Source organism: Amyelois transitella, chromosome 13 (assembly GCF_032362555.1).
Source record: "Amyelois transitella isolate CPQ chromosome 13, ilAmyTran1.1, whole genome shotgun sequence".
NCBI lineage: Eukaryota > Metazoa > Arthropoda > Insecta > Lepidoptera > Pyralidae > Amyelois > Amyelois transitella.
In genome coordinates, this window is record NC_083516.1 from 6,445,428 (window position 1) to 6,689,220 (window position 243,793).

General features: G+C 34.9%; 16 protein-coding genes across 24 annotated transcripts; 10 read left to right on the forward strand and 6 right to left on the reverse strand.

Moving 5' to 3' along the window:
* Positions 1–73,723: 73,723 nt before the first annotated feature.
* Positions 73,724–103,185, reverse strand: LOC106132126 (protein singed wings 2). Of its 2 annotated transcripts, none has more exons than XM_060947205.1 (9): positions 102,994–103,185; positions 98,007–98,208; positions 94,251–94,410; positions 91,678–91,840; positions 85,203–85,360; positions 82,379–82,552; positions 80,487–80,645; positions 75,647–75,841; positions 73,724–73,916 (listed from the first exon to the last, which is right to left on the reverse strand). In XM_060947205.1, exons 1-9 carry the CDS (start codon positions 102,998–103,000, stop codon positions 73,734–73,736), a joined length of 1,401 nt encoding a protein of 466 aa, XP_060803188.1. In that variant the 5' UTR covers positions 103,001–103,185; the 3' UTR covers positions 73,724–73,733. The 2 variants fall into 2 exon arrangements, with proteins under 2 accessions (XP_060803188.1, XP_013186910.1); XM_013331456.2 differs by having other exon boundaries at positions 75,641–75,841.
* Positions 103,186–107,027: 3,842 nt separating this feature from the next.
* On the forward strand, positions 107,028–108,835 carry LOC132902427 (uncharacterized). The gene is made up of 4 exons (XM_060947406.1): positions 107,028–107,119; positions 107,878–108,346; positions 108,578–108,747; positions 108,783–108,835. The coding sequence occupies exons 1-4, from the start codon at positions 107,110–107,112 to the stop codon at positions 108,833–108,835; spliced, it is 702 nt and encodes a 233-aa protein (XP_060803389.1). The 5' UTR covers positions 107,028–107,109.
* An 80-nt stretch (positions 108,836–108,915) lies between these two features.
* LOC132902460 (tudor domain-containing protein 1-like) lies at positions 108,916–111,823 on the forward strand. The gene is made up of 3 exons (XM_060947560.1): positions 108,916–109,343; positions 110,777–110,914; positions 111,660–111,823. The coding sequence occupies exons 1-3, from the start codon at positions 108,942–108,944 to the stop codon at positions 111,699–111,701; spliced, it is 582 nt and encodes a 193-aa protein (XP_060803543.1). The 5' UTR covers positions 108,916–108,941; the 3' UTR covers positions 111,702–111,823.
* Positions 111,824–112,887: 1,064 nt separating this feature from the next.
* LOC106132141 (SREBP regulating gene protein) lies at positions 112,888–118,022 on the forward strand. The gene is made up of 4 exons (XM_013331479.2): positions 112,888–113,330; positions 114,036–114,183; positions 115,172–115,323; positions 115,685–118,022. The coding sequence occupies exons 1-4, from the start codon at positions 113,145–113,147 to the stop codon at positions 115,883–115,885; spliced, it is 687 nt and encodes a 228-aa protein (XP_013186933.1). The 5' UTR covers positions 112,888–113,144; the 3' UTR covers positions 115,886–118,022.
* A 1,943-nt stretch (positions 118,023–119,965) lies between these two features.
* Positions 119,966–136,895, forward strand: LOC106132103 (glutathione hydrolase 1 proenzyme). The gene is made up of 9 exons (XM_013331423.2): positions 119,966–120,103; positions 129,571–129,738; positions 130,974–131,381; positions 132,219–132,419; positions 132,950–133,217; positions 133,543–133,733; positions 133,951–134,188; positions 134,540–134,653; positions 135,892–136,895. Exons 1-9 carry the CDS (start codon positions 120,096–120,098, stop codon positions 136,045–136,047), a joined length of 1,752 nt encoding a protein of 583 aa, XP_013186877.1. The 5' UTR covers positions 119,966–120,095; the 3' UTR covers positions 136,048–136,895.
* A 1,002-nt stretch (positions 136,896–137,897) lies between these two features.
* LOC106132064 (replication protein A 70 kDa DNA-binding subunit) lies at positions 137,898–143,813 on the forward strand. Its single transcript, XM_013331377.2, has 11 exons — positions 137,898–138,120; positions 138,217–138,464; positions 138,647–138,901; positions 139,076–139,238; positions 139,493–139,697; positions 140,531–140,643; positions 141,104–141,175; positions 141,692–141,846; positions 142,347–142,605; positions 142,989–143,183; positions 143,418–143,813. The coding sequence occupies exons 1-11, from the start codon at positions 138,088–138,090 to the stop codon at positions 143,526–143,528; spliced, it is 1,809 nt and encodes a 602-aa protein (XP_013186831.1). The 5' UTR covers positions 137,898–138,087; the 3' UTR covers positions 143,529–143,813.
* Positions 143,814–144,613: 800 nt separating this feature from the next.
* LOC106132123 (transmembrane protein 47) lies at positions 144,614–160,552 on the reverse strand. The gene is made up of 7 exons (XM_013331452.2): positions 160,383–160,552; positions 158,809–158,880; positions 150,268–150,464; positions 149,753–149,892; positions 148,954–149,016; positions 148,382–148,512; positions 144,614–147,456 (listed from the first exon to the last, which is right to left on the reverse strand). Exons 2-7 carry the CDS (start codon positions 158,857–158,859, stop codon positions 147,427–147,429), a joined length of 612 nt encoding a protein of 203 aa, XP_013186906.1. The 5' UTR covers positions 158,860–158,880; positions 160,383–160,552; the 3' UTR covers positions 144,614–147,426.
* Positions 156,552–157,967, reverse strand: LOC106132122 (uncharacterized). The gene has a single exon (XM_013331451.2). It carries the CDS (start codon positions 157,917–157,919, stop codon positions 157,209–157,211), a length of 711 nt encoding a protein of 236 aa, XP_013186905.1. The 5' UTR covers positions 157,920–157,967; the 3' UTR covers positions 156,552–157,208.
* An 848-nt stretch (positions 160,553–161,400) lies between the features above and the next one.
* LOC106132117 (DNA repair protein RAD50) lies at positions 161,401–172,120 on the forward strand. The gene is made up of 19 exons (XM_013331446.2): positions 161,401–161,764; positions 162,338–162,521; positions 162,691–162,876; positions 163,399–163,612; positions 163,963–164,054; positions 164,215–164,858; positions 164,932–165,168; positions 166,100–166,258; positions 166,517–166,630; positions 166,985–167,182; positions 167,467–167,613; positions 168,079–168,294; positions 168,494–168,654; positions 169,244–169,478; positions 169,770–169,976; positions 170,365–170,561; positions 170,838–170,942; positions 171,129–171,245; positions 171,695–172,120. Exons 1-19 carry the CDS (start codon positions 161,507–161,509, stop codon positions 171,939–171,941), a joined length of 3,918 nt encoding a protein of 1,305 aa, XP_013186900.1. The 5' UTR covers positions 161,401–161,506; the 3' UTR covers positions 171,942–172,120.
* Positions 172,121–172,400: 280 nt separating this feature from the next.
* Positions 172,401–179,764, reverse strand: LOC106132119 (conserved oligomeric Golgi complex subunit 8). The gene is made up of 7 exons (XM_013331447.2): positions 179,558–179,764; positions 178,486–178,792; positions 175,534–175,699; positions 174,580–174,675; positions 173,730–173,901; positions 173,292–173,455; positions 172,401–173,159 (listed from the first exon to the last, which is right to left on the reverse strand). The coding sequence occupies exons 1-7, from the start codon at positions 179,610–179,612 to the stop codon at positions 172,467–172,469; spliced, it is 1,653 nt and encodes a 550-aa protein (XP_013186901.1). The 5' UTR covers positions 179,613–179,764; the 3' UTR covers positions 172,401–172,466.
* A 1,087-nt stretch (positions 179,765–180,851) lies between these two features.
* On the forward strand, positions 180,852–192,413 carry LOC106132133 (zinc finger protein 497). 2 transcript variants are annotated; one of them, XM_060947202.1, is made up of 17 exons: positions 180,852–181,012; positions 182,286–182,359; positions 182,703–182,771; positions 183,035–183,204; positions 183,439–183,529; positions 184,183–184,396; positions 184,544–184,623; positions 184,771–184,992; positions 185,250–185,397; positions 185,772–185,931; positions 186,072–186,212; positions 186,727–186,803; positions 186,908–187,045; positions 187,437–187,541; positions 188,153–188,268; positions 188,562–188,828; positions 189,288–192,413. In XM_060947202.1, the coding sequence occupies exons 2-17, from the start codon at positions 182,315–182,317 to the stop codon at positions 189,585–189,587; spliced, it is 2,343 nt and encodes a 780-aa protein (XP_060803185.1). In that variant the 5' UTR covers positions 180,852–181,012; positions 182,286–182,314; the 3' UTR covers positions 189,588–192,413. The 2 variants fall into 2 exon arrangements, with proteins under 2 accessions (XP_060803185.1, XP_060803186.1); XM_060947203.1 differs by having other exon boundaries at positions 189,291–192,413.
* An 805-nt stretch (positions 192,414–193,218) lies between these two features.
* Positions 193,219–193,945, forward strand: LOC106132077 (BET1 homolog). Its single transcript, XM_013331393.2, has one exon. The coding sequence runs from the start codon at positions 193,497–193,499 to the stop codon at positions 193,833–193,835; it is 339 nt and encodes a 112-aa protein (XP_013186847.1). The 5' UTR covers positions 193,219–193,496; the 3' UTR covers positions 193,836–193,945.
* Positions 193,946–195,996: 2,051 nt separating this feature from the next.
* LOC106132127 (uncharacterized) lies at positions 195,997–208,603 on the reverse strand. Of its 7 annotated transcripts, none has more exons than XM_060947150.1 (21): positions 208,480–208,603; positions 207,825–207,924; positions 207,322–207,455; positions 206,989–207,183; positions 206,698–206,790; positions 206,176–206,286; positions 205,432–205,634; positions 204,912–205,053; positions 204,413–204,495; positions 203,759–203,901; positions 203,204–203,356; positions 202,591–202,709; positions 202,438–202,494; positions 202,024–202,179; positions 200,879–201,019; positions 200,244–200,474; positions 199,540–199,629; positions 199,047–199,175; positions 198,705–198,836; positions 198,247–198,400; positions 195,997–197,853 (listed from the first exon to the last, which is right to left on the reverse strand). In XM_060947150.1, exons 2-21 carry the CDS (start codon positions 207,922–207,924, stop codon positions 197,744–197,746), a joined length of 2,676 nt encoding a protein of 891 aa, XP_060803133.1. In that variant the 5' UTR covers positions 208,480–208,603; the 3' UTR covers positions 195,997–197,743. The 7 variants fall into 7 exon arrangements, with proteins under 7 accessions (XP_060803133.1, XP_060803134.1, XP_060803132.1 ...); XM_060947151.1 differs by having other exon boundaries at positions 204,413–204,465; positions 205,432–205,637; XM_060947149.1 differs by having other exon boundaries at positions 200,879–201,016; positions 205,432–205,637.
* A 1,911-nt stretch (positions 208,604–210,514) lies between these two features.
* LOC106132069 (SUMO-conjugating enzyme UBC9-A) lies at positions 210,515–212,524 on the forward strand. Its single transcript, XM_013331383.2, has 4 exons — positions 210,515–210,768; positions 210,856–210,939; positions 211,220–211,482; positions 211,730–212,524. The coding sequence occupies exons 1-4, from the start codon at positions 210,703–210,705 to the stop codon at positions 211,794–211,796; spliced, it is 480 nt and encodes a 159-aa protein (XP_013186837.1). The 5' UTR covers positions 210,515–210,702; the 3' UTR covers positions 211,797–212,524.
* A 1,220-nt stretch (positions 212,525–213,744) lies between these two features.
* Positions 213,745–218,936, forward strand: LOC106132071 (general transcription factor IIH subunit 2). Its single transcript, XM_013331386.2, has 9 exons — positions 213,745–213,983; positions 214,265–214,466; positions 214,559–214,698; positions 214,819–214,981; positions 215,340–215,438; positions 215,903–216,078; positions 216,842–216,973; positions 217,798–217,906; positions 218,512–218,936. Exons 1-9 carry the CDS (start codon positions 213,922–213,924, stop codon positions 218,644–218,646), a joined length of 1,218 nt encoding a protein of 405 aa, XP_013186840.1. The 5' UTR covers positions 213,745–213,921; the 3' UTR covers positions 218,647–218,936.
* A 116-nt stretch (positions 218,937–219,052) lies between these two features.
* LOC106132132 (facilitated trehalose transporter Tret1) lies at positions 219,053–243,022 on the reverse strand. Its single transcript, XM_013331467.2, has 7 exons — positions 242,720–243,022; positions 235,196–235,382; positions 229,766–229,901; positions 226,871–227,079; positions 222,844–223,110; positions 220,807–221,028; positions 219,053–220,658 (listed from the first exon to the last, which is right to left on the reverse strand). The coding sequence occupies exons 1-7, from the start codon at positions 242,737–242,739 to the stop codon at positions 220,125–220,127; spliced, it is 1,575 nt and encodes a 524-aa protein (XP_013186921.1). The 5' UTR covers positions 242,740–243,022; the 3' UTR covers positions 219,053–220,124.
* Positions 243,023–243,793: the final 771 nt, after the last annotated feature.

Below are 243,793 nucleotides of genomic sequence, written 5' to 3' on the forward strand. Positions count from 1 at the left end.
GCACAAGAGGATTACATGGACTAAAATATCTATAGCGCTCTTGCTAACGTTCTAATTCCAAAGATATTAAACGTCTTCGGAGAAAATGGAAACAAGATTTAATAAAGTAAAATATAAAACACAGTATCCTTATTATACCTCTAGAGATTATTTTTTAAATCTGATTATGAACCTTAATATACATTTAAAAATATGTTCTAATTGAGAACCTCCTCCTTTTTTTTTTCAAATTCAAGTTCAATATCTTTATTGCAAATCGTAAAGTACATCAGTTGAATTACAGTCTGCTTATAAAAAGATACAATATGAAGAATAGTGAGGAATAAATAGAGCATTGGTTAAATAAGATATTAACATAAGTTTGATTGCAAACCGATGCTTTGACAGTAAGAAAAACGATCACGATGAAACCATGATCCATTATGGGTAAGATCTCTATAAGGTTTAGGAAGTCATGGAGTCGCTTCGTGTAAAAACCTGACTTAACCACCCTACGACCTACCTGGAGTCATTGGCAGCAATATGCTTAAATGATCTTAAATATATTCGTGTACAAATAGATCGTTTTCAATCAAATCATGCAACTGTTTACTGTTCATTGCATCGTCATCCGATCCTACAATAGTAAGAAGTCTGGAACGTGCATGGCCAGAATAGGCATTAATATGTATGAAGCAAGATTATCAGAACCGAGACAAATACATTTACATCGCATCAGTGCAAACACCAACTGTATTCAAATATGAGTTACCTATATGCGAATATGTATGAGAGAAGACAAATATTAATAAAAGTTGGTTATATATACGTTTTTATTTTGTAACTAGGTTTGCAACTAAATAATATATGAAGAAGTGTCTTGTGCGTTCCCCTGAATTCAAAATATAAAAGAACTAGCTTTTGCCCGTATAGAAGAATACATCTTTTCCGAAAATTCCACGGGAACTATAGTTTTTGCGGGGATGATGAAAAGTACCTTTTGTGCTTCTCCAGACTATCAAATGAAATATACGTAAATTTTTAAGAAGATTGGTTTCGAAGATAACGCGTGAACAGACAACAACCAAATAAATAAATTACTTTCGCATTCGAAGGCAGAGTACTGAAAATAAATAAAGTAAATTTTAAAAATACGTCTTACATAAGGCCAAAAACACTACAGGTAAATAAAGAAAACGTTTGAATTAAATTTTAAAAACAGTTTGTCCATAAATTGCTCAGTTCACTTGAATTTCAGGTGTTTGTTGGATTACAAATAAAGGAAATCATTCTAAATAGAAACGCACAACGGGCAAAGTGACAGGTTGCTAGCTCATATCCTATTAAAACTACCAACTTTAACCCACAAAGAAAACTTACATACGTACTAGAAATACTATAATACAAAGACTTAAATTTTCAATTCGTAACTTTGGGTGCTCATAACATACTTTGAAGAGCGACACGTTACTATGTTGCTTCAACTTCTAAACTGTCTCATTTGTCCGCCTGTGGTTTTACTACGTGTAGTTTCCCTTACTCGCTATTTTCATTAGCTAAGTAAGTGCCAACTCCAACATTATGTAAAAGCTTGACAGTAGAATTTTGCTTTAGTTATTCACCGCTATATGATACAATTTAGATTTCTCATCTTTTATAAACAATATTTTGTTCTTGTTCTGTTACCTATTAATATAAAGCTTTATACTTACAATACTTCTCTTTTTTTCTGCTTAACTATTACACGTAACGCGGTTTTGCTCGTAAGAAAAGGAAAATTAAGTACCTATAAATACTGATCGGAACTAATTTTGAACTTGGATATGAGACTATTGTCCGCCATCAATAAAAGGCTGTGTGCCGAAGCTTATTCTTATGGCCTTCTTGAATTTCTACGTAATAATACTCGTTCCAATATTTATATATTTTTCAAGGCGAAGAAAAGACAACACTTTAGGAATAATTTATGGTATGGTGGATAGTTGGTATACGAATTGATTTAGCATAGTTAATAAAATACTGAAAGCAGTTAATTAAAAAAATCTGCAGATGCCTTATGATACTTAAATTCAATAAGACTTCAATAAGTTACAACTTTAAAGAAAATAAGAATACAAAAGAGCTTTTCTCTGCTTCGAATCAAATTATTCATATTTCATTTATCCGATTGAAACGATGACGTTCCTCTTGAAATGCAAAGAACATTTCAATTTCCTTCGCGATCAGTAACTACGTCGGTTACACCACGCTGTTATTGGCTGGATATTTTATATGGTATCCAGCATTCATTTTTAGTGACTTGTTTCTACTGCAAATGTGAATAAATTAATGAAATAGGTATTATATAATGCTTGCGTGGACTGTTTAAAGATCTGGTCGCAGCATCTCCATATGAAAGAGTATTTCAGAAATAATACCATAATTTCTAAACACAGAGCTACAAAGAGATATGGGAGACAAAGGTACAGATGAGAACGCAAGGATATGAGAGACAAAACGACTTACGGATTCATTCATCGTCGGTGATGTTCGGTCTGTTTCGGCTTCATAGTGCGGTGGTGGGGCTCGCCAGCAGCCAGGAACGGGTTAACATGTTCGAGACATAAACATATAGACAAACTGTATCTCAGTTCAGAAAGACTGCATTTCAAAATTTAACATAAATAGTGATGTGAAAAAAAATTTATTTAAACGCGTCTTTCAAAATAAATTATTTTGTTCTTGTACCTTTTTAATCAAAATTAATTTAATATTTTAAAACCAAAAACAATATTATCTGTCTATTTAATCACTCAAACAGTTTCCACTAAAATAGCTCAGTAAGTGCTTTCCCGACACATGCAGTGCCAATAAACTAAGTAAATCATTAAATGCCAGCAGTATGGATTGTAAAACAAACGACAAAACTATTACAACTTGAGCAGTTTACTTAATTTTCGTCTATTACCTGTTCAAACATAAATCTTACTGCATGCAAGTTTGTAGCAATGAGATAAAATTTTCCTACACATCACTGTATGAAAATTATTTCTGTAACTATTTATTATTTCTAAGAGTGTAGTTTATTTCCTATATTAATAGTGTTCAAAAAATATATTTTAAAGATGCATTTGAATTAGGTATAAAAATCGAAAAATAATGTCTTGCTTTTTCGATACCTCAGAAGAGCGGAGTGGATCATGGAGGTACCTACTCATAAAGGCGCTTATTTATCTGTCTTATTAGCTATTTCGTGATGAGCCATATTCTCTTTATTTGTAAGAATTTAACAATGTAGCTAATGTTTGACATCAGATAATCTTCTTTCGCATTTATAGGTAGGGCTTCGCTAGGGTAGCATTTATACATAAAGGTAAACTTTCCTCTAAAATCGCACTTTCTATTAGAAAGAAACCTGCATTTAAATCCGCTATGTACTTATGAAGATCTAAGCATGCATACATATGTACATACGCAAATACATAGGACAGACGCGGAAAGCTACTTTGCTTTTTACGAGTATATATGAAGTATGCATTTTCAATTCCCCAGGTCAACTTGGAATCAGTATCACTTAGTCAAACAAAGCGGGAGCATATATCACAGCCGTCGCCTCCAAATCTCCTAATCAAGTGCATCACTCACCAGTCATGTGATCCTCCTTAAATCGGCACTAATCTGGTTTCAATCAGCTTGTATAGCAATAGCACTGTTACCTTTTCCCTTGATGCACTATTAGCCTATTTCTTTATCCTGTGGTTCAGCGTGATACCTGACTTATGTTTTTGTGCAGAGATTTAAGTATAATTGATGAACTATTATTATTGATGTAACTATAACGACATTTTCTTACTTAAATAAATGAATAATCTTATATTTATTTTTTTGTATTGATTTTGTAACTTCTAAAATAATTATTATATTAAACGGCCACTTAAATACATTGTTATATAGGCTAACAATCATGATAAATACATCATTTTGTTGAAAAATACAGGTTAAAATTAATTTTAAGTCATAAGAAAAATAAAATAACATAAATTATATACATATATGACATACTCAATTAAATTTGCTTATAAATAATCAATAATTTATTTTATTTATAACTTTTAACTTACATTATCTTCTTTGGTTTTCTTTATCACAAAATTGAGTAGAGTACATACATACTATACAAATATCCAGCTAATTTAACTTCCGCCCAGATATTGTATTTACTGAATCTGTCTACCCCGTAAGGGATAAAGCCATGATTTGTTTGTGTGTATACCATATAACAAAATATTACGTACATGTATTTTCTTCTAAAAGCATATCGGCTTTTCCGCGGTATCAATCAAGTATATCCCTAATCAGGTGTATCGCTCGCTAATTAATGATCCAATATCAACGCTAATCTAGTTTTAGCCAGTTCGCACCACTTTTTCTTTGTAATCCCTTCATTAGTGCCAGTCTGGAAGCTTCGAGAACAAAACGGTGTAATCCGGCTCGATTCATGGAGAATTGAAAATTTTAGTTGTTGAAAAATATTTTTTGATTTGAAAAATATTAAGTAAAACAAAGCCGTATCCTTGAACTTTTATATAGGACCACTGAGTATCTATCCATGGATTGTAAAAGACGACTAAGAGACTGGTTAATAAATCTTGGGATTCTTCTTGTAAGGCGATGGGCTAGCAACCTGTCACTATTTGTTTAAATTTCAATTCCGGTATTAAGCCATAACAAGCTCAACGTTTTAGTATTTACAAGACTGTTGCCTCTGTCTACTCCGCAAGAGATATAAACGGGATAAAAAGTAAGTATTTAAAAGGAAACTGTGGCTACCAAATAATAAAAAAAATTAAACCCTGAAATATTAATAAGACTTAGGAGATGACTGCAACAAAGATTAGAAACAGACGCTACCTTCTTTTGCTTACGTTCTCATTCCAAATACCTCACAGAATCATGTAATATTAAAGCCAAAATAACGAATACTCGAAAATGTTTGTTTCCTTAGCGCATCTAAGGTAATATAATAGGAAAACAGTATCCCATCGAATCCAAATTGGAGCTGATCATGCTTTATCATTTTCGGTGATGTCATTTATTTGGCTCATCAATAAACCATCTATTACGGAAACCGCACCGCCGTACGGTAAAGTTAATTCCAACAATCAAATCTAGGAACGATCGCCCAATTCCAGTCTCTCGCTTGCTGTCATTGCAAAATATCTAAAGAAGAGAAATCTGCTTCTTCAAATAACATTATATAGGCATAACACAAGATGGACGCGCAAGCCGCTTTCTTTTGTCAACTTTTTGAACACCACCAAATAAGTATTTAATAACTATTCATAAGGATGTCTATTTTATAAGGATGAAATAGATTAAAGTTTTAATGATAAATTAAATTATCGTAATTTTAGTAGGTATTTTTTAAGATGAAGAAGTTTTGGTAAGAAATCGAAAAAAGGAGTATACATGGATACTCAAATCTACTATATTAAACGCTCAGTCATTATCTCTACAAGAACATAGTAAAAAAAAAATTTTTTTAAGGTATAGTCATAATAATATAAATATATTTTTTAATTCGGAAAAAATTACAAAGTGGATTCAGGTAAGGCAAGATGTGAATGAATTTCTGCACCCTCACTATTTTCCCCTTTCGTAACGTACAGTATTGTCCGGTCCAGCATTCGGACGAGTAGGTTGTAATATTTTATAGATATTGGACCGCGTTTTCTGTCATTATCGTAAAAGGAACGTCAGCAAGAAAACTATTCCCTCTTCCCTATTACTTTCATAATACTTAAGTGGATCCGATTCTTGCGTAAAGGAAATTGAATCATTTATTGTAACGACATAATACTGCTTTATCAGATAGGTTTTAGATAGACATATACAGTTGCTTACACAAAGGATTTTAGTTAACCCTTTCCGTATGTGTACGATAGTGAGGCCCGTCTCAGAATGTGTGAATGTGAAGGCATGTTTCTATTGAAATTCAGTGGGTGGAAATATGCTGATTGTACCGTGAACAGGAACACCTGACGAAACATTAGTTAGAATTATAGGTATTATTAAAGGGACGCGCGGATCTAAAAATATTTATTAAGCTCTTTTCTTGTTTATAGGTACAAGTCCACTTTTCTTTGTAAAATATTGTGATATAGCGGCAAAAGCAAAGAGATTGTTAACCTGCACGATAGTTTGGTCATGTTGAGAGAACAAATGACAGCAGGTATTTAACTAAGCAGATACAAGACAAGTGTATATGTAGAATAGTTGGTTGTGAAAATCACGATATAACTTAAATTGATGAAATCTGTTTGTAGATAAAGAACAGGTCAAAACTGACGAACTTAAGATATAAAGCTGATGATTGTGGATGAAGGAAAAGTATCACCATCGGCGATGCTTCTTTTCTTGAGGGAACATGGTTCGACTGAAGACGAAAACGAAAACTAGCACCGAGAGTGTGAACCAATTACGGTAACGATCTTGGGAAGAAGAAGTAAAAAAGGCACGAATGGAAAGATATGATTCTCTGAGATTTGAGAAAGAGACGTGATAGAATGTTATTTCTCGAAAACATTAAAATTGGTTCAAAAACATACACGCAACGTGGGGATTTTGCACAAATAGGTATGTTTACATGTTAGGTACTTCTTTCAATAATGTAGGTGATTTTTCGTTGTTTTCACTGTTCACTATCATATCCATGTTTAAGATGGCATGCCTGAGACAGGTTGACTTGGCCGAGCGTTGTAAATATTTTCGTCCTACCTGCCTTATTATTGAATTGAAAAACTGTACATGTACATGGGAACAGTAATTATTATTTCTGCTGAGTACTTCGTAAACATTTTTACTTATTAATGTCAATCATACTACTAATTAAATTAGATCAGTTCATAGTTCTTTCTCTCGGAAGGGTAAGCAGAGCCTTTATCTTTCTACTCGTTCTAGTTCCCGTTGGAAGTTTAAAAAAATTAACAAGACAATTTTGAAACATTTTTTTTTTTTAATGTTAAGATTTGTCTGTGAGGCAATATTTTCATACGATCTAGTTACACTTTCATTTGAAGTGAATTATCTACATTAGTACGATGTCATCGACAAATCCAATGTTTCATTTGAAAAAGAAACAACGTTGTATGCAAAATACTAACGTCTAAACAGACCAGTCTTACCACGCATTCAAATGTTTCCATTATTCCAGTTCTAACCTGATTTTACTAGTTGAAATTCATAGGTTCAAATAGCGGTTGAAATTCACACTAACTGGAGTGTAAAATCATAAAATCAGAAGTACACAGCGACAAACGGCAGGCGTCATGCGGTGTGCGTCACACATTAATCTATGTACAGTATAATAGTGGCCGAGTCGCAGATTGCGGAAACGTGGAGACTATTTTACTATCAAAATTTATTATCTACGGATTTAAAATTACGGACAATCCCAACTGAATTTTTAGATTTTTATCCAGCAACTAATTATAAGACAAGATACAAATAACACAATACAATAAAACCGAACGTATCTTGATCAAATTAAAGACGTCCTGGTAAAGGGTCAGGTCAAGAGTACCCGAAACCGCCGAGCTTGCATGAAGAGCGTTATGAAGTAAGTATGCAGAAATCGTAGCAAGTAGAAAGAGGTAGTCTCTGCCTACCCCTCAGGGAAAAAGGCGTGATTTTATGTATATATGTATACAAATAACGTGTTCTTTCCACATTGTCTGAATTCTTCTTAAGAACCCTTATTAACGGTAATTTAACCTATAAATTAATATCAGGTAAACTAGCTTACCTTTATTATCTAATTAGTTTTGGATACGAAGTATCCGTATACTCATGCCGACATTATATACACTAAACACATTTATATGTATCTCTTTTTTTCTATCATCAAAACCAGCAGCAGTCCAAAATCCGCATGCAGAGGCCGACAGTGTAAGCCCAGCAAAAGCTGCTTTGAGTTTGTCCCTGAAAGGATTAAGGCGCAAAGTTTGTTTCGCTTTTTGAATATTTAAGTCTTACTGAGCATTTAATTAAAACTAGGTGATGGCCAATAAAATTTAAATGAGGTGTTATGAAAATTGGTTTCAATGATATAAATTTTTGGGATTTTTGTTTTACATTCCTGAATTCTGAATTTAGAATTAAAATTTGTACAAATTTTTCATCAGAATCTATTTCATCAGAATCTATATAGCAATAGTTTAACATATAGTGCGCGTAAAAATCTTGCATAACATTTAAAACATCTCACCTTCGAAACCTTACAGCGGACCTTACTGGTATTGGGCCTAACCGTCATTTAGTTGCTTCATTCATAAACAAAAAAATTTTTACAAATTATATTTTATTTATTAATTAAATGTATTTTGACTATATAGGCGCCTTCTGATCGCGACACCTGATAGTATCGGTTTTTACAGACGCGTCGAATTAATTGACAACCGAAACAAAGTGAAAATTAAATTCAAACAATTTTTTATTAAACTTTGTATCGCAACGTTGATTATATATGTATGTGTAAATAAAAAAATTGGTTGTTGTTTTACTGTGGATACGCTTTATTTCAAATGTTGTTAAAAACTGACTTAATAAAATCTATTTCAACAAGCTTTTCTAATTCCAAAATTGTATTGTATCCTCCTAAATCGAACAAATATTAAACTAGCAAACTTTTTGACGCCTACATTTTTTTGATCCAACATTAGCTTCCAAAGCAAACGACAGCAACATATAAAGGAATTCTGCAGTACTCACAAGTAGGAAGCTCTCAGGAGAACGGTAAAAGTTCGCAACTGTGACCGCAGTCGCCGTTTTATCATAATATTATTGCTGTACATAGCATTTTTGTTAAATTTTGTTGTTCAGAGTGCAGGGTGAGCATGCATTTCGAAATATCGAAGTCTTTAAGTGGATTGTGATTTTGGTTTTCTTTATGGTAGAAATTTCATTTATTTGCGTAGTTACGTACTTTAGTGTATTGTTGAATTCATTTAGACAATGAACAAATGTTTTAAAAGCAAAACAGGTAAATTTTTTGATTTTGCGAGCTGAACAAAATCTTATTCTCAAGTTCTAGCAGTGTGGACTTAGCATGTAGTCAATAAATAAATAAATAATAAATAAACAAATATATACGGAACATATTACACTGATTGAGTTAGCCTCGAAGTAAGTTCGAGACTTTTGTAACGAGACACTAACTCAACGATACTATATTTTATAATAAATACTTATATAGATAAACATTCAAGACCCAGGCCAATCAGTAAAAGTTCTTTTCTCATCATGAACTGGCCGGGATTCGAACCCGGGACCTCCGATGTCACAGACAAGCGTACTACCGCTGCGCCACAGAGGCCGTAAAATAGTTACGTAAACAAGCTCTCATAGTGATCAGCGCCTAAGTGCACGGTGTATTTACCGTGAAAATTTAGATATTTCAAGTGGAAAAATACGAGTGAAAATAATGAAACATTATGAATGAAATAGCCGCATACGGTCCTCGGGCTTCTTCCAACTGATCTAAATACATTTATTAGATACTTGACTAAAAATTTATCTTCTTAATTTAAAAATAAATTAATATTCCGAACCAGCACGAATTCCTTCGGAAACGAAGTGAGTTGTAATTTACGGGTGATGCAGCAGGCGGCGCGGCGGTAGATGCGCACTTTATGATTCCAACTAGAATAGTTCAATATTTGAAGTTTGCGACCTGAATGCAGTAAAATTCCCGGGTGTTAAATTATCGGGTGTAAAATATACGGGTAAGTTCACTATTTTTATTGCATACCTAATGAATTTAGAACAAAACTGACCTGACCGGTATGTTTTCATACAAAGCTGTGTTGCAATGTTGCAATCATATTTCTTAATCCAGCATCACGTAAATAAATTCTGATATAAAAGTTCATAGACGTCGTTTCATCAACTTTTAGTGCACAGAATTCCCTATTCCACTTTGAAAACTTATCATTCAAGCTCACTCGAAGTTCGTTTATTCTCGTAGGTATCTCTTCAAAGTTAGCACGTACCGTTTTACACAAATGTGTACCTTAATAACAACGACATGGTGTGATCTAGAAGAGCCAGACATCGTTAAACTCAGTTGTTAATACTTTCAAGTATTATTAGAGGTCAATATCGCTTTTATCATCATAGCACCAGCCGTATCTGGAAAAACTAATTATGACGTATTTGTGGGATGACTTGAAATTTATACAAATGATTTAAATATAAATTAAAACGTGCGATTATTGGTTGCCAATAGAAAATCATACGACAAACAAGGACGAGGAAAGTACCAACTACTTAAACATTTCGAAATCTTTTTTCAAAAAAAGGGTAAACGTATACACCCATTGACGTTCCGCTTACGACAGCATAGTAATATTATAAATGCACGAAAACTAAAGCAATTTCCAAACTGCAACTTCTTGCAGCAAAGAGAAAATATTTCAGCATTATTAACGAGTCAATTCTAGTAAATTTCTCTCAACACCTCATATCCCCGATCCGAATCGCAAAGTTGGAAGCACGTTGTAATTCCGATGCACTCCAAGATAACTTTCTGAATCGTGCGAGAGCCAAACGACCTGACAAAGTTGGTGTGCCTCATCCCACGATTGTTACATTGTATATAAACGCTGAAATATCCCGGCCATCTTCAAAATGAAAGGTATTTGGGACCGTCGTTTACGGCATTTCGGAAACGAACTGTCGCATGCCGCAGATGTTTATGCCAAAGCACTTTTGCTAAAATTAAGTTCTTAGTGATGTTGAAATTACGATCTTTTGTACGTCATGTGGCAAGTATGTTACAGTCATTGTGCTGTACTGGTCATCGCGAATATGATTTCCTAGATATAACAAGAAAAAATAAAAACATCGCTTAGACCTCTAGGAAATGCAATGACCTAAATGACATACAATTTCCAGTTCATCGACATTTAATATAGGTATTCATACTGGTACCTACAGAAAATTTCAGCTTAGGCAAATTTATTTGTTAAATTGCCAAATTATTTCTTACTTATTTATTATTTGTAGGCAGGGACTACATCTTTCCACTTGTCTAAACATTGTATTTAAATCTCTAATATTTGCAAAAATTTTAATATCTTCTGTCAAAACAGCCCTATTATTTATTAATAATATTTTGCCTCGTATCACTTCATTCAAAGTACTGTTCCGATACCACCCTACCGTGACTTACACAATCCCAGATTGAGATAAACGACTTCTACGGCCAGGAGCATACGCCTGTTTCCGATGCGTAATCGATTACACTCCATCTGAATTCATTCAATTAATTTATATTTCATTCAAAATGTTGATCTTAGTATTGAATAATAGCCCGTAAACCGTTTTGTTTTTATTTATATGCAACAACACAAAAAAGGAACTTAGCCACCTTAAAAAGCCAAAGAAATACTTATTTTCTTTACTGTCAGACCAGAAAGATTATATCCTTGTCATCATGTCATTCTTGTAACACAACATTTAACTAGTATACGTAAGAAATTCCCACAAGCCTCTAAAGTCAAGACCGAAATAGAAGGAACGAGCTTGAGCGTACTTGTGAAACCTCATTATTCCGAAGCACGAACCCTTTCTACCACAAAATAAGGTTCTTTAACAAAACCTCACATACACACGTAGGCCGCAGATAAGAATAAAGTGATTTTTTTCTCATCCTCATAAGAAATTCTTGTCAAATCTCGAGACACGGCCGTGTTGTAAAATTAATACAATTTTTACGTAGAAAATGAAATGACTCATACTTGCAGCTATAATATAAAAACAATTTGTCGTGATTCTTTCTGGTGATGTTTATCTTTATCTTATTTTAAATCATGCGTTTCGTTACGATATGTATATTTTACCAAACATCACTGATCTTCAGCATTATTTAAAGTTTGGATCTTATTAAGACATCTGCTTAGCACAACATACACGTGAAACCTTAAATAAATGTGAAAATATTCGGCCAAGATTTCCTTGAAAACTTTCTTTTTATCAACTTTATTCTAGTGGCAAATGTAGAAAATTATATGCTTTTCATCTGCTTTAATTGTAAAGAAAAATTTAATCATTCAATTCTGCTCCTTGAATTTGAAATTAAAAATACAGGAAATGTTGATTCGATTAGAAAAGCAATAGGTACAATAATATTGGATTCAAAAAACGTAGACAGAGCAAACCCCAGTGGCGCGCTCGAAGAATTGAGATGAGGCGAACCAACGCACGCCATTACAAGTCCTTCTTACAAGAGGGGTAATAATTTACGAGAATTTCCAGATTATTAAAAACTTTTCTTGCTACTTGGTCACATAAGTTATATCCAATCTGCTTTAAAGATGAGATTTAATATACATATATACGTCGTGTTTTTTACTGGTTAATGACATAAAGTCGCAGTTCAACAGTATACAATATGATCATATTTCATACTTTCTAACTTCAAACCAATATTGTAAATGTAAAAGTTTGACACATATTACGTTTGCTACTCTTACATGCAATATCTACGGACTGGATTGAATGAAATTTTGACTTACAGTTATTATAGTTTATGTATCAGAATAACACATACCTACATATATTGCAATTCACCTTTAAGCCTCGGTTATGTGAAATTACAGCAAACGAATTTTAATAAAAATTCAAATAGACCCAGTTATCGTTGTAAAACATCTTCGACGCAAGTTAGTAAATCATTTCAGGGAAGGAAATCACTATGCTGTCTGTCTGAAAGCTTTAAGCGGGAAGCATTCCTTTCGCATTCACGTTTGCGAGCACTTTTAAACCGGTCCGTTACTGGAAAATGAGAAATAAAGCACAAAAAAATGTTTTTACTGTGGTTCAATATAAATACCTACATTTCTGAGTTATTTCGATTGGATAAAGATTTATAAAGAAAGGACTTGTGGTTGAGTGGTTAAGGATAGGCAGTATACTGGTCAACGTCGTGTCATGACGGCCTCTGTGGCGCAGCGGTAATACGCTTGTCTGTGACACCGGAGGTCCCGGGTTCGAATCCCGGTCAGGGTATGAAGGGAAACGAACTTTCTCTGGTTGGTCTGGGTCTTGGATGTTTATGTATCTAAGTAAGTATTTATTATAAAAATATAGTATCGTTGAGTTAGTATCTCGTAACACAAGTTTCGAACTTGCTTCGAGGCTAACTCAATCTGTGTAATTTGACTACAGTCATTGCTACCTAACGACTAACGAATAAATGTCAACAATAGATATCAAATAGCAGCAAATAGTCTATCACGCTATTTTTGTATCTTTTAATTCTGTATATTTTGTAGGGGGCTTTTTTTTTCAGCGCCATTGCATCACTGCATTATACATATATGTAATCAGCTGAGCATGATCGTAAATTTTTAACGTAGGGCAGCGTCGTAAAAAGAACGATGGGTAGAAACCCTTATCCACCGCAACGCAAGCTGAATTTTTTATTTAATTGAGAAAAAAATAACGGAATGGAATATACCCCTAACATATGCTTAATAATATCTACCTTTTATGAAAAAAAGTCATTTGTTAATTGCTACTTATGCCATTAAAACGTTCTGCTTAACCATGATCAAAGAATTTAATAAATTGAAAAAGAAGTAGTTGTTGTTATTCCAGACATTATATCTTCTACCTGCACCTTTTCTAAAGAGGACCCGAGTCAAACATAGGATTTAGATTCTAGACTTCACTAGATCATACAAAAGGAGGAGGTTTTGGAGAAAAATACCCCTTCTGAAAAGAAGCGTGATCACAGAATACTCGTATTATAATAGTACTAAAAGTGCTTAAAAGGAGGTCTTGGGATTAGGGTATACTCTTTATACATATGTCACCTCTTAATCCCTTACAAAGTTTCAAAAAGACTAATTCTAAAGCCCACGTTTAGTTTTATGGCTAAATGCTGAAGTGATGAGATTTTGACAGTGACAGGTGGCTATTCCATCGCCTAAAAGAAGAATCCCAAGTTTGTTAGCTTGTTAGTTATAATTTCAGAAAACAGCAGGTCTACAGAATCAATTGGGGGATTCAGTAAATCCTGATTTGAAAAGTTTGCCCGTTCTGTAGCAACTTTAGATAACACGGAGATAGCAGTGAAAAGAATGAAGCTGATTAAACTCCAGCGCCGGACGAGATGGGATTTTCAGGGATTTGTGTCGTACAGCCAACACTGGTGGATATGGCAATGTTGATAGATGATCGGTTATCTTAAAAGTATAGTTACGTATTATTCGAAAAGGACATAGTTAGCATGAAGAAATCTCTCCTCTCGGATCTGCTTGTGATTTGTGTACATACAAATTTTTTAGTGTTACTAAATAATTAAAAAAACATCCATTTCATAAAAAAGAGACAGACCCTATTCTTAATTATTACTGTCTGTATGTTTTTTCTTATCATTGTATACCTAACTTTATTATGTATCAACACCAAATTTCAGGTTTTAATCATTTATATTTTCATATATATAAATATATATATGCACTTTGCACCAAGTCGACCTTTAGTAAAATCCTGTAAGTTACGTGAGCAGCGGGCTATTGTATATCGCATTGTTTAACGTGAACATATTACTTTTCCTGGAAAACGTATCAAATATTTAATTTTCTCTGAATACGCCAGGTATTAAAACACCAGACACAATATTCAGAAAGCATTCATACGTGATGACTGCATGTTTAAATAATATTTGGCAATTTTTTTTACTTGGCTGCTTGTCTTGGTGTTAACCAATCTTTCTCATAAATTTATTGTAATATTATATTAGTTGTAATAACACCTTCTCCTTCCTAAAGTATTTAAATTTTATGTACGGGAAGAGATCGGACTGGTCCTAATCTACTCTCTCTCTCTCCGGGAATTTTGCGGTTCAACATCATATTTTGTCAAGCAATTAGTTACTGAATATTTTAAATACCGGTACCTACCTAATTATTGCAAAAAAAAAAAAACAGTTGCGACCAATAAAATTTTACTACTGCGAATATAAATTATACGTTTAAGGACATATTTCACAGGCAGCATACATTTCTAATTTTAACGCGCAGGACCAAATTTATAACGCGGGCATATGTTGCCACCATAGAAATCTGAATAATCTACGACAGTAGAAATGCCATTTTATATTTGTAACTATAGTAAATATTTATCGTCGCATTAAAACACACTCCGTTTACTGCCCAGTTTAAAGCTGTTAAATCAAATTAAAAATTGAAACTCAATATCAAAACGTTTTAACGCTTTATAATTGCGTAGGTAGTATATATCATCAGTTACCAAAATATATTTTTCAATTCTCACCACTTCGATGGTCTTAAAATATTCCAAAGTCTATGTTTTCCATATAGAGAAACGTCGTAATAACGTTCGGCGTTCGAAAACGTACACAAATATTTGTTTATCCAATTAAGTATACACAGTGTGGAAACAGATGCACCATTCTGACCGTAACAACTGCGGATTTACGGCATTGAGCTGGGTGTCGTGCGAATTAAATTCATTAGCGAAAAAATCGGGCATAGAAGTTCCATCTGTACAAATTTTTCGATGACTTTATGAAAACAGTCCCTGTGTTTATTTTGATATGTTTAAATGTATATTTTGGTTTGTATGTAATGAAATATTAGTTCTTTTTTCATAAAAATAACAAAGTGAGTCTTGTCACGCAGTAAATCTGATATTTCACGATTCCTAGTTACCTACGACTTAGGGATTTTCATAGGCATTTTTGAGCTTGGCTGCACCACCTTATAAGGTATAACTTACCATAAGGCAGATTGAACTTACTCAAATTCTCAATTAAAAGAAAAATTTACACAAATTTATTTAATTTTTTAAATATTCAGTAACTTTATAGAGTGCAGGCGAGCAACAGATACTTTTTTCCAGTAAAATGTATTCAAAAATTCTGTAATGAGTTCTCCGAATGCAGAATGAGTGTCGTAAAGTTGAGCCGTTATCATTATATTTCAGTAAAATTTAACAACGACGTGAATATATATATTATGTTCATTCATACGAGTAGTTTTCGCCAACCAACAAAACACTGCAATAGTAATCTGATTGGTCAATATATCTGCCAATTCTGATCACTTCGTTGCTGCTAAGCAAAATTAAGTATTAAACACATACATATAATCACGTCTGTATCCCTTGCGGGGTTTACAGACCCGTCAGTCTTAAACAGACTGATAGGCCACGAATAGCTGCTTGGCTTAATGATAGAATTGAGATTCAAATAGTGATAGATTGCTTGTCCATCGCCTAGAAGAGAAAAGAGTTTAAAAGCCTATACTTAAGTCGCCTAAGTATTAAAACTTTAGTAAATATCGATTAAGATAGTCCGATAAACTATAATAACTATGTAAAGCACAGGTACCTTACCGGTCTTTGTGCTCTAACAGAACAATGCATTCCATCAAGTAAGATGAGACTCATTTGCATATATTCCTACTCTCACGACGGGCTCTTAGTCTTTCGCATTAAAGGGACAGTTTCTTTGATGCGATTTGTTGTATGCGCAATAAAATTAACATTTTGCTCCATATAATTAATATTTTTATCTACTTCATCTTAAGCTTTTCATTTCTGTCTCTTATCTCTTTACTAAATAATAAGATAATAAGTTGTGATAATAATAATGATAATTCTATTTTTAGATACTTACTTTTCTTTTTTTTAAGCAGAGAACCCAAATGTATCAAGAGAGACGAAAAACATTTATTTATTTTATTTATTTATTTATTTATTTATCTGGAAGATTATCGACTAAATTTACAACACAAACCAAAAAATAGCAATATGAAGCCATTTACAAATCTTCACTTATAGAAGTAAAATAAGCAATGTAAAAACCGACTTAATAGAAAAATATTAAAAGCTAACTTATGAGTAAATTAACGTATGTATCTACAATACATGCTAATTGAAAAAGTAAAACTCAAGAAACAGAGAAAAAAGAAATAATAAGTGAGAGAAGGTTGCGCTAAACTAAATCAGAAAAAAACTTATTACTAATTGATGTCCTAAAAGATGTCAGTTTTTGTCCTAGAATATCCATGCCTAGCTCATGAGAAAGCTCATTGTACGCACGACATGCCCTATAAATAAAAGAATTTTGTCTGTAGTTAGTAGCTGCCACAGGCACCGAAAACGTGGGGATGCTCCTGAACCTCCTTTGCGGAGCATATATTCCTACAGATTGAAGCAGTTCCGGACAGTCGACATGAGAACTCATGATACGATGCAAAAGCACGAGATCCGATAGCTCACGACGATTTACCAGAGGCAATATGTGATGTTTTTTGCAAGATAAAATGTAGTCGGATATACTTGATTTGGAACGATAATTAATATGCTTTAAAAACCTTTTTTGTATATTCTCCAAACGATCAATATAGTCACCGTACATTGGGTTCCATACCTGGGACGCGTATTCCAAGTGGGTCCTTACATAAGTGCAGTAGAGTACTTTAAGCGACTTTATTTGTTTAAAATCCCTAGTATTTCTAAGAACAAATCCAAGACCTTTATAAGCTTTTTTAATAATGGAATCTATATGGTCTCTAAAAATTAATTTACTATCAAGTATAACTCCTAGATCTCGTAAGCTGTTACACTTTTTAAGTACTTGATTATTAAGAGTATAATTGAAGTCAACAGGAAAAAATTTCCTTGTAAAAGTAATACTAGAACATTTAGAAGTATTCAGGTCTAGTCTATTAGTCCTGCAATACGCTTCGAGGCGATACAAATCTTCCTGCAATTTTTTGGAATCATCTACCGAAGATACAGCTTTAAGAATTTTCATATCATCAGCGAAGCAAAGTACTGAAGAATGGTGAAAACATGAATCGATATCAGATACAAAGATTGTAAATAATAAAGGACCAAGCAACGAACCCTGTGGTACACCACTTGGAATACACGACCACGAAGAACTATAATTACCCAGAACTACAACCTGCGACCTGTTTTGCAAGTAGGAAGTAAACCACCTGAATAAATCACCTCTAATGCCCGACGCGAGAAGCTTTTTAAGAAGAATGTTGTGATCTATACGATCAAAAGCTTTGCTATAATCTGTATATATAACGTCTGTCTGCACACCATTCTCCATATTAGAAGTCAGATTTTCTTGTAATAAAACTAAATTAGAAACAGTTGACCGACCAGCGAGGAAACCATGTTGATTAGGTGAAAAAGAGTTTTTAAGGGACAAGTAAACTTGATCATAGACCAGTCTTTCCAGAATTTTCACAATAATACATAATTTTGAGATTTGTCGATAATTCTCAATATTGTTCTTTGCGCCTTTTTTATGCACAGGAGTGATAAAAGCACTTTTCCAGACTTCCGGTACTAGGCCCTCGCTAATTGATCTCTGAAAAATGATTGCTAAGGGAGTAGAGAGTTCCCGCGCACACCTAGAAAGAAAAATGGCTGGTATATGGTCTGGTCCAGCAGACTTCATAAGGTCTAATTTACGTAATTTATCGTAGACTAAGTCTTCCGTAATTTAATAAATAATTTATACTTTTACTATCGATAAGAAAATCGTACCTTAACTTTCTACTTCCAAAGTTTGTTTCCCTTTGCAGGTAGAAATTAATGTCGTTCTTGTGTTTAGTTTTCTAAAGGTTTCTATTAATGTCTTAAGCGGAATTTTTTAGCTTACGGTTTTGGTACTTCAAAAAAAATACTTTAAATTGATTTTATCGGCCGCCATACGTACGTACTTATCTAAGTTTATGTATACTTTCTAAGTTAACTTACGTACTTTTTAGTTTACTTAACATTTTATCAACCTCATGGCATTATCCTCAATACTTTTTCTAAATCAGCGAACAATATCTTCTACGCCCATTATAGCTTAACGAATAAAGAAAAATGCGAAATTATATCTTAAGCCGGGCTTCATTCCGGATTCAATTTATTATTTTATATCTGGACTTAGGAAGGGCGGCCATCAAATTTCGTAAGCAACTGATGCCTTCAGGAAACAAATTTGTCATCCGCTGGCCTCTTTTGTTTTGTTAAGGCTGCGTTCAGACGATTGATACATCAACATTTTACTTTTAAGATTGAGATCTGTAATACACCAAATGAATCTAATTTGACCTAATAGACTTAAGGAAAGAAGTCGTTAATATTATAAGCTCTGTTTCATCATCTTCATATTACATACACGTAATGTACTTCAATATTCACGTTAATGAAAACCGTTCCATGATTTAAATTTAATTCCGCGCAGTCCGGAAACTGAAACGTGTGCATGTAGCCTTAGCAATATTGCGATTCAATTAATGATGCCGATATTTTACTGTCATTGTATATTTCTCTGATAAATTCTGGGTAGGTACTAACATTTGACTCTTGCTCATTGAATTAAAAAGCGCTTCCATGTCGATGGTTCTAGATGTTTATCCTAAAATTTGTTTATACACCCTCGCAACGAATATCAGATTGAAAGTTTTTTTGGGGTTCCGTACCCAAAGTAACAACGGGATACTGTCATTGAGACTTCGCTGTTCGGCTGTCATCACCAGGCTATATTATCTCATGAGCCGTTATTAATAGTATGAGTAGGGATATAACAAACAAAACAAAAAACTATTGAATTAGTTACAAACAGTCAGATTCTAAAGACTAGAATGAATAAAACAATATCTTTTTATGAGTATACTAGGAACTGTCTCCTATAATCCAAGTAACAAATTTAAAATTACAATTTTTTAAATTAACTTTTGAAGTAGTTAGGTATAAGCTTAAGCCTTAAATATGCGAAAATTATTTTATAAATATATGTCAAAATACATTGCGTCCGCCTTCCGTTAAACGAACAATAACTTTGACTAATAAAGTACTACTTACGCGAAAAAACCTCGAATTCCAAAGTTTCCAAGTCATGACATCAACACACCTACTTAATTTGACTTTTTCCTAACTTACACAATAAACTGAGAGGCAACACTCACATTTTTATACTTTACGTTTCTTCTTTAGAACTCTAATGTACTCCAAAACCGGATGTTTTTCTTTGCTGCTTATTGTTGTTATACTTTATCGTTAGAATCACAAAAGTTACAAGCTGAATTGCTTACAAAATATGTTTATGACGATAAATTTAATTTATTTGCCTGTTATTTGCTTTACAAATCACATAATGTAAAAGTAGCATAAGCAATTCAGGGAGCATGTGAAAAAAGAAAAATGTGGGATATTACTGTCCATTAATAGTCCTCAAGTAAAATGAGGCGTTATTTTTGTGTGTTATAGTTAGCAGCTAATTAAATATACACTTGTTTTCTTAAAAAAAACGAAACTGTAAAACATTGCAACTTCCAAATCGATGGCCGAATTGGCGTGAGTCCAGACCTCGCTTACCAATACAGAACATTACAAAAATCTGTTGTACCGTCATTTGGCAGTCCCCCGACTCTCAGGGAATCACGTACTAACTTAAAAGATTTTGTATAAACGCCCGCCGAGTGATGTGACTTTTAATTTAACGGCGAAACGTTTAGAATATTCAGACGTGAAAGAATGGAAAAAGATTAAAAGGCAACTGTGTTACTTGTCGGGCTTCGGTTAAGGCATACAAGGGGGATTTTTAATACGCCATTTCGCAAGTAATTTACACATTCTCGACTGAAATTCGTTGTTCTAAGTTAACTTAAGAAAAACCCTCAGTGTATCTATGAAATTATGAGGTAGGTATTTTATTAAATGATATAATGTTAAATATAATGCGCATTAATTATTTATTCGGGTTTCCATGGCGCATTCTAATATCGCAATCCAAGGCTAATTTAATACTCAATATTTCGTAAAAGCCTTATCAATATTCCAAGTAGAATAGTAATATTGCATGCATGTAAACACATTATTCGAGTAATGCATTTGGTTAATCGAAAACGCCAAATGATCAAATAACACAATTATACAAGCTTTAGTTACTAAATAATCGATTAGGAGCTTTGTTTGTACCAGTTGATTGAGTTCTGTCAAATAAATGACTATCGATAGAAATTTGTTATCATTTCTGAAAATTGCGCTAATACTATAACAGCTGAACGTGGCCAATCAGTCTTTTCAAGACTGTTGGCTCTGCCTACCCCGCTAGGGATATAGACGTGATTATATTTATGTTTATATGTACTACTCGTCTACATACAAAAAGATTTTATGTACAGACGATTATCATCGGTTTATAAGGAACAAAATAAAAGGACTGTGGTGGTTGTACTTCAGAGAGAGGATGAAAAAGATATCAATGAATATGTTTTATGTTCAATCCATAAACGCATGTGATCCTGAATAGAATCGTAAACTATAAAATATATTGATATTTCTCTCACCACGTACGAAATGTCAAATCTTTCCAACTATGCAGGTGCCGAGTAGAGGAGCATGCAAAAGCTACAGACGATTTTCTAGACTCGTGACGCGCATTATAAAGTTGTATCGTGTAGTCTCTCCACATCAAGTGAAGAAAAATGAATATATTCGTAGATTTGTTATTCAAGAAACATAAAATCAATTTGAAATAAATTACTTTAGTCACTGATAAGATATTATTCAACTAGATTTATGATCGATGCTGTGGGGGAATACATCGTGAGAAAACTTGCATATTCAAGCAAAACAATTGAGGAGAATCCTTTTCAGAGTGGTTAGGACGTAACCGTGGCTAACAGTAGGAGGAAGAAAACGCAGAAATTTGTTTATGAAAAATATTGAAAAATCATCAATAATGATTACAGTCGAACCAGTATCTACTAGAATTTGAAATGCAGAGTCGCGTCTGTTCAAAATTAGCGCGAGGGAGCGAACAGAGCTACGTGACAAATAACTGGTACGCATTTAGATTTAAAGATGATTCGCTTGTACTTGATCAGAACAGGACAAGATGAAATATAAAATTTGTTATAAATTATCCGATAGAAACTGATATCCAGCTGAAAGCAACCAATAGCAGAATAGATGGAGTTCCTTGCCCAATAGTAGGACAAACTAGACTAATCAAATATTATTTGAGCCATTAAAGTTTTTTTATGTGATTTTTTAACAATAGATTAAAGATTTTAACTGATATTTATCTACAACAGACATCGTCATTTATAAACAGATACACAAACTAGATAAACAAAAGTAAATATTACATCGGCTAGAATAGCTACGAACTACGATCATCCCTTACATTTAATGATATATCCCACTCTTAAATTTATACTAGTGTAAAATACAAGACACAATACTACCGTGTAAGTTGCGAGTTAAAGTCAGTACACAGGCACTTGTCTATCATTTACAGCTTTTTACGACGTCGCACTTTATTTGCTGTTCCATTCTGTTTGCACTATACTTTAACATGTTTTGTAATACATTACTATGTAATTAAAGTCTGACTTAGAAATGAACAGTTACCCTTTTTTTCTAATAGTAAGAAAATTATATTTGTTTAAGTTAATTGGAATTTTGTAGAACGTAAAAAATAATAACTATCATATGTTGCCCCTAATTTGGGAAAGAAGCATGATTTTTTGTATGTATACTCGTAAGTAATACTAGATGAAATTGAAGTTAATATAAGAATATGAAACGAAACGAATAACATAATGGTCTTCAAGACAATGTAGATAATAGTGTAAATGGGAGACTCTTATATAATATGAAAACTAAAATTACTTTTCCAGTACCTACAGCACAATTGAATAACTTATTCTGTTCTAAAGAAAACATCAATAAACAAATAGCTCAGTCATTATCCGTAACTGCGTTCAGTATTTTTGAAGACTCGATGGAAAGTAGGGCAGTTAAATCTCAATTATTTCCTATGAAATGAATTTCAATACCTCCGCTGTCATATTTTATAACCGGTCGTGAACATTTTATTACTGTACTAACTTGTCACCCCGGAGATATTATATTTTACATAACTTTTTTATACTTCACTTCCTAAATCTGAATCACCATTTAAGAATACACGAACCACTTATTATTCATAAAAATGGCTGCTTTATTTGCTCTTAAATATAAAGAGTGTTACTTTATGACCAAGTGATATTTGTACAAAATTGTGTAAATTTCGCGTAAACAGGGTTCTTCTCTCTGGCCACTTTCATTAACATGATATGACCACTATCCTACAATCCAGGGTTCTGCTTACATTCCAGTTATTTAAGCTTAATCAAGGAAGTGACATCTTGCTCTGCTTTTATGACTTCAACAAGACATCCTTTCCTTACTTCCTGCAAGTTCAGTTTAGTGTCATTTCCATTCGGTATCATTTTTTTTCTCGCGTTAACCATTGCTCACGCCTATCTTCATCTTCCAATCATGAATGAATGATTGTGTCATAAATCGAAGCATAGACACGCCACCGAAACTGTTGCGCTCTTAATTCGCTAGAGGGTTGTTCCGAATAAATTCCATATCCGTACTAATGACTGATTCTAACAAATATACATAAAAGTACTTATATAATATATGGCAAAACTTGAAGACTAGATAACAAAGCCCTCCTTTATTTCTGAAAACTCCCAGAAGAAGTAGAGGCTCAGGTATCGATTACAATATGTATAACCTATTATAAATCTTTTACTGAGATATAATTATCAATTACTGAGTAAGCCATTGCTGGATCAGATAGTCTTTAAAAATTATATAAAATGAACGCAACATTTCATAAATGTATAAAAAACATTTTAAGTTGTTTTCATGTAAACGTCAATGACTACGCAGTATTAGTAAAATTGCGATACCAATTAGCAATCGATCATGTTCCGAGTATTTCTCAAATAAATCGTATCGGAGATTCGTTGAATATTTAAATCGCAATAAAAGTTTTTTGGGACTTAATGTATATACATAATAGAAAAATTACAGTAAGTATTCATTTTCGATCGAGCGAGTGGAACGAGGTCTATTCACATTTCAAAAATATTTTTTTTTGTTATTTGTAACGCGAAAACTTTCGAATTCGTAGTGCAACAAAATAGGTTCAATGGTATTTGAAACATTCAATTTAGGAAAAAATAAAATAATTGGCGAGTTTAAACGCTGGCTAGTATATTTTAAATCCACGAGAAATCAAAATATGCCATAAAATTTCTGTAGATATTTACATTTTTACGAGTATGATGTCAAATTCAAATCGATATTATGAATTGCGTGCGTAGATATTTATACCACGGGTGAAAGATATACCTAACGACCTACGTCATTAGCCCTGTCAAAATTCTAAAAAAACATAACTGACAGGCTAACTGACCATCCGTAATTGGCCGGTTGTAACGAGTGTACCAAATGACGCGGCACTACAGCTGAAGTAGAGGAAAATTGCTATAAGTTATGCAATTTCCATACGCACCATTAGGTAGCCTCGAGACAGAGGATTTAGTACTCAGCGCTATTGCATCGTCTGCAACAGATTTATTTTAAATGGCTACAGCTTTGCTTATCTGTGGATTTATTCGCTATTTTCAGTCATTTTCTTAGCTATTTTACTAGTATGATGTAGTAGCAGTAATGACTTAGGTAATTACTTGTGATGTAACGGAAAAATAAAAGCGAACATGAATAAATGCATATTTATTGCTTATTGCTAATACGATATAATATAAAACATATATTCTAACACCTAACTAAGAGATAAAGTTTTTAACTTGATTTGTTTGTTTGTAAGAGCTTCGAGAATATTGAACCGATCATAAAAAATCCTTCCCTGTTAAAAGGTACATTATCTGCAGATGTGACCATTACGTACCACGGGCCGAAGCCGTGGCGGGCCGCTAGTTAATCACAAAAGGCGTTAACATACTATCTTTTCCAACTTTAAGAACATGAAGTGAAAAAATATTAACTATACATTGGTAAATAAGAAACTTATTATCTTAGTATTATGAGCACCGTTATTTAGATTTTTGCTGTCAACTAAATATAATGCATACTGTTCTTTTAGATTCATCTTGCAGGCGATGGGCGGACAACCTGTCACTATTTGAATCATAAAGCGAAATGTGGCCTTTCAGTATTTTCAAGACTGTTTTGCTCTGTCTATCTTTTAAGAGAAAAGACGTAATTATATGTAGGTATGTATGTTCTTTTAGGTGACGTAAAAATCTGATGGTCAGATTTAAAGCCATGTTAGAAAACAGAAAAGCACCGTTTGTCGCGCCGGTTCACGTCAATCAAAATGGCTAACATAGGTCGGCGGCGTTCCTGTTACTGACGTTTCGTGAAATCTGGGTCATGCAGGTTCGAAACCTTATGTTGTTAAAGAAATCTCTTTCAAACATCAGAGTTATTGCATTTATAATGATTTGATGAGATGTAGCACCCTTGTACTAAAAAAATATTAGTTCTTAAGACTCCTTAATAAAGAATATATTAATAATTATAAATTTTGCGAAATAATTAATCGTTTGAGATAAAAATCATCTGTAAAGACTTTAGTTATATATTAATAAATTCAAAGACTTTCTAAAATACATTATAACTAGCGTCTTTATACAATTCCTTCTGCAAAACACATTCTCCGCAATATTATACGAAGTGAGACAAAATATAATTTGTTATGTCTCAACTGAAACATAAGATCTCATCTGTTTGAAATGACAAAACGTTGATATGACTTTAATATAAAGATGCAATTGTGCGTAAGTTGTATCTAAATATTATTTATGTTTATTTTAAGACTGTATTTTCAATTTTATTATTGCATTTTTTATTACACAGATTGGATATTTGTATGAGATTTTAGTTTCTTCTTCCTTCTAGCGTTCCTCCTTCCTTCTCCTTAATCCGGTTACATTCTCAGCTCTCTGGAGAGGAACTGGTGAGCCGGGATTGGGTAAATCAAGTTATTACTGTTATTAGGACTCCCGTCTGACCTATACCTTTGCTCGACACTTGATCAGTAATAGATCATGGTAATAGCTGCATCAGGTGAATGTGCCTATTGCCTTAGTCGCCCTTAACATCCATAGATGCTGAGTTGGAAGAGATAGAGTGTATATATCTATCCTAAAGTGCCGGAAACCACATGGTATCAGTACCACGGCACGTCTTGGTTTCTAAAAGAGTTTCAAGTAAGTGATTTATGCATTATACTATCTTTGGTCAAAGTTCTTAAAACATTTTTTATCAGTAAGAGTTTTTGTATTCTACTTCATTTTATCAAAACGCCTGATTTTTTGTATTTTTTCTCTATGGTTTATACATACATTATATTCCTTTGACAGATGTGACATATGATTTTATAACAAAAAATATTCGTCAAAAATCCCTATATATTTGTTACGAGCCGTCAACAATAAAAGTGATTAATGAATTTTAGCCTTTACAAACAACGCAACATATGATATTTTATGAAGATTTATCACCAAAGTACACAGAAGAACACTCAAAAAGTAATTAGGTTTTTTTATAAATGGGAAGTATAAATGAACGATGGTATACAACTAACCTAACATGCACATGAAAAGCTTTTTCCTATTATTAACCAGAACACTTGAAAAGAATTGTTTTGTAAAAGTTTGTGTATTTAATGACAAATATATTGTCAATAAATTTAAAGAGACTTTAATTTTTATCTAATACATAAGACAGGTCATTATTCCTTACGGGTAGGACAGCAGTCTCGAAGCTGGACGGCTTAATGATGGAATGTAAATTAAGTTATTTGAATTTCTAAAAAAACTACTTCTTAAGTTGCTAAGCTTTTTCCTAAATACATACATGGCAAAATTCATTACGAAAAACTACTAGCAAATAGTAACAAAGTGAAGGCACTATATAACATGCCTAACATGCTCGGTAAAACACAGATCAAGTCAGTAAAATGTCTTATTGATGTGGGATAGGGTTCTTTTTCGAATTAAAATTTAACTTTTGAGATACACTGTATACAGAACCCTTGTCCCTTGTTCAATAAAGAGCATCTCGGTGCCCTCAACAGCAATTTAATCAGCTTTGTTCCTTATAAATAAGCCGCGGTGTTCCATCCCAAGCATGCTATTAAGCTTTTAGATTTATTTTCTACGGCGAACCGTAGTTTCGTTGAAGATTTTACTCCACGTAGGTATTTGTCTTTCATAGCGTATTCTGATTGTATTCTCATATACATATAATCACGTCTATATCCCTTGCGGGGTAGACAGAGCCAACAGTCTTGCAAAGACTGATAGGCCACGTTCAGCTATTTGGCTTTAAGATAAAATTGAGATTTAAATAGTGACAGGTTGCTAGCCCATCGCCTAAAAAAGAATCCCAAGTTTGTAAGCCATGGGAAAGAGATGGAGTGGTCCTATTCTTTTTGTATTGGTGCCGGGAACCACACGGCACTGTATTCTCATGTTGGCTAAGTTTTTCTTAAGACCTCGTTTATGTGTGAACATGTAAGAACTAACATGGAAAAGATTTAGCATATCTTTGCGGTCAGCTACCTATGTGAGGAATTCGTACTTTCATATTTATGTCATAAAAGCAATGGATGGCCTTTCTTTTCGTGACTGTTGGCTCTGACTACCCCGCAAGAGATAAAGACGTGACTATATGTAGATTATACATAAGACATAACTCAAAAATATAAAACCCTAAATTTTATTCCTATTTCCTCACGTTGCAATACGTTAACTCAAAAATATGCTCTTATCTTAAGCATACCCAAAAATAACAAATTTTTGCCAAGTAAACACAGTGTAGAGCTGAACAGAGACTGAACAAAATTCAACGAAATAATCAATCGAAAGTTTGGAGACTTCGGAAAAGCACGTCTCTCCGAAAGGATTCGTTATCTTGTCTGAGTTCCGTACCGACGCCTGACTCAGTTATAAATTGTGACTGGTGGGACATTCCAAAGATTTCTCAAAACTTTTTGAGAAAATAATAAGTGAAATGTTTGGAACATTTTTGAATTTTCCTTCGTCATATTCTTGATTCATTTGTTTTTTTTTTTATTATTATTATAATGGTAATAACTGACCAATACAAATTAATTATCATATTATATTTCAATAACAAGTTGAGTTATTATTACTATATATAATATCTAACATAAAAAAATTGCAACATTACCTACATAACATTCAGAGAATCTCACTTGTAATACCAGTCTGAATAAACAGCTAAAACCTTATCAGAAATGAGAAGCAAACAAGGATAGCCTTTAACCCAACTAACATAGCTTGGGGCACTGCACCGTACAGTGACGCATAAAACAAATGCAACAGTTATGACTTTGTATAAGCCATACTGCAAAAGAATACAGACATTTTGCAAGTTGTCGTATTAGACGTTGTGTCGTCTCCAGTACAATCGTGACTGTGGTGACAATGCAATAAGGAAAATTGCATGATATTTTCGTACACGTATTTTTAAATTTCATTGCAGATGTTGTAGCGACCCGTCGGGGTTTTTAAAAGTTTTGTTTGCGTTCTGAAACAAATGTAAAACCTATTTTTTATGTCCGTTTATGCTGGTGTGTTTCCCGTTTTTATATCATGAGAAAAAACCTTAAATATTTTTTTGAATTTATGTTTCAATTCTTTTTTTTTATTGTTCTGCTCTTAGCAAAGCGGTGGTATTCACAATTCACAGCTTAACTCACGATCTTCCGCCATCTCACCACAGGCATATGTCGAAGTGTAATATGCGTGTTCTCACTTTGATACTAAACATACTGAAAAGGATTGCCTTCATAGAGGAAAATTATATAAACTTACCAATCACTCCTGTGAAGTGATACTACCCGACAGTTTGCTAATGAATATACCTACGTGTTTGTCGCGCGTCGATTTTCAAAGCAATATCTGCTAATTTCTGTGTGCACTCGTGAATATCAAGACTATTCGAAGCAGCACCTGTTCTATAAACTTTGTACCGCAAATTTGTTCAAAGCATTACGAACTTGAGACATCTGCAGACAGCTTGAACTAGAAATGTTTGATTTGGTAATAACATTGTAAACGAATAATAATAATATGACACTATTCGGATAGGACCATCTCTTTCTCATAGATTATCCATACTTATAACCCAACTTTCCCCATAAACATGGTCACAAAAGTCAGAAAACCTGACTTACCCAATTCAGGACCCATGGTCAAAGGCACACCTCGGGTTCGTTTCCAGAGTGGTGAGGATGCAACCGGGATTTAAGCCAGGAGAAAGAAGGATCACAGAAGTCAGACAGGAATCGTTTACCCAGGAAAAGCTAAACGAGCTGAACTAAACTGCCTAGGTTGTATTGGGGATGTTGGTTGGGTGACTATAAAAGATGATATATTTCGTCTTGTCTGTGTATCTGATTTAAAGGGTCCATCAGTAGGTACTCTGTAATACTACACGTTTCAGAAGACCATCTTGGTAATAACAGATTAACAGAAACAGAGAACATTGTTTGTACGCAACTGAGTAAGAAGTAGTAAACTTATGCATTGCGCGTAAAAAAGACAACAGAACTATGCATTATTTTGGTATGAAGACCACCGCCGTCTCACCTCGTCATCATTACAAAAAATGATTTTCTCATATTTGGGCGTACAAAAGAAATTGTGAGTAAAACTTCTAGTAAGAGTTAACTTGGTCGGGATCCCCGCTCAAAGTTGCTGAGCAGTTACTTTGGAAAATATCGGATAGTATTTCACAAAGAGGCTTCCGATAACTTGCCCAAGCTCAGAAGTTGTTTTAGAATTTTTCCTGTCTCGAGTTGAGTTACTGTAGATTATCACTCACTCGATCCTCAATATTGTAGTTTACACGAGTTGAAATTTTGGAACGTAAATCAAAAATTTTCTCGCATTTCCTGCTATGTGAAGTTGAACATATGAGTAGATGTCCCACAATTTCTCTCTAAATTTAAGTTAATTCAAAATGACTTTTCCTTAGATCTTCCGATTCCAATTTTAAAATTAAGAATTAAAGTTAATTTTTGTTCCTTTTCATTTGGTATTCAAATAACGGTCACATCTTCGAGTAACGAGACTTAATATCCCGCTGCGCTAAAATGGAGTCATCCTTCATTAGCAACATCAAAAGGCTTAATCTGCTGAAATTTAATTGGCTCAATAATCTCTATGATAGTTACTTGGTCCGCCTCGAGTTAGCGTCTCGAAAAAACGAGAATGTGCATGCAATCAACTGAACCGGCTGTGATTAGCTCGGCGGGGCCGCTAGCACGTACTTTGTGCATTAAGGCACCAATCCATTAATCCAGACATACATGTAGGTGGTCAGTATGCATAAAATGTATATATATATATATACTTCGACAATTTTAATTATTTATTCACGCGTTTGTCAAGTTATATAGATACTGATCAGACAACCAATGGTAAAATTAAAATTTTCCAAATCTTTGTGAAGTACTTACTCATTTTGAGTCTTGAAAACAAATTGCCGAAAATGTAAGCGAAATTTTAAAATTTATAAACTTTAAAATGTGCCTTGTTTGATATTTTGAAAACACAAATACCAAATCAAGGCATAAAGGCAAAAGTGTAACATCATAATTATATGAACATAAAATCAAATGCATTCACAGTTTCACTTCAAAGCGCCCCGACAGTTACATGTCATAGCTTACGCAGCAACATGCAATATATTCGCAGCAATGGAATCGCGGTTTTATTATGCCTATATGCATTCGGTATGCGCCTTGTTATTTTAAATTGGACGTTGCGATATGAGAATCATCGAATTCTGCTCTCGTTTCCGCTGACAGACAAACGATTATAATTTGATTTGGGGTTTGATAACTATTTCAACCATCTGGAATACATTTACTGCAAATAAAATATATTAATTAACTTCGTTATGAATGCAAAATACTTAATGAACATATCAGATGTATAACGCTCAAAAATTCATTCATATTTTATTGAAACACATTTTGCAATTTTTATTATATACAAAATATATCGCACAATTATGAAGCAGGATTGATCTACATATAAACGTAGATATTTTAGTACGTAGTTTATTTTAATTATAAAAAAAGTAAATTTGTATTTCTTTAAACACACAGGTACTCATTAAATTTACAAAATATATAATAACAGATAAAGTCTAGAATTAAATAATCTACCGCGTCATTTTCTCTTGTATGTAAATTAAGAAGGAGAGCCCTCGAATCAAAATTCCTCACCAAATAAATGGACGAATAATGCGAGAGATGTATAATTCATTATTTTGACCGAGATAACGAACGCTTATATTTGGCGAATAGAACGTTATCTGCGTTAATGGGCACGTCATTATTTCGGGATATTTTGAATATTTGTGCGACTGAACAAAATGTGGAATGTTGTTGCCTTATCAAATATTATTCACTGTGTGTGGTAACACACTAGAAGAACAGAATTAAGATTCAAATACTAATAGAATCATTATATTAACTCCAATTGGTTTAATGAGCACATTTTTGTCTGGCCTATGAACGATTCATCGTCATATGTAGAACAGGAGAGTATGTGTGTGATTTGCCACGTTTATAGCTATTTATATGCCATGTGGTGTCCAACACTTTAAAATAGGACCATTCCCTTCCTTCCCACAGATGTGCAAAAGGCGACTAAAAGATAGCAAGGCAATAAACCTGGGATTCATTTTTAGGCGATGGGGCTTTAATCAACCTTTCATTTCATCAAAAGCTTTAATTTGTGAGACTGATGGCTCTCTCTACCCTGTAAAGGATAGTGCCATTGCTATATATATCTTTATGTATGTTAAACTATTTATTCCGCTGAAAAATCGTTCGTTAATGAAAATTCTTTTCAGACGATTTCCGATACATATTACCGTCCAATAGTGCAGTCAACAACGTCTATAAGTCCCTGTTAAAAGACCTTACTTCATCTGAAAATGTCCTCAACAATAACTGAAAGGGCATTTCCGAAAATTTATAACTGCGATAAAGATTAGAACCGAACACTATACTTAATCACGAGAGCCGATGATCGAAAAACGGGTAGATAACGGTGGTTTAAAAAATAACCGTTCGCCGCCGTTAACGTCAGCGTCGGCGATAAATCATGGAGGGGGTCGTTAGGGCCCTCCCTGGGACCCTCCGCGAGCCACGCAAAAACATCCCGAATCTGTGTGGACGCACCCTTGTAATCGTTAGATAATGGGAGTGGATTGAAAAATCATCTGTCGGTGTATGTAAAGGGTATGCGTGACACCTCGCCGCCGGCACAATTTGTCAACGCAGTGGTGGTGGCCGTGTTATTAATAACGGTACAACTTAATATGAGCTGGTGCGAATTTTCCCGCAATATCTCATACATTACGGTTATTTGTTCGGGCAAACCAACGTGTGTTTGAGCGGTATAATTAGCAAAGCTGCTGTGTAAATAGGTACTTTAAAGTCTAATACCATAAATCCCAATAATATTTATCATCAATCAATTTATTATATCATTAAGCCACAGTCCAAAGTACTCGTTCATCATGGCCATGTGTGCTTTGAAAGTTTAAATTTTACATCAATGTGGTACGTGCGAATGCGTCCAGTTCGCTTAGCACACACTATTTCAAAGCCGTTTCTAAGGCAATTTGCTACTTTTACAACTTCCAAGTTACGGTTAGAGTAAGGCCTTTGTAACAAAATTTTGTTTGATATACACAAAATTTTTGTTATGTCTATCGCAATAGTCGGTAACTACGCACCACGTTTAAGTACGTCAAGTTAAAGTCAAGTTTACGTACGCCAGTAAGCGATGCATTTATGTCATAGTAAAAAAAAAGATTTACCTATTAAACTGAAAATTTGCGCGGCACACTTTTTTCGAGCACATTAACTGTTATCCCTAACTGTCCTTTGTGTCTTTATATTGGACCTAAGCTCCAATAAAAGATACAAAACATACATCGATATTGAAAGTACTCTATACAAATATATTCAGCTAAAGAACCTTAAAAGATTTTCTTGGTTATTAATTATCACGTCATAACTACATATTATTAAGTTTTTCTTCTCTGAGTGCCGCTCCTATCGGAGGTTAGACAGCATCATGGCGATTTAAATTTTGACGCCACTACTCGAGACAGCGAGGTGGTAGTCAGGCCGTACCAGTTGCGAAGATCTCTAAACCATGTGTTACGTTTTTCCCAAGTTTTATTTTCCAAAGATTTTTGACTGAAACAGAGAAAATATTTTTTACCTCTTTTCTCTGTCTTTAAGCATGCCCTAATCTAGGAAAGTGCTGGACGGATTTTGTTCCTGTTTGAAATGTTGGAAAGAGGGTTTTCTGATGTTGTCTATAACACTACCTGTGCAAAGCCGGGCCGGATGGTATGTTAAAATTATAAAATCAAACACGTTCTTATTTTTCTTTCAAGACAAGAGTCTAAGTCTCTTAATCTTAGTGTGCGTTGGACTCGTGCATGAATATTTTTTTTCCATTTTCGTGTTTTTTGCGGTAAAATTTGATATTAACCATTTTTCACCAGCAGTATACTTGAACTGTAAGTGAGCGGTTGCTGCCCGCTGTCATCTGTCAAGCTTCGCCTAGACTGCAATCAAATAGAGGATCGTCCGAGGATCATCTTATTGACGTTTCATATCGCCGCTCCCCACACCAGGTATACCAGCTATTCTCTAGTAATTCTGACATATAACATAATATCATACGCAATATATAGGCAGTTGTGATATATATGTGTCAATTCAGATCACAGTAAAGTCTAGGCAAATTTTACACATATCAAAACAGCAAAATTATTTACTTTTTCACTATTATAGTGTGGAGTGTTTGGTTAAAATACAGCTTGAAGAGCTGTAGATTTCTAGCCATGTGAAAATTATGTCCGCAAATAACTCCATGTTTTGTTCATTACTACGACATAGGAACGATTAATAATTGTGACAGTTGTTTTGTTACATCAGCTTAATTTGAACTCGTGCGTGATACATCGGATTACGAGCCGGCTGTCGGTTACACGTCTAGTACAGTAGCGACTCGGATTCAATTTACATAAATAGTCAAACACACAAGGCCCAAAGTAAACCATTCTAAATTCGATGGTCCGAAAGTTGTATCTCTCGACAAACACGGACATTTTCTGGCAAATGTGACCTGAATTAATATTTGACCGGGATGTTTGTCCAGTACAAGTTGTGCCTTCATTTGGCTTCTGTGGGGACTTTATAGACGGTAATTTTCTATGAACTCTAATTTTGTAAATTAGTAGTCTGACCCGGCTGGGAAATTTAATGTAAATTCGTGTGAATGATAAATTTCTAAATAGTCGTATTTAAATGTGGTATTTGTTTGTTGGTTCAGAAGTCGTGATATATTTGTGTCAGAGCTAAAACTGTGGATTTAGTGTGGCGGGTATAGTAATAGGGTAATAGCTTTGCACGTCATTTTGATGCTAAAAGTAAAGATTATTCAATATAACAGTTTAAACGTTGTAGCTCGTAATATGATAGTGCAAACTTTAACTCATGCTAATCCGAAATAAGTCAAACTTCAGAAACTTTAAATAAGCAACTTTTAATTTTTTCTTAATCATATCAGTAGATAACATCTGATTTCATACATTTCACCTACAAACCTATCTCTCGAATATATATTTACAGCCGTGAAGGGTCCAGAATAATGTTCAAGCCTAAACTTCAATACACTCATCTCAATGCCTGTCCAAGTTGAATATCTAAAATATCAGCACTTACCGCGCTTAACTAAGTGGCAAGTTTAAATCAAGGGTAGTATTTACTTGAAACATTCGCATTTTTACCGAATGTTACTAAGCTTGTAAATGGTTGATGAAAGCTGGCAGCCCACTTGAAAAACTTTGCTTAGACTATCCACGAAATAAAATATAAACCTACTATATTTTACCCACCTAGAAGACAATTTTTTGCAAATCTCATTGGTATTATAATTTTGCCTGGATGAAATTAACCTATGTATATCTTTCCCCAGACTCTTATACCAACGGTAAATTTCAAGAAGATTGGTTCAGTAGATAACGCGTGAAGAGGCAACAAACAATCAGACAAACTTACATTCGCATTTATAATATTAGTTAGAATATCCTTTATTTATTGTGGTTCAACGTAATGAAGATGATATGTGTACAATCGGACAAATAAACTGAAAAATGAAGCTGGAAAAAAGGAATAGAGCAAGAGAGCATTATTCCCTCTGTTATATATAACAGATAATATGGTCTTCTTAGTGAGTACTAGCCTTTTGTTTATAATGGATGTTTGTGGTTATTATAGAGGCCGCTTGACGTGGGGTACGTTCGGATGATAATAATTCCGCAGTCGCAGAGGGATTGTAGACTTAATCACCTCCAAGATAACTTTGAGATGGATCTCAATATATAGTTATAGCAATCAAAGGTTGTTATACGGTCAGACTGTTCCCCCAGCTTCGCTCGTGTATCGTGATGAAAAGTTATGTCCTATAGACCTATATCAAGAAGACAAATTTGAGAGATAAAACGTGTAGTAGTAAAAAATTAAATGCAAACTTTAGCAGTACATGATAGGTACATTTTGGAATATACAAGAGAGAAAAAGAATTTGATGAAATAAAGGATGACCAGGCAAAAAGTCAGGTCAATTTTAAATTGTTAATGTACCCTGAACCGACAAGCTTACATGAAGAGATGGAACATATGATTTTTTGAACATTTGATGGTGGATGTGATTTTGTCTACCCCTTTCGTAAAAGCCTATTTACATAAGAACGTTGAAAAAGCGTTATGTCTATAATAAATAAATTCCTTCCTATTATTGGTCAAAATAAGAACATAAGCCAGTATAATATCGTCGAAATTAAATTGATTTCGGCGAACGAGAAGCTTTTTAAAAAAAAATTAAACGTAAACAGGGTTGTTTATTGGAACGAGTAAAGCACTCAGGCGGGGTGGCATTAAATATTTCATTTTAGAGAAGTTTTTATTACAGAGCCGAACGTGTTCGCGATAAACGTGGCAAACGTGACTAGAGAACCTTGCTTAGATCGCCGTACACCTATAACGCAGACACAGTACCACTGGAATGGGACATACAGACACATATCGCATATGTCGTGTGGTTCCCGGCGCTTTGAAATAGGACCACTTCATCTCTTTTCTATGGATATAGTTAAAGGCGACTACAAAAATAGACATAGATGAAGGTTTTTCTATCATTACAATATGGGATTGGTTCCCCCTGAAAAGGTTGCGGAAGTGAGTCAAAACTCGCTTGTTCAAATGGCAATAAGGCTTATTAAACATAACATAAGCAAAAGTCTTCAAAAGAATTGAGATTTAAATAGTGACAGGTTGCTAGCCCATCGCCCAAAAGATGAATGCCAAGTAGGTATATAAGCATCTCCCTAAGTCACTTTTCACGACATCCATGGGTAAAACATGGAGTGGTCCTATTCTTTTTAATATTGGTGCCGGGAAAACAAGGCTAATTAGTGATTCTACAAGAAGTTACCTACATACCTGTTTTACACTATCTTTGGCACTCGGGTACCTTTTCTTAAATCTACCTCACCACTAAAAAGAAGCATAGCAGTATTAGATTACTTTGCCGACTAGATAGTAGTTATTTTATTGATTATTTTAAAAATCACCAACTAAATAGTGTTATAATCAATTCCAGACGGTTTAGCTCTAAGCCATCGATCGTCTGAGCTCGCCTCGACCAAACTTTGTGTAATACACTTTGAAACATATAATCCTATGTACACTTCACTAACTGCTGTACCTAACTGTAATTCATTTTCTCAAACTATTAATCTGTACCAAGTTGATCGAAGTATTGGTTAATTTCTCTTGACGCCGGTGATCTTATTCCTAAGATGAAACGGCGATAATTTTGTAAAGTCAAAATATCAATACTACGTTAATGAGATTAAACCATCCATCTATCCATATCATCACGTCTATATCCCTTATGAAGAAAACAGAGCCAGCAGTCTTGAAAGACTGATAGGCCACGTTCATCTATAAGATGACGTCACGTCTATATCCCTTGCGGGGTAGACAAGCCAACAGTCTTGAAAAGACTGAATGGCCACGTTCAGCTAGTTGGCTTAATGATATAATTGAGATTCGAATAGTGATAGGTTACTAGCCTATCGCCTAAAAGAAGAATCTCAAGTTTAAGCCTGGCCCATAGCCTTTTACGACATCCATGAAAAAGAGATGCAGTGGTCCTATTCTTTTAATAATGGTGCCAGGAACCACATGTCACCTTAAACCTAAACCTTAAATCTTAAACCTTTTCGGAATATCGATATGAATACAATAATCAGCATATATTAAAATTTCAATTCTTATTTTCCAATAACACCCAGTGAAGCTGTTTCTAACAATACCTATAAAGTTTTCAACAATCTTTTTTATTATTAAGAGGTTCCAACTATCCAAAAGTCTGATATAGTTATAAATCTGAGAAACAAAATGGCCACTCCGATTTCCTTGAACCTTATTGAATAGCCGGTTGGCAGAACCAGGGCCGCATTTTTAATATCAAGCCGACTTATGGGCCTGGTAGTTTAGGTCCCTGAGGCGAGAATAGGAAGAAGAATTTTCAAGGCTAGGCTAAATATTGATTTTGCGTGTATTTTTTATCCTCTTTGTCTCTCTGTTTAAAGTCTTAAAGTACAGGAAAGACAATGTGTATACAAATACCAAGGATGTTAAGGCTGGATAGCTTAATGAAGTCATTGAAAATTCTTAGATAGTGACAGATTGCTAGCCCATCAAATAAAAGGAAAGCGAAGCCTAGCCTTTGAATCAATTTAATTAGTCTTTCCCTTCATTACGGAATTTTAATTGTAGTATATTTGAATATACTTAAATTAAAATATATATGTAAAAAAGACAACATTATTATTCAACGGAAGTAACCTTTGTCCACGGACATGTGGACAAAACTAATAAAAAAAGCCTTTCATCGTTCTCTCATTTTCCTGAAATAATTTCACGGTTAATATGCGAGTAAACACCCCGCAAGAATAATCTGTTGTGTGTTAGATACAAGTAAATGAAATCTGATACATTATTATGTATCACATTTACTATCCCTTACAAGGTATTACTGCTTTGCATAATTTATCCATCTTTTCCTTTATATTCGGTCTCCGTATGTATTCGCATTTTATTCATAGAACACATCTCTGGAATATGACTTTCATTACGAGTATTTGTATCATATACTTTTACATTATACACTTACATAAAATCACGCCTTTCTCAAATTCCTGCATACTCCTTACGCTTCACACACATTAATCACTATTACCATTAAATTATTTGTTAAATGTATTTTTTAATTCAATCGCTATTAAACTGGACTATTTTAAAGGGCCCTGGTAACTCAGTACTCACAGCTGCCTTTATATATTTTAATCCAGTCGTGAACGAGCTCAGCAATATTAAACTGTTTATTAAAATTTCAATTTCCTTGATTGTAGGCCATGTTTAATCGAATTATAGCGAATCTTGTATAATCCAGTCAGATTACATTGAGTCACAATACACAGAGATGTTCATTTTTTTATTACATAGCCATGTACGAGTATGTATATACATATATTAAAATAAACTTTTGTGTTTTTTTGTATTCGTTTTCAAATTAACACCTAATTTCTTATCTATTTTCCATATTCTAAACGTTGATCCTTATATACTTTATCCGCATAGGTACATTACTTACTACACTCTATGCAAGCTCATTTTAATCTCACTTTTCGCCAGGACATTCCCGATTTGATATGGGTTTAACGTTAACGTTATAAAATAATTAACCAACTATTATAATATATGTATACTACCCACAGCATTGTATCTAAAGATAAATATGCTGGATTACTCTCAATTATGATGATTCGATAAAATAAATTCAAGATATTGAAGACATCTTCTTCGAATGCCATAAGTAAAAACACGAATATAGATATATCAGTCATGACAAAGAACACTAATGACCAGGCCCATATTGCTTTAATTCCATTATTTAAAAACTGTCAAAGAAAATGTCAATCTGTTAACAACGGTATAATAATTTCTGTTCCGGAAAACGTTATATTTTTTTATGTTTATTAGTTAACTTTTGCAGCTTCATTCACTCGGCAAATTTAATTAATAAGCATGACTGAACAATCGAGGCGACAGCTTCGTCTTTTTGTTACGGGTTACGACCTCCGATACAAAGTTCCCGTGAGAAGACCTGAAGCACACATACATAACACATCTTGATGTCCCCGTACGGGTAAGATAGAGCCAATTGTCGAAAGACTTTAAAAAACCACGTTTAGCTTAATTGCAAAATTATGAAATTTATACTAGCGTTTATATATAGGTAAGGAATCTCTAAGTTGCTATCCCATTACGTAAAAGAAACATCCCAAGCATATTATAGTCTTTTTCATTGGCGTTTGCAGAGCTGATTTTCTACCTAAATTTGCCACCAGACCAGCATACAAGCGACACCTGAGGCACGTTGAGGTGAAAATGGTATTTAAACCTGATCTTAACTTCTATTCTCTATGGACTGAAACTATGGACTGAAGTTGTGAACTGTACACATTTTACTGAAGATAAAGTTTTTCATATTGTTGTCTAGAGTATTGTCTAGACTTCCAAGTTTTTTAAGACTTAAGCCAATGAGATCATTCAATTTCAGTCTCTAATAACCTATCCTACTAATTAACCTTCCTTGCATATAGCGTGATAGATGAATCCCACATTAATAACCTTTTCCCTTCATTGCGAGAGAAGAGAAACTATTGGCATATAATATTTTTTTGCTTCCAAATGTCGCCTTTACTGAAGTACGCATACATTTATTTACACGTGGCTCCAAATGAGTACAGGATTTAAAGCCGGCACTACAACCAACCAGATTTACAATTTGTTCATAATTAAAAGGGTTTATTTACGTTATTTGTACGACTGCCCATTTAATTAAATATTCATACGACATTTAAATATGGAGGATAGTTTACGAAATAAAGCGACCGTAGTCAGGACGGAGATTAGAGAATAATAGGAGGACTAGCCCTATATGACTACGTAATTTTCCAACAAAATTAATGACACATTAGGATTATTTTATGGCTTCTACCAACGTAGTCTTCAGAATATATCCTGAGGTGAACATAATCAGGATTTTAAAATAATAACTACGTTTATATAAGCCAACAGATTATGACTCTAACTAGACCTTAGCGTGGAACTGAGTTTAGTGTAGTGGAAAGTAAGGCAGCCCATTGCCGTTAAAAGGTTTTAAGATTTTACCTTGATTATTTATAGCACAACTAACAAATGTTGGTGTATATAGTAGCCGCCGAAAATTTCTAGCACATTGTCTGAAAGAAGATCCCCAGCTTTATATTCGGTTCAACTAAAATTTACCTTCTGTACCCTAAATATTACACTTAAAAGAGATCAACGAAATGGATCCGCGTAATCCAACGCAAAAGCACTAACCTAGCGCACGATATAAAGCCGAATTACCGATTAATCTAGTTGAAACACAATATCCGCTGGCAGTGTTGCCGACACCAGTGTAGAGTATAACTATACGAGGAGTTTGCAAATAAAAGCCTGTTTAAAATTTTATGACCTCAACGTTTTTTGAGACAGTCCAATTAAATGACTTACTCGAAGGCATTGGTCACCCAAAAAAGATAATAAATCCTCCTAGCCGTCCTATGAAGAATTTCATTAAAATTCTTCATTATGAAATAAAGAAATAACTAAGACTCTGGAAAGTAAATGGAGAACTGAGAAGATGTCAAAAAACTGTAGATTTAACTAAAATTGAGGGGTTGGCTACACTATCCGCTAGTCCCAATTTACATTTTGTATTTTGTTCGGATACACGTTACACATTCGCATTCCACAGTCGGGGAATTTTCGATAACCGCTCGGCCACTTATTTGAGGTGAATTCGTAGTGATGTGGACAAAATTGGTCTGTAGTTTTTATATTTATTTCGTTCTAACTTTGGCCCGCACTTTCGTACTCATTTAACTTAAATTCCTATGTTTTCTATAAAAATTTGTGCCGTGTGGTTCCTGGCACCAATACAAAAAAGAATAGGACCACTCCATCTCTTTCCCATGGATGTCGTAAAAGGCGACTAAGGGATAGGTTTATAAAATTGCGAACCTTCGGGACTATTGGCTCTGTCTACTCAGTAAGGGATATAGACTATATGTATGTATGTATTTGTAGAATAAAGTAGTATATTTAAACGGTTTTATTTAGCTCACCCCGTTTGTTTTATTCTTGGGTCAAATTTAGTAATTCAAATTTCACCCTCTTCCTGTCAACCGATTAATCTGAAATTTTGTATACACTTTGGATTTTGGTGACAATATAATTATGTTTATTCATTATCATTATAAATTCAAGATGGCCGCCGTTACAAAATGGCGGATAATTTAGGTTTCATTAATCCCATCAATATGGGTATCAAATGAAAGGGCTCAACAAGCAGAATACAATATACTATAAAAAATTGAAATCCAAGATGGCGGCCTGTACAAAATGGCGGATAACTTAGGTTTTATCAATCCCATCAACATGGGTATCAAATGAAAGGGCTCAACAAGCAGAATACAATATACTATAAAAAATTGAAATCCAAGATGGCGGCCTCTACAAAATGGCGGATAACTTAGGTTTTATCAATCCCATCAATATGGGTATCAAATGAAAGGGCTCAACAAGCAGAATACAATATACTATAAAAAATTGAAATCCAAGATGGCGGCCTCTACAAAATGGCGGATAACTTAGGTTTTATCAATCCCATCAACATGGGTATCAAATGAAAGGTCACTATCATGGGCTTCTACAATACATGAAATGCAGGGCAGCACTGTGGATCACGCAGTCGTATACTTAGGTGCGAAACTGTTTGAAGAAGGTCAAGCCTACGTGGCTCTTAGTAGAGTAAGATCTTTGCAGGGACTACGTATAGAGGAGTTGGACTGCAATAAACTAACGGGCAAGAAACCTTGCAATAATGAAGCACTAAATGAATTAAACAGAATGCGAAATAAAAACTAAAAACTAGAAAATAAAAATAGGTAAAAAAACTTTTTAATTTAAACGGTTTTATGTTAAACATACATTGCAATGTTTAATATAAATGTACTAAAAACCAAAAAATAATAAAATAGATACAGTCATGGGAATTATAAACATATGCATAGAGTAGACTAAAATAAAACCGTGGGGCACGTCAATTGTCTACAAATTATAGACTTAATGTGCGATAGAAGAATCGTTTAATTCGTCGTTAGGCAGTTGGCCCGCAGACGGTGCGCAAATTACTTACTATTTTGCTGGCTAGCGAGGAATCGTTTCACTGCTCGTAGTTTGTCTTTAATCGACAAAACTTATGATAAAAGTACTACTCGCTCAACATTATGAAACCCTAAAACTCGCTTAATCGAGCTTGCTAACTTGTTTCCACATTCTAGCCCTACTTATCACACGTCCATCGTTGTCGGTTGAACAACTGCCTAATTATAGTGTAACATTACAAAACAAACATTTTAATCAACGATTGTAGACAATTGACGTGCCCCACGGTTTTATTTTAGTCTACTCTATGCATATGTTTATAATTCCCATGACTGTATCTATTTTATGTTCTATGTTATCCTTAAATGTATATTGTACATCTTAAATTAAGTTACATGTCAAATTTTATTCTCTACAATTAATCTAAAATAGTTATTCAATCTAAATGTAATATATATAATTGTCAATCAAAAATTCCACCCCGAATCGTACCCGGCTCAAAGGTACCCATCACACTAGCTGCGTTTCCTCTTTGGATGGCTAAGGATATCCTTTGAACCATGTACCATCCGGAGCGGTGGTCATACCCTCTGTCACGTAAACGGCGTCCTATTTCTTTAACAAAGCTTTTCGCTTCTGGGCACCACGGGCCAGCTGTCTCGACGGCGATTGGTATAAACTCATATTGATTTAATAAAACCGAGTATTTATTTAACTTTTGAGCAGCCGCCGCTCGTGCAGCCGATCCAGCCGACCGCGTGCTACTGTTCAAGTAGGACGCCGCATACGTGCTCACACAGGTTGCATCCCACAACAAACTACGTCCTCTCCGCCAGGGCACCAGAGTAAGCCCATCCGGCCGCTTCCCGTCCGACCTAGACAAACCAGGTGGTTCCAATTGACAGGGAATGTTTGCCGACACCAATGCACTGCGTATTATATGATTAATGGTATTATGCCGTGATAAACGGCCGGCACACCTTAAACAACTGAGGGCATGATGCGCACTGGAATTTACCATCTTTCCGCAAATACATTGGTGTGGCTCACATACTGGACAGCCCAACCTCAAAGCCACAGCTATTCTAAGTGAGTCATTGTCCAGTAAAGTTCCCATCTGAGGCGACGGAACAGCGTGCAGCCATGCACCCGATTCCGGCTCAGCAGAAGCCTTCAAACGTGCCAAATCCGAATCATTCGCTAAGCTTTCTAGGTCCTTCATCAGAATCTGAATTCTTTTCTCATCCCAAAGCTTTTGTACGTGGGGCTGACATGGAATATCTGTATCCGGACACCTGCTGGACCATAATGTCATGGCTTCATTCACATGAGGCAAAATTAATCCATCACCATCAATAGAGAGTATTTTAGCTACTAGATTAACTGCCCCATGCGAGGACGCCAAGAAAGCCGGAAGGGCAACCTCCGAAAAACAACGAACTCCAAGTCCGCCATTACGTACAGGCAACGAAGCCTGGACCCACTGAATGTCATCAAGACTTACATTCAAAATATTTTCTAACGTTGAACGCACCGCATCATCAATCTGCTGAACAAAATGTGGAAACAACCATGCTGGGCTCGTCCTTGCTATGTATGTTAACCGCGGCATTGCAAAACAATTGCGGAGTAGGACCAAGGCAACATGAGAGGATAGAATGTTTAGTCTGTCCCGGACAGTCATCAATAATGAGAGTTTATTCTGAAGTGAAGCAGGCACCGCTTCCTTTAACAAAGGAGCACCCAAAATAATCTATTTTATTATTTTTTGGTTTTTAGTACATTTATATTAAACATTGCAATGTATGTTTAACATAAAACCGTTTAAATTAAAAAGTTTTTTTACCTATTTTTATTATTACCTCGGACAATTTAATGAATTCATACACAATTTCATTAATAGTGCTCCATCAGCTTCACCGTGAAAGCTTTTAATCTGTCTAATATATAAACAGATAATCTTGAGCATTATAACATTAGTATGAGAGTAATTGGATTTGTTTTAAATAGTGGCAACTTACCTGAAGTATATCATCAAATTTTGTTTATACATTACTAAATCATAAACACCAAGTTAATTCCGCCCTACTTTGTCTTGCCTTTATAATAACTAAATAAACTGTCCTAAACTCCTGTCCTTTCCCCGATGAAAACTACATCTAAACATCTCAGACTATTTGCTACAGACGATAAATCATCGTGACATTTCAGCTAGTGACAGCGACAACGGTCGTTAGACGCGCCTCCGTCGATAACACGCAAAAACAGGAAAACCCGTAAAATAGCCCTAGTATATCGGATGTGTTGACAATTTTGCACGGTCCATGAGCTTCTTATAGTTACGAATGTTGTAAATTTTGAAAGGGAGGCGAAAGTCGCTGAATTTTGAGTTAAGATTAAAAACAATGTTTGATCATCCTTACTCGTATTGAATCGATCATGGTTTCACACTCAGCTGTCTGAATGTACAGGTAAAATAAATTTTTCACCTCTCAAGTGGAAAAAAATTAAAATTTGAAATTTCAACTCAAGCCTCAACACCTGCAGGCCTGTCAAACAAAATGATAAATGATACGCAAAACAATAACGGATCGACCTACGAAGACGCACAAGGGGACTTAGGGCAATGACACATCGGAGTAGCCATCAACTGAAAGCTAAATTTGCTACTAACATTTAAAAAGTTACTTTTCTACACACATCGGTAAGAAGCATCCTTAGGTCTTTTAATTAAGATTATTATTTTAAACGAAGGCTACTTGTTACTGAGACTCTATTTCTAAAGGTAACCTTTCAATCTTGTAACTGTTGACTCTTTTTACTGGCATAAAATCTGTACAACATACATGCATAAAATCACGCCTTTTTTCCTGGAGGGGTAGGCAGAGATTACATCTTTCTACTTGCCACGATGTCTGCAAACTTCCTTCGCTTCACCCACACTCATAACTCTCTCCACACAAGCTCGGCGGTTTCGAGTAGTCTTGACCTGACCCTTTGCCTGGACGTCCGTAATTTGATCAAGATACGTTCGACAAAGAAACAAAATTCATTTTCTCGGTAGAATACTAATATATTATATTATATATACTTTACCTAATAAATTTAAAGAAAAATATGCAAAAACCCAGTTATATATTTTGTGATTGAATGGAAATATCTTAAAAATCTTTTTTTGTATTTCGTCGGAAAAGTAATGGTTTTGTGAATCTACATTTTATTTTGTACTTAATTTGTACCAAAGTCGTGACTATACATATAGTACATACTACATATAGGACTATACGTACATACGTATATATATATATATATATATGTTTACATATATATATATATATATATAATACATATATATACATATGTTGTACCTAACGTCATTATTATAAGACAGCATTTATTCTAAATACTAATATAATTCCGTGTAAATTGGCCCTTAGAGCGTCAAACCAAACAAATACATTAAAATGATAATTTTGCTGTCATACAAATTTTCTTGAATACTTCATAGTCCCTGGTCCCCATGGACATAATAATTATTGTTGATTGATCACCTGTCATTTCTCTGCATGGAAAGATCAATTATGTGGAAATTACTGATGTATAACATAGATTTGAGCAGCACAACAACCGATAAAGGTTACACAATATGTCACTAAATAGCTTATAGCAAACTAGTGACCCGAAACACTGATAAATTAGGGAGTAATGAATCATGTGCTGAAAGAAAAGAAAAATGTATAGTTGGTAGAAATATGACAATATTTCGGAGACGAAACCTAAATTGTTCCTCTGTTTATTGAAACTATAAATTGTTATATGTATAGTACGGATACCGGCAATACGAGTAAGAATATTGAATCATATTTAAGCAGAAGGCAATGCTATTTTTTTTTCGTTTCGGCCTCTTGGTGCAGTGATAAGATTTCTTGCTTACAAATTTAACATCCGAGTTCGAACTGGTAGAATACCAGATGATCACATGATCGTTGAATAAACAGACAAATAGATAAAAAAACTTTTTTTTTATTTTGGTTTAATAAATAAATATAAATAAATATATACGGGACAAATTACACATATTGAGTTAGCCTCGAAGTAAGTTCGAAACATGTGTTACGAGATACTAACTCAACGATTCTATATTTTATAATAAATACTTATATAGATAAACATCCAAGACCCAGGCCAATCTGAAAAAGTTCTTTTCTCATCATGCCCTGGCCGGGATTCGAACCCGGGACCTCCGGTGTCACAGACAAGCGTACTACCGCTGCCCCGTGCTATTTATTTTTAAATGTACAGAATTCTCACTTTAATTGTTTCATTGCATCAAATAAGATAGTATACCTAATATAAATGCAAAGATAAAATAATGATATTGTGTTGTCAACTGTAAAACAGATGACGTTACCTAACTGCTAGAGTTAAAACCACTAAAACCTTATTAAATATTCCAACAGCTCTCCACCACGATGCAACTTTACAAGCAATAGCATCTAATAACTTTCTCCTGGAGGTAATAACTAGGTATCTTAATAATAAATTCTTAGTGCGAAGCTTCAAACTTAAGTACGTAAACTCAGATCGATATTTCAAAAATTCACCAAAGTTCCATCATAAAGAAACACTTGAATGCTCTCCCACCACTTGGCGGCCAGGGTTCTCAGAACTTGGCAAAACTCTCAAGTTTGCCCCGATTCATCATCACTTATACAGAGGTACCTGGCTTATAATATCTTCTACACCATTAAATATAAATTATTCGCTTTCCCTTGTTCAGTAATAAGCTACCACATTTTCTTTATAATCACCCGAAACGGCCGTTCTGAAATATTACGGTGCAAAATATAATTCAGACAGTCCGTTACAATCGTTACGTTAATGTGCTTGCTTCTAATGATAAAAAATTTAAATTATATTATATGATTATAATAAAATCAATGATATGTTATAGAGTAGATTACATTGGATATCTTTATACACATATTTTATAAACTTTTTTGTTATGATACTAACGCTAATACAAACGCAGAACTTTAATTAATTTATCGTTATGTGATTATATTCTTATAATAAAATAAAACCCGAACGATAATGAATAAAACGTTCTTACGTAAATATGAAATTTAATTGAGTCAAAAATTAACAGTTTCGTCTTCCTCTAAAACTTAGAAACAATCCCGCCACAGGCGGCGTTGTTCAGCCAAGTTTGAAATCTGTTTATATTAGGCTTTCATTACCGCTGTTTTCCTGGTTTATTCTTGAAGCGAAAATCTCATTCAAACTTGAACAATAACCATACATAGTGTGGAAACTTTGCCTATTTAGTCTACTGACTCACCAAAATCTGTTTATGAAGATCCGTCCTCATACGTCGCCCGTGTCATGTATATTAATAATCTCATATTCACTGCAATGAGCGTAGAATATAGACGAAATTTTGTGATATTGCAAAAACTGCACTAAGTTTTCGTAAGAAGAATCAAATAACAGAGCACTAGATGTAAGTAATAATACAAGTTTTCGAAAAAAGCCCGTAACTAGTTCTTGTTTTTGTTTCAAAAATCCTTCCATTAACGAAGGAAATGAAACTGTATGCCAAATTTAAAAGAAAACCTTTCAGTAGAAATTTTGATTGAAAAATGCAGTGATATTTTCCATTTGTATATTTCACAGGCTTTTAAAAAAATATCAATTGTTACTTTTTAAATATTCAATTATCTCAACAAAACAGATTGACATAGTATACTGTGATCGTTAGATATATATCTAATCTTTTCTTAGACAACAGAATAGAATCAGCGAAGCCTCATTTAGCGGGGCCTTTTGTTCTGCGCGGAAAATCAAGAGGTAGGGGGTATAAAGGGAGGGACCTTTACAAATCCAACGAATCTACCTGACCTTCTGGCGCAGGCAATTACTGATACTTTCTTTGTAAAGATTGTCATTCACAGCGATTGTTTGGGCTTGTACTAATTTGGCACGTGATTGGCGATAAACTTTTATGATTTTTATTTTTATTCATTAAAGTTGGGTCTGTGGAATTGACATATTGATTTAATTACCAATAATATTAGAATGAATAAGCTTTTTCTTGTGTGGTTTAAGATTAGAAGAGGAAAAAAGTAAGCGTCACAGAACTATACTACCATTTCTGTTTATCGAATCAGGAAATCGATTGATTGACTGACTGACTTATCAACGCAACCGCTGGATAGAGAAATTTGGAATTTGTCAGAATCCCTTAAATATAGAGGTGCGCTTAGAGTAGTTTACGTAACTGCTAAACTATATTGAGAAGCTTGTAGAGGTAGTTCAAGTTCTATTTATCGGTAACTCACCAGCAAATAAGTGTAATAGAAAAACTGGAAAAGTATATGTATGTAAAATATACATACATCACGTTTATCCCGTGCCGTGTGGTTCCCGGCTCTTTAGAATAGGACCACTCCATCTCTTTCAAATGGACGTGAAGGTGACAAAGGGAAAGGCTTAATAACTTAGATTCTACTGTTATGTTATGAACTAACAACCTGTTACTATTTGAATCACAATACAATCATACAGCTGAACGTAGCCTTTTAGTTTTTTCGAGACTTTTGGTTGGTCCTTTCTACTCTGTAAGAAATGAAGCCGTAATTTTATGTGCCGTATGTACTATGTATTTATGTACGTAAACTAACGGGATGTTTCGTTTCATGTGGGCGAAGCCGCGGGCATACTCTAGTAGTCTTTTATTATTTATGAACGAAACCCACTTGTTTTACGGTCGCTATTACCGTGTCTCATACGTACATGCCATGTAATCGGTGTGCTCAACGAAAATATCCGAAACGGCCAAATTGCGAGGAGACGCTTCCGTCATTTCGGCATGTCATTTCCTTGTCGAGCAGCCTCTCAGAGCATCCCGTATTTGGGAGACTCAAAGCGCACAGATTTATTATACGTGTTGTATATTGTGACCCTAATTCTGGTGTAGTGTAATATGACTCCTTCTTCTTCTTCTTCAGTCCGTTTTTATACAATGCTGAATGCAATCTTCTAACATGTCACGACATACCTTTAGATCCGTTAAGAAAAAGAACATACCAATGTAAAAAGCTATTTTCTAGAAAAAGCATACTATTTTCAACAAAGGAAAACGTTTCTTCATAGCTGTAATGTCTTGTGTCCATTCTTGCGTCTGAAAACGTTGTTTACACAGAAAACAAAATGGCCAACTCGCCTGAGGTAAACATTGGCTCTTCAAATATTTATATGTATGAAATTTCAGGTATTTTTGGTCCGATGCCGTGATTTTCCCAACAATAGCAAAATTTTCTCAATTATGATAAGAAATTATTTCTACTGAACAAATCATTACATAACTGTTTATTAACGTGTTGAAATTATTGGGTATGAACTCAAGCAGACACATTGAATAGAACAGTATACCTAGTATGGTATACAGAGAAGTAATTTACAGTCGAGTGTTAGGTACTTGGAGGTATTCATATATTATATAGTGCCATGTCAAATTTCCAGGTCACAGTAAGCAGAAAACTAACCACGCTACTTTTACAGATCAAAGTAGATTGTAGATAGTAGGTTTAAGTTGCGTTATATAGATTATTATCCTTCCGGCTTTAGTCTGACTTGCGTCCTCACAGCTGTGGAATACTCCTGTCAAAAAAAAGAATCAAAAGTTGTCAGAAATAATGCGTATCTTTCGGCCGTACGTACATATGAGGGTATGAAAGGGGTGCGAAGGGAGAGGGGGTCCGTCAGTTGATCCGATCGGCCAGCGGCGCTAGCTGATTGATGACGCCGATTAGTGATGCCTAGCCTTGGCTGGAATAAATTATCGAGCGTTTTTTGCACGGAAAACTCGACAGCCTTTTTGGAAAGGATTTTAATGAGTGTGTGGTGTGAAAGGTTAAAATTATTATAGCCGTCCCTTTCTTTCTCTCCTCATAGCGTACCAAAGTTTTCCTCCATTGCATTCAAACCCGAAAATGTACATAATGTTTAGAAAGATTGTATAATTAAAAAAAAGATTGTTAATTAAAAATTATGCATTGAATAATTTTATTAGCTTTTTTTAGTTTGAGTTTCTAGAGATACAAACCTTTTTTACAGTTAAACTCAAGTCTATGTCACTATAAAAAATGTTGACAGATTGTTCATTATAAACAAAAATACTGCTTTTCCTTAAAATATTGAGTAATGATCATGAATAACCTGACCCTTCATAGCAATATTTCTTCAGGGCCCGGGGACCGCCTACCGGCTTTAGTCATTTAGCATTGATCTTTCTCCAAACTTTACTTTCAACTAACTACCAAAAATTCGCTTTGCAGTATAAGCGCTTACATAATTATAACACTTAGATATTAACCATACAACCATAAACCATACAACGAAGTCCGTTATAAGGTTTCGGAATTACATTGATAGATATGCCAATATGATTTTCCTTTTATATAAACACACAGATTAATTGGAATCGCAATGAAGTACATAAAGCTTATTGATTTTCACTTTGATTGTCAAGTTCAAATGAACAGGAAAATGAAATGAACGCCAAACTCTCACAAAAATTTCAAAGTGGTAAATTTAAATCTCATTTAATAAATTTCTCGACTTATTTTTCTTTGTTTAGTTAGAATATTTATAATTTTTCGTTTCTCAAACAGGAGAGCCTCCATTTCTTTCGTTTGAAAAACATAAACAAGTACCTATAATAAATGACACGCCCAAGAACTGCCAACTCATGTAAACTATAGAATTCCAGTTATCTCTCCGACCATACTGCCTTTGAAGCATGAATGCACATTGTCATCAATCAAGAAGCTTAATAAATTTACAAAAAAAAAAAAAAATAACAAGGAAGGGGAAGGGAAAACAACAATACATCTTACCATATCTAATAATACCTTTTCATATATGTAACTGAAAGCTGAAATATTATCATTTTGATGTGCTACTAAGAACATTACCTATATACAATTATATTTGATAACAGATGTTTTTTAAGCGCCAAAAGGTAATTGAACTGTGAGTTTTCTGAAGCGTTATGTTATTTTCATAAACTTAATTACCGACCTGTGAAATCAAAAGGTCGTCAAAAAATCATTATCGATATAAAAAACAATTTTCCTCCAACTATTGTCCAAGCACTCCCCGGAGTTGCCAGTCACGGGCACCTCCGTTCCGTTTAAGAGTTGAAATAATTTCAGGTTTACGCTTTATTTATTTTCCATAATGGAACGTGAGACGGCGTTTTGTTGCGAGCACACAACGGTTACTATTTACAAAGGATATTGTTGAAAAAACGTTTATTGCTCTCTTGTAAATACGTATCGTGACGGTAATATTGAAGGCTATATTAATATTTGTTTGTGTACAACACGAGCGATCATAATATTGAGCGTAACAATTTATTTTCAAAGATTTTAACGATCATCAGGAAATATCTTTATTCATTCCTAGTTTAATTGTAAGTGGTATCGCTTTATCTTTAATATTTAAATAGTAGTGGACTACGGTATCATGTTATTACAGAATAATAAAAGCATTTTTATTCGTGCCTTACTAAATGTCTAACAGCGTATTTCCGAAACTATTGGGAGTAGGAAGGTAAACTACCAGGAAGAGCAGGGGGATAGGATTTCCCTAAATTACAATTCATAACATAATAACAATTCATACTATAACGGAAAACGAATTATCAGTATAATCACAACTCACAAACTAATTGAGTTTTTGGGGAATCGAACCCGTGTGGTACTAACAGACTACCACGGTATCCACTAAACCACGGAGATTATCATACAAGGCACCAAAAACTTGGTACAAACTATCATCACATTTACCGGAACAGAGTTCAAACAAGGCGGTAATAAATCTAACTTCTGGCAAAATTAGGTTGACCGAACTTAATAGATCAAGTAACGTAGAGTCGTCAGTAAGTATTCAGAAATCCATATATATTTGCAATCTTATGCAACTATTACAAGAATAGATTTACACTGTTGTTTATTAATATACAATGTATTTTTATGAACAGTAACTAATTCATTCTTTTTTTTTAATATATTTGTGGCTGTAAAGGATTCTTGAATGGCAATCACGTACTGGCAAGCAAGTACTGCCTGGAAAAACAGCCACTGGGTAGTCCAGCTGCTATTTACGATTAGCCGCTTCCAACCAATCAAGACATGACCTCCCGGGTATGCCTATGGCCAGCAATGAATTTATTGTGACTAAGATTTCGTTACACTTAAATCTACATACATTTTTGTAAGCAGTTAGTAACAATTTTAAACAAAACTACATATTAACTGAGAAGGGAGAATCAATCAATTTCTAATTATAATCATATATCCACTGAAGCTGCATTTCTGATACTAATCTCTTCGTAGGATGGTTTCAACGTGTGGGCAGTCTCTAATTATTTACTGCCAAATTCACTGAAATTAATCAAAATGTATTTATAGACATAGAAGTTGATCCTTAGAAGTCATAATTTAAGTTATATAATTGAATTTATATAGTAGGATAGTGTTTTCGTGTAATCGGTACTAATATAAATGTCAACGTGTGTTTGTTTTTTCCGTCTTTCACGTCACAACCACTGAACTTATCTCCATGAAATTTTGCATTCATATAGTGTGGAGTACTGAGAAGAACATATGGTACTTTTCACGGCGTAGGGCATAGGGCAAGTTATTGTGAAATATGTGCAGGAATCAAGTGTTTTATTAAGCAAGCTATTAGACTATTAAATTGGTATTTAATAAAAATGTTTTAAAGTCCTAATAACATGCTCTCTTTATTCGAGAGCTATGAAGTAAAAGGCTTAGAATATCTCCAGAACAATGCTAATATAAAAAGATTCTTAAAAACTCGATTACGCTATCTACCTGTCAAGATTAGTACAGTTTAGTTTCAAAAAATTAAAAATTTTGGTAACATTTCTTATCTTTAAAATATGTAAGTATGTTAGTATCTCTTACATTTATTTATGTAATAAAAGTTCGCGCATACCGCCATCGTGAACAAACTCGCTCACTGACTTTTTTTTTATTTCATACGATGTGTCTCTACTGTACAGTACGTACCTTTATCAGTGCAATGTAAAGGCTCGCGCACACCGCCGGCGTCCGGCGAACTCGGTCCCGGAAGCGCCCCGTCTCGCCCCGTGCCGGCGGTGCCTTCCGCTAAATTGCATCGGGACTATATCAATGTTTTTCAGGTTCTAAATCAAGCTAGAATTTATGTTTTTAATCCACTTTCTTTCTTCTATAGTTTTGCTACCGTAAGATTTCAGAAATAAGTTATAATTATGTATTCCTCAACGAAACCCATACAGTGGTTTCTTCTGGCGGAGGGAGGTGTTAATTCATCATCTTCTTGATATAAAAGGCTTTTAACTTATTATTTATAAAAATAAAGGGCAAGTGGAAAGAGGTAGTCTCTGCCTACCCCTCCGGGAAAGAGGCGTGTGATTTTATGTATGTATGTATGTATAAAGGGCAAGGACAAGTCACTTTCTTCTTTATAATAAGAGTATCGAAATATCTCAACTAATATTATAAATGCAAAAGTAAGTTAATTGTTTGTTTGTTAACTCTTGTCGTATCACGCATTAAATCTACTTAACCAATCTTCTTCAAAATTTACATAGATACATATCGTTACGTCTATATTTCTTGCGGGGTAGACAGAGCGAAGAGTCTCAAAAAGACCAATAGGCCACGTTCAGCTGTTTGGCTTAATGATCGAATTGAGAATCAAGAGAGACAGGTTGCTAGCCCATCGCCTTAACGTAGACTCCCAAGTTTGTAATGGAGTGGTCCTATCCTTTTTTCTATTGATGCCGAGAACTATGCGGCACAAAAAAAAATTACGTAGGTATATATTTTTAAGCGTCTCGAGAAGGTCATAGGGTACCTTTAGGGTAATAGCTTGTATTATATATTTACTAAAATTCAATATATTGTTAGTCAACCTACCTCGCCTCCTCTCTGTGAAGAAATCGTAATCAACTAAATCAAACGCGAGGATCAAAGAAAACAATCATCTCTTTGTTATCTGAATTCTAGCGTAGTGCCATGTTAGAAATTAATGAAACACCAAAACAGTCGCGACGCTTTCTTTTGTTATATTTCTTAATCTCATTATTATTTATCATACATACATATAATCACGTCTATATTCCTTGCGGGGTAGACAGAGCCAACAGTCTCGAAAAGACTGATAGGCTACGTTCAGCTATTTGGCTTTAAGATAGAATTGAGATTCGAATAGTGACAGATTGCTAGCCCATCGCCTAAAAGAAGAATCCCAAGTTTATAAGCCTACCCTTCAGTCGCCTTTTACGACATCCATGGGAGCGAAATGGAGTGGTCCTATTCTTTTTCTATTGGTGCCGAGAACCACACGGCACTTATCACATTTCTTAATACCTTTTATGAGGTATTTTTTATAATCTGCACGTAATGAGCTCTGTCAGTTTGATTGCTTGTACATAGACTAATTATTTGAAAAGATCTTTCGAAGGCTAAGGAGAATAATCCTCCATTACAGGTTAGATACCACCAGAGCTCGAAGCAAACTTCCTGACTTTCTTATAATTCCCAACGACTTCGCAAGTCAAACGAAGGATACGCCCTTTGATGTTAAATATTAATTGATTTTAAAATAAATCACGAACTGTGTATTGCCCCAGGCGCGGGCCCTTCTAGTTATTCCGAGATTGAAATTAATTAAAGCGAATTAATTTACATACCTGAAAAGAAAAGTTGGGAATGCAAATGAATACATGTGCCTTTAATAGGGAAGTATTTAGTAAAGATTACGTTTAATCAATCTAAGCGAACATAAAGTACACGATGGAATATTAAATAACATACATACATATAGTTACGTCTATATCTTTTACGGGGCAGACAGAGCCAACAGTCTGATAGGCCACGTTCAGCTGTATGGCTTATTGATGGCATCGAGATTGAAAAAATGCTAGCAGCTAAAGTAATCTCCTATTAGAAGAATTGCAGGATAATTAGTCCTTCCCTTAGTCGCCTTCTACGCTATCCATAAGAAAGATATGAAGTGGTCCTATTCAAAAATGCAGGGAAACACACGGCACGGCTAGTTCAAAATTGTCGTACTATTATATTTTTAGAACCAGAATTTTATTTATATTTTTACAAAAGATGATTTTTTTTCTGAATAACAATTTAATCATCAAGCTGAATGTGACATTCGAGTCTATTGGAGGCTATTGGCTCTATCTACCCCGTAAAAGTAAATAATAAATGTTTGCATGTATATAATCATAAAACTTCATTTCAACGCAGCTTACAAGATCTTATATGTAACTTAGGAACCCCTCGTTAATTGCTACAAAAAATGTTAAATATTGCAATACAAATTTGTATCCTGAAAGAAAAGAATAGTCGCGGTGTAAATGATAAGACTTTCGAGAATATCGAATTATAAATTTTTTTCGTTGAAAATATCATCAGATTCACTTCAAATGTAGCCGTGAAAGCAACACAAAGAAGATACAATTCTGTATTTATATAATTGGTTCGGCACGGATGTTTAAAAATAGTATAAACCACTTAATATTTTGTAAACGATTGTATTGACATTAACCACATTACAGAAATATTATAATAAATTGTTAGTTACCTTCATTCATTATGCCTACAAATGAAAATTGAAAAACATAACGAATATTTATCGCATTCTTCATTCTCATTTTGGACTGTAATGACATTTTTTACATACACAATAAGAGGTAAAATGCGCGTTATTTACGCTGAAATATTGCTCAACGTATGTTTCCCCAGACTATAATCGACTTGACTATAATAATGTATCATGATTCTACGCAGAGTAGCTTACTAAACAAGAATCAAGTTTTATTGTATTTTATTTTTTCATTTCAACGAAGTTAGGACAACTTTTGTGATTGCGTGATTGCTCAGCCAATTGAAACAAATTGGGTGGTATTTTTTGTTTGAAAGGATTATACTCCCGATGTGGTCCGACTTAAAGAAATCATGGGAATTCTTAATTTTTAGACTCTTTTGATATAATTTCCAGAGCTATTCAAACAAATTGCCTATTCTAGATATTGCCGAAACCCCAGATATAAACAATAAATTACTTAACAAGACAAAAATGTTTAACAACTTCAAAAGTAGATAAGAAATATATATTCATACTTAATGTTATGAAGATCAATACATACTTATTTAGAAAGTGTGTGTTTGTCCGTCTTTCAACTTAAGCTGCCCCGATTTCCATGAATTTTTAATTTGCATACGTACATACTTAGTGTCAAGAACGTAAAAGAACATAGGGCAATTTTACAATGGCGCCTTTAAATATCCAAATATTCTAAAACGAGAATTAAAAATCTTAGTTAAAGTTATAATAATAAATGCAGGTGAGAGGGTTATAAAGGGGATGGCTTTGCCTTTTTACCGAGCTGCCTCGGAAGGACGATGCGCTAATACAAACAAACTGCTATTGTTTTGGTAACTGTAACGTACTGATGAACCTTCACTTATTTTGTTGACTGTGAACAAATAAATATCTGTATAGAGATTAAGGACAAATTACAATCTGCACCCGTATCATTCCCAGCACTTTAGACCACTCCATCTCTTTCCCTTAGGTGTCGTAAAAGGCGTCTACAGAAACTACTTGAATCTTAATCCTATTATTAAAAATAACCTTAAACACAGGGAACCATAAAATATTGACCATCTTGACTCAAGTTCGAATTGGGGTTCGAACCTGTCCCCTTGTGACATGCATGCAGGTTGTTAAATATCCCAAAAAAATGTTTGATTTGGTTGGAAAAAATATATTTTCTTCAACCAAAAAGACTTTATTTATCTTTTCGTCTCACCCATGCTTCTATGTACTCATCGTAGGCCCGTTTCAACGGGTCGACATCATACTTAAGAATTATCGGCAGTTGTCCATACGATTCCCTGTTAGTACAATCAGCAACAAAAGTTGTCTATTTATTAAATTTTATCATAGTTTAAGCAAAAAAGTAAGAAGTCCATTACAATACAAAATAATCTTTTTCCTCCTGGCGTGAGTCCCGTTACTTTATCACCTCTCTGAAGAACCCGCGTGCGCTGTTTTGAACATTATCCTGAGTTGAGTTTGTCAAGTATACATGAAGCGTCTCTGATCTGATCTTTGAAACCTTTGCAGGGAAACCCAACCCATTATTGGACCACGATTACTTCCACATTCAGTTTCCTGAATGTGCAGGTTTCCTCACGATGTCTCTTCCCTTAAGACAAAAATAATAATTTAGGAAAACTATATTTCAGTTGCCGTGAAGTAGACAGCATAAATTATTTTGAAGGATAAGTTCTACAGATTAAGCGTTGCCGTCATCGCATGCTAGGTAAAAGGAGTTTTATCAATAAAGACATATGGCCTGGCCCAGTGCCCACCCGATAATACCGACTCCAGATCTTTCAGAGAGGCTAAGCGTATTTGATGGAAACCTGTAGGTAAACACATACATGGCTTATTTTTGAAAAAGAATTTCCCATTTATTATTCTTCAGAAATAATATACCGAGGTTAATATGCTAACGGTACGTCAGTTAATAGACATATAGAATATCTATTACACTGGATGTAAGCTCGCCTCGTGGGCAGCTGATAGGCGCCTGCCGGTGGTTTAGCTTTAAGTACTTCTTACTGACGCTTTTAGGCGCTGATAACTAGACGCCAGTATGTGGTTTGGGAATTCGCTTGACCAAAAGCTTAGTGTTAGCGTATAATTGCTTTATTTTGCAGTAACATTTTTTGTTGATATTAGAGTAATAATTTAATGTAGGTCTTAAAATAACAGTATGAAAACGGACATGGTTTAACTACATGCAAGAAATGTCTTACAAACAAAAAAAATATATTGTTGGAATAATTGAAAGATACAAAAAACGCTATGACTTAATCCGTGTTCAAATCGAACCTGAAAATTTAACTGAAAGACTTCTTAAAATAGGAATCAGTGACGGCGAATTTATAGGAAACCGCGACACAATGTAGACATAACAAAGTATCTAACTTCAACCAAATAGTTATTATGTCTCTTAATCTTCAGCGGATTAATATAAAATAACTACAAGACTTTTATATAGATTTTTATTCATATATTTCTAACAAAGCTATAGATTGATTGATATAGGTAATATTTGTATATAATCATTAACAGCTTGTATATTTACACTTAGGGTTAGTTATACATAAGACAGCATTCCCTTAACATTTACAAGTACTTAACACAAGTAGATACACACAGCTAATGCTATGTAATCTAATACAGGATTAATGCATTCAATGGACAACCCATCGTTTAGAGAAATCGGATACATCATTAAGTTAGTATAATTTAATATAGCTGCAATGTACTGTATCATGTTAATTGACTTTGTTCTAATAGATACCAGTTATTAAGGGTTGGTAATGTACACCCCATTAATGTTAGGAACAGTACCTACATGTGATGTATTAGCGATGTCATGTTATGCCATAAAATCACTTAAATTAACTAACATATAAAAACCACTAAGAAAAACAAAATCGGACATATGTTTAGTTTTATTAAAACTACGACTACATTTTCTGGCCTGTACTAAATTCATAAAATTTAATATACAAATATGTTTTGTTATCCACTCAATTTGATAAATAAATAATCTTTTGATTCTGCGAAAAACAATCAACTTTATAGATTATGCTCTACCTTTTAAACTGTTTGATCAAATGAAAAAAGCAATCATCGGATAACCAATTTCCATTAGAAAGGAAAAATAATATTATCTGACCTAGTCTAACACAAAGCGACGGTTCTAAAAATAAAAAGTTAATCGTATACGGGTTGGGTCGGAGTAACGACATGGATCAAGCTAGACTCTGTAACTTACTCGTACGTCAAAGAGTTTTTTAAGTATATACACAATGCGTAGAACAAATGTCCATTTCTTAATGTCTTTTTGTTGAAAAATACATACAAATTATTTTTTATAGCAAAAGTAATTTGTTACGACGTCTGTTATATCATTACACTTTTTTCTTCTCAGGCCTATAAATTATTTAAATGTGTATTTTTAACAAAAATACATTATAATTGTTTTTTTATCTTTATTTAATTTGGACTGAAAAAAATGGACTGGTTTTATTTCATTCATATGTATTTATAAATTTTTTATGCAAACTAGTCGGTTTAGCTTACTTTTGACCTCATTTCCTTTACAACCCAGCAGACGTTGGTATACATATTAGATCATAGTTACAAATACGGAGCCTGAATGTGTAGATTTCCACACGACTAAGTATCTCACCGTAATAATGTATTATCGCCAAATTGGAAGAGTATTACACCCTTTCTCTTGGATGTCATAAAAGTGATAAAGATATTAAACACATTTTTCTAGTACAAACTTCTGGTAGCGAAGAAAAAATGTGTGTCAGTTCCATATATCGTTCAACCATTAACTCCAGCTGAAAATGGCCTTTTAGTCTTATGATTTTAGCGCTGGTTACTCAGTAAGATAAAATGGTAAAAAACTTTCCCGCAGATAGAACTTGCGTTCTCTCTCTCTCTCGTCTCATCTTTGCGTATTCCCGGTTGCACCCTCCACAGAAGTGTTGTGGGGCCCGTGATCCGCCTTCCGACTTTTCTCTCTTCACTTGTTCGGTTTTCGGCGTCCTCGGGTTTCAGTCCAGTGGCTCGCATATCATCTTTTGCGACGTCCAGCGATGATCTTTTTGGCATGTCACTTCTACCTGGGCCCTAAGTAGTCTGTCGTTTTCCGTTTACTTGCGTTATCTATATCTTACTATACCTATGTCTAAAGCCGGAGTGTGGATATCGGCTCGTGAATGTTCGTAACAAGCGTATTTTACGTGTCGTGCCGTTGACAAATATCAGGCCGCGTGTCATCGATCAGGCCCGCTGAGCTGGAACGCGCCTGATGAAGCATTTTTTTGCCATCGACACGTTGAATATATGTATAGTATTAGTGTAAATTTATAACTTTGAGCTAGTGAAAGGTCATAAATAAAATATAAGCAAATATTTAGGCGATGTGCTCACAACCTATAACTATCTAAATCTTAATTGTATTACTAAGCTGTCCAACTAAATGTAACCTTTTAGTATTTTTGTAACTGTTGGCTCTGCCTGATTGAGTTGTTCATTACCAAGTCGTTAATACTAAATACTGTTATTAACAACCACAACCACTGATTAACAAGCTTAGAAGTCCTGAAGCAGAATATCTATGTTACTTTGCTCGGTTGCATCCTTAATGATACCGCTTCAAAGTTAGGCCTTATATCGTATGTTTTATTCATCTGACTTCAAATATATTAGAGTTATCTCAGTGGCTCTTGAATCCACTACCAACACAAATTCCTTGACCACTACACTACGGCGACAGCAAACACACACGATAACATAATTAAATTATAACTTACGTACGCTATTCTATAAGTTATACATTATTAAGAACGTGTTATAATTAAACTAATCTATTGAACTCGTGTGTATCAAGATTTTCCAATCTAGTCTGAACCCTCACTATACTCTGTTTTAGAGATAAAACGGCGGGTTCCATAGAAATTCGGTGGAGATTGCGAGCTCTGCTTACATTGGATATGTGTAGCTTGCCTGATATCGTACAGACGCCTTCTTGCGCTGGCAGCCTCCTTTAATTAATGTCTCTGGAACTACACGATCCACGTATCTAATATTTCGTATAAACATGACGGAAATTCTAAGATAGTTTGTTTACTTTCGTTCCCTTTTGATAACAATGCGGCAGAGACTCGTCGCACCACTACGATAACTGCTATTTTAATGGATGTACGAATACGTAGCAGAATTACGTACGTAAGTAGTTTTAAACCAGTATTTTTTTATTTTATTTTACTTGTTATCAAAATTATAAAAATACACGTTACAAGGCAAATAATGATAAAAATCGTTAAAGAAAATAGGTTAAGTAATTCATTTTACAAAAAATTAAGTCACTTAATTTTTCCATCACATTTTGGCCAGAACATTTTCAGATAACAAAATTACTAAAATGTCCATTGATCCCTCACAAACCATTAGTCTGCCATTGCCAAGGACGACCTGATTGATGACTGATACGACACTACCGACACGTCTAAAAATTTTATACAACTTGAACCTAATGCTTGTAGATTTTAGGGCTACCATTTATCAAAGCTGTATACATTTTTTGGTCGTACCTATTCCCCACAATATCAATCAAACACACTCGCTGACTCGAGATATAATATTGACCGTGTATGAGCCGTTATGGCAGTCAATATTATGGAAAAATACTTTCGCTTTATCATTATTTTCGTAGGAATGCTGCGTCGTATGTTCAATGAAATATTGTCTAGCCTGAATTACGTATATGCAAGCTAACAAATCACAGCCAAGACATATTGATATATCGTTTTGTCTAGTCTACGCACCGAGAATTACTATTCGTATAATTAATTACTAACGGCCCACCCCAGCTTTGCTTTTTTGGATTTGATTCCTTTTGAATTCTTAGATCTGTTTTATTTTATAGAAACTATAAAAGAATATATTTATGTGTTTCTTCTCCCGTAGATTACAAAATTCAATAAACGCTTATGAGCTATTTGTCTTTTTAGCAATCTGTTACTTTTTATAAATTTTAATTCGACCAAACGCCATCCATATACATATTGCCTTAGTCTTGTGTTTATTTTTTTGGCTTTCTAATAAGAGATGACATGACATTAGAGTTTGTGTAAATTACAGGGTTATATATAAAGCTTTAAAAATTCATTACAGAAACAACGACGATTCTAGCAATTGACAGAAAAAGATCAATTACTTAAGGCAACTAAACATTATCAAATACACAAACTAAAACCATATTCCCCATTTATTCATTAAGGAAAAACAGAGCTAATAATCACAAGACTTAAAGTTAAGTGCTATTTTTAAGCAATCTTTATTTTATTTATTTAAAAAAAATTAGGCAGTAATGTAAATTAATCAGAATATTTTATAAGAGATAAATGATCTAAAACACATTTTTTCCGAGCGGATGAAAGCGGTTTTTGGGATGCGGAAAAAATGTGTTTTAGATCATTAACTAACAACTACTAACCTAAGAACTGGTGCAAGTTTTAATGAATTAGAGACGCTATGTTCATCAAACTATAAGTATTTAGTTTGTACTTAAGTTCGACTTGAAACTCATTCAGTAATTATGGTATAATAGCTTTTATAAATTATGTGTTGCGGAAACTTCGCTTTTCATTATAGAAATAATATGCTAAAATACGTACCTACCTGTTTAGTTCATTTATGTTACTTTAATGTACTTTCATATTGTGTGAATGAAAGAACATTAAAGTAACATATGTTATCCAACAAGGCTAAACAGCTGAACTGAATTGGATTGTTTGCAATTTCAATACCAAAATTATTTCTAACCTTTCGTTCGGTCGGCAGGTCGGTAGGTCGGAAATTTTTTTTTTGTCCTATTCTATCCTATGACAGTGAATGTCACAACGCATGTAATAATATTATTTGGTGCAAAACGTCAAAAACTTATGTGAAGTGTACAGAATTGTGTACATAATTATTTATTAACCAAGCCGGAAAGCTGTAATTCTAAATCCCAATACTCAAATTTTCATTATGATAACGTAATTAATAACGTATCGTAGGTAATAGGTTTTTGAATTACATTTTGTTAATTTTTTGGCTCTGAATACTTAATTAAGATTTCGACAGTGCAAATGTTTAAGAAAACCAAAAAAAATCTTTACTACTTTAAATAAAGGCAATTCAAGAAGAAGACCACAATTGACTTTGAAAGACCCCGAAGCCTCGAAGCGTAACTGTAGAGAGTGCAACTAGACAACTCTAGAATCTTACTCAAAAATGCACTACAAAAGACACACCTGTCTTGAAGTTATCGCTCAAACATTACTTCAACAACTTCATATAGAGAAAAACTAGAAACCTCTCAAGGCAATTGTGATCTCTACGAGTTTATATCAACGAAGTCGGGTGCTAAAACAACTGGGAATGAAGCAAGGCTGAAACTTTATAATATTCCTAAAGTTAACAAAAGTGCATTATAACTTGTACCTGAAGTGAAGCTTAAACAAGGACACGTCTGAGAGCTTTCAAACCTTTCCTGAATAAACATTATGTGAGAAATGGATTTAAATTAAAGGAAATAAAAAGTTCATCAGCGAGCTTGCTGTGAAGCTTGCTGGCTTGAGAAAGGAGAAGAAATGTTTCTCAAGAAATGAGTGCGAAGGTAATGTGAATTAGCACTTGGCTGAAAGAAATAAAAGTCTTATGTTCTTTTTAAAAAACATTGCATTGCATTTACCCTCTTTATGCCTAAATATTATTGTAATGTATTTTTCTATAATTACGCAGCTCTGATTATGTTCCCCTGGAAACTTCGGGAAATCCTGAAGGCTACTCTATATTTTGTATGGACCACAAGGCATTTTTACGCCCAGTATTTTCCGCTGTATGTCATTCAGTTAGTCAAGATCGTAAGATGTTTTTAAAAATAAAACAACCTTCAAAGGACTTGAACCAAAACTTATCAAATAACCTTTTAAGTTTATTTTTTATACATATTATAATCAAAATAATGGCCTCCATAAATTTCTCTAAATGTAATTATTATAATAGACTTACTGCGTATTCAATAAAAGAGCAAATCAATTCAAATATTATGTATGAGATTCCATGAAAAATACATCAGTTGGATTGGATAAGGCTATCGTCTTAACTGATTGCACGGGTGAAATGGTGCCAAAATTTTATGTGGGGTGTATTTGAATAATAAATCTGGAGTAACTATATATAATTACATATAATATAAACATATTATGAGCTGTTTTATTAAATCTCCATCCCGTCTTATCTCAGCTTCCTCTCCGAGAGAGGTGTGATTTACATGTATCTAAGAAAATTTTATAATATACGATTAGGAGTAGTCCTTCCTGTTCTACAAAGGTCAGTAATTCACTCCCAATAATTTAGCTGCGACCTGCCTGTAATCGGGTCATCTCATTGTTCAGGTACCAAACAAAGGGCGAGGTCTTAAAAGCCATTTCATGAGCACATCGTATCTCTTACCAGATCAACTTGTAAAGAATAAATTAGCTATAATCTTACTGTACTATTTTTGTATAAATATCAGTTACGTTAATTATTGATGTACATTTAATGAGATAAGTAGACTAACTTTGAAAATCGTTTAGAGAAGAAGACTTAAATGTTTTAGAGAAAGACTCGCTTAATTAGAAATATTTAATAGTTTTGGTTTTACTAAATCTATCCATATTACTACCTAGATTCCTATATATTAGAACCTATTTTTACTATATTAATTAAAATAGATATATAGATAATATATATAATAGATAATAGATATAATATAAAATATTCCTAAAACATTTATCCAGAAACTCTCTTGGCTGATATAAACTTGGAAAAAAGAGTTACACCTTCTTTGGATACAAAAATACGAAAACAAATCTAACAACACCTCATAATTTTAAACATCTATCCAAAACGCAACTCCTTCTTTTGTGATCGGGCAAAAATAGCTCACTCGGTACAAGAGCTTTATTTCCATTAGGCGGCAGACAGTCAGCACAATGGTAAGCAAGCTGTTAGCGCATAATGAAGGCATTGTAGTAGACGCCAGTCGCGGCCGTCATTATGTGCCGACTCAGCCGCCATGTGATGTATGGCGACTCAGACTAAAGACTATAATTATAATGTATATCAAATGGATGTTTTTAAAATGTTAAGTGGTTTCATTGGTCTCTTTTTTTACGACTTAATCGAAAGGATGCCCGATGATATATTATGGCAAAGACCAGTGCATTTTTTATTTAGTCGTGGTGTATGTAAGCAAGCTGTTAGCGCATAATAGTGTCGCAAGTCACGGTCGTCATTAAATATGTACCGACTCCGCAATTGCGACGACTCAGACTAAAGACTAAAAACATAGACAGCATAATTATTTTTGCAATTTTACACTCGTCATTCTGGGTGAGATAATATAAATATACTCTATATCAGATCGACATTTTTGCAAATTGTCAGGTGGTTTCATTGTGGTGGTGGACCAAATTCCTGCCGACATCAAGCTAAAAGGCGGCTCAGTTTTAGGAACCTTATATGGGAAGTCAGCCGCCTTATAGCTTGAGAACGGCAGATTCGAAATGTGTGTACTATGTGTCCGATGGTACATTGTAAAATTGTCAAGCGCATACATATATTCATGCAGCCTTATCACATAATCAGAATGATAAGCAAGCTGTTAGTGCATAATCAAGGCATTATAGTATAGTAGACGCCAGTCGCGACCGTCTTTATGTGCCGACTCGGCCGCGATGTGATGTATGGCGGGGACGGCATAGGCCGAATTTATACTAGGACCGTGACAAATAAGGGTGTTTGTCTATGATAGACATATATCTTCAAGCTTGAGGGTCAAAGAACGAAACGGGAGAATAAAATTGTGCGTAACTAATAGTAAATCTGTAAGAACTTTATGGAAACTATACCATAATAGACGCAAATATTATAGTTGTAAGTATGGCTTACATGCTGTAGATTATCATAACCGACTTTTGCAACTAACAGCTAATATTTAATCGAGAATAAATAAAGAGAGATTTTCTCTATATTAAAATACCTTTGTTCACTTACATAAATCTATTAACATTCTGATTTGTGTGCGCTTGTTGTTCACCACGAACATTGACGAATACTTTAACTTTTTACGAAATGGTGAATATGTCAAAAACTTCTAGACCTAGCTGAATGCGTTAAAAATTTTAAAAAAATATATTGACAGAACCTACATACATTATAAATATAATCAAAATTACATTAATTTGGAACAACTGTTCGTAAGAAATCACGTAACAAACATGCAAAGAAATATTTTCCCCCAAATTGGTAGGTAGGTAAAACTCGCTCGCAACGCTGGCTCTGACAATTTAAGTTGATTGCACCTATGAAATACATTCAATAATATGTAAGTGTACGCTGTGTAAGTACTCATAGTAGTCTAAACTCGTAACGCGGGTCTCGCCGTCGAAAGGTTGTCAGAGCAAGATAAATCACCGACTGAATTTATTGGCACATGGGAGATTCAATTACCCCATCGAATTTAATAGGCGGTGACATTTCAGGGATATTAACTTAAACTGCTGGATGTTACAATTTATAGCATTCGTTTCACTTGTAGGCATTGTTTATATATACTCAAATGCCTACTTCAGAATCACGTATTTTGAAGAATGTACCTACATTTTGTCCTATTTTACGACATCCATAGAAAAGATAAATCACACAGATATATATGAGCGCCACTTATTTGAAGAATCACTTTCTAGTAGAATAAAATATAAGCGAGCATAATCATAAATCCATCTACAAACCACTTGCAAAGATTAAAATTGTTCAAAAATTGAAAGATATTCTCGCCAAAGTCCAGCAACCAATCTTGTTATATAAAAATTGGAATCTGAACTTCTAACCCAAGCGGGGGCAGCAAAAACATATATTTTGAACGTGGAAAGGTTACACAGCAAACCCATCCGCTATCTGTTACGCTTTCGCAATAAATCTCCAACGGTATTGCCCGCTCGGAACTCGGAAATGACTCGACCAAATGACGGAAACAAGTTCAGCTTATTTGCCGATCCGGATGCATACTCAATAAGTATTTCCTCAATGAACATACGAAAATTTTGCAATATTTTATTCTTTATTATGTATTCGTCTATTAACATGTAAGTTATTGACACGATATAAATAGTAAGGATGTGGTAACTGCACATATTATCCGAAAGTTGAAACTTGCATGCGATTATATCAAAGATCAAAGAAGTTCCTTAACACTGGGTACCTTATTTTGAAAACAAATGATCATGAATACAATTATATTATAGGAGGTTGCATTATAACTTGAGTAGATCATTGGTTAATATCATCTAACTAAATTATAATTTTGTAGGACTTATCGTCAAGCGATCTTCTCTAATACACAAAATTATTTGACGGGTTCTGATGATTTTTCCAGTGATTTCATTACTTTGTCATAAGTAGTTTTGATATCTTGAACCTTACTCAAGACATCATTGTACTGATTCATAATAGTCGATATGCCATTAACAAATTTTTCAGTCATTTTCCGTCGATCTATTTCATTTTTTTCGATCGCTTCTATGAGGCTATGAAATTCTAGTTTTTTCTTAGCCTTACCTCTTAAAATGTCCCTACATTTATATCTTTCTATTGATTTCCTCGGTATTATGCACAGACCACTGAGGACAGCCCCGCTCGTAGGGCTCGTGGGGCAATTTTCCTTGCTGTCTTGTATTATGTCTGATAAATTCTTCAAAATTTCTCTAGATATAGGATCTAATTTATCTTTGTTTTCGTGCATCATTATAACAACATCATTATCAACATCCTGTTCAATTTCTTTACCTTTAAAGATAATTTCAAGAGGCTTGTCAATTTTGTTATTTTCTTGAAGCATGTTTAATTATTTTGATGAATTATACTGATAGCAACCCTGAAATATTTTAAAATTAATATTTTTAACAATGATGAAGCCGAAATGATTTTTTCATGGTTCTATTATTTTATCTTTCGCAATCCAGATATTTGTAACTTTAATCACGGCTTACAATTTTTTAACCAAAGTTTAATTACTATCTCTGTCACATTTTAACTAAGCCAAAACAAATCATCTAAATACAAATACAGAGAAATCCTGGGAAAATACCTCAGAAATTCACTGACGGCTCTCGGCTCCTTAACGGCGTTGACGGCTATTTTTTTTTTTTTTGCAGCTTTAAATGAGTCTAGATACTCACTGCACCTTAACAGTCCAGACTACAGAATGTTTCAAATCTGTGGTCCAGACACCCACTGGAGATTTTATAACTTTACAAACCCCATAAGTAAATTCCTAAATACATTATAATAATAAAGTCGATGACTAGTTACCATCAATTTCAAAGAAGCTCTGAACTTTTCAAAGGAACCTCCTGAATATTTTGCAGCGATATTCTTTGTCCAACCCACAACAACGGCATAACGCAGAAGAATACTGGAAGTGTGATGAGATATACAAGTATACTCACTCGCACTGCACAACAAAATTTTCTCCTGTAAGGAATCGTTTCAGCGCCATATGTGTAATTATTGATACACTTTTTAGTTAGTTACCAGCTTCCAAGTATAGGCAAATTTTTAGTTTGTTGTTCTACGCAGTATTAATGAGTTTCAGCAAAACTGAACAGATGGCGTTGAAAATTGTTCCCTACGACATGTAGGGATAAGGTTTTCACAAGTTAAAAAGTAAGCGCGAGATGGCGTTGAAAAATAAACTTTGAATATAATATTTTTTGCTGAGATACAGACGAGTACAAGCTTGTCAGTTCAGTCATCTCTTACAATTTTATGCTTCATAAATGTATCTAAGTTTGATAATAAAGATTTCACAGAAAAATAAAAATTTGATTTGAATATCAACAAAGTGTTGTCGTCACCAGACAAGCATTAATATTACATGAATCCACTCTTGTATTAAAAAAAAAACTATTCATCGACTAGACAATATCTACATCTTTTTACTCGCTGAGTTCTTTGCAAATACAAATGGTCCAGTAGTTTTTGAATTTATTAGTAAGATACAAAAAAACTAGTATGATATGAGGTATCTATCTATCTATATTTGTTTCCGAAAAATATCATTCCGCGACTGCTCTACACTTGAAGCGTTACTAGATTTAATTATACTTGTGTTGACGTCCATATAAGTGGTTCTCGTAGTAGTAGATAGTATCATATTTTGAAAATAAATCTTTTTCTATTAGTTCTAAAAATTAACTTATTTATGGATTCTGCAGTAGATAAAGCAAAACATCTGAAACAAACTTGAAGATTTCATTTACTTTTATGAAAACACTACGTCATACTTGTATTACATATTAATAACTATATTAATTAATGCACAAAAATCCATCCTACACTGTCTGAGCAGCAGTCACGTGCCGAACTCACATGGACGAATAAGTAATATATTGTTTTTACATACTTATATATCCAAAGATTCAACTGAAGCAAGGTGGATAGTAGTTTTGTCAGCAATTAATTTAAATAAACCATAATAAAGGCATGGATTTGGCTAGATACTTGAACTTCACCCATCTTTATGAAAACCAAACGTTTCATTTTTCTTACGTAAGAAATTTCATCACTAACACTTCCAGTTGAACTTGGCCTTTAAGTCTCTTCGAGATTTTGGTTACGTCCCGTATATATATTTTTCGTGATATATATATATCACGTTCACGTATCATATATATATCACGAAAAATATATATACGGGACGTAACCAAAAATCTCGAAGAGACTTAAAGGCCAAGTTCAACTGGATGTGTTAGTGATGAAATTTATTTTCAGATAGTGGTTCAAATCACGATTAATCTTCCTTTAATAATAACAAGAAGAATAAGGAAATTTCTAATAATAAGATATTACAAAGCTTTGAGAACAACAGACAAGGTTCAATAAAACTCAAGTTCGGTTCTAAGATGCAAGGCCTTTTCATTAGTCTAAGTTTATCGATTTGTATCGTTGCTATGACGACGAAGATTTTCTTTAATTATTTTTTATTACTAGACTAAATGTAGTTTGCCCTGTGGTTCCTGGCACTAATACAAAAAGAATAGGACCACCCCATCTCTTTCCCATGGATGTCGTAAAAGGCGACTAAGGGATAGGCTTACGAACTTGGGATTCTTTTTAAGGCGATGGGCTAGCAACCTGTCACTATATGAATCTCAATTCTATCATTAGGCCAAATAGCTGAACGTGGCCATTCAGTCTTTTCGAGACTGTTGGTTCTGTCTACCCAGCAAGGGATATAGACGTGACCATATATATGTATGTATGTACTAAATGTAGTCTAGTAATAAAAATGATCGGTATTCTCTATAATGATAGAGAAGTGGGAATTTTCAAAAAATGCTGTGCTCCTCTGCGCTTTTATGCTGATGATACATGCCAAATTCAGTGTATTTTTCTTTTTATACAAGATCCTACTAATTCTGCCTACTATACTATGACATACGAAAGTTTGTAAAGATATGTAAATGTGTATTTGTTAAGCACAGCTTTAAAACTACTGAAAAATTAATCTATCATTCAATCTTTCATTCACACTCTTAGCTCTCTTCATATAAGCTAGTCGATTTAAAGTACTCTTTACCTAATTTTTTGTGTAAATTAATTGAGATAATTTAGACTTGGGCGTAAATATAGAAGAAAGATACCTGAACCTTATTCTAACCACATTACCGCAGAAAGACGTTGTAGGTGTTACTTTGTCAGTCTCGTTTGATATTTCAAGTACTTGTAACTATATTGGTAAGTGATTGATAAGGGTAAGAGTGAGGTAATTCATCTGTAGCTGAAGAGGGGTTTTACATTCAAATTTCTAAAACTTACTCAAATTGCTGAATGGTATAAAATTTAATAAAAATTATGAAATTATTCTTTAAATAATACAAGGTATGTAATCTCCGCCTAATCCGCCGTAAGGGTGTAGTCTCCGCCTACCACTCCAAGGAAGAAGCGTTGAACATAAAAAATATATTTGTAAATAAAATGTACGTTTCCTACTTTAATAAAGCGTTTGTTTATATAATATATATCAACTGAAATTTTAGAGCCCAGTCCGCTTATCAAATTAATGTATTGGACGAAGTTTGATGAAATTTTGTTTATTCACAGTTAGATCTGGAATAACCCATAGTGTACCTTTTCTCCCAAAATTTCTACGGGAGCAAAGCCCAAGTTTTTTGGTCAAATAAAAATTCGTACACATACTTTTACTACATATATTTTCTGGATATCCCTTGTATAAAAAATACAACCATACCATGAACTACGTGAGACGCACAACGCCCACGCGAAACAAGCAGAGCCGAAAATAAGACTCGTGAAATGGGATCTCTTGTTTTGTTTGGGAAAATGTTTTATCTCAAACTTTATTACGATTCTATACTATCTAAAGATTCTAAGTATCAAATCGAAATCGAATTGTTACTAAACAAAAAGTCCATTCACAAATTGTCTCCATTTTCTTTTTATATATTTTTTTATAGGTAATATATGACGCCCCAGTTTCTTTAGCCTACATTTTAAAAAGTGCTTTCTTCATTCCATAAACTCGCCAAATGTTAGTTTGCTCACCGTAGTAGTTTTATCCTGACAATGTTTGGCAACCACGCAGTACGCAATATTTAAAATATTATGACGACGGATGAAGGAACTTTCCATTTTAAAAAAATATGACAATCCCTACAAGAGTAAAGCCCATTTCAAAAGCTTGACATATATAACACAAGCATACCTAATGACATACAGACCAAAATGTACAACAAAAATTATTTCTTTATTCGGACAGTGCAGGCGAATAATATTTCCATTAGTCGATGAAAATTGAACTGAGGGCTTATAGTAAGTAAAATCAGTGCATTAGTAAAACTATATTTTATATTTAATACCTACTCTTGTGTGATGCGTCAATTCAATTTATTTCTTTACCAATTCTAAAAAAAAGTAGTCGATAGTTTAGCATCGTAATATCGCCGCTCTGATATGAACTCTCTCACTCTTTGTATATTAGTATGTATTTATATGTATATTATAAAAAACTAGCGATCCGCCCCGGCTTCGCACGGGTGCAAAATTTTGTTATTATACATAAAAACCTTCCTCTTGAATCACTCTACCTGTTACAAAAAACCGCATCAAAATCCGTTGCGTAAATTTAAAGATTTAAGCATACAGACAAACAGACTAAAATAGCGACTTTTTTTTTATACTTTGTAGCGAAGACAATAAAAATTGTATACTTACTTAATACAATTTAATGCCGTAGATTTTTGGAAACGGATAGTTACCGTACTTACATAGGTCCGTAGCGTCGTAGGCGTCACTAAACATCGTAAATCTCTCGTAGCCACAAATGTTTCGTAGACGTTTTGACTTGATATTTGTAGCCATCAAAATGAATAAATACAATACTCAGTATTTTTATTAAATAAAAATTGTTATCTTCAATAAAAGTTATAATTTGAACAGGTACTCACTTGTGTTTGCTGAGAAAACCAATTCCCAAAAGCGATAAAGTTATTTTAAAATTATCAATGAAAGGGCAACTCATCAGTCTTGTTAAAGCAATAACCATTAACAAATGCAAAATAATAACAGGTAAATTTTTCTTGAAATTGTAATTCCAATAATTATATTCGCAATACTTTAAAAAAAACAGAAAAACTGGGATTCTTACAACAGTTAATATTATTAATTATTGTAAGAATCCCAATTTATACATATTTTAAATTTATTTTTTTACCTCTTTACAGTGAAACCACTGAAACGATACGGGGACGGGATAGACAGGGTATTTAGTTAAACGCTGACCGAGCTGGGGGCGAATGTTAGATGTTAAATAAAACTAATGTGTGACTTGAACGACAAAGTTTCCAGGAATTTTAAACTAAAATCACCATAACTTAGTTGAAAAGTTTCAGGAGTAGAATGCATTCTAAGTCGCAGCTTCCATCTTATGTATCAAAATCAAGTATGTTATGTACTTACTTATGTACCCGTCACCCGAGTACGCTAAACTTGTTAACGAACAGTGCCGTGCAGTTCCCGGCCACACTATATATTGGCCAGGGATGGAAGGCGACTAAGTGAAGCAAATAAACTTAGGATTCTTCTTGTAGACTATAGGCTAGCAACCTGTCACTATTTGTATTTCAATCCTATCATTAAGCCATATAGCTGAACGTGGTTTTTCAGTCTTTTCAAGGCTGCTGGCTCTATCTACCCCACAAGGGATATATACGTGATTATATGTATGTATGTGAATGGGCTCACAGTAACATGAAAGTTGAGAGAAAACTGACCATTTTTGCTAAAAAAAATGCATTGGCAAATTAATCTCTAAAATATGATTGAATGATTGAATGCTCAAATTTTGTTTCGTTGTGCCACAAACGCATATTTAATTATGGATTATATTAATCACTATAACGATAACCAAGCATACCAGGCTTTCAAATCTTTAAGCAAAATTTTTGTTGTTGTGTGTCTTTGATATTGCACTACTTATATTTTTATACGTATAGATGGCAAAAAATTACCATACTTTTTTTGTTATAGACTATAAATATAGACCTAAATGGTTTTGACAAACTCATCAGTTGGGAAATAAACAGAAGAGCTTAATAAAACAAATATTTTTTTCAAAAAATTATTTATTAACACTAAGGCAATATAGACGAAAGCCATGGCAGTTTCCCAGTGGCTTTAAAACTACGCCAATCATACAGAAACCTGCCTACAACCAGCACTATAAGAAGAAGTAGTGTTAAATTGACTATATTTATTGGACTGATCGGCATCTCTACATCGTCGCTACATACGTTTCCGAGGGGCATTGTACTTATCTGGAACAAAATTTGCGTTTTAGTATTTATAATACGATAATAACAAAGAACTAAGGAATACCAAATACGAAGGGAGTGAAGAAAAGGTGCGGTGTTAGAATTAGAACAAAAAGAGGGAGAAGCACACCGCCCGTGATTAAAGCTCGTATAAAGATGCGTACACACTGCTCCAACGAATGGATTTTGCTAGCCTTAGTTAAAACATCGACGATTATATTCGAAAACTAAGTACCCGTGTGTCAACCTGTGTTGTAAGTTTGACGATTCTGACTGTTTACTCGTAGGTATATTTGTAGTGGTCTATATCATTCGCAGAAGTTCACATTGAAGAGGTTTGATTTTAATCGATTGAATTAGTTGGGTTCATTCCCCGGGTTCATACTGAGCTACTCGTATGTTCAATATAAATATGTCAGCATATATTTTGCAAATTAACTTATCCCTGTATGCAGCATGTCTAAAAGGCAAAATTTAGAGAGGATTCCTAAAACTACCTTGGGAATGGTTTCTGGAAAAGTTTTATCTTCCTCGCTTTAATTTTCTCCCTTATTAAATAATTTCCTCTCGCAGTAGGAAATTCTCTCTAAGCACATTTCATACTTACATGCAAATAACATATGTACATGTAACATTTTAGATAGGTTTCCTCGGGCAAACGCTAGTAAAAAATCTAGTGCATGGGTGCATCATGTCTGAGAGGAATAAATGCTTATTCACGAAACTTTAAAATTTGTAAGTAATAGTTTTAAGAGATGATAATCCCTTATGGGCCAAGGTATTTCAACGTCTTCACTAGTAAGTGTTAAGTTAGTGATTTACTTTAAACTTTAAATTATTCATAGTTATCCTAAACCAACATTAAGGTTAGAGGATACCTATTAAATTTGATCCTTGATTTGTATTCTTGGTACGCTATGATATAATTATACTTAGATATATCGTAAGTATAGTATAATTTTTACATAAAACGAAAGGTAGTATATTTATGTTATTATATTTTCTCCTAATTAATAAATAAACATTCATTAAGTATATTCTTAAGTTGAAAATAACGAGCTTAAGAACCTGGTTCGTTTGATGTAAGTTAAAATTAATCTACTTAATTATTTCCTTTACAGCATATGACTATCTTTGTGGTGGGGTTACATAAATATTCACATGCTTAGGTACATATATTTCAGCTAAGGGCAGACTATGTTCTATAATTATATCTTTTACATAATCAAAGCGTTATACAAGTTCGTAGATGTGCTGTGTTTTCTACGAAATTCCTTTCATTGAAAAAACGTGAAGGTAAATGTTTCAATAAGGTTTGAAAGATGTGTTTGAAGTCAAAGAAATGTATGAGTAAATATAGCCTTTCATAATAATTCTGAACAGATATTTAATCGTTGGAAATTTCAATGACGATAAATTTGATTTGAATACAAAGTCCGTTCTTAAACTCCGTCTAAATAAAGCTTACCTATCTACGAAAATTAGTGTCCTGGCACGATTTTACTTTATATTAAGTGCCGTACAAATCTACTTCATATTATTAACTTTGTTTTGACAAAGCAAGATTAAAAAGTTTTGTCATCATAATTTAGATATATAACCGAAAATCAGTATAAAATGACGAATTACATAAATAATTGTATTTTTGTTAATACCTAAAGAATAACCTGAAGCAAGTGGACGCTAATGATAGTAAGATGTACTTAGTTGTTATAGTAGGTAAGTACCTGTACCAAAGATGTTGACTTATCGCTGGATTTCGAGCATCTGATGTCAGTCAGATCACGTATCACCCTCTTGTATTTTCTTAGCAAAGACTGGAATCTCGGGATAAAATGACAGTCACATCTCCAAGGATTGTGCCCAAGGTATACTTCCATAATATTATTGTTTACTTGGAATGCCTGGTCGAATGCGTACAATGGAATCTGTAACAAAACAAACACACAAACATTTACTTACTTTATTTTATGAATATGTAAGTTAGGTACCCAATCCAATTGGTATACCAAAAATTTAGATTTTTTTTATTATATACCTACATAACATTCTTTGCTAACCGATTCTTTTACAGTGAGGAAAAACAACGTTAGGAAACTTTAACATTTAGACATCTAGAAGTGTCCAACCCAATAAAGATTATTTTCCCCTGGTTTCCAAATGTTGCGGAGGACTGGCGGGAGTGGCTTCGTGTGCCTGACTTATCCGGCCAATTGAATTACAATTCAGAATCATTGTGATAAGCGGACCCCGCGAATTTCTCTACTGACAGGTGAAGATGCAACCGTGTAACCAGGTAGATGATGAAAATAGTTTGACTTATAGAAAGGATTTTTATAAATCCCATATTTTAATAATACTAGAACGGGCCATAAAAAGTACAAATTACTTTTAATTATAAGATGTTTGATATTTGTTGTATAAAGTCCTTGTTGTGTAATAAAAGTTTCCCGTCTGCAAACTAATTTCATTTGAAACTATAGCGTCAGGTGAAAGCACAGTAAAAGATATTGAAAAACATACAGAAATAATAATCCCGTTAGTCGATATGCGTATTTGGTTGGGTTCAACATTCTTTCAAATTAATTTTACTAATTTATGGTAACATTTATAATATAACTAGCTTTTGCCCGCAGCTTTACCCGCGTGAATTTTACTCCATCTACGAAAAGCGAAAAAATTTAGCGCTAGCTAGAAAATAATACAGGTTTTTCGCGAAATCCCACGAGAACTATGGTTTTTACTGGGTTAATTATATTCAGTAGATAACGAACAAACAAACGAAAAGAGATAACAAACGAATAAACTTACTTTGGCATTTATAATATTGGGATGTAATCTCAATAAGGAAAAATATGGGTAACCAGTTTTATAAAAGCCTTCACAAATAACATTTACTCTTATTGAAGTCAATCTTAGTTTTGACATGATAAAGGAATGTTAATTCTATTTGGGCAGACTTAAATTATAAATATTAATTTTAAAAAAATTAAGCATCTTTTGAATTCATCTAGGACTGTAGTTACCTAATAACTAAAGTCCAACCGTAACTTGTGTAACATAAACCTACCTATAGTGCATATTTTCGGACTCAAATTTCATCTCTGCTTCAATAGCTACATAAACCCTATTTCAGCAAAATGTCAAATGCTAGACCAGCACAAAGCAGTGCACACAAAGGTATGCAACACGAACTCTCTGTAGCCATGTTAACCGATGCAAACACGACACTAGAATGACTATTCGAAATTTTCTGCAAATTTTGCCTTTTCTATATCAACATACATACATTTTATCACGTCTTTATCCCTTGTGGAGTAGATAGAGCCGACAGTCTTGAAAAGATTAAAAGACGACATTCAGTGACAGGTTGCTAGCCCGCATCGCCTATAAGAAAAATCCAAGTTATAAACTTGGCCTTTCTCTTAGTCAACTTATTCGATATCCGTGAGAAACATATAAAGTGGTCCTATTTTAAAGTGCTGGGAACCACACGGCACCTATTCCGACTGTTGGAGAGAATTTATATCACCTGATATAAATGGTAATCGGTAATCGAGAAAAAGGTTAAAGGTATACTCAGCGTTCCACGAATAAAAGGAAAAAAGGATTGGTCCCGTAAATAATTCGACGCATTTTAAGCGACTGCCCACTAAAGGAATTTATCGTATTTGCTTACATATTCCTTTCGCAATTCCAGAAACAGATGAAAATATTTCGCTTTAATAGTACCAAATTAAAAAGAACTTATTAACAGAAGCACTGTTAATAAGTTATTTTTGGTCTATTCACTGTAAGGTGCTATCACTTCGGTTGATCTGGGAACTATTTTATCATACTTATTTTCCATTTTGTTAGCGCGTGTTGTGTCGTAGTGTTCTTCAAAAAACTATAGAAAACAAATAGCGGTATGTTTTTATACTGTATCCATTATTGGTGAACGTAATTAACGTTATGTATCAAAACAAATAGACGAATAGAATACTCTTATGGACCATAAATCAAATTTCCAATGCGCCCTCATAACCTGCAGGTTTTGATTCGTTTTTAATTAATAAAACAAAAATTTCTCCCGCCAATGGCTGCTTTAGTACACGTTGGCTCTAACCGTGCAGCTAATGTACTTGTACTATGATTCTATTATTGAGAAATAAAGGAATCACTTTGGTGTTATAAAGTCCTATGTAAGAATTTTCATGGTTTTACGGAACTAGTTCGATAACCATGTTTCGGAAGCTTTTAAAAAGTTAAAACCTTACGTAATAGCTATATATGGGACTTCTGTAGTGCAAATTTGTCTCATATTAGAGTTTTTGATACTGCTATAGTACTAGTGCTAATAGATAAATAAAAGGGTTAATAAGATTGACTATAGTATTTATTAATAGGTACTTCTTCAAAGGGCAATACCTACATAAAATTTTCTTAAGTGTATTTTTTTACATTTATAGGACTTAAATGCTCTTTTACATTAAAGAACCAAACTGCTCTGTTTAAAGCGTTTATAGTACAAGCACTCCCAATAGTAACCATTATAACCCTACTATAACATTGTTTGGTACGATACCTTAGGCATCGAGGTAATCTATGACCAAAGTGTTAAACCTGTCTAGGACCTATTAGGTTTAGGTTTAAGATCTTTATTCTCATTAAGAATTACAAAATTCACTTCACATGAGAATAGCACTAAATTATATCTAATTAACATCAATCGAAATGTATGCGCGTACAGATTTACGTATTATATTCGGTGCGGTTACCCTCACTTAAAAATATAATTTTTTGTCGAGCGGTCACTACTTCGAGCGTCGAGTGGTATAATACATTGATGTAAAGTCCAACGCAACTGGAAGGGACTTCGATTCTCAGTATAATTAAATTTTCAGAGTGAACATTCTTAAATCCAATTATCTATGCATAAATCTAGTTATATTTCTGGGAGATATTTTAAAGAGTAAAAATTATTGTTATTTTTAATATTTATTTATTTATATATATGTATATAGTTTTGTTCACGACAAACGTTCCCAATATTCTAATAATTTATGTTAAGGTAGTGTTCTGCAGTTTTTACTCACAAAATGTTTTAGTAATTTTTTAAAGGAAAACATTGACTGCACTTCTTTAATATTTTTGGGGAGATTATTATATAGCTTACAACCTTCAAATAAAATGCTCTTTTTGCCATAATTTGTTCTTGGTGCTCTTAGTACACAATTGTTAGCGCTTCTTAGTTGCATTTTCTGTATTTGTTTCTTTTTGGTAAAACTTATTTGGGTGTGTATGGAGTTTGTCAAAATCTTTTTTACTAATAAGCATGTATGAAATATATAACTTTGATGGATAGTCATAAGCATAGTCTCTTTGTAAACATTTGCAGTAGGTGTTAAGAGATTGAAGTTAAATAATACTTTTAGAAGTTTATTTTGTGCTCTTTGTATTTTATTTAAATTGGTTTTGGCAGCTGTACCCCAGATTTGAATGAGGTAATCTATATGTGGTTTAATGAGAGAGTTGTAGATACAGTAGCGAGTCTTCTTAGGAAGGAATCGGACAATACATCTTAAGGCACCAGTAAGCGATGACAATTTAGATCTTATTTTTGCAATATGTGGACCCATGTGAGATGACTGTCAAGAATAAGACCAAGGTACGTTTGTTTTTCAGTTCTATCGATTTTGTGTCCATTTATGTTAAGTGGTTTAAAAACTTCTATTTTCTTATTTTTTGCTCTGAATATTATATAATTAGTTTTCGATACATTAATAGTTAGAAGGTTATACTGAAACCACCGATGCAGTATATCAAGATCTTTTTGAGCGTTACCAATTACAGTTTCTATTGAGTTTCCAAAGTAGAAAAGACTTGTGTCATCAGCATAAAGTGTGATATCACCCTGTAAACCTATATCATTAATATTATTTATATATATAAGGAAAAGTAAGGGACCTAAGATGGAACCCTGTGGGACCCCGTAAGAGATAGGATTAGGTTTGCTTTGATAGTTTTCTATTTTTACTATTTGTTGGCGGTTTGACAGGTAGGACCTCATCATCTTGCCAGCAGTCCCAATAATACCTATGTTTTCCAGTTTCTTTAATAATACCCTATGGCACACCGTATCGAAAGCCTTTTTTAGGTCTATGAATACTCCCAACGCTATTTGTTTTTGATCTATATTAGTTTTAATTTTAGTTATAATATCTATTGTTGCTGAAAGTGTGTTGGATTTTGGTCTAAAACCATATTGTTTGTTCGAAATAATATTTTTGGATTTTAGATAAATATCAAGTCGGTTGTACAAAATTCTTTCGAAAATTTTTGATATTATTGGCAAAACAGATATGGGCCGGTAGTTACTTGGGTTGGATTTGTTTTCCAACTTAAAAATTGGAGTGACCTTTGCAATTTTTAGATTATCAGGAAAGATACCACTTTTTAAACAATTATTTATACAATTTGTTAAGTATTTAACTATTAATTTTTTAACACATTTGATCATTTTTGTAGTTATACCATCGACGCCAGAAGCAATTAGTAATAATTAATTTTCGTATGTGTAAAATAACTTACCTGTTTCAACTTGTTGCCTCGAAGACTTAATACTCTGAATGTGTTGAACCATTCCGATCCCTCCAACTCCTTGACCGCCGATATGCTATTGTTATCCAGAATTAAGTCGACCAGTTTCTGGTACTTAGGATTGTGTATAATGTTCCTTATCGAATTCAACTGCCAAAGAGAAAATATTACTTCATATTTCGATGCATGCCTTTACGGTGTGGGAAAACATCTTGGATGTGAAACCATGAAACAATATGAGTTCGTTCCCCCTGTAAAATTGCGAAGGTCAAACAGAAATTGCTTTGTCCAAAAACGTGACTTACTGACTCTATATACTACATTTTCCTTTAAATGATCAGTGAATTCGATTCCCTTTAATTTAAAAATTGATAGAATTAAAAAATAATAATTTTAAAAATTGGGTCAAAATGTTACAGCTTCCTCTCGTTACTCATAAGGGGCAGATTCAAACTATATTATTATGTAGTAAGCGGTAACAAGCTTAGAAGGTTGAAGATGGCCCTTATCCAAAGGAGCCACTTCACACATGTGTATGTATATGCCATAAGTGTATCCGTGATTACACACTCAACGCCTACCTAACATTAAATTAATACTGCATGACTGCATCGCCACATTGTTAACTTGTTACTCCAATATGTAATAAATATTATAATTTATATTTAATAAATACAGACATTTGCTAATGGTCGAAAAAATTGACGATGAATTCTCGGTATTTTAAAAGGGATTGCTTATTTTATTATTCTATATTAAACTTTCAACTTTTGGATGATAAGAGCAGAGTGTCTGTTTAACTAACGAGCAGCTACGATCTTAAGATCATTCTACCCTTTGCATTCTAAAAAGTCACTCTGTGGATTTCTTTCAATATTTGTGCCTCTAAGAGTTTTTATATTATAGAGCTTTTATATTAATCCTGAGCTAAGAGTGGCATAGTTTTATTGACGGTTATTTCTAGCGTGTAATTCTAATTGTAAATAATAATACACAAAACAAAGATTTAGATATCTTAATATAAAGTTCTTGGAACTGTTAAATAGACTTGCCGATGAGCGGTGTTTCGACCGACAAAAAGTAGGTGTCTATATATATTTCACTACTTTCTCATTGATAAATCCTTGTGTGAAACTATTTAAAAAAAGAGTCTAATTATATTATTGTTTCTTTTTGATCTTAATGTCTTAGTTAAAAGTATAAGCTTGTTATAATACAGAAAACAATGTGATCAAGATACAAAATGTTCTACTACGATAAGTCGAACAAGGCAGTCATTAATTTGCACTGAAGATCCTTGTTATACAAGATTCTCAACTTCACAGCGCCTGATGTTTGAGCCTTGTTTGATGAGATAAGGTTTTCGGGTTCGTATCTATTTCTACAATAAATGACATTGTATGTACTTAGCTTTTATCTGCGAATCCACCCACTTAGGTAAATCATTATACTCCTAACAGGATATAATTTCAACGACTGATTACTCTGATTTACTTTGATTTAATATATGTACACTCGATGCAAATAGCATTGAATTGAGAAAAAGCGTCTATCTGTGACACAGGTCTGTGACTACAATTTATTACACTCAGAATAAACCATTAGTTACCTGTCTTGATTTCATTCACTTGAGTAGACAACGGGCACCAATTATTGCGTTTGAGCCACCCAAAAACATCTACCTGATTGTCATCCTTAATAGGTATATCAATATCAATACCGATTCTGATAATCTTATTTGATTTAAAATGGACACAGTGCAATCATGATCACGTCCCACTTTTTCCATAAGTGGTACCTACGTGATCATAGTATAAGACTGCTTGGTATAGGCTTACATGCGATATTAGACATTTAACATCAAAATGGTCGTACCATGTTACCTTGTTGCCTTCCAGTCGTAGTACAGTGGTGCTCGGCGGTAGGCTTCCCGGTGGCTCCCTCAATCCCCTGTTCGCACAGTCCACCGTGATGAGCGGTATGACATTCCCAGCCGCATCTGACACCACGTGAGTCATCTTACACATGCAAGGATCAGGACAAGTCCGCTTCATGGTCTGCGATGGAAAACATTAATGTATATAAGGAAGATTTAGATAAAATATAGATAAAATTATCTTCGATTTTTATACTCTAAATACCCTTTACGAGTAATGTTGACGCGTTTGTATATGGACATCATAATTAAGTGGATCTATCCATCTCTGAAAAGGCAATTCGCTACTAATGTAAACAGAATTACTGGAGTGTTAACATCGATACTGATTCGAGCTTTCATTCGGACACCGCTCATCCAAACTGATTGAGTTCAAACCGAAAGAAGTTCTACAATCACTAGTGACTTTTATACAAACGATTGTATCTACAGTTACAATTATAATTTTTATTTGTATTTTTGGTACAAAAGTCTATATTATTAATTCACTATTGATTTTATTAGACAATTCTGTCGATACTTCCGATACTATTGCTTCTGACTATTGCTATAACTATCGATAGTATTGATATTATCGTTTATTGTTTTTGGTTATTGATTTTGAATCTAGACATTTGCATTGCAAGTGTACAAAGTACCATAAAAATAGAGTTAAAAATGTCTTGAAATTAGGTTTAAATATATTTTCTTAATTGATATACATATACATATGGTCAATATGGTATATCCCTTGCGGGGTAGACAGAGCCAACAGTCTTGAAAAGACTGAATGGCCACGTTCAGCTATTTGGTTTAATAATAGAAACGAGATTCAAATAGTGACAGGTTGATAGCCCATCACCTAAAAAAGAATCCCAAGTTTGTAAGCCTATCCCTTAGTCGCCATTTACGAAATCCATGGGAAAGAGATGGAGTGGTCCTATTCTTTTTTGTATTGGTGCCGGGAACCACACTAAAAAGATGTATAAAAAAATCTTTTATTCATTTATGTTAATTATTTTTCGAAATTAAATAACTACAGTTGCGTCAACTTCAAAGTACACATGTTCTTAAATGAGTGTGTCTTTGTAATCGCTTACAATATTACTTTGTTCTTTGTGATATTTTTAATTAGTGGTAAGTACATACATTGTTTCACTATCATGTATTTCGTCATAACGATTTCGTTTACTTCCTACGTAAACAAAGAGTTTCTTTCACATGTCGAATGCGGGACTTATTCCTCTTATCGTACAGAGGTTATGACCCTTACGTCGCTAGCATAAAAATTCAAATAAATCTTTATTCTTATTATCTACATATATGTAAGTACCTCACATCTCATATCCCTTTACCGTTAGACTTTTTGTTCTATAAACACGTATCACGTATTGACGTTTTAATAAAAATATTGAAATGAAAACGTATCATGAATCTGCCCTTTCTAACAGTTTCAGAAGACCTTTTCATAAATCATGCGTAAAGGAAATAAAAGCATTTCATCTTTTTATTTATTAAACTACCTATTCTTATAAGAAATTTAATAAATTTGTGTAAATACGTGTTGTGCAAGTGATTACTTTATCCCATTATGATGGAATTGAGATTCAAATAGTTACAGTTTACTAGCCCATCGCCTACAAGAGGAATCGCAAGTTTATTAGCCTATTCCTCAGTCGTCTGTTATGAGATCTTGTCAGAAATTAAATTAGGTAAAGAAAATAAAATAAATTATCTTTTAATTTTTTGAACTCCTCATCATATAAGAAATTTAACCCGAAAAAAAAAACAAAATTAATTATTAAAAGCATTTTAAAGATGTGGTCTCTGCCTACCCCTCCGGGAAAGAGGCGTGATTTATACATATATGTATGTATGTAAAAGCACTTTAAACAAAATAAGCTTGTACCACAGTGTATGTTCTACATAGTGACGTGAAGGTCTACTCGTTTGTGTCTATATCCTAATCCCGCCAATAACGTTGCATTATATGTATTACCTTTAATTCATTAAGTTTTTGATTACAAACATGACTATTTATTTATATAATTGTATATTTCTTTAGTAATTAGTAACTTTACAAATTTTTCCATCAATTTCTACTTTACATACATGTTCGTTTCCTAATAACACTACTAAGTACTAAGATCTAGAATGGCATTTATCTCTCTGCGATTCAATAAAATTGTCGATGGCTTTTAATAAACGATCTTTATTATGTAGCAATATGGACGAAGTTATTTCGAATTTCGTAGTTGTCCTATCTTAAACCTAAAAATAGACGTTAATGTACTACAAATACAGTAATGTAAAGATAACTTTCCCAAAGATAAGGATTACGATATTTGCTTCTCATAAGATGATTAAGAGTCGGGTCTGTAAAATGACAATTATTAGCCGGCTATACTGATAAATTGTCATGTAAAATTTCCAACTTTAGAACTTTACGCTACCACTATATTTAAGTTTCTTATGTTATACTGGTTTTTGCGATAATGCGTATAGTGTATCGTATAACCATAATAACTATAAAAAAAATAGTGACAAAAAATAGAATGTATTCCTGGGACCTAAATTTTCGAAACAGCTCTGCTCCTATACAGTTTTAGTTTCTACAGAAATACAATAGAAATGGCGTTGTTAAAAAAATAAAAAAATATACCTATAAATTCCCTTCGATATAAACAGATTAATAAAAGTGAACTGAATCAGGCGTATAAGATATATAAAGAGGTAACACTTAAATTAGAGGAGGTATAAGTTAAGTGTTTATATTGTAACATTTTTCTTACCCAAATAATGTCCATAACTTTATGCAAGGGTTTTCCTCTGTAAAGTTGCTGGTGACAAACCAAATCATAATAGTCGATGATTTTCTGTCTAAATGTCCCATTTTCTCGTTCCATTGCTAGCCAATCCAAGCCACCGTCACTGCAATCCCACTGGTTCCCTTAAAATTAAACAAAATTTTAAAGTCAACGATAAATAGAATGGCAACTCCTCAAATTAGTTCGCCTTTAACGACTCATAGGAAATAGATGGAGATCCTATTTTTAAGTGACAAGGTCACATGGCAAATTCTTATAAGAAAATTAATTAGGATTTAATTAGACCAAACCAACTAGAAACACTTCTCAATGCATTGTGTTCGCCATAACAGTTTCCGAATAAACGGATTGCTCAGCGTTGGCGCTAATTTCAGAGAATTCCGTGTTTGATGCGCAATGCGGCTGACAGTGACAAACAGTCTACAGGTCACCGATGCATAATCAGTTGGTCGAATAATCACTTGCTTGCTAAAGTTAGGTCGACGTAATTTAACTTGTCATTAAATTGTTTGCTCATTAATTAATGTTATCTGAACCTCGTGATAATCATGCTTAACTGTCTAAATAATTTTGCATTTGCGCCCGGACTATTGCAGCCGCTGATATAAAATGCAATGAATCTTTGAAATGGGTCCAAATTCTAAATAAGACAATTTCAATAATTTTGCAGTCTTTGATTGAACGATGTAAAAGTCGCAGTTGTGGAATGTTTATAGACACTGAAAACTGTACAAAGCAACACTGGGTTTATAAAAAGTCAAAATTTTGACATAAGAATGATCATAAAATCGCTCTAGTAACAAACAACACATGTCACATACAGACACTCAAAGCAGTCACTTTTTGGAAATGTCAACATTAATTAAAAATTTTATTTCGTTTTTTCAACCTTTAAACCAATTGAAGGGCTACCTAAGTGTGGAATGTTGAACCACTCAAAAAAACTATAAGGGCAGCTAAGTTTTTTATCGTCGAACGTAAATCTTAAACACGATAACAAATTTAAATTATTTTAACATCTTAGTCAATAAGACTGCCTTGATTGTGATGCAAAGTACAATAATTAATTTTGAATTACTACATTTTAATGCTCTACAACATTACCCATCAATCAATTTTTTTTAAAATCTTAAATACATTGCATCTCCCTCGTTGTTGAAAATTAAACTAGTTACAAGAAAACAATATAATGATATGAGAAAGCCAGGCCACAAAAAGATCCTGGCTTGCCGATCTCTGTAAATGGTCACATCATTAATCACATCTCTGTTCCGAGCAGCAATCTCAAGAGTGCAGGAAGCTAACCTTCACAAAGAGACAGCATCCTTAAGAAGAAGGAAAACTACAAACTAAATGGTCCAAGTAGGTACGAATAATTTCAATATCAAAAAAAAACTTATCATTATGTTCAAAACTTCCTTCCGTCCAAAATATGAATAATCATATAGTAAAATAAAATATGATTAAAATATATAATAAATATAAAATCAAAAAAAAACATTCACTAGGAATATTTCGAATCTCAAAATCATTCTCAGCTTTGACATATCGCTTGTGTGAAATGTCAAAATTGACAAGGGTCCTCCAGTAAAAAGGGAATAACCACATTCTTACCTCAAGCGACCATTTTACACATGAATTTTAAGTAAGTATACACAAATAAAATCAAGTGTCGCCTCCATTGTTGTAAATATTTTTGAAGATACTTAAAGATGAGATTGAGGTTATGCTGCCTAAACTGCCAGGTCTAGTGATTTGAAATTTGATATGTATATTACTAGACCTGGAAGTTTGGGCTGTGTATCGATATGTCAGTCAATCTGTCAGTCAGCAGTTGCCTCTTGGGGCCATATCACTTATAAATAGGTGGATAAGTACTTCAATTTCTCCTAACTGTTAAACAGTCTAAACAAAAGCCACCAATACTTTTGAGCCTGTATGCAGTTTCAATCAACGCCTACACAAATATCCTATTCATAGAAATATCGTACGGTACGATTGCAAATAAAATTATTATTACTAGCACAAAATATCTATAAAAGTGTATCTTGCCTACACAAACAATACAAACGAATAAATATTATTGAATATTTTTTATTGAAAAGAACAATTACTCTAAATATTGTTAAAGTAAAAAAAATATATGTTTAGTTGTTAAAGTGAAATTTTGAGAACACTTATACCCTCTTTTTGCACGCCGTCCAAAAAATAAAACTATATTTTTTTTGCCAAAAATGAATACCTAAGCGTTGTTTATAGTACGTCAATGACCTAAGCCACAGAATTTGAAATAATATAGAATGGCATTTGACACATAAACCCCCCGTTCACGAAAATACTCGCTTGTAGCGTCTTGCAAAACAAAAAAATCATTTATTTATCTATCACTTGTTTATACTGGCATCATATGATACGAGCAGACAAACAGAGCCACACCTAAACTGTTACATTATTCGCGCTATGTTATTAATTAGGAAAGAACAAAGTGGTTTAGCAAATTATAATCGATAGAAGTATTTTTTTACGAGTAGTTTGTAGTATAGGAATTTTATTCTTTAAAAAAAATTAGTTTTATTATAAGTCAAGTTTAACGTTGGGGGACGATGTTTCTCGCGTCCGTAGGCACTTTCCCTGAGAAACCCTATACGTGTTTCCCGGGCGGTGCTAAACGAAAGATCAACGTCAAGCATGAGCGGCAGCAAATAATCTAACTGGACCTCCACAGGCCCGCCAATTTAAATAATTCTCAAAAGAATGGATCTTGCGACAAGTTCGTCATCAAATCGTTGGATAGTGAGAAACAGGTTATAAACCTCCAATACAATGGATCGTTTCGCAGACAAACGGCCCCTAGTTCCCAGCGGTCCTGCTAGTCCTGGCTACGACAGCGGCCTGAGAAACGATAGGATAGGGGGTGCGAAGAATCCCTGGGTTGAACTCGGCTGTCAAACAAAACTCATCAAGCTATACTGGAGGAATTGCAGTAAGAACTAAAGCATTGAAATTATGACATAATCGGGCTTTGTGAGGTTGAGAAGAAGTCAAAGCACCATGACACTAAGCTCTGGTGACCTATTTTATTACATAGGCAAAGAAAACAGGACTTATGGCGAAGTAGGATTCATAATCAAAAACCGTTTCAAAAGGTATAATGTCCTATGAAATACGAATTATCTCAACGACAACATCATCCTGTAACTAAAAAATACTCCATCAAAGTTATCTAAGTCTATGCACCAACTAGCGATCCTAAATACGACGAAAATATGGAATCGTTCTATAAAGGTATCTCAAAAGTCATATCAATAAGGATGAAAACTGCATTTGTCGTGGTAATGGGCCACTTTAATGCCAGGATAGGCGCTGTTCAAGAAAATGAACAATATGTGGGATCTTACGGGCTAGGAGAGAGGAAGCAATAATGGACTACCAGGAAGCAAACCAGTTGTATGTCTAAGAGGAAATGAAGCGGGTCAAACCAGACAAAACCTTTAGGTCCTTTATTCTGATAATTTCCACAGACAAAACACCGCGCAAACTCTAGAGTTAAGTCTCTAGTTAACTCTCTAGTTCTCCTTTTTAAAAAGGACTGACTGATTGACTTTAGTTTCATTTTATATCCTATATAATATATACATAGTGGCTTGGATCGCAGGCGAGATCCCGGATACCCAGAAGAGGTGCACAGAACGCCTAGACTTCTCCATTTAAATAAACTTTAAAGTAAAGCATTTACGCATTAAGAAGTAGGCAGGGATCGTGGCAAGTGGAAATATGAGGTATCTGGCTACCACTCTGTAAAAGCGACATTATTCTATATAAGTATGTAATATGGGACAAACATGATTTAGATAAGTACTTCATCTCGATGAAAAACCACGTAAGCAAATAGTACATATAAGTAAGTAATATTTCTTAAAACGAATTTTTAAGCTGCAGTCATTATGTTCTGTTAACTTCCTAAGAAAAACAATGAAGCGTTTATAGAATTCGACACCTTGCAACACAACACTTAATATAATGAGTACAAAATGCCCGCGCTAGTTCAAATTACATTTTCATGGAACAGTTTTAGCTGAGCTTTATTGTTTTGTAATCTGACTGGATTGGTTTGGTATCGTGTGACTTTTAACATAACTTTATACCTACATAAATTCATAAACCATTTGCGTTTCACAAATTTTATTTGATATCATTGTACCACACGAGTAATAGAAAAAAGAATGCTTACATCGTGTAGTCATGTTTGTGTGTCCGGCTTGATTGTGGGTTTAAGTACTTTGTTTCATTGTTTAAGAATTTGAGTTAAACTGCAACCTCTTTCATGCAATCTTTACATAAATTCCGACTATTCTGGCACACGCTTCTCTATTCATAGCCGAAGATATTCACAAAGCTTTACGCCAGATACCATGGAATTTAATCTCGCGGATAATGGATAAACATTGTTATGCTATCATTCTCATGGGTCCACCCAATTTTATCTCAAACCAAATAAAGCAATTACGAATGTAATGAACATTCATTCGGAATCTTGTTTACTGGTAAGTTATCTTGGTCGATTAATTATCACATGTTCACACTTTTGGGTTGTATGAAGACTATTTAACGCAAAAGTAGAAAAATTTTTTTTCGTCAGCTTGATAGTGTAACAAAAGGCAGTAAATAAAAAAATAAATAAACGTAATACATAAGTTTTGAGTTACCTCCAAAGTTCAAGAGCTGTGTTATGTTTTGCTAACTCACAATACTTTTAAATTTTTCCTTAGTAAAAGTTATTCAATTCAATTTCAATTTATGTTTATTTCGTAGGTATTTCAAAGTTACATAGTACAGCCAACAACCCATCAACCTTCCTAAATTCTCTGCGAATTCCTCTTTATCACCATGCCATAGAGTTGCTCTATTTTTGTTTTTGATGCTTTTTAGTGTGAATACATTTACGTGGTTAATGCTTAACATGTGCTTTCTTTCTCGCTCCCTTCTCTTTGTAAAAAGAAGGCTTTCCATATACTCCATTATTTCCATATTAAATTAACTGTTGAATTATGAGGTGTTGAAAGTCTTCCATAATTATGACCAGACTTTATCCAAATTTCTATGTAACTACACGGAAACCTTATTTTATTGAATGCAGAAAATAATATTTAAATCTGATTACATTTAAATATAAATACCGAAGATATGCCGTAACCTACGTAAAAAAGTCGGTTAAAAATAAACATTATATTAATACGAATACATTTTGAAATTAATGATCTCTCGCCGGCTAAGCTTCTAAAAACCGACAGTGTATTTTAATATTATATCATACTTATTTCAACGAATATTTGTAAAACTTGTTGATCGGTGTAATACTTGATACGATCCCTTATCCTTATTTTAAAAAGCAGGCCTTTTGGCTAAACACTTTATAAATAGGTACTTCTGTCTATATGCCTTATTTACGAGTACTAACAGGCTGTGAATAATTATTAAGGAAATATCAATATTACCTATATATAGACAAAGTTATCGGATTCGTGGAAATCAAATTAACAGGCCGAACTAGGCTGTGGTGGCGGCGTATGTGCCAAGTTCCTGTTTATACTAATTACTTCGACGTATCCCAGAACACCCTCTTTATTTTAACCGTATTCTTCTAGGTTTCCTTGTTACGTAGGATGATTTGTGGTAGAATATGGTCTGCCCTAAATAGGTTAATTCTCTAAACCAATGAATCAAAAAAATTTTGTTGAGGAATAATACACACAGAAATCGGAATAATTAAATTTCTTCGTATAGTACCAACATGCCTTAAAAGGAACAAGAATACACCTATATCCGCCCATCGTTATTTCAGATTGGAAATTATAGGTACCAATAGACTATCCTGCATTAGGAAATATGATTTAGCACAACGCACTTCCATGCACTTAGGGCAATTTGCTATCAGACGAGCGCGCATGTGTAAGGTTAAGATATTGTTTTTGTTACTTCTTCTACATTGCATTAACTCTAGTCAAACAACGGCATTTTTACCATGTATCCAATATAGTTTATTTATTAGCAAATTATTTCAATAATTTTTTTAACAATATTACCTATAAGCATTTTGCACATTAAGTAGCGACTCGATTTTCTATATTTTTTCTAGTCTACATCAAAAGTTCAGAGCAAACAGCGAAACTTCGAAATATGCAATGACTCAATACTTTTGTAAGTGAGAATATTCTGAACTTATATTAGTTATGAAATTGAATTCATTGTGTATTTTATAGGATTTGTTGAAATTAAAAGTTTGTGTTTGTTGTAAACCGGATCCCCGACGGGTCGTAAGGGTAATATAATTTAAAACTAATCAAAACTTTCCAAAATTGCACATGACATAAAATCTACTTTAATGAAACTATTGGAATTTCCTGCTTTTTACTGCAATAAAGTAGTTAGTAATACTCACGACTTAAATAAATTTGCTCCAAACGTAGTGGACCCCTCAAAAGTTTAGATTTAATGTGCCGCAGCCCGTTACCTCGCAGGTCCAGAATTCTTAGTTCCGCCATATTTTCCACCACTTTCGGTGCTATCTCCATCAGCGATTCCAACCCGTGCATCGTCATATTCTAAAACAATATTATTATCTTTTAAAACTTTCTTGTGCCTGTTTTGATAGTTATATGCCTAAGACTCTTTTTTTATATAAAGTTTTGTGTAAGTTAGTAGAAAAATGCATAGAAAGATCCCATAGCATAAAACAAAATTTAAGACAATCACGTTATATTCCTACAAAATCGAGACTTATGATGAGTTGAGTATCTGTTAGAATTTCTAGGACCTAGCTGGAGTATTTTCGCTCGATATTCAATTATCTACAGTTTGAGGAACTGCCGTGTCCCAGGACTTTAGAATAGGACCACTCCATCCTCTTACTACGGATGCACAATAAAGGGCGATGGAGTTGTAACATCCCAACGCCTTTGATAAATGTTTCTCATTAATTAAAAGTAATCCCAAATGATAGAAAAAACCATTCATAGAAAATCTTAACAAAAATAAGTATCAGACATCTTGCTTTATGGCACCAATAAAATAAATTACAGCGAAAGAAGAAGCGCAAAGTACAAAAAAAACAATGCAATAAAAACGTAACTTTTTTAAATAGTACAACATCTGCTAGCAGAATGTTAAACCATATTATTATTATCAATTGTTATCGTGGGTATTCGTATAGACTATAATTATGGTTCTAAAAAACGTTTCTTTTGTTAAACAAAAAAGTTATATTAAACAAACATACTTACATATGGTCACGTCTTTATTCCTTGCGGGGTAGACAGAGCCAACATTCTTGAAAAGACTAAATGGCCACGTCCAGCTATTTGACTTAATGATAGAATTGAGATTCAAATAGTGAGAGGTTGCTAGCCCATCGCCTAAAAAAGAATCCCAAGTTTGTAAGCCTATCCCTTAGTCGCCTTTAACGACATCCATGGGAAATAGAGTGGTACTATTCTTTGTTGTATTGGTGCCGGGAACTACACGGCATTATATTAAAAACAATACTTACTAAGTAAAAGGTCATGTGATTTCTGACAGGGAAAGTTTCTAACAGGAATGCTCTTAATTCTTTAATTAAAATTGTATTGGTCCCGAAAACGGATCTCTCTGATAAAAGATAGAGGGTAAAAAATCGATCTTTTTATACTTAGTTAAAACATACTTAACACATTCCATCAGCTTACAAGTGGTGGGACAGACTCTGAGATACAGGCTTACGTCGAGTTCGGAGATGTCCTCTCAGGTGGTCTTGAATCGCATATGCTCTCAGACCTTATTAAACGCCATTAATGTTTGTCACTTTTATTGTAAACTGTGTTCTATTGGCAAATAAAGATTTTATTATCTAATATATTTAATATTTCTTGTATATATATAATCAGGATCTCGGAAACGGCTCCAACGATTTTCATGAAAGTTACAGATTAGGGGCTTTTCGGCTCAAGGAATCGATTTATCAAGGTCCTAGGTTCGAGAAAAGCTCGGTTCCCAAGATATATAAACTTTTTAAAAACCGCGTTTTAAGAAACTTTATCAGCGCCATCTATAACGCCATTGCAAAACTTGACTAATATTAAAACTCGTTCTACTAAAAACAAAAAACCGAGCAAAGCTCGGTCAACCAGGTACTTCTTATTAAGTGCCTATATTGTACATAGAATTTCTAAATACCAAATAACTGCGTAGAAGAAAAAGCGTTTATTCGCTCATTATTAATTTAAAAAATTTACTACAGAAATACATTCCAGCTAATTGAAAAATAGTCGAACTATTACTATTTCAGTTTAAACTGTTGCAAGCTACGATTCTCTTGATGCAGTCAATGGTGTCTCTTTGTAATTATAAATTCTTCTCTCTTCGGTTACCAGTCCTTTGTGTCGTAGAAATCGCTAGAATCTACAAATTGCTTCCTTTGTAAAATAACTCCATTATTTGGTTGAGAGATATAAGGTTTTAAATATATGTAGGTACTAGGGTGTACAAAAGGCTATTGCAGAGAATAATTTAGCCCCTTACCTTGGATCTTACTCGCGTATAAATTTGTGTATACATATGTGTAACTAGCTTTTACCCACAGCTTCGCCCGCGCATTTAGTGCCACCTACAAAAGATTTTAGTTTTTTTCAAATTCGACGGAAACTATAGTTTGTACCTCGATGAAAAGTGCCATATCTCATTCTCCAGACTCTTAATTATATACGCAAAATTTCAAGAAGATTGATTTGGTACAAATTGCGTGAAGAGCAAACTAACAAACTTGATTTCGCATTTATAAAATTTGTTGGGATGGAACCTATAATAATAGAAAAGAGTCATTAAAATCTTTTCAGTAGACTCATGAGATCATCAAATAAATAAGAAATATAATGATGTAGATAGGAACAATAACAAAGTGTTTTTAAAAGTTAACAATGTAAAAGTAAGAAAAATGCAAGCAGTTCAAAAACAATTATATGTTATTCTACATTCATATACCTCTATCTTGCTCTCCGAACTGAAATGACCTTTGAATTTGTGGAGATTGGTACAGTTGATGATCTCCAAAGTCTTCAGCACTGGGAAGCGAGACTCGATGTCACCCACGTTGAAACACTCTCCCGGCCAACCGACTAGTTGCAAGTCTGATATTTCATATCTATATAAAAAAAAAAAACAAAAAAAATTATACAAAAGGAAACAGTTTCATCGACATATCAACGCACAGATGTTGGGACTAGATATTTAAATTTTTTTAGTGCTCTAGTGTTCACTCGGAAAGGATTTGATTGAGGAGAATAAGGAGTACTGGAAATTCATGGTTGCAGAACTGTGGGCATAATTAAGTATCAAATAAATCTTAAACACGACACATATTTTTGTCGGTGGTAAAGTTTAAAACTAGGTACTTATTGAGTTATGCCGATATGAACTTTGAATCTTTAAAATATTATTCACTTCGTAATGATTCCATTGATCTTGAGTGTCCTGAAAAATTTTTGACTAAAAATGCTCACTTCACAGGAACTGTTACTTACTCTATAGTCATTGCGACATACTTTACATTTGCATACACAAGTTAAATTTAATAACGCGTTTCAAATGCAGTAATGAGTATGTGCTTAACATGCAGTTTGGTGTTGGTTTACGCACGTCATTATTGCGAAATTATATCGAAGCTCGAAGGAGTCAGCATTTTTATTCTAGGTCAATTCTTGCGGTAACTTGTTTCAACATAAAACTTGAAATAAGAATACTTATATCTATATCAAGTAACAGAAACCATACTTTTTTTAAAGTCAACGGTATGTAAGTAGCTACCATAATAAAATCAGTCATCGCCGCACCGTGTAAAATGTATGTTTTATCTATAAACTAACTGTTGCCCGCGTGTACTCATATGTCACTTTTCGCGTTATAATTAAAATTCATTAGTAAAGGTTTGGATACAATAATTGTAGTTTCCACAATTTACACGAAATTACAATAAGCCTATACTTATAACTACCGATTTTATGTAGCCATTACATTGCTACATTAAAATGCATAGGGACTGCAGTGTTTATGTCTTTATTAATATCAATAAAACAAACGCATTTAACTGTTATTAAATTTTGAACTTCAAAATTTGTTATATTGTGCTTGAAGTATGTTTTCAATTGACCATAACTTCTTTTTTCCTTAACCGCTGTTGATGAAGTTTGGACAGTGCTCCTAATTATATATAATCCATCTGTGGAAACTGCATTCAAATCCGTTGAGTAGTTTCGAAGTTATATCTAGGTCAGTCGGACTTTAAAAGATATTTTTGTTTCTGTTACTTTTAATTTAATGTACAGACACTCTATTTTTACTGTCCTATTGTAGGTATTAATGTTTCGTTTCCGCTCTTATTAAGGATTTTTCAAATAATGCCTTTCATTGAAATATTACATGCATAAATAAAATCACATCTTTCCCGGGAGGGTAGATAGATAGACACTAGTCAGAAACTACATCTTTTCTTTTGACACGATCCCTGAATACTTTGTTCGCTTCATCCACATTTATAACTCTCTTCATGCAAACTAGTTGGTTTCCGGTACCCGTGATCTGATCTTTTGCCTGGACGTCCTCGATTTGATCAAGGTACTTTATTCGAATAGGCCCTACACCCTTGTATTACTACTAGACAGAAAACCGTATTCCATACGTACTTAAATTGCAAGAAAGTCACGTTTGCGAACATTATATTAATATTATTATATAATAGTTTCACATTCGAGCGAAATGGGCGAAGTGGGCTACGACTGTAGCCGGAGCTGAGTGTTCTCGTAGCGCGTCGCGTAGAAACTTCTACGATGCACACTCAGGCACAAGTACACACACTAATACCATGCTTGCTAACATTCTCTACGAGATTTATTTATTTATTAGCTGTTGCCCCCGACTCTATCCACCTTAAATCTCTATATGTACATTAAAACTTTTCTAAGAAATATATTATTTCAATACCTAAGCTACATTACTGCAAAGTTTCATAGATATCAATTCAGAAGTTTTTGCGTGAAAGAGTAACAAACGCACATACATAACATATCCTTACAAATAGTATAGTAAACGTTTTGTACGTAAGATGTACAACAAAAAATGTGCAGGTTTCCTCGTGTTTTTCACACATGAATGTAACAGCCATATGTTTTATACTAAAAGTACGTAAGTTCTGGGAACTTCGAAATAGGGCCATATCCATAGAAAACAACTCTCTTGAATATTTTCAGCTTTTGACAAAAAAATACCGATTTTTTAGACATTAAGTATTTTATTTCTCAATCAAATATTTACCTATCAAACCTTGTTTTACATATAATTTATCCTTTAATTATTTACACACAATTAATTTATTATTAATAAATTTCATCATGTAGTCATACAGCTGAATGTTGCCTTACATTATTTTCAAGTAAGAGATAAAAGCGCGATTGTATATACGACATTTCATGAGACTGAGACGATAGAGGTAGGGCGATTTTACAAGTGACACTAACGCGTTCTCAGTTGTAACTAAGGCATCCAACGTGGCTTTATAATCTTTTCAAGAAAATTAGCTATGTTTACACCGTAAGGGATCAATACCGTAAAGTATAATAAATATATATGTAGGTACGTAATAATAGAGCAGTTAATTTCTATTAACCTACAGTTTAAAAAAATGTTTTTTTGTCCTTTAATGTTTTTTTTTACCACCAAAACTGGAAACGCGACCGTCGTTCAATCTTTTGTCACAAACTCGAACAATACTAACCTCCATTATAAGTATTTTTTATGTGAACAGTGTGCGTTGCACATGCCATGGCATTCCATTATAGTGTTCTCTCAAATACAAATACAAACACAAATACAAATAAAAATTCTTCGCATCTTTTTATATGCGTGCTCAAAGTTAGCCTACAAGTCTTAACAGTATTTTCAAGACTGTCCGCTCAAAGTGATATTTTATAAAAACACAAAAAGAGACTAGAGTACCCCACGGCTTGGTCCCTGTAAAAGAATATTCCTGTTAATATCCGTACCCACTATATGTTCAGAAAATCCTTTCCAGTGCACCCAGAGATTTCAAAAAATATCAAGCAAATTTCAAATATCCTGCTTTCATCCAGGACAAGACATAATAAAATAACTAAAGATATTTATACTCCTGATAGACAAAGCATACGAAGATGAAGAAGAAATTGTTATCCCACACTCAAGTATTGACTGTGATAATTATATCTACACAAATATGTTTAGATAGTAAACAATTAATTACTATATTATCTTGAAAGTCACATCTGCCCCCAGATTGCGTGTAAGGTAAACAAGGAAGCAAGGCGGGAAAGGTATCCCTTAAGGCCGACCCAATTATGGGTCGCTGGAATATGTTTATTATTAATACTTAAGGTTAAAATCTTTAAAATTATTATTATTCTTTATAAGCTAAATATATTAAAAAGGTATACAGGACAAATTATACAGATAAAGCAAGCCCTAAAGAAATTTCGAAACTTGAGATATGGGTTAGTAATATTTTAAATTTATCAAGCAGAAGGACACATCTTGATTAAATCGAAAGTATCCTAAACCGCCGAATTGTCAATGTGGATGAACCGAAATAAGTATGCAGGCATCATAGTAAGTGGAAAGACCTCTCCGGGAAAGAATCATAACTATAGATTTATGTAGAATGGAAGCCAGCCAACATAATAACTGACAAAAAAAACATGTAAAAATTAATACCTGGGTCCTGTTGTCCATTCACTCGTAAACCCCCCCTTGCAGATCAGTCGATGGTGTATTCTTTGACACTGAGACCTAGTGATACGTTCCATGACCGGGCAGTCCCGTCTCGCAAGATACTCCACTTGGGTCGACTGCCGGAGCCGAAAACCAGGAGCCACATTAGTGATAAGACTGAGCAGCATTAGGGACTGTTCAATAACTGCGGACAAGTAAAACATAGATATGTCATAACAAATAGTAGGTTTAATAAAATATTAACTGACCAAAAACTGTATTTGGAAAATATTTCCAATATATGAATATTGGAGATCTACTTATTTATCTATGATCCATCTCCCATCTCGTGAAAACTATTGACAGATTTAAAAGTGGTTCGTTTTCTGATAAGTATTCGGCTTGGTCCAAAAAAACATTTCTCCCACCCCACTAAGAGGGCAAAATTTCGTCTTATGGCGAGCGTTACGTTAAAGTTAAGCTCTACAGCTAGTAAGAAATAAATGGGCTAAAGGGAAGGTTTCTTTTGTTGCCAAAATAAATTATTCATCTTATCCTAGCATATACCAGTTGTATTCACAACTTAGCTTTTAACCCGCTATATAACGCTTTAGATATTATAAAATATTTTGGAAAAATAATCAAAGCTTCATGGGAATAAACTTTTCTTCAAAACTTAAAATCAGGAAGAGTTCATTCTTTCACATTTTAAAATATGAAAGAAGAATATGAAATTAAGTCTACAAGACTATGGGCACAAGACCAAGACGATGGGCACAAGCCCAACTTTGTTTGGGTAACAGTGAGCACTAACAAATGTAACCCAATGTTCTACCTTTAATCTATAAATATCAATAACGTATTCAAATCTTACATAGAAATACATACTACGTATTTATCTCAAGCATGGGGAACCAAGCCAATACGCACAAAACTTAAAGGCCACGTTAAGTGGCTTAATCGCCAAAACATCCCAGGGTTTTCCATATTGATTGCATTAACTCTGCTCGAGACGAGAAATATGTAGACATCAGGCACGCACAGTTGCATTTTTTCTTGACTAGAATTTTTTATAGGCTTTTCTAATAGACCTGAATGAAAGACACACTTTTATAATAAATACCAAACTGCATTTGTTATTTTTCTCTTTCTTAACGGAATGACGAAATTACCTTTGGTTTGGAGGTGGAGATGATGATGATGAGAGATGGAGGGTTGGAAAGCATAGCCTAGACAAATCTCTTCTTATCCATGAACAAAAAAGTCAGTCATTTAGAGAATTTCTTAATATCCATGATTTAAATCTACGAAAGTACAATCTACTCTACAGTCTCTTTCGCAAATAGAGGACGCCATTTAAACTTCGATGTCTGAATTGTTAGTATTCTGTATCCTGTGAATCAAGCTACGGGTAACAGCTACGTGATAAGGCTGAGCAGCATCAGAGACTGTTAAATAACTGCAGCCAGTACTTCCATAAGCCAAATATTAGATTCGACATGACAATATAAATGTTTGTAGTTTTACAATAACGTTTCATATACCTCTAATTACCAGTCTTTATTTAGAACAATGAAAAAAACATCGTTTGAAATAGCCCCGGCATCTTCAATTCTTACAACTGAGCTTAATTTGCATAATGATATAAGTTATTAACACTAACAAGTAACTATAACTGACCAAAGAAATAATGTTTCTCTAAGACCTTTGGTAATAGACTGTGTTCGTGACAGCTCACTTTACATGAAATCATCTCAAACGACCTTGGGTTAGCCACATAACTATGTCTATATTAGTATATAAATCGATTTAGCACTACTACAAATATTATATTATACGGCTTATATACATACATATATTTGACGGCTACTTGAAATAGTGAGTATATGATATAGTGGCTCGCTCACTCACTTTTACTATGGTCACATGTGAATCTGAGGATCCAGTTGCTTTTGAAAATATTTCTTATTGCTATGTAGGAACATAAAGATTTCTTAGGAAATCCCAATGTATATTAAAAAAGTAAATTTATTCGTTTGTTGGTACCTCTTCATGGGGTATCTACGGAATTATTCTTCTTGAAATATCACGTAATATATAATTAATAATCTGGAGAAGGACATACGTTCCCGTGGGATTTGCGGAAAACCTGTATTGATTTGTAGGTGGCGCTAAATTCGTCGAATTTTGCAGGTGGCATTTAATTCGTTGCTTTTGTAGGTGGTGCTTATTTCATCCCTTTTTTTAGATGGCGTTGAATTCATCGCTTTTTGAAGATGGCGCTTAACTCACGCGGGCGAAGCATCGGGTAAAGGCTATTTTGACTTATAATGATAATATATTTCGCACAAAGAATGATAAGTACAAGTCATAGCTAATCCTGCTTTTGTCTCAGTTGAGTAAAATTAAGGATAATTTGTTTTCTTATTGCTGAGGTTATTACATTAAATTCTTGATAATCAACGAAAGCTTAAGCATTTTTTCTGTAATTAAAAGCGTTTGTTTTGAAACCGAATTTCATTATTCGCAGAAATTATACCAATTTTGAATAACGAACGTCTTTTCCTGGAATCGTTTTTAAGAATAAAAATTTATTTTATTAATTAACCGGTCAGAATTCCAAGTAAAAATGTAAATGAGTCAAGTGATAAGTATTTTTGACATAATCAGCGTTATCAGTCGTCATATTATTCTTTTTTTGTTTTTTCAAAGAAGATATTTGTAGCCGCGCTTATGGTTCTTATTTCTTTGCTAGCTGTTGCCCGCAACTCCGTTTGCGTGCTATTGGAAATACGAAGGTTAAGGTCATTAAATTTACTCTAATATCCGTACATATCCAGTAGTTCCGAAGATGTGCGTGTACAAGCAAACATACAAACAGACAGAATTTTTTTAAATTCATGTTCGGTTACTATTATCTATTCATCGAAATATTTTTTTTTAATTGATTACGCACGCACAACAGGTGAACTTATGCTTCAAGGCATTCTCTATCAGTCAAACCTTTGGACCAAACTGAGATGGGTGTACGAGTAGTGATAACTGGTAAAAAAAAATATTAATATGATGAATAAGTTCGACATGAATCCAAGGCGGTGGGCACGAGTGGCAAGAAGAAGGTTATCAAAAAGCGAAGAAATTGAGCGTGTTTTTTTGTTTGTAAATTTATACTTATTTTATTATATTTTGTGTATTATGAAAAGTGATCATAAGAATAAAGTTTTTGACGACAGTGTACTCGTATGTGCCATCAATCAAACTACTTATAATACTTTCTTCCTAATACCTGGTATTTGGATGGTTTTATGATTTATTCTTAAAAAAAACATTAAAACTGAAATTTGATTTAAATTGTTTATCAATTTTGCCTCACGAACATATTTTGGATATTTCAATAGCCAATATAGGGAAAGGTAATAACTTAAATAATTAAACATGAAACCAAAAATAACGACAACAACGAAATATATTTACGAAATTCATGTAACATTCATCGTTTTATCCCAAAATTGTCTTTCCCAACATTTATTTTTCTACTTCATTATTACGTCCCTTCGCGTGGGCGTGAAATGTCAATACCTGCCTATAACTGTAATTCTGTCTGTCTGTCTGATGTATGAGTGGTTCCTGAACCTGACGCCCATACATTTTAACGAATCCATCATCTATTTCGATATTTAGAAAACATGTACTTCACTTGGGAATTTTACGGGTTTGTAACTATTTATTGAGAATAAGGAAAATACAAGAAAATTTTATTACCTGTTTCGTTGAAACAACTTAACCCACGTCGGATTTCTTAAAGTCAAAGGTATTTAGTAGGCTTCTATTTATTTTAATTAAAAACCATTGTCGTTTATAATCTGAAGTAGTGTTGCCGATCGATAGTTGAGTAAAAGCAGAAGTATCGACAGGAATATCGATAGTATAGATAGGGGCGATTCTATCGATAGGATCGACACTGTTTCTGCTATTGCAAGGAACAACTGTTCTAGTTTTGACCTATCGATAGTATGGGAATCATCGATACTATAGATGGTTTATTGGTAACACACAGACATAATTAAATATCAGGCCAACATAAAACATCGACGTTTCGAATGATTTCTAAAGTCAGTACGAAAACTGCCTGCGACTTAACTACCCTTACAATAAACACAATGTTTACTATTAAAATTAAAGAGACACAGATGTTAGGACTGTTAAAAAACCTATCGAAGAAAATATCAGCTGAACTTACAAACAAATGTGCGTTAAATGACGAGATAAAGACATTATAATAATTTTCGAATACGAATGTACATATATAAATAACCTCTTTAACACTAACAGAGCCAAGTCTGAAAAGAGCCAAAGACAACGTCGAGCTGGATGGTTTATATTAATATTTTAACCATGAAATTAAAGGGTTATCTTTTTATTTTATGATTTTTACATAAATACTGATTATTTTTTATTTCGTTTCATCCAATAAGCAATATAAAATTAAGCCGGACTTATTTAGTCTAATTGTATTTATACGACTATCCGGCACAAAGGACCAAAACGCGATGTGATGTAGGAATCGCTCAACTACGCTAGTATATTTTATTATACTGTGGTTGAACCAAGGGTGCAATTCTCAGCAGATTATAGACTGCCTACATTTGTTAGTTCATTACGCATTTTGTCTAAAGTCCTCGTTTATTAACTTCTAAAACTAAAGGAAGTTTGGGAATGTAGGTTGGTGCAATTTTTTTTAAAGTTTAGGTTCATTCTGTAAGCTAACATTACACCTCTAGCACTGCACTGATTTAAATACAGCATTATTTGATATTATTACATCTTTAGGATGCAAGTAGGGTCTAAACTGTGCCCATCATATAGATATCTAGACTACAGTAGTCGCTAGAGAATTGGATAATGCTGACAAATTGGCAGGTATACATACTCTTAGATCGTGTATGTAGACGAAAAATAAAAATTGTAATTTAAGATTTCGTTAACTCACCTTTCATTTTAATTTTAAGTGTTCAAGTATCAGAAAATTTAAAAAGTTTTTCCTACTTTCGCATAATTAATTCTTTTCACAATATTTATTTAGGTTTGTGAAGTTACAGAACTTATTTTTTCGGAGAAAAGCTCGCGGAAAACTCGACCGCTTTTCGGGATGCGGGAAAAACGTGGAGCTCACACGACGACCGTTCCAAGACTAAAAGCCTCCTCTGAAACTGAAATTCACGAACGCAACCTACTATTTTATTGGAAAAGTCAACACAACTCTATTACATGTTTACATTAAGATTACTCTTCCTAATACGTCTAATTGTTTTGTAAACTAAACTATAGTCCTGTCCTATATGGTCAACGAGGAAAATTCACACTTTTGAGACAGCTATTTTTGCGATTTGCTGGACGTAATAATTATTGTGATAACTTTGGTGAATGACATGATCGTCCAGAGAGAGAATAGAAATACTTTATTTACGTTAAACTTCTTTATTGACGAGTTGCAAGAGCTGTTAGGGATTCAGTGATCACGGCTAAAAGTTTGTCAGAAAATATCGATTTTATTTAAAATATTGATACTTAAACAACTGCAAACATGGACTAAAAACTATAAACAGCAACATGTCATCAGTACGATAAGTGTTTATAACCTCTTCTTATATTTACTAGCGCACTGTTAACTTAATGCTAGATATGAAAACCATCTTTCGAATATTTCAAACAGAAATAAAATCCGTCCACAACTGAGATTGGCACATACCAAGATATAGGGGCAGACGTGGGAAGCTACTTTTCTTCATACTATGTAGTGATTGGTGGAAGTGAGAAGCTAACTCTTGCCATTCTTTTGTTTTTTATTTGCTAAAAGTCTCAACGTCAAATTTATATTCATCTGCTCTTAGTTTTCATGATCCTCTCTATTCTTCCATTATTATTTAGGAAAAGTTTTCTTTTATTCTGGTTTTGCCGCACATAACATGCGTAATTCTCACGTAAAAAGATTTTTGGTTTGTTAGTCTACTTTAGTACCGTGTAGTTCCCGGCACCAATACAAAAAAGAATGGGACCACTCCATCTCTTTCCCATGGATGTCGTTAAAGGCGACTAAAGGATAGGCTTACAAACTTGGGATTCTTTTTTAGGCGATGAGTGAGTAACCTATCACTATTTGAATCTCAATCCAACATTAAGCCAAATATCTGAACGTGGCCATTCAGTCTTTTCAAGCCTGTTGGCTCTGTCTAACCCGCATGGGATATAGATGTGACCATATATATGTATGTAGTCTACTTTAATTTCGGCACCACCGCAAAGGCCTCGATGATCCAGTGGCTGGCGCGTGAGACTGTGAAGTTGGCGGTCTAAGTTCGAGCCCCAACAGAAACAAGATAAATTTTTTTATTAAAAATATTTTTTTGGTGTTGTTTGAGTATTTTATTTAAAAAAACTGAATATCAAAATACTACTACTACTACATTTAATATTTTGACTGAAACGGATAGATAATTTTTTTTACATTTTTTGTTTGCATGTCTGTATCTGACTGTATGATCAAGATTCAGCTCGAAATTTACGCGGACGAAGTCGCGGGCAACAGCTAGTTGATATATAATTATTCGAAATGTACCTATTAATTGTAAATTGTCGATCACCGCGCTGAGTCGTACCTACTTACCTGATGCAACGCATCTCCCTCGCGATACAGGCGGGAATGCTGCCAGAATGATGGGCACCTTTACTATTCGGGGCCGACATTTTGTGTAATATATTAATTTGACATTGTTGTTAGTTATGAATTTTTAATAGAATATATATGTAAATTGTAATGATAAATAATAAATCACGTTATATCTACAAAAACGCCGTTTACTTTAACAAACTAATCCCAATCCCAACTACCCCCATTACAATTAATAACTTTCGACAAGAATATGTAGATATGTTCTCATAAAAAGTATGAACAAATTAAAGGTTTAAATATATAAATAATAAAAGAAACTAAAATCTAAAGGTACCTTAGCATGTATTAAGTAATAACTTGTTTATAAGAAATACCTACGTTGCGTTGGGGGACCGCTCTAAACCTAAAAAATACAAATAACCCTTAAGTCTAACCCAACTAAGTATTTTACAATAACACAAAAAATATTAATAAGGCTTAGGTCGTATTCCGGGACGTAGGTATTTCTTATAAATTATTACATAATGTATTTCTTTTATTATTTCTTACTTTATAAAGAGAACTTAATTGGTGTCGGTGGATTACGTTATTTAAATCATTACGGTCGTTTACTTTTCGATGAGGAAATAATGTTCTTTTTTTCTATGTCTTGTTGAAAGTCCGTCTGAAGTCTCCGGGCAAGGTGTTCCAGACACTGATAGTTATTTGAGAGTTCAACAAACCATGCGAAGAGAGCTTGAATTTTTGGTTATGCCTAGACAGCATTTTGTTTGTGTGTGCGTCTAATGTCCGTGCGAACGTGATGCGAACAGTGCGATGGTAGTGGTGGCAACCTGATGTTGTCTCACCCTCACCGCCTTCGACTCCGTTCAACTCGTTCTCTGTTTACTATGTATTGGTGCCCTTGGCATGCACACGCGTCGCCGGAATCAAACAAATTGTTGTGATAAACATCAGTGCATAACGCAGAGATACATTAGTGAAGTTCCAAGTGTTTAACTGTACAAACAAAAGTCTTCATTAAGTTCAAAGTTCACTCAGGATAAAAAATAATATTGAGTATAATTTGCTTACAAACTATTTCGTCCATTTGCTAACTACAACAGGTAGGTTTTTACTGTGCTAACACGATGTATCTAATTGTGATTTTTTTGTGATGAGAGATGTGCTTTGTATTTTTGGAATCGGATAAGTGCAGAAGACATAAAAAGTAATGAAGTTTCACAGATTTTTACAGTTTTGGAGCTAGTGTTACATTACCCACGGATTTGAAAAAAAAATTGTTATTTATTTTCGTTAGTTTTCGTCTCGTATCTAAAAATTTATTTATAAATGCATTTTTCAAAATTGTTTACACACATAAATCACGCATCTTTCCCGGAGGAGTAGGCAGAGACTACAGCTTTCCACTAGCCACGATCCCCGCATAGTTCTTTCAAAATTGTTTAATACCTACCAAAAAAAAATTAGTATATACATTTTCTCGTTTCAGCCTTAAAAAATCTTGTCTTTTTAGATTTGAAAGAGCAGATTGGATAGCTACAAATCAAACTATAATTACCTACTACCTAGAATTACTAGCTTGTACAAATGTAACCTATTTATACTGAGGTTATAGTAAATTTAAGTGATTTATTTTTGTACACAATTTTTGTAAAACATCGAAACCCACCAAAATAGTAAAAGAAAAAAATTAAACTATCCGTTTCAGGGATCGCACCCACGCGGTTCCACTTAAAAACTAGGGTTGTTGAGGAAGAGATTATGAGGTAGAGGAGGAAGAAAAGGAATTGTGATGCGCAAATTTAGAGGGTGTAGATGAGTATATTTTTTAGGAAGAGTATGCGAATGAGAAACAGGATGATAGGAAATTATATACTAGTAAACCCAACACAAAAGCTGCAGTCCTAGGTTCGCAAAAATTATATATAAAAGGGAATTTTCCAGTGGACCGAACTATTAATCTAAACTGTTCTCAAAACACACACAATAAAGAATCGGTCCAGCAGTTAAAGGGGAGTTCACAACACATACAAAAAAATGTTAAGAAAAGATACATAAATAACTATAGAAGGGGCAAATTACGCAGATTGAGTTAGCCGTAATGCAACGATATTTTATATTAAATACTTATATGGATAAACCAGTCAGATTCAGGCCAATCAGGAAAGTTATTTTCTCATCATGCCCTAGCCGGGACGAACCCGGGACCTCCGGTGACACATATAAGCGTACTACCGCTGCGTCACAGAGGCCGAATGCATTAAAAGATTTTTTTATTTTTGTTTATGAGGATGAGGTGACTCGCCATCTGAGCCATCACGTACAGTGTTCAAGGCGTTGAAACTGTACGTGATTAATGTTCTCCTAGGTACTAAAATTCTGATTTGATTTTTCCAGATTCCAGTAAGAAGAATTACATTTTCATATAACAAGATGGAATCAAGTGAGTTTATTTTATTTGGACTACTAGAATATGTATGCCTAAAGTTGACATTTCGCCCGAAATCCAGATTTTTTGTGGGCGAAATGTCCATCAAATCGCTCGCAGTAATTATACATAACATTAAATTCTTAGACGAAAAGTACAAGTACATATATACCCTTCTCAGTACTCCTAAAGGCTTTAGGCGTGCTTTGGGTATTTATTTTGGATATTTTATTTGGATATTTATAAGTAATTAAATAGCTTTTCCCGCGGATTTGCGCGGTACATTCATAAAAACCCATAAAATTCTTCATCAAATTCATAAAATCCCGTGGAAACATTTCTTTTTTCCGGGATGAAAAATCACTACATAGTATAAAACAAAGTCGCTATTTTAGTCTGTTTGTCTGTATGCTTAAATCTTTAAAATTACGCAACGGATTTTGATGCGGTTTTTTGTAACAGGTATAGTGATTCAAGAGGAAGGTTTTTATGTATAATTTATTCCTAATTTTGCACACGTGCGAAGCCGGGGCGGGTCGCTAGTACCCTTATAATGCCCATGTCTCAGTTCCTTTGTTTGTTTGTCACCTCTTGATACTTTATACATACATACATATAATCACGCCTCTTTCCCGGGAGGTAGGCAGAGACTACCGGCTATAAATGATGGAATAGGTAAAAGGCCTAACCTAACATACCCACGCAGAATATTATTTTTTGTAAACTATGGTCTATGGTATGAATTATTTAGTTCATAACTTATTTTGTTCCAGGTAATACAATCCATCGTATGGAATCATATGACTTCAAGTCACCTATCGACGTTGTATGGTTCGAAGAAGAAAATTCTCGTGGCGAGATTGACTTAACTTCATCGCCTGATTTGGTGGCAGAATCCGTAGAATCCGTGCCAAATAAACTTATTGTAAAAGACATTACAAATAATGATAAACAAGTGAATCAAGAATCCGATCATACAAGTAATAATATTCAAGTTAATTCTATTACTACAAATAAAAGAAAGTTAAAACCTAGTCAAACTTCTGCGAAACGCAAGAAAAATTGTAAATCAAACGATCCCAGTATTTCTAAAACTGATATACAAAATATAAACCAGAACAATGATAATCTGAAAACATTATCAAAATATCTAACACTGATAGTCGAATCTTATAACCAATATTTGTGTGTTTTGAACAACACCAAGTGTACATATAATGATGTGTCTATATCTAAAAAAAGGTACTTGACCATCAAATTTCATTTTTTTCAAACTGCCTGCAAATATGTCAAGCAGTATATTATTCCGAACGAAAATAACCAGGCATTTATTAAAAAATTTTTAAATTATACTTCCAATATGGCAAATAATAGAATAAAAATTAATTGTAATAATGACATAACAGAAATATATTTTGAAATGATTAAATGGGTAAAACAAAAACTTGCTGAGTGTGATACGTCAATTTTAAGGCAACAATTGGGTGACCCATCAATTACTCGTATAACCAGTGCTACAAATAAAGACAGTGGAATGGATGTACAACAATATTCAACCAATCCTAATCAAGACCAATATAACATATTCTCTTCGGGCCCTCAAGGAAGGCAAATAAGTATCAGTGTGAATAAATCTTTAATATGTAATAATAATCAAGTTTTAAATAATGTTATCCAGTCACCTTATACATCTACAGTTTTAGAACAAAATCAAATCACTCAACAAAATAATACGTTGCCCACAATAGGTAACTTTTCGTTTAGACAAACAGATGTTACGCAAAATGCTTACGGAAACCACAATCATGATATGTTATTGGGGCTATCTGAAATCAGAATGCCTCAACATTGTCAGTCAACCCCAAACGACCTAAGAAATGTTGTAAATGAAAATAACCACTTTAGTCATAATATATATAACAATTATTACCACACTACAAACAATTATCAAAATAGGGTGATGCATCAAAACATGCTAAGATATGAAGATTCATCTTTGCGAACATTTATAAGGGAACAATATAATACAACTAGAGAAGACATTCTTCGACAGCCACCCCCATATCATGCACAACAATACATAAGAGAACACCCTAATCATATTGTAACAGCAAATCCCGTTGAACAACCTTATTTCTCAAGCGGACCTGACCTAACAAGATCTTCTGTATCTACCGATAGTGGCTTCATTAGTCCGGGAAGATCGAAAAGTGACAATAACTCTGTAGAAGATATTATGGTGAGTAATATTTTTTTAATCGCTTTTACCAAGTTCAGTGAATCTATCTTCGCCATACAAAGATATCTATGGAAGGATCGTTATAGATAACGGAGGCGGAATTTGGAAATTAATTCCAGACAAAAGCGGAGGAAAATTTATTTAATTATTCCCCAAAGAACTTCGGGACTAAGTAGCAGCAGTTCAGGCAGTTCTGTTGAACACTATCTGGGGGCACGGCAGCGCACTGTAGAATATGATAGAACAAACGCATATCAAAAATAACTTTTACCACTGACAAATATAAAGATACTCATGTACATAATTTAATAGTTCAAATGTTAAACTTCATTATTATGTACCTTTTTTTTATTGCATACATTATAAGTAAATGTTTTTTTGTACCAAAGTTCAACTTTTATGCAGCTAAATATTTTACGTTCTTGATCTACCATTTTCAAATCCAAATAGCATTAAAATTTAAAATGAAAGGTACAAAGTATTGTATATTTTTGGAAAGCTTGTCTATCGAAGATTTGAAAAAAATATATAACATTTATATGTTATTCAAACATAGAATATGAAAGTGTTAATCGTACCGTAGTAGAAAAAAAGGTATCTTCGAATTTCCCACGCTTGCCCACGCTTTAAAAATGTTATTAAATTAAAGTACTAATATGTACTTGTTTAAAACTGCTACTTACGAAGAAAATTAAAAATATCTACAAAGTACTCTTCGTGGGAACAAAATCAACAGTTGCGGTTAAATAGGTTGACGAGTCTTATCAATGCTTTGTATGTATATAGGTATACTTATCAATTGAATTTATTAAATTTGATAATTTTTGGTTTCATTTCCTTTGAGAAAATAGATATTTGAAATAATTCACACGGTACTAAATAGTATAAAAATAAAAGTAAAAAACATATGTCTTCATAACAAATTCAGTTTACGTTTCGCAAAGTCCGGCAATATTTTTATTATAAAATGTCTACTTTTAAATGTTCTAGACGAGAGCTAATTATAACTTACATAGAAGGCGGAAAACCAATTGCGGCACTATCAACATATTTAAAAGAAAAACAAGTTTCTGAAGACAACATATGCTTTATTATTGGAGATTTTCAAAAGCATATTATCCCTTCGTTCAACAAGCGTTGGCAAGAAGCAAAACGAATTAAGGATAAGTTTTTAAAGAATAACATCAAATGGTTGGATTCCGAATATTCCGTGATGATACCGGATTCAAAAAATATGACCGACTCTACACCGTATAGCTGCACATTTACGTTAATTTATTTTTCTGTTTGTCAAAGACTGTCTACGCCGCACGGGATATACACGTCATTGACTATAATGAATAAATTTTTTGTGAACTAAATTTATTGTACCTCATCGAATATAAAAAAATAATAAGTACTAATGTTATTATTGTTTTTTCTTTTTGTTACAGAATGATTTATTTGAACTGGAAAATATGGTTCAATCACGAAAATCGTCTCACTCTGTAATTTGCCATGTTTGTCAAAAAAACTCTAAGTTATTGTGTTCTGCATGTTACAAAACGAATTATTGTAGCGTAAAATGCCAGGTAGGTTTATCTGTACATAAACTATTAGAGTAATATTATAAATAAATTATTCTTCTAAATCCACTAACTGTTATATAATTTGTTATATAAATTTTTATGTGCAATAAAGAGTTAACAAACAAACAAACAATAAATATAACGGGACTGATTACACAGATTGAGTTAGTCTCGAAGTAAGTTCGAGCCTTGTTTTACGAGATACTAACCCAACGATACTATGTTTTATAATAATTGCTTATAATATAACCATCCAACAAGGCCAATCAGAGAAAGTTCGTTTTCATAATGCCCTGGCAGGGATTCAAACCCAACTCTAGTGTCAAAGACAAGCGCACTACTGCTGCGCCAAAGACACTCGAAATATTAGAAGCACAGAGTTGACTTGGCAATAGATTTTTTTTTATTCTACTAACATGCTGAAATGTTCAAACATATTCATTACACTTAAAATATTGATAATTCAATATTTTTAATCGACTTTATTATTCTTAATTTAGGCGACGAGCTTGCAACCTTTCACTGTTTTTAAAATCTGAACGTGGTTTTCAAGACTGTTGTTTCTGTCTAGTGCGTAAGGGATAAAGACGTGATTACGTATATGTATGACTATGTTGTATGTATGAAAAATTGTAAAGACCGTGACAAGATGAAAGTCCGCAGTCTCATTAGGTATAGTGGTCTCCTGCTACTGCCTTAGGAAACTAGCGAAATGAAAAGTATGTACATTACTCATTTTTTGTTCCAGAGAACTGACTGGGACGTTCACAAAGTTCTATGTCGACCATGAAACAATAATGACGATGGTGAAGAAATGTTAATAAGATTTTATATACATGACTAAATTAATGTTTTTGTTTCTAATTTAAGTTGGGATGAAAAACGTTATTTTTTAATGTAGATATGTTTCTTTGTGACCTGATAATCTCGCGCAGATTATTTGAACTTGATAAAATTATATTAGTTTGATACTTTAAACATCCAACTTTATTAGAAATCAAAATAGTAGTTTTCTATAAATTAATTATAATGTTTAAAATTTCCTAAGCGTGTAGTAAACAATATATTTACAAAAATAAAATACGGATGCCACTCCCTCATGCTCAAATTATTTTATTGGACATCATATTGGATCATAAAATTTTTGTTGATATTCATAGCAGCTTTTTAGCCGCTATAAATTATCACATGTTCCATGTATTTAGTTTGTAATTGTTACTACAAAGTGTGAAATTACTACCAAACATTTATTATACCTATAAATAACCACTAAAGTTGTAATAATTTCCAACTATAATTCTCCAATGTAAAAGAAATTAATAAAAGAAAAAAGTAAAAGAATAAAGTCCAAATTTATGTTGAACTCTGTGGTTAAACTTTTATTTAATGAATTAATTTCGCACACAATTGTGAACGTTGGCAGCATACCTTAAAAATCCCGACTACTGCGGCTATAGCAATATGGCAATAATAAACCGATTAAATGCCGAGATTCAATGCAAATTCTGATGATCCCGTTCCGATAGTCGCTCATTTCAAATATTTATTATTATTCCTACCTTTCCATGGTCGGAGAACAATCCAACTCGTCGAATCGAGATACCTACTCCAACAAACATTAAGTAGACAATATCATCAACAGGTATCTGGAAACCACAGATTTAAAAATATTACTGTGCAAGAAATCTGTTTGTTGGTATGGTGAAACTGCAAATAAAATTATAAATTTGAAAATTTTGCATGATTGATAGATGTTGATCGCAAAGCTTGCAGTATTGGAGCGCAGATTATGCACATGTACACACAGAAAAGAAACGACTTGTGAGTCTTAATCTTGGCACGCTGGCCATATACAAAATTTCTACCTTATATTTTTTATGATGATAGCAATGATGTCTGCCATTTTTTTTTTTAAATAAACCCAATATGTCAATGTCTAGCTCTGAATGTCAAAATCAAAAATAGATGCTTAAGACTTCATCAACGGTAAATTAAAATAATCAACCAAACAAGAGGTTCAAAATAATTTGTTTTTTTTTTTTCTAATTTTAATTGAATATACTTTAAATATTTTCAAAGACGGTGTTGTGTAAAAACCTGATTATCAACTAAAGAGATTTAGACTTTGCAACCAACAGTTTTCTCTTAGTTTCCATTATCAACACGAGTTATCAAAATGTTCGAAGAGAAAGTGCCAGGAATGCTGGAAGGCACGCATCTCTAAACTCGAAAAATGTTGATATGTTTGTATTACTATTCTATATATGTGTACAGTACCACTAATTGTTTTAAAATATCCAAAAATACTGTATACACAATGTGGTATGCTGCTCTAATACGGTTTATCAGAAGACGATTAGTGTTGGGTATTATTTTTGCGTCTTCATTGACTTACTGCATTGTCAGTTTCATAAGAGAGGTTAGCAATTTCAATACATATTTAACTACAAAGTATTTCTTTAATTTCCATGTTGTCCCAATGATGCATGCACCACTTATTAACTTTATACATGATATTTGTCCGCAACTAGTTTCGTGTAGAGGATCACATGAAACTACATTATATATTCTTGTTTCCAAAATGATCTTGTACCTAAATCAAAATTTGTTTGTCAGAAATCTTCTTCTACTATTCCTTTAACACATACATACATAAAATCACGCTTTTTTTCCAGAGGGGTAGGCAGAGACTACATCTTTCCACTTGCCAAGATCTGTGCATATTTCCTTCGCTTCATCCACATTCATAACTCTCTCCATGCAAGCTCAGCGGTTTTGGGTACTCTTGATACCCTTTGCCAGGACATCCTTTATTTTATTCCTTTAATCAACCCCAATATTTATTTTTAAAACAAATCAATGCACTAAAACCCTTTGGGCTACTATTTTTATATTGATATCTTCTGCCACCAGGAGTTAGTCTCTATCTCATCCTGACCTCTCTTCAGGTTAGCTAGTTAGCCTGAGGTGTGCCTTTTTGACCATAATCCGGTAATAAGTAAAACAAAAAGCTAATTCCATCTGATCTCTACAATACCAACTAAACAGATTTTAAATCACACATATTTAAGTAGCTTTTTTATATTATGCAATAATTGTATTTTTTCGTAAATTTTAATTTCAGGGTAATAGTCGCAACATTATGTTCCAAGACATATCAATTGAAAGAAAGCCATTTGTTTGGAGAACACTCCAGGAACACAATGAAACTAATGATGGCAACATGTGTAGAAATTCAGTGCAAGGAAAAATGCTTCTAGTTGATGATAGAGGTAAGATTATTGTAAAGTAGTTGTTGTCCACAGCTCCACTTGCACATTCACAAATCCCATGGAAAAATAATGTTTTACTGTGATGTAAGATAAGGTATGCCCTCTTATCTATGCACAAAATTGTATTAAGATTAGTCAAGAAGATAAAGTGTGTAAAGGAAACAAAGAAACAAACTTCATATTTTGAATTAAGTATGATTGAACTGTTACTCTCTAAACTCTATAGTGAACTCTAAAGGACAGTGCATATACATTATGTGTACATAATGCACATGCATACCTAAGTAAGGAAGGTAAGGAGAAATAAATATATACCAACTAGCTTTTACCTGCAGCTTTGCCCATGTAAGTTTAGCATCTACAATTGTTTGTAGATGCTAAACAACATACATTGACGAAATTACCACCACCTATAAGAAGCAACAAATTAAAGCCACTCACAAAAAGAAACTAAGTTAGAGCCACCTCAAGAGAATAATCACAAATCCCAAGAGAACAATAGTTTTTACTGGAATGAAAGGTACCCTATGTGCTGGAGAAGGCTCCAGACTCTTTAATAATTAGGTATACATATGCAAAATTTCAAAAAGATTAATTCAGTAGATAACTCCTGAAGAGGTAACAAACAAATGAACTTACTTTCGCATTTGTAATATCAGTTGGGACATCACTTATTCAGCAGATCCCAAAAAAAAACCAAACTTGTGCTATATAAATGCAACAATACTATATCTTTATAACAAAACAAACATTCAGTATACTCAAGACCTGGATAAATTCCCGAATCAATTTCCAACTTGAATGTTCCTATTCACATTCTCCTCGAATATATTTACTTAGTCAACTTGCTCTCATTTATTCTCTCTGCGTAACCAAAATTCCCTATTCCTACCATTACATCTTCTTTCACATCACAACATTACCTTATCATCACGCTGCTTACAATTTTATTTTTAACTTTGCATTATAATTTTTTTTTTGTTACCAGGCTACGTTTGCCACAGGACTGACGTTTTGAAGAATGGTTGCTGTGACCCTGAATCGGAGCACACCACTAGATACAGTTGTCAATCGTGCAAGAAAAACAACTGCTGTGTGATTTATGAAAATTGTGTAGCATGTTGTTTAGATCCCAGTAAAGTGAGTTTCCTTCACTAAATAATTTTTAACCACCTTCAAAAAAAGGTGGTTCTCAGTGTGACCTGTATGTATGAACGCTTGTATATATTTATGTATGTTTGTCCAAGATTATCTCATGTTTCGTTGAACCGATTTTGATGCGGTTTTCAGAAAAGATTTGTAACACTTAGGAGAGGTTTTAAATTTTTTACTAACTTCAACCAAGGAGGATATCTATCGGAGACGGTTCTCTTTTTGTAGTATTTTAAAAAATGTTAACATATTAGATTTATTAGAATAAAAATAACATTATCTTATTTGTGCCCTTGTAGCAAATAATTTATGTAAATAAATAATTTATTTATCTATCTTAATTTTACAGAGGGACATGCTGGAAGTGGTGCTATCGAAGCTGTCCGCAGAAGAAAATGTCCTATTTCGTTCCCTTACAGATGACTACGAGTTGTGTCTAACAAAATGCCGGACGAGTTCCCACAGCGTTCTTCACGAGAACTCCTATAAAGACCCCGCGAACAAACACTGCTTTGGGGATGAACGACCCAAGTCGAGAACGCCTGATTAATATACTGCTATGTAGGTAATATAAGAACGTTTTAAAATTATGATACGATCACTATGCGTGTCGTATTTAATTACTATGAAGACTTAAAAACAAATTTACACTAATATTTTAAAGAGAAGGTTTATAGTTTGTATGTAGGAATTAATTTTCGAAATTTCAGTTTCTAAAATTCTTTCACAAATATGTACAATGCCTGATGTAAGCAAAAACTTCGTACTTGCGATTTTTTTCTTGTGTTTCTTTTCTAATCTCTCACTCGCACTCTAGGGCCAATGAAGAAAACTTACATAAACAATTCTTTATTGGCCCAGCTGTTAGTTACACATAATGGACGATCAAATATTTTGCATATGCAAGATCGATACCAGTGAAAGACTAGATAGAATTATTTTATAGTAAAATATTTTTACCTTGTAATCCTAGTAAAATAAATTTAGTGACATGTGTATATAAAAGTTGATATTGTTGTAAATATTTTAAAAAATAAGGGCCGTGCCAAGCACTAGTTCGCAACATATTTGTTGACTGTTTGACGACCATTACAAGTCACAAATTTAAAGGGGCTCATTGCGTATGTATATTGAAGTCGCGATGTGCCTACTACGTTTTGTAAGTACATGTACTACGAATTCAGACTACGAAGCTAAAAAGACGGTAAGACTTATGATTCGCCAACAACATCAACTTTTTTTTCCATAAGTGAAACCATGATGCTAACAGTTGCAGCAGATGGCGAATACCGAGCTCTGTGGTCTGAAGGCAAAATAATACTAATTATAGATCACTCAAGTCCACTGCGAAGACGTCGGGTCCGGTTTTATTATGTAATATGTGAATTATTTTCCAATCGTCTCAAGCCGGATACCACTCGGTGACACATGTGCCTTAAATGAGTTAAGATTGCAACCTCAAAACCTAAAGAATAATGATACCTATTGTTTAAGGAGTAATAATGTAATATCGGTTCATGTTCAAATCATGGCTGTAAGATGGGGCGAAGGCGGACTCCAAAATTAGTAATTTTAACCACAAAAATATTGACTCAAATATTTATTACTTAATTTCTAAGCTGAAAACTATCTGTAAAATATATTTTTAGTTATATAATAATGCTAAATAGCGTCATAATATTAAAACCGTAAAAATAAGTCAAATGAATTCTTTAGTAAACAAACTCAAGACCAAAGAAATAAGTGTCTTAACACCCCATATAAAATAATTACTACTCTGAAATAAAGATAACGATACTTATATAGTTTGTAGATATCGTACTGAGTTGAATCGATGAATGATAATTATTCGTTACAGCAACGCGGTCTCTGCACTAATTTTATAGAGCGCGTATCGAAATCTTGTTTTGTATTTTTGTCAAAAATTCTTACCTACCCGCATTTAATCTGCTAGTTAACCGATTTCCTGTTCATAAAATAAAACAATAGTTTGGAAAAAGTAACAATGGATTTGTTCATATGTGACAAGGCCCTAATAAGAAAAGATAATAAGTAGGGACATGAACCAGCGCCCCACCCCGGCTTTAACATATACAAACCTTCCGCAGAAAACTCTTTCCAACATTTCAAACAATAACAATATCCGTTCACAGCTTTCCGAGATTATCTTATAATATATACATAGTTATTAAGTATAAAATAATTCGTTTATATCATACAGCCAAATTGTAAAGTTGCAAGGAAGTAAACATGAGACCAAAACATTTTTTTACATTTTGATACGCACTCAATCATAATGATTCATCAAAATAATTCTTACTTATGTTTTTAAACGTCTGTTAAACTCGATAAGTAATTTCAGAAATTGTATTTTACGTAAGTAAATAGGTAGGTACTCTCTTCATCTGTAAAACTCTCCAAACTATAAAAAAATCACTTTCCTAGGTATTTATCGTACTCTATATCCAGCTTTTGCTCGTTTATGACTTTATTCCATAAAGTGTTAATGTTGCACGAAATGTGTATGTGAAATTAAACATAATAATAATTACTAGTTACAATATATTAAAAATGTTATTAATTACGAAATTAGAGAACTTGCCAGTGACATTATGATTTCAGTGTCGGTGATGATATTCCCTGATAGAAAGTAAAAGGACACCGAAATAATTTTTCTTATAAATGTACATAATATAAAATTGTTATTAATAAATATTTTTTTACAATGAAATATATTTTGATTTTTTTCAACTTCTTCCTTCTGACTATATGTTCCGGTTGCATCCTCACCAATCTGAAGAGGAGCCTGGGGTTAGCCCTTCATCATGGATTCTGGATTGGGTGAGTCAGGTTTTACGCGAAGCGACTCCCATCTAACCTCCGCAACCATTGCAGATAAACCTAACCCGTATGGATCGATCATCCAGTTGCCTGAATGTGCAGGTTTCCTCACGATGTTTTTACCTTACCGTAAGAGCATCGGATACTTATCAAACTAATGTGCATAACTTCGCTTGATAAAATAATCATGGTACAAGACCGGGTACGTTTTTGCGTCACGCGCATTTTAACAAGGCTCCTTACTGATTCGACCATCGACGCTCTTTTTAATGTTTTACAACTATTATGAAGCTTAGATATTCTTTTTAACCTTTATGTAACTATAAATTATACCTACCTACGACTCGAGGTCAAACAATATTCTACGTGCAGAATATTATGTTCCAGCGGTTTACCCGTGATAGCCTAGCAGACAGACTTTCGCATTTAAAATAATTCTAGGTGGGAAGTACGAATTCTGTTAGTCAATTTTGAAAAGCTTGCTTACCTATACCGTCTATCTCAAAAAGTTTGCAGTGAAAATTTATATTTCAAGAATTTTAACGATAACTTCACACAAAAAAACTTATCTATCGATTAAGTTTAATAGGTATAAGATGATTTGTAATTAAAATATGATAAGAGCGCTTGTAGACGTCCGTTTTTTTCACCGGATAACGGACCGTGTTTTTTGCCGGATTCGCGGTGGTGTATGAATTATAATGAATGTGTGTACATGCACCGGACATCGGTCCGGCGAACAATTTACGCCGGATGCACCACCCCTTCCCCTCGGCGCGACGGACACTGGTCCGGTGTAAGAAATGGCGGTCATCCACGCCAGTGTATTGGTGCGTGTTGACGCTGCCGGACGTATTGCCTGTTTTCTTTTAATTGAGTGCCGTCTACCTGCGTTCTTTTAAAAATGGGTAATATTGACATGGAATATCCTCTAATATAATATTGACAGTATCCTCGTGTCTTATTTTATCATATATGGCTGTTAATAATAGTTGAAAGGTTTCTTTCTTCATCCGAAAATAATTGTAAAATTTAGTTTCATCTTCTTCCAACTGCGTAAAAAGAGTTTGAAATCCACCATATTTTTCCCTTTCCAATAATATAGGATGCACCCACGATGACCTTTTACGTTTTTCTGTTTCTTTTTGTTTCTTCTTGTACAAATAGTAGGCCAATACGAGTTTTTTTTTCTTATTATTCGACATTTCACACGTGTGTAATCTCTGACTACCAGTTCAAAACTAACGCATATAGACGGCAGTCCATCCATCCGGTAAAAAAAATATGTATACAAGGATAGCCGTTTATTCACGGTCCGTTATCCGGTGAAAAAACGGACGTCTACAAGCGCTCTAAGGGAACCTTACACGATTTGGACTCGCCCTTGCATTTTTTAAATATTGATAATTTTACATTGTTTATTGGGTGTATTAGCTGGACGTCGATTTCGCACGACGTCGATTTTATCGAGACCTACGCTTTTATTCGCATAAAATCGATCCAACAGTTATAACCTGGCTTTTCTTCGCATTACATCGATTCATCCAATAAAATTTTATAATTAATTTTATTTGTTGCATATCGGTATTGACTCGTTAGGTGGCAAACGTAGGAAAACCATGTAGGTAGGTAGGTACCTAAGCAATTTTCTTCGAAAGCTTTAGACGTATAAATAAGCAATTTCGTTAGAAGTACCTTATATTTAAACGTACTAGATGATTACACAATAGTTTTAGATAAATTATTGTGTAATCATCGCATTTACACTAAGCACATAAATCTTTGTCGTCACTGTTAACTTTAATTAGCCGCGAAGAGAGATAGACGTAATCGACAAATGCTGCGACTGCGACCTCAGAAATCTGCTTGCAATCAGTCTGTGCTACAGTGCGCGCGAGTCGACTCGCGTCCCCAACACGATGCTGAGGTGAGGAAAACGTGACTGTTACCAAACACCAATTTTATGTATACAATGCGAAGTAAGTCACAGTTGGACTAGGTAATCTAGTTGCTTAACTTGCAACTTAGAAGTGAAAATTGTGTTCCTTGCTTTTTGGTGTTTTATTTGTAGACAATTTCGGTAAATGAATTAGATAGGTACTCCGTAAAAAAAATAAACTATCTATGAATAGATTAAGTACCTACTTAGGTACATATATTAAGTTTTTTAGAAAGTTACACTGCACGCAGTTCTAATACATTTGTTTGTCTATTATATATTTTTATAGGTAGATACTTTTTTCTTTTGGCTTTTTTTATACTTAATCTCATTCATATGTCGGTATTTCACAATCTTGTAATACTTATTTTTCTATAACATTTCACGAAACTTCGTATGTACATTCAAATTCAAAACAATAGCGAGAAGCTGTAAAACATTAATGTTTAAGCGTAATTTCTTTAATTAATTACTAATAAACTGCTGGATATTATTGTAAGTACTTACAATTTATGAGATTCTAAAAAAATAACATTAACGCCTGTAGGCATAGGTACGAAATTTAAGGCATAGGCGCTTGTTCTTCTTGATTTGGTTTTCAAGATTTAATCATAAAAAATAATACCTACTTACTTGCATTTTTAAATAAAATCACTATTTATAAGTGTTAGACATAGAGAGAGATATTGAACACAACCCTTAAGGTTTTATGTTGTGCTTTATAAACTAAAAAGTTCCTATTGCTATTACAAAATAGTTTTTCCTTTCTTCCAAATAATTTTGATAAATACGTTTCGTATAGTAATAACTTAAAAATATTGCACGCCTGAAGGGCTAAACGGTTATTACTATCTATATAACCTATATATTTCCATCCACATATAAGCAATAAGTATTTTTGAGTTTGTGATGAAAAATACATAAGCCTACCTTTCTACTCATCAAAAAAAGCAAGTCGGTATCGACAATATGGATCATTCTACTATACATAATTATATTTTAACAAAAATCTTTGTATTTTTGTTTTTTTTTTGTTTGTGACTCTAAATAGTGTCTGCGATCGTACTCTTAGGTAATCCAAGTAGTTACCTACCTAAATAATATTACCTATTTAAATAAATAAGTCAATACAAAAGGGACTCGAGCTGAGCTCGCTTTCTAAGATATCAATATAAAGAGATGGTGCAGCAATCGGCCGGAAAAACCGCTCATTCAAGGATCAGAATTACCATCATCATGCAAGTGAATTAAAAGGTATTAACTTATGTAAATATTTATATGAAAATGAACGTTTCACTCGTATCTATTTCGATAAACCGACAGCGAAATTGATATCTATGTAATTCAGGTATTAATGTACGAACTGCCTATGTAATCACAAGTTTACAACACGCTATCATTTGTGAATACTTACACCGTGACGTTGCTATATCTTAGATAACTACATTCAATCAAATAAATATCTACATGCATAACTTATTTTACTTGGCATTTTGCCTTTCATTTTGCACAGTCCGGATTTTCAAGTTACCTTTAGCAACATAATTGAGTCTGACTGAGACATTCATGCAGTCAGTGATACCTTATTAAGTTTAATTTGAAAAATTGATAGTACTTTTACAAACTCTGCCCCGGAATCGAAGGAAATAATTTTTAGCGTAATGTTATACTTCAGCCACATAGCACACCGAAGCATTGAGAATAGTAAGTAACTGGGAATATGTAAAGACTACGGGGAAAGCATACGGCCGGTCATAAAACTGAAAAAAAAACTTTCCAGTATGATTAGTGATAACATGGTCATTTTACTAAAAGAGCCTTACCTAAATATAGAAGTGAAAGGTTTAAGAAATAGGGGAAGACCGAAAAAGAGATGGATGGACGGAGTAAAGGATAGTATGAGTAGAAAGGGAGTAATCAGTGAGATGGCAGTTGACAAAAGTAATTTGAAAAAACTTACATACTGTGACGACCCCACGTAGAAAGTGGGAAAAGGTAACGATAAAGAAGGTAACGAGAAAGACTACGGGGAAGGAGATCCGGAACGGTGTTCCGCCGAGGTCACCAAAAATGTCATGTCCAGACGGAATAATAGAAAGTTTGACCAGATTTACATCATGCAATAGATGAAGAAGCTTCGTAAAAGTCACGATTCCAACTAGTGAGCGATTTACCGCGAATGACTTCAGAAATAATATAACACATATAATCGTTTCATCAACACATATACCAAGTTGTTATTCAATTGGCTAATATTGGCCTACGAAATCAGTGTAGACTTACTATGTGAAATTTCATAAAAGCCCTACCTCTATATGATGTTTCTGTGTATAAGTACTCTTAAACTGAAAACAGAGTCATGACACATGCGTGTATATCCTGTCTGAAAATTATAATAAATATTTTTTTTTATATTTTCTCTTTTATCTTTCATTATACCACTTATACAAAAATGAACTGGTCTATGTGGTCTATCCCATAACACAGGGTAACTTATCGTGGGTGACAGCGTACCAAAATGTTATGCGACAATATTTATTAGTGAATTAATTTTATTTCAATACTCGAGGGAAAAAAATAATTTCTCGCCCTTGTACATTACATATCTTTATTTGGCGCAAAAAGTAACATTACATTGTTCATAATCATAAAAATAAAAAAGTTACATGATGCGACCAAAAGAGTTTCCACTTAACATTGCATGTGTATGATGAGGTTAAACAATGCGCTGAATTTCATTGAAACATAGTACGGAGGAGGCTTTTCCATTCAATATAAAGGATACATATTAAAAATATCAATACAAAATAACAAGTAGACAGCGGTGCTAGGGAGTTTATATATGTTGAGTATGAGAACCTAGGTGATTTTTCAGTTTATCTTTGGAAGGAAGGAAGGAAGATACAGTAGTGCAGTCACGCTCAGGTGGCGGAAGATTGTTCCAATACTTCGTAGCAAGAGTAGATAGAAAGATAGATAAAACTCTTTATTGCACCATAAGAGTAAAACATACGAAACAACATTAAACAGATAGAGATGGTACAAAGGCGGACTAATCGCTAATACAATCTCTCAATGAAGGAAACCAAACAGCGTATCGGAAGCTGCCACGAAAAGCAGCTGTATTGTGTTGTGGAAATATTAACCGAGTTGCAGTCCCCATTAGGCATTGTGAGAACTGTAATTTTTGATAGAGATCGGTAGGTTTCTTTTTGCGCATAAGTCCAAACAGAAGTGATGCAAGGTGGAGTGTTCGGCGATTTGACATCTTCGCAGAATTTTAAAACAAAAGCGAGTAAGTACATGCGTTCTGAATGCGAAATTTTCTTCGTACGCACTTAGACATCACATTAATTTTCTCAAATGTTTAAATCTACTAATACTTTTTAAATTACATAATTGATTAATATTTTAGATTAAATAGTCTAGGGTGAAATATGAACGGAACTGTGACGTCAAACTACCTACTTAAGATAAGCTACATCACAAATCACATAATTATTTTTATATTATTCGGCCTATAGATTAGGAGTGAAACCTAAAACATTCAATGGTTTATTAAGTCGAGCAGTTTTGCGTTAAGAATTATCACACATACCAAGCGAAGAGAAAGTTTCGCTGGACGGCAAAGGGATGGAATAATTCAAATAGTGGCAGGTTGCTAACCCTCCTAAGAGAAACAGCGGGCACCACAGATAACAAATAGTTTGAGTATCTCTCAATACTGGTGTTAATGTGAGGGTAATCTGTGGCTGGCACACAATATGTTTTTCTTCGCTACTAGACCAGCATGGAAGCATGGTCAAGATGAATGTGTTTATTCCTTGGTCGACTTTTTTCCTTGGGAAAGAGAAAGAGTGGAAACGGCATGGCACTGGATAATTATTGTTTTCTTAAATTTTGCTTCATTTCCTATACAGAAGGATATAAGAGCTAAATAATAGCTTCGGTATAGGAAATGACATGCTCTTAGTATTCTATCATAAAAAAGGCCCAGTTCAGTATGGCTCGTAAATTTTATCTTCGAGGCGACCATGGCGCGCCCAGTGGAGCGCAAGTGCAATAAACCTACCTTTTCTCGCATAACTTTAGTTAAATAGGTACTTACTAAACTTATTTCATCGAAAATTTTGTAGCGATCATGAAAACTGTCAAAATGTATCTACCTATTCCAATTTCCATTGAAAATACAAACATATATCATACATAATATCTACTTAGGTACTAGGCACCCTATCTGTAACAAATTGTATGTTATCTAAATCATATGTATTGTATTTACCCATTTCAATTAGATACGATAATCGCAATGAAATAAAGTACTATCAGATGAATTCGTCCGGGTACCACATTAATTACCAATTTGCTAGATTTTATAATATAATCTAACAAAAAATGATTAATGCTGAAACTCCTCGTAATAATGTTAAAGTCAACTTTAAAATTGTGACTTTGTTTGTTTGTAACACTAATTTTCGGAAATACTTAATCGATCATATGTCTTTCATCGTTAAAAAGGTACCTACATTATTTACGGGTCCTATAACGCTATGTAGGCAGTGTATGTGTTAGGTACGCTTGTAATAAAATAAATGTGCAAGTAATTAATACATTACGAGCTCGCTAAATATAAATATAAACTTATGGTTTTTGAAATTTCACGGTGATATAATATTCAAAAGGAAACAATAATGTGTAGTGAAATAACTCACACTCATGTAGAGTTGCAAGTAGTAACTATTTTACCGTAAAACAGCTCATAGCTATTGCAGGCCATGATAATAAGCGTTGCAACATTATGATCACATAAACAAAGTACCAAAGTATCGGTAAATTTAAATATACCATTGAAATGCTTGTAAAACATTGCTTGTTAAATATAAATTGATTTGTATGGTATGAAACTAAGGACAAAATATTATAATTCTCGATGGTATGCAGACGCATATGCAGTCCATTTGAAAATACTAATACTTAATTGTATCTACCAAAACTATGGCAAGTGTCATCAATCTATTCGATACCTACCTATTTCGCATGAATCGACATATTTAAACATTTACATTTTATGAAATTATGAAAACATTTACTTGATGAATTGTTTTATATGACTTTTTGTCCACAATTAAGTAATATAAGTTTTATCAATACATTCTACAGGTTTTGATTTAAACATTTCATTTGTTTGTAAACTTGCACATAAAAAGAAACTTATAACAAATTATAAAACAGCCATTGGTTTAAGAATAATATTTTTGTAATTAAAGGCAAATAATCTTTTTTTATTATATTTCTCTTTGTTTCTTTGGATTTAATTTCAAGACTTTCACACCGGCCTTATAGAATGTTTTTACTGTTCATTGCTCGTGTATTCATTGTCACGAAGGTAGAAGTTATTATATGTAAATACGTCACCTATAGATAAGTCTTCCATGAATATCTTTACAAAATAAAAAATGTATCGTCATGATGAAATTGATAAACTGATAATGTTTTGTACTTGGATTATAAAAACACAGGATGCTTCAAGAATACCTATTCTAAATACATTATTTTGCTGAAGTTTGTACGTTTGTGTATTAATATTTATTTATTTAAAACCTTATTGCACACACAAAAATGTACAAAGGGCGGACATAATGCCGTTTGGCATTCTCTACCAGTCTACCAGCTGACCAAACAGAGAAACTTTAAGTTGGTGGTACGATTCTGCAAAATGTACATATGTGCATAAATATATAGGTACATTACAAACAAAAAATGTATCCTATATATAAATCTCCTTTGCGTAAAGGAGGAGCGTAAGGAGTACCTAAACATAAAAAGCTAAATAAGAGCTCCAGAGATTTATATACACTAAAAATTAGTCACATCAAATTAGGATGATCTATTATTAATTTACCGATAGACCCATTCACAGCATGTTTGAACACCGAGCGACTAGAAGTTCTCCTATTCGTTTCAGGAAGAGCATTCCAGAGGCTTGCAGCCTGAACCTGGAAAAAATTGTCCAAGAAAGAAAATATGTTATTGATTGAAGCAAAAACTACTGAACGGATCTGATTGAACTAAAAAAAGCCAGCGAAGCCCCGACCTACTATTCACACCAATACAAATTGTAACAGCGTTAGACTGTTGAGAGAGACAGTTTCAAAGACGTTGGAACGTTTTAGACTGTATCCCACAAAATTATAACGTTAATTATTTTAATGTTAATATATTGATTATTATAAACTTTATCTATACTGGATGTCTGTAGGTATGCCAAACTAAAAAAATATCATCACAACTTTTTGTGTAAAGTTCAGCAGTTTTATATACCTCTGCTATTATTTTATTATTACGGCAGCATTTACTCATTTGTACCTAAATACATTTGCCCAAGCGATTTCTTCCATTATGATTATCAGAAAGATAATAATGATGTGTGATCTAAACATCCTTATCATCAAGATTATCACAAATCCGGTAAACAAACCCTTGTTGTAAATGTTTGTACACATCCTGTATGTAAATGAAGTAGCATTTTCGTTGATTAGTTAAAACTGGTTGGAGTAATTCAAACGATCATAATACCATTATCATCGAAGTAGATAATAGATGTTTAGATGTATTCTCACGTATTTTCCTTAATGGGCTAGACGCAGCCTAAGGATGCAATGAACAGGTTTTTTTTTAATTTTTTACCTTCATAGAAAAATTAATTGCCGTGTGGTTCCCGGCACCAATACAAAAAACCAATAGGACCACCCCATCTCATTCCCATGGATGTCGCAAAAGGCGACTAAGGGATAGGCTTATAAACTTGGGATTTTTTTTAGACGATGGGCTAGAAACCAGCCAGTATTTGAATCTCAATTCTATCATTACAGCAAATAGCTGAACGTGGCCATTCAGTCTTTTCAAGACATAGATATATAGATATAGACGTGATCATATATATGTATGGAAAAAAGAATTCTAAATAATTGAGCAAAACAATCGATTTTTCTGAAGATAATAATTAAAGTCTCTTTCTGCATTAATTTGAATTAAAAAATGAATTATTTGAATTACCTCTCCCAGATTTACTTTTTTGTAGCACGTTCGCAGCAGTTCCTACGAACTTGCTTCATACTCGTACTTCTACGCACCTTACACAATCGGTCGTTTGGTAAACGCTGAAAGTTTAGTTTGGGAAGATAATAAGTAATTTTCCGGGATTTCATTCCCAAGGGAATTCCCGAAAATTCTAAGTTCTAAGCGCATGCCCATATAAGTCAGTGTTTCTTTTTACCACATTGTCTACCTATATGCGTAGTATAAGTAAGATCTTTCTAAATAGTAAGGCATGTCACTAAAGGTACTTATCAAATCATCAAGCAATCCAGTTGAATCCTTTCATTTTTTTCGGCACAATTGTCTACCCCACAAGGAATACTGACAAGGTATATGAATGTTTCTATGTCTAGATAAAATAGACTTTTATCCGGGATGCTACAGGATTTTCTTATTGCTTGCATATTTTAAATTACTTAATGTATTTGAATTCTATATAAATCGATATAACTAGGTATTGTTTGACAACATTAGGACGTTATCTTCTAAAAATATTTTACGTCGCAAATTCATGGGTCACAGTATCAATGTCAATTTTTTCATAATTTATTTCTCTTATCTGCAATCTATTAGCATTGGCTTACGAACGATTGTGTTATCAAATTCTATACAATATGCTACAAAATCGCAGTCTGGTCTAGTAACTTTGTCGAGAAGCTTGTAGAGGAAGTTCAAGTTCTATTTACCTATCGGTTTCTCGCCAGCGAATAAGTATAAGTAATAGAAAAACTACAAAAGTATACCTTTGCATGGATATTATATCACGATTATCCCGTGCCCTGTAGTTCCCGACACTTTAGATTAAGACCACTCCATCTTTTAAAAGATAAACTTGAGATTCTTTTTGTAGGCGGTGAGTTAGCAACCTGTCCCTATTTAAGTTTCAATAGCTGAACGTGGCATTTCAAACTATTAATTTTGTTTTGTTAAACTAATACATAAACGTGTATTAGCTTTGTTTAACAATACAAAACTTTGTCTATAGGTACATTAAATATTTTGCTTTTAAAAAAAAATTTTCACCGCAGTAGGTATCGAAAAATTAAAACGCTGAGCAAACTCCCAGCATTTACGTTAAATATATTATCGTCAATGAAACAGGATAAATACACGTGAATTTTAACGCCTTCAACCAAAGTAAGATAGTGGAGAGTTCACGACTGCCAGACCGGCTGGAACCAGCAGCGGTGCGGCCTTGCGCTTAATGTAACCTCGCTGTCACGTTCTACTGATGACCTCTGTACTAATGTAATAGCGGCGGAACAAATATACACCGCCGAAATCAGTTAACTTAATTAATTAACTGGCATTTAGTTAACCCGCAGCTTCGAGTTAACAGGCAGAAATACTTTCGAATTACAATATAAGAATGGATTAAAATAAATTATTGGTAGCACATTTTTTCGCGCTTAACAAAAACGTGTCGTGAAACCTAACGCGGAACCTTTATTATTTGTCAATCCATATTTATAAATATCCTTTTAAAAGTATATTTTCCAGTTTCTACCTGTCATACTCTACATAACTATTGAAACGATTTTCAAAAATCTGCTGTGTGATATAGGTATAGTAGAGTTCACCCAACATACTCATAATACTCGTACCTACATAAATAATCTAAGCAATCCGTCTTATGCGGTAATTTGAATCAGGATCAGGCCACTCGCCCCTGCATCGTTTAGTTTCGAACAACTGATACTACCTCTTATCAATGATGTCTGAGAATAGAAACAGGAATGAAGTTCGTTTTTTATTTCCATTTTACACAAATAAAAGAAGAATGCATTAGCCCTTTGTCTTATAAGTCCCAGACTCTAATTATTTCAGTTTTCCAAGTCCACTATTGGAAACTGCCCACGGTTTGAATTGATCGATATTTTTAATAGAATAGGTTTTTAATCGAAATTTTAATTTTTTTACTTATATTTCTTCTAAAAATTGTTAAGATTATTAGATTTACATTATTCTGCAATACCCATAGCCGATCCATAAAACGTTACATGTTGGGGCACGCGGGGAATCACCATTTATATACCTATAAGATGCTGCCATCCATTTGTAACTTCATTAGTCCTTTATTCTTTTGCCTACACTATAGGTAGTTTATAACTTTATACTTTATCTACATATAAAGAATTAAAGTTAAACAGAGGTTGATACTTACCTACGTCAGATACGCACCTCCATGCACCCATTTTACCGACTACATGCACTGTTTTACTTTTTAATCACCTAGACAGCGTCGTTGTCAACCGCTCTAGACAACCGTCAGTTTCAATTTCGATATTAAATTCCACGGAAAATTGTATGAATGAAATTAGCATGTGTTAGTTTTTCTTAGGGTGGTTGTTTTTCAGTTGTGTGCGGTCAAGGCGTTGTTGTGTGGTCGGCAGCGTGCTAGCGGCTCTCGTGGTGGGCGCGCTGGTAGCTATCCTGGTGCTGCAGCCGTGGGCTGGCGTGGGCCACCCGCGCTACCAGCGCGCCACGGTCGCGGCTAATGGCTACGAGTGTGCTGGTATCGGCAGGTATGTCTGGAAATTGATGTTATTAGGTAATGATGGTATGTGACTTAAAAATGAATCCATTCTAAAGTGCACAGATGAGATTCTAATCAATGACTCTTCTCAGATTCGAGTTATATGTTAATTTGATTTCAAAACGATACACTTATGATTAAAGAAACCTTGTACATCCAGGTTATTGGCTGTATAACCATGATCCAAGCTGGGTTGGGCTTCTCTGCAAGGTTGCGGAGGTCAGACGGGATGCACTTCGTAAAAAAGTGAAAAACTTTACTTAACACTCCAGGATTATGGTCATAGGCTCACCCCGTACTCTCCAGGAAGAAGGATGCAACAAAGATCTTCGACAAGAGACTCTTACACTCTTCAAGGAACATAATATGCTTACTATGCAGATGTAAATGACTAATAATTTTCCACTAACATTTATGAGTACCTATAGATGTTTTATGGTTTATATTGTTTATTTTTAATCTTCTGAAAAACCGTAACTGTAGAAAATCTACCGTAACTTATTCTGCCAATGTTTTGTCTTTTAATTTTGTGTTGAATGAAATTAATTTTATACGCATAGTTTTCTTTGATTACATATTACAAATACATTGCGGCATTTACCACACAGTTATAAAGAGTTATAGTGTCTCTTTTTTAATAAATTTTTTAATAAATGCAGTGGAAATGAGACCGTTAAGGAGTATGATGGGTGTGAAATTGAGTGACCGGATAAGGAACAGCGTGATAAGGTAATGTTGTGATGTGAAAGAAGATGTAGTTATAGGAATAGAAAAGGGTATGCTAAGATGGTTTGGTCATGTGGAGAGGATGAGTGAGAGCAGGTTGACTAAGCAGATATACAAGGAGAGTGTGAGGGAAAGGTCGGAGTGGGAAGACCTTGACGAACGTATCTTGATCAAATTAAGGACGTCCTGGCAAAGGGTCATGTCAAGAGTACCCGAAACCGCCGAGCTTGCATGAAGAGAGTTATGAATGTGGATGAAGCGAAGGAAGTATGCAGAGAACGTGGCAAGTGGACAGATGTAGTCTCTGCCTACCCCTCCGGGAAAGAGGTATGATTTTATGTTATGATATGTTTGTTTTTTTATTAGATACTGATGTTAATATTTTCCCGGTCCAAATCATGGCATAGAGAAGGAGGCGACAATGCCGAAATGGAGTGTAATCCGTCCGCACATAGCAATCTACAAAATAAATAATTAAGAAGAAAACATCTGTTACAGGAAAATCCTAGAAATAAACGGATCAGCCGTCGACGCTGCCATCGCAACTTTATTCTGCGAGGGGGTAGCGTGCGCACAATGTATGGGGCTCGGCGGCGGGTTCCTTGCGACGGTATACGACGCGGCGTCAGGTCGAGTGGCCGTGCTCAACGCCCGAGAGAGAGCGCCAATGGCCACGACTCAAGACATGTTCGCGAACGCGTCGTCCACCGTCGGGGGGCTAGCCGTCGCCGTGCCAGGCGAGTTGAGAGGCTACGGCGAGCTGTATCGCCGTTACGGGAATCTGCCCTGGGCCCAACTGGTGCAGCCAACGATAGACCTGTGCAAGAACGGGCAGCGCGTCAACGAGTACATGGCGCGGGTACTCTTGAGCTACAGCGACAGGATCAAGGCGGAGCCGTCAATGAGGTAAGTTGGGGGTGTTACAAATTAAACTCATTCGTCGTATGGTTTTATAGTCAATCAAAAACTTCACATGAGCTTTTAACCTTCCTTATTACCTCTACAATATATAGCTTGTACGTCTAATTGAAATACATTTAACCTAACGGTACCTAATCATAAAATAACAGCGTTGCAACTTATCAATTGATTATGGTGCGAATCCTAAAATATCAGTAGTAATGAAAACAAAACCTCAGGTTTCAGGTAGATACCGCTATCATACATTGCATCTCTTTATGCTAGCCTTGTTTACGTTACATATTATCTTACATTTGTACAATTTTACGACCTCAGCATGTATATCTGATATGAAATAAAACAATATAAAATAAAGATCAACTAAGTAAGTACTTTTATTATTATGGAAATTTTTACAAACTTTAAATCCCATCAAGGCCAGAGGACATTGTCATACACCTAGACAATTTCCTCTAGTCTTGACATCGATAGAACACACACACCATAAATTATCACAACTCTTCTCCTGGTACGTAATGTGCCAGCCTTCCCACTAATACCCCTTTGTGGGTATTTCTTGCCATTATGCGGGCCACAAGGGATCGCAAGGCATTCGACCACCATTCGACCCTCTGGCGGCCCGGGGCGTCTGTGCCGTGAATATAGCTGATAAGCGCTTGATCGTAAAAAACAACCCAGTTAAAAAGTAAAAAATTGTGTTTTTGTTTTTGAAATCACCCCGAAACCGAGTTGCATATTTTTGCATGCGTGAAACCGACAATATCAGGTTAGTATCTGTCTAATTCAGCACTGCATTTTTTATAAAATTCTTCTTCATTTTAGAGAGGCTTACGTGAACCCGGCGACAGGCGAGGTCTGGCAGCTAGGCGACCTGATCCGACACCCAACACTAGCCGCTACATTGGAGGTGATCGCCCGGGAGGGCCCGCAGGCGATTCACAACGGGTCCCTTACCACGCCACTCGTCAAAGACATTCGCCAGCACGGTGGCATCATTACGGAAGAAGACCTCAGGAATTACAAGTTTGTATCTTCATTAGTATCGTCTTAGAATATAAGCCACACTGGTTCTTTTTCCACAACTAAATCTGTGGTGCTGTACAAACGTCTTACCTCTCCTAAATGTCTTACCTCATGCTTACAAAATGACTTCTTTTGCAGTATCTTCATTTTGCATTCATTTTATATCGTCGAGTTAAAATAATAGTTTAAGGCACCGTAACTGGCTATCACTTGAACATACGCGGTAATTTCCATTATAATATTGTTTTGATTATCAACGAGATTGACATCCATCCTTTACGTCATATCACCAAAGGTCAAGTTCTAATTCTTCAATGCGACAGTCGAGTGTTTTGCGTAGAAAAAAACCTTGCAGCAATGTACAAACATGATAAAACCCAGCAACATCATGACACATCACAATAATTCTAAAACTGTCAGTAAAGAAGCTAGTTTATTTTCACGCCAACTTCCGACTCCATCTAGAACTTTGGAAGAAGTATTATGACACTATTCCGGTTCTTTTTTAACATATAACGAAAAATTTTTAGAACAGAATGGCAAGAGCCGGTGGCGGTGCCGTTGACAGAGGAGCATACCCTATACACGTCGCCACTCCCCGGCTCAGGGGGCGTGTTGGCGTTCATCCTGAACATGCTGCGCGGCTGGGTGGAGTCCGGCTCGGAGGCGCCGCCAGGGTCCAACCTGTACTGGCATCGCGTCGTCGAGACGTTCAAGTTCGCGTACGGCCTTCGAACGCACCTCGGCGACCCTTCACGATCACCAGAACTATACAACCTGACTTTCAGCATCAGTGAGGTGAACCCTACTTAGCTCTATAATCATTTAACCCAAATTTAACCAAAATCTATTAATTCTTTGCTGTGTGAAAGTCTCCTAAAAGTCCTAAAACGCACAATCTGTATAAAAGATGTTATGCCATGTAGATTAATTAATAGAAACTCCTGCAATCTTTGAAAGACTCCTTAGAAAAAAATTCATTGGCTTGCTTGCATTATTTTTAAAAGATAAGAGAAGTAACCGATATCAACCATTAAAAAAGTTTTGGTAGGAAGAATTTAAAGTTATATAACGAGTATATCACGACCTCTTAATAAAACTACCATTCTTTTGCATATTACAGCTGGAAAGAAACATGAGCGACCCGACTTGGGCAGAAGCCTACAGGAGCCAAGTGGACGACACGCGTACGTTTGAAGACTGGAAACACTATGGTGCAGACTTCGAAGGGATAAATGACCACGGAACGGCCCAGATCGTGGTGATTGGCCCTGACGGCAGTGCTGTATCAGTAACAAGCACTGTGAACTATATGTAAGCTAAGCTTGTTTTTCCTGTCTTGATTTTAAATGTTTAAGTTCTTAACCTTATTGGTTCAGTTTTTCCAAATTGTAGGTATTTGTTCTGTATGCCTCATTGATCTGTGTACTGAGTTAGTTTAGCTTTAATCATGAGAATTGATTTTTAAAGGATTTAAAAAATTCATCCTATCGTATGTAGGTATATGAGCTTAATGTGAACCTTTTTTCAGATGGGGATCTTTGAGACGATCACAGAGTCTTGGATTTATTCTAAACAACGAAATGGATGACTTCGCAATTCCAAACCGAGAGTCTGCCTATGGTCTACCTCCATCGCCATCAAATTTACTAGGACCTGGCCTTCAACCTTTAAGCTCCATGGTCCCAACCATCACTCTACGCAATGGAAAAGTGTCGATGGTAGCTGGAGCAGCTGGAGGCACGAAAATTACCACTCAAGTAGCAATGGTTAGTATATTGGTTATATTGAACTCGGAAGAGAAAATCCGGTCAAGTGCGTGTTGGTTACCCTCGCATGCATACAGTTCCGTGTTTTTGCCTATATTAAAAATGCACCTGCCACTTCGGCAAGACGCGTGCTTACGGAAAAGCTCAAGAGCGAGAGAGATAATCAAAGTTGTGGGTTTAAAAATAATTGTAAATGCTGATTTAGCATTCTGTGTGGAGAGCTCTTTAAAAATTTTGTTCTGAATTACTCAGAGGGAAAAGCCAAAAATATTGTCAACTCTTTGCATGGTAGACAGACAATAAAGTACAACACGCTATTGTTGTATTACATAATTAAATGTATTCTTTCAGGCTACAAGGCATATCTTCCTAGAAGGTGGAAATTTAGTAGACACGATTCAGCGACGTCGGCTTCATCACCAACTCATACCCATGGAGGTGGAATATGAACACGATTTCGATCAGGTAACAGTTTATTATATGCTATCACACATGATAAACAGTCGTCATATTTTTTGTTCCTTCAAATCTAAACAAAAAACTTACGGATGCACTTATACCTACTTACTTAGAAAAAAAACCCTACTGTAATGTTAATTATGAAATTCGTGTTCAGTCAGACTTCATAATTTTTTCTAAAACTGTGAAATCAATTCAATATCTTATATACCTAATCATTCATTTTTATTAAGTTTAAAAAATATTTGATTGAGTTGCCTCAAGGATCAGATCTAACCCAACACTATTTGTTACACATATTTTTTACTTCATATTAATCTCATTTTCATATATTGAAATATAATTTTTAACGTCATAAATGTTTTGAAGGTGTTTTATATCTCAACATAAAAATTAAGAATTGTATCGTTTATTGCAGAAGTAATACAATAGAAATTTTAGTAAGTATCTATTAGTAGATAGATACATATTTAGCATTGAAAAATTGTTTTCGCAATGATGTGCATAATTTCCTATAATGAGTTATTCTCTGACATTACCTATATTGATATGAAATCGTCGTTCACAATACACAAGGACGGATGTAGCTCCAACCTTGTGCTCTTATGTAACGATCACAATGGCTATTTGTGACACAAAGTATCGGACAATAGGCTAGGCTTATTTCAATGCATGTGTATTTTTTTTTGTCTCACATCCAGGTCCGTAACAACTTTCTAATGTAGTGATTTGAATGACAATGACATCATCGTCATACACCTAATAAATTATTCCAAATGTTGAATACACCTAGCTCAGTGCTATATTTTTCGAATTTATTAAATCAGAAAAATAAATTCATCTTTTTCTGAACAGATCTGATCAGTCTTATTGATGAAGATTTAGGTACCTCATTATAATTATAATACTTACCGTTATACGTTTTTGTACAAATATGGAACATTTGTACAATTAACTGTAGAAATTACTGCAGGTACCTACATTATTGTCACAACATTAGGCTGAATATCCTAAGGTCTATGCCAAAAATAACGTTTAAATTTTTGTGGGCGTTGTAGATACTTAGATGGCAGTAGCCAGCCCATTTGTTCTTGACCTATTTGTACGATCTGATTAGGATGGCAGTTCTCAGCCCATTTGTACTAGACCTATTTGTATGATCGGATTAGGAAGAAAATCTAGTTTTCTTTGTTTTTTCGCTACTCCCAGACCAGGATATAACAGAAAAACATTTTCTTTTGCAGTCCATCATTCAATCTCTCCAAGCACGGGGCCACGCTACCACTGAACTGAGCCGTACCGCAGGCTTCGCAGCCATGATAGCAGCAGTAAGAGAAGCCGATGGCATGATCGTGGCGGCCACAGACCCAAGACGCATTGGAAGCCAAGACGGATTCTAGTTGCCACACTTCGTAGTATTAAAATTAATAAGATCTCAATATTGAGGTCGCGTTTTGTGATATTATGTAAGGTCTAAAACGCGTTCAAGGATAGCCGCGCAGTCAGACTGCTTATTGCCAGCACATCAATAAACCAATACCTACAACTATTGAAGAGCCAACGGCTTAGTCGCTTTCTATTTGTGAAGGTCCCTTAGAGACGAGTAGTTAGTACAGAAAAAAAGAGAGAGTAGCCTTACTTTTTTTGTTTATTGGAATAGTAAATCTGGGAGCATTGTACCTAAGTTGTTATTCTAAGTACCTACATGTATTTTATGTGGTCATTATTTATTGAATAATTAGGATGAATCCTATTAAAGGTAGGTACCTAGACCAAGGTACTGACTGATTCCGAGGGAATTACTTGTAAAATACCTACATTAATGACTGTATACCTAAATATTGGCTATTTATATCTATTGGAATTGGATATTTGTTGAAACAAGTTATCGCCAGATATGGTATATTTTATTACGTAAAAATTATTTGTGATCCACGTAGACTGTCTAGTCACGCCAATCTTCATTCAAATAATTATTGAACTGAGTAAAAGATCAACGTATGACTTAATGTGTAGCCGACGTAATGTGCAGTATCCTTTTATAAATAAAATTACAGTCTTTGAAGAAATGTACCTAACTTCGATCTGTGATTATTTTATAGGCTGGCAATGCCACATGGGTAAACTATTGTTGTGAAGTTGACTTTATTTTTAACATGTTTGTAAATATTAAAATGTTATGAAACTATTTAAGGTGCTGTTATTTTTAACGATTGTAATTTCAATAAAATTATGATATTATGTTTCATTTTATTTTTTGTTTCAACATACAAACATACATTTAGTCAGTTCTACTATATCCCTTGCGGGGTAGCCCGGGCCAACAGACTTGAATAGAATGATAGAGCACGTTCAGCTTAAAGGGTCAGGCCGCGGAGTCGCATCGAAATAAGTATGTGTTTCTCTGGTTGGATAAGATAAATGATACTGCAAAGTTTTATCCAATACAGTTCAGGTTCAAAACTAAGGCCGCGGGATGATCTGATGACAATCACCGATAAAGCTGTTAAAATTGAAGAATTTGGGCAGAATATTATAGTGGGATCAAATTTGACTATCGTTAGATATTAGGGATTATCGACACTCCAGAAGAATAATATGGCGTAAGAGTCTAACATCAAAAATACTTACATACATACATAAAATCACGCCTTTTTCCCGGAGGGTAGGCAGAGACTACATCCTAAGTGGAGAATTACCACGATCCCTGCATACTTCCTTCGCTTCATCCACATTCATAACTCTCTTCACCCTTTGCCAAGACGTCCTTAATTTGATCAAGATACGTTAGGCCTTCCCACTCCGACCTTTCCCTCCATACTCTCCTTATATATTTGCTTAGTCAACATTCCCTTATCACGCTGTTCTTTATCTGATCACTCAATTTTACACCGATCATACTCCTTAACACTCTCATTTCACGCCAAACTATTTAAAGAAATAAAATGATCTGTGGTTTTTTATTCTAAAATTGGTATCGATATCATACTTTAATGCATGCCTCCTAAAAACTGGTAACGTCCACTTCATCGAGGACCCCACAGCCCTCGTTGAAGATTTATAAAGTGTAAATGGGTTTGTGCAAAACAAACAATAAAATCACTTCACTTTTTATTATTAAGGCTCCATCGTTCAACAAAACGATGATTTTGCCAATGTCAAGGTTGAAAACAATATAATCATAGTCAGTGCCAAAGGTTTTATTTTATTCAAAGTCAAAGTTGTCAAATGTCATTGCCGGCATTTTATCTTTCATTGTTTGAAAGACGCAATTCGCGGTAAAAACTGCTTAAAAATTTTATCAATAACAAAATAAAACAATAATAGTTTCAATACGGAACGGAGAGAAACCGTCAACACATTAAAACATTGGTTTTGTAATTTTGGTTACTCTTGGAATAATCAGATTTGAATACTTACAATACTTGTTTATTTTCAAGATGGATTACAAACTATCAGGAGGTTCTCTTGAGGTAAAATACAATTCCTAAATAATGAACTACATTAAATCTATTATTTTAACGTTCAAGTCAGATAAAATGTTTTAATTTTGTAATATTTTGCCATAGGTTATAATGACTGGCGGCCATTATGATAAACCTGTAATGCAAGTGTTGGGTAGCAAGAAAATACAAGGAAGCGGTGCCAACGAGAGGTTCAGATTGCTGGTATCTGATGGGAAGCACTCGCACAGTTTCGCCATGCTAGCGACACAACTCAATGACAAACTGATAACTGGAGAACTGTGTGACTACTCTGTTGTTCAAATTGACCGCTTTGTCACATCTCTGTTGAAAAACACTGGTAAAGGGGAAAAGTAAGTATTTAGTTAGGTATAAACTTGAAGAATATAATCAGCTGTTACCTTTTAGAAGCATATATATGTATTTAAGATTTTAATAAAATTTGTTGCATATTTTGTTTTGAATGATTTCTTTGTTAAAATTATACTGACAGGTCAAATAAATATCATAAACTAATTAAATTTAAATTTTACAGGCGAGTTATGATAATATTAGATGTAACTGTCCTTGCTCCTGGAACTCAAGTAGGAAAAAAATTGGGGAACCCACAAACCTGGTCTGAGGAGACAGCATCTGCCCCGGCCCAGCCTGCAATGAAACATGCGCCAACTCCAAGTCCTGCTAAACCTGTACAGATGCCGCGGCCAACTCCCACTGCAGGACTTGATAACAGCATTATATCTTCTCAAATGACACATCCTATTGCTAGTTTAAGTCCATATCAAAATAAGTGAGTAATACTGTTATCTTTAAATTAATCTTTAAGCTTGATGAACACAAAATAAGTCTCATCTTAATATTTTTTTTTACTATGTTTATTCTTCTTTCTACTTTTACTTTTGTGTATGTAAAAGATTAAAATAAAATTATATAATATAAATAATTTTAATATAAAATTTTCAAGATGGGTGATCAAAGCACGAGTGATTAACAAGTCTGGTATCAGAACATGGAGCAATGCGAAAGGTGAAGGCAAGTTATTTAGCATGGATCTCTGTGATGAGAGCGGCGAGATCAGAGCTACAGCTTTCAAGAATGAATGTGACAAGTTCTATGATATGATACAGGTAAAGGCTCTATTTACTTGTCTAGTTCTATAGGTTCCTAGGTATATTCAACATACCACACAACACAATATTGTGTAGTAACCAATGCTTTTACAGTCAAGGAAAACTTGCACTGTTAGATGGGGATAATCATGAATCAAATTCTTGTTGCCTTCAAGGTTGTCAAAATGAAACTGTACCCAATGCCAAGAGATTGATAATTAATGCAATGATGACATTTGAGCAAATGAATTATCAAAAAATTTCCTATTCAGGTGGACAAAGTATACTACATCAGCCGTTGCACATTGAAGACGGCCAACAAACAGTTTTCAAGCCTGAAGAACGACTATGAGATGACATTCAACAGCGACACAGTAGTAGTTGAGTGCCAAGAGGACGCTGGCGCCGTGCCGTGCGTCAAGTACGATTTTATGCCCATCAATGAAATTGCTAACAAGAATCCCGACACTTTACTAGGTAAGTCCAATAAACATATTCATGGATTATATAAAAGAAATCATCAACTAGTAAAATTGCAAGTGGTAGAACAAATTGGAAAAAAAAATGAACTCTGGTGGTCCCACATAAGAAACCTTTTTCTGGTAAGTAAGGATGAGGATTGCCAAAAAAATCCCCACACATACTAAGTTCACCTGTATGAATTACTAGCTTTCATCCGCAGCCCGCGCGAATTTATCGCCGCCGACAAAACAATACAGGTTTTTCGTAAATCCTGTGGGAACTATAGTTTTTACGGGAATATAATTATCATATTGTCCTTCTTGGATCGTTCTCCGGATCGGTTAAGTGGTTTACCTGTGTAGAGGTAACAAACAAACAAACTCACTTTTCACAATTATAATATTAGTATGGATTTTCTCTCTAATCTTCACATATTCCCAGTTACACACTTCGCTGCTATGTATCAGAGGCTATGGCCTGCTTGTACTTGTAGATATTTCTTGCTTCCACTACACTGATAGAAATCTCATGGCTATGGTTAAATATGTAAGGTGCAAAAGTATATTGTTTATTTTTATATAAGACTAGAGGCCGCCCGCGACTTCGTCCGCATGGAAACCCTATCAATCCCGCGGGAACTCTGGGATAAAAAGTAGCCTATGTGTTATTCTGGGTCTTCAGCTCCTACATACCAAATTTCATGGTAATCGGTTCAGTAGTTTTTGCGTGAAAGAGTAACAAACATCCATACATCCATACAAACTTTCGCCTTTATAATAGTAGTAGGATAATTCAATTGATATTAGCAGGGTGCTACCAAGTTAGTTAACCTAGTATGCTTTTTCTAGATGTGATTGGCGTTTGTAAATTTGCTGCCGACGTTCAAGAGTTGACGGCGAAGAGCACGGGGAAGTTGCTCAAAAAGAGGGAGGTTACACTTGTTGATTCTTCAGGCGGCGCGGTAAGTAAAAAATATTTATAAATGTAAACCTGACTAGAGAACAAAACCACTATCTCAATATTTTAAGTACTCTATTTCTAGAAGAGTACTTCACGTACAGGATGTATGTAATCACATAGCATTTAATGTGGAATAAACCATTGCAGCAGAAAAGAGACTTGGTTTTTTATGCTCTCTAGACAAATTCATTCATAGTCTGATTTAGTCTTAATGATCCAGAAATATTTATTTATTTCTTTATTGAGGCGACAAACGTTTGAATAAAAATTAATAAAACTCAAATCAAATTTTATTGACTAACAATGCCATAAATATAACGCATGACTAATAATATTAAGTGAAAAGGTATTTGAAATATTTTTATTGGAATAAATAATAACTAATTACTATCTTGAGTTTTTTAAATATACTAATAGGACTATGGATTCTATTTCCTATTTATGAAAACAACTTTTTTTAGATTGCCTTAACACTTTGGGGAAATGAAGCAGAGAAATTCGACGGCAGTACAAATCCCGTTGTCGCAGCAAAGGTGAGTTTGGTGACTGATCATAATACCACAGGTAGAAAGTTCTCAAACACTTTAAAATCGATTAAATGCTGTAAAGATTTATTGAACATAACATTACCTGGCATTACATATTCAGATTAGATTTTAGATATATGTATGTAATAAAGGAAACATAAGAAAAATCAGTAATTGAATAAAACAAGAATAAACTACTTCCAAAAGCCTTAATTTATTATGTTATCAGAGTGCCTTTTGAACCTGCCCTTTTTAACCACCTTCAAAAAAAGGGGGTTCACAGTTTGACCGTTATGTTTGTTCGTGATTATCACGCGTTTCGCTGAACCGATTTGAATGCGGTTTTTAAGAACGTGTTTGTTACACTAAGGAGAAGGTTTTAGAATTTTAATCGATTAACAAAAGGAGGTATGTAATCGTTTTCTGGCAGTTCTCTTTTTACAAAAGTTATTGTTCATATTAGAATCAGATCAATACCTACATCTTCCACATATCTAACGTGTGAAATGTCTTTGTTCATAGGGTGCTCGGCTAACCGAGTTTAATGGCAGTAAAAGCCTGTCTTGCCTGGCGAGCACGATGCTGCGCTACAGCCCGGACCTGCCCGAGGCGCACCGGCTGCGCGGCTGGTACGACAACGGCGGCGCCGACATGGAAGTTGTCAATATTTCTGCCAAGTATGTTTACAATGTTTAAGTTTGTTCCCATTTTTATAGGTAAAAATTTAAAATTAACCCTTCTAATTTTATGCTTTTTCTTACACGCCGTTTTGGTTAGGTTCTATGGATGCTGGGAAGATGAATTTTTTATATGAATTGTCAAAAATCTACAGTCTACTTAAATGCCGGTTGCTATAAAAGCTATCAAGGTATGTGTCACGCAAAGAATCTAACACTTTGTTGTGTTTTTAGAAAGAAATCAGTTGGTCTATTTCTATATTTCATTATTAAAGCAATTTGGTAAGACAATCTTAAAAACGTTGTAAAAAACTTGGGATTCTTCTTTTAAGCAATGGACTAGCAACCTGTCACTATTGGAATCTCAATTCTATCATTAAACCAAAAAAGCTGAACGTGACCCATCAGTCTCTTCAAGACTGTTGGCTCTGTCTACCCCGTAAGGGATATAGACGTAACTATATGTATGTATTAAAAATGTATAACTGTTTCATTATCAGGTCCGGCGTGTACGGCGGTGGGAGCAACGAATGGCTGACATTCGCCGACGCCGAGGCCCGTCAACTAGGTTCAGGAGACAAGGGCGATTATTTCAACCTGCTCGGAGTGCTAACGTTCACTTTCTCCGACAACGCCGTGTACAAGGCGTGCCCGCAGGAACAGTGCAACAAGAAAGTCATAGACCAAGATAACGGCTCGTTCAGATGCGAGAAATGCAATCGCGAGTACCCCAACTATAAACATAGGATGCTGCTGGCGGTGAGTTGATTAATGTAATGAAATACGTACATTGTATGCATCCTAATGATCGTACGTATTTGAACAAGAATGGCAGCTTTCTGCGCGGTTTCTATTGTCAGCACATACATATATCCAAAACCTCCATTGACAAATGCCAAGGTTCTTTCCTTTCCATATTTTGAGGCAATTTATTTATGTAAAAAAAAGGAAAGATTTCCTCTTTCTTGTGTCAATTTGAAATTTTACCTAAAGTTAACTCTCGTGATACAGCTAAGAAACGCTACCAGTAGGTATCCTGGGCATGTTGGTTGTATATAGACCTAATAGTGCAAGGGATATAGACGTGACTATAAAATGTGATAAAGTGAAGATATTTTTTTCCAAATAGACATTTCTTTTAGGCTAACGTATCGGACCCAACTGGCGACCAGCGCGTTACCGCGTTCAACGAGACAGCAGAAGCGATGCTTGGCAAAACTTCGGCTGAAATCGGGCAACTGTTCGACTACGACAAGAACGCGTACGCACAGCTTTTCGAAGAGGTCAAGTTCAAATCATTCGTGTTCAAGTTCCGTACGAAAATGGAAACTTATAATGTGAGTACATTTTAGATTTACACAGTAATGATAAAGACATTTGCATATTTGTAATGAATAAACTCAAAAATTACTTAACCTATTTTGATGAAATTTGGTACACAGATAGATAATTCGGAGCTTCGGGAGCTCGACACGGGAGCGACTAATATAATGTCCTTTACTTATACCAATTTTGTATTAGAATTTTGTAAAATTAGATTCTTATTCATATTTTTTTCCATATATTTCCAGGATGAAACCCGCCTAAAGACAATAGTAATGAATGCTCTGCCAGTCGATTACAAAGATGCCAACGCAAGACTGATTAAAAGCATCAAAACTCTAACGGGAGTAGAAGTCTAATTTTTTCTCGAAAATCACTTCTATTTGCAAGATTGTGAAACTACCAGCCAAGTACATAATGGTGTTAAATCCGAAGTAATTTCAATTATGGCGTTTAATACATAGTATTTTTAATAATGTGTTGAAACTGTATTAATAATTATCTGCCTTTTACAAGTCGCTGGACGAAATTGTTGTAGTTTTTTAAATGAGAAACAATCTAGATATATGTGTATGTACCTAATACAATTAAGTTAAAGGAATGATTCCTATTGCAAATATTTTCAACGAAGGTTATTTAATAAAGATTCGATTTTTTTAATTTTTATTTCTTTTGTTAATTACCCAATTTTTCTACGACAGCAACCCATTTATACTTTCCTGATACATCTTTAGTTCCGCCTCATACCATCACAACATACACTTTGGGGTTTCCGTAGCCATATGGCAAAAACATAGCCTTGTGTGTATCATTGGAAATAAAGATGCCACATGTGCGAAAGGTGCGAGTCCGACTCACACTTGACCCGTTTTAGTTCGAGGTGCGATAACCACGGTTCATCATCAAGAAGTAAGAAGGATCGAGACAAGCGAGCTGTGTCCATCACAGAATTTGAATTTGACAATAATTAACGGCCTCAGCGGCGCTGCGATAGTACGCTTGCCTATGACACCGGCACCTCCGTTTGAATCTCAATCAAACGAATTGTTTCTTATTGGCCTGGGTCTTGGATGTTCATCTATATAAGTACTAGAGGCCGCCCGCGACTTCGTCCGCATGGAAACCCTATCAATCCCGCGGGAACTCTGGGATAAAAAGTAGCCTATGTGTTATTCTGGGTCTTCAGCTACCTACATACCAAATTTCATGGTAATCGGTTCAGTAGTTTTTGCGTGAAAGAGTAACAAACATCCATACAAACTTTCGCCTTTATAATAGTAGTAGGATATAGTTTCGATGAGTTCGTATCTCGTAACACAAGTTACACAAGTACTTACTTCGAAGCTTATCGAATCTGTATAATTTATCCCATATATATTTATGATATTGATATAATTAGTATTTTTAATAGGTATTTTCAATCGGAAAGATCAATAAAAAACTATTATTATTCACTATGTACTTTATTAAATCTCATTGATATGACTCATAATTTGGCTATAAATGGACAATTTTATCGACGTATTCGAGCAACTGCAACGCGTATAATATAAAATATAAACATTTGTAAAAAAAATAACCCTGCGTATAAAAAGAAAAATATTTACAATAAATAAATAGCTGTCGTAACACTGAGATTCAAGACGAGATTTACAAGAAAAAACTGTAAGTCGATCATACCTATAACGTAGCATATTTATAAAAACTGGATATAAATAATAAAAATCACTAACCTCACTTAGAAGACATCAAATTATTCGACCTTGTTAATGGCAAAAGATCTTCCGTTTGCGATAAATAACCATGCCATAGAGTTGGCCTAAACTAAAATGACACGCCCACTATTATAAATAAGATATTTAGATACTAGTACACTTACAACTTGTTCACTTATGCTATTAAATATTTGAATTTTTAAGTAAGTAATTAGGTATTTAATTTGTCTCATCTACCTATTTACTATTTTCAAAAGGTTGCCTGACAAACAATGCGTCGTAATTAAATAGCGCGCCATTTCAGCTTAAAAAAACTCTTACAACAAATTGATAAATTACCTAATCGATCAGTAAAGAAAGGTCATTCGTTATTATAATTAAAACCTCGCCAATTGACTAGCACGCATCGCCAATTGCCCGAACACGTATAAAGAGGTGCATAAAAATAAGTAGCTAATGTCACTCATTAATTATGAGGGGTTATCATTTCTATTAGAATGTACACTTACAGTTAATACAATAATTTAACATTATTACAATTAGGATGACTATACAACAAAAGTAACTGGTTAGTTACATGGCAGTGTAATTAAAAACATGCGTGTTATAGACGCGTATTCGAAGATAAATATAGCAACTTGAGTTTTAAAAGAAATGACTATGTTGAAAATAAAATTCACATGTCATAATATATTCGAGCAAAAAATCCTCCATGGAAATTTACTTATTATTTAAGACGCAGCTGATATTTATCTTCAAATACCAAAGGGGTGTATGTCCAAATATTGGATGCAGTGTGAAATGAGCAATCTTTATGTGACAAACTGTAGTCTTGGTCATACTGCGTCCGATATGTGGATAGCCTTACATATATAGCTGTCTTAGTAAAATTATTCACGTGGAATAAATTAATTTCCGCTAGTTCATGCACTTAATACAATAAATAAAGTTACACGAAGTAGCCCTAATGACTAATACAAAACGCTCAATTGACAAATTCCAACAGGCGTGTCTTGTGGCTGTAAGCTCAAAATGTTGTTTTCTTTTTATATATTTATAAATATATATATAAATAAAAGAGTACAAAATCGTACGAATCGAGTCAAAGTTTATCACAATGAGACGCCGTTATTTGAAAATTAAAGCCATAACCAACACATACGATACAGTAATTTATTTGATGTTAACTGTTTCTACATGGTGGTATTTTAACTGAAAATATTAAATAATATCCTAACAATGACCTTAAACAATTAATTTTGTAATTTGTAACTTTAAGATTACATTTACTAGAATAAACATTACTGTTGATCAACACTTTTTATATCGACAATAATAAATTGTTTCGCTTTAAAGATACGTAAATATTACGAAAATATAAAGTTTATTTTTAAATAATTTTCAATTCCAAAAAAGTTACAATCATATTACAGTCGTTTTTGTAAATCAATAAATGGAATGAGATTCATAAATATCACTGAAAAAGTCAAAAATAAATCTCATATTCACGCACGGTATATGAAGATGAATATAATGTATAAATATTAATAAAATAGATTTTACACAATAGCGAGTATACCGCACTAAAAGGTAACTTTTAAAACATACATTTAATTCCTTTAAATATCTCAGTATTCATAGCCCGATGCGTCGCATCAGCTCGGCGAGCTAGTCCTGCGTCCGGTGCGGCACCGCACTCACTCACTCACTGTCACTCGGCGTCCGCCCGCCTGCCCGGCCCACACGCCACACTCCACACGCCACACGCTGCACATGCTCCGGCGACTCTAACAGCGATAATAATTAACGTAAAGCGAATAAATTAAAACGACGCTCTTTGGAACGGATTACATTCGAGGTACGATAACCTACCCGGTTTCAAATAAAGACTGAAAATCACTAGAAATACATTCGGGGACCTTCCATTCTTTATTTCGATCGGCAATACAGATTAAAATCTGAATGTGTTCCGCCCGTCACGAAAGCGACTCGCGCCTACAGGATCGGTGCTTAAATTATAAGGTACGCGCTAAATTAAATATCCTAAATTAACTTAAAAACTAATTTAAATCATTTAAATATGGCTCCGACAAAGACGTTGCTTCTCCATAAACATTCATGAAGCATCACTAATCTTATCGATAGGTCAATTTTATTTTTGCGCCCAATACCAACGTCTCGTCGCGAACACGGGAGATCAGTCATGTTACGAAAACTTTGTGCCGAGAATAACTTTACATAAAGTCGAAATATTTATACATTTAAAACAAAGTACTCAAGTAGGTATATAGAAAAATCGAGACGCCTCCTATTCTACGCGTTCGCGTCTAAAATCTATATTCAAATTAGAATTTTCGGAAAGAAACGCATCATATTAATATAAAAAATAAAGACTGGCTGGAAAGGAACAAATTGAAAAATAGAACGTAAGAGTTTGAGTTTCCGGCGAGCGTGCGTTCAGACGTAGAAGAGGCGGGCGTGTGTGTGCGGCGTGCGCTCAGCGCGCGCCTCACGGCACGAGGTCGGGCAGGCGCCCGCGACCCTAGGGGCGCGGCCCGCCGCCGGACACCACCTGCCACCACAACATACAACATTAGGTTCGCAACTTAAATACATATGAATATTAAGGATATCCTGGAGGTGCGTATATTACCACGATCCTGGATTGAGTAAGTCAAGTTTTTATGCGAAGCGACACCCATCTGATCTCCGCAACCTTTGTAGGACACTTATGGATTATGGTCACACATCCACTTGCCTGGATATGCAGGTTCCCTAACCGTAAAAGCATCAGTAGACAATCAAACTAAAAACTCTGAAAATAGTAGTTGGTGCGTCTTGGCTATGGTTGGGCGATATCTTGCATCATATTATAGACCGTGTGGTTCCCGGCACTATTACAAAAAAGAATAGGACCACTCCATCTCTTTCCCATGGATGTCGTAAAAGGCGACTAAGGGATAGGCTTATAAACTTAGGAATTCTCTTTTAGGCGATGGGCTAGCAACCTGTCACTATTTGAATCTCGGTTCTATCATTAAGCCAAATAGCTGAACGTGGCCATTCAGTCTTTTCAAGACTGTTGGCTCTGTCTACCCCGCAAGGGATATAGACGTGACCATATGTATGTATGTATGTATTATAGACTGCTGCTTAAGAAGAAATATGTACATAATAGTCACATATGTACTTATCCCTTGCGAGGTAGACAAAACCAACAGTCTTAAAAAGACTGAAAGGCCACATTCAACTGCATGCCTTTATGATGGAAATGACATTCAAATAGTGAATGGTTTTTAGCTCATCGCCCTCAAGAAGAATTTTAAATTAAGAACTTTGGATTCCAAAGTTTATAAGCCTTAGAGGCCTTTTACGACATCCATGGGAAAGATATGCGAGTGGAACCACACCATAGAAATCAAGAAGGCAATTCGAATATTCCCAAGGAAATGCACCAATCAACTCATGCTAATCTATAAACAAAATGTGATACTTACTTTTCGCTCCTTGTAGTAAAGCTCCTCGCTCTCCTTGTCACACAGCAGCAGCACGACCGCGCCGAACAAGAAGATGGCGGCGCCCCAACCCACGCCGTACGCCCAGCCAAATTCCCACACCGATCTGTTGCCTAAAACATCACCAATTCACCTTAATTGTCTGTTAAACTTTGTAACGAAAACATAATTCCTTTTTCTCGTAGAGCAAAAATATTCCAATCTTAAAAACCTGGCCCTCCAGCAAACTGAACAGCGATAATTATCGCGCGATAAAAAGGAGATCGCGCATGCCATGCTACGAGAGCCAATTATAAAATAATCTCGGCCGTTTAGGGTCGGGTCGGGTCGGACCTTAACCTTTGGCCAGAACGTCTCTAATAAGACCAAGTTTTGTTTCGTCTAGGTCTTTCCATTCTCACTCTCGTTCTATATTTGCTTAGTCAACCGGTTTTCCTCCATCCTTTTTACGTGGCCAAACCATCTTACCATTCCATTTTCTATTTTTGTCACTAGTTCTTTCACATCACAATAGATCAAACTGACTTGCAAAAGATATCGATGAAGTTACTTACCTAAATTTAACTCCGCGGCGAAACAGACCGGGTATATAACTAATGCTATTAGGATGCACATCACTGTAAAGAAAAATAATCACGTTAATAGTCAAATTAGGTATTCACCCTATTTATTCAAACCGTAGATCAAATTTGGTCAAGCAAAGGATTGAACAGCATAGAAACAAATGGTGAAGACCTCGTGAGAACCGAGGTAGCTCGCACACGAGTAATAGACGAGATTTTAAAAAATGAAGGCAGCCACAGAGAAGACGATTTAAACTTTATACCACTCAAACATATATCATGAAAACATTTTCCCACTATTTCGCAGGAGGACTTGCCCTACTAAAGGATTTACCTAATCTGAACTGGCGAGCGTCAGTCACCATTCTGTGGTATGTTGAATTCTTTCACTCATTATAAACAACTTGCCGTTATGATCCCAAGTGCTAAAACCTGCTGAAATTTAGGAGCCTGAAATGAACACTATTTATCCTGTGAGTGAGCATAAAATCAACCAGTCGTCAGACCTGCGATAGCGACGGTGGCTCAACCTCCGCAAGTATCAGATTCGAAAAAACTAATTTACCCGAATCCACCCGGGAGGTACCCTGGCTCTTATCTATATGACTACGAGCTACATAAGATTTTATTATAAGTGATACGGCATAACTATACATACAAGCGAGCGCCATAGCGATCACCGCAAATCGGTAATAGCCGAACTTGGTGCGGTAATCGGACAAGGGCTACCCAGTCTTATTAGTAAACGCATAATATACAACAATATGATACAGAATAGAGAGATACATACATGCAAGCGCCATGGCGAGCACCGCGAACCGGTAGTAGCGGAACTTGGTGCGGTGGTCGGACGAGCGCAGGCCGAGCCCCGTCAACAGGGCGCCGCACACGTCCGCCGCTAGAGTCGCCACGCACAGACCTGCCGCCGCCCTAAGAAAGAGAAAATCAGATAAAAAAACAAATTCATGAGTCTCATAGGTAAAATCGGTCAAACTACATATCTGTAGTATGATTTTATCTATACGTTTGGAGTTTTGCTATGGATGACCGTAGTTCCATATGTTGTATATGTGCATTGAGCTTGCCGCCATCCCGCCGCCCTGTTTCCCCCTCGCGTAGTAATGTCGGTTTAACTTTCGTAGCTAAGCTGTAAAATAACCCCGGCATGGTACATAGCGTATTCCCTATAGCCTCGGATGTGCGTGGAATGGGCGCCTCAAGGTCTATGCAATAAACGAAGAGGCCCTTCTACCAGCCGGCCATCTGACAAGCCCGAGACAATATAGGTAGGTACGTAGTACTTACTTAATGTAAGACGCCGGTCTTGCGGCGTAGCAGCCGGGCTGCGCTGTGATGTCGAAGGGCAGCGGCGTGGGCGCTTCAGGGTCTATGCAGTGCATGAAGAGGCCCTGCCTCCAGCCGGCAGCCATCAACCAGTCAGCCGATGCCAACCCTAGCACCATTAAGATCACCACCAACAGCCCGCATATTAACGCGATCACCTAAAAACGAAAAATACTAAAATTGATACCTGTGGCGTAGGCATAGAAGCAATGGTAGTGTAAAACTAAATCCATTATGTAAATTATAGTGAAAAGTAAACATATTTAAATTATGCCTTAAGCTTAAAGATGTCGTGTTCGTCACCAGTTGTAGGTATTCAATACCTTTTTGGAAAGCGTTGTGTTCCCCAATACAATATTACACATTAACTCCTTTTTAGAGGGTCCAACCCTTATAAGCCCTTCTACTTTCATGCCAATGACTGACTCACCGTAGCTTCGCACGTGTAAATTCGACCGTTTCGTTTCGTCGGATCGGAAGAATAATACAACTATAACCTACACCTCAATCTCTTGTCAGACTTGATGATTACGACGAGGGAAATAAGTGACTGGCATATACTATATCTATATGATTTTTTGTAGGCATGGAAGCATAAGAATTTCAAAAAGAAGTAAGAGACAGGCAAGTGCGAGTCAGACTTATACACAAAAGCTTTATATAATGAAACCTTCTACTTAATTCCAGTTCTTAGAAATGATTTTTATATCTTTTTACCGCTTCGCTCCAAGACAACAATTAAGTCCATTAAGTCCGCCTTTACTACATTTTTTGTGCAATAAAGTTTTAAATAAATAAATAAACAATCAACTATTGTTGTATTTTTTTTTATACCATACTTTCTAATGGCATGGTGCTTCCACCGTATTTTAAAGTTCTTTAAAGCTAAACCCCAGCCAAACTGTATAAGTGTATAATGTAAGTTTTATTACTTTAAAACCAGTCAACATTGTTTCATTTAAGGTAATACCTATAAACGAAAATGTAGTTGGTTTTTGCCATAGATTGCGTCGCACGTATGTAACGTGCGACGTGCGATCATATATGCTAAAGAATACGTCGCGTCGCCGCCGCGCCGATAGCACTCAAATCAAGCAAGACAGCAGTCTGTGTACACTCGGTATCAAAAGTCAGAAGTAAACCAACTCAAAATAAAACTTAAACTGAATAACGGTTCCGGACGAGACGTCGTAAATTAAATATTCCAGGGCAAACAGTAAATTTGATCCATTTGCAATTTCCACACTTTCAATTCCCCTTGCGTTTGATTTTGTGTACAATTGTACATATCTGAAGGAAAGAAAAGCGGGAAAGTGAGAGGTGGGTGTCTCGAGGTGAGGAGGTAGCGGGCGCGGGGTGCGGTCATCGATCGCAGTCCCGTCGCTCGGTGCCGCGGGGACGCCATCAGCTGTTGACGACGTCGAACCTTTCTCTCCCGACAAACTTTTCCGAGACGTCATTTTTTTTTCGTTCCAAAATTAAACGCGCACCGAAACCGCACTACACAAAATGAAAAAAGCCCGGGGAACGCGATAATGTACATAAGAAGCTTTCATTGTTTGTTTTCTTTTTTCAGATTTTTGGTTGCAAGCTTTTATTCTAGAATTGTCGAACAATGCAATAACCTTTTAATGCACGACAAAATAGGGAAAGATTAAGACAACAGGATACGGCAAAAACGTAGGTATTCAATAATATTAACTACTGAAACTGAAATTGGTTTCAGGATATGATTCTGTCAATATAACAATTGATTTAAATTGCTTATTGGATAAACCAAAACTGCTATTACATTGAAGTGGGTATGTGGTGGTCTCGTTTATTTTTCATACAAAAAAAAACAGGTATAATTTGAAATAATATTTTACATCTTTTTTTCAAATCGGTAGAAAATTAATAATATGGAGCACCCATACAATTAAAACTATTTATAAGTTATTCCGATTTCTGTCTGCACCGCACGAACTCCGGCGGGAACGGGCTTGATTGAAATGTTGATTACACTTCTAATCCTTTACAAATGATTGTGAAAAGAGCCCAGCATACACATTAGTCAATTGTCGTACCGGAAGCATGCTCGTAAGGGGGTAAATGGCCTAAGTAAGAGGGCTTGAATCATTGAATTACGACACAAACATCACGTGCTGAGGGTCTGTTTGGCCATTAGAACTTATACTCAACACGTTTTACACCGAATTCAATTTTCTGGCAAACCTAGTTTACTTCCCCTCCAAATTTCCTTTCCAAAATAGGTAATGGTCAACAGAAGGCTATCATTTTGAATAGACACCAAAACCAAAAAGTTTTTGAAATTGTTTTTAAATTCGGATACATATGATTTGTAGCAACTTTTTTATAAAATCTATTCTATTGGACAGTTTGTATAAAAATAAAAATGAGCACGAGAATAAGTTATATATTGGTTGGTCATTTTCAATTATAAGACATTTTTTTTAAGAATTTATGTCCTAATATTTAAACTAGCTAAATATTTTCAAGAAGTGCAACTTATAAAATGATTTATTTAAAATACTGCGCATACGATATACAACATTTAAAATTCGACTGCAGTTGAGATGGTGATCTGACAATGACCATTATAATTTTCAACTTTCGTAAATGCTCAGTCTCCTACATTTACTCCTACATTGCTTGTCAAGATTATGCTAATTTCGCATTTTGGGTAAGCAGAAACACTTTTTTTCACAAACAAATGAAATCTGTTATTAAATAGTGAATACAAGAAATTATAAAACATAAATCAAAAAGAAACAAAAACAACAACAAAATTTTGCGAACTTTAGTTTCAGACGCGAACAATATGGCTGGCAATGGCTGCAGAAACAGTGTAATGTTTCAGGTGTCAAGCGTCTAATAAAGTGAGGACAGGATAGCTCCAACCTGACCCAGATAGAAAACTACATATAAATTCTACTCTATACAATGCAGTATACTGCAAAGGCAATAACAAAAACACACAGAGTCAACTGTTAAAATATAATGGCACGGCTGAACGGATACTGGAGTATAAATCAAGAGAAAATAAAACACCGGACATTGGGGCAGATTGCCGTCCGAACAAATCAAAGTAAAAGCAAAAAAAAAATTATAGTAAAAACGAAATATGGATAAATCAAAGATATGAAACAGTTTTTTGCTGGCGGAAGTTTAGGTTTTTTTTGTCATACTGTTCCATGCTGGCTGAGACTATTACGAGTTGGTTCCAAATTTGCTACAGTATAACTATACAATCCCGTTAAAACAGGCACCGCTGTACAAAGGTAAGAAATCACGGAACACATTTAACTAAAATTTGGCATTCAGATAGTTAAGATGAAATAAAAATAAGCTTCATTTATGTAATTCGCAAGAGAACTAAGCGTCCGGCAAGTTTTTGTATGTCATCACACAGATGTTAAAATGACTGCGGCAGTTGCTTTTCTTACACTGTGTTCACATAAGTCTGTCAAGAGGAAAAGACACAATGAGCTGAAAGTAATTCCTGCAAGTGGAAAATAAGAGTGATTAAACCACACGTAAGCACCTAAGAGACATCCGATTGTCGAATAACTATTGTTTTCTTTGGTTTCCCACTGTCGTGGGATAACGAAAGGGGGAATCTACCTTATCTTCTGTTTGATGTTCATTGTTTTCTTAAGGCAAAAAAGAGTGTTTTCTATGGTTACAAAATGATGAACCTGAGCAATCTGATTAGGCGGCATCTCGTCTTGGTCAGAGGCGAACTGCGGCGGCGGCGGCAACACCGGAGGTGGCAGGGCGCGCGGGTGAGAGCGGAGCCCGCCCGGGCCAGCGCCCGCGCGCCCCTGCATGCGTTGCTACCTCACCGCCACTACACACCACACCGATCGGCCACAATTCAACACATCACACTATACAAACTACAAATAGCTACTTCTATTCCAATCACTTCACTATCAGTCTTATTGAAATTCAGGGGTTTAATATTAGAGCCTTAAGTTCAGATGACGTAGTTCTTATCAAAATATTGTAAACTCTAGCTCGCAGAGCAATAATACGATAATAGGTCACACCGTGTGACTCACACGCATGAACTTTTGTTTACCCTTTTGATTAAGCTGTTAATGCCTAACAAAATATAATATTGATGATAACCCTGCTGCCCGCCTGCATGATCTCATGCAGGCGGGCAGGGTTATCATCAATATGGCTATGTCAGCATAAATATGGCTTATAATGTGGTATCAATTTAGGTTTACTTCAATTAGCTACTTTACTTCAAAACCACTACAAGACTGCACCGGGTTATAAATCTAAATAAACTACCATCGTCACGAAGCAATCATTAACATAATATAGGTAGCTGAAATGAATAAAAAAGAATATATTTTTCTAATAAAAGCTGCGTGGCAGGTGAGTGTAACGAGGGTTTTCACGAAAAGCCAGTGAGTAACAACATAATTCATCAATGTCAATAGAAATCCAGACAGAAAAATCGGCCATGTCAAGCAAAGTAAACCTTGAATTGAAAAGGGAGTGAATTCTATCAATGTTAAAGAAGTGAAAGGGTCTATGGCACAAATGACCCCATTAGAAGTTCATTAATTAACGAATCAAGGGAACGTTGACCTTATGACCTCAATGGGCGCCGATGATATTATAAATCAATGTCAGAGCCGGGGTATGACAGTATCCAGAAATTATGAGGGATATTAGTGACTAGTGGTCACCTCTATACTAACATGTTTTCTGAAATCTAGGTCAAAGCAGAATAGTGGTGTGTTGTGGGGAGGAATGAGGTCGACCGCTGGCCGCCTGGCGTCACAGTGACGCTGAACAAAAAATTAGGTGCGCTATCTATACCTGGCTATACTATACCTACGAATAAGAGCACACAATGAGCAATTAAATATATTCTTTTATACGGTCATTTTTTGTACCTACATTACGTTTTGGGTTACGTTATTTTTTATGTTATGAAGGTCCAAATGAACTAATTTGGAGCTATAAAGAAATGTTTCATTATCTAATGGATGCCCCGTGCTTTGCGATGTATAAAAAGTATATTCTTGGGATGAAATTTCATATTATAACTTTTTTTTTTAATATCTTGTTTAGTAACACAAAAAGTAAAAAAGAATTAACCCCACAATTATCTAAAAGCTACGTCTTAAAGAACCGTACTAATCATAATGCTAATATGGTTGGTGGTAATGTGTGAAAATAGAAACAGTCAACAGTTAATGGTTATTTGATCATAACTCAAATAAACAAATCTGTAGAAAAAGTAAAACCAAACAAAAGTTGGTAAGCCAAATAAGCAATAGCCATTGTTAGAGCGTTTATTTTAATTTGTACAGTTGGAGAACGAGATTTGTAGAAAAGAAACGTAAACAATTCAAGAACATCCGGATTATACTATCAGAATTAGATAGTAAAAATTAGATTATAACACGTGTTACATTCACAACACAGACAACGCGTCTGAAGATTCCTTCCTACTTATGTGAAAGTTTGAGAAAAAAGTCTAAAACCATTTTCAGACTTCCCAATCAAATTAGTTACGTCAAATTAACTGCATAATGATAAAAGTTGCTCAGAAAGCTTAACTGAACTGCCCACAAATTATGAACTGGATGTACTAAGTTACTATCTAAAAGTTCCTAGGTACCTACTTTAGAAAAGCCGATTGAAAAAAATAGTAAACATTAAATTCGCAAACAAATCTCAAATTTCTCAAATGATATTTCTTGTTTAATTAATAAATTAACAACATGTTCTACATATCATTGTATTTTTAGAACATGTATTTTTTTAAATACGCAAATAAACATACATACTTATCATCATGTCTTATTCGGTATACAACAGTCTCACTAAAACTAAAGCTCGTACAGCTGTATGTCTTAATGATGGAATTGAGATTCAAATAGTTACAGGTTGCTTGCCCATCGAAGAGAAGAAATTGAAAGTAATATTTTGCAGTTCTTTAATATAAACACAAACAAAATCAAGACCAACCTACCAGACCAACACGAAAGCTTGCGAATGAAAAAAGAATGTGCTTTTTCCGTTAGTCGCCGTTTACACCATCATTATCAACATCGACATCATTTCGTTAGTGTGCATAGTTTTTATCTAGTTTCAATTATATAAAAAAGCTATATCGCCAGAGTAGAAATGTAAGGTACTAAAATAGTTTCTTTCTATTCATTCAATAATAATTAATTTTATTCAATCGCTTGTTCAACAACCATGAAAAAACAAAATCGGAACAAATAAGCAGATTTAATAAGCAAGCATGTTATTTGTACAAAAATCAAATAAAGGTCGCCGAAAAATATATCTGGTCGATAACTTTTAAACAAAAACCGACAACTTTATCATGCGATATTCATTAAAGAATCTTTTATGTCGTATTGTTAAAAATAATTGAAATAATGTGCCCCAATTTTTTTGGACCATTGCGCGAATTGCGCATTGGGCCGCGCTGGTTTTCTACGTTTTTACTACACAAAAATCACCTCCATTAATCTTTTCACGTGTTATAATACCGCATTGATACCAAATAACGAATAAAACCTAAACGGACTGCGAAAATTATGGTGATCCAAGTCGAAGGAATAAAGGATGCGAGCGGAATACGCGCAGGGCGGGCAGAGCTTGTCGGCAGGGCGGCGCGGCGCCATACGCGGTACTGCCGCCCTATGGCCCCCCGCTCCTCCGACTCTGCCGCCCTCGGGCGCTAACAAAACACAGATTATGAAGACACATTTATTAGCCAAAACGCTACTTCAAATTCGATCGTACGACACAAACAATATTTCTTAGCGATCCACACTGACACTTTATTTCACAAAACTATATAATTACAGAATTTTAGCAAAATAGTTAAATAGTGTCTTTTCTACACTTTGTTGACTTCACACCTGAGTAATCTGCAAACGTGGTTGAGGTTGGCGCCTAGGCGGGCGTTGAGGACGTGGTCTGCACCAGCCACCTACAGACCGGATTCGTCGTGAACATGTTGCTGCCGACGGCATTGAAAACCACTTCCTGGGCTCACGAACGCCGAAAGTTGTCGTCATCCTGTCCCCAGGTTTAGGCATATCATAAACAATCTTGGGACTACCAACAGTTTCAGTACCTGGTGCAATGCGATATTTTGCCCCAGATATAGCCTTTTTGATTCCACTGTAAGCTCTTTTTGCAGCATTTTCCTCTTCTTTCACATCGAGCGCAGTTTCCCTAGGAATTGCAGTAAGTCTACCAGGTGGAGGTTGACCAATGGGGCCATCCTCATCTTTTCTAATTAGACGTCTCAGCCTGCCGAGTACTGTGAGTGGTGGATCTGTGTTCGTGCCAACGGTGCAAACTCGTGGTCTGCTGTGTTCGTGTTCAAGTGGTATGGTGGTGGGAACATAAGGTTGTGGAGGAAGCGTCGCTGCTCTTCGAGGTGCGGGTTCATCTTGTAGGTAAGCGACATGAAGAGTACTAATGCTCAACGGCTGATGCGGCGTCGGCCAGATGTCTCTGGTGGGCGGCACAGGCGAGGGACGCTCGCCCAGCATCCGCCGCGCTAGCTCACCCGGCTGCCACAAGTAGCTAGCGGTCAAGTTGCCGTGTGTTTGCATCACGACTCAAATCTTCACTGACACACGCGAACTATTGCTAATCCAATAAAAGGCTCTGCGCACTTAACAGTATTCATGTAAAGTAAAGTATATAATATATCTAAGGCTTTAAATTGGATTAAGAATATTTAATAAAGTACAATTAAAAGCAATACATTTAATAGTTTGTGGACTATCTATATATATGGATTACAGTATAATCCACCAAGGATTGACCAAAGTTAAAAAAATTTACTCATTTTAACTGCGACCTTAAGTGGGGTTTATAAGTTAGAGATCTGAGAGTAGGGTATAACACCAGTCTGAACAACGAACGCTAGCTTAGTCGCACGCAATCTGCTGACGTAGGTATGGTGTTGTACTTTCGAAGCCCCAAAAAATTGTCAAAGCACCCGTAGCACTATAGTAATAATGTTGGAACCATCCGACTTATGAAACTACCTCCGAGTAGAAGCTGATAACCTCGATTTTATCTTAAACTAGCTGTTGCCCGCAACTCCGTTTACGTGTCATTGGAAATACGAAGGTCAAGGTTTTTAATTTACTCAAATCCACCAAAATTAATTTCTACGAAATTTTCATTACATAGGTAATAATTTGGATTATCAAAAAATATTTGTTATCCCTAAATTCTCACGACAGCGGATTTACAGTTGACAGCAGATATTTAAAAATCCGTACAAATATTATGTAGTCCGTACAAATATTTTGTTTGTAACAAATAAACTCAAAAATTAATGGACTGATATATCATCAGGTAGAACAACTTTTGCTAAGACATCATCTCTGTACATATTACACAGTAGCTGGTCCCTTCAGCTTCCACATCACATTATCCAGATCTTCAATTTGGGCTTATTAATTTTTTAAAAGGCACATTGAATCTTACCTTTAAGGGTCTTGTGATTGTGACCGTCTCGATCATTGTAGTGGACGCCATATTGTTGAGCTCCAGTTTTTCCTAAAACAAATAATTGTAGTCAGAATTATGCCTATAATAATTTTGGTAACTAAGAAATTTATAATTTTTATTTTAACCTGCGGCTCCATCCATGATTTCATGGTTCCATTTTTTTTACATATAGAAATAATAATAATTTAAGACCTCAATCTACCTGTTATTAAACATTTAAATTGAAATATTTGGCAAATCACAAGGTACAAAGAATGGGAATATCAACCATGTACGGGTGGAATACCTGCCCACCCTGCATCGTCAGATATTTTAAATGGTGCTGGAGGAACTAAATTATGCAATTCCAGTGCACACTCTGCCAAGTGAAGAAGACACACAGATTTGCTGCCAATCGCCAAATCTCCGTAAGTAGCTCATCATCAGCAAGTTTTCTGACATGTCTGTCAATAGCATCCAGGGTTTCACATGCATGAGCAGACCTGTCCTGTATAGAGGTTCAGCAGTTGGTCTGGAGAAAATTACCAGACCTTTGTTCCTATCTCCCTTTATACTCACACTTCACCCACACTGTACTTATGCAAATAAAAATATGGAAAATTTCATTAAATAAAAAATAGGTGCAGAGGTTTAACTTCAATGAGGTAACAAATAAACTTAATGTCCCATTTCAAAAATAGGACCACTCCACCGCTTTCCTGTCAATGTTGTAATTGTTGACTGAAGGAATAAACATATTCATCTGATGCAAGTGTCCAAACTGGTCTAGTCAATTAAGGCTCTATATATGGCTCATAAATTTAAACTTTTACACTCAATGCTCTAGCAATCTCTGATGAGGATGTTTAACCAAAATAGAGATGGTCATGATGTTCTGTGCCTTTATCTATAGTATAACTTTCTTCTACATCTATCTATAAAAACAAGAAACACTCACTCACTGATCACAAAATCTCAAAAAGTACTTAGACAAAAAGATAAAAGTTGGCAGGAAGATAAATTGCATCTGATAGGATAGGATTTTTTGGAAAGATAATGGAAATTTTCGTTTTACTTGGGTGAAGCCATGGGTGCTCTCTAGTCAAAACTATGTATATCCATAGATTAGGTCAACTGTTAGTAGCTCGTAGCAGTAGCGTGATATGAACATGATAAGGGAAGAACCTTTGTGGGTTAAAGGCTTGCTTTTAGGTATAAAACGAATTTCCAAGAGTGTGTTATAAATGAGATGTTAAAATAAACACATGCAAACAAAGCATACGGCTCATTAACTTGTGAATCGCATAATAACGTAAGTTACACAGTAAAACATTACGTAACTAATAAAACAACAAACACATTAAAACAATGAGTCAGAAAAAAGGTAGGTTTTACATTATCTTAAGGATTGGTTTGCACTGATTGTAATCGTCAAATTATTATGTTTCAATTATAACTTTACGCTGTTAATTTCAAAGCCAGAATTAGTATTTTAACTATACCTAGAAAAGAATATACAAAGAATAAAATGCATGTTATGGAAACAATTATTTTATTGAATATATACTTACAACAAAATCGGGACCTCTGGTTCAAAGACACTGGTGCAAAATTTAAGAAAATTTAATTCTGCTTGATCAATCGTAACTCTAAAAGATCGATAAACATAGAAAATAATGATCAATATTTACGAAAATAAAGAAATACAAGAACATGTAAATGTAACTTAGACGACGCGTAATGCTACCTATCAATTGCCAATGTCAAGTCAAGTCACAGATAGAGTCAGATATTCATTCGGTAGTAGAATAAATATTACTAATATTTTTTTCTTATATATTAGAATATATTTAAATAGTAGCTAATACTAATATATTAGTACCAAAATATTTTTATCACGTAATGAGAAGAGCGCTATCTATCATAATACTTTGCTTAAACTTGTTACTATGATTTTATTGGCGTGTAATAAATGAAGCTGGAGGCTTCTATGAAATAATTTATGTATGATAAATAATTAACCGATTATATTATAAACAATTGACGTAATTGACGTCTCTTACCAACACAACTAACACTGGACAAAATTTTATAAAAAAGAGTATTAAAATAACTTTTGTAAAATTAGAGAACCGCCCCCAATCGATATCCTCCTTTTTTTAGTTCGATTAATGTTTTTCTGCGGTTATCTCGCGTTTCACCGATTTTAATACGGTTCTCAGGAAAGTATTTATTACACCTAGAAGAAAGTTTAAAAAAATTAACCGAATTTTTGTAGAATTTCTTCGAGTGTAAGTTGTAATTTTTACACAATTTCATTTACGGATGGGTAAGAGACGTCTTGTATCAATTCATAGTACATAAATTATTTCATAAGCGCCTCCAGTTCAATTTAATAGACGCCAATAAAATCAAAGTAACTAGTTTACGCAAGCTACGATAGATAGCTATCATATTAAATATTTTCGTTCTTTTATATTAATATTACATTTAAATAAAAAGTAATATTAGTAATATTTATTTATTCTGCTACCTTATATAACGAACACCTCTAGTCGGTGGCGTCGTGCCGAAATTTGCTATTGGCAACATTGTCAAATTTTGCTTTGTCTTGCAACATGCCGGGCGGTTTCTGATTTTAGCAAAATCGTTGATAGAATCGAAGTCTGAACCCCAGCTAGTTCTAGCCGAATTCATGATGGCTGGCATTAAATCTCTAGCAGTTCGGGGCATACGGAGTTTTGGACCTGAAGAAGCTGATGAACAACGGATATTGTTTGATAAACCCCTAACTCTTATTTTGGGTCAAAATGGATGTGGTAAAACTACTATTATCGAATGTTTACGCTATGCTATCACCGGTAATATGCCCCCGGGAAGCCGCAACGAATGCTTCGTGCATGATCCCAAAGTAAACAGATCTACAGAGGTCCTTGCTCAAGTAAAACTGAAGGTAGGGGATTGTCTGGTCTTTTTATGTTTTTTAACTTCTGCAATTTAAATTACTATTCGTCTTTTATTTTCTGATATAAAATTAATGATTTTGGAGGCCTGCATACAAGGGCCTTTCCCATAGTATATTAAATGTTTACATTACACACACAATCACGTATATCTTCCTTTGCGGAGCAGACAAAGCCTTCCAAAGCCCGATAGGCTACATTGAGCTGTTTGTCTAAATGATAGAATTGTGTTTCAAATAGTGCCCGGGTGCTATCCCATTGCCTAAGTTTATAAGCCTATCCCTCAGTTGCTTTGTACGACATTCATGGGAAAGGGATGGAGTGGTCCTATTCTTATTTCTATTGGTTTCTATTATTTCTATGGAAGCACACTGCTCACACATCACATTAACTATACCAATTTCAACTGTATTGTTAATGTTCAAAGTGTTGCATGGTAGGTGTTTTGGATACTAATCATGGTAGTGTAAGAAATGTTTCATCACATTCACTAACATCATATAAACCATGTGTTATCTGGTATGAAATTATGCAAACAAACCAAAAATAGTTTTTGATTTTAGATTGTAAATGCCAAGGATGAACAGCTTGAGGTGTCAAGATCTATGAAAGTAACAGCTCTGCAGAAGAAAAAGACCAAATTCCAGACATTAGACTCTTTTCTTTCCATTATTGATGTGAATGGCAAAACTAAGGATATATCATCAAGATGTGCTGATTTGGACTTTGTCATGTATGAACAATTAGGTAGGATTGAATGCAAATATTAATTAAAATATATCACAGACGAAGAGCCATGCTTACCTCAGTTTAAAATATATTATATCTGAAGTAATTATTTTTTACTCAAATAATTTCATTGAATTTTTTATAATGTGGTTATGAATAATTGATAAATTTTACCTTGCTATTTTAGGCGTATCAAAAGCAATCCTGAACTCTGTGATATTTTGCCATCAAGAAGATTCTAGTTGGCCCCTTGATGAGGGCAAAAAAGTTAAGGAGCGTTTTGATGAAATTTTTGATGCTGACAAGTACAGTGATTGTTTTGATCGATTAAGAAAAATAAGAAAAGATTACACTGTAACTCTGAAACTATTGGGTAAGTATTTATAACTGTGTTGTTGTTTATAGCTAATGTGCTGCAGTGAGGGAAACATGGACATTTAGGCAACTGAATGTGTTAACATGATCCAATATGTGTAAGGTTGATGAAGTCAGAAAACTTATCTCACTCGATCCAGAATCATGATCAAAATGCACCCCAGGCTTTAGGTGGTGATGTTCACAGGATTTATGTCAGAAAGAAGTGTAGTTTATAGGTTTTGCATTTTGTTTGTAATATTTGTACTATTAATATATTATTTTTTTATTCATCCATTCCAACTAACAAAATCTCTTTGGTTCTTAAGATTTTTGCTTGATTTAACTCCGGTTTTTACAAATTTTCTTTAGCTTAGGCTCAAGTGGAATATACCAGGATTTTTTTTAATGTTGTGAACTTATTGTGTGAAAAGGTTTAGAAAATTTTTACCACATATCAGGCACCTACCATAATAAACAGTAGTACCAGTTAGTTCTTTTGTATTTCTCATGAGTAAAACATTTGTTTTTTTGTTGGCAGAACAAGAAGTATCTATTTTGACGGAGAAGAAACAAGATTTAGACAAAAAAAAACTGGAAGTTGTGAATGGTGAAACTGAAATTTCTGAAACTGAACTTAAATTGGCTGAATTAACAACAGAATTAAAAACTATTACTGATAAAATTAAGACAATTTCTCAGTTAGAGAGAAACATTCTAACTTTTGAAACTGAAAGGGAAAAAATTAAAACCAAGTATGTTATTTTTATTTTATAATATTTTCTTGTTTTCGCTTTTCTTTTATACATAAAATTCCTTTTATAAAAAAGACTAGCATAATATGGCTCCACCTGCAGTAAATTAGCACCACTGACAAAAGAATACCGGTATTCTTTCCCAAATGTCACAATAACTATAGTATTTACTGGGATTAAGGGTACCCTTTACTTTCTTTCTCCATACCCTTAATATATATAACCGAAATTTTGTGAAGATTAGTTCAATGGATATAGCGTGAAGAGATAACAAACAAACAAACTTACTTTTGCATTTAGTATAATATTATTTAGAATAATAAATTGTATTTTACTTTCTTTTGTTTCAGACTTGAGCATTGTCAAAGTCAAGAAGAGGAACTGAAAACTGAAATTAAAAACATTTTTGAGGGAACCACCCCTGAGTTGGATGATGCTATAAGTCAGTTCATATTCATTCTTATACTTTTATTTCATTTATAACTGTATACCTACAATTTGGTTCTATTGGAATGGTTTCATACTTTAGCTGTAGTCAGACAAATTAGATAAAATCCTTTTCTTAGAAAAGTAGTATTATAAAATATTAATTTTATTTACAGAAAACTATGAGACAACAGCAGTACAGAAGAAGAAAGAATTAGATGCATCTTATAAGAAAAATTCCACTTTCAATAAAGAGGAAGAAAAGATAGCCAATGAAAAAACTTCAAATGAGATTAAACTGAACAAGTTGCTTTTACTTGAAAGTCAGAATCAAGAGAAAATTGACAAAAGAAAGACGATGATTGTTGAAGTAGCAAAGGTAGCACAAATTGATGATATCAATGAAATAAATACTGATGAAGAGGCAGATAAATGTATAGAGAGAATTACTGGAAAAATTAATGATCTCAAAGGAGATCTCAATGAACAGAAGTCTGCAGCTGATGCTGAAGAGAAAAGAATGCAAGAAGCGATAGATGCTTGTAGGGTGGCACACTCGCGCCATCAGGAGAAAATAAGTTCTAAAAAGACAGAAATAAACAAAAATAAAAAAGAGATTGTTAAATTGGATAAATCTGTCAATGATGCCAATGAGTCCAAAGTTAAGTTGGAAGCAATGGAAAAAAAATGTGAAGATGCTGAAGAGGACTTTAAAAAGGCAAAGAGTGAGATGAATGCAGAGGAGTGCCAACAGGAGATCAATGACGATGAGAAGGCTGTGGAAACACACGAGAGTGAACTTGTTGAACTTGATGAAAAGGTAAGTTTTATACTATTTTCCAAATGATATTAAAATTATACTAGACAAAACTAAAGCTTATCATTACTTACAGATTGTGAAACTCCAAAAACAAAATGATAAAATTAAAGAACGAGAATTAATAGAAAACAATCTAAAGGATAAAGAGAAGAAATTTGCTGTACTGAAGAACAAACATAAGTCATCATTGACAGAACTTTTGGGTAACATACCTGAATCTGGTTTTGCTCTGGCCATCAACAAGTTGGAATGTGACATACGCAATGAAGTTGATTCTATGAAGCAGAAGTTGAAGGAAAAACAGTTGGAGGTAAGGGAATACTATAGAGATATTTTATTTTAATTCAATTAACGGATTTATTTAGGAGAAACATTTTAATATTTCAGAAGTTTATCATAATATTACTTAAGAACAGTTCCTCAGGGTTCAATTTTAGGAACATTCCTCTTCTTGGTATATGTCAATGGCCTGCCTTCTATGGTGGAAAAACAGGCTGGTATTGTGTTGTTTGCCGATGACACTATGATATTTAAATTAGATCGCCATAGCGAAAACGTAAGTTCGGTGAATAATATATTAGTCGGTTCTTGATATGCCTAACCAAAAATTCAAAGAGTATGTAAAGGAAGTACTTTGTGAGAAAGCTTATTATAGGGCTGATAAAAACATCCGCATGAGCTTGGCACAAGAACCTCGTCAAAAATTGTAGTTTGATTTGAATCTACATCAAAATTCAGTTTATTACACCTAAATAAAATTGCTAATCCATAAAAAAATATATTTTGTTATTACATACATATTTAAATTTTATAAAAGCTTATTAATCACAACAATGTATTCTCTCATTCCCATTTCTAATGGATAATTGTGAAGTTGACGTTTTTGAAGAAAATTCTGCAGTGCAGTTTGTTGCCGCTTCTTCTGCACTGACGCTTTGGAAGCGGCAATAAACTCAAGTTTTAAGTAATTTATTTGACGTCGACCAATTTTGTGAAACCAAAAGATATGACAATTATTAAGTGATATGAATTATCCCATTAAAATATATGATTTTTTTTAATTTGAAACAAATATTTATATTTTTACAAAGTACTGAGAAGCTTGGTTATAGTTGTGTTTGTCAATTGGCAAGAAAAATATAATTAACATGGTTTTAATATTTTAATTGAAGTGTTAAATATAAAAACCATGTTTATAAAAAAAAAATTCCATATTTTTATATTTTTTTTTTTGTATACAGCAAAAAAGTCTAGAGACTGAACGCAAACACGTGCGCGAGTCTCTCAATGAAAAGCGCAGTGAGCTGACAAAAGCCGAAGACAAAATGTACCAAGCGTGCGGTACACAGTCATACGAGTCCACTCTTGCTAAGATAACGTCCACAGTGGAAACACTTCAGGTTTGTGGATTTATCGTTAAATGAGTGAATACTTTAATAAGGTTTAAAAACATTCGTCGGAAAGCGGATCCCAAGCCCCAAAGCATAGTGGCGGAGGGTGAAACTAGAAACACACCAAGATGAGATAAAGAGAGTGCTTAAAAACTTTCATAAAACTAAAAAAACACGAGAGTCTGGTTTGAATTTTTTATATTATTGGAGTTGCTACGATACCTATACTCAACTATATGTACTAAACTACATATTATTTTCTTTTAGGACGAACAAAATGTGTTGCAATCTTCCATGTTTATCTTTGCCAAATATAAGACACAGCTCAAAGACAACAATTGCTGTCCCTTGTGCAGTCGAGGGTTCGATAACGATTCTGACGTAAGTACTTCTAGTTATGATTATCTATTCTTAAAGTCTCAATTTGTTTGACATTTAAATTCGTTTTGTTGGAAAAATTCCAATGATAATAACAAGAAACACCACCCCAGATTGTGGTCAAAGGTACCACCCATTGCACTGCCGTTACTACTTTGTATTTTAAATACTGAATAATGTAAAGACTGAATATTTTCTGAACTTTTAAAAATCAATCATTAAGTCGAATTATGTGTGGTTTCATTACTTTAACGAAGTTTTATATAACTCTAATGGCATCACTTTGGAATAAAAGTGAAAGTACCTTGTGTACAAACTCAAATTTACAGGAGAATCTTAAAATATTTTTACTTTAAGGTAACAGATCTTATCACCCAGCTGACCACTCAAGTGATGAATGTACCTTCAAAACTAGAAAAAGTTACGGAGGAGTTACAAAGGAACTCTGCTAAGAAAGATGAACTGCTTAGCATGAAATCTATCAATGAAAAGATAACTACATTGAAAGAAAAAGAGATACCGAACCTCGAAACTCGTTTGAAGGATATTGAAACGGTAAGATTTGAAATGATAATATTTTATACTAGCTTTTGCAACTCATCTCCGTGCACGCGTCAACACCGCCCAATTATATTTATTATTTTCACCATCTATTCACATTATCATTTATTCCCATTTACAATATCCTTATGACATATATACAAGGAGACTGTAAATAGAAACGTTGCAAGGGAAAGACATGGTTCAATGAGACCTGAATGTGGATGGGGCAAACTAAGTATGTATATGCAGTGTGGTAAGATCTAGCTATGTTTTAAAGTTAAAAACAATATTTTCAGAAAATAACAATGCTGTCGGACTCAGCGGACGAATTGTCAATGGCAATTATAGAGCCCGAGCAGAAGTTGCAGACCGCCAAGCAAATCCAGGGTGACATGCCGATGCTCGACCGCTATACGAAAGAATTGAAGGCTGATACTGAAAAGGTAAGTTTTCAAAAATGCTTTTTCATAACTGAATTATGAAATTTATAATAAATCTAGTTTTCCCGTGGGAATTTCCAAATATCTCGGAAACAAATTTTGAAGCTTATAACTTACTGATGACACCGTATAGCTAGGCGAAGCTGAAATTTAGCATGTGTGTTCCTTAGAGGAGCACTGCTAAGAGATTTTTTATATTGCTTGATTGCTAATTCTAATCATCACATCATACACCAATGTGTCATATGTATACAACAACGAGTTTTTATAAACACAGAATTCTTTTAGGCAATTAGCTAGCAACCTGTCACTTTAATTCCATAGTTAAGCCTTACAGTTTTTTCAAGACTGTTGGCTTTTACCCCGTAAGATAAAAAAGACGTATGTAAAAATGCAGAGGTGTACTAGCAGAAAAGTATATGTGTATTTGAATCATGTATCTATTCAAAAAAAAATTTAACCTTTCAGTATGAGAAAATAAAAGCGCAGTGCGCTGAATTAGAATCAGACATGTCATTGGACGATGCCAATGCAAAGAGGACAGATTTGAGGACGAAAATCAGTGCTCTTCGGACTCGCGTGAAGACCAACCAAAAGAAACTGAACCTGTACAACAAGAAGCTGCAAACCATGGCTGACAAGAAGAATAAGCTTAAGGAACAACTCCTGAATTTACAGAAAAAGGTGAATATATTTTGTATTAATAACAGTAATGTTGGGTTAATAAACTTCAATGATGCCCAAAATAACTATTCCACGCGGACGAAGTCGCGGGCACAGCTAGTATAGGTATATAACATCAGCATTGCACGAACATAGTGTGTGCCATGTGATACGGGACGTTAATCTAGTATATTTTTAATAGAAGATAATAATATTTCAGGTACAAGAAATTGTCACACTGCAAGAAAAGAGAAAGCAATTGGAAACGGACGAGGAGAAGTTGAACGATGAACTAAAGGAATTAGAAGATGGCACAACGCCTCTCAAGGAGGAGCTCGAGGAAAAGGAAAAAGCAAAGGCTGAAGTTGTCAAGAAAAATAGGTAAGTTTGCAACATGTTTATGGCCAGTGCGGTTCTGTTTTAAACTAACTGACTGACGTATCAAGGCACCAAAATTCAATAAAACTTTTATTCATTATTATGGGACACTTCATATCACTTAATAATTGTCATATCTTTTGGTTTTACAACATTGGTTGACGTCAAATAAATAACTTAAATCTAAGTTTACTGCCGCTTCCAAAGCGTCAGTGCAGAAGAAGCGGTAACAAACTGCACTGAAGCATTTTCTTTAACAACGTCAACTTCACAATTATTCAAACCTAGAATAGAAATGTGGACGAGAGAATACATTATTGTGAATCTTGTATGAAATTTAAATAATTTTGATTTAGGTTCAAATCAAACTACAATTCTTTCCGAGGTTCTTGTGCCAAGCTTAACCCAGATATTTTTACCATTGAGGTAGTCGTCAGTACTATAATAAGCCTTCTCACAAAGTACTTTCTTTACATACTCTTTGAATTTGATACACTTCCTATTATAAAATCGTATTCAGTTCCCCATAAATGATTTACTAACTTTGCTTTCGTGATAATTTAACTGTGTTCACTTGTAACTTTGTTTTCAGGGCTGCTATAGAAGATAAAAACAGTTTCATAACTAAAATAGTAACTGCTTTCGATAAAGTGAAAGCTATTGAGGCCGAAATCAAGCAGCACATAGAGAGGAATATTCAGCTTGAGATGGACAAAATAAAAGAAGCTAATGACAAGCTGATGGAGAAGCAGAAACAGATCATGATCGATAGGGACGCGCTCACGAAACGAATTGACACTTTGAAGGATGAATTGGCTAAGCAAGGGGTTAGATTATTTATTGATTATCGTATGTAATAGTAACTGCTCTGGTGATCTCTAGTTTAAGTAAATTCATATTAAAATTCACAGCAATTGCAATTTTGTATCAAAACATTAGAACAAGAATATTAATTGTTTTGTATAATTGACAAAATGGTGACACTCTGGCTCCACTTTTTGATAATACTTTTCAAGTTGCACACAATATTATCAGCCATCAAATGAAAAAAAAAATTTTTTTAGGGTTTACTTTTAGCAATTTCACCACCATTGATTAAAGTATACTTTACATTACAGACTTATAAAGACGATTTAGTAAGAAACCTTAAGATGCGAAAGGCTCAAGAGGAGATAGAGAATTGCAAGCAGGCCCAAGTGAAGAACGACGAGAACATGAGTGGACTCAACCGTGAGATGTTAGCGGAGAAGGAGCCGTTGATCTCGCAGCAAACCAAGATTTTCAGGGAGAAGGCGCAAACTGAAGGGAAATTGGGCCAACTTAATGTAAGTCTTACTTTGGGGCTAGCTCTGTAATTGTACGTGTGCCGTGTATGAAGTTATTTGTTTAGTTCATAAATGATTGTATAAAATGCTAAAGATAATTAAGATCTTATGTTCTATTGATTTATATATAAACTTACATCATTCAGTTCTAAAGGTCTTTGATAATAAAAATTATTCATTAACTGAGTGACTCATAGATGAGGCAGACATAAAAAACAGAATGCAAAAAATCTGCTAAATACATCTTCGGCGAGTATCAATCTCAATTATTAGCTAACCTTTTTTTTTTGCCTATTTTATAATTTAAATACATAAATATAATATGAGAACATAAAATCATTTTTATCCTACAAATTTAACGTATTGTTATAAATTTTTCGCTTTACAGCTTACATTAAAACAAAACAAACAAGAATTAAAGAAAGCTGAAGCTAAAAACATTGAAAAGCAATATAAGGAAAAGTTCTACGAGTTACATGTGACCAGAGCCATAGATAAGGATATTAGAGATTATTCTGTAGCATTGGAAAAGAGTCTCATGGAGTTCCACAGGGAGAAAATGGAGAATATCAATCTTATTATTAGGTATTTATGTAAATAAAAATTCTATTCTATTTTATCACTTGACTTCTACAATCTGTCTTATCATTGCGTGTTTCTGGTTGCACCCTCCACCGCTATGCTTCGGTACCCGGCGTCCAATCGTTTACAAAATTTCAAACCGGTACACGTTACAAATCCGTTCACGAGATTAGCGCATACATACAGAGACAATAGGGGAGTTTATAAAATAAAATGATAATAATAGAACCACATACTTAATTTTGAAGAATATCTAATTTAATCACACAATGTTTTCAGGGAAATGTGGAGAAAGATTTATCGTGGTAACGATATCGACTACATTGAAATCAAGACTGAAGGCAGCATGACTACTGATTCAGATCGTCGCAAATACGATTACAGGTAACACATCTATTGATTTAAAGTATTACTTAATACTTTTTTTATTGTTATCTTTATTGTACAAGAAAAGATTTCTCATTGAATGCCCTCAGTTTGTCCAACCACTTTGTCATCGGTCTCACTCTTGTATCTCAGCATAAATAAAGGAAAATATATCTCAAATTTAAATTTATAATTGGATTTCAGGGTAGTGCAATGCAAGAACGGCATGGAGATCGACATGCGCGGGCGCTGCAGCGCTGGGCAGAAGGTGCTCGCGTGTCTCATCATACGACTCGCACTTGCCGAAACATTCAGTTCCAGGTACTTTTCGACCTATTACGGAATAAGATAAGCACTGTCTACCCCGTAAGAGGAAAAAAAATATCTTCTTAGTTTTAGTTTTGGTTGCATTCTCACATTTGTTAGACAAGGTGTTAGACAAGCCCGAAGTGCGCCTTTTTATCATGATCCTGTATTGGGCGAGTCAGGTTTATACATGGAGCAACTCTCCATCTGAGTTCTGTCTTGTATAAACTAATAGATGAATGTTCATGCCTATTAGCCATGGGAAAGAAATGGAGCGGTCCTATTCTCAAGTGCCGGGCACTACAAGGCACAAGCGATACAGAGATATGTCACGGGGAAGTGCCCTACAGACTCAACTGCACTCTTAAAGTTATCGAAATGTTTCGTTCTCAAGAAATGGCTAAAATAACGTGAAATAGATTTTTTATACAGTATTGATTGAACAGTTTTTATTGTTATTTAAGATTCGGAATCCTGGCGCTGGATGAACCCACAACAAATCTAGATCAAGAAAACATCACGAGTCTCTGCTCGGCCCTAGGGGAAATAGTCCAGGAGCGGATGACTCAGAGAAACTTCATGTTTATCATAATTACCCACGACAGGGAATTCATCGAGTCGCTGGGGAACATTGATAAAGTCACTCATTTCTACGAAGTCTCAAGGAACGACGAAGGAAGATCCAGAATCAAGAGGATCAGATTTTCATAAACATTTTCGTAATTTCAATTAATTTCGCCATTCCTAATTTTCTATATCTGAATATATTTTATGATTCATAAAGTGAAATAGCTGTTTATGAAGGCTGTGCCTTACGTTAACTGTGAAATCACTACATTATTTTGTTGTAAGAGAAAATATTTCTAAATAGATTCTTTTTTACTTACATACTTATTTGTTTTACTGAAATACTAGGATTTTTTTTATAAATTAGTGCCGTGCCACGTCATTACTGGTGGACTAGCCTCTGACTTGAACTTTTCAGTCTAGTGATAGATCAATAACATACATCCAGTAGTTCTCGAGTTCAATCATTATAAATAAAATACAAATCTTATAATAATAGTAAGGAAAAGAGCAGCATAATATCACCTATATTTTTATAGCTTCAATTGGTAGTTTATACCTTTTACACTATGATGAAGATGTGAAGGAAAATAAACGTATATGTATGTTTCAATTAAATATTTATTTATACTCGTTTATAACAATACTTTCCGACTTAAAAATTACGTCCTAGTTTATTGCCACACCAGTAATACTTCCCAATGGCTCACAGATCGCCAATTGGTCAATATGAAAAATCTTACTTTCTTGTAATACAGTCAAAGTTACTCCCAACAGCTCTGCTATCTGGGATGAGGGGAATGATTGCGAGAGGCACTTCACAATGTAAGGGACTAAATCTTCACTGAAACATACACAAAACAAGACGAAGTTTTGTCGCTCAATATCTGTGAAACTCTGTTGTTCTTTGTGATAGAATGCTACCAGAATCTGAACAGCTTTCTCTAATGCTTTTCTAAAGCCGTTGTACACTTCTTTGACTATATTTAAAGGAGCTGTGACCCTAAGGGTGTTCAGCACGGTCAGTAGACCATTACAGAATTCCGCCAAAGGGTAATAATCAAGTAGATTCTCCGGCGGACCAGAAGCCATATTTTCGTTCACAGGCCTTGGCACATTCTTTATACTGGGCACTTTATACGAGCGCATTTGCTTGTCTAATTGGTTAACAGCTCTCTCTAAGCCACTGGTCAGTTGCACCAAGATATTATTCCGGAACAGAGGTGTAAGGACGCACCTCATATCGGCGCCGACGCGACCGAATGATAGACAAAGAAACATGCACTGATTCAGCAGGGATTCAAAGCTTGATTCATCCTCCTTTAGCAAATCTTGATTTAAGGTTTGAGCTAATACTTCAACCTGAAAAAAAATACAACTTATTAACCAATTTCAAAAACAGGAGGTGCTTTCTCAAAGTGATCGTTAAGCAGAGTAAAAAATCGCAATGCAGATGCCTAGTATTTTTTAATGTTAATATTACATTTCTGTTACCTTTTGTTTCAACCAGCAAGACAAGGCGCTTGTACCGCTTAATTCATCATGTTTCACTTTGGAATCTTGTGTATCAGACAAAAATATAGATTTGTGCTGCGTCAGCACATTGAATAAATGTATCCTGTGTAGTTCTACTATTTTCCTTAGTAATTTTTCTGATGCTGTAATATATAAAAATTTCAATACTGTGTGATTCAGTTGTCAGCAATATGATTTTAAAATTGTGCAAATAAACTGGATTTATTCAATAATCAACATTAAGTCGACTGCATAGATGAGGCACAAAATATGAAGTAAATTTTATGTGAATTTAATATAGACTTGATTCTATAAAGATAACCTAGTCTATTCAAAGGTCTTCTCAAAGGTAGTGTAAACTTTTAAGCAATTATGTGAAATGTAGTAAAATATTTAAACATAAGCATTCATACATACATTCATTGTTCCTAGCATCCTCCAAAGCATTTTCAAACCAAGCATTCCGGGCTTTCAAGAAATGTAGATGCAGCCCGTCAGACGTCGCTGTGCTGGACTTGTATTGGAGCCCTTCTTGCTCTTCATCCGTTGATTTATATACAGTGTTTGCTCGGCGTAAGTATCCTAGAATCTGTTAAAAGAACATAAGCCCCAGGTAAAAAACAATAAACTACAAAAGCATCATCTTATGGTGAGTAATATTTCTACTTCTTCCTACTGATCGCGAATTTAGGATAATTGACATAGCTACTTGTAGAATCTTTTTAAGAAAATCTCTAAAATGATCCATTCTAAGCTGACGAAGTTGCAGGTAAACAGCTTATTTAAATATATACTAGAAAAGAAAGTGTATGACTGACTGACATATCAACGCACAATGCAAATTTGGCGTGTAGGTTCTTTATGTGGTCTAGAGGTTTACTAATAATGATTACAAAAAATCACCGCGAGAACGGGACTTATGGTGATTTATCGTAACGGGGGCGGAGCCGCGGGCGTTGCCTAGTATTGTATAAGTGAAACTTATATGCCAGCTAATAAAAGGTGGAACTAAAAAGCTTGAAAAATGCAGTCCATAGTATGTTTATTATTACTCTTTAACACAGAGATATTCCAAATTATTATATGTACCTACTGATTTCAAAGCAAGCAAATAATAGATCTGTGTACTTTGTCCTGCATAAATGTAATATATTGAATTTTTATTAATTTCCATGAATTTAATACTATTCTACAGTGAGGACTTTCCAAAACAAATAATTTTAGTTAAACTTATAAACTGTATACTATTTTGCTACAAAAATATTACCTGTAAACATTGTGGCAAAGGTAAATCATAGCGCAACTGATTGAAAAGATGATATAATGTCTCAAACCACAGTGTCATTATCTCAGATGTTGTAGTCTGAAACAAAAAGAATGAAAAATATAATACAAATAATAATATAAGTCTATAAAAATAGTGATTGGAAGCATCTTGTTTTAATAACATATACGTCTCTATAGCTGCACATTATATGGCGCTATTCTCGCCCTATGTGTATCCTGGTGCTTTATAAGGACTACTCGCATTTGTTTTCTTTGTCTGTCTGTCTAAAGGCATATGCACTTGGTTCAGCTTTTGCCATATGATACAGAAGTCAGACAAGAATCACTTTATGTAAAAACCTGACTTACCCATTCCAGGAACATGATCAAAACGCGCACCTAGAGCACCTTCCAGAGGGGTGGTAATATAATTGGAATTGACACCAGGGTAAAAAAGCATACCTCAATATTTGCACACAAATCAAAACATACCTAGAAATCCTATTTCCCAAATGTGTATTGAACAAACAGGACTAAGCTAAAACAATAATAATTTTGTTGCCTTGTGATGGTAAAAATTATTTCAAATATAAACCGCCTTAAAGTAAACAACCTAAAAAGTGTAGAATGCTGTGTAAACACCACACTCTAGATGGCAAATGTAATCAATTAAATAGAATAAAGATACCACTGTTAATCTTAAATTGATTTCCATTGTTTTCCTAAATAAATAAATCTTGATAAATCTTATTGATTAAAAAATACATTTTAAATTTAAAAAGAAGAACAAGCAAAATAAAATAACAGATATTTGATTTCTTTGCAATAGCACAGGAATAATAAAAGGTACTAACCCTTACTTTATTTTAGAAATGAATTATTCAAAAAGAGATGCATTAACAATGTTTACTTTTATTTCAGTTGTATAAGAAATTCATTATAGATAAACATATACCTGTACAATTGGTATTTCTGAGTATCTCTTTGATAGATTTCTTATGAATGTGAATATATCTAATGCACTTTCATAGTCTTCAGCATTGAGAGCCTCTCGCATCAGAGAAGGTAGTTCCAGAAGTTCCAACATTTTGTCAACTTGGCTGCGTATTGAACTGTAGCGACTAAAATACCAATACAATTTCTTACATAATATGCACAAATCTGTATCTAATAAATAAAATTACATAGTTGTTCATTCTATAAAAAATACTTAATATCTGTATATAAAAGCTGTGTTTATTAGTGTCCGACCGAAGCTTCGGCTTCGGCTTCGGCCACCTTCGGCCAAAAGATCCACCTTCGGCGAAGCATTCGGCTTCGGCCCAAAACCCGACCGAAGCCGAAGGTTTCGCCGAAGGTCCGAGCGACCATCGAGATTGAACGAACTGTTACGAAAGTCATGAGGCGGCGGGGAGTCACTGTCAAAATATCACATTGCTGATTGCATGCATCAAAACAAGTCCGTACGTGTATTTAAACGAGTGTTTTGTTTTGAATTTGTGTTTATCACATTCAAAACAAAACACTCCAACAATTAATTATTTAGTAAGAAGTTAGTGTTTGTTTATTTTATTTATTAGTCTAGTTTTGGTCTAGTCGAGTAAAACAAAGACTGATTGGTCTAATTGTAATTTGTGAATTACTGTTCAATTACATAATTAAGAAATCAAATCATTATTTTTTACCAGTAGGTAAATCACAAAATCAAACTTTTATATTACATACATAAAATCACGCCTCTTTCCCGGAGGGGTAGGCAGAGACTACCTCTTTCCACTTGCCACGATCTCTGCATACTTCCTTCGCTTCATCCACATTCATAACTCTCTTGATACAAGCTCGGCGGTTTCGGGTACTTTTGACCTGACCCTTAACCAGGACGTCCTTAATTTGATCAAGATACGTTCGTGTAGGTCTTCCCACTCCGACCTTTCCCTCCACACTCTCCTTGTATATCGGCTTAGTCAACCTGCTTTCATTCATCCTCTCCACATGACCGAACCATCTTAACATACCTTTTCTATTCCTGTAACTACATCTTCTTTCACATCACAACATTCCCTTATCACGCTGTTCCTGTCACTGAATTTCACACCCATCATACTCCTTAACGCTCTCATTTCCACTGCATTTATTCTGTTTTCATGCTTCTTTTGCCATACCCAACTTTCACTCCCATACAGGACCAACACGCCCCTGTGCACAGCCAGTCGAGCCTTTTTGGATAGTTTCTGACTGCTCATAAAGGCATGCAAAGCTCCATTCACCATGTTCCCCGCGTTCACTCTCCTTTCAATATCACTATCACACTTGCCATATGATGTAAACTTTGATCCTAGATATACAAACTCTTTCACTTGCTCAACTTTTTCTCCTCCAATCAAAATATTACATGCTGTCATTTCTTTCTCCATTTCAAAAACCAGTGTTTTAGTTTTACTTACGTTCACTTTCAATCCTTTCTCTTTTAAAGCTTCATGCATACAGTTTACCATCTCCTGTAACTCCTCCGCTGAGCAAACATTTGACGAGTAACTCATTCATCCTTAATCCACTTTCAGACTCTTTCAAATCTGTCAAACAAATATCCATAAATAGGTTGAACAGCCACGGTGACGCAACACATCCTTGCCTAACGCCTTTCTCAATCTTAAACCACTCAGTGTGCGCTCCGTTTATCCTGACACAAGCACTCGAATCCTCATATGAGGATTTCAGTGCTCGTATTAAGAGACTGCTCACCCCATGCATAGAAAGTGCTGACCACATTCAATCCTCTCAACTCTGTCATAGGCCTTTTCCAAATCCACGAACGTGCAGTAGACTTTTTGACTCTTGGCCAAAAACTTTTCGGCTATGCACCGCAAAGAAAAGACCTGATCAGTACATCCCATTCCCTTTCGAAATCCCGCTTGAGCATCCCATATTTTGTCATCAGTTTCATTCCTGACTCTATTAATCAATACCTTAGCATACAATTTGCCAATAACGCTAAGCAGGCTTATACCACGATAATTTTTGCAGTCCAGTTGTGACCCTTTTCCTTTATAAAGTGGCACGATAACCGCCTTACACCAATCTTTTGGTACTCGGCCGCTTCTCCAACACAAATTGAAAAGGCAGTACAACTGTCTAGCTACGACGCCTTTTCCTGCTTTTAGCATCTCGACCGACACTCTATCATACCCAGCAGCCTTACCCGCTTTCATACTCTTAAGTGCTTCCACAATTTCGAACATTTCAATTTCGCCTTCCATCTCATTCTCTTTTTCTTCGCTATAGCAGAACTCTTTCTTATTTTTTTCATTTTTTTTAAATAAACTCTCAAAATAGTCCTTCCATATCTTTAGCACACATTCTTCTCCTTTCACAACGCTACCATCCTGGCATCTGATCCTAGTCAGCTCTCTGGTTAACTTATATTTATCTCTAAACCAACCATCTCTATGATATATCAACTTCTATATGAGACAGTCAATATATAAACCTTCAATATTGAGGTTTTGAAATAATTTTAATATTAATTGTAGCTTGTAGACAATATTGAACAAAATTAATTACTGAGTGCTGAGAGAATATAAACCTTCGGCTTCGGCTTCGGCCGAAGGTTGTGGCGATAGCCGATTAATCGGCTTCGGCTTCGGCTTCGGCCAAAAATAGACCTTCGGTCGGACACTAGTGTTTATATAGGTGAACCCATATTAACACAGCTTTTATATACAGATTATAAAAAAATAATCTTTATCACTTACTTAGTAGACAATAGTCACAAGACTGATCATGGAGGTCAGGCACAAGACTCATCATAAAGGTCATGTGGACACAACTAAAAAGTTCTATTAAAATTTTAATCAAAGATAATCCTTAATTATTTGATCTTAAAATTTTTACCAAACATGTTACCCACCTTTTTTCTTTAACAATGTTCCCAGCAAAGTGTGAAAATTTTTCACATTCCTGAATAAATATAGGCGTTGTCTCCAGAAACACATCTAATGACTGTTTTGACTTTCCCAAGTCTTTCATAATGGTTCTAGAGATTTCAGCAGTTTCTACAAAAGTCTTGTAATTTGTAAAAGCCAACTCCTGCGTTTGTTCTGTCAATTGTTTCATTTCTTCGCCAAGTCTGTCAGGCTCTTTTTTTATATGGTCCCAGTTCTGTGATCCTAATTTTTTTATATAATCCAATATTTCAACAAAGTTTTCTGCGTTTTCTAAAATTATAAGAAGAATTAAATCTTTAGTTACAACTATTGTAATTGTAGAAATGTACACATACATATAGTCAGGTCTATATCCGTTGTGGGGTCGACAGAGCCAACAGTCTTGAACTAACTGAAAGGCCACATTCAGCATGTATGGAATTGCGATTCAAAGTGACAGGTGGCTCGCCTATCACCTACAAGAGGAATTCCAAGTTTGTAAGCCCTTTGTCGCCTTTTACGACTGTAATGGATTTGTTTGCCCGGTAGACCCGCAGCTCTCCTTTATCCCAAAGATGCCTCTAATTAGCGGCAGGAATAAATAAAATACAGTCTTTACTTCCACTGACAAACGAGAACACCCAAAAAAAAACACTTCAAAAAATTACATAAAAAATAAAGAAATATTTCGAAACAACCTTCTTCGACTTCAAGACGTAGTCGTGGACGTATCTTTCGTTTTTTGTTTTAATCCATGGGAAAGATACCACTCGGTACATGCATACATATTACATATTTGTATTTGTCTGAATGTCTTTCACATCATAACCAATATCTTTTAAATTAACCAATATCTTTTAAATTTTGCATAGATTTAGTGTGGAGTATGGAAAAATACTCGTAGTTCATATAAGTCTCTAACAGACTGAAAGGCCACATTCGCCTGAAAGACTTAGGTATCGTAGGACTTATTAGTTGTCCAATTTTAAAGTATTCCGGTAACCACAAGGCCAACTCATATAATAAATATTGAAATAAAAGAGTTCATATACCAACCTGCTGCATTTTCAGCAAATAAAAGGTTAAATAATTCTTTTAATTCCTGGGACATTTTTCTTTATATTTATAAAAACAGATTTTCTGTATCAACCAAAACCACACCACTGATATTATTCTTAAGTGAAAAACAAAAATATTGATGTTCTTCTAGTGACACAACTAAATATACTATGTATGCCTTATATCTATTATCTTTATTTCGTTTGTTCTAGTCACACCAAAAATGACACCTCACCACCAAACATGACAATGTCAGTCCGTATCTGATATTGACAGCCGCAAAGTGTGTTTTTGTCTAAAAATCAAAAGAATCTCAATCTAAGATGTATGACCCAAACCACGGAATATAAACATACTGAATGGAAGGAGCGTCTCAATTTAGTTTGTGGCGGGAGCGATGATTCGACTCGACCACCACCAAAGTCTTCCGCCAGATTAGGTGTTACGCCTGGGGAACCGCAGCTCCAACGATGTTGTGTCGGAGGTTGTATGTATGCTCCAATCTGTGAAGCTTATGACTTATAGCGTCGCGTGATTTTATTTTTGTAACTCGTGGCGTTAAAACTTATCCAATAAGAGTACCTACTTACAAAATACGCAAGCCCATTTATTTTTATTTGAAACTTATTTCAGGTCGGCAAGAGACAGCTATGGCGATGATGCTATTGGTTATGTTCAAGTAAAAAGAGTGAATGATGTACCGTTAAATGTAGAACCATGCCAGAACACCACGTACGTACCACCACACGATGAATAATTTCCCCGTTTTTTTTTTCATATTTTCCATTATTTCTTTGCTCCTTACAGTTGCAGCGTGATGTTATATAGCCTAAAGTATTTGGGTATAATTTCGAAGGCACAGTTGCGCGACCGCGAGAGTACAAGTAAGCCAGACTGAACGTGTTGTACGATGACTTCTCACCGTCACTGCAGCCCACGTCGTGTTGTTACAACTTCTTTTAGTCTCGGAAAGACTAGGGTCAGATTAATTGTGGAATTGTGATTCAAATAGTTATATGTAAAAGAATATTCTCAAATATAGAAGCCTTTTCTTTGATTGACATTTATAATTTTCACGTGAAAAGAATAAGACATATTGAATGATAGGCGTCGCGACATTCTGGAGATAAATATTAGGTGGTTAATTAAAATCTTAATAAAACCCAAATACTTGAAGAGACAGAAGTTAGGACAACTTCGAAACGCGGCTTACGCCAACATTAATTTTTTATTGTAATTTTACCTACCCTGTAATAAGAAGCTATAACTATGTATCATGAGTTGTCTATGACTCTGTGTCTGATCATTGTCTCTACCTGTATAAATTTTTTTTGGTTGGAAGAAAATGGAAGATACCCATTTGTCCGATATCCAAATGTTAATTATTTCTAGTTATTTGAACATTTCGCAGTGTTAAAATCTATAAAAACTAACCAAGCTAATTATTTTTAGGTTAGTGTCAATTATATTTTAACAACGACTTTGGTTATATTTTTGTTTTCATCTTCAGTGAACTATCGCATTTTCTACGATTGCGTCATGTAAACGTATAGTTATATGAGTACATTCAGATAAACTGAAAATCTTTATTTTATTTGCATATTTGCCCTGGTATTGCCACACATTTGTGTGAAAATAAAGGTTTTTTGAAAGTTCTTGTTTATCTTAACCTTTTATTTTTGACAGGGATAACCTAAGCCTTTTTGTAAGTCCTGACACCATTTTTGATTTGAATCCTCCCATGTAAAACTGAAATGGATAATCTTTTTTCAAAATCTTCACTTTTTATTGTAATTCCCTTGACCTAATAGTAATTAAACTAAGATGTTTATTCTTTGGATGTAATAAGGTTATGTTGATGTTTTGATTGGGAAAGGCTAGAATCTGACAGGATCATTTCTACTTATTTTGGGCCCAATCAAATGAGGTTTTTAGTGGGAGAATATTTTATAACAAATCAAATAAACAAGACTTGAAGATATTTGCACCAAAACTTATTTCTTAAAAGTATGCAATGCCTATATAATATTTTGTCATTAATCTAAAAAAACATTATTCTGATATTATTTGGTCGTCTATAATCATATTTGTAATACATGCGTTCATATAGTTCTATTCTATCTTAATTTTACTTATTTCTATCTTAACACCAAATAGCTGAACATGGCCTATCAGTCTTTACAAGGCTGTTGGCTCTGTCTACCCCGCAAGGGATATAGACGTGATTATATGTATTATATAATTATGCAGTTTTTGCCCCTTACACCACAGTGTAAGGGGCAAAAACTGGTGGCTCTGTCCACAGACCACCGAGAGCCACCAGTCTCATAAAAATTTAAAGGCTATGTTCAGCTGTAGCTGTATTTGTGCAATAAAGTTTTTTTGTGGAGTACACACCTGTCACCCTTTCCATCATATCTCCTAACTTGGGTCTGCTGGAGGAGATTTACTTTGAAATAAGCAGAACCTATGTAATTTAGTTTCTTATGTTTATCATTCTCAATGTATTCTGTGTTCTTTTATTAGTAAATAAAAAAATAATATTTGCTGTATCATGGAAGCTCACGAAGATGTCCTTAAGTAAAAGAAAAACATATTGACATAGCAAGGTTTACGGGTAGACAGTGCTCATTATTTTTAAAGACTGGAAGGCCATGTTTAGCTAGAATATTGAAAATGTCTTTATGATATTTGACAAATAATATTGATTATATTATATTTTTAGGCATGGAAGACATAATAAAATAGTGAAACATGGATGGAGAATTTTCCCTCCACTGGGAGGATGAAGTGGTGAAGGTAACTATAAAATCAACTCATATTTTTTTAAAGATTTTATTCTTCTGTTCTCTTTATGCATTGAAAACCACATGCAAATTTCAAAATAGACTTTAAAAATATTGTTAGACAAAATATAAAGTTGATGTTTTCAAAATTAAAAGAACCTTGTACCTTGATATTACTATATCTGAATATTCAATAAAAAGATGGAATCGTTGCCCTAGTAAATGACTGCTCTTCCTTTGATTTTTGATAAAATTACTCTTTGATTGCATTCAAAAGTGATATCAATAAATATCACAGACTATTACCATTCAATAAGTCTAACAAAATAACGAATAAAACGTTGGTAAATTTTCAGGAAGAAGCGGTAGTTGAAACTGAGCAAGTAATTCTCGGTGATATCTCAGATACTCAGTATACAACAATGGTATGTATTAATATCAAAGATTTAATACACAGACATTTCTCACATAGTATATTCAATGTTAAATATATGCATAGACACTACAAGCAGTTTTTTTTCAACAAGGCCTTTTAGATTTAGAACTTAAGAATTCAATAACTACTCATACATACTACATAAGGCTGAAAATGCAGATTTACCCTCAACTTAAAGAGGATTAATTTATCCTTTAGTTACTAATCAAATTATCCATGATCTCATATCATTACATGCAGCATTTCTTTCAGACATCAGAGGAAATGATTGAGCACACAGATCAAATGGCAGCAGAGAATCTTATGTACTTATCCCAGGACATAGTAAACTACACGGAGGCCGCTGAAATTGATCCCAGTGTCGAGTGTGTCACAGAAGAGGTTGTAACTGACGACTGGGTCATATCTGGAGGGCAGGAAAGGTGAAACTACAGAACATATTTTTTCTGCTATCCTTTAAAACACTCATTTTGTTCTCATTATACTCATTTTGTGTTTATTTCTCTGATGGTGGCAACATACTTTTTTCTATGAAATGTTGTTATCAGCATAGAATCCTTACATATGGTTTATATATGATGTGCCAATATAATTATTAGATGTGCTTGAGTTGCTCTCAAGCTCTGCTACTATATTAATAGTTTGTATATTTTCAGAGTGGAAGTCCCATTGGAGCATTTGGTCAATCCTGTTTCTAATGCAAATGAAGAAAATAACATTGATGATGTTCCTCTACCAACTGATCAGGTAAATTAATTGGTATCCCAAATTCTTAATAGACACAACATTAGTTTGACAAGTTTAACGATTTTCCTAGCTGCTTATCACTTGGGCTCCTAATCTAACCACAAACATACATACATAAAATCATGCCTCTTTCCCGGAGGGGTTGGCAAAGACTACCTCTTTCCACTTGCCAAGATCTCTGCATACTTCCTTCGCTTCATCCACATTCATAACTCTCTTCATACAAGCTCGGCGGTTTCGGGTACTTTTGACCTGACCCTTTACCAGGACGTCCTTAATTCGATCAAGATATGTTCGTCTAGGTCTTCCCACCCCGACCTTTCCCTCCACACTCTCCTAACACACATTCTAACCACAGCTGATCAATATAGAAAGGGTGTGGAGCCATTCAGTATAAATATGTATGTAGTATGAGCTTTGCCTCTCAGGGCGAGCAGGAGTTGTTTTCATCATACCATAGAAATTAGAAAAATAAAGAAATGCCATTCTCAATTATGTTGTCGTAATGTCACATTCTTGTATTATGTCTTATATTATGCGGAATTCTACGCACCACAATTGCTACCGGCTCCAAATATCATAAATCAAAATCTATTTCTTTTGAACCAAGTTCAATAACGGAGAATTTTCTCAATTCGACCATATTTTTTTAGGACGAGTACACAGCAATGCGACCCTGGCCTTGCGATTTCTGTTCGAGAAGGTTCCGCAAGAAGGCGGCCCTCATGAACCACATGGTGGCCCATCAGAACGATCGGCCGCACGCGTGCAATCTTTGCGGAGTGCGGTACGTGCGCAAGTGCGATCTCATGAACCATCTGAAGGTGCACGCCTTCGTTCCTGATTCCCACGATCCTGTTGATTATGGTGAGTGATATATGAATTGTTAAGTTAGTAGAACGCACACAAAACTCTGGCTCACAAAACTCTGAAGGCAGCCCTGACGAACTACATGTCATAGACATTTTATCGCGTCAACTAACTGTAAAATTAATATATTTTGTTTCCTTTCAGAACAATTGTTAGAGGAAGAGAGAGTTATTAAACCAAAGAAAAAAAGGGGACGGCGGAAAAAGAATCCAGAACCAGTTGAGGTATGTCATTAATAAATTAGTATTCATTAAATTTTCATAATTCTGGTTCGCGTCCACGGTAATTTTTTTAATGTATATTACAATCAGGAAGCAAAGTTCATAAAAGGAATCATAAAAAGAAAATGATGTCACGTTTATGTCTCGCAGAACGGTGTGTGGGAGAATATGACGTCGGCTCGGACGCAGCAGTGGTCGCGGCGTCGCTCCGGCGCCCGACCCGCGGCCGCGTCCCCGCCGCCGCCCCCCGCGCCCGCCTCGCCCCCCACGCCGCCCACGCCCCCGCCACCCGCCGACCCTTCGCGGCCTTTCGTCTGTGGACATTGCGGTGTTGGATTCGCGAGGGAGAAGGCGCTGCAGTCGCATTCGCGGGTAAGGGAACAGTGCTCGTTCATTATTCTGTTTATATACACGAGGAAGAAATGTGTTGTTAATATTATTAGCAAGCATCATCGTTCGCGGTATCACGCGATTGCTCTGGCCGAGCGAGTTGCATCCATACCAACCGGCAACTGTCGAGCATGGTTACTCGTTTTATGGGGTTATACGAATATGTCTTAAGTGAAGTACGTTAGTTTGTGAAAAAAAAATCTCTATGGATCTGCTTAGTAAACTTTAACGTTTTCCAGATCCACGGCGGTGACTCCCCCATAGAGTGCGGCGAATGCGGCGAGCTGTGCTGGTCGCGCGACGGGCTCGCGTCGCACGCGGCGCTGCGGCACCCGCACCTGCCGCCGCGCTCGCAGCCCGCCCCCGCCTACGGGGACTCCGACTCAGGTGACTCTATACAGCCCGCTGGCACATAGAACGCGCCGAGATGCGCTGGTCGCGCGGAAACTGCACCCATAGTTGCTTTGCTGCAAAATTTTTACATCAAACATCACTTTATAATTTTCATATCTTTTGGTTTCACAACTTTGGTTGACGTCGACTAAATTACTGAAACGTTTTTTTTTTTTACTTTAAAATAAACATCCAAGATCCATTCCAATTAGAGAAAGTTCGTTTCTCATCATTCCCTAGCCGGGATTTGAACCCGAAGACCTCCTGTTTCACTGACGAGCGCACTGTCACTGCCCTACTTTTCGCCGCTCTATGCCCGCCCACCCGACGGCACATTCACTATTATCTCATTGTTTTTTCACCTTCAGATGACGACATGGATTACCAGCTGTCTCCCGTGGAACAGCAGAGCTCTGGAGAGCGACCGGTGATAGAGAACGTGCGAGGACCTTCGCTGTTCTGTCAGCACTGCGGAGTCGCCTTCCAGAGGGCAGACCTTCTGAGGAGACACGTGGCTGCTGCTCATAGGTAACAATTAGTTAAGAGAGTTGGTTCTAGGTTATGTAGGAGTAGGTACTGAAAGTGTGTGTAGTTTTTTGAGACTTTTGGTCTTTATCAGAGGTTGTAGATGGAAACAATTACTAATTTGAAATGTGTGTTCGTTCCAGTTACAAGCGGCACGACAGCACGAGCAGCACGTGGGGCGAGCACACGTGCGACGTGTGCGGGGAGACGTGCTCCGACGCGCTCCAGCTGCTCGCGCACGCCGAGCTGCACACGTCCCGCCCGCGCGCCCCGCCCTCCGCCAGGTACTGTCGTCCTCCGGCGGTGTTACAGGGACACACGGCGCGGTCACACGAGCACACGGCGACGTGCGGGGAGATTGTCTCGTCACTCGTGAGCAATATGAGGTCAGCCTATTACCACGAGTAAAGGGGCTCACCAATATACCTCAACGAAAGCGTGGTTACATGAGGCATAATTAAGATCTTGTAACGGAAAGGGGGTATCAATAAGTCACACAGTCAACACAGGATTAAATCAGTCCATGAGATAGAAAATCTTTTCCCACGGAGGATGGGGTGAAAACCGACAAAACCTCCTCCTTTTGATTCCTCATAGTGCGGTATGTTACTTGTCCTCTTTCCATTACACCATGTATATCGTTAGGCGATAAGTTATCTAGAACTCAAAGGATTATACAAAACATACAGTGGTTTAAATACCGGCCTAGACAGAAATATAAATAATTAGTAACAAGTTGTTTTCAAACATAAACCTAATTTCCTAAATTATAATCTAACATGGCAAATTTTCTTACAGATTGAAAAAGGTGTCTCGAGGACGAAATAACAGCGTGTCGTCAAGCAGCTCGCGGCAGTTTCCGTGCAAGGAATGCGGTGAGTTTTTGCTTTGAAATCATGCAATATTTTAAATTTGTTCAGTCTTCCAAATATTACTATACCCTTTCAGTAAAATAACATAATGAACGTTGTTTTCGTAGGCAAAGTGTTTGGATCCCGAAGTTCTCAACAGATTCATGTCCGGATACACACGGGCGAGCGGCCGTACGCGTGCCGCTTCTGCTGGAAAGCCTTCGCGGACGGCGGCACGCTGCGGAAGCACGAACGCATACACACTGGTAACTCAATTCTTTTTAATGATATAAACATGTTGTTCAAAGCGACCTAGCGACTCACCTAATTAAGCTTTTCCCAGGGTCCATACTGCACTAGCCTTTGTTGGCCGTGATTGGACGGTTAAGTGATCTCCAACACCTATAATCGAGCCAATGTTCATTACCTTTCGTTGGCACGGAGGGCTTCAGTGCGTTGATAAGGCATTTTTACTAGATTATGAAACTACATATCTTTTTGGTCGGTTTGTTGAACGCCTACTTCGGCGGTTGACCCGAAATGTACCCGGCATTAGAAGGAAGTTTTCGAATGTATCCATTCCGTTGCAACCTTTATTTGTACCGTTTGGGAAAGCCAACTCATTGTAAAGTTGTAATGTTCGCGTGGTCGTTGCAGGGGAGAAGCCGTACGCGTGCGCGGTGTGCCCGCGCGCCTTCAACCAGCGCGTGGTGCTGCGCGAGCACGTGCGCTCGCACCACTCCGCGCCCGACCGCCGCAACGGTGAGGCGCACGCGCACACACGCACACACACACACGCACACACACACACACACACACCTAACTAGAATAAATGGGTATCTCTGCGATAGGCATGTTACAACTTTGTCTTTATCGTCACTTACCATTAGGTGAAATGGAAGACATGCCAAATCCAATTCATGTTTTTTTTTTTTATTTGAGAAAGTCAAGAAATTAACAATCACTATACGAAAGCATTATTCTTAAGAGTTGATAGATGCACTGAAAATGTCAAATATAGTTGCTGCATTATTGTAATTTTCCAAATCAAATATTTAATAAGAAAAAACACACAGTACTTTACCCGCCAAGCCTACAAAGGCATGCTGTCCGAGCGCGGTAATAGATTGATTGTGTCACCATTCGACATGACGACACATTTTTAGCCGAGTTGCGCAACTGCATATTCCTACGACACAGCATCTGATTGATTCAGTTATTATGAAAAAAACCCAATAAATAATTCGTCATAATAAAGACATCTCAATAAATAGTTTAAAGTAGTTAACGGTGATAAAACATACGACCACAATGCATTGACCTGCTAATTATATGACGACACGGTACGAAAACTATATTTATTTTAATTACAGGTTGTCCAACGTATTCGTGCGTAGTGTGCGAACAGACACTACTGACGAGTGCAGATCTAGTACAACATTTGATACAGCATTGTGACGTCAACACCGCTCTCAAGAGACAACCGCAGGTAAGGGCATTCGTATATTTCTTTTTCCTTAGAATACCCCCTTTTTCCTTAGAAAAAGTATAAAAAAGGAAAATCATCAAAAATAAGGAAAATCTAAATTACGTCTCAGATAAAAAGGAGTCTGGGGTCCACGAATAAAAATTTTTAAGTGTGTATGTGTCTCATCAAAGTTTTCACTCGAACACAAGATAAGGTCCTAAGACATGATCACATTACATTAAAAGTTGGAATTTCCCTTCTTACTTATCATCGCTTTCATGAACCATACATTCATCGGTACATATAATTCGCAGGCCGGTCCTCGCAAATACAAGCGGCGGCGGAAAGTGAAGGCGGAGCGGTGGTCGCGGTCGCGGTCCCCCACGCCCGTGTCGTCCCCGGCCGCGTCCCCCGCCCGCTCCCCCGCCGGCTCCCCCGCGCGCTCCCCCGCCGCGTCCCCCGCCGGCTCGCCCGCCGCGTCCCCGCCGCGACGCCGCCGCCGCCCCCGCGCGCCCCCGCCGAGGCCTAAAATGATACACACGGAGGAAACTACCAGGCCGAGGACTAAGCAAGTGCGACCTGTAAGTATATTTAGTACTGAATTTGCATTGATAACCGACGTGGACAAAAACACTTTGTCCACGTCGGTTAGTTTGTGTAATTTGCATGAAAGTATAACCAACATAGAATCTTTATATTGTTACATAAATTTCCCTTTTTTTAAAACATTCATATGGAAGGACAAACAAAAAAAACGGTTATTCTTATAATAATGACCTTTTTTGTTTTGAGTTGGTGTTCTAGATTACTTATACTTTCATTGTAATATGTAATTCCCGATTATTACATATTTTTAACTGACTCCAAAAAAGAACGAGGTTCTCAATTCGACCGTATTTTTTTGTACTACTATGTTTCCATTTATACACCAATTTAAATGTATGTGACATATTTGCTTGGAGGATTATAAGGTACACATCAAATCTTTGAGTGGAGACTTAATGGTAAGTGGAAAGGTAATATGATACTTATTTCCCCAGCAGGTCCGATCACGTCGACCGCCGCGGCACCCGGCAGACGATCTGCGAGCGATCCGCACGCAACCACTCCGCCGCCGCTCCCCCACGCGATCCCCAACTCGTTCCCCCTCCTACTCCCGCTCACCCGAACAAAAAATAACACCTAAAACAGAACCACCGAACGTGGCGGACTACCACGTGAAAAGAGAACGAACCCCCTCCCCCCACAGCGATCCCGACGGACCGTACAAGTGCGAGATGTGCTCCCTAGAGTTCCCGAGGCGTGACGCGTTACTACTCCACGTGCCAGTCCACATTTGACAGCCGCCCGGTGCGGACGCAAATAAAGCAACCGCGACCAAACGACGAAAAACGAAACGTTAATAGTTATAGTAGCCATACGCGTTTCGATATACAATTCGGTAAATATATAAGTTTATAAACGCGATATGTACGTGCGATACGAAGGTTTTATACTTTTCTGTGTGGCTATTAATTGCTCAGATTTTTACTATAAAGAAAAGGTTAACGCAAAGTTATGTCATTATGTTATACGTAGGTACAAGTAAAAATTCGCACATGAATATCTATCGTTTCGCGTATGGCAAACATAAAAACGTTTTATGCCGCGTAACAAACTATTTGTTGAATAGTCCGATTATGAATTTATTGATGTAAGACTTTAGTATAGTTGTATAAGATGAGCCCAATTCCTGGTGATATGTATGAGTTCAAATTGTTACGAGGTAGAAGAAGAGGTAGAAGAATCTCTATCAATCGTGGAAATTGGCAAGTAGGGAATGTAATTTAAATTTAGAAAAGTGTATGTCTATCAGACTTATACTGATGTATGGAGAAGAAGCCAAAGCTTCTTTGGTCAAATCCTGTTAATAATTTAATGGATCATACCTCTGAAGGGGACACTAAATAAAGGCCTGATAATGTAAATAATTGAATATAGAGCTGACTTGCTAAAAAGTTTATGGAAATGCTTACAGTTATGTAGAAATGTAGATAGCCAGTTATGGAAGTGTTTAACTGTATATAAAACTATTGATTAGATGTGTGTGCGTTTGTAATGTTGAGCCTTGTATACAATTTCTGCATTTGTGATAGTTGTATGATTTATTTATATGAATAAAATGATGGAGGCTAAGAAAACTTTGTGCTGTATATGGCTAAAATATTTTGTACTTGTGGTTCTCCTCTGTGTTTTCTTTTTCTATCACTTTTTATTACACGATACTTTCAAACCATAAGGGCGGTCATTTTATTGTTATTTATTAGTTGAGACACGCTAATTAACCAAATAATCAGAAGTCCCATGCCACCACTATGTACAGTCTTGAATGTATTGTTTGTGTCTCATCACTAAGACTTGAGTATGATTGTATCTTAATTTTACTAATTGACTGAGTTATCGGTTAGTATTCTGTATTTTAGTAGCATATTATATGTAAATGATGTGTATTTAGTAATGTATATTCGAGGTTCCACACACTTCGCGCCTTGTAAATACGTCGTTCGACATCTAGACGCGGCTCATGCTAAAAACATTCATTCATATAATCACGTCTATATCCCTTGCGGGTTAGATATAACTAGCTGTCATGAAAGACTGACAGGCCACGTTCAGCTGATCGGCTTAATGATAGAAACAAAAAATATCTATTTCGAAAAATGTCCCCTGGTCGCAAAATGAGTCTTACGCAAAATATGCGCCAGGGACTTGGAATAAAATTTTATATAATTCATTTATTATTATAGTAGGTACCTAGTATTAGCTAGCCATTATTTAGAACACTATAATTAAATTTTATTAACATAAATAATAATGCTGTTAAAATAAAATAACAATAGGCAATGATGTTTCTGGAGCGTCATTTTGCGTAAGAGACATTTTGCGAAAAATACATTCTGCGAAACAGACATTTTGAGCATGAGCCATTGACGCAAAGTATGTCTGCGATCCAAAAAACATCATATACCAACAACCTTTTTTGTTGCGCCTACTACTACTTAAATACTAACCATACAAGGGTACGTGCGACGCTGTGAATGCTACTAACTTCTTGTTGAATGGCGAAAAGAGTAAGACGAAAAGTGTAAGTGGACCCTTATTGTTTATAATTTTTCTTGGTTTTGTAAAAATGCTATTCTGAAGTCCTTTCTCACGAGAAGAATCAGTGGGAATTACTGATAGGGGATTAGACGGGGTCACTGTTTATGCGTATATGTATTGTTATAAAATTATTTTAAAGTATCATATAAATATGTTAAAAATTGATCCAGTTTCAGAAATAAGGTTCTTCAACCTGTTTAAGTAAATTATAAATCGTCAAGAATGTATTATGCCCTTAACATATTATTTAGCAGGCTGTGTTGTAATAAAAATGTATGTTTAATCACAATAATATGAGGTTTGTTTGGGTTCTGAATGAATTCTCAAAAGCATATTTATCTGAAAAATAAACATTCCTAAAATAATGTAATAACGGCCTCTTTGGCGTAGCGGTAGCGAGCCTGTGACGTATGTCCGAGTTCGAATCCCGCCCAGCGGGACTAGCATGGTACGCGTACCAAAGTTTATCGCGCGATAAACTTTGGTACGCGTACCGTACCAAGCTATTTCGCTTCTGAATATGATGTGAACGATACAGCGGTAATTCATCTCGCGGTATAAAAATACGACGTCAACGCGTGCCATACTAGCCCCGCAGAAAATGAAGAAAATATTTTTTATTTTCAAATATCTAATATCGTCACAGTATAATAAATAGTACTATAGGTATCGTTAAATTAGAAGGTATCCCGGAACACAAGTCTCATGCTTTGGAACTAATGCAATCCATCGCAAGGACGTAATTTATTACTTTCCAAATATTGTATGTAGCATGTTCTAACAAGATACTTGCCATGGAGTTTCATACAGAAGTGTAAGCTTTTATAATTTTTTAGATATTTTATTAATCTACTTTAATCGGGTAATTTTAATCTTGTTTGCAAGTGGTAAGGGCTTCCAGAAAATAAAATAATAATATATTTTACTTCTGTAAAATTTTATTTTGCATTGTATGGTCAAACTGTAAGTACACATCACCAACAGCTATGTAAATATTATCGTATTTTAATAAAAGCAGTTCCAGATTTGAGGCTTATTTAATTTTTACCTATTCTACGCACAAGTATAATTATGTTAGAAGTTCGTATCGTAACTTTTCGGGTGTATGCGTATGTGTGTATAAAATCTCGTGGGTTAAAAAATCTCGATGATTCAGCTAGACCAAAGGGAAGATCTTCCGCCAGGCTAGGTGTGATGCCTGGGCAACCGCGGCTCCGACGATGTTGCGTCGGACGTTGTATATATGCTCCAATCCGTGAAATCTTTGCTTGCGCGAATTAGGTTTTTTGCTGTTTCTTACTGATAGCGTCGCGTGATTTTACTTTTGTGACTTGTAGCGTATAGATTTCGCCACAAATTATAAAGTGAATTTGATGTTGCATACATATTATCACGTCTACATCCGCTGCTGGGTAGGCAGAGCCAAAAGTCTTGAAAAGACTGATGGCCACGTTCAGCCGTTTGGCCCAATGAAAGAATCGAGATTAAAATAAGTGACGATAGCTAGCCCATCGGCTAAAAGAACGAATCCCATGTTTATAAGCCCATCCATTAGTCGCTGTGGAGTGAGAGGGTGAAGTGGTCCTTTTCTTTTTTTTTATTGTAGCCAATTTTAATGTTGTCCCTAGTAAGGGCGAAGTAAAGCACCCACAGCTTCTTACTCGCTTATTATTTACTTTACCGTGAAGAAGATTTACTAAAATATTAAATATGAATCACCACAGACAATGGCTGTATGGGCTTTGGGTTTCTGCCTTTCCGCAAGGTTTTTAAAGTGATGTTACTGGCAGTGGCACTTCAATGAAATGTCATGACATCTGTCAAGATTCTATGAATAAATTTATTTTACGTCACGTCATCATCTGCTTGTTTTGATTTAATTTTTCCACATTTCAATGGATTATTCTGAATCTTATAATATATGTTATGGGTCTTTCGACTGACCAATAAGGAATAAAGATTTACTTATTTCATATTTAGGTATTGTTTCGAAATCTAGTGTTAGAATTTTGAGTAGTTACAGATCTTAGCTGGTCATCATCAAATAGTGACTAGATTCCGGTCATTAATAAATTTACAAATACTTCAAAACGGCGGGTCGTAGCAATATGCGTCGATCCCGAGATGGGTACGCTTACCAACCAATACCAAGGGTTGCAACAGAAGATGCATTGGAGAACGATAACGAGCGAATGGCCGAAGAACTTAGTGGAAAGATTAACACCCTGAAGCATATGTCTATACAAATTGGCGATGAAGTGCGATATCAAGATAACATCCTGCGAGGACTTGACGATGATGTCGACAGGAGTTCTGGTTTTCTGGGCAAAACTATGGGCAGAGTACTAAAACTTGGCAAGGGAAACCACAACTATTATATCTTTTACTTGTTTCTGTTCTCAATATTTGTCTTCTTTTTACTTTATATTATTTTAAAATTTAGGTGATCTATTGATGTAGCATAAGGTTTCATGTTATTGTATTCTTCATTCCCTGTATTTATTTCATGTTGATTCCGTTATATATATTGTAAATAAAGCCTGTGCTGTATATCAAATTTATCTTTTAATTGTTCCCTAACAGAGAAAACCTGACAAATAAATGGAATATTTTCCTTTCATCCACAATTATTATTGTTTGTTGGCAAGGGATTTTATTTCTATTAACATAGTTAAGTACTGCTAGTCTACCTCTATTACATACTCAATGGTTTACGATTTAGACATGATCAGTCATGACATGCAGAACACTTTTTTTCCTCATTGAAATTAATTTGGGACAGGCCAGAAAACACTAAAACAGTATTTTATTCAATAGCGTATAATTCTCTTAAATTATTACAGAAATCCTCTCCTACTTTTTCTTTGGATATTGATATACGAAGAAGACATGGCATTTTCAGTGCTTCACTACAACTTCTAGCAGTATCAATTAAAAGTGCTACAATTGCACAAGTAATTTGGAAGTTTTTACTGTTATAACTGCACAGGTCATCAAGAATTATTAATGACGGAACACTCTGCCATTCAGGTAGTGTTGAAATACTTTCCATCAATGTTTCCAAAGATTTTGCATACAGAAAGCTGATCATTTTCATGTAATGTCTGTTAATAAGTGTTAAGTCCTGGGATAAGTCTGGTAGCTCATTTAACTCATCATGCATTATATACAGCACTTTTCCCTGTTTTGCAAATTCTATTGCTTTCTCAAACAATTTCTTGCGATTTGTTGATTCTGCATCATAATAAAATATTAAATTATTCTGCCATCTTCTGGTCGCCATCTTTCGTTTATAGACAGATTTTATTCTAAGCATACATAATAGAAATTGAAGTATTCTTATCTGCTGTGCACGCCAAGAGAATGAATATTAAGTCAATAAATAAGAGATACTAACCAGACCCAGACCACATTTTTAGAGACTTATATAGTTATCTGTATTTATGGTATTTACGAACGAATTAACAAAATCTTTCTGAGATCTTTTATTATTGTCTTGTCTAAAATTTCTCAAAACTAAAAAAATAACTTGTTTTGCTTCACTGACTTGATACGTAAGCAAATACCACAGCATAAATATTAATAGAACATGTGTAAATACTTTGTTCAAGCTATGTTCCTTTTCCTTGCATAAACTTTTCTCCAAAGAGAATATAACTAGGTACCTACTACCTTTTCTCCAAGTCAAGTTTTCTCACTCTGCCTGCTCCTTCCTTTCCTTCGCTTGGCATAGCCAACATTCTCTGACGAAAAAGCTCTAATTCGCTGAAATCTTTGATATCAATTTTTTTTAAAGTGCACAGTTTAGTGTAAATATTTAGACGCTTAATAAATTAGCTCTAAACTTTGAACTCCGAAGTTTGAAGCTAAGTAACGCTAAGCTAACGTTGGCTAATAAGCATTTATTTAGTGCCGAAAGCGCAAAGTAGCTTTGCATTTGAATTGACAGTTATTTTGATCTAACTGACTGATTGACAAGGGTTGTCAATGTTTTTTTACCCACGTACCTAACCCGTCTTTGTATCGTAGATGGTCTACCTACGCTTTGTTTGTCCATTATCCGTCGTATCTGTCACTAGTGATGTGCAAGCTAAGCTAAAGTCGACAAACTAGTGAAAAATATAAATTAACCCAAATATTTATTTAAGTATACATCACTATATATGACCGAATCGCAAATATGACCACATATCTTTCCGTGCCCAACTGGGCCGTGGCTTCCAATCAGGCTTCGTCGCAACTATCACATTCTCCTACTGCTTTTTTCTGTACTTTTCATTCCTTCTACTCCTCAAAATCTTTAAGAGAACACTTTACATTTTCCAATTAAAATAACAGTCACACTACCTACCCGCTGTCTAATTACTCTTTGCCTCAATACTGCTGTATGTATATGTCTGCAGCCTACTCTAAATCCTTTACAGTTCCTGTGAGTCTGTGGAACACGTTTTCGTGTGTTTAAAATAAAATTGAATTTGTCTGGCATACATATATACAATTACAACACAAATTATCTTTATTGTCCATAAAAAAATACATATGTAGTAAAAACATACATTACGAATAATTGTCAATTGTAGGCATTCGATGAAAAATAAAAAGTCGATGTTATGTATGTACCTTAGATTTAATTTATTACACAAAAATTACATTTGAATTGAAAATTGGCATTTCTATTGGATTGCTAGAATCTTAGTACCTTCCATTATTATTACCGCCCGCCCGACCCCTGACGATAAAACTTAGCTCCGAATGGATGAACCAATATTTTTAATCTTTTTTATAATTGAAATGTGCTTGGGGATTCTAATTAGCTAAGTTTGATGGAAATCGGTTCAAAATGTCAGTTTACATTTGATAGGTATATATGATAGGTATTAAATTATATTATACACTACGAAGAAATAGTGTCGGGGGTTTTGTTTAAGAAGTCATTGTGCACGACGGTAAACACAGAAGTCTAGATCTCTTTTTATCATCCATTTATTTACATAAATTGATTTTCAAATTTAAAGTAAGCACTAATTAAGTTGCACCACCATAATACTAACTAACATACTTGCAGTCTTTTCTTACAGGATTCCCATCAAATTGGTGCACTATGTAGTCGCTAGCGACTAGTTCCCAAATTAAAAAAAAAGCTAAAATGTAACTTCATAATAACAAGTAGTGAATTTTCATCATCGATTTTAAAGAATTAACATAAATAATCCAAACAATAAATTGTTACGAGTACACTAAACCGACCAGCTTGCATGAAGAGAATGAGGAATGGAAAGTGGTATGCAGGGATTGTGACAAGTGGGAAAAAATTGTCTACGCAATATTTCCAGACATATAAAATAATAAATGCGCATTAAATTAATATTGACATTGTTAGTAAAAAATGATTGATCGTTCCTTTATCAATATAAAACAAATAAAGACAAAGGCATGCAGCATTCGTTGGTGGTGTCATTTCGTATCTTACTTATATGTAGCAAAATAATGTATAAATATTTTATGTGTTACTGGAAATGCATGTTATAATATCCAAAATAATTTAATAAAATATAAACCATTCTATATTATGATGTTACATATCAATGTAAAAAAATCTATTGAAATTTTTTTATTTAAGAATTTACTAATGTTTTATTGTAAATCTTGTTATGAAATGACACGGACATCAAAACCCTAAAATAGCATTACCAGACCTAATATAATTAAGATGACGATCTTATAAAGATAATTCGAATATCGAATTTACTATACAGTACTTAGAGACCTTAAAACATTATATTTACAAAACATTGCTTTAGACACACTCACACTAATCTAAGACTCTCATTTTTATGACTATATTCTACTGTTTTGTTGCCACTTGCTCATACAATTTTTATTCTATTGAAGACTCCTGTGAGTTAACTCAACACGGTTTCACTGTGTATTTACTCAATTGATCCTTATCTAAGCTTTAATATATTTTTTTATATATCTAACATTAATAACAAATTTAATGTGTACGAACATTCTTACTATTCAGTTTATTTCGAAGATTTGTCGTGCAGTATTCATGAATGATTGTAAATACGGTTCATAAAAGGAATGTTCATTATAATATATCTGCCAAAAATCATTCTTTACAAACTTAACTTTTTGTAGTGCCTGGGCGCCGTAAAATTCGGAATAAAATAAGATTATGGACTCAATTATAAGATTTAAATGACATCGACGCATCCTTCATATAGTTTCAAGGAAATTTATGTTATTTGTATTGTTTAATATTATTCCGATTTCTATGCTGTGCATCGACTAAGGGGTCAGACTACACTGTAGTCAGTCATATGATCCTCCTCAATTCCGGCTCTAACGTTCATTCCTGCGCTCTCCCCGCCTCTGTGATGGACTCATACTGTTCTTTGTCTAGTTCCGTCATCGTTAATGTGCCGTCTGGTAACATGAGTACTACCCGCCTTGTACCACCTAGAAAAATGAATTTTATTAAAATGAAATCAATAAATTATTAACCTTGAAATTAAGAGTGTATCCCTGATTTGATCATTATATTCTCTTATTATTCCAAGAACATAATATTCGTATTGTCATCATCAGTTTTAATTAATTTTTAAAAAAATTATGTAGGATATGTGCATTCGCCCACGATTTAGATTTAAGAGATCTATATTTGTAAATTGATGTCTGGTGAAAATGCTGCACTTTAGTTTATATCGAATTATATTTAAGTGATGTTACGTCAATAAGTTATAACTTGTATCCAATTTTGAAAATAAATCTATTCTATTAATCGAGCGAGGTCTATATTTCTCAAGGTCAAACTTTAGGTATAATTTAAAGGTTTGTACTCTTTGTACGTACCGGGAGACGGCAGCTCGGCCTGCAGCAGTTGCGCGATCACCTGCGTGGCGTCCTCGCCGGGCTCTCCCTCCACTTGCACCGCAACTTGTTGCAGCGGCGCGCCGCCGCCGGGCATCAGGTGGGCCAACTGTGAAGGGTCGATTGCTAGCACGTCCTGGAAATCAAAATACGAACATAGAAGTCTTTTTGCTTCTACGAATGAGTATTATGACACGAATATAGAACCGAAAGACAAGTGCGAGTTTTACTCGATCAAATAGTAAAAAAATAAAAAAGAACTTCAGCGTAGTCAAAATGTATTAAAATTTTAAATCTGGTCTTTAATCCACCGAGCTTTAACATAAAGACTGTTATGAATGTGGCTGAAGCGAAAGAAGTAAGCAGGGAAACAAACATGTGGACAATGCCTCCGGGAAAGAGGCGCGATTTTGTATTTATGTAAATTTGATCTGACTGACCTGTCCGTCGTCTCTCGTGACGTACATGACGCCGTCCCCGTCCGCCTCCACGCCAGCTTCCCCTTCCACCGCTCCCTCCACGCCTTCCGCCGCCACCAATAACGTTTGGCCGGCTTCGTTCTCTCCGGCCACCTGATACAAAAATGGTAGGTTTTATAAATAACAATGTGTGCAGTCGAATGCGAAGACTTAGTACACAAGTTACAAGACCTTATGCGCGAATACTATGAAGGCAGTAAATTTTGTAAGTATCAGAATTAAACCAATCAAACAGTCCATCTGTTCGAAATGGATCATAACATATTACAATAAGACACAATATTATCAAAGAATATACCGTACCTGGTAAAGGACGCCGTCCTCGCCCCGGATCATGATGGGTGGGTGACCGGTGTGCAATAAACTGACTTCCTCGCCATCATCGCCTTCCAATAACTGTTTCACCGTCGCTCCTTCCACTTTCACTTCAGACTGATAAACAAGAAATATAAAAGCACATTAATTATCATTCTCGCTCCGGCAGCTATTTGCTGGATCTCGTGTCTTATTGTTAAACTAGTTCACTATTAAAGTTTGTTTTTTATGGATTTTCAATTATGCTTTCATCGTTATACGCCACAACTTTGACAAAAGAATTATTACCTACCCTAGTTTTATAATTTTTAAAAGAATGTGTGTTAAAAGGGTCGGGGCGTGTGCACGCTGTTATAGCGTCCACGGGCGGTGGCGTGGGTGAGTCTATCAATAAACCACCTAGCCTAGGTAAACTTGGCCCAGGCTTATTACTACCGGCTCTATTTACTACCATTAAAGAATTATGTTTGTATATACTTACACCATCTTCGTCAGTCAGGACAGGCAGAGAGGGTTGAGCTACATCACCTTGCACCAACATTCCTGTGGTGCCGCCAGGTGACATCTCCACCTGAGTGACAATATACAAGAAAATATTTAAATTGCGTCAAACTTAATACTCGATTCTTAATTTCTCTATAGATCGAGAGAAAAAAAAACAGTCTTATTTCTGATTTTCCAATTTTGTAAAGACATTATTAAAGAATAATAATATGACTTTTGTTACATACATACATACATACATAAACTCACGCCTCTTTCCCGGAGGGGTAGGCAGAGACTACCTCTTTCCACTTGCCACGATCCCTGCATACTTCCTTTGCTTCATCCACATTCATAACTCTCTTCATGCAAGACCTAGACGAACATATCTTGATCAAATTAAGGACGTCCTGGTGAAGGGTCAGGTCAAAAGTGCCCGAAACCGACTTTTGTTACCGTGGTATATAATATACTTTTTATATGGCCCGCTGTCTTTTTCTATCCCAATTTTTGCATGTGCTTAGTTATATCATCCACTACTTTGTTTCAGGGCCTGGGTTCCGCTTGTTTCATTTCTACGACAATTGGCACACATGACCTTTTGCCACGTCAAGCCAGCATTCGGGTTGGCCCTCTCACTAGGCTTGCTTGCGTGAAACATGAATTGTATAATTTTATACAATATGTGTACACAAATCATACCTTCATGAGCATAGTCCCGGCTGCCGTGGAGGGCGGCGTGGCGGGCGGCGGCGGCGTGGGCGGCGGCGACGGCGTGGGCGGCGGCGTGGGCTCGCCCTCGGCGCGCGCCAGCCGCCGGCCCGTGAGCGGGCACAGCGACAGCGGCCGCTCGGGGCTCGGCGGCGGCAGCGGGCCCAGCTCCGTCGGGAACGGGTCCTCGATGCCGTCCGACGTGTCCGACGACGCGTCCGACTGCGCTCGGGACATATAAAACTTGCTACTTAGCTTTATAGAGTACACGACAATATGAAAAATATGACTTTATCTCTTTGGGTGATGTTGAAATGCACTGCAAATTTTATGGTTTATATTCTTCATTATTTTAATGACTGTAAAATGACGATAACTATGAAGTTATCGTCATTTTACAGTCTGTAGAGACAATAATATGGAGTGTGATAAAGTGCCACAGCACATCATATTTCTAGTAACAAGTGGTTCTGATAAATAAATTATTGCATTCTAACTTCAAGAGAATGTAATTTTCTGAGAATCAATAGTGATTTCTGCCGGTCAAGACACAAATTCTAATGTACAAGTTTTGAATAGATTTAGAAAAAGAAGACCATAAAACGAAAACATGCGAGACTTCATACCTGATCGAAGTCGAAGGGGACAGGCAGGGCGGGCTTCTCGCGGATGCGCACGATGTTGCCGGCCGCCGTGGACACGGACGTGAAGCCGCGCCCGCGCCCGCGCCCGCCCGCGCCGCCGCGCCGCAGCAGGCTGTCACCCTGCTTTCGAACGAGGAGAGGTTTACTTTATAATGTTTGGTTCCATTTTGATGACGTTTGAATCATGTTTAGTATGTTTGCGCTACAAGAAAGTGCAAAAAAGTTGCGGTTGTTGTGAAGGAATATGTTCTTATAATCTTAAACTACACTCCATAATATATAGATTAATTTCTACGATGACAGGATGGTATTATTTTATTTTTGTTGACTAGTACTTTTATTTCGTTTTAAAGTTTGTTATTAATTAGTTAGTAACACAGTTCATGTTATAATAAATATTATTAAGATACTCAGATCTCAATTAATATGTGATTACTGATAATGTTATTAACCTTTAACTATTCTAGTGTTATTTGTAAGCCTGTTGTCAAATTCAAAGTTATTTTTTAATTTTAATAGAATATTTTGGTTTTTACTTCAGTGTTTCTCTTTAAATTAAACTCTATATAAGAAAACGGCTATTAAAAAATGATTATTATAACGTATTTTGAATTTTATATGAATATTAATTTAAAAACAGTTGAATATTCAAATACCAAAAAAATTTTAATATTTGCAAGCCCTAATCACAGAGATCAAGCTATATTTAACAGAATTTAATTCCCTCTGAAATTACCTGTTGCATTCCAGGTCGTGACAGCTGTTAAGAAATAATTAGCTTTTTAATAATAATCTCTTAACAAAACAAATACTTTGTCTATAGTGGTGTGGGTTCCATTCAATATATTATACCTATTATTTTTTAATACGGTTATTAATAAAATTATTAAATATGGTTTAGCATTGGCCAAACACATTGTAAAAGTCAACCAAGAGAAAGTTCAATAAACTTGGTATTCTTCTTTTAGTGGATAAGGTAACAACCTGTCGCTATTGGAATCTCAATTCCATCATTAACCCATACAGCTGCATGCCCTTTCAATCTTTTCAAGACTACTCGCTCTCTCTATCTCATAAGGGATAAAGAGGTGATTATATGTTTTGATACTTTTATTATAAATCAATACCTGTGCTAGCTTCTTGTTGAGTATGGTGACGGGCGAGCGGTCGGCGGACACTCCGCTAGGCCGCTGTATGGTCCGCTGGATGATCTTCTGTCCGCTGGGCGTGGTTATTGTCCGCTCAGTCACTTGTTGACCGCCGGAACCGAACGTCTTCTTCACCTGAAAATTATCGAGAAGTTTATATTAATCTGCTTTATGTTATAAAGCAGAAATATAGCAGGCTAGAGCGCTAGTTCTACGATTTATATAGCAACTCCAAATAGTTCACAAACTATTGTCATAGTTGTAAAAAAAAATTATGGCACAACATAATGCTCTTTGGTTAATTACTATATAATTTTGTTTTTCTTTATTTAAACTAATTAAAAATAAATAAATGCATAAATTCAACTACCTCATATATTCATTCATACTTGCCTGTGTGACCGGAGTGCGTAAAGGCGATGACTTTTTCTGTTCTTCAACTGTCTTTTTCTGTAAAAGGAGATGATATAAGTGTATGAATACAAAGAATCACAATAAAACTTAGAAACTTAATAAGTTACTTATTAGTCTAGATAAGTCACTTACCTGTTTTGCAGCCAATATCTGTTTCCGGATGACGTCTTGGTCTATGTTTAGCCCTGGACCTAGTTTACCGGGAGAGTCGATCTTCATGATACCAGAGCTTTTAGACATTATGTACACACCTGTAACAAACAAGAATCACTCTCATATACAGTGAAAAAAATGCACACTGAAAAACCATTTCAATAAATAAACACAAATAATAAAAACATTTAAAGAAAAATTGTGCAGAATAAGATGCAGGGAAATATTTTTTTTTAAATCAAAACTACTGACATTTATGGCTTATCTACACATGCCGCCGGGTATGCTGCCGGTAAGACTGCCTTAAAAAGATGTCAGGGAATAGATGCACGTGCCAGCGGCCTGCCCGTCGGGCATGTTTGGATGCGCCATAACAATCTATGGGCTGGCATTAATTTGCCTTCTACCATATACACAACTAACAAATATATACCCAACTCCCCAAAGCAATGTTTGTATACATTTACACGATCTACGAAGAACGGTAGAAGGAATGCTGTTATCCAAGACAAAAATATGAATTATGGTGCTAATATTTACTATGAAGCAACCATAAAAAAATGCTTAACTATAAACATTTAACGATCATTACCAGTTGAGAGGTTGGGCATATGTTTGGGGTCCACCTTGATGACTCCCTTGATGTTAGGCATGCCTTTACCGCCCAAACCTAGTGATTTCACTAGCTCGGGATCGATGTTGGCCTTTGGTGAAGATTGCCCGTTTAGAACCTTCTTCTCTATTGCTGCAACAAATATTAATAACTAAGTGTAGTGAAAGGTAAATGTTGCATCTTACATGGGCAATCACAAGATAGCAAATAATATAGTTTCCCCGTTAAATAATTGTATTGGTTGTAGTTCTTTTCCGAGTTATGTACATTAGTTTGAGTGCTAACCGATGCTTTTGCGGGGAGGGAAAAAATCTTAAGGAAACCTGCCATTCAGGCAACTAAATGTGTAACCATGAAACAAATAAAAAATTGTTAGATTGCCCTGCAAAGAACGCCCCTATCCAGGACCCGTGGTCAAGGGCGCGAAGCTTGGGTTCCTCTCCAGTGGCGAGGATGTAACCGGGATTAACGACAGGAGAATTATTCCTTTTTCCTCTGAATACTACTTCCAAAAGCTTGTAAATTAAAGCATACTTTTGATGGTATCGCCGTCTGAGTAGTCCTCGTCTTCGCTGGAAGCCTCCTTCTTGATCTTCTTGGCGGCCGGCTCGTCCTCGGCGCCGCACCACGCCTTCACTTGATCCAGTGCTCGCACTTTGCTAGTTCTTTGCAGACGCCTGTCAAAGATTTTCATATATTGAACTGCAGGTCACTACTCTTTGACACGAATTACTGAAGACTACTGGCTATTGTGGTAGACAGTGTCTACTACAATTTGCTGGATAATTTCAGTCTTGCATCCACTAGATGTGACCTAACCAAGACTCTATGTCTTTTTAGAGCATTGTTAAAAAATATATTTTATAATAAAACAGTGCAGTGTATATAATAAATATTTTCTTGGTACATAGACATTAAAACAAATAACAAAGATTTATATGTATGTATGTCAATATGCTTATTGCTCAAACCAGATAAGCCCAGGGGACTGCAGAAAAGACATGACAGGGGAAACGCCACAAGGGTTGTAGATGTGATTGTATTGAATAACTCATGGTGCAGTGAGATACTTCGGCCACCTCGCATTGGGTGGTGCATGGGAGTAGTCCCAGATGCTACTCCCAGACTACGTACTACGTACTGTACGTAAGAAAATGTTTGTTTATTGACAAGATGATATTTACTTACCCTGAAGGCGTGAGCGCCGGGCTCTCGGGTTTCTTCATCACCGATTTGACAACCTGGGGCAAAGGTACGTTGATTTGTTTCACCTGTTGTACAACATCTCTAGTCACCATATGTTTAATAAAATTATATAAAAAGATTACACTACTTTGCACATAGATTATCAGATTTCAATTCTTGCTGACAGATTCTAGTAGATAGATATTTCTATAAATACGGACCCATCAGGGATTTTTAAAGTAAAGAACCTTTCAAATCTCAGATTTGGAACTGTTTTTTTACCCGAATGCGTCATTAAACATCAAACAAAACAAGTTTTCTGATAATATCCCTCATCCTAAGAAGCGTTAACCCAACTTATTCTAGACTAATTGATTGGTTGCGCGTGTAACGTACACGCTGAGTCGGTATTTGCCTGACCTACATGAATGTTTAAATGTGCGATTGTTCATACAATAAACTCTCTCTAACAGTTTAGTAGCATATAGGTGATGTGACTTACCTGTACAGGATGTTGTTTCTGTTGCTGCTGTTGTTGCCGCTGAGCCTTGATCTCTTTCTGCCTTGCGAGCTGCTTCTCAAACGCCTCCAACAAATCCTTGCATGTCTCCAAGTACTCTACCGGCTCCCATGTGTTTTGGTCACTGTATTATAAATAAAATAGTTGTTATCCGTACTAGAATTATAAAGAGAAAATATTTGTATTTTTATTTGTAATAAATAAATTCAAGTACACAGACCTTCATTAGACCTGCTAGTTTAGCCTTACATTTGGGTAAAAAGACCGAATTGTTGATGCTTGACTTGCTCGATGGAATAACTTAGGGGACACGTCTGGCAACCCTAGTCACGAGAATGATGATGGGCAATAACTGATTTTAAACTTTCGTTTTGCATTATACCTATTACCTATTTATAGGACTTTTTGAATAATGTTACAATCGGTTGTCACCTAACATCCGAGATGAAATAAAGGTACCTACGTTACGTGCGCGTGTAATACCTGTATTGTTTAAACTTACTGCGGATACCCCTCCCACTTGAGCAGGTACTCGTACTGCTTGCGGCGCGGGTTGAACCTCTTGGCGAGGATGCGGTCCACCACGAACTCGCCCGCCTCCGCGGGGTCGGCGCCCTCGCGCTCCGTGCGCCGCGCGATGCGGTTCTCGGGCGGAACGCGCTCCTGCGCGCTGCGGACCGACTCTCTGTCGTCTTTGTACTCGTGCTGCTAAACATTCACATTTAAATCAATATTATTTTTTATGTTAAGAAGGCCTAGACTCAAGACGAACGTATCTTGATCAAATTAAGGACGTCCTGGCAAAGGGTCAGGTCAAGAGTACCCAAAACCGCCGAGCTTGTATGAAGAGAGTAATAAATGTGGATAAAGCGAAGGAAGTATGCAGAGATTGTGGCAAGTGGAAAGATGTAGTCTCTGCCTACCCCTCCGGGGAAAAAGGCGTGCTTTTATGTAAGTATGTATATTGCTGGCACCCTGTCACTATTAGAATCTCAATTCCATCATTAAGCCATACAGCTGAACATTGCCGTTTAGTCTTACTGAGACAGTTGCTCTGTCTACCGCACAAAAGTTGTGCATATTCATCGTTCATGCATGCATTTAATTCACTGTACTAAATATAATGTCCCATGTGTGATAAATAAAATATTTTAAGAAAAGTTTTAGTAGAATATGATTTGCATGCAAAGGTAAAATAGTTGAGTTTAAACAAGCGAGAAACATTAGAATGTCAAAAAAAACCAACCTTATTCTTAGAGACATTATGTGAAATGGACGTCTTGTTAGTAAACACCTTCTTCCTATTAGCAACAATGCCATCACTCTCTTCACCTGAGGGCTGAGTCTCTGAATCTTCCTAGGGGACAAATGGGACATATACCGTACTTTAATCATGGTATTGATAAATTAAATAGTGACATTTTGATATTCCAATGCATCAACATCTGGGCCAGGAATTTTGCTTAAATTATAACCAAATTTGGTTTTATTGTTTAGATGAAAATTTCAACCCATAAATAGGAAGTTAACAAAATGAATACACACACCCTTGGTTATTACATGAAAATTCCAATTTTTATAGCAGAAGATATGAATGTTCCTTGCTAAAATATTTTACAAATCATGCATTTACAATCATTATGCTATGCTGTAAAAGCCATTCAACTATTTTCATTTTGTACTATTTCTACATCCATTTATCATACTCACAATTATCTTTGAAATAAATAGGAAGCTAGTAAATTCAAGCAATATGAATCAGGCATACCATTTTTACTGTTTTCTTGGGTCGTCCACGTTTCTTAGTTTCATGACTTGGAGTTTGCACTGGTACAAGTTGATCATCAGTCTTAACTTCCATCTGGTTAAAAAGCATGAAATATGATTTCAATGATTGCAAAATTAACATGAAATTTATGCAGTATGAGCAAAAAGGGAAACTCAAGTCACTTGAGACATCATTACCCGATAATTATCTGTCGACCCTTAAATTTCTAAATTCATAATGAAAACTGTTTAAAGCTATGGAAGATGATTATAAAATAATTGTTATACTTACAACTTTAGCATGAGCAAACTTGGACAATGCTTGAACATCTGCTCCTGCAGTAATCCAGGCAGTGCGCTGGGCCTCAGGCATACGACACCATTGTTGGTATAGCTTCCAACTGTTGTCCGTATTCCCCACCGAACCATCTCGAGATGAAGAACATTTCCACAAAAGAAAAGCCCATACTTGAGCTTTGCTCTCATTCTGAAAATATCAAATTAAATTAATAAAGTCTCCAACAGGCTTCAGATTTATATCTATCTATCCTGAATTTCAAACTAATGGAAATTCTAGTTTTACTAAAGTAGACCCCCATAGAAAAATATTAAATTGTCTACTTACACTGTCTCTCACAGGAGATTTTCCAGTACAGTTTTCACCACTCTTGTGTTCTTTAAATTCCTCAATTAAGTGAAATGCTGAATGGCACTGTCCACAGACTAGGACATCTAGTGTTGCCATTTGCTCATGGGCCTCTGAAAATTAAAATAAAATATACCAATGAAATTCATCTCAAATCAAAATTGAATTCACAGTTTCACCTATTCAATACAAACATGCATAAAGTTCCTGTTGATTATGCACATCATATTTTCCAATGATATCTTTTGTAATTAGTTAAGTCTGAAAGCAACCAACTCAAAAACTATTGAAAGAATTTTCACCAACACACACAAATAAAGAATTAAGGTAGATTTATCCAGTACATGTACATGTGTATCCAAAAATTCTGTATGGAATAATAATACAACACAGAAATGTGTTAATGACTGACCAAAAAGGTTGAAAGGTATAAATGGAAAACCAGGTAAACAACTATACATATTGATAATTTGTATGCTCACCTTTCAATGCGACTGGATTTTTGGTAAGTTCATCGGGATTACCTATTGGTACCTCTTCCGTCGTTGACGTTCCATCTTCCTCCAAAGAAGTCATCGTCATCTGGCAAACATAAATAAAATACTAACCACCAATTGTATACTATAAAATCAGAAAATTGTGAATCAATTTGAAAAGTTAGAAAGAGGTATATCTGAGGAAAAAAATCTTAAAATATATATCAACGGATACATAAAAATATATATATAGTGCGAAGCCCGAGCGGGTCGCTGGGTAAAATATAACCTATAGTGGCCGGCATCTTCCCGCCAACTCATACTCTTTTCCTTAAAAAGAACTATAATACATAACATAACAAATCATTTATTCATATATAACATAATTCACTTTATAACAGAAAAGATTAATTATAAAACGCATATAACATGACTATATCGAAATACCTATTGTTCGCACTAAACATTTACGGTCTGGTCTGTCACAATTTTAATTTCAGCCCATCCAGTTTCAACCTACATAAAGCAACGAATACCGTACACTGTGCATGTTAATTTTAGATAACCATTTATTGATATACACTTCACCATTTCATTATATTTGGTGGCACATTTGGAATTGATAGATTTAGGATAAAATAAGTATGATGGTGACACTTACAAAACAATATGTTTTCTAAAATTGATGAAACTTCTTCCGAACGCAACTCAAAACGAGACGTATCTCTTCAAGAATGGGATTTCAATGACAAAAAAAACAGCGTCACCGACATTTGCATGCTGCCCCCTAGCGTACAACGACAAAAACTGTTTTCATCGACAATTTTAGATAGAAAGTAACCAATAGTGACACAGAGATTCTGAAATTCAACCAATAACCATTTATTTTAATAATTGACTTAGCGTAACAAACTTGTTGTTTTGACAATACCGATGACATATGCCGACATTAAATTTAGACCGTCAACTTACATCGACATTTTAATAAATATCCAAAAATTAGTAAATTGGTCGGTGTTTTATTACAGAATTTATAGGAAAGTGGATGGAAACATTCGTCACAGACACAGAACACAACAGGAGTAATCTGTGCTCATTGTTTCACCACGTCATCAGCTTCTTTTACCTCATGGGCGTTAATCCCTTATCTTAAATCATAAAGTAAACTTTCTGGAGGAAAAGAAACCCGAGGTTCGCCCTTTGACCTTGATCCTATATTAGGTCTAGTCAAGGAACTAAGTCAGTTTTTTTTTCAGGGGAACCTGTAGAGTATGTGCATATGTATAAGAACACTCTTATAGAGTAAGTAGTAGGTATTAGGTCATCTCTAGCACAAATGCCACCAGGATAGAATTTGGACAGCAGTTCATGATGGAAAGTACAGTGAGTGCCGTGTGGTTCCCGGCACCAATATAAAAAAGAATAGGGCCACTCCATCTCGTTTCCCGTGTTTAGGCGATGGGCTTGCAACCTGTTACTATTTTGAATCTCAATTCTATCAAAAGCCAACAGCTGAGCGTGGCCTCTCAGTCTCTTTAGGACTGTTGGCTCTGTCTACCCTGCCAGGGATCCAGACGTGACTGTATGTAGGTATGTATGTAAAGTGAGCATGTGTGTCTAATAGCCGATTAGCCGGGTAAGCGAATCACTACAGAACATTTGGCACTAAATTAATGAAAGTGTGATGGGAGTGGTTCTAATATACCTATTAAAGTGTAAAGTTTACATGTATGCATTTGGTAGGTAACTGTTGCCCGCAACTTCGTTTGCGTGTTATTGGAAATAGGAAAGTTAAGGTTATTAAATTTACTAAAATTGAGCATAATAAATTTCAACGGAATTTGGCATTACATAGATAGAATATACCTATGTAATTTGGATAAACGAAAAATGATTTATAACCCTAAACTCTCACTGCAGCTCAAAAACTTTTGTTAAGATGTCTTTTCCATAATTCTGCTTCAGGTGTTTCAGATCATCGATTTTTATACGCTAACAGAAATCGCATCTTTAACTTCTATGTCACATGGTTGTTCAATAGGTACAGCTGTTATTTTGAGGTTTAATCACTATCGAATGATTTTTTTATCTTGTAAAAAATCGATTTATAATTTAATTTCGAATGCCACATCTCTAGTCAAAGCAAAACATTTTTTACCTAACTAAACAAGACATGACAACCATTGCTATGGCATACATAAAGAAGGTTGCCTACAGGAAACAACAATAAAAGAGAGATTTCTATAGGAGTTTTTAATGAAAATCAATGATTTCTACGGTTTCTCCCAAAAGTCATGTTTGTTATGATGTGTTGTTGATCAATGAAAATTGATTCAGCAGTTTTTAACATGTAGTAGTCGAAAAGTAAAAATAAATCGAAAAAATTTAGCAAATACGAATACTAATGCGAATATTTGTTTTACTCCACACTAAATGAATGCGAAATTTCGAAAAGAGTTCCTTTCATCAGTTGTTTTGACGAGAAAGACGGACAAACATACACGATTTTTATTTACTTTGCTAAATAATATTGATAAAGCACACAATCTTGTTTAAAACTCTGCTCATAACAAATATAATTATATTTAAGAAAAAAATAAATCATTTGTTACTCTATTCACTTTAATTATCCATATCGATTTTGATAAAAAAGGGTTATTATATCAACTATCGATACTTAAGTCACAACACTAGTTAATTCAGTTGGCAGCACTATTTTGCCTGACGCATCGTGGACGCTGAATCGCGCTCACAAAAAAATATTTTTCAATTTTACTTTCTTTGGTTGAATCTTTTTAGAGTCGCGTACCAGTGTTTGATTTTTAGGTACCTATTCAACTTAATTGGTACAAGTTAATTTAGGTACAAGTGATTGCTAAGAAAAATGTCCGGTATTGCGAGTGCACGTTTGGCTGAAGAAAGAAAAGCTTGGCGCAAAGATCATCCTTTCGTAAGTGAATAGTTTTCGTATTAGTTACGTGGGAACCTGCTACGTAAAATAATATTACCAGTGATAATGTATATTATTAATTTTCAGGGATTTGTTGCAAGACCCATGAAAAACCATGATGGCTCTCTAAATCTTATGACTTGGGAGTGCGCTATTCCTGGAAAGAAAGGGGTAACTATGTTTCTCGATTTATTGTTTTATTTAAAGCGAGGTGTAATTTGTCTATAAAATGTTTATATTGTAACATCATCTATACTGTTCTGCCATAGGATTCCGAATTCTTTCATAATGATCATAAAAGTTAAAAACTAACAAATAATCTCTGTATAAAATGTGTTGAAATATAAAGCACTCATTTTAAAATTGTTCACTTACCAGGTCAAAAAGCATGCCACTATATGTTTTTATGATATATGTTTTTTATACCTTTAATGCAATGATATGTTTTCAGACTCCCTGGGAAGGTGGTCTATACAAATTAAGAATGATTTTCAAAGATGACTATCCTTCAAGTCCACCAAAGTGCAAGTTTGAGCCCCCCTTGTTCCATCCTAATGTTTATCCTTCAGGCACAGTGTGCTTGTCTCTTCTTGATGAAGAGAAAGATTGGCGTCCAGCTATTACAATAAAACAGATTTTGCTTGGCATTCAGGACCTCCTCAATGAACCAAATGTCAAAGATCCAGCACAAGCTGAAGCTTACACAATATATTGGTAATTGAAGTTTATTTTTATTATCTTTTATTGTCTGTAATTGGTAGAATAGATATGGATTCTATTCGCATTTTACCTATTACACTATTATTTATCCATTTTAATGTCTGACTAAAAGTAGTCAGTTGTACCTATTCTGTTAATAATAAATGAAAATAATATTGCAATAAGCACTATTTCAGACTTTGAAAGGGGTGAGTTCATCATCTAGAGTTATGTTTATATTTATTTCAAATTATTTTTACAGTCAAAATCGACTAGAATACGACAAGAGAGTGAGGGCGCAGGCACGTGCCATGGCTGCTACAGAGTGAACAAGAAACAAACAGAAATACAGGCCATGTCCATTTGGCTGTTCTTGGTGGCAGGAGTCTAGCCATATCAAATTGTGTACCCTCGAAATGAATCATAGTCATTATCCATATCAGAATATTGCAGTTATTCTCTTTATTTTGTAATCAAAACTAACTTTATACAAAATTTCAAGGGTACAGAATTTGATTTAAGTTGAATGTGATATATCTTAGTGACCATTCTTAAGGTCAAAAATTTATGACTATTATGTTGAGTGTGCAGTAATATTACTTTTATGCTCAAAGTAAAGTCAGAAATAGAATGAGAAACAGTAGGTGAGTGTCAGTAATACTGACCTCTCCCCTGCCACAGAATGATGCCATTTTGGCCAAATTAAGAATAGGATTGTTTGATTGATTGCTGCTAGTTATTGGAGATGCAGCAATTATGAAACAATAATTACTACCTAGTTATTCCATTTAGTGACTCTGAAATGTCTGTTAAACGGCTTATAATACATTAACGTCTTAGAATTATAACTATCTTGTAAGATGTCTTTTATTTATTTGTAAATGATCGCATTTCAAAGACAGTATTGGAGAAATGATAAGTTATGTAAACTACCGCCACCTTGTATCATAATGTGTACGATCTGTTCAAGTTAAAATGAGAATCTATTATTTTAACTATTTTTGTATCTTTATGTTAGTCTTAATCGAACAATAAAATTTCTAAATAAAAATAATAATTTTATTAGTTTGTAGCCATCTTGTGATTCTCAACCTGCCTAGCAGCTGTTGAGAAATTGAGAGTTCGTAAAGTGGTTATGGACTTCTCTCAATTTTAGGTTTCAAATATAGCTGTTGTCATGTTATAGACTATAGTCACACAAGTGTATGCCTATGCCTATGTTATTCTAGTACCTATTGTATACCCCAAAACCTGAGTATGTAATCGTTTGCCCATGACTCTACCAACGTGTGACCATCGTCTATAAATAAAACTGAATATTAAAAAAAAAGTCATGACATAACAAGATGTGTTCGTTATATTAGGTAGTAAAAAGTAAAATAAATATTACTTTTTTTTATTTTTATTATATATGAGAACAGCTTCTATTTTAATGGCGTCTATTAAACTGGAGGCGTCTATGAAATAATTTATGTTACGACAAAATGATGACATGTCTCTGACCCATCGTAAAATGAAATATTTTTACACACAGTCACAACTAACATTCGATGAAATTCTATAATAAGAGAACCGTCTAGAATCCTCCTTTTTGAAGCAGTTTTAAACCTTCTAGGTGTAACAAATACTGTCCTGAAAGCCGCATCAAAATCGGTCCAGCGAAATGAGATGTGATTGCGGACAAACATACATACAAACAGGTCAAACTGAGATCCACTTTTTTTGGAGGCGGTTAATCAGCGGACACTGGGACACTGTCCTTACGACCGATTTCACAACTAACGCTCAACGAAATTTTCATATTGAAAATATTAATAGCAGTTTGAAGTAATAAATTTGCGCATAAAAACATAATATGAGTATTTAGTAGTTTTTATTAAACCATATCACTTTGAACTAATATACTAGCGCTTAATAAATATTAGGTTAAAAAGAATAGCATATTCACGTAACGTGTTGGCAAAATATATGGTTGTGAACATCTTTACATATTACGTACATTCATAATGGTCACATCTATATCCCTTGCGGGGTAGATAGAACCAACAGTCTTGAAAAGATCTAGGATCTAGGCTACGGTCAGCTATTTGGCTTAATGATAGAATTGAGATACAAAATAGTGACAGGTTGCTAACCCATCGCCTGAAAAAAGAATCCCAAATTTGTAAGCCTATTCCTTAGTCATATTATTCTTAGTTATCTTATGTCACTGACGTATGATTAAAAAAGAAAAACATTATCACGTTTACTTTACGTCACGTCAGTGTCAGTCAGTGTTAATAATAAGTCTTTAGAACGAGTTCGTATTGTTTTCAGACATAAATTTAATAACAGGTTTTCGTTTTCCGACGGTTTACTTAATAAACTTGGATTTTCTCATACATTTTAAATAAATCAAGGCTTTTTCAAGACTACATATTAATATTTATTTTAACGGATTTATTTGAGTACAACATGGCAGACGATGAGCAAGATCCAAAAGAATACCGGTGGGAAACAGGTTACGAAAAGACATGGTGAGTGCAGACAGCATTTATTTTTATTAGTACTTAAAAATAATACAGTTTTCTAGCTAATTGTGTTTTAATTTAAGAACTTTGGATTCTTGTAGGCCATGGGCTGGCAACCTGTCACTATTTATTTGAATCTCCATTCCATCAATAACCCATACGGCTGAACATTTCCTTCCAGTCTTTTCAAGACTCTGTCAACCCTCCAATGGATATAGACGGTGACTATGTGTATGTTTGCATTTCAATATTGTTTATTTATTAAATTGTTTATTCAATATTCTCAGGGAAGCCATAAAAGAAGACGAGGATGGCTTGGTGGAAGGATTAGTGGCCGAGTTTGCCCAGAAAGCGGCGCGCAAAGCTGCCGCTCCTCGGCGCGGTCCAGTCAGACTAGGCATGATGCGGCATCTCCTTGTGGCCGTCGATTGCTCTGATGCCATGAACTGCCAGGATTTGAAGCCATCACGATTCCTGTGCACTTTAAAGGTACTATTAATAAAAACTAAATTAAAAAAAAAGTGATTTCTATACAATTTTTTTTAAATTCTTGTTGCAAATGTATATTTTTATTTCATTAGTTATTGGAAAAGTTCGTAGAGGAGTTCTTCGATCAAAATCCATTGAGTCAGCTTGGCATTGTGGCAATGAAGAACAAGAGAGCAGAGAGAATCACTGACTTGTCTGGAAATGTTAGGAAACATATTAAAGCTGTTCAAGGGTATGGTATTTTACTGTTATTCCTTAGATTTTTTTTCTACACAAAAATATGTGAAGAATAAAGAAAAAAAAAACCAGACCAACTCTCAGCTAACTGCATCATATCTTTTTATCTATGCAGATTGACAAACATCCCCCTGACAGGAGAGCCGTCATTGCAGAACACACTGGAGTTTGCTGGACGTGTGCTCCGACCTTTGCCAGGGCATGCATCTAGGGAACTACTTGTATTGTTTGCTTCACTCACCACATGTGACCCCTCGGATATAACTGCTACGATCCAGGTACAGTCTCTTAAAGACTTAGATAGATGAAAAAGTTCACCTATCTATGTGAAAACCAACCATGAACAGTCTTAAGTGACAAGTGTATGTACATGTCTTTATTGCTTGCAAGTGTAGAGCCAACAGTCTTGAAAAGAAAAGTCATATTCAGCTGTATGGCTTAATGATGAAATTGATATTCAAATAGTGGCAAGTTGCTAGCCATAACACCACCAAGAATAATCCCTAGTTAATTTACCTTTCCCTTAGTCGCCTTTTTAACTGTTAAGTAATAAAATGCATCAATTTCCACTAGATTATGAGGGATCACCATTTCGAACGGGATTATAAATATATAAAAAATATTTTTTATTTTCAGGGTTTGAAGACAGACGGAATAAGATGTTCGGTCATTGGTTTAGCAGCTGAAGTAAGAATATGTAAAAAGTTATGTCAAGATACTGGCGGAGATTATGGGGTGAGCAGAGTTTAAAATAACACACATTTTCACATCTTTGTCCTTTATATGGAAGACAGAACAAATTATCACAACACACAAAGACCACACAGAATGCGGGGTAGGCAGAGCCAGAAGACTGATAGACCACATTCAGCTATTTGGCTTAAAGAACAAATTGAGATTCAAATAGTGAGGTTATTCAGGTTGCTAGCCCATCGCCTAAAAGAAGAATCCCAAGTTTATAAGCCTTTCCCTTAGTCGCCTTATACGACATCCATGGGAAAAAGATGGAATGGTCCTATTGTTCTATTGGTGCCGGGAAGTCACAAAAATAAAATTAAGGTTCAGGTTAAGATCGTGCGCCTTAAGAAGAATCCCAAGTTAATATGCCAGAAGGATAATGTTGTTTGTGTATTTTTTCCCGATATGGCCACGAGAGAGAAGCAGTTAGTGACTTATACATTTTGTAAAAATTTCTGTAGGTAGTATTGGACGACGTCCACTATCGCTCCTTGCTCCTGGACTACACGAATCCCCCGCCGCGGGCGCGCGCTCTGGACGCGGGGCTCGTCAAGATGGGGTTCCCCCACTGCGCCCCCCCGACCACCGAGACAGACCCCTCCAACAGCGCAGATCCGCCAATCACAGTTTGCATGTGGTCGGTATTTTTTTTTATATTTAGTGGCTTTAAAATACTCTTCACGATTTCTCTTATGCATAATTAATTTAACCTTTCATATCTAGTTATACAGGGAAATCCAAAATATCATAACCTCAACCTGGGCTAGTTCTCGAAGCAATTGATCATGAAATATTTGTGAGAAGAGAATACAAGTATTTAACTGCATTGGGAATCAAACCCAAATTGCCTTGGCAGAGAATGCCTTGTGGCATTAAGTCCACCTGCTGTACATTTTACGTGCATAAAGTTTAAAAAAAAACAAAGGTAACAAAGCGGTCCGACGTGTTTACCTCTACGCTAGGGAAGTCGTCGTATATGTTCGTCTTTATTTAATTAAAACTTTATTGCACAAAATGAACAAAAGGCGGATTGAATACAATTCTGGCATTCTTTACCAGTCTAACAGCTGAACAAATATAGACCAATATAAAATATGATATGATATAAGGTGGTATGATAAAGTGCACGTTCACATTTAAGTTTGAAATTACATATTTACATATCGACACAGCATAAACCACTGGGTCTAGAGGATTCATACCTTACGTTGTTTTTCAACAAACAGATTTTGTAGGTATTAACTCTATACCTGTAGGTCTAATGGTGCACTAAAAGATTTCCCAAAATTTGCGCGGAATCGGAAATTAAAGGGGCGTAGGTATTCTAGCATAATAAAAATACTTTTTTCACTTAAAATTCCCCAGATGCAATTAATGTTAAATAATAATTATTGTAACAGCCATTTGGAAGAGGGCGAAGGCGTCGGTGGGGAGGGCCACCTGTGTCCGCAGTGCCGCAGCAAGTACTGCTCGCTGCCGGCGCAGTGTCGCACGTGCGGGCTCACGCTCGCCTCCGCGCCTCATCTCGCCAGGTATACCCTCATCATCATATCCGCCGTAGGACGTCCACTGCTAAACATAAGCCTCCCCCAATGATTTTCACCTGGTCGTCGGTCTATTCCGCGGGTGGCCGTCCTATGCGACGCTTTCCGGTACGTGGTCTCCACTCGAGAGCTTTTTGGCCTCATTGGCCATCAGCTCTACGAGAAATGTGGCCTGCCTATTGCCATATCAGTTTGCTGAGCCGAAGTGCTATGTCGGTAACTTTCTTTCGGTTCGACTACGGATCTCCTTATTCCTGATTAGATCTCATGGAGAAACAGAGCATAGCTCTACTACATACTCCACTACTCGCTGAGTGACCCCGAGCTATAGCTTGACCAGAAATATAGCACTCCTCGTCATGAATTCACATTTATATGTCTGACTGAATGAGGTTTCCTCACGATGTTTCCCTCACCGTAAGAGTATAAGTTAGTACTCAACAAATTTATGACCGCGAGATAGGATTTGAACATATGCCTCTGTACGCATCATGCATTTTAATAGGAAACCTTATTGATTTGACCACCGACGCGATAGGTAGTGTTGCCTATCAATAGTGTCGATAGCTCAGTTGGAAACGGCAACACTAATGCTAGGTAACGTCCACAGATTATATTAATAAAAATCATTCTCTTGTATTTTATGGTAGTTACTTTCACCTTGTGGAGCCTATGTAATGTGGTACTAGGTTGTTGTGCGTCTCGTGAGATCGATCTATTCTCACCTATCCGTCTAAACAGGCAGTTATTATTCATCTTCAAGTTTTTACATTTAACATGTGAAATTACAGTAAAAAAAATTTATATTTCAGATCGTATCACCACTTGTTCCCTGTAGAACCTTATGAAGAGGTACCCAATGAAGGACAAGCTCAATACTGTTTTGGCTGCCTTAGGCCTTTCACAGATGTCGACAAGCAGGTAAGAGAAATTGCTTTAGCTAGATATTATCAGTTTTATAATTTACTACCGTATGATGCATATGTTGTTTGTTGCGCTGCTTTTACTTTTGTATAATAGTGATAAAAATTTCGTTCTAAGAGTGAAAAATATGTCAAAAATCAATTGACTAAAAGTAATCCTCACAAATTGTGGAGCGATTTTAAAATTAATTATTTTTCATTGTGCAAAGCGTTCTTGTTAGATAACGCGCGCTATAGCTCACTGAGGTAACGGATAGCGTTTTTTAAAAATGGGTAAAAATTTTGTTTATCTTGCTTTTCTAGTCAACATACATAGGTACATATGGTCACGTCTGTACCTCTTGCCCAGGAGGCAGAGCCAACGGTCTTGAAAAATCTAAAAGGTTTTATTCAGCTGTACGGCCTCATGATAAAATGAGATTCAAATAATGACAGGATGTTAGCCTACAAGAAGAATACCAAGTTTATTACCCTTTTCCTTAGTCACCTTTTACGACATCCATAGGTAAGACGTGGTCCTATCCTAAAGTGACGGGGACCTCACGTCAATCAATTTTTAGTCAATCACAGTCAATTCATAGTAGGTATCTCACGTTTATTCAGATCTTCCGCTGCCCGCGTTGCCTGGAGTACTACTGCTGGGAGTGCGAGGCGGTGGTGGGCGGCTCGCTGCACGTGTGCCCGGCCTGCGCCGCGCGGCCCGCGCTCTACCAGCGGCTGCCGGACACGTCGAAATAGATCTCTCGTCTATCGTTGTAATGCTATTGCTAGAGGTGCAAGCCGTTAATGGGGAATCGTCTGCATCTGCGGCTGCCAGTATCTCCAAGTAGAGTGTCATCAACAGTACTGCTTGTGCATTTTACTGGCGAAAATCGAGGTTACGTCGGCGATACCATTTGAACGTCATTTAATTTTTATGTCAATAAACCTGGGGGAGGTTTGGGTTTAATGGCTGAGAATGCAATTGGGATGGAACACTACGATGAGAAAGATTGTGTAATTTATTAATTTTATATGTACATAATGTATATAGGTACTTATTTTTAAAATTATTTTATATAAATAATAAAGTAAAAAAAATGAATTTTATTTTCAACTTTCCACCTCAAACATCCGCTTCATTTGCTTAAAAAAATAAAACATATGGAAATATGTTCAAATTTTATTTTTATATCACATTTGTAAATTTCTACTACAGTGAATAGAAAAATAACATCTTACATTAAGTACATTGTCGAAGCACCTTATTTGTTAAATGTACGTATACAGTTACTACACAGATCACAGATAAAATCTCGTTTTATACGTTCGTAAAGGCCCATCACCTGATTGTTATTGGTAACAGAACTTTGGATTAATTAATTACTACGGGCTAGAAAACCGGCATATTTACAGCCCATGTTAACGTTTTTGGCTGAATTAAAATGAAAGTGTAACGAAATATTGACGTTTATGCAAACATAAGTAATAAAATATAATCTCGTGTTTCAGTTCAGTTATGTTTTCGCTTGGAAATACAATATTACTCATATGGTCATAAAATCTCAAAACAGCGACACCTAAATTAACGAAAATGTGAATGTGAAAATGATTTATAAGGTTTGAAATATTTTGTCTTACATTTCGTGCAGTAATTTTTATTAACTGCTTCCTTACATATTTTATTCTTACATATAATACATATACATTAGGTTACAAACTTTATAAGTTCTTTTTTGGTAGGTATATCTTCCAAAAAAAGTATATTTTTTACAAATAGTAAAATCACAGCAATATGTGTTTATATATTTATGTCATTTATACAACTGTAATGCTTAAATCAAATTACCTACTTTATTTGTCTCTGATAACGACCTATCTTATATCACCATTAGCTGTATAGATATAATGCATATGTATGACATTTCACCATAGCTGGTTAAGTAGACTTAATTATATTTATATAGAATTAGAAATGCATTTGTAATGGATAAAGAGCTTTGTACGTTTTTCTATTTTCAACAAGTGTTTTAGTACAAATTATTATTAACGTGGTATGTCAAAAAGGATTTCAATTGAATGTAACGTTATTATTCACAAAATTAAATAATGGTCAATCAAACAAAAGAAAACTTAAGAAATAAGTACTTACTATATTTTTATACAAAAAGGTGCCGGCTAATGCCTTGTCTTGTGCTCACACAATGATTATTACCATCTAGTTACCTGGAATCATCTCACACTTGATTCCCAGCGGATGACTTTTTGCGGGTTAGCCACAGCACATTGGGCTTCTCGTAATACTGTTCTATTTGAATTAGCGATTTTCCTTTAGTTTCTGGCAGCATTAAAAATAAGATGATCGTGGCTAAAGTTGACGAAGCACCGAAAAGTCCGAAGACACCGTCCATCCCGATAGCATTTTTCATAATGGGATAAAGTTTTGTGAACCCAAAGAGGACGGCGTTGAAAAGACAGAAGATGTAACCTCCGCAGAGGCCGCGAACTTTTGTGGGAAGGAGTTCTCCAATCATAAGTCCTGGCAATAGAAAAAATCCAAGAGTGTTAAAAGCAACATATCCAAGAATGAGTGTGGGTGGGAGGATGCCGTATCCGGGGCCTTGGGATAATATAATGGCGAGGGAGAGGGTGCATATGGCTCCTCCGATTCCTGATAACATGACAAGTGCTCTCCGTGTTATCTTTAGAAGCAGTATACACGCAATCACGGTGACACACAGCCGGACTAAGGCGCTGGCGTTGGCTGCCATCTGTAAGCAGAAATAGATGCTAGGTATTAAAAAATGTATTAGATACAATCAATATGGTACTGATGATAACAATAATAGAAGTCCAGTGGAGCGTACAACTTATTGTTTGCTATGAATGCCTTGCCGGCAATGAAATCTTGGTACTAACATGAGGTTTTAGGGCTCCACCCGAATCCTTGACGATGTCCACGGCGTAGAATATGACGACGTAGCTGCCAGACAGAATCTGCAGCATGTTGAAAGCGTTGATGAGCAGCAGTGGTTTGAGTACGTTTGGCTTGAGGACGGTCGCGAAGAATCGAAGACCCTCTTCTCCCCTCGCTTTCTCTTTCTCCCGCGCTGATATAAGTTCGTGGAGTTCACGTTGAGCCTGAAATGTATGAAAAGGTTAAGTCTATAAGCATCTTCAAGTTAATACGAGATTAAGACACTTTCCCTTCATGCTTATTTTCATGAGAACAAAAATATCTTAAGGGATTTTTTATTGAAGCTTTCTGAATTTGTCTGAAAAAACACTACCTGTGGAAATAAATGTAAATTGGACAAAAAATTGCTTAATAATATGAAGAAATTGCATGGCATTTCTTTCCCCACACGATCCTGTTATTTCTTTTATTTCTACTTTATAAACCTTTATTAAGTTGAAATACAAGGAGTGTGGGTTTGTTCTTCCCCGCGTTATTTTAGAATATTTTTACATATAAAAACAGTATATCGGTAAAATGTGATTTTAACCACAACGCCATCCAGTGCAAATCGGTAAAACTACAACGGGGTCAATTCATACCACGTTGCATGTCCACTCATAAGTTCAGAGAAAAATTAATTAGATGGCGTTGTCTATAGACAAAATAATTTTTGTATGGGAGCCCCCTTAAATAATTACTTTATTGTTATTAAATTATTTATTTTGAAATATAATATACTAGAGGCCGCCCGCGACTTCGTCCGCATGGAAACCCTATCAATCCCGCGGGAACTCTGGGATAAAAAGTAGCCTATGTGTTATTCTGGGTCTTCAGCTACCTACATACCAAATTTCATGGTAATCGGTTCAGTAGTTTTTGCGTGAAAGAGTAACAAACATCCATACATCCATACAAACTTTCGCCTTTATAATAGTAGTAGGATGTACAAGTCTGTGAAAATTGTTGAAAGGTGTCCTCCCCCCCCCTAATTTTTTAATTTTTAGTATTTGTTGTCATTATAGCGGCGGAAAAACATAATTAAAATAATCAGCTTTCTAGCTATCACAATTTATGAAATACATCCTGGTGACAGACAGACGGACAGACAGACAGCGGAGGCTTAGTAATAGGGTCCCGTTTTTACCTTATAGGTAGGTACGGAACTCTAAAAATAATGTGTTATATTTGACATTTGATGCATTTGGTATGATATTCTGGAGAATATAACAAGCGTAAAATTGCGAACGCGGGTACCATGTTATGTTAATTGGCTTACACGCATAGGTACGTTGTACAAGTAAATACGTAAATAGATCTCGTAAATTTATTGTGATAATATATCACACTACACGTGTAGCGGACACGATATAACATTAGATGTAAGTAGCATTCAAATGAATTGATCCACCAGATGATCACTAACGACCTTTACATTGTAAATGTTAACCAATCATTTTGTGTGAGCACGCGTTCGCAAAATGTATGTGACGTAATAATGTAGTAGCAACAATCATACAAACGCTATACAATGGCACATTTTGTTTATCGCGCTGTTCATTCGAGAAGCCCCTCATCAATGGCAAGTGGTCGCTTGTTGAGCTCATTAAGAGCTCGTTTAAGAGATTGCCGGAATCATGGACGAAGTTTCAGGTTCCCGGACTAATACAAATAACACTTCGTCGACTGTCAATGGGTCTTTCTGGAAACTTGCGTTCTCAGTGTCATTATTAAAATGGTTTCAAATGTATACCTACTGCAGCTAAGGAAAATATATATACATACTTTAGGATATTTCGAAGTAGGGCGCTTTTGATCCAATTTAAATTCGATAGAGATATGATGAATGTGGATGAAGCGAAAGAAGTTTGCAGGGATCGTGGCAAGTGACTTTATACTTTGACGATGTATCTTGTCTCTGCCTATCTCTCTGGGAAAGAGACATGATTTTATGTATGTAGGTATATGTTATATCTCTCAGCAGTGTATACGGTACTTACTGTGTCAGAATTACCCCTCAAGCATGACATGGCAGCCATAGCTTCATGGAACCGACCCCGGCGCGCCAGCCACGTGGGGCTCTCTGGCGAGAAGCACAGAGCCACGAACGCCAGGATCGGCAGAACTATGCAGAGGAAGGCTACCGATCTCCACGGCAGTGCCCCGCCCAGGGCGTACACGTAAAGTACCCCTAAGGAATACGCCACGAATGGAGTCCCTATGAGCAGACCTCGGAGCCTTGGCTCGGAGATTTCTCCTAAATACACCTGTTGACAAAGATTGAATTGGTAAGTGTCGTTGGAGTGTAAAAAATAGTACAAATTCTTTGTGCTTTATCTCTACTTAGAAAAATTACACTTTGCTATTACTGCAATGCATCTTTAAGGTACGTATTTAGGTATTTGCAAACTGTTGGCTCTCATATTAGCCTTTTTGCTTCGGGGCTCAATTAACGCTTTTCGCAGGGTTTTGTTATTTAACTATCTACTTTTTAGAACATGAAAAATGTACATTAGGTATATAAAAACTTAGTAGGTACCTACCTACCTGTGTGCAGTTATGCAAAATTTTGGTAACATTTATATTTTATCTCAAATATCGTTTTTCAGTTATAGGTCTGTTTATACGTAGATACATAACGTTTCCTGTCTGATTCACTGTTCCCGATAACTTTAATTTCATGACTTTTGTAAATGCGTACCTACGTACGAGTATCAGCTTATCAGCAGTAACATAACACAGATTGGCGTGTAGGGAGTTTTCGTTTGGTAATCCATATTTTATAATCTACCCAAGCATTCGTATTATGTCATTGGATGAATAAAGATAAATGTATTCGATAATACTGAATCAATCGATCATTAATTAAATCTGAATTTTTTTATTCTTATGATTATGTGTTTTATCATGGTGAGAGTTGCTCCAATCATCATTGTCTCCCTGACTTGTCCTCATTGGGTACAGGAAAAGAGCATCTGTCTGCTTACGTCCGTAACCTAAGTCTTAGTCGCCGCTTACAACATACACGGGAAAGACATTTAGTGCTACTTAAATTTTACATACTTATTTATTCTAATAATGTTATCGTGGCAGAATGAAGTAGTTAAGGTACGAAACAGATTGCTTTGAAAATAAACTCAATTAAGTAGTTACGAGTATTTATTGTGTCTACCCTTTTTTTTTTTACTTATTTGGTATCTTAGTAATTCACTAAGCAAACTCCTTCCACGTGAATATTTTGCGTGCTTTTTATCAAGTTTAATACTCTACAAAAAAGTTATTGAACTATGACCGCAAAGACACAGTAAGTAGGTAGGTAGTAAATCGATATCTTGAAGTGACTATTTTTAAGATCACGACACGAGAACCATTAAACTTAGATAAAATGCTTTAGATACTGTTTATGGACGTCATTCGGCTAACAAGAAAAAAACCCTGTTCAATAAACGAATTCCCATATGGCGGTGTTCCACACAAACTTAGAGATTTTACATTCTGTCTCGCAAGCGTTAAGAAGAGGCAGACATGTTTGCCCTTGCTCGAAAGAGTAGGTATTAAAAATAAGAAAACCCAAGTATTTATCACAAAAATAATTTCTTTGTAATGTGCACAGTCATCGATTTGATGTACCTATATTCGTGATAGCGGTCATTTTCCGTGACAGTGCGTGATCATAACATGTAGCTGTCTTTTCCATATCATCTTAGTAAGGGGTCATTTGACAATATCGGTCACGGAACTATGGAAGATATAGTTCACCTACATGGTAATTGTATAACTTAAGAGAAAATTTATATAGGGGAAGTACGTCCAAAATGACATATACGGACAAAACGACACATTAGTGATATTTGAAAACCTGCACGGTATAAACTGTCAAAAGTTAGCCAATTAAGAAGCACCTACACCGGAAATATACCATTCGAGTTTTGAGAGCTGTTTAAAATACAGAACGGACACCATGTTGACATTTGTTTTTTGAGGTTGGAAAAAAATTTGATAGTGGTCATTTGTTTTTTGTTTTTTGATAAGTTTTCTTTTGTTATTGTACTGTCCGTTAATTTTATATTTCGAAGCAATTTGTGTTTGAGGTGATCGCGTTGAATTTAAAACATTATTGTCACTGCAACAGGATTATTTTTCGAATCGTAATATTTTTTGAGACTATGTACAAAATGACATACAACCACTATGGACAAAACGACATAATGTGTCATTTTGTCCGTAGAGACGGTGGTAAGAGAGTTAATGTCATTTCTCCAGTGCCCAGTGGTAAATTTGTAAGTGGACAGGGTAAAAGAAAGCCAAAGAAACGAACGACGACATTCCTACTTACGTCATCACCAAATATGGCAGAATTAAAATACAAACGAGAGAATGCATCTGAAAAACCAACTCGTAAAAGGAAACAAGCAGTTACTAAGTCTCTTTACATAGATGATGACTCAAATGAAGAGCGCTCTGATCAAGAAGACGAAGAAGATGATTGTGCCTGTATTTACTGCAACGATCTCTACTCACGTTCAAAGCCTGGTGAGGGGTGGTTGAGGTGCAGGCGGTGCAGTCGTTGGGTTCACGCAGCCTGTGCTGATTTGCCAAAGCGTACTAAAAATTTTGTTTGCGAATTGTGCAATTAATTTTTACTGTTGTCTCTTATTTTATCATTTTTTTTATGTTGATGGCTGTGTATGTCATTTAGTCCATACGACTTGTGTCGTTTTGTCCATACGGTATGGACAAAACGGATTTTTCTTGATCTTCATTTAATACTAAATATTTTTGTAAGTGTTGATTTTTCTGACAAAATCTATATGATTCCTGTTAACCAATTAATATAAGCAAAGTTGTAAGTAAAAAATATGTTCCTATTATGAATAATATTAAAGTTATTGATGATTGATAAAACGATATGTCATTTTGGACGTACTTCCCCTATTATTTATTTATGTTTGTAATACTTACTTAGTACTGTTTTCAATTTAAACCAGCCTTTCTGTTTCAATATTGCATAGAAATTCATATATCTGAACAATATGTGAAGCAGTTAATTTACCTTTGGTTTTAAAGAGGGTTTGTTTAACGCTAACATTGATGAAGTGAAAACTTTTTTTAATCTAATTTAAACATACAATGGGAATGCTATAATCATCGGGAATAGCAAGTATTAGATATGATATCCTTTGGTTTATATAAATAGTTATTTAGCAGGGTAGGACATTGGAATATCTAGATAATATTTTAAGTCAATAAAACAGTCAAAGTTATCTTATTCAACCCACACTTGAACAAAGGTCAGCCAAACATTTCCCACAATCACATTACATATTTCGTCATCATAGTCAGGTGAGTTATTTCGCTGTCAAACTGTGGACTTGGACTTTGAATTCGCATTTGAATTGCAAATAAAGTAAGTATTCCGATTTTTGCGTCGTGACCGCTGTAGAAAAAGTTACCATACATCATACATATGTATTGATCTAGAACTTCATTATGCTTAAGTACCTAGACCAGATTATATAAATATCTTAACATTTTTAAACACATATTAAGTTAAAAAAACTTTTAGAACCCAAATATTAAATATTTACTACTACGTATAGTAGGTACTTATTTTCTTACGCAGAAATAATTGTTTATTTTTAAAATATGTAATTACTTATCTATGGTTCTTGTAAAATAATAAAAGTCAGTCTGTGGCTATCTACTGTTATATTATTAGAATTTCTCTGAATTAGGTATTTCTTGTTCGTACTTTAGAATAACCTGTCGAATAAAAATTCTGTATGACACTGATTACAATAAATTTTATTTTTGTTTGTAGTACATACCTACATATCAAAAATTTGTGAATAATTTTTCGAGTTATTCCTGTCACACACCATTCTTCATTATTATTATTAATTGTGTCCGGATATCAGAATAGTATAAAAAATAATTAAAATAAAACGCATCCACTAGGGTACCTATATCAGTATGAGATTTTGGGTACAATGTGTTGTCTAAACCTAATAATTAATTGAGTCTTACCTGCGAGGGAGCCGCCATAATGCCGACCGCGAAGCCACAGAAGATCCTGCCCAACAGAAGCAGGGCATGATGCGAGGCGGTACCGATGATGATCCAGCCCACGATCAGCGGCAGTATGCACACCTGAAGCGTGCGCCGCCGACCGATCGCTTCCATGATCGGTCCCGACAGCATGGAGCCTAGTGGAGTTGCCGCTGAGTGGATACTGGCTGAGGGTAAAGTGTTGCATTAGTATAGGAGACGGGATAGTGAAGTCAATAAAGCAGTCACTAAAGAATCTTATTCAGGAACAAAACGTCGGGTGAGGGAAGGTCTGAATAAGTTTCCGCAGTATTTTAGGTGTAGGTACTTCCTTTTTAGAAAATCCCTGACTGGACTTTTTTCCAACTATTTAATATTCGGTGTAATATTTCAAGTTTTATTCGTCTGTCTGCATAAACTGCCTAGGCTCGTTAAGTAGGTAGTTTAAAATTATAAATAAATGAGCCTTCTGCGTCTGGTTTCTGCAGTTGATAACCGTGCTCTTTTTTTAATTATTGTATTGCTAAAATTAAGGTAGTTTCTCAATTATGATACTCGGTTGCGTCTTTCCTGACAAACTTGGTGTCTTGGAAGGAGTCTTGGAGAAACTTGTTATTTCCCTGACCGTCTTTTTAAATTTTTGGAAATACCCTCCTTTGCCTTTTCCAATAGTTTTTATCCAGACGCGATTTGAACTAACTACATCGCGACGCGACTGCCGGTTAATTTTTTGACCCTCTTAGTGGATTGACCTTGACCTAACTTGCTCATGTGTTGATTGCGTGTATCTATTATCACTTATTGTTACTTTCCTCCATCGGGGCGTTACTTCTCTGAGTAGAACTAATTGATAGCCGCTCCTTCTTTTGTGTATGAATGACACATAATGTTTACACAATAATGAAGAAAGGTATCTACATGTATATAATACTTATAAACTAATGAATTGACTACTAAATTTAAAATTTTTCGTTTTTTAGGTCGTTGAATTTTAATCACACATAAAATTTTATATTATTTATTATTGAAAGCTGACCTATGATTTTTTCGAAATACTATAAATTTGGTAAATATTATATTATGTACTGTACACACTGTACAGTATGAACTACTTTTATTTTATCAAAAGATAGCCACGTTCAAAATTTGAAGTAGGTAAGCCTTGGCAATGACCATATGCAAATACAATTACATGATTATCATTTAGTCGAGGTCTTTTAAAATAAATTTACAAAAACCGTATAATAGGATGTTTGGAATCCTGAAGGTGACATGAACAGAGCAATGGTGGTCGTCTTTTTTTTTCTAAAAAGACCGTGTCACGATGAAACAGATATCGTAGGGGATTTCCTCTTATCTCGAACCAACCCTACAATGGGAAAAGTACTGAGATTATTACACCTATAGAAACAGTTCGGAGAAATAATAAAGGAAGAGGAAACGTTAGGCGGAAGTCCTTACAGCACAGTTTATTATTTACTTGTATGTCTGCGCTTGAGACTGTGAATAATTTGCTTTGCCTTGTAGGTATAGTTTTAATTAGTTATAAATGAAGTTGAATTTCTGTGAGAGCGTCAGTGGTCGAATCGGTAAGGTGCCCGGTTAAAATACGTGATGCGCAGAAAGACACAGGTTCAAATCCCACGTCAGCCATGTACCAATGACTATTTCAAAGTTATGTACATTAGTTTACCGATGATCTTACGGTAAGGGATCGTGAGGAAACCTGCACATTCAGGCAACTGGATGTGTAACCATATGTGATGTGTAACCATAGATCCAATACGGGTTAGGTTTACCTGCAAAGGTTGCGTAGGTCAGATGGGAGTCGCTTCGTGTAAAAACTTTACTCATCCAATCTAGGATACGGAGTTAGTCCTATGATACGGACCTTTGACCACGGGGTCAAAGGTCCGTATCATCATAGGACTAACTATAGAGGTGTTTGACACTTACTATCAACTTCGCTTCGATGATCAACAATAACTACCATAAATAAAAAATAAACATGAACTTCCCTTTGTTCTATTACATACATACATACATACATATAATCACGTCTATATCCCTTGCGGGGTAGACAGAGCCAACAGTCCTGAGCGGACTGATAGGCCACGTTCAGCTATTTGGCTTTAAGATAGAATTGAGATTCGAATAGTGACAAGTTGCTAGCCTATCGCCTAAAAAAAGAATCTCAAGTTTGTAAGCCTATCCCTTAGTCGCCTTTTACGACATCCATGGGAAAGAGATGGAGTGGTCCTATTCTTTTTTGTATTGGTGCCGGGAACCACACGGCACTATTTTTTTTTTTATTTGTTCTATTCTTATTAAAAATTCAAATATTTATTCTATTCTAGTTGGTGTAACGAAACGAACGTGATGATAAATCAAAGCAACAAAGCTACATGCGGAAGGAATAATAATTTTTGTTAGGTCTGATACTTAAACAATTGAAGTACTTACTCATGTAATAAAACTAAAAAAGTCTGAGGATATTTTAACCGTCGCGATATTTCTTTTTCTTACCGATCCCGGAAATGCATTCAGGAAGAACGAGTGCAGTGGGCAAAACGATCTTGAATTTTTTGAGAAACTCTGCCACAAACAATGACGTAACTTCAATAAAAAATTAAATGAAATCTTCATGGAAAGATTATATTAAGATCAACTGTTTTTCAGCTAATTAGGTATAATGATTTACATCAGGTCAAACCGTCAAAGTACCTAAAACCGACGAGATTGCATAAAGAGAGTGATGCATGTGGATGAAGTGAAAAGGTATGTAAGGATTCTTGCAAATGGAAAGACGTAGTATCTGCCTACCTCTCCGGAAAAAGGCTTCATTTTATGTATATGTTATGACTTAGAACTTACCGATCCATGAGCCCATCTCATCATCTATCTGCATACTGGTGTTTTCTACCCGCAGCTGTGGCAGAGCTACGGCTGAGAAGCCGATGGGGTGGCCAGCCCCCGCCGCCAGGATCAGAACCGTGCATGTTATTAGTGCCTGGAACAATGGAAATCAAGTTTTAAATAAAATCGCGGAAATCCTTGTAGGTCAAAAGTACCATAAAGACTAGTTTGCATGAGGAAGTGATGATGCGAAAGTGAAGAAGTGATAAGATGTGACTTCGAAAAAGAGGCGTGGATTTATGATAGTGAAACTTAAATATAAAACTGCAGAAAAATATGTATGTACGAGTACTTATGCAATCGAAGAGTTGTTATGTTACTAGCAAACAATGAACGCAGTGTGAGAGTTTTTTTGATTTAACTGCACGATGAAATCATTGAATGTATATGTATATCTATTAAGCATTCAAATTGCAAAGGAAGAGTTTTTAGAAATTTCCAAGGTCCAAATTTTGAGAAAAGTTGATGGACTTTTTCAAACGCAGCGATTGATTAAATGAAAAGAATCCAAAAAATATATATTTAATCATCATCTTCTAAGCCGAAGACTATAATATATAATCCACCTTAACAAAATCACCTAGTAGGTATATTATCGAAATGAAAAATTTGTGAAATAGAAAAGTCATTATACACTACACTTGTTTTGGACACATTCAACATATGATCTCGTGGGCAAAACACGTGTCTTTTCTCGTTTTGTTGTGGCGTAGACATAGCTACATATCATATCACAAGCGAACTTGTTCTTGATTGGGATCAAGTGTTCTTTATATCCGGCATTTTCCACAATGTCTCCATGATTTATGACCGTTTTAATATTGCCAATTAGCACCGGAGTCCAAAGTTAGCATTTGTAATGGTCGGACAAAGCCACATGTTCATTGTTGATACATTTTTTGTTATTTATTCTATAGAAATAAAACTGTCAGTATGTATCACTTCTTTTCTTTTTAGTAATTTAAAAAAGAAAGATAATATTTCGGTGGAAGTTATTTTTTTCGATTAGGCCCTAAAGTTAGATACAACTTATGTAAATGATTTTATTAAGTAGTGTTAACTAACTACTAACTAACTATTAATCTGATAGATAGTATCGGCCATTGGTCCAATGAAATAGTGTCAATCGCACTTGAATCAACTAAAGATGGTTTCTGTTAAACGGATCTAAATATAGCACGAAAATATAACGCAGACAAAAACTACTTATACGTTTTTAAATAAGTGTTGATCACGAAAACTTCTCAGGCTAGTGTAATTTTTTCAAAATTGTTGGATGGAGTCGGCAGGCAGGCGACTGTAAATGCTTTTTTACGACTGTCAGAACAGTGAAGGTGAGATTGATAGAGTATGCATAAACAAATTATTTAGCTTTTTAGCATAAAATTATTCAATGGTAAAAGAATACAAACAACACAACTATTTATGTTACTTGAATTGTATAATAATTTCGAGATTGTTAAACTATTTGATGATTTTTCCACGAGTTCATTCTTGTGGAACTTGCAATCTGAAGTATACAAATACATATAAACAATAGGTACATATCGACATGACGGAGCGCATGAGCCCACCATATCCGAAAAAATTATAATAAAATGTTTGTAAACATTCAGCCAGCGAGTCAATCAATAAAGATCATATGATCAGCACGAGACCACTAAAAATAAATCATGTTATTCATGATGGAAACGTTTGAGATCGGCTAGACGAAATGCGGCTGTGGCGAAACTGGTTTTTAAAATCGCAAACGTGTGCGGCTGACGTTTAAAAGAGACCTTGGAGATGAAATGTTATGGACAGAGTATAAAACGGTTAATTTTAGAATATTGTACCTAATTCCATCTAACTTGTAGGTGTTTTATTCATTGAAATTACGTTCAAGTACCCGATTAGCTAGCAAATTTGAAAGTATGAAGCACAAATACTTTTTCAATTATGTTCTAGGTACATACAAATTTTGCTAATTACAATGATGTGCGAGTATACAATTAACTACGTAAGCTATTTAGCATAAAATAATTTAATAATAAAATTAAAAAAAATAATTTAATAATAATTTAATAATAATAAAAGAATACTTACGTGTACAGCTATGTATGTTAGTTTCATAAATAATTAAAAAATATCACACAAAGTTTCTCTGCTTAACCCAATGGTAGACTATTAGCATTAAATCCGCCTATTGTACCTAGTTTACATTGTGATTGTTACAATAAAGAATGCATAAATAAATATTTTTATTAGTTTTTAACGAAACAGTAATGTTTCATTAAACCTCAAATTCACAGTCACATTTATTACTTGATCGAATGTTAAATTAAAAGTTATTCTACTTATTGAAAGATGTTTGCTCAACAGTGCGATAACCAAAAGTTAATTTATTATATGTAGTTGTAACATTCGAATCGTATAGATTTTTGACTGGTTACTAAAGGTGACATTACAATAAAAAATATGCCCTCGTAAAGTCTTTGGTCCCGCGGCACTTACTCCATTGTGCTAATATTGCAAAAATATCCAAATATATAATTATTATAAATACCATCCTATCAAGTTGAAGCGGGATGACAATGAAAAATATTAAATCCAACAAAAAACGGCGATCAAAGATGTCGCGGATGGCATCATACGTAGCCTTGTGCAAATAAATAGCTATAACACGGACTAAATACAAAGTTCATTTTTTGTCATGGTTTTTCAAGTAGTTTTTGCCTTGGTTGATAGGCAGAGTAACTTATAGGTATATTTTTAGGAGCGACTTAGTATGGGTTGGTTGGTAGCGTTAGCTTTTTGTACAAAGAAAAACTTTGAGATGATTCTTCTGTGAGGTTATCTAACTATTAATATTATAATTTCAGTTTAACGCAAAATTCAGTGGAGTAAATAAAATATTTAATTTTAGGTAGTTGATTATTTAGTAAACATGATTTAGGTAATTTTTGTATGTTGATTTAAACGTAAATAGCGTTTCAAATTCGTGACTTTTGAAGGATAATTATGGGTCTCTACTAGTCTAGAAGTTCCCTTCTTTTGTCTGCGCTGCGTAGCGTAACTTATTGGTCAACTTCGGAAGATCCCCTTTTAGAATGTTCTGTACGTATTTACTTTCTTGATTCTTGTTTATACACGTGAGTACACTGAATAATTGGATCGAATGGTTCGTGTACTCACTATCATACCTAGCAATTACTTTGCAAGACTAGCATCATGTATTCTCGATTATTGCCATGGAGCAATAGCATGTCATGAGATATTTATAGTTACTCACTGACATAAAACATTTTACCATTGTGTGGAAACTATAGCTACAGTTAATGATCGTTTAAATGATGTCGCTTTATATTTTTGTTTTTATTATAAAACTTAACGAAGGGATACAGTAAGAGCTTTCAATTTAAGTTGTAAAATCCACTGTTTTTTAAAATTCTTTTAAAAGGAAATATACCTTTGAACCTACTAACAAATTTGCATTTTCAGAGCATTAATATATAGTCAAATAATTATGAAAATTGATTATTTCTGTTATTTATATTATTGAAAGAATATTACCGAAAATTATTCTTTATAAAAGCCGATGAAAAGTGAATATATTTTTTCGAATTCCTGCTTTGGTATTTATAATGAAACCTTATTGAAATTGATATAAATTTATACTTAACTATTCCATTATTTAAGAAGTAAGATAAATATGTAGATATATAGAAATAATATTTTGTGTTTTTCTACTTTAATAGACTTTTTATCACAAAATAAACAAATATTATATTGAAATAAAAAATTATGTTTAGGGCACATTTTTACAAAGTTTTTATTTAAATATGTCCCCTTTTTTTCTTTATTTCTTTTCTATATTATGGCTTCCACCGGACTTTCGGTGATTCTGCCAATGTCATGGTTTGAAGAGAAAATATGTCCCCTAGAAACACATATATTTTTTTAAAGGAATCAATGCGGTGATCCATTTAACCTATGCAGATACTATTTTAATTTGAATCTCTAAAATCTTCGTTTAAATGGTACCTAATGACGTAAACTGCGTACAATATACTTACAAAATGTGGTTCGAGGTAAACAGCCGAAAAGTAATTTAAATATATAGGTTAAGGCCAATCAAATACACGCAAAGTCTAACAAGACGTGTTGTTGGTAGGTATTTAAAAGATTAATTAATAATTCATTGAATGATAGGGCCTTAGAAAAGACAAAGGAAACGCAACTTATGCAACTGAAGCATCTGTGAAGCATACGTATGTATGTGATATAAAATAGCAAAAAGAGATTGACACCGGAGGGAGGTCCGAGTTGAATGTCCGGACAGGTTAAATTAAATAATATGAGTAAGATATGAGTGCAATCTGAATGAGATTTCAGTTCGGATATAAATTTTATAAAGTTAAATTTTATAAACGTCGAGTCATTGTCGCTTGTAGATCTGTGTGATGTCCCTACAATATTAATTATACAAGTTTGATATACTTTCAGTCGTAATGCGAAATGTTTTTGTAAACAAGGTGAATGCATTATAGAGTAGAGGACATCTGAAGTGCTTAGGTACGTGTATCTAATAAAATAAATTTTATTAACCAAGAATAACGACTTGGTAAATTCATGCATTTACTGTTGCCAATGAAAACACACTTCATGGCCATATATACCTCATTAGATATGTAAATAAAATCCCACCAAAACATTCTGTAAAAAAATAGTCAAGTCTCGATGAAGCTGCTTGTTTATCTCGCAATAGTAATGCAATCTAGACAAAATCGTACCAAGTGTAAGGTTCCTTACTGCGATTTCTTTATTGTTATACTTTGTTAATATTTATGACAGGCCGTTGAACATTCTTTATACGGTAGTGGGTACAAGTCAACGGACAAGTCTTACAACTTTCCAACCTCCAGGTATTCGTCTGGGAATGATCCCAGATGAACACATTACGTGTGATATAAATTAGAATGATATAATAATAACATAATGAGGAAAGATTTGTTTTCAGTATGTAACAAAGAAGCTTTAAAATAACTGAATTGATTTTTATGAAATTAAGCGCAGAGATGAATTGAACTTCCAGGAGTAATATAGATTACTTTTTTTCCTCTATTTCCTACTGGAGCGATACTCCAAGCAAAGCAATTAATTATCTGGGTTCAAAATGTCGTGTTGTTACCGGATAAGAATTGGACCACTCCATCTCTTTGCCATGCATGTGGTAAAATCCGACTACTATGCACTTTATTGCACCACCCACAAGTTTTCTGCTTGATGAGATTATAGTCGGAAAGGGAATACATCAAGTCCGCCTTTGGTAACCTAAGGACCTTGGTCAAAAGGCGCACCCCGGGGCGCTCTCCAGAGAGGTTAGTATGAAACCGAGAAAGAACATACCTGGTTCAAAACTCCTCGCACTGACGAGTATGTTTCTCCTTTGACATAAGGTGGGAGGGTGGCTGTCGAGCTAATGCTGCGGAGGAAGCTCTGCAGGGCTTCGTACTCGTCCTCCTTGGCCGTAAGCTTGCTGCTTCTAATCTCCGGCTTCTGACCATCGCCGAGCATCGCCTCGTGAGCGCCATCGCTGCGGAACATATCCTAATTAATATTCTTCTTCATCTAATAAAGCTACTGTCGCCGAATCAACTTCATCGTAATTAAAGTCTACATAATATCTACAATCATCATCACGTTCAGCCAAGTTCATCCTCGGAAAAATAGGTCTCTTCCATATGATTATATTGGTATATTGGATATTTGTCATTATTTTTGACTTAGCATATTATTTATGAGATAGATAGTTAGGCAATATGACCTTGAAGATGGTATTATTATTGGTATGGAATCGTAACATTTATGAATAGTACTGTGGTAGACGTGACGACATTTTTGAGAGTTTTATTAGTTTGTACTAACCGTACAATAAATTTTGTTTTTTTTTCCCCAATCTATTGCACAATAGTTTAACAAAAATCTTGTGATTGCACAAGAAATATTTTTAGCGACGTTAAGTATGATAGAACTGACCGTGAAATACGAGAGCAATGTACGCAGAACTTTTAAAAATAAAATGCTTTCGCGCTCTCTACCGTCAATATTGTAGCAAGCCAAAATTTCACTATTGCAATGTTTAATGCCTTTATGACAAAAGGAAAAAAGGTATTTTTATTCATTAAATTAAAAGTTTGTACTATACTATACAGTGGTATAGTACAAAATTTAAAGTACTACGACGACGTAGAAGATAGTGAGTAAATTGGAAAGTCAATCAAGGCCTGTAACTTTTTTTCTTAAATTCCGAAGTTTAACACCTGTCGATATAATATGTGCTTAACATCTTGTCTCATGCATAAATCATTGAGCAAAAGATTAATGTTTTTTGCTGCACCTTTTTCAACTTCTTCTGTCGAATAATTTATTTATACGGATGGTAATTTTCAGATCTTTCTTTATGTTAATCAGATAATTTAGTTCAGTAATCTAACTAAACCCACCGTTAAAAGTCGTATCATTTTTTGCTGCACCTTTTTCAACTTCTTCTGTCGAATATTTGATTTATACCTACGGATGGTAATTTTCAGACCTTGTTGTTCTCATATTATGCTGTTATCATCTCTAGATTAAACAGTATTTAAATAAAAGTGCTCACATTACACTTTTGTCATTTTTAATGTAGTGTTTTACCGAAAAAACAAATGTTGATTTTAATTTACCAATGTATCTTCGAAAATGATACGACTTTTAACGGTGGGTTTAGTTAGATTACTGAACTAAATTATCTGATTAACATAAAGAAAGATCTGAAAATTACCATCCGTATAAATAAATTATTCGACAGAAGAAGTTGAAAAAGGTGCAGCAAAAAACATTAATCTTTTGTTCAATGATTTATGCATGAGACAAGATGTTAAGCACATATTATATCGACAGGTGTTAAACTTCGGAATTTAAGAAAAAAAATTACAGCCCTTGATTGACTTTCCAATTTACTCACTATCTTCAACGTCGTAGTAGATTGTCAATGTGCTACAAATTACCCTAATAATGGCGTAGTATATCGCGGCGTAGGAGGTAAAGCTAACGACTACGACAATAATTTCGTAGACCATTCGTAGTCGTGGCGCTCGTAGCCAATGTTTTGTTTACAAGGGCAGAATCGTTCGTCCTTTGATCAGTTACTATTTTTAAAGACTTCTTCTAAGTAGATGACACAATTTGTATTTTCAGAATTTTGTTTGCGAATCGTGTTTTGCGAAGCCGCGGGCAAAAGCTAGTTTATTATAAATTGATTTATCTCTTTGCATCTATTTGTTTATTTGCACTTCTAGCACTTAAAATTTACAATAGATGAACTTAATGCCATATGAATTTTTTTGCGAGTATGTACAAGTGGTGCGATAATAGTAAAATAATACTCTGATCTCCGAATTCGGAGAGTGAACTACAGCCTCCGAATTGGGAAAGCAATCTCGACTCTTGTCCAAAATAATAAAAAACTCAAATATTAATAAAATACTTTATTTGAAATAGACCAGTCGTTCGTTGCGAACTTGGACCTCGCAAATCCGCGGGCAAATACTATTAAGTGCAATAAATAATTAATTCAGATAAGAAGACTCAGAAGTAAAACCAATCTGTTGTTAAGGCATCTATATTGCTTGTAACTAAAACAATCAATTTGATGTACGATAGATCCGATAACATTTATCAAGGGATATAATGCTAATGATTCATATATTGGGGCTATAGCCGATCAACTTATACGTTGTATGTCAATTAATTATTGCAGTATAACTGATGACTTAGATTGGCGATGGCTATCATGATATATTGCTTGTTCTCTCAAAGATTTTGCTCGAAGCTTCATCAATATGCTTACGAGGTTGCAGTGTATGCATCAGGATGTAAAGCAATGACGTTGAGCATTTTTTGAACTTATTATGTGTGAAACATGTGATGTCCGACTCCTAAACATATAGTCGCAGTCAAAAGGAAGTGAATAGGTAGTATACACAAATTTTGGCAATTAATTATTAATTTCTATCTCAATTATTTCGGCCTAGGAACCCGCGTATATTAACTACTGAAGTGTAAATAAAAAGTTATTAACAAAACAAATACAGTATAGCCTTTCCTATCAGTCACTAGTATGCATTTGCTCCAAGACGACTTACCAGGTTATCACTTATGACTTTATTTGCATTCATTTACATCGGTAATAGTACTTTTGAATGTGACATGTGAATGTATTAATCAAATGACAGTAGAAAGTTAAATTGAAATAATTCAAAACGTTACACCCACCTTTGCACTTTTCTAATACGTATTCGACGTGAAAAATATAGAGCGTATCCAAATAATATGAGCACCATCATAAAAAACTAAAGAAAAATAAAATAATAACTCTCAATCTCAATTTTAAAATCAATTAAACGTCGCTTCCCGATACTCTTCCCTTACAACTGCGTCTCGGTGTTTGATTGTAGTTATCAGAGTAACCCTTAACCCTTCGTATTGTCAACGTGTGAAGTGCATAGATATGATAATTAGGTTCATACCTTCGTATTTAATTTGTTACCTACCACCTAATACCTTAATTAGTATGAGCACTATACGTATTTACTTTAGATAAAGTGATAAAAATTACACTTAAATTAAAAACACAATATTTCTCTAAAACATCCCTTGCGTATTAACATTAAAGTACACACGTAATGTACTTAAATGTTAAAAATAATTATTAAAGCTCAATTTTTTTTAAAGAGTGAGTATTAAGAAATTATTTGTTCTGTTTGTATAATACGCTAATATGAATGAAATGAAACCTGACTACATTTTATGTAAAAAATTGCACTTAATTATTTCTCACACAGCAGCATAAAATTGTATTCTAATTATATTTATTTAGCCTTAACAGAACTAAATTTTTTTAGTCGTCACAAAGTTTTAACGGTCGGCAACTGGCCTGAAACTAGCCCGCCTTGAAAATCCTCTCTAGCACCGTTTAACATACTAACTGTTTAACAAAGGCCATATAACAGTATTATCGCACGTTCCTATGGCATAGGTTGATGGACTTGATATTTATTTATTCAGCAAGACTGTATAGCAACAAACGTACATTTATCTTAATATCTAAAAGAGGATACTAACTGACTGATTGATTGGCATATCCACGCATAGTTCAAACAGGTGGGTCTAGAAATTTGCATTTTTGCGTGCGGGTCTTTTATGCGGTATGGGTGCACTAAAAAAGGAATTCCCGAAATTCTCTCGGGAAAGGAAAGTTTAAAGACTTGAAAGTCACGTTTAGTTGATGTTAATGAGATTGTTAGTTCATTTTCAAAAAAGAAGAATCCCAGATAATATGATTTTTCAATCTGCGTGGAAGATAAGTGGTTGGCATTGGCACTGGCACTCACAAATGAATAATATTGATCTAAAATTAACATTAGGCAAAACCCACACGGATTGAGTTAATTTCGCACACAATACTTGCTAGCTTTTCTCTGCGTTTGCGTGGGTCTCTATTGTATATTTACATCGGAATTTAAGTAAAGGAGAAATCGATAAAGCGTGGTTATCGGTACCAAATTATTTTTAGAGTATGGATTGAAGTTCAAGTACGTTAAGTAGTTTTACGCATTTGTGGTTTATATTATAAAATTCGTAGCGTTGGTAATCTCTTTATGTCTGTTCTGGATTGGGTAATTCAAGTTTTAACAATTAGCGTCTTCCATGTTACTTCTTGCATTGGGCAGAATTTTTTGCAGCAGATCAACTTTTGCAAAGTTGATCCCCTCCGATCGAGATTTTTTTGTATGACGTCATGCCTTTGCTCTTTCGACTGTCCTATATGCATGCGGCTTACAGGGTCCATTAGGTACATTAATACTTACTTGAATACAATAAATCAAAAATACGCACAATACATATCACGTTTTGATCCCTTACGGGGTAGTCAGAAGCGACAGTGGCTAGACTCAAGGCTACATTAAGCTGGATGCCTTTTAATTATTGCATGGCAATAAATCAAACGTTCGATAAACATTCGGTAGTAATCTAGTTCCAACCAGTTGTAAATTTGTAGTGTTGCCAACTCCAATACTATACATTGAGGGTAGGTATAAAACTGTAGATAATCTTTCAAAAAACTCTAAAAGTCTCCTCTGAAAAAAACCTGAAACTTACCTACAGGTACCTTTTTTTGAGACGTTGGTTTGGAACCCCGAAGGAATGAACTTTAGGTCCATAAAATTCTTTTTTAGAATTTTAGTATAGAAAAATGGCAAAATTGAAAACTGTGAACACATCGAAATAACTGTAGATCTACATTTAAAGCTAAGCTGGGTTGGCTACACTGCGAATACGAACGTTTTGTGCTTGCCAGCTGATAAAACCGGATTGGATTTATAGCAAACTCATTGCGATTGTGGCACTGTAACCTTGTGAATCGGTCACTTGAAATCACATCTTCACAAATCATTTCAAATACTTAGATAAGCAATCATAATCTATCCCTAGTTATTTCATGACTGCGAGATGTGTTTGTTAAACTTAATTCTTCTTCTAGAATACTTTCCTTGAATAAAACTACTGAATTCAAAGTGAACCTGTATTTTTTAAAACAGTAGATAAAATATAAATAAAATAACCTAATAGTTTGCCCATGCAAAGCCTTCCGTTTTTCATAAAAAACTAGGTACTCCTAAAGGTTTTTATGACTCCGTGTTATTTTTTACAAAGAAAAGATCTTTTATTTTCCATCATATAATTATTATAATTATCATGAATAAGAAATGGAGTATGAATTAGGTAGGTACATAGCTAGTAACTCGTATTTTTGATTAATTTTGTTTTAATTTTTTTTATGATATACATATAGTTAAGTAGTTAAATATTAATTATTGATATTGATATTTTATATGTAAACGTTTTTTTTTCCACAGTTGCTTTGTTTCAGAACAGAGTCCGGGACACAAAGGTAGGTATAAAGGTATTCTGTATGGGGCTTAATCAAAACGTGTTTGACGACCCGAAATTGTTAGGGAAATTACGAGATTGTAAGGTTATTGTGTGATTAAGGTGTAAAATGTACTTATATAACGTACATACATACATATAATCAGTTCTTTATCCCTTACGAGGTAGACAGTGCCAACCGCCTAGAAATGGCATGGCGCATGGCATGAAATTAGGATTCAAATAGAAAAAAGTTGCTAGCGCCTTAAAGAAGAATTCCAAGTTTATAATACTTGACAATCTTCACGGGAAGAGAAGTAGCTGACAAACACTATGTTTTTTTCTTCGTTACCAATTCAGCATGGCAGGTATGTAAATAGACACTTGGAAAATGCAGTCGATAAATTAATAGATGCAATACAAGTGACCAGGAAAATTTAAAAATGGGTTCTCATCCCTATTATATCTAATATACCTATCCCAACTATATTCATATTGATTGTTTATCAAACTTTCCTTCTAATTTACACGCAAACGAGCAAAATAGGAATTTTAGTTAGGTAAACTCGGGAGGAGCTGGGGGCGAAAGCTTACATAGAACCAAAACAAACAAATTTGAGAGAATTGAGATTTCGTAACTATACCAACAGGGTAGCATTAAACTCAAATTATTAATCCATTCAGTAGTGTTTGAGTGTAAGATTAACAAATACACACACATAGGTAGAATGATAGGATAATATTAGTAGGATAAGGAGGATTTACTAAAAAAATCTACGAGTCGTTAGGAACCATTGATAAAATAAAATGATGACAGTCTCCTTGTATCTATAAAATTTTGCAAATTTAAAGTAGGTAGGTAATTTTAAATTTGCCACATCTGGCGCGCAGAAAAATTACGCCATATTATGAAATTTGTATTAACATTTAAATTAAAATAACATATTAAACCTACACCGTATTTTAGGATACTTTATGGATTGAAATATTTACTTAAGTAATATTAATCGTAATGATTTTTCTGGCTAAAGTTCTGGAGTAGGTACAATGGTGGAGCTTGCATTAAAAGACTTATGTACCTATGGATAAAGCGAAAGAACACAAAATATGAAAAGAATCTACAAAACAAAGTTTTGACTTAGTACCTACTTAATTAATAGAGAGGGTTATATACGCACAGATTCTAATTTCTACAACATAAACTTAAGTAACTAAATCTACCTAACAAGAAAGACATGAGTACATGAATAAGAATGACGATAAAGTACGTGGTGGTCTAAAAGAGAAAAGAAATTTAAAAAAAAACAGATCTTGCTATCCCTATATTAGGTTAACGTCGGGCGCCGTCAATAAAAGTAAAAACTCTGTTCCTTATTTTAACACTAAGTTGGAAAATAAATGAGTACCTATGAATACGGTTCCAGACCGCACAAAGTTTTGTAAATTTTTATGGAAGTTGTCGAATTTGCTCTTTTTTATCATTTGCACAGGTGGCCCTGATACATTATTTGTTTGATTTTATTGTATTACTGTATGTGAGTGTTATGTATTACTTTAATATGTTAGATACAATTTACAGGTACATTAAAGGTGAACCTTCCAGGTAGGAAGGTTCACTTTTAGTGATAAGGTTGCCTTTTGAAAAACATGATTGTGAATCTGCTGTAATTTACTGTGGCGAAATTAAGAGTTATTGTATCGTATTGTATGTGTGTGAATTCATGCAATAGTTTTATATTATAACTGAATTTTCTTCCGCAAAACACATGTATGGCTGCTTTTCAAGCATAACATAACCTAAATTGCCTGCAAATGTGTCTTTATGTTAATGTACATTAACATAAATAAACACTTGCAGAACTAACATATTAGAGCCATGGTATAACATATGTATGTGTCTGTTTATTATAACTTTTTGGTTTAGTTAAAGTCTAAATAAATTTAATGATAATGTCTTACCTTGCCATTTTGTCTTTCATTATAACTAAACTTATAAATAAAAATAAAACAAGTTCTATAACAACAAATGTTCAAAACTTTCACTCATACAATTGCGAAACTTAAAAACTAGAAACTGTGACTGTTTCAGTGTTTGTTTACGGACTTTCTCAATGGGCCCGGTTTATTTCACGTGTCGGCAAAACATTGTGAATGAGGTTTAGCAGGCGATCGATATGGAGTAGCTATAGGAACTCTATCGCGGCGACTGATTGCCTACGGAGCTGTGAGCGACTGCGGCTTCGGTCCGCCGGTTTGGCTTGCCGCTTAGGAGCGCTAGGGCTGCTCATGACGTCACACAGACGAGCAATCAATGGACATGGCAGACCTTGAACTGCCACTCCGACGTGCGGATAAGCCTGAATATTTCATGCAACGTGACGCCGAATGTGAGGGAGTCACATATCGCCAGTTTAGACTTAACTATAAATTGATAAGCGTTACATCAGTAGTGCACTTAATAAGTAACTGAAATAGGCACTGTTTAGCAATTATGCCCTAAAGTTTAGCTAAGTTGACTATATAACTTTTTGCAGCCGCCATATGGACGGCAACTGTAAGCTGGCCTAAATGAAATGCGATTTGATTTAGCTTACAGTGGTTTTGTCACAAAACTTTTAAGTAGATAGATGTCTATTTTGGGTCTAGATATAGATAGGTATGTCTTATGTGTTTCACAATATATCCTTCTTTATACGTTCTCTCAGTTTTGGTAATAATTTAGTTGATTGCGAAAATTTCACTAAATTAGTATGAAAAGTTTTAGTGGTGGAACACAAATTTTCACCGCATAATAAATATGTAGAGTGTGCTGGCATATACGAGGCTATTAATTACTTGGCTCGTTTTAGCAGTTCCTTATTCAAAAAGTTAAACGGGACCCTTGAATGAATGACTATGTCCGTCTGTCTGTCATAGGGCTGTAGGTAACTTTATTTCAGGAATCGTATCTAATAGCTAGACGGTAAAAAAACTCACAGAAGGTTATTTCTGTTGCAGCTAACACAACAAATACGAAAAACAGAATAAAATAAT

Coding starts and splice junctions, on each gene's coding strand:
- LOC106132126 (XM_013331456.2), bottom strand. Junction 82,553..85,202: donor AAGTTATGGACATTATTTGG/GTAAGAAAAATG, acceptor TTTCCATCGCAG/ACCATGAAGCGGACTTGTCC. Junction 73,917..75,640: donor AGTCAACATCTTTGGTACAG/GTACTTACCTAC, acceptor ATTTTGTTCCAG/ATAAGTACAATGCCCCTCGG.
- LOC132902427 (XM_060947406.1), top strand. Junction 108,347..108,577: donor GTGTCTATATCTAAAAAAAG/GTACTTGACCAT, acceptor GTCAATTTTAAG/GCAACAATTGGGTGACCCAT. Junction 108,748..108,782: donor TGTGAATAAATCTTTAATAT/GTAATAATAATC, acceptor AATGTTATCCAG/TCACCTTATACATCTACAGT.
- LOC132902460 (XM_060947560.1), top strand. CDS start 108,942: ATGCCTCAACATTGTCAGTCAACCCCAAACGACCTAAGAAATGTTGTA. Junction 109,344..110,776: donor ACTCTGTAGAAGATATTATG/GTGAGTAATATT, acceptor TTTTTGTTACAG/AATGATTTATTTGAACTGGA. Junction 110,915..111,659: donor ATTGTAGCGTAAAATGCCAG/GTAGGTTTATCT, acceptor TTTTTGTTCCAG/AGAACTGACTGGGACGTTCA.
- LOC106132141 (XM_013331479.2), top strand. CDS start 113,145: ATGTTGATATGTTTGTATTACTATTCTATATATGTGTACAGTACCACT. Junction 113,331..114,035: donor TTGTCAGTTTCATAAGAGAG/GTTAGCAATTTC, acceptor TTTTAATTTCAG/GGTAATAGTCGCAACATTAT. Junction 115,324..115,684: donor GTTGTTTAGATCCCAGTAAA/GTGAGTTTCCTT, acceptor TTAATTTTACAG/AGGGACATGCTGGAAGTGGT.
- LOC106132103 (XM_013331423.2), top strand. Junction 132,420..132,949: donor GAAGACCTCAGGAATTACAA/GTTTGTATCTTC, acceptor AAAAATTTTTAG/AACAGAATGGCAAGAGCCGG. Junction 134,654..135,891: donor ATGAACACGATTTCGATCAG/GTAACAGTTTAT, acceptor TTTCTTTTGCAG/TCCATCATTCAATCTCTCCA.
- LOC106132064 (XM_013331377.2), top strand. CDS start 138,088: ATGGATTACAAACTATCAGGAGGTTCTCTTGAG. Junction 142,606..142,988: donor AACATAGGATGCTGCTGGCG/GTGAGTTGATTA, acceptor CATTTCTTTTAG/GCTAACGTATCGGACCCAAC. Junction 143,184..143,417: donor CGAAAATGGAAACTTATAAT/GTGAGTACATTT, acceptor ATATATTTCCAG/GATGAAACCCGCCTAAAGAC.
- LOC106132122 (XM_013331451.2), bottom strand. CDS start 157,919: ATGCAAACACACGGCAACTTGACCGCTAGCTACTTGTGGCAGCCGGGT.
- LOC106132123 (XM_013331452.2), bottom strand. CDS start 158,859: ATGGCGTCCACTACAATGATCGAGACGGTCACAATCACAAGACCCTTA. Junction 149,893..150,267: donor AGACCGGCGTCTTACATTAA/GTAAGTACTACG, acceptor TCTCTTTCTTAG/GGCGGCGGCAGGTCTGTGCG. Junction 149,017..149,752: donor GCTCGCCATGGCGCTTGCAT/GTATGTATCTCT, acceptor TTTTCTTTACAG/TGATGTGCATCCTAATAGCA.
- LOC106132117 (XM_013331446.2), top strand. CDS start 161,507: ATGATGGCTGGCATTAAATCTCTAGCAGTTCGGGGCATACGGAGTTTT. Junction 166,631..166,984: donor GGTTCGATAACGATTCTGAC/GTAAGTACTTCT, acceptor TTTTACTTTAAG/GTAACAGATCTTATCACCCA. Junction 170,943..171,128: donor CGTCGCAAATACGATTACAG/GTAACACATCTA, acceptor ATTGGATTTCAG/GGTAGTGCAATGCAAGAACG.
- LOC106132119 (XM_013331447.2), bottom strand. CDS start 179,612: ATGTCCCAGGAATTAAAAGAATTATTTAACCTTTTATTTGCTGAAAAT. Junction 178,793..179,557: donor ATTTGCTGAAAATGCAGCAG/GTTGGTATATGA, acceptor TTATAATTTTAG/AAAACGCAGAAAACTTTGTT. Junction 173,160..173,291: donor CTTGCTGGTTGAAACAAAAG/GTAACAGAAATG, acceptor ATTTTTTTTCAG/GTTGAAGTATTAGCTCAAAC.
- LOC106132133 (XM_060947202.1), top strand. CDS start 182,315: ATGGATGGAGAATTTTCCCTCCACTGGGAGGATGAAGTGGTGAAG. Junction 183,530..184,182: donor TTCCTCTACCAACTGATCAG/GTAAATTAATTG, acceptor ATATTTTTTTAG/GACGAGTACACAGCAATGCG. Junction 185,398..185,771: donor CTACGGGGACTCCGACTCAG/GTGACTCTATAC, acceptor TTTCACCTTCAG/ATGACGACATGGATTACCAG.
- LOC106132077 (XM_013331393.2), top strand. CDS start 193,497: ATGCGTCGATCCCGAGATGGGTACGCTTACCAACCAATACCAAGGGTT.
- LOC106132127 (XM_060947148.1), bottom strand. CDS start 207,924: ATGACGATGACTTCTTTGGAGGAAGATGGAACGTCAACGACGGAAGAG. Junction 205,638..206,175: donor ATAATGTCTCTAAGAATAAG/GTTGGTTTTTTT, acceptor GTGAATGTTTAG/CAGCACGAGTACAAAGACGA. Junction 202,710..203,203: donor TATGCCCAACCTCTCAACTG/GTAATGATCGTT, acceptor TGTTTGTTACAG/GTGTGTACATAATGTCTAAA.
- LOC106132069 (XM_013331383.2), top strand. CDS start 210,703: ATGTCCGGTATTGCGAGTGCACGTTTGGCTGAAGAAAGAAAAGCTTGG. Junction 210,769..210,855: donor GGCGCAAAGATCATCCTTTC/GTAAGTGAATAG, acceptor ATTAATTTTCAG/GGATTTGTTGCAAGACCCAT. Junction 210,940..211,219: donor CTATTCCTGGAAAGAAAGGG/GTAACTATGTTT, acceptor ATATGTTTTCAG/ACTCCCTGGGAAGGTGGTCT.
- LOC106132071 (XM_013331386.2), top strand. CDS start 213,922: ATGGCAGACGATGAGCAAGATCCAAAAGAATACCGGTGGGAAACAGGT. Junction 214,467..214,558: donor GATTCCTGTGCACTTTAAAG/GTACTATTAATA, acceptor TTATTTCATTAG/TTATTGGAAAAGTTCGTAGA. Junction 216,079..216,841: donor CCAATCACAGTTTGCATGTG/GTCGGTATTTTT, acceptor TTATTGTAACAG/CCATTTGGAAGAGGGCGAAG.
- LOC106132132 (XM_013331467.2), bottom strand. CDS start 242,739: ATGAAAGACAAAATGGCAAG. Junction 223,111..226,870: donor TTATGGCGGCTCCCTCGCAG/GTAAGACTCAAT, acceptor CTTTGTCAACAG/GTGTATTTAGGAGAAATCTC. Junction 220,659..220,806: donor GTGGAGCCCTAAAACCTCAT/GTTAGTACCAAG, acceptor TTCTGCTTACAG/ATGGCAGCCAACGCCAGCGC.